The sequence below is a fragment of the Rhea pennata genome, chromosome 18 (assembly GCF_028389875.1).
Source record: "Rhea pennata isolate bPtePen1 chromosome 18, bPtePen1.pri, whole genome shotgun sequence".
Classification (NCBI taxonomy): domain Eukaryota; kingdom Metazoa; phylum Chordata; class Aves; order Rheiformes; family Rheidae; genus Rhea; species Rhea pennata.
The window spans coordinates 12,559,569-12,805,404 of NC_084680.1; the positions used below are offsets into that span (position 1 = coordinate 12,559,569).

Genomic DNA, 245,836 nt, shown 5'->3' on the forward strand with positions numbered 1-245,836 from the left:
GCTTGGCAAATAGCATTTCACATCAAACACTGTCTTGCTTACAGTATCATACTCTCACTGATTGTCCTTCAATACTAAATCTTAAACTCAGCTTTTCAGTTGGTTTCAAGCCAAATATTTTGTGTTATATTGTTTAAACCTCTTCAGTAAAAAAAGATTTTGGCTCTTCTGAACAAAGAATTTGCCCCATACATAAAAAACCCACATCTGGATTTCGTTGTTGGTTTTAAACACAATTTGTCCTTATGGAGTTGCTTTCCAGTTTTTCTTGCTCTTGGGTGCTATTATACATTTTTTGAAATGATAATTTTTTTTTAATTGCAAGCAAGAATTTAATTCTAGAAATAAGCCCTGTCTTAATAAGTAGTTTAAGCTTGTATTCAAGTTTTAGTGTCATTTAAGCATAGGCTTACATGAATTTGACTTTTAAGAAGAATGGACATCTCCAGCTGGTGTAACTAGCTAGACATGTTTTAGGTTGTAAAAACTAGGTAGTTAGTAACTGCCCCAGTCCCTGCATGATGATGATGATGATACAGAGAGAAATTCCAAACTTCACATAGCCTTTTCTATACACTGTTCAAAAACCTATATGAAAACCAATATTCTGATTACTGCACAGACCAAGAAGAGCTACTGATCTTCTGTTAAAAGTAACCTTCTCTTTTAAACTGTGTCTTGGATCCACAAATGGTGAGATAGAGATGATTGCATGTGACTTACATTTTACAATAACTTCTGAAAACAATTTGGTTCATTAAGGAAAGAATATCATCCATAAGCTGGAATTTCTGTGCCTCCTGCTGGGTTTAAAAGCTGTATGGAGTACTGTGCTGTGCTAATTACCAGGGTGAATCTTGCTAGGAGCAAGGGCTAGATGAAGTGCTTCTGGATGTGCTTAACCTTCATGGGGGCCAACGCATTTACTGCCAGATGTTTTAGGAAAGGATGGTCGTTCCCTGGTTGCTAATGGCATGTTTTTACTAGTCAGAGCTCTCAGCTGCCTGTCTTGTTTCTGACAGTGTATTTGGGTGCATTATTAGTTGTCAAAAGTGGCCTTGATGCTGGGTATTCATCAGAGCTGAAAGCAAGTGTATTGCGTGTCCCAGGAGGTCACCTTGTTACTCTCTCAGGGATAATTTGTTATTCTCATATGAACAGACAAGAATTTTCTCTGTTATTTCTAGCATTTGTAACAAAGGAGATGTCTGATCTGACTGTTTTGATGCAGGCTGAATGGGGTAATGGGACATTGGAAGCCTGTATGTTGAATTGTATTATCTTAGCAGTTCTGAAGCAGGAATAGAATATCATTTGGTCTAGCAATGCCTTGCCCTAATATTATGTGATGCAAGCCCAGATTTTTTATTACTAGCTAGTTTCTTTGATGGAAGAAAATTTTCTTTAATAAATTTGTTCCCTTCTGTGTGATTGACCAAACCAGCAAGTGGTTTCTACTGCAGTTTTCATGCAACTGTGCTTTTCCAGTTAAGAGTCAAGAAAATGGAGCTTGGTTATTCCTGTCCAATTAACCTACCTTTCATAGATGTTGGACTTAAAAAGGGTGAAAACCCTAGAGAGTAAGAAGAATATGCTCTCCTTTTAGGAAGTAAGAGAATTTATAAACTAAGGGAACCCAAGGCAAACTTAATGCAACAACTCACATGACTGAAAGGATAAACAGATGATACTAGAAATAGGATATAAGGTCCCTTCCTGTGAGAGAAAATGTATATCCCTTGCAGATACGCAGTTTTTGTATAGGAGTTGGATTAAGTGCCTTACTTGACCTAGAAGGTTTGAGAGTGTGAATGCAATTGAGCCAGAAGGCCAGGGAATAAAACTCATAGTAGAGCAATATGAAGAAGCTGCAAAATCTAGGACTCCAGGAGGAAACACTCAACATAATTACTATTCCATGTTATATTATGTAACTTAAAAGGACGAGGTTTACGTTTAATTTGTGAATGGGATACGGTCTAGAAGGATTTGGATGTCTTCTATTCTTGTTTATATTTGTCCACATTGCAGACACTGTAAACCTGTGCTTACAGTGCCCTTTGCCCACCATTGAAATTACTACTAGATTGTTAAAAAATATATTCAAGGGAAAAGAGCTGACTCCTGTTAAAACTGTGTGCAATAAAGGGATCTGTCTGTACTGGGACAGAATTTTGACTATTATGGCCTTAATCTCTTGTTTATGGTGCTATAGAGCTTCTTTATAAGAAATGATTCAAATGTTCTTTTTATTTCTTCAGCTTATTTTTACTGATGGTCTTTGGATGTGGGCATTTCCTGAGTTGTAAATTCTGTTTTGCCTGCCTTTGTGTCTTCTGTATCCCCCTCTGCCATCTCATAAAATGTTTGTGATGTCACACTGAAAGCAACTGGGTTGAAATTTGAACTTTAAACAGATCTCGGTAAGGAAGCACAAGATCCAGTGCCTAATCCAGACTTGCCTAATGTCATAAGTTTAAGCAAACATTTGTACCCTCTGTGCAGCGCTCCTCTGACTTTCTAAAGTGCTTTGAGACTTGTGGATGTAAAACGTTATTGATGTATTGTTTTATTTGTTTTTAGAAATTCAATATTGATGCTCAGAGTTACGCTAGTGTTTTCTGAAGTAGGTTGTGGTGAATCACAAGTGTTATTTAACAGTACATATGCCTGAATTCTACAGTTTTGTGGATAATTTGGGGCACAAATACGAGAAGAAACTCTTGAGATAATACTTCAGGTGCTCCTGTCAGTGTGTTTCAACAATATCTTGTAGGTTTTATCAGATGGGGAAATGATTAATTCTTTATTTATACTTATGTTTAAGTCTAAGCCTCTCTTCATCTGGTTCAGGAATTATGACAGTGAAGTACATCTCCATGTTTTCTATAATAATCTGCCTAATATCTTCAGCGACAGATGATATCACCTACATTTGGAATCACCGTCATAGGGCAGTATGAGGTTCTTAATATGCTTCCACTCTTTTTTTTTTCTCTTCTATAACAACTGTTGGATTCTCTCTAGAGTATTCTTTTTCCTTTTTGTGTGTATAGGATCATTGGATGGGAGCTTCGAGGTTATCTAGTCTAAACTCTTGCTCAAAGCAGGGTCAGTTATGAGGTCAAATCAGGTTGCTCAGGGTTTTATCCAGTCTGGTTTTGAAAACCTCCAAGGATGGAGATTGCACAACCTGTTTTTGAAGGATCAGAGGAGATAGTATGGGAAAAAATTAAGATTGAAAAGAAAGAGATTTTTTTTCTTGCAAACTCTGCTTAAGTCTTTCAGAGTTACAAAAAGGATTTTCTCAAATTAGCCACAAGAGGGAGTTTAAACCTTTTCTATAGAGAAACAAAAGATAATATTAAAATATGCCAAAAAACATTAGTGCTGAAACTGATTTCTTCAGATATCCCGAATAAAGACCTAAATGGGTGAATGTCCATCACCCCAAATCCCAAGCTGAGAGAGTTGTAAATGTTCATGTTAATGCTGTACTACAGGATCTATTTTGTCTCTGTGGTGTATAATTGGCTGCACCATTATCACTTAATTGCATGTGTTGTTGGTACATTGTGCATTAAAGAATATAAGTCCTTTTGCTGTGCAGGTAAGGAGCCTTTGGAATGTTGTTCTGCCTGCTGGTCTGTCATGTCTTAGCTCCAGGTTTGCAGTAACCTTTGCTTTGTGCTGTAGAGAGGTAACTACATCCCAGGCATATGCTACATGTCAATTCAGCACTTTTTTTGGTATTATGGCTGGTGAAAGGACTGTTGACATCCTCATCCTCATCCTCTTCCCTGAAGAAAAAACATTAACTCCTTCACTGCTGGTCTACCATTGCAGCTGCTCTGCCCCTGCTGTTCCATTAAGGTTAGCTTAGTTTTTCTACTTTCTTTTGCAAAGACTCAAATTGAGTCCCATCATCAATTAGCTAAAATGTTTTCTGTGAAGGTGTGTGCATCTCCTCAAACAGGCAGGAAGATAGGCATTTTTTTATTTCTAAGGATTCAATCCAGATTAGTAGTGACTGAGACTTTTTCATAAGGTAGCTATTCAGAAAATACTGCAATAAATATAGATCTCATGCCAGTCTTTCAGAAAAGGTGGGCGTTTCAAAGGTATGTCATTGTGATATGCGGTAACGTGCCTCAGCAAATTCATCAGAGAGGCCCCAGCCCTAGCGGAATCAGGAATTTGTATAGTAGCTTCAGAGTACCATCTCACTATGTCGAACTGAACTTGGTTACATTGAAGAGCTGTTTCTTCTAACTGTTCTCATCAATTTTTTTCCCCTGGCATTTTAACTAGAAATGAGATGATGAGTTAAAGTGCATGCAGCTATTGCATAGACCCCATGCCTTTTCCTGAAACTGATATCCAAATGCAAAATGCTAACTTTTCTCTGCCAGCTACATCGATCTTGATAAATCTGATTCCATATACCTCTATGGTTATTATATTAGGAAATTAAATATGAGAAGAAAGTGCTTTTGGTGACAGTGTTGGTCTCCAAGTGTCAAGAAGCCTCATCTAACATTGGTCATTTCTGAACTTTTGCATTAGGAGCAGATTGCATCCACTATCTGTTGTTCAGGTGTGTTTTTCATCTTCTCATGGGAGGGAATTAGTTTCTCAGTTCAAGGCCACAAAACCACTCTGATATTCATCCTTATATTTCTCTCTAACTAAGCCAAGACTTTGGACTAAATAAACTATATTGATTGATACTGAAGGGCTTTGCTGTGAGAAAGTCAGGAGAAGAAGTCTTGCTCTTCACCCTTTAACTGCAGCTGGTCCCCACTTATGGATGCTTCCAAAACTCACAGGGCTTAGGAAGGTGTAAGAACAGACTGTGGACATTATTCTAAGCAAATAACTGTGAAAATAAATGCTATTCCTCATATTAAAATACAGTTTTACAAGTAACAAAACAAAGAGCAGTGGTATTATGTGAGCTGCTTTCTCCAGTTACGACCTGCAAATTGTTGAAATTAAAACCACCTAAATAACCCTCAATCTTAATGAATCTGAAAGAATTCTCCTCAAGATGAAAGGAAGGAATAAAGAGAGACATTTGAACCCTGCGAAACTTCTCTGAAGCACTAGATCCAAAAAGAGACTTACATTAGTAAAAGCTAACTGCTTTTAATCTGTTGTAAGGCTATAGTATTATGAAAAACCTGGCTGCATGCTACATTGACCTTTATACATTCATTTATGGTTAGCCAGGAAATCCAATACATGCGTAGAGGCCACAGAACATATCTTAATTTCAGATGAGAGAAGAAAGCAAAGGCTGAGACACCAAGACTGCATAGCAAAAGCAAAAAAAAAAAAAAAAAAAAAGTTCAGGAAATCAAAGAGTTGAAAAAAATATTAAAAGACAGAATGGCCAAAGGAAGACTATCATGAAAAAAATAACATTTCTGAATGGCAATGAAGAGAGATGACCATAAAATATTCTGCAATAATTAGTATAAATTATCAGATGTATTCTCTTCGCGAAAAAAGGTCTCCTCAGTTCTATCCAAGCCTTACCCTCCAAATAAAACTTTGGATAGGGTTAAGGTTAGGGTTAGGGTTAGGAGAGAGAACGAGGAAGCCAGCGCACGCCGTTGTTATGAATGTGGGTAGAGGGTGCCCAAAGAGGGTGCTGGCAGCCAAGAGAGCTATGCTGCGAGGAGTTTCCTGTGCGTGCCCCAGGTGGGGTTCTACTTCTCAGGCTGGCCTGCCAAAGCTCTTTGGGGTAGGGGTAGGATGAAGAGAAGGAGAGAAGCTGGAGGCGCTTTTGGCATTGGGGTGGCTAGGGGCTGTCCAGAGAAGGCGTTTGGTGCCAAGAGGGCTGCCCTGGGCGAAGTTTCTGCTGTGCAGCGGAGGTGGGGTCTGCCTCCGAGCCGTGTCGTTCAAAAATTGGCTAGGGTTAGGGTTAGGGTTAGGGTTAGGACTGAGAGAACGAGGAAGCCAGCGCGCGCCGTTGTTATGAATGTAGATAGAGGGTGTGGAAAGAAGGTATTTGGTGTGAAGAGAGCTGTCCTGTGCGGAGTTTGTTGTCTTTACCTGAAATCTGGGTCTGTGCCTCAGCTTTGGCCTTCATAAAGCTCCATGAGTAATGTTAGTATTTAGGTAAGGATAAGAGCTGGTTGTGCCATTGGTATGAGTGTGTGCATGCCAGTGATTAGTTCTTACCTACATAAACTTTTCTCTTTTTTTCCAGGTAAAAAATACTGCCTCGCTTTACCCATTTACACAAGGAAATCTGTTCTTTCTTACCTCTCTAGAATTCATTTTTCATGAAGGGAATTTTTTGTCCTTAAAGTACATGAAGTCTGCGCATTTTGCAAACTGGTAGCTGTATGCTCTGAAGCCTCCAGAACAAACACTTCCATTTTCATATGGAGACAAACAGTTACCTTCAGCTGTGCAAGCTCCCTCCTTAAACCACCTGCTTAATGTTGATTTAGGAAAATGAGTATTATATCTCAAATATGTATACGTTGTGATTGAAGCCATATTACTCTAAGCTGAAGATGAATGAGGCTTACTACTATTGTACACGGTAAACCTCAGCATTGGTAGTCCTATATTTATATGAGGTTTTTGCAGTGTAGGAAGGGAATGGATATTCCTCTAAAGAAATATGTATGTACTCCACAGATTTATACATTGACGTTTGATGGCATGTTGGAATGATCTGGCTCTTCTGAAACTTTTCAGGTTCTGTTATAGTCTTTTTCAATAACTTTGTATCATTTATTTTTTCCTTAATAAAGGAAAATAACTTCCTATGTTTATCAATTACACATATACCAAGAAAAATAAATGTCTCTAAACAAGTTTTGGGGATTCTTATTTTAAAATATGAGGCATCACTGTCTGCGAGTTTAGGGAGCAAGCACAGATTCTGTGATAAATGAGTTTATGAGATTTCATCCAAAGCATTCTGTAACCCTGCAGTCAGTGTAACTCAACATCTTTTCTCTTTGTTAAAGAAAATGCTCAAATCCATTAGTTAATTCAAGCTGAATAAACTCTGTGGTATGTTCATGCCAAATACTGTAAAGGGGAATATTGAATTGTTCTTTGGAAAAGCCGCTAGAATCTGTCATGTCTATACAATACTTCTTACTAAGATGCAGATACGCTCCTTTGTATTTATGTTCCATCATAATCTGAGGTTTATTCCACATGGAGAAGTGAGAATATAGGCCTAATGCTTCATGAAATTACAAAAATTAGTTAGGGTGCAATGAATATAATATAGTGCTTATAAAATACAAAATACTGGAGCCCATTTACATTCAATCTGACAGTGATAGATTTCCTGTGTACAGATGCAGTTTTTTGTGTTTTATGTTCACATTGCTAGCATCTGGTACAGATTCCTGGTAGCAACTACTTCACTAGGAAGGGAAGTGAAGATGAAGGAAACTTTTAGGAAGCAGCATTGATGGATGACCTATGATATAATTGGTCATGAAAGCCTCAGTGGTCACCGTATGTGCTCATTTCTCCACTGGCATCTTACATGAAAATGCCTGCCCTCCTTCAGCAGTAGTCTGGCAAGAGCAGTATCACAAGGCCAGCTTTGGAGTAACCTAACCTCCTTCTGCAGCAGTTCATAAGAGTTCATTATCTTACAGTGTAATTAGTAACTCAAGTAATACAGCTCGTTCATGTGTCATTTCAAAACTATGGATACTCTTACCAGGGAAAGGTGATCATAGGAGAAAATGGGCAGGAGAAAAGAGAGTATCATAGAAAATGTTGAGGCCTTAGAGTGTTGCAATGAAACAGCATTCCTATATGCTTCAATACACTGTTCTTGGCATGTGCTATGAATGTCAGAAAATGGATTACCCAGGCTGTTTTCTTTAGCTAGTTAGAATATGGTGAATGTTAGCAGTTAGAATATGGCTAGAAGATGGGCCAAAGAAGCACTACAAGGGCATGCATGAAGGCAAATCTTGGCAGAGACAGTTACACTGAGGCTGTCAAAACCAATCAAGCAAAAACTGATTGACATTTCTCTATGCAAAAGACACCAGAGAAAAGCAAGTGCAATGAATGCAGGAGGGTACATCTGTGACACCTTTAGCCTCTATTGTACTATGAAGCCACAAAAAGTGAATCTTCATATATGTCTAACTGATGGAAGACCCTAACAGGTAATATGGTTGTGGAAAGAATAAAAAAAATTTCCTCCAAAGCAAAACATTTGAACAATTGAATTAAAGCACAGTTGACTTTATGTGCTAGTGATACAGAGACATTGGTAGCTATATGGACTCAGATCTGTTCAGCTGTTAGAGGGTGGTTGCTGTATGTAAGCACATCTGTAATAAGATTTCACAGATACGATTCCTCCAAATGTTGAATTTTTGCTGTATGTACTCAGATGGTGAAAGATCATTCAGAGAGACCTTTTTGACATTGGAATAGTAATGTTACTTCTTTACAGCTTTTTTTCCCCTCTTTGTCCTGTTTTGAAACTGAATGCTGTTTTTCTATAGCAATATGCTATCTTTATATAACCCAGGTAGTATTTCATAAGCATTTCAATGGACAATGATGTTGTCAAGGACTGTGGTGCTGCTTCCCACATTACATTGCTAAGCAACATACAATATAGCAGCATGATACCCTTCTGCAGTTGGTAAGAAGTCAAACTCTAATATTCAGTAAAATCATTCTGATCTCCTTTTCCATCACACAAGAATCCACTGATTTCAGCTCATAAGTGAAGACATGTATAAACAGTAACCAAACCCATACAAGAGTTGGAGATTTGTTTTTTAAAAATTTCCAAGTGCTTAATATATATACCTTAATAATTTTTCCTTATCAGTCACAGAGAAGTTGGTCTTTTTGCCAAAAGTCATTTTGTCTGTTGTGCAACTTTCATTGACTTTGATAAGACTTGCTCTTATCAAAACATGAATTCAGTAAAATGCTTCAACTTCGAAGTGAGGTTGTTTGCTCATCTGCTTAAAGTTATGCATATGCTTGAATATTTTGCTAAATAAGGGTCAACTTGAGAGCAGAGACAGGATGTCAAATTTGTGTTCAGAAGCGACCTGCGTATTTTCTTACCATCTGCCTAAAATAAAAACTGTAATATTTATAAGGTGAAAGCCCAGTTATCTCATTTATTCCAAACTGCTATATTTAAAACCAAGGTAACTGTGAATGTGAAAAATCTGATCTGTAATCCAATTTATAAATTCACATATGATATTTCATAGTGGAGAACATTTTTGCCAGCTGATCTCATCTCTAAAGGAACAGATGCATATTTCAGTTCAATTTTTGTTTCTATTTTTTCAAAAAGAATTAGATAAGATCATCACTCAAAATGTTAGCCCCAATTCTTAGGGATGAGCCTACCTAAAATATTTCAGTAGATCATGAGAGAGAAATTCTGTCACTTGCAGATTTAGTAAAGCCTTTCCTATTAGTTGTTGCTCACTGTGTTTTAAAAGCCATTTTTATTAGTTATGGTTACTGTGCCTGGATATGAAAAATTTTTACACTGTTGCTGTTAAGAATTGTTTTAATGTTTTACTGTTAGCATTAGCCATTCTGATAGAGCTCAAAAGAGAATTTGTATTATTAATCTTGTATCTTAAGGAGGTGGAGTGCAGGGTCAAATTGGTGTTATTTTCAGTAATAAAATCATGAACTGTGTAATATTGACTAAGTCAGTATCAGCAGAAACAGCAATGTGGAACAGTAATTATTCAGGGTACTTCAAGAAGTTACTACTAAGAATGGCTGAACTGAGCCAGTGGAGGGGAGGAATTCTGGCTAACCAAGAAGCTGTTTCTCAAGAGAAAACTTACTCAGTCACAGAGGTAGTCTCCCCTGGCTAGGTGTAGAATCTGTTGGTTTGACTGCTGCTCCTCTGAAAGCCAAAATTATGTCAGGATCTCCTCCTCCTTTTTCCTAGGTGCCAGCATACCTAAAGTTTCATAACTGCCTGGGAGTGAGAAAAGGTCCAAATCTGGACATCTCTCTCCTTCTCCAGAGACCTGAATTCCCATGTCTTAATGAACAGGAAAGAGAAAAATCTTTGGAAGGTCCGTACCTCTGTTAGGATGGTTATCTCTCTTGGTTACATATAGCAGAAGATGAGGGCTTTGAGAATAATAATAATAATAATAAAAATAATAATAATAATGTGAGACAGAGCAGCTCGGTGTGTGAGAAATGGTCTTCATTTGAACAAGAGCAGAGTAAACAGATTGGCTGATAATGCTGAATGCCATGCAATTTCCTTTTAAATTAGCAGATGGGGAGGGAAAGGAACATAAAAGGAAATGTGAGAAGAAAAGAAGCTAATGATGAATGTTGAACGGGAACAAGATGTTGCCAAGACATCACGAGGGAATGAAGAATTGATGAAGAAAGGGAAATGAAATTTTTGCTCCATCAGGGAGCTCAAAGAGCTTTGAACCTTTGGCTTCAGTGCCTAAGGTGCACATTATGTAATCCTGTAAGAGGCTTGTAGTTTCACTGTGCACCCATTGTGCCTAGAGAATCAGAAGTGGGGAGGGTTCTGTCTGATGGTGGTAGAGACCCGTAGCAGAAGAGAAGTCTGAGAAAGGATATCACAGCTTGTGCACGCTGAAGAGCATTTCCTAGAATCAGACAAAGCTAGTTTCATCTGACTCTAAAATTATTCTGTCGAGTGATGGGAACTGATTATAGAAATTCGTTATACTTCCTAGTCAGAACAAGAAGGCAAATTAGGACACTGCTAAATCAGATAAATGCAGGCTGCCAAAAAAGGAGGAAAAAATGTACTTTAAATTCTTCTAACTGTTCTGACAATTTCAGTAACTCTAACTAAGCCAGAAGAGTTAATTGTAGAGACTGAAGGTAATAATATTGCACAGGGAGAGGAGAATATACATGTCTGCAGATAAAGCTGAACAGTTAGTAGGATCAGCAACTGAATCTTAATGCAGTTGTATACATACAGCAGTAAGTCAGACATGGTAATTCCAGTTGGATAACCCCCAGTTATAGCACATGTGGTTTTCAGAGGGGCATGTATTCCTGCAAGTAGCATAGAATAACTGATTGGAACAGGTCTGTGTTTGAATATGCTTGAAAATGTGCACAGATATACTATATATTTTCCAAAAGCTAACCCATCTGGGGCAGTGTTTCCGCACAGTCTGTGGTCTGTGGACTATTTATGATCTATAAACTAGTAGAAAGTGGTCTGTGAAATGATAAAAAAAAAAGAAGACAAAGTACTAAAAAGCTTCATGCACCTTCTCCAGCATGCAAGCATGGAAAGAAAGAAAAGAGAGGGAAAATAAAATAATGAATAAACATTGAAAGTTTAGCTCAAGTTTTACTTTGTTGTAAATGAAAACCATGTTGGTGAAACTGCATAATATGGTGCACATTTTTTTCCAAAAAGGTTGCATGTTCCTTAAGTTTCAAACAGATTGTGAAACACTGAATTTAGGATTATTTACTAAATAATGAAGTTATTATTTTGGCAGAAATGGTAGCAGCCTTTGGTTTCAGTTTGTGGTAACTTCTGAGGCATGTATAAATATATTTATAAATATATACACATATATGGTTGTTGTATATGGGCAGCTTACCCCTGTGGATAGATTAGGCTTGTTTCCTGCACTCCAGAACACAGGTTTAGATTTACTATGATGGAGAGTAGGGAAACTGTAGCCCTAGTTTCAGCTCCACCCCATGCAGCTCTCCCGCTGTGTGAGAGTAACGGTCTGTGAGTAAGTCACAAAGTTGGGTAGGCCTCTCCTCACCATCTGAATTATAGCTACACAGGACTTTGATAGACATGTAACTCAGGTACTGACCTTCGCATAAGACTAAGTTATCTGCTTACTTGATCACAGGTCTTTTATACAGTGAAATTTGACAGAACGGTTATAGAAAAATGAATGGGAAAATTTAACTGAAATCAATTAGATTAATAGAAAATGATCTTTTTTTTTTTTTTTTTTCAGAAACTGAAGGAATTCTGGGAGGAGTGGCTGACACACCTGAGGGCTCTGCTGCCATTCAGAGAGACCTGGACAGGCTGGAGAGCTGGGCAGAGAGGAACCTCCTGAGGTTCAACAAGGGCAAGTGCAGGGTCCTGCACCTGGGGAAAAATAACCCTGTGCACCAGTACAGGCTGGGGGCTGACCTGCTGGAGAGCAGCTCTGCAGAGAAGGGCCTGGGAGTGCTGGTGGATGACAAGCTGATCATGAGCCAGCAATGTGCCCTTGTGGCCAGGAAGGCCAGTGGTCTCCTGGGGTGCATTGGGAAGAGTGTTGCCAGCAGGTCGAGGGAGGTGATCCTGCCCCTCTACTCAGCCCTGGGGAGGCCTCATCTCGAGTACTGCATCCAGTTCTGGGCTCCCCACTACAACAGAGACATGGAGCTACTGGAGAGAGCCCAACGCAGGGCTACGAAGATGATCAAAGGGTTGGAGCACCTGCTCTGTGAGGAACGGCTGTTAGAGCTGGGCCTGTTTAGCCTGGGGAAGAGAAGACTGAAGGGGGATCTGATCAATGTGTACAAGTACCTGAAGGGAGGGTGTCAAGGGGACAGGGACAAACTCTTTTCAGTTGTCCCATGTGACAGGACAAGAGGCAATGGGCAGAAACTGAACCACAGGAAGTTCTGCCTGAATGTGAGGGGGAATTTCTTCCCTGTGAGAGTGACGGAGCCCTGGCACAGGTTGCCCCGAGAGGCTGTGGAGTCTCCTTTTCTGGAGATCTTCAAGGCCCATCTGGATGCAACCCTGTCTAACATGCTCTAGGTGACCCTGCTTGAGCAGGGAGGTTGGACTAGATGATCTCCAGAGGTCCCTTCCAACGTTACCGATTCTATGATTCTATGATCTTATGTTCCTCTCTTCTAGTGACATAGCAACAAACAAAAAAGTTAGTTTAAAATCTTTGCTCTTTGTTGTGGGGATTTCACATAAAGCAAGAGTCCATATGTAGAAATCTATCCTATAAAAAGCTGTTAAAAAAGTGACTTCTTGATCTGGAAGGACAACAATTAGCTGATTCACTAAATAAAAAGAGAAAAGGGGTGGAAAAATCAGGAAACAAAAAATGAGGGAAAGAAAATAAGAAAGAGCAGGCTCAGAGGAAGCAGCCCAGTAGCCTTTGAGGATTCAGAATACGTGTCTTTCTTAATGTGATGGCTTTGTTCATGTGCCTAAACATTATCTGGAATTTTTTGTCCTCTCCAAGTAGCATGTATGTGTGTAGAGAACCTGCATACATAAAGAAATAAGTATTATGTTATATAATTTCTATGGTGTAACTATGGATATGTGGGAATAATCTACTGATGTGAGGAAACAAAGATTTCAGAGAGGAGATCTGGATGTGGATTTTCTCTCCATTATACTCAGTATAACACTAGCTTTCATCTGGATAGGTATTGTACTTCAATACAAAATGCAAGGTGTTTAACCTGTTACTTACCTTACTTGCATCTGTTTTGGGATCATACAAATTAAATAATCTCAAATACTTCTGCACTTTATGTTTGCTTTTTGCAATCTTTCTTATTTTTGTAAAATTTTACAAACGTGTAAAAATGGCAGATTTACTAGAAGTCCTTGCTCCCCTGATCCGGGCTGGAGAAACAAATAGCAATTAGGCTTTATCCCATCATGTCCAATCAGCAACATGCAGAAATAGTTACAGAAGAGTCCATATCAGGAGGAGGGAAGAAAAAATGATTTTCAGTATACGGAAAGGAATTTGTATAATAAATGCTCCATAAATATATTTTTTCTAACAGATGTTGTTAAGGATTTATGAATAGATTTGGATATCTTGTTATTTTAGCCTGAACCTTGATAGGAGAGTCAGATGGACCTCTGCCCATGTTCCAAGAAACTGCACTTCATTTTCCCCATTTTGATGTTCAGTAAGATCTCCAAAATACCCTTCAAGCTATATTCATTATGATGTTAACAGCACGCGAGAAGGATGTACTTATAACTCTTCATCATCTTGTCTACTCTTGGAAGATTATTAACCTAATCTGTGGATTCCCTTGAAATTCTATTATGTATCCAAATGTTTGTATAGGATTTTCTCTGAACTGCACTTTCTATTGCTACTTTTTGTCCAAGTTCTTTTTAATGACATATCATTACACAAGTTCCTACTGGAACCATTCTTTAATATTGTCCACTGATTAAGAAAATACACTTTGATTACTTGTGCATCCTGAATGTGGAGGAAGGTATTGCAGAGCTTTTTTAAAAAATGAGAAACCAGCAAATGCTTCTTGTTCATGTGTCTAGGAAACAACTGCAGAAGCATAGTTAGGAATGTGTAAAGTCAGCTAGGGTGGAATCTCAACAAATAGGGTCGTAGATTGTGCACAGTACTCTGTGTGTTGCAGACCTTTTGTTATTTTTGCCTGTGAGTCAGTTTAGTTTTACTTTCATCCATTAACCTGCCAGTAGGATATTACTAAAAAAGTTCAAAGATAGTTGCCTCAGTGTGAAGCGTGCTAACATTACATTCTAGTTATTCTGAAAGAATATCCTGAGAGCATTAGTCAGTTTTTGGTTTTAGAGACAGAATTAATTTCTCCCTGACTACCTTGATTGTTGGCATCTTTCATGGCATAGAGTATTTAGTGGCTTTTCACAGCCGCAGTTGTATTTTCTAGTCATGATTGCTATACAATTTGTGACTCAGAAGCATTTAGTTTGATTTAATCTTCAGAGATTTTTACATTCAGAGATGATAAAAATTAGCAGTTTGTTGTAGAGATTTGAATACAGATATAGGGCTCAGTTTCTTCAGAAACTGAAGAACTTCTTTGTTCTAAAGATCCTACAGTCAAAAATGGTTTAGTGAGTTATGTTTTGAGTGTTTATTAGGCACTGAACTGCTCTTACCTCAGAGGATATTCTTATAAACCAAACCTAAAACACTTAAAGCACTGAAGAGACAGATTTGACAGATACAACTGCTTGCACTGATTTCCTAGGGAATGTTTTTTTGTTTAGACTCTTTCTCCAATACAGACTTTCAAGTTTTTTATGGTCCATTTAGTTGTTCCACCTTCTATTTTGATCTATAGTGGGGGTTGGCTGAGTTCTGGCTGTAATTTACCATCTCAAATGTCTGAGGAGAGCATCACCCACTTCAGAAAATTAAAGAAAAAAACTACTAGTTTAATAGAATAGGTTTCCAACTCCCTAGATAACGGATCCTTGCAGAATGTCTGCCCTATTTCTCCAGGTTAGATGATGCATATTCCAGAAGAGGACCCAGCTGGGAATAAAGACTTCCATACAGCAATGGACAACTCAGCAGAAAAATCTCTCTTTTGAAAACTCTGGAGTAATAAGCTTAAAATAGGTTAGAGTCTTTTCTTAGCATTATGATTGGTGCTTACTGGCTAGAGCATTTGTATAGATAATATATCAACAACTAGGGCTACCCTGCAGCTGGGGCTTCCTGAAGATCCCAGTTATATTTAAATCTGTAAATTTGAAAGGTTAAATTGCCATCAATTTCTGCAACAGCAAGGAGATTCTTTCTCCCAGTATGAAGTAACCAAGGATGCGTCATTTTTCAATTTGTGCTTGTGTCATATTCAAGCACATTTAAGATGGACAGAGTTCAAGCTGAAAAACAGCACAATGGGGCTATAGTATGATCTTCTTGAGTAGGATCGTCCCTGCGCTGACTGTCTCGGGCAAGATAAGCTGCATTTAAATGCAAACAGACCCTGCCATGAGCAGTGACTTTGAAAACTTGCCAGGTAAAGCCAAAGAAACTGTGAGGCTGGTTACTTGGTATGGATTGTTATTCAGCCCTCACAAAAGAGAAGGCTTTGACAACACCCTCAGTAACCTTGGCAAACTGTTTTGTTAAGCAGGTCTGTGCTTCAGTGGGTTTTCAACTTGCATGCATTCATTGCTCCCTCCTACATATGAATTTATCTTTCAAAGAAGGATGTGTGGTGGCGGGCAGCTGTGGCATCATGCTGATCTTTTACACTGGCTAACAACAACCGCATCAAACAGCAGGCAAACAGGCAGAATAATGTACCTCTCTTCATTTTCCATTTTCAAGGAGAAAAGCAACTGAAACTCTTCTCCCTCTTTTTTTTTTTTTCCTATGTTTGCTATGCAGCCTTATTTTCCATATTTTCCTTATTTTCAGTAATGGAGATCTTTCCATCTCCAATTTGCTCCTCTCACATAATGTGATACTACAAAATTGGCATGCTGACAGTTTCCTGATCCACAGGAAACATTTTTGCACAGATTTTAGAAATTGAAATGTAATTGCTAAGTTTTTTTGCCTGGTTATACTGGTAAAGACTCATGATAGGACTACAAAACCTTTAAATAGTTAATATTCTGTAAGTATTTTTATTGCAAAGAAGATACCTTGCTGCTCTATGCCCCCATGTCTCTAGCTGCGATATGAGAATGGTAATATTTACTTAGTGCAAGCAAGACCTAGTAGATGCTTGTGATGTACATTGAGGTCCTTAGGCTGTTAGATATAGGCCCTATGATAGCAAAATGATGAGTTACCAGGAACAAAGTAAAAATAATACCAACGCTTTGTTTTGGATGTCTTTTTGAAGAATGGAATACTGTTTTCAAAACAAGTGTTGACTATGCATGTTTATACAAACAGGTATTTCTGCTTATCTTTTGCTGTAGATCTAGATCTGTTCCTATAGAACGCCTGGTAGAAAAGAAAACATGCTTTACACAGTCTCTGCTGTTGAAGGTATTTCATGGTTGCTGTACATAAAATGGCAAAAACCTGATCAAACAGACCTATGAAATAAATCCACTCCCTGGCAATAATTCCAAGATCAGTTAATGCCCACATCTCTTCTCCATCTTAGACAGCATAGCTTAATCTGGAAATATTAGTACTTAATGAATAATAAAAAATAGGTACTGTTATCTCACTTTACAGATCAGTGGAGCTGAACAAAAGAGAGATGAAGTGATTTTCACGAAGTTTTACATGAAGTTAGTAGCAGACTAAAAGTAAGTGCCACCTTTCTTGATTATAATTTCTTGTAATTATGTGAAATAAAGGCCAATATGAGCTATGATTCCCATCTTTTGTGAAAAGAAGTGGGAGTTAAGTAGTGGCTACAAATTTCTTCAATGTAAAGTCTGACATACTGAACACAGTTGGAGTCTGGTACATAAAAGTTATTAAAATTAGCATCATGCAGACATTGGGCATTTAGATATAACATACTTTTTTGTACAACTTTACCTAGGAGAACGCAGAGATATTTTGATTAGGCAGAAGCAGTACATTTCCTGCTTCCTTCCAACCATTTCAAAATTCTTTCCTTAAAGAGTCAGCTTTCCAAAATTCCAAGTTTTGTGCTGTACTTAACCTCATAGGTATTCCAGAGAATATGCTTACTAGACTTCTCTTTCCACACTCATTAGTTCAGTGTGCTTGGCTGATTTCATAGGATTTGGTCCAGCATGGCCTCTGACCATTCAGGCTGTTTGTCTGAAAATCATTTCCCTCTTCACTTTTGCAATTTTCCATTCAGTGCCTGAGCAATTAAAATCCCTGATGATCAAAGCCTGGTCTTCCAACTGGCCCTTTCTTTTCAAAATCATTGCATGAGCTACTTTCTAACTACGTGAACTGTGCTCAAACAAAGAATATATGACAATTGCTCTGTTGTTAGAAATTGTGAATACTGCCTTAGCCAAAATATTGACCTCATTCTGACTGGCAAATTGAAGATTAATTTTTACTAGGACTATCATTTGGATAATCTTAAAATTAAATTATTTGTCATATAAAATCATTGAGGTCTATTATTTTTCATTATTCTTATTTTGATTTCTGGGTCTTGGCTATTCTGTTGTCATTCCTGGATTATTCATGACTCTCCACAAAGATGGATTTCACAGATGTTTACTCTTTTCTGTTGCTATGTTGTCTATGGAAAGCAATTTTGTGCTAATGATACATTATGTATACGCAGGACCTGTTTCATGGAAAAGTATGAAATTGTTTTCTCTTTATATAATTCCTGCCCGGTTTAGTGTTCATTAGAACACTGTGTATTCCTGTACATTGATGACCACGATCTGTTCAAGTACTCTGTGAACTAGGTAGGCTGTGTTAATGAGTCACTGGGTGGGGGGGTTGTATATGTTTGTGTATCTTCAGACTCTGGGGTACTGGATAGGTGACAGATGGTATCTGTTCAGGACTCCTCACCTCCAAAACTTCTGTAAATCCCATCTGTTCTAGATGTATTATTGTCAGCTTTGTTCAGTCGGACTAATATATGTTGTGCCTGTCAGTCAAGAGTTAACACACTTCTTTCTATCATGTCCTAACTCCTAGACTGTATGTATAACCTGAAACAGGTGGAGGACTGTTAATAGGGAGAGTGCCGTGTTCCTGTAGTCAGAGAGTAGGTGGTTTTGTGGGGAAGGTGGAAAGAGGGAGTTTTTCTGTTGTGTCAGTGAGTGGGAGCGGTAGTGAAATTGTAAAGAACATAGGGAGCGTAGGGTGCAAGGAGAGAATATAGGGTTTGCAGCACTCTAATTTAGACCAAGGCAGAGATCTCAGAACATTATTTAATAGAGCCTATATACTGTGTGACACTTAAAACATATAGATGGAAATGAGTTTCTCTTCTCTTAATATGACATAATCCTGAACAACAGTACTGCAGTGTTTTTGCAAGGTACAATTACAGCAGAGTCATATCAGCCCGCTAGGTTAATTTCCCCATACAGAACTGCGTGTTTTTCTCCCCTCAGCCAGCCATTCATTTGCCCGCCTACAGCTTGCAGCACCAGGCGTGAATAGTTAGCTCTAAAGCACTAGTTACGTGACTCTGTACAGAATGAGCTAGTAAGGCAGAAGCATTACCCAGAAGCACCAAAATAGAAAATCCTGCGCTATCTAGCCAATCTTAGAATCGCTATCGTCAGCCATGACAATCCAAAAATGCACTAAATCTATTGGAGAGATGTGGAGCAATCCTTGCCTTGGCCTTAGCTTACACTTAGACAAAACCCTTTTTAAAAACAAAATTTGGCTTTGTGCCTTAGCTGGAGCATTAAAGAAAGACTTTGAATCATAGATTCGAAGTAGAATTGATCCTTACAGTCTGGATTTGCAGAATTGTTCCAGGATTGTTCTAACAGGAGTACAATCACCTTTCAGAGACATATCTTGCTTTATGGTTGCACACTGATATTTTTTTCAGTTGTTTTGCAGAGATATCTTCAGAGAAAGTAAAATTTTGTATTTTTCGGCTAGGTGATGGGATCCTCTTCCTCAGTCCTTGTAGTGTACCATTTATCCAGGAAGTTCAAAGCAGTTAAAGCTGGGATATTTCAGCTGTATTCCTGTGTAATAAAGGATACTACAAGGTCTGTATTGTAGAAAACTGAGGCACGAATTGTGTGAGGTCTCAGGGAACTAATGTTAGACCCAGTAGCAGAATGAGGTTGGCCTGACTCCTAATACAGTGATCTAGCCGCCAGCTAATGCTGTCTCCATTGAAAGAGTCTTCAGTTATTGACTCTTGATATAATCTGCTATATGATTCTAGGAAAGCCTGTGCTTCCGCCTCAGCTTGTTTGGAAAAGCTATTTAAAAATCCATGGATAGCAGCAGCCTCTCTCTTGTCAAAGGAAGTAAATCTAGGGAAAGGTATCCAGCAGAGGGCTCTTGCGGCAGCGAGCTACAACTGCCCAGTGCAGAGTCGTTGGATTGCCTCCCTGTTAGGCAGTGGCTGGTCTATCCATTTTGCAAACAGCCTCTTTCCTTTCCAAGACAGCCCCAGGGACACAAGGGAATGGCAGAGTTTATAATAAACTGAGTAAAGGAACAGACTATTGCTGGAGGAGATCCAGAGTTATAAAAGATTGTAGCAGAGGGGAGGAGGAGGAGGGAACAGGACATGATTTGTGTTTGTGTGTGAGGGGGTGGGTATAGTGGCTTCAGCAAGGCATTCCCCAAGCCCTGAAGACCTATGCTGGTTTTGGTGTGATTTTCTGCAGTGCATACCGTACTGTGTCAAACCTCACTTACTTTTTATTGTATCAATCATTCTCTTTATGCAGCAACACGAATCAGAGAACGCTTGCGGGTCCTGTTCTGAATGAGCTCCACTCTCTGCCAGCTCAGCCTAGTTACATTACTGTAACTTAGTCTGGGGGAGGGGAGAAAAAGGTTGCTGCTACTTTAAATATAATGCATTAAGAGGATGCTGGAAAAAGGCCTGCATGCTGTAATACCCAGCCATCTAGTTGGAAAAGCAGCCAGATGTAATACAAAAGAAGAAACACAGCCTCTTATGGATGCAGCACTAATTCATAAATCAGGTGAATCAGCTTAGGCAACTGCTGTGTTTTTATGCCTCTGCTGCATGGAGAACTGCATGTTGGATGCTTTTATTTGAAGTAATGGAACCAGATAATCCCTTGGACCAGGACAACTCCAATGGTAAGAAGTAGAAAACATAGAAAAGAGAGAGAGAGAAAAAAAAAAGGATAGTGTCTGAGTTACACATCCTACTTAAGGCACAGGATTAGGCATGTGTTTGTACTGTCTTCTGCATGGATCAATAGAAATGAATGTGATAATGTACTTCACATTATTTTAGAAATCACTGTTTACAGGGTTTGGAGATAAACATAGAGTAGGCTGATATGTACAGGGTGTAAGAAGCAATAATCAAGCAAAATTGGTGCTTTTCTCATTAGCCTGTCTCCTGGACAGTCTTTGCAGAAAGAAGAGGAGCCTACGCATTCTACGTTACGGAGTTTGGGGGTCTTTTTTGCCAATGAGAAAAGAATGTAACTTTATGCCTTATGTGCTGTCAAATGTAGCATTTAGAAGCAATTTCTTTATCTGCAGAAAGCTTTCCTAAAGGCAGTTACAGTGAGTAATTTACTTAGAAGGATAAATTTAGCTAAGGACCACATGAATTCACCCTGGAATTAAAGCCCATGGTTAAAATTGCAGCTATTCCCTGCATTTATAGCATTCCACATACTGATGTACTGGTATCCGGTCTGTTGGAAGGCTGATAAAAGGTATAAAATTGGAGTGAAAAGTTGTTTGTAATTGCAAGTCTTATTTATTCTCTGTTAGTAGATTGGATTGGCTGCATTGAGGACAACAGATTGTTTACACTCTTTTTAGACTAAATTGATTCTCAGCTCTTTAATAGGTGTTGGTGCTGTTCTGGATCCAGTTTTAAACCTATAAAATATTCTGCTTCCTACCTATATATGGTTCGAGGACTGGTTACAGATTGCCCACAACATATTCTCTGGAGATAATGTAGAGCTTCCAGTACAGCCTAACTGTGGTGGTAATACCACAGTAGCCCTAAAACTGGGTGGAAGGAATGTGGTTAAGGGAACGAGGTAATATTTAAAATATGTGAACAGTTGACTGGACAGATAAAAGTGGGCAGCACTGCTTTACTTTGGGCTCTGTGCCATGCTGAAGTTGAGTTGTCTAAAATAATCAAGGACAGATTTCAGTGTGGTTTCAAATGATAATATTTGCATGAAAAGATTAGAAAGGGAGAATCACACTTTTTACTTTCAATTTTCTGTTCTCTTTTTATGCAGTTATATTAAATAGTCTCTAGAGGAACAGCATCTGTCTCTAATGTCTTACATCTCCCCTTATATTACTAGGACATAGAACTGAATCCTTTTTTGTAGCAGGAAGTTTTTGGATTATCAGAGAAGTACATGCATATTTGGGGCTGATATTAACAAAGAGATCAACAAGTATTCTTGCCTGTCCCAACATTAGACCTGAACTTGAGGAATCACAAAGAGAATGTCTTGATTTTGTGGGAAATACGACTTTGGTTTCTCAAATGGGTTACGATGCCTCACTAAATTTAGAATGCGTATTTTAAGATACACATTTTTTTTCATCCTTTTCCCTACAGATGTGTAAAGTGTATTCTGTCACATTCTATAGAAACTTGTTTTCCTGTCGACTATTTGGATAAGAGGATATACACTGGAAATGTTCATAAATTGGAAAATTAGGGATAAGTAAGCACTCATGGTGCCAAGTACCAGAGAAGAATCTTCATTTGTTCTCCTTCCTAGCTGTGTAAATCCCCATCTTCCTTTTAGAATTTTTAAAATTACTTTGATTAAACTATCCCAGGGTAAAACCAATGGGTTAAACAATGTGTTGCTTAGAAGGTCAGTTGCATAAGATGCGCTGCTGGCACTGCAGGAGCAATACAGAGGACTTACAAATTCATCTATTCTGGTATGCCATACATTACTTCTGCATGAATTCGGTAAATAGGAAGTCTTCAAAAATATGCCAGCGCAGTGCTGGGAAGGAAAAATTTCTTCTTTGAGGAATTTTTCTGGTGTCCATCATTCTTGAAACAGCCCTTTTGTCCCTTTTATTATCAGACAGCTGCTGGACTGCTGTGAATGCCCTGGTAACTGTTGTGTTTACTGTATTGCTCATGTGACAAATACTAATGCCTTGGGAAGTGACCATAACTTGAAATTGCTATACTTCTTTCAGTAAAATGCCTTTTTTGCCTTCAAAAATGTCAAAGAAAAGTCCTTTTTCTTCTGATAGAATGAAAACTATTACTTCATTTTTGATCTGCCTGATGGTCTTTACTGGTTATCTACCTTATTTTAGAATCCAGTGGTACTTCATTTTTAGTTGCTTGTTACCTGCCCAGTGAATAGATCATTAATGATAGCAATAACTATTTTCAAGAATATGTGGCAATAATATTCTTTAGAATCTTTTTGCCTCCTGCAGTCCTGTCTTTTGCTTATAAAGCTGTATGAAATGAGTTAGAAGGACCATAGAGGAACAAGCAAGAATGAGGAGCTGTCTCTCTCATTTCTTAGATTTTTTTCTGAACAAATTAGACTGCTGGAATAATATCATAACCTGTGGGTGAACTGGTTATTGTATTTTTTCACTATGATTCTTCAGTGAGCTATATTACTTGCCCTACTTGAACACAAGTTTGATATATTGATATCCATTCTGAGGTTTGTAAAAAGAGACGGAAAGTTCTGTAACTTCTCTCTATGTGTTAGCTTCAGCATTTCTGCCTAGGCCGAGGGCTCACAAAAAGATGTAGGTTCTTATAAGGCTCTTAAAAACCATCATAGGACACCCCTCAATATTTTCTTTCTGTTTTCTGAAATGAATTTAAAGGAAGATTATTGTCACTTTATGATGGCTCACAGTTCTGACTTTTTGATGTGTTCTTTTTAATGTACTGGAATGGGTTTACTTTACTTCTTTTTGCAAAAAAACTTTTCTTGGAAGAAAAGTGCTGACGAATGTGCTGATTCCAAAACCATAACCCTAAATTACCCATTTCAGAGGGATGACATATTAGAGCTGCAGATTTCTCTTCTGTACCATAGCCACTTACAGTTAAAAGAGTAACAGCTCAGCAGTCTTTCACAAGTTGAAGATTTATATGATGTTGCATTTGTGTACAAAGTCTTGGGTGCAAAGTGTTTGAGAGTTGTGCATTCATTTTATCTTCTAATTGCTTAGATTACAGTTTATAAATCTATAGTGAATACTGGTATCACCTCTTGAGTTTAATCTGTTGTATGTCTTGATAATAATTCTTTGTGTATTAGTTTTAAGCTTTTAAAGGCACGGCATTTTTGATGGACATTTTGAATAATCTTGTAGACCAAATCTCAACTACTGGGTTTAGTAGAATCATATCCACCTACACAGTGAGTGAGTGTGAATCACGGATGCAAATTTTAGAGCACAGAGAGCTGGAATCAAACTCCTGTGCCTTGATATTGTAAGACTTGTGGCATATTTTTTTAAATCTCTGACATACCCAAGCAACCAGGCAAACTACATGAATGACAGCCGAGCCTGGCCTATATCTGCTATTGTTAATTAGGGCTCTTCAAGCAGTATACTAGGGCAGTAATGAAATCCTAGTCTCAGGGACACCTTGATGTGCATTAAATAACTCATTTGATTGAGAGGAAATGAGAAGCAAAGACTGGAAAAACAGAAATTGCTGCAGATGTATGTATGTGATATGTGGTATGATCATTTTATAAAGATGATTTGATGAACTCAGAGTGAACAAACATGAGACTAAAAATAGGGTAAACTGAGGCATAAAGAAATCTTTACAAGTACCTTTGTGAAGGTTCCAGAGGAAAAGCTTGGAACTAGGAATTTCACATTCAGGAAAAAATTCTATTGCAGAGGAGTGCAGCAGAGGTGGGTAATAGATGAGCTGATTGAGCATTTCTTCTTCAAAACCATCTTTTAGGCATTGGAGTGAGAGAGAAAGGAAGAAAATAGGAAAACAGCACTGATTTTAAGTGCAGTACTCTGGAAGCCCTACCTTTTAAATACAGGTACTACTAGAGGTGTTGTACAGTGAAGTTTAAGAAAGTACACTCCTCTTCATCTACTAGCAGCTGAGTTTGCAAAACTTGAAAGTATGTTGCTTACAATTTACCATTGTAAATAAGTTAACTTGTTCTGGAACAAAGCTTACTCTGATCTGAATTCCCCAAGTCTGTGGTAATTTGATCTGGATTCTATTTTAATAGAGGTATATTTTGTTGTTCATTGCCTGGAAATGACATTAAGTACCTCTTACAGGTGTTGCCAGTCTGGTGTGCTATCTGAGGAAGCAAAGATAGTATTATTGAGCACTTGTATTTGGCATGTCCCAGAGAAAATGAGATTCAGTGTGATTAGATGGGAAAGCAAGGTTTGATTTAGATGTGGTGTACAAAAAAGGATGAGGTATGAAAAGAGGAGAAAAATCTAGAAGAAAAAAAACTAGTTTGCTTGACATTTATACAGAATTTTTTTCCAAAGGGAAAAAGAATGTAGTGCGGTCTGAAAACAGCACAACACATATTTTTGTGCAACATTAAAATCAGTTCGTTTTTGCTATCTTTCTAATGGGGATGGGTCACTGTATATTGGCTTGTTCTGGTGGGCTTGCTCGGATTGCAAACAGCTCACCAGGATTTTTTGAAAGACAGAGCACTAATTCTTTCTTTATGTGAGCTCTGTTGAGCCGAAGAACTCAGTTTCTGTACATAGTGAATATTGGAAAGTTATGGGTTCTGGTGGTAGTAGTTTTTAAAAGTTAATTTCCTGTTATTGTCTGCAGGATTGAAGAAAAATGGTAATGAGTAGGTTCGCAATTAAAGATATTAAGCTATCATTAGATGATTAAGCAGTGCTATACTGCGGCCTGTGACACAGATCATTAAAAATTGATTTCTTCTTTTCTCTGCCTACCTCAACCAACATTTATATTGTTTGCTTCTGTTTATAAAGAATTCTTTGGATTTAATACATTGAAGAAAGAAGGTGTGCATTATTGCTAGAAATATTTATCCTAGACATTTGTGAGTAACCAAATTATTTAGCAAAGTGTGCCATTTCTTGATACTCCCTTACAGCAATAGCAAAGCCTGTTTTGATTAAAGAGCAGCTTTTAAAATCATACTTTTTCTTAGTGAATTTCAGTTTTCAAGGCTGACAATAGCAGAGGGTTATAAAGTGTTCAGGTACTTATGCATCATTCTTTTCTTCTTTGTTATAGTTCTTATGTCTATTTTCATGGCTTCTGACAAAGGAAAGGTACAGAAACATATGCTTGAGGGTAGGAGAAATGGAAAAGAGAAAGATAAATGACAGTATAATCCATAAAGAAGATTAACTCAGATTGATTTAATGATGAACTGTACATAAAAGCAGGAGGTGGTATTTTGGGTGGTTCCCCTTTTCTCTACATTGTGCTGTAGTGTTCTTCATTTTACTTACACTATATTCAGGTGCTAACTGTAACTAATAGGAAAGATGTGTTCTACTGAAAGTAAGACTTAAGGAGGTAATAAATTTCTCTGGAAAAAGAAAGTTCTGCATTTTAGATAGAAAAGACAATGTCACTAAAATAGTGACAGCTTCATCCCCCAAATAATATAAGGCTGCTGTTCCACATTGTTTGCTGAGCATCCTACAAGTTATATGACCAATATTGGACTTATTTCAAAGAAATTATAGAGATATGTGTCAGAGATCATTGTTTGGAAAATGGTCACAAATAATCTGCCTAAAACTGACAATATTTGTGTGACAAGTAGAGCAAATGTCACAGAGTTTAATATAGGTGGGAGGATGCAATTGGATTCTTCTATTGTCCCCAAAATTTCATTGGCAGCAGAGAGATTTATAGACAAATATCAGCACTCTGGTAATTTCAGTATAGTTTATAGTACGTGATGAAACAGAAAGATCCAGTATAGCTTTAGTGAAGTGTCCAACAGTATCATATATGCAGAAAGCTCCAAGGGAATAGGAGACCAAGGATTAACAAGATTATTATATAATGCTTTACAGAGTAGCTTTTACAATTTCCAAGTTTTTAATTGAATTATGAACAGCCTTTACATACAGTCCCTTCTTTTATCTTGTTAAGGATAGAGCCAGTCATAGAACAGACACACCATCAGATTATGAACATGCAGTAAAGGAGAACCATCAAGTAATGTTAGAGGTATAGAACATGATGTTCCATACTTGGACTTAGTGAAAATAGTTGAAGTAGCAGCTCAATTTTTTGATAATAAACTGAGGGATCTTTCATCTGTAAAAGAGAGCAATTCCAAAGCATGGCATTGTGGTGGGGTCCTCCATCTGTAAAATACAGTGCTGCTACAGTTCTGTCACAGAACATGCTACTGCACCAGCCTCCTATTGGAGAGAGAAATTCAGTATGATAAAATGGAATGGAAGAGTATACACCATTAATCCGTTCTTTCTTCTGTGATTACTGAAATCCATCCAGTGGACTTGATAACTGTTGATGTTAGTGAGATGTGTAGGCTGTGAGAGGATGCTACCTACAAAAATTCCTCGGAATGACGTTGCAGAAGTAGTGAAGACAAGAGATTTTAAATGTTTTGTTCATGCATTTGATTTGGAAGAGAGAAGACAAAGAATTTCATGGAAGTAGAGGTGATAAATTAAAATCTGACAAGTAACAACATATTAAGGTATGTATAGGTCAGCATTTTTTTATTTCATGCAGTTCTAGTGATAGACAACAGAAACTTGAGAAGCTGCAATAGAAATTGTGAGTTTTTATTGAGAGCTGAGACCTACATATTGACAAAAAGTCAACGGTTATTTTGAAGACCTTTAATCAAGTGTCATCATGATCACGTATGTGTAAGATACTCGACAGCAGCTTCCTGTTCCACTGGTGTCTAGAAAGATTGACAACAGCTGATGCTTTACATCTGTTTCTAAAAATGTAGTGTACACTGGGGATATAAAGAATAAATAGCTTCTTATCTTAAGACACTTCACTATAATATTCTTTATAGTGTTTGATTAGGATGTTTGCCAAGGAGGTTTCTCTGCATAAATGTGGTTATCGTGTCAGGTGGAGCATTATGGTAATAATATTTACATTTAGATGTGCTTCCCCTCTGAGATCTCTAAGGAACTAGCACACGTAAAAGACTTAATTGCAAAGCATCCTTACAGCTGATAAGGATTCTGGGGCCTTGCTAAGTGAGTCAGTGGCTGTGGCAGCTGCAGAGCTTAATCCAATTATCAAAAGCTGTCTGCAAAAATTAAGTTTCAAGAAATGTTTGTTTTCCTACCAAATCTAAGTATGCTGCTTTTTTTGTATTTTACACCTTTATATGCTTTTCTACGGGCAGTTGGGAATTTGATAGGCAGCTGCAGCAGATGTAATAACACAAACCATTGTTTTTTGTCATGCAGCTGTATGTATGGGGTTTTTAACTTAATGACACGCGTGGCTTATGTAACAAATGCTTTTCAGAGCAAGGGCGATACTTAGAACATTGCTGGTTCTTCTGCATGGTCGGAACTCTAGGAAGAAGTCAATACCGCTGAGTCTTGGTCCGGCAGTTAATCCAAGCTGGAGAAAACATGATGCTTGGTGCTTTGCAAGAAGGAAAATAGGATGCTAATAGTTCTCTTGTTGCAAAAGGAGAAAAGGATAGATATTTGACTTAAAATAATAAAAGACCAGTGTTCATGATATTTTACTGTTCTTGCAACTAGTCTTATATTTTTCAATGATGCAATTAAAGCGTTATTCACAGAAGGGAGAGTATCACTAAATAGTTTTTCACAGTTCATGTGTCAGATAGGAATGCAAAGGATCAATTTACAGCCACAGACAGAGATCTGAAAATGCCCAGGAGGACCTGGGAGAATGGTTCTCACCCCAAATAGCTTCACTTATTTAACTGATTCCACTTGGCTGACTGGTGTGTGTTTTCAGCAAACCCAGAGTTAATTTCTGAGTGGCAGCAATAGAGGCGTTGTATGTAGACTGCAGTGAAAGCAGGCATGGAACATCAAACACTGCTATCTCCATGCAGTATCTTCTGTTACAAGCCTAAAGAGAATTTCAGTATGTTTTGGAAGGCTCACTGTTGTGTTCCAGGGAGAAACCCTTCTGTGCTATGCAAATCTGTTTCCACAAGTAACTTTGCTTTGTTTAGCAGATCATCCTTTACTACTCAATTGCAGCTGTCAGAAGAAGCCAGGCATTGAGTTGTGCAGTTGTAAAAGTGGTCTTGAGATGAGTCAGTGGCAGTGATATACAAGCTAAGCAAAGCAGTTGGGAATAGTTTACTGGTTCTGTCTGGCCAGCTTTCGGTTAACAGTTCTACTTCACCTGGCAGCTGATAGTCTTTTTGATTCATTTTCTTCTTAGATATATTTCTTCTATTTTAATTTGGTAAACTTTTTACAACACCAGAGTAAATGCCAGTCAGTTTCAGAGAAACTGTTCTGAAGTCAACCATTCTTCTTTTTGTACCATTTACAACAGGATATTTAAATTTGTTCCTCGATCTTAAAAGTAATTCTGTATGTAGTTAGCACTAGATACATTGGCAGTTTCATTGAATTAACTGGAAAACATTTTTCTGGAAGAACACACATGCAGGACAGCTTTTTTTTTTTACCCTTTCAATGTTTATAGTTTTTAAAGCTTAAGAACTGATTATCTTACCTGCTGGGGAAAAAATGCAAAGATCTAATTCTTGTTGTGACTTCTAACTCAAAGTAAAGATTTGGAAAATGTAATTAGTGTTTGGAATTTAAGGGAAAAACAGGTGCATTCAACATGAAATCAATGCCCAGTACACTCAGGGTTGTTGAACTGACTGCCTGTGTCTCTGACTGAGAGGGAGGCGTGTTTTATTTTCCCTGCTTATTCATTTTCTGAGTCATTCATCTTGTGCTGTAGCTATTGAAAACTGTAACAGAGTCTGGGAAGCACTTGGCTTTTGAGTGCTGCCTCCTGATTGGACTCGGGAATGCTGCTGTAGGGAATAATGTGTGAATACCATCTGCTCCGAGGAGTTGGGAGTCTCAGTGAATTTTGCTTCTAGAGGCACCTTGAGGCAGGAATTACAGGCAAGAGGAACAGGCTTTCCTTTCCTCTTTCTTACTCAAACTTCTAGTTGTGGTTGGATTTCCTTTCTGTTTCCCTGTTAAACTTTGTTGTGCTTTGTTCAAGGACTGAGGTGCTTCTGCTGTAGATTTTGGGATTGTTTTTTTCCCTTCATGGGATTTTTGGGGGGATTCAGCATACGCACAAGATGGAGAAGTAAATCAACAAGTTTTGCAGCTGTTTATTGTGGCACTACAGACAACATGGAATGTCTGAGTTGGTTTGAGAAACTACTTCCAAAAATTTGACCTGCTCATAAAAAGGTAAGCAGTTAAGGACTTCTGAATTTCAGAGACTGACTCTTCACTTGCATAGAGGTTTTGTTTGGTTAGGGATGAATACTTCTCTTGTAAACATGCAGTTGCTGTGTAACAGTGCCTGAAAAGATCAAAGACTGTGCTATATCTCAGAATCTCTTTAATGACTCCCCCAAACATGAGTAGAATTGGAATGATGATTCTCTTTTGCTCATTTGTGTAGAAATTGTTTCAGAATAGGTATTTAAAACAAACTTTGTGCAATGTAAGTGGAATTATGATTTAAGACAGCATATACTTTGGGTTTGAATCTTTATAAATAAAAGCATTTTGACTCTTGTTTTCGTGATTATAGAATCACCCTTTTAGACTGGCATCTCAGGCTAAACATAGCTGTTTATCAGCAGTCTGGATTTGCAGTCAAATGGTGCATTCCACTTTCAGGCAGCAAGATGTAGTGTGTGAGCCCATTAAATCCTGCTCACTAATGACCTCCTGGTGTAGACTCAGTCACTAGACAGGAACTGTAGCCATCCCTTTAACCTTAAAACAACAGGCCTGACACTAACACATGTAGGCATGACTCTCTACCATTACTGTTATCACATACTTAACTTCTTGATGTTATTATTTCAAAATGTAATTATAATTTTTTGTGTAAGTTACATTTCAGCCGGTCACATCTGTGTGCACAAGGTGAAGTTAGCTAAGGGAGTGTATGAAATATTGATGTTTTACAGAATCTTAGCCTTCCTTCCACTTAGTCAGATTATGCAATGTTACTATCATCTGTACCAAGGAGTAGAAGTCTGCAAGCATTGATAATGCATATTTCTAAGACTTTGTTTGTGCTGAAGGCTTTCCTGTAATTTATTTTTGACAAATATCTGTTTTCTAGTTTTCTCTTCAGTGTTCATATTTTAATTTTAATTGTATTTAAACTAAGTGTGTTAGTTTCACAAAGCCCTATGTATTTTAAGAGAAATGTTTAGTGTCTGCAAATAGAGGAATTGGGGATTTATGTAACTGATACTTGATCTAACCTAAACTTTGCATATTTACTCAATTTTAAATAAACAAGAAAAGTTCTTACATCTAGCTTGCTTGCTTATACTCAAGCCTGTTGAACTCATGTTCTTTAAAATAGAGAAAAGAGCTACAGCTATCTGCAGTTTCATAAAAATAGGTTAATAATAAGATAACATTTCACTTAATCATTTTTGTGGGAAAATGTCAGATCTTCAAAAGTGACATTAATGACAAAAAACCTACTGTGGTGAAGCCCTAATCAGGAAAGTTGCTGCAAGCTAAAGATGGAATATGTGAGCCACACAGAGGTGCTACACTAATGCGGTCCATTGCCTGGCAGTCACTGTACCTACCTGGGATAGAGGAGATGCAGATGATGGTCTCATTATGCCTGGTACAAGCCAAGTTTGTCTCTCTCATTTTGTGGACACTAAAAAACTGTGAACTGGTAGGTCCCAGTTCAAGTGGGGGAACCCAGTAATCATCACATTTCTGGGAACAGAAAAATTATTTCTCATTCATTGTTGCTAATAATAATATATGCTCATCTAGGTCTTTTTTTTGGTGGAATTATATTGACAATGGTAGATTTCTCAGGGGTCCTTTTCTCAATGTCATTGTCACTGTACCAGACATCATGATTATAGTAAAGTGACAGGGGGAGTCAAATCTCTGAACACCACACTTTGAAGTGATGATCACTTCCATTCCAGACATAGTGGAAGGTTTTTTAGCTGTTGGCAATAGTGACTCAGTGTCGGCATTAGCTGGTAGTATCTGAGACAGTGAAATCAGAGCTGTGTAATCCAGATGTATGTACATATATACATTCAATCAAACACCAGCTGATTATACCAGTGCATTTATTTTTTGCTAAGAGTCTACTGGCTTTTTATATTTCTTCTTGATCAAACACAGGAGTTATCGGTCCTGTGTGAATACTGCTTGTATTGGTCTAACTCTGATACATGTTTTTGCATGGGGTAGAGTTTATTGTTCAAGAACTTGAATAATACAATACAAATAATCTGTAGAGGGTTAGTGCTGAATCCCTCAACAAAATTCTCCACAACTTAGTATTGATTAATGTATCTCTTTAATGTGATTCCATGCAGCTGCAAAACATTTTGTTGCCTGCCTGTTGCTAATGTGCTAGTGTGGTACTCAATACTGCAGTATTTGAAAGCCTTTCGGTCTCTAGTCCTCATGCCAGTTTTAATGCGTTACTGTTATTCTTTTCTTGTAAAAAGGAGCTGAATTAAAAGTGACTTCCCCAGCATCACACAGGAAGCTTTTATCAAATCAAGAAATTGTATTGGATCTTCTGTGTTCCTAATTAGCTCCTTAGCCATTCTTCTTGCCCATTGCTCTTCTTCCCTCTTCTCTTCCTTCCCTTCCTCCAAAAAATTAATTGCGGAAGAACATTTGTCATTTTCCTGTGGAGAGCATCATCCATCTGACATGTCCATATGAATTTGGAAAGTATCAGTCCTATTTTTTTCATCAGACTGGAGTGTTTGCTTCCTTATAAGATCACAAATTCTCGTTTTCAATATAAGAGAAAGTGTCTGCTTGCTAAAGTGGGAACTCTGAAAATGCAACAATGTTGTTGTGCATTTGCAGCTTAATATTCAGGAACCCCACACGGATTTCTTTCCTCTTTTCCTCCAGTGCAACTGTTCTTGCCTGACTTTGTTGTCAGATTTTCTTGGAGAGGTCACTGTCACTTAATTCATAAAGAAAGCGGCTTTCTCTGTCGTCCTTGGGGCCTGGTGTCTGTATCAGCAGATTTTTCAGTGAGCTGCAGCTTAAGATAGATCTGACCTGCCTACAATATAGGCTTCCCATTTGCAGACATGAGCCAGAGTGTTGAAATACTTCCATTAACATTAAAGTACTCAGCATGTGCTTGTGATAATTATTTCTATTACCTTTTTATATAAGCTACTGTTTCTTTGCCAAGAAGTGAATGTAAGAGGAACTATTTTTGTGTTCTTGGGAGTATTTTTGCTGGCTCTGAGCTCCTCTAGATAGATGCTGCCTTCTGCTGTGATGTCATCACTGGGGCTTGCCACTAGACTATAAAAATCAACAAACAAGATAAAATCAAGATACTTAAATAAAAAAAGGCTATCTTGCCTCCTTTTAGGTCAGATGTAAGCATAGAAGTCAGTGTTTTAAGTAGAAAAGGAACATGAAGAGAGAAGAACTTTAGAGAGATTGGGATAGTCTAGTGGCAAAGACAAGTAGACCAGAGAATTCCTGGTTTCTGTTTCAGGTTACGTGAAACACTGTTTTGGAGAACAGCCATAGGACTGAAAATCAGCAAAAGCACATTTGATCTGGAATTTCTTCATGGAAATGTTGAAAGTCCGTCTTTCTCTCAAGGTACTTAAATCCTCATCAGCTCCTCTCTCCCAGGAGACTCGGCTAACTACCATGATTGGGGGTGGATTACCCTTAGTTCCCCTGACCCTGGATCCGTAAACACTTTGCTTTGAACCATACGCAGTGAGTGGAACAGGGACTGAAAATGAGTAATTTCACCTTCCTTCAGTCTTCTGAGTTTTATCCTGAAAAAATTTAGACAGAGCTATATGGCAATTACGTGAATGGCCTTTGGGTGACTGTGATCAGATTTTTCTACTGAGTGAATTATTTGCCAAAAAATATTCAGCTAATTTCTTCTGTCTTTTTCCTCCAAACCAGTCCTTATAAATAGCAGTCTTTTACAAAGCTACAGTTTGTTACGCTTTGACTTTTATAATGTTTAAGGCAATGCTATTACCATAAGACATGAAAATAATAGCAACTTTTGAACTGCTAAAAGGATCTCAAGCAATGGTGACATTGCTTTGATTTTATTAGTTCAGCATTCAAGTCCTTAGAGTTTATGCTTTAAACTAGTTAACTACTACGTTTAAATCAAACTTGGTTAGAACTGTAGTGTTTTTATTTGTTGTTTTTGGTAATTTGCTAAAAGATACAGTGCATTGTATTGAAAATTAACCCCAAAACCTATCCTGTACTTGCTGTTGGCCTTCTGTGTTTGCCTGGCTGCCCTTGATGTGTTTGGCATTGGTAGAAGCGGAAGGCTGCTATCTGAACTCTAAATGCTGTCTGGGTGTTGTGCTGAGAGTTACTATAGAAGAATAACCACAGAACCACATTAGTGATGCTAGTAACCATGAGCTGAAGACTTGCACCTCCTTTATAAGCTAGAATTAATTTAGGCTTCGGGGTGCTTTTTTCTGAGGCTCTCATTACCGGAGAGTCTCAGTTGGCAAACTGCTGTGGTGACTTTGCCGTATGGGCCTTCTACAGGCCAAGAATGAAGCAGAAACAGCCAAGAGTAATTTGATAAAAAGGTTAAACCTGAAGTGCACTATAGAATGTAAAGCTATTAAAGGCAAGATTCTTTAATATTTGAAATAACAAATCTCTGTAGATATTACTTACATAATGCATACATATGTTTATATATATGTGTGTGTGTATACATGCTTATATATCAAATAATAAGGAAATCTACAACAACGAATAGTATAACAGAGGTCCATGTAATAATAGTGCAAATTTTCTGGGTTTTCTTGCTGAAGTCCTGTACAGTCCTTTTACCTTCTGATCCTGATCTCAGCAGCTTCAAAGCAGGACAAGAGATTTCCTTGTTTTCATATTACGATTTTTACTTAATGTAGCACAGAGTTGAAGGCAAAGAATATATTCACTGGAAATGAGTCTCATACTTTGTTCTTCAATCGCATGTCTAATAGAACTAAGATCAGATAGTTTTTGGATAGTGTAGAAGAACTGAACTCCTGAAGTTAAATCAGAGGCCAAAGATAGGTACCTTTAGAAAGAGAAGTGTTTGAAGAGAGTAGTATTTGAAATGTCCATAATACCTTTCACTGAAAAAGGAGGATGTGGTTTAGATTAGGACAGTATGTTTTTCAAACTGCAGCATATGAAATGCCTACGGCTGTTTTTATAGATTATCACAGAAGAATTTCATGATAGGATTAATTGGAGAAATTGTGATAATTATTAATAGGATTAAAAAGAAATGGAGAATGCTGATAACATATACAAGGCCAGTCCTTTTCATACAGTTTATGTGGGTGAACTCATGGAGGAAAGTAAGAGGAAGCAAATCTATTCTTAAAGAATTCCTCACAGATTCATATCTTAGTGTGTATGGTTTCTTCAGTTTCCTTACAGCTTTATCTGCTTGGCTTTATTTCTAAAAGCAAAGAAAAGAATGCCCAAATCCATACTCCTCAAAAGAAGAGTAACTGCTAGGTATCAGAAGATAACAGGAACCTTCCTCCTGAGAGTGCTGAATAGTATTGTAGATGTGGAAATTATAGAATAAGAGGATGTTCCAACAGCAAGATTTTCAAGGCAGTGAAAATTAATTTTTTTTTAAGGATGGAAGGAAGAGAATCAAGAGTCAAATTTTCAAGCCATAGAGCTTATAAAAACTCCCTGGTTTTAAAAGCACGGTGTTCAGACTGCTCCACAGATAGGAAGAAGCAGTTTCCTTTAGGGAATAACCAACACAAGTTTGTTTTAGTCTTGAGCTTCATGACAACAAGCTTTACCTCCCTTTGTAAGGGGTCGCCAGCACAAGTAGGCCATTCAGGTTTTAGAAAGCACTTACAAATTAGAATCATAGAATATGTAAGTTTGGAAGGGACCTCTGGAGAGCCCCCTCATGGGGGCTGCCCTTAGCAGTGAAGACTGAAGCAAAGAAGGCATTCAGTAATTCTGCCTTCCCTGTATCCCTTGTCACCAGGGCCTCCGCCCCATTCAGTAGCGGGCCCACGTTTTCCCTAGTCCTCCTCTTGCTGCTGATATATTTGAAGAAGCCCTTCCTGTTCTCCTTAACATCCCTTGCCAGACTCAATTCCAAATTCATTTAACAAGGTGAGGCTTTCTTCCCTCATATTTTAAGCCTGAAGTAAACTTGAGGTAGAAAATACAAACTTTTGTTGAGCTTCATCCACCATTATGTCAATACCATAACAGTCCAAGAAAGAATATGCCAGATTCTCTCATTTTATGTTGTTAGCGATGAAAAGAGAGCAGACACCAGAGGAAGTTCACGTCTCCAGTACTATATTTTAGTATTTTTGGTCAAGAAGGTCAAAAAGAGATTTGTCAGACACCAAGAACTAGGCATTCTGATATGTGGGTGCTGCCTTTGGCTGTCCTCCAGCTCTTTCCAAACTCTTCTGGTACCTCTTCCTGGTCTACTTTGTCACCATTAGCCCTTCTCCCTCCTTTGGCAACAGTAGCACAAATGATGATTGCAGTAGCGCAGAAGGTATTGAGCTTTTTCTTTCTTTCTTTTCTTTCTTTTTTTCCTTTTTTTTTTTTTGGGGGGGGGGGGGGTATTTAGCCCTGTCTGTAGAGATGTCCTTCTGATCCTACTCTTGTTTTGGTTTAAAGGAATAACTATTAATTAAAATAAAATGTAATTCAGTTATGTTAAGGTTGTATTTGTGTCAGATTTCCTGTTTATATGTGGAATTTCCACAGCTAAGCATTTGTGGCTGCAAAATAACTGTAAATAGGCACCTTAACTTTGCATCCTGATAGGCATGGTAGCAAAAAGCCAAGACATACCTGCAGAAATATAGATACAAACTGTGAATACAAGGCATTTTTATTTGCAAAGGTATCTTTTTGCTTTGTTTTTATGGCTGTAGGAAAATTTGGATGGATAAAGAGGACAGTAATTTCTGTGGTACTACTATAGAATTTTCCATATATAGATGTGTCATAAGGTTTTGGATAAGCTTACCTTGGTTTCTTACAGGCCTTTTGATTTACTTTCTGACTTTATGACCTCAGACATTTGATGCTTATAAAAGAGAAATAGGGAAAATTTTTTTAACCCCTATCCCCAATGTTTTGTAGCGGATGAGATTCCTGTCCAGCACTCGTTGCAGTTGCTGTCACTCACACTCCACTTTTTACGATGTGCAGTGGAGTACTACTAACTTTGTGCTAGTGTAAATGAGAGAAGAATGAAGGCTTCTGCATTCTGTATTTCGGTGCATCTTTCCATGGCATTGACCACAGATATAACAGAAAGAAACAAAATCGTAGAACGCTAATGATCAAAGCTGTCTTTCTGAATACCGCTGCTCAGCGCTTTGCGGACATCCAGACCACCCAAAGCTTGTGAGGAAAGGTGTGCTATTCCAGCTCCTTTCTCTGCTATTGCTAGGTTTACTGCCACAGAGGAACAGTCCGGATGCAGACCTATCTCACACGTGTATATAAATGTCTCAACAGTTACGCCTCTGAGAAGAGTTACTGTGCAGCTGATTGGCACTAGGCCTTGTGGACTAGTGTAAAATGAATGAGAAAAGATTTTTTGTTGTTGTTGTTCTCTCCCCTCCTCATGTCTGAAGTCCAAATGTCAAAGAGTGGAGGAGGAATAAATGGGTGTTCAGCCTTATTCAGTATTCAGTCTTGAGCATAACTGTCCTACAAACCATCTGCCTGGAGAGTATCTTAAAAATGCACTCTACACGTGTTTTTCAGGAGAAGGAGCACTATAAAGTGACCAGAATTAAAAGTAGTTGTGGAACCGCTGAGTTTAAGTGATTAGATTCCAATATATAAATACTTCATATTTGTGAAATAAGTCAGCTAAGTGTAGTGATTTTTTTTTTAATTTTACGTGTGACTTTACCTGAGCCCTTTCCTCCTCTTGTGTGTGTACATTTTACATGCTCAATCATTTTTAATAAGTGATTCTGAAGTCCTTGGTTTGCATGCATTCAATTTAACTCCTCTTTGATAACAGGAATCATGATCTTGAGGGGAAGCAATTATTGTGTTGACTGACTCTTGATACTGATTACGTTGCCAAACACAAGAATACTATCTACAAAAACGAAACTGGTCAAACACCTGTGAACTTCTGCAAAGTCTGTTGTTACTCAGAGTTATATGCAGTTCTAATCTTTATTTTCTTAAAACACTGGAACATTCTTTCTCTGATGAAGGAAACCACTCTCCCGTTAGCTGTTTGGAAAGGTATTACCATTTTGTGTAGAATGACAAATAAAATTTTTTTTTTTTTTTTTTTTACTGTCCTTAACCAAGATGGGTGAGTGCAGGTCCTTAACAGAATGGAAAAATTATATTTTCTTCTGTCCTTTATGAAGCAAATGTTCATAGAAATTAAGTTCCAAAATTTGTAATGATTGCATTTTTTTCTAGCCTCTTTCACATTTCAGTGTTTTTAATTAAATTTAGAATTTATCTAATAATATGCTCTGATTTCTTCAAATTGAAAACGTTTATACACAAAGTCCGGTCATGCTTTAGGAAGTGCAGCACATAATTTTACTTGATACAATTCAAACTGAAGATGTTCTGTGTTGTAAACTTACGAATGTTATAGCAATTTATAAATTATGCAGAGTCCTTACTGGCTAAGGTATATATGTTTTTGAAAATACTAGTGTTTTGTCAGTAAATCATTTCAATTGAGTCTTCACATTTTAGTATCATGTTCAGTATCATGAATCCCACATCAAGAGATATTCTTAAATATTTAAAGCTAATTATGTATGTACATATTTTGATGTAAGAGGTGAAATGTAAATCAAAAACTAACACACAGAAACATATTCCCAGTTGGATTATAATTAAATTCCTCCTACTGTAAAAGAATTTGCATCCAAGTATAAAGTAACATATGGATATTTTGAAAGTTCTGTAACGTTTAAGGGTTAAATGTCCATCTCCTACAGATGTTGTGGATATGTTCTGTTCTCTAGAGGCCTTGCAAGGAACAGGACTTCTCTGTATCCTGATCTGTAATTAATTAAGCCCTAATTTTCAGCTAGTAAATGGGTAGATGTGCATCTTAATAGAAATGTTACTAAATTTTCTACTTCTGTCTTTTTCAGGGAGCACTGAAAATTGTCAACCCTTCACTATCTGTTTCTTCTTTCACTACTCGAAAACTTTCCTGAGGGATTTTATCTCATTCTGTGAATTGCTTAGTGCATTTAGGCTAACTTCTACTGGCTGGGGTTCTTAGTAAGTAGAGCTGGTCTCAGTAAATCGCCGTGGCTTTGTAAAGTCTGGAGTTCCAGTCACAGCGGTTCCAAGGAGGGAGAGGAAATAGGAATCTGAGAGCTTTGCCAGCTTGGTGAAGAGCAAAGGCAACAGTCAGAAGAGAGAAGTTTGAATAGAGAAATCTGGAATAGAATATTGTGGATATCATTCTCATATATATATTCTCTTATATTTCATCTGTAGAGGTGGAACAATGTCTTCTTATGGTTGAAAGTGACAGAATTTTACTGAATTTTTCAGCTTCCTTTGTCAAGCTTTTCCCTCAGTATAACAATACAGAGTACAAAACCGTTTTTGTAGCAACAGAGAAACAGAGATCTAGCTGCAGTAATTTAGCCCAGTGATACTGGAGCGAGTTACTTAGCATCTGTCTCTGATAACTGTAGTTGATCACAGCCTTGCTTTCCTGAGCAGTAAAATTCACACCTCAAATTTAAATCTCCATTTGACATTGATTCAGACTAGTACGGAGTACATTTATATCATTCATGGCTTTATTCCTGTAATGATTTCAGATAACTAGTATCCATTAAAGTTTAAGGTAGTAAGCTTATTTTATTGACTTATTTAGCAGAAAACTAGCTTTAAACATTCTTGCTATCACTACTACCTAGTGCACAGCAAATTTATTCTCTTGTTATTTTTATGGTAAGTGTGCCTCAGTATTGAAATCAATATTGAGACTTTTACTAATGGTGATCCATGTGGTGTGATGACAGAACTATTTTGCAAACTGCCCTGATCAGGATATCAGGATAACTTGGAAATCTTTTCTGGGTTTGGGGTTTTTTTTTTTTCCCCTTTTTTCAGTTGCTGCTTTGTATCATAAGCCATATGATGCCTTTGGTAACAGTCATCAAGTTTTACCGCCGTCACTATAATCTGTTCACTGCTGTCAACCATCTGCATCACTGCACATGTTCTATAGAAACTGAAAAGACAAGTGCATAGTTAATTTTAGGTAGCACATCACTCCTGTTAATGGAGTTTTGTGTGCTAAGTATTTGTGTTGTGTGATGTTCATACAAAGAATCTTTTGTAAACCGTAAAAAATTGATACACAAGTAGATTTCATGATGGCTTAAAGTCTATGATAACAGGTATCACTGGCCAGGCTGCAAAATGCCTGAATCTTTACTCTTGACAATATCGTGCAGAAGTCTGGCCACTCAGTGTTATAATCTCTAACCAGAAGATTTTCATTTCATGGAATCTGAATTTGACATCACCTGAATACAGAAGTCAGGTGAAGGGTCTGTAAGTGGTTCCTGTTCGCAGTCACAGGCACTCGCTGTATACACCTTATGAAGTGCCATGAACAGCAAAGGAAGCACAGAGCACCCTCTGTACTGCAGTGAAGTATGAAATATTCTTAACTGATTAAAGAGAAACCTGAGCAAAAAGAGTGGAGAAATGCTACTCTGTAAAATACTGGATTAGCATTTATATAAGCCTGTGATATTTTTGCTTCTGGTTCTAGGAAAAGCAAGCCTGTGCGAAGACAGATGGAGGAAAGCAGTTACATAGATAACAAGGGAGTCTATGTCCTGTATCCTAATCCTGTCTATATGTTGTTTTGTTCTGTGGCTTTAGGCAAGTCATTTACCCTTCCTTTCTTCTCTTTATCCATCCATAAATAGAGTTGTCAGGTATGCTACCTAGCTGGGATTTCCTGTCCTTCACCTTCAAATCCTGTGAATTTTTAAAAGCATATGGAATATTACTTTTGCTGTGCTTCTGTTATACTTTAATACAGAACCTAGGTTGAAATATGGGATCACTTCACAGACAGTGACCTCCCCTGCTGTGTTCCCCTAACCTCCCTCCTTTCTTCAGAAGTGCCCTTGGGGTAGTACAGGCAAAGGTCAAAGAAGATCCCGTGTTGTGGGACAGGCACAAATACGGCTTCTGAAAGAAAACATCTGTCAACTCTTGCTCTAAGGCAGGGATAACATACCTGATGTGCAAGATCTGCATTCATGAGAGTTGTCAAATCTTTTGCCATTAGGTACCAGGTGTTGTAGGAAACCCCCAAAATTTACACACAGTGATACTTTATATTACCTGTTGCTTCTTAGGAGTATTGAGTGCTCAGCAGGCACTATCTTACTTGAATAGTGCAGAAGAATTTGCCACTAATATAAGTATAATATACTTATATTTTACTAATAAAGTATATTAGAGAAGGGCTAAAGCTAAATATTTTTGAAAACTACCCCCAAAGAACCTAGAGAGGAACCTATATCTCTTACTATAATTTTTTTTTTTATTTTTAAGGTAGAACAATCGTAAGGCACTGATTCAGAGATAAGGCCATCATCTTGAAAGCAAAATTATGACCACTTCATTTAGGCTTCATCTGAGTGGTCAGGATTGGTGCCTAAGATGACATCTGTGTATAGCAAGATTTTCATCATATTTTTCAATCATTAGGTAGAGCTGAAAAGGTTCACAGAATTAAAATAATGTGTTTTATATTTCTTGATCATACTGCTCTAACCTTTATATTATTGACACACAACAGGTAAGTTAAATTTTTAAATGAATGTTCACTGAAACACTATATTTTTATATGTCCCCAATTTTTTTTCTTCAGAGAGAATCTGTTTAAAATTACACAGTCAACCATTCTTCATCTTCTGAATGTCTCTCTGATTAGCATAATTTATAGCTAGTTCTTGTGAAAGATGAATGCTGTACCCAGGTGATTGCAAAAAGGTCTGCTGATCTTGGTTTTATAAATATTATTCTGAGTCTAGCTTTGTGAATGTAATTTATGTAACATGAGTGAGTGCCTTGCAGAGTTCTTTAAATGCGAAGACCACACACTGTGTAATCTTTGGAGCCAACTCTCATCTTGGCTTTGCTTTTCTTAGCAAAAAAATTAACAACTCCATGATTATAAGGTTTAACTAATGCTTTATCTCTGCAACTGGAATCTTCTCACACAAGACTGTTCAACCCACATTCTAAATCCTGCCCTCATGATCTATCACAATTTGCCTCAGAGAACTGGAAAACTAATTTAATGGTAGCTCAGCAGACCAAATATGTTCTTAGTGAGGTATTGCAGGAAAATACTGGTAGATAAAGATCTTTGAGACTGTCTCTAACAATTAAAAAATACCTCCAAACTGTCCTCGTCACATAATTGTTTTCATCCACAGCTAGGAAGCACTCCAGAAATGGAGCAAGAATTCTGCTCTAAGCATACAAAGCAGTAACTAAAGGTCAGCAAGATTAATGGAGTTGCCTGTGGCCATACAGGTTATTTGTTGAAGATACAGGCAAGGTCTCAAGGCTGCCATCTCATGCTTGGGCCTGCTATGAAGTCCATGCCTGCCCCAAGCTGGTGCTGCCAGTGACCAGGCTAGAAAATTAATTCTGCTAAGAAAATTTTGTTTTCAGCATGCAGCTGTTGTGGCTGCTGAATGGTTCTTGTCCTTGTTGGATTTGCTTCTTTCTCATGTGTTTTCCTCCTACATGGATGTAGTGCTGCCAAAAGGGCTGGACTATTGCTAGCAAGTTTTAAATACCCTGGTCAGAAGTTGGTGGAAGCCTCTGTGAGTTGTGTTTGTACTTCTCTAAAAAAGCTCGTGGCTTGTTCTAGCCTCTCTTACGACAGAAGGCATTTTGAAAGGGGAGGAGAGCGCAGGTAGCCTGCCCTCAGAGCCATGCCTCAGCTTGTCAGAGGAAGCAGGAAAAGCATAGCATGGTCTAAAATTTCCTAGAAACCTGGTGTGATTTAGTTGTATCTTGAAGAAAATTTCAAGAGAACTGCCAAGATGAAAACATGTACACCTGTCCTCTGGACAAAAATGTGAATATTTCATAAAGATGAGAGTTAAGGAGAAGCTTAAATCCTTACTGAGGGATGAGGGCAAATAGGTTTCTTTTCCAGCTATTAATGATAGAAGCCTAGGATTTTCCTTGTTTAAATAGGAGTGGAAATGCCTAGAAATCCCTGGAGAATTCCATTCTAACACTACAAATTCAAAAGATTTGGATCCCAATCTGGAATATTTGGGTCATTTGGCTGAATCTCCAAAACTGACTTTTTCTTCTATCACAAATCCAGTCAGGGAGTTAAAATCTACAAAATTGCTGGCAATCAGTTTAATTATTTTGATAGGCATATTTTGACTATAGTTTTAGCTATAGTCTGCAAGTCATGAACAACAACATTGGAATAGAAGAGACCTAAAAGAAACCTAAAGGTGATACGGCTGACCTTAATGAAATACACATCAGTGGTTTTTAGGTTTCCTTACAAGGAAAAAAAAAGGAAAAAAAGCCAGCATGGTACATTGATTGGGCACATTTTGAAGGCCTCTTTTATTCTGAGTAGTTAATGCTATGTTTTATTAGTAATGAAAGCAGGTGCTATTTTGTACAATGCTAGAACAGTAAAGTGCAACTCAGTAGACAGTTAAATCCTGGTATAATACTACTTTTGCAGTTTATCCCCTGCATATCTTGCTTATTCAGTGTATAAAACAAGTTTATTGGTGTTCAGACCAATAGTATTCTAAAGATACATAATAATTACCTCTCAAATACAAGTAACTTCAAAAAAAATATAAGTCAACAGAAATCTCTGGTGTGATAGCTCTTCTTTGATGCAGTCTAAATATAAGATCATTTTTGGTGGTCTGTTTTAAATAAAAGTGATTTTATTGAATAAATATATGCAGTGTGGCTTGAGGGTCCTGTATCCAAATACTTAAAGCCTTTCTACAAATTCATAATTATTCCAGCTGTTGTCTGTCTTGATTTAGTGTATGAAAAATCTAATCTGTTTTCCTTTTGGTTAGGGAAGCTTAAGAAACTAGATGACAGCAGTGTACAGATTTAAAAATGGTAACAGTATGGTAGAAATCAAAGCTGTATAAGCTCCATACTCCCTAATATATCTTCCTGAAGTTGCATTCCAGATATTATATGCAGTCTGCACAAGACAATGTTGACCTATTGCCCAAACAGAAATATTTTCTGGCACTCACTGCATTTTTCCATTTTTTCCATCTGGAAATATCAGTAACACTGAATTTCTGATGGAGGCAATCTGAGAGCTATGCAGAACTTGCCAGCTGTGCTTCCCGGGAACTCTCACGGTCACCTCCATCACTTTCAGTTTGTGCAGTTTTCCAACTGTAGCAGGTGGAAGTGCCACTTCTGTGTTTCTTTATTTGAAACTAACCTTGGAGTTATTTAACTGGCAGACTTTAAAAAAAAGAGTGATGATAATAAATAGATCTTACATAATATTTGTAATCTCAAGGTGTTTATGAAGGGTCAATTTACCTGTCTTTGGAGAGGTGCAAAATGACTTGTTCAACATCGAGTAGCAGACCACTGCTAGGGGTAGAAACTCCTGCCACTTTACTACATTGTCTCATTTAGCTTCAGCAGTGGTTTAGGAATATGCACATTTAAAACCCAGAGCCTTTCTATTGCGCATTTTGCATTTGTTAAATAAATTGGTGACCTATTAAGGAATTGTTTGTTGGTGAATCTTAGACACTACAGTCTTCCTTGATTTTTCCACAAAAACATAGTAGGCTACAAAGTTGACTTCAACAAGTCAGTCCTGGTTGCCACACTTCAACATAGCAAGGTAGGGTTCACCAGCCAAACACGAAAGACTAGCCAGAAACCCTCCAAGTTATTGCTGAACTTTTATTTCTGAATCTTTTCCTGCTTTTACAGGTGTAGAAGTTGCTTTAACCTATGGTATATCTGCAGGGGCCAAACACAGCTCTAACTGATAGTCTGAATTGCTCTGTTTTAAGGGTCCTGCAGTTACCACTCAAACTCTACTGAGTTATTGCACAGCTTTAGGCAGCAGAATTTTACTGACTCTAGCAAATAAATTTGCAGTGCTTTATGGAGCACAGAGAAGCATGTTTTCTGAAAGTTAATCTTCTTAATAAATTGTCTTTAGATTGTGTTCTATTAAACCCCAGGAAATTAATGAGAGCAATTGAAGTATAGACATTATTTGGAAGGTATGATGCAAGCAGTACAATTAGAAAAAAGGTTTTAAAATTTGACGGACTAATCAGGGCAATAGGATTGTAGAGATACTATGTGCAGATACCTAGGAATCTCGCTCAGATTTGCTTTCAACCTGCAGTATTCTGAGATACACCTTCACGTAAAGATAGGAATAAAATGACCCACTGGGGACTAACTGGTTGTGGTGTTTGCTAACATTTTTTTATTCCTGTCTTTACATGAAGATATATCTCAGAATATGCAAGATCATTTTGAGAGCAGAAGGCCCTACATAAAAGAAGTTGAGGCAAAAGAATACGTGGAGGATAAAGCAGTGTGGTTTATTTTCGCAGCCTCCTCACCAGAGTGTGTGTTGCTGTCATTGGGTGTTCTTTCATGTAATCCTCTCCTCTGCATTTCCCAGAAGAGTATCTAAAGTGAAGCCCTCCCCTCTCTAAATAGAAATATTCTACTGCATGGTCACACACGCTGTTAAACATGTAGGAGCATAAAACCTATTGGTTTCAGTTTAGTCCAATTCTGTCTTTTCAAGCAAAGTTCTTCCCGTAAGGAATTTGCTTGTCCTTTAGGGGCTGTTACATATAAATGTCTGTAGCATCTTTTGTTTTTCTTCTCTCCTTGATAGAGTTATATAACTTAAAAGCAGATAGAATAAACTAAATGTCATTGTGCTGTAAGAAAAACGGTTTTGTGTTTCTAAACTTTTCTAAACTACATTTATTTTATATTGTATCTTGTGCACTACCAAAAACCATAGAGGGCAGCTACCCAGAAATTGCATTCAGATGTGAAAAACGGCTCCAGAAGCAGGGAAAGTAAGAACTACATCACTTTAGGGAGTATAACACAGAGCCTTGGTAAAGGTGTTCTGGACTGATTTGTTGGGAGCAAGAATTGTGTCGAGGAAACATCACACATCTGATGTCAGCCATGTTCACCTCTCCCTGGAGGGAGGTGTTCACTGTATCTGCACAAGCATCAAGACAGAGGTCTTCACCTCTTCCAGGAATATTAGCTTGTTTTCTCTGTCTGATGCTGCTGTGGTTTTGCAGTCACCCACTCTCTCATTCAGACTAGGTGAACTGATATCTCTGAATTTAGGAATCGCTAGATTTCAAAGCAGTCTGCACTCTGATTTCTTTCTGGCCAGAAACAACGTGCTATTTCTGATCTGGTGCTTTGCAAATAGGAGTTTGCATTCCTTAGGCACTGCCATAATGAACATGATTAATGATACCATAGTGCTTCAGATCCCAATTACAGGCCATGACTTGGTTATTAGAGAACAGTAGTTCTCAATCTTTTAATTCTGAATCTGCTGAAGATCAGTAGTAAAGTTCCCAATATTAGCATACAGACAGGATGAAATTACATTTGTATCAGGCTTACAAAGCCACTCATAGCTGTCATAATTTCACTTTTAAGAGGTTCCAGTTTGGGAAGTGTTGTCCTAAGCGTTTTAGATGCACATGATAACACTTCAGAATGCAGCATTTTCAAGGTGCAAATACTAGTACTTACTAGTAGTAACTACTATTATTTCTGTGTTACTTGCAGCAGAAATAAGGAAAGGAGCTTAGAATTTGCTTGAAATCAGAGTACAGGCTCCTTCCAAAGGCAAAGATTCATAAACTGAGAATATCAGCTCACTTGCTGTGAGGAAAGAAGTGCTACAATGAAGAGCAGTGCAGCCATGGGATATGCTGAGTCTGTGGAACTTGAAACATGTGAGAATGTTATGAAGCATCAAAAAATCCTGAGTTGTAAGGCTGTCAGCAGTTTTGTTTTCAGCTGCCAACCTTTCAAGCAAATAAGAAGAGGTTGCTGCATTCCAGATCAGATTTCATTTATACATAGTGGATGGTTTTTAAGTATTCTTTTTAGTTCACCTTCAGTTTTCTTATTTCCAAGCAGCAAATTTTGCTGAAGTGACCTATGTGGAATTCAGCATTCATCACTAATGATACGGACTGAATTAGAGACAGATAAGCACTCTACCCCTCTCTGTCTTTCTTTAAATAAGATCATGCTCAAAGAAGTTCCTTGGGCAGCTAAAGTGGGGCTCTGATACCTGAAGACGATTTTTCAAGGTGCACTTCACAGAGGTGAGAGTTTTCTCACCTTTGTAATGAGGATCAAATAGCTGAAATATAGAGATTGTGAAAGGGGCATTTTATGGTCAAATTATAGTTCTGGATCATTTAAGATGAAATCAGGAATTACAGCAACTGAATTTAACACTTTCATCCTTAGACGGCAACTTTACTGGATGTGATGTGTATCTTTGTTGTATGCCAAACAGTAATTTTTCAGTGACACTATTTCTTGCTTTTTGGTTTGTGTAGTATCGATGGCATTCAGTATCTGGGCTGACCTGAACGTTCACACTGCACTTTCGTCTTCTAAGTGTGTGTCAGTCTGCCTTCAAGTGTGCTTTAGTTTAATAACTCCTACTTTCTCTCTACATTCCTTAATTGAGTGAACCTTCCAGGTTACTTTCACATAATGAGAAAAGAAGGAAAGAGTGTGATTGTAGGATGAATGGTACTATAGTCCATAATGTTACTTTATCAGTATTGAAATATCATCATAGCGTGTATATGCAATTGCATGTACACACAATGATATCTGTGTATGTATGTACACATATAGATACAGAAAAGATATGAAAGCAGTTAATACAGAAATGTTTGAAAAGAAAGCTTCTATTTAGTAGGGAAGTACAGTAGAAGAAATGGAGTGTCCTCCAATATAAACAAATTAATCAGACCAGCAACATCAAAGAAAACATTTTGATTCTGTGATATAAGAGTGTGGTGCTAATGATCGCAGCAGTTAAGACAAGCAAATTTCAGTTTTAGACTCTTCTTGCCCCTGCAATAAGTGGATGAATATTCATTATTTTGCTTGAGGGAATGGTTATGTACTTTGGGATCAGAGAATGCATGCCAGATACGATTCTCAGCCTAAGGCCTGTCATTTGGGTCGCTTTCAGGTCTTTATTTGCAAGATTAGAATGTTTTCAAAAAGATATGCCAGGTTGAAGCCTCTTTATTGCTCTATCTCAAAACATTGTATTAGAAAACTCTAATGATTGATGAGCGTTTTTCATTGTACTTACAGTGAGGAACAGCTACCAGGTCACGTCACACTGATGTATCAGTTACTGAGATGCTCTCTGTAGTTGTAGAAGGGTCTCACCTCAATACAGCAGCTGAGTAAGCTGCTGCCTGTCTAATTCAATCTCTGTGCTGGGAATTGAAGCAGTGGAGACATGAAGCCTGTCCATAGCCACATAAAAGACATATTATGGCTGCAATTTGGGGAGCTCTTCCTAAAGCAGCATTTGAATTTCTGTTGGTTTGAAGGAAAGAAAACAGGGAGGCCATACTTAGCTATGTAAAATGTTTTTTCCTTATGAGTTTCACTTGAACTGGGGGATCTGGCCTGTTAAGAAAATCAGTGGGAAGTTTATGCACAGTGTATGTTGCAATAAGATTTTACAGTGCAGGTCTTGGCAGATATATTTGATACAGGACAATTAAAATTGCTTGGCTGCCATACACAGTGAGGATTGCCAGATTTTTAGAAGATCCTGTGGATTCCTGACCTAAATATTCATTGGAGGTAGGAGTTCAAGAAAAGGAGGGAAACATGAACTAGCTATGGAAGACAGGACTTCTTATCTGTTTCCGTTATTTCTTCTGAGTAGCAAGAATCTCTAACATAACAAATTAACATACAAAATCAGGTTAAGAAAATTACGTAGGATGCTAAGAAAGGATTAATTAGTTTGCAAAATTTATTGATGGTATAATCTGGGTAGCACTGTCAAGCTATCATAATCTTCTAGCTTCCACAATCCACGTTTCTTACCTTTGCAGTGAGGCTTTACATATGGCTGTGACGGGTCCGCACTTTAACAGCACGGTTCTGTGCGGAGTTATCTGGACTAGCACCAGAAGTCTGGGTGCTGCGCCTGCAACCAGTGTAGTTACCTCAAGACTGTGTGGCCTGTGGGCTCTTTAAGTGGCCTAATGAGAAGCGAGGATGTTTAGAAGGAATGCACTTGGTGCTGATACTCTGTTCTGCTGATACCTCTGAACTGTGTCCACTTCGCTGCAGAGACTTTCTTTGCAATTATCTTGAGGGTATTTAAAACTATGCTACCTTAAACAGTATAGATATTTTCTGATAGTTTTGGATTGCACTTAAGATATTTCATATGTAGGCTTACCCAAGTGGCATTTAAGAAGTTTGAATTCTTACTGTATTTCAGTTGGGCCATGATTTGTATTGTCCAGGTTCTGTTGGGTTCCCTGTAGTTCAGCTAGTATTTTATCTGATGAAGCTATATTTCCGGATGGTTTACACAGTCCAGTGCATGAGTTTAAAATGTTTATATTTTAAAGTAACATTGTGTGGTTCTGAGATCATAAGGTCATCTCACTCTTAAAGTTATTCCAATTTCTGTCTTTATATAGTAATTTATCTTATGCTTGTGGTAATGAATAATGAAAAATCTTAACAAACAGGGCATTAAGCCTCAATCCTGCATGTAAATCTGTGCACATGTGCTGCAAACAAGATAGCACCCATGGACAGATTTGTTTGTGTTTGCATGTGAGCCAAATGATATATTTTTGTGCTTTCTAATCATTCAGTCCTGAAAGAACTTACTGTGAAATCCCACCAGGCAGAGATAAGACTGAAAACCTTGTAATCTACAACTGTACAGGAGGGTCAGTTTATGACCTGAATGTGCCAGTGAATTTATTTGTTGAAAGAATCTTTCATAAAGAAATGGAATGAAAACTTGTGTTGTTCTAGTGCTTTGCAGTATGCAAACCTAAAGCTTGGAAAAACCAAGTGACTAAATCTAATCCAGATTTGCTATCCTGATGAAATTTTTCATTTCCGAACTAATTCAGTTTGACAAATTAATTCAATCCTAATATGGCAAAGGCAAGACAAATTAATTAGCTTAAGCTCCGTGAGTTGTGGGGGTGTTGTCTCCCTGTACTTTGCATAAGGATATGCAGTGCACTACCTTTAGATGATCAGCCAGTACACAGTGAAGTCTCTTTTGCCTGCCACCTGCCCTAATACCACTCCCAGATGAAAAGATTGACAGCTAAAATATTTGAATTCCATTGCAGTTTGGAAATGAGGATCACATTGCTAGTGCAGATACAATTTTTAAACTATTTATGTGTTCTCCTGAGGCTGCAGAGTAATCACAAATAATGCTTAAAAGAAGGTTAGTTGTAGAAAAAATGGCCAAGTCTAGTCTTATAAGAAAGAAGATTTTTTTAAGAATATTGAGTCCCATGATAGATGGAATTCCTGCATGTAGTAACCTTGTTACATGTAACATGATTCTGGTAAATGGGCTTACTGCAAGGGAGTCCCCTGGCACTCTTACTGTGAAGATTACCTCTCTGCCTCTGTCGTATACAGATTCTCCATCAGATTGAGAATAAAGTCTCTCTCACCTCCTTTAAAAAATATCGGTAACTAAAGAGCAGACAACGGTTAATTCTTTTTTTCAGAAGGAAAAGAAAGTCATGTCTTAGGAAGAAGGCAAACCAAATAAAAAATTTAATCCTGGAGAAGAAAGGCAGGAAATGCAGTTGTCATAGAAACTAGAGTATAAGTAGAAACTTCCCAGCAAAGAGCAGAGCCTAAAAATGAAAAACTGGAGTGTACAGCCTTGGCAGATAGCCAGCCACTTCCCCCACCTTTTTCTTTCTTGTTAACTTGGTGAGAGTTTCTTTTCTTCGCTTCTTCCCCTCTCAGTCAGCTTTGCCACATTTGGGGAGTGCCCTGTGCATTCAGAGAGGAAAGCTGAGGTTGGGGGTCTGTGGACTCCACAATGAGGGCAGTGAAGGACAGTGTTGCTTGAGACAAGGCAGGATCTGCCAAAAGGCATGCTCTGTATGATTTAGCTTGGTGCCACTTCCACTGAAAAGGGAAAAATGTCTGGAGATGGGCATAAAATCACAGGGGGGTTAGGAGATAGCTTGGAGGTGGGCAGTTGCTTAGTCCAGTGGTCACAAAATGCTGAGTAAATCTTTCTTCATTTTTACCTAGTTCAAACCAAGGTTCTCAAAGTGCATTGCAGCAATAAGCTACGTAACTCTTTATGAGCTAGAGTACTTCTCTGATCTCTTTTTAGCAGGGAAGATGGATGCTCTTAAGCCTACTGCAAGTCTTGTTGTGACTCAGGCAAGGCTGGAACACAGAAACTCAGATCTCCGGTCCTCCGCTCTTGCCTCAGAATCACACACTGCCCCTTTTTGAAAGGTCCTGGGACATGTTTCACATCAGTTACTGGTTGCATCTGCTGTGTTTCTGAAAGCAAAGGCATATTTTAGACATTCAGTTTTGTCTAGGAGTCTGGGATTTTCTGTTGCTAGCATGTGTTTATGTTGGTTGTATGCAGTAAAGTTTTATGGTCATTGGATTAGTAATTATTAAGTCCTTATATGCCTTTCAGTATCCTATGGAAAAAAGTAAGTTGGGAAAATTACCGGGCAGTGCTGTAAAACCTTTGTTTATAGCCAGGAACTGATTCTCGTGAAAGTTATTGAGTGTACTTAAGAATTAATGAAACCTATAGTGTTTAGACTTTATGGAGGTTATGCATATTCTTGAAATTAGCATGGCTGTAAGAACTTTGCTACCTTAACTTGAGCCTGCTCAACATCTTATATTATTGGTTCCTTTTTTATGCGCAAAATGGATAATGCAGTGCAACCCCAAAAAACAGCTATGCATCTGTGTGTGAAGTCTGGACAATCTTAGATAACAGCACTATGGCTTATGAAACTGTCAGTCTTTCGCAGTTTATCACTAATGACAATCACAGTAAGGCTTACAGATATTTAAATCCGTTGTTGTACCATTGAATTTACTGATGTGCTGTAACTGTCTCACCTGGACTTTTTCCTTCTCCCTCAAAAATTTCAGTTAATTCTTATTGCAAAACAGAAGCATTATTTTTAAGTTGGAGATATTTTAAGAAAGCCCTAGTATGGTGGTGGATTAAATTCAAAAGTTGCAAGCCAGCAGAGTACTGCCTTGTTTGAAGCCTTAAACAACTCACTTGGCTACTCCAGTGGAGCTTCCGACCAAGTGAAATGGAGATCATTTTTTTAATGTTCTTTGGCATTTGTGCATGAAAATGACTGCATATAGCAAGTGCAGTGTATGATCTGATGGTTATTTTCCTATGATATTTTTAATGCCTAAGGGCAACGTTTATTTAGCTAAAACAAAAAGTATGAGAGGTCTGGTTACGGTATTTCAGTTCCTGGTTTCTGGAAAAAAATTAATCGCTCCACAAACCCTCCTAGGAGATTTTTTTAAGAGGAAAGAAAAGATCCTAGGAGAAAACAAAACTACATATATATATGGTTAATTTGGTTTCTGGGAACTGATTTCCCTGCCAAGCACAAGCTTTTTCTGGACAAAAAGTGTCTCGACCCAGGAGAGTCAAGGGCGAGTTGGGACTTCTCTGGGGCTCAGTGTCCTTCCCGCAGGGGGCAGCAGAGCTGTGCGAGCGCCGCCGCCGCCGCCAGGGCGAGGCCGGGCCCCGCCGCTGCCGCCGCCGCCGTCCGGGCCGGGCCGGGCCCCGCCGCCGCCGCCGCCACCGCCGCTGCCGCCCGGGCCAGGCCGCGCCGCCGCCGCCTGCAGCCGGCGTTTCCGCCAGGGGCGCAGACACCGCGGGGGGCTTTGAGAGGAAAATGCACTTGTTCATTTGCTGGGTTAGAGACGCGACCCTAAAGAGGAGATTGACCTGGAAAGTCGGCTCTGACCGTGTTAAAGATAGTACTTGAAACAGCTCTGGCAGCGGCGCAGCCTTAAATTATGAAAGAATCTGGTGTGATAGCAAAAACTTTCCTTTAACCTGTAGTTGAATGCAGGTCTTCAGAACAGAACAATATTCCATTACACTTAAAAATGCTGAACGGCATTTAGTGTTTCTGGCATTTTCTGTTGGAAATGCTTCCTTACTTCTTCCTCACCCTTCTGTGCTCAGTGTAGACCACAAATGTTTTTCCTGTGTGCTCAACACAGGCCAAGACCTCTGGGATTGTCTTTGTTTTATGTGGCTTAGTTTGAGACTTACCTAATTTCTGTTGGGATACTCAAGGTAGTGATGGACTTGAGGGCTTATTTATTATTCAGGAATGCTCAGAAAAGTTGAAACAAATGAAATGAAGGTGTGTAAGTAGTGCAAGGCATGCACACTCTGTTGGCTAATGCTTCACAGTGCTCAGTATAATGTTGGTTTAAACACAGTTGTGTGTATTTTGATATGAAGCATGTAAGTGACAGGTCCTAAACTAAAGATCATTCTGGCTTTTGCCAGGATTCCAGATGATTCTGACTGTAAGACAACACTCTTTCCATGTAATCTTGTCACATGCTGTATGAAGATAACAACAGGCTACTTCACAGAGTTGGAAACAATGAACATTTTGGGAAATTCCCTACTCCTGCTGTACTGTAATGTCTGTTTTCAGCACTGCTATTAAGCAATCCACAGCTTTAAGTTTGTCGGTGTTTGCCAGACTGTCTTGTTTAGACACAGTTCTCTTACACCAGCTAAACTCATTTTGGGATAAATCTGTATCTCTGACCCTAATGAGTTCTGTTAGGAGAAAAAGTGTCTTTGTATAATGAGCTAAACAGGACCCCACAAAAACCCTCGATTCAAGGAGTTCTGGAGCCTCCTGTGTTTAGCTTAGGTCAGTAAACATGCGGCTCCTGGCCAGTATGAGAGTCTCTGAAGAAAGGAGAATCTTTGGCCTTTTCCCAAGCTGCTACTAACTGAGCCTGCACACAACAGCTGTCTCAACCTGCTATAAACCACGCTAGCTGCAGCTAAGGCAGCAGGCCTGGCAGACTAGTTAGGATCAGGGCTAACAGGTTGTGTGAACTGGTGGTAAAATCTGTTCCAGAGGTTTTCAAAGCTCAGTTTCAGAAAGAGTAAGAGGTATTTAAGCTGATGTTTTAAATGTGAGAGGTCCTGGTTTCAGAATGCTAGTGTCAAGATCTTTCTTAACCGTCTCCTTTGTCGGAGTACTGGAAATGTATTTCAGGATGCAAAATTTGCTCTTCTTTCTTGATCTTCTGCCTTACCCTTTCCGTAAGCTCTTCTGTGTACATCACTCTCTCGTCATCCTATCAACCTTAACAGTCTTTATATCATCTATAGGCTCTAGGCAAGGATTACCATATCATTCCTCCTTCTTCTGCAAACTGCTCTTAGAAGGAGGGGACTGCGGGAATTAGTTGTTCATGTTTTAAATCACCTCCTGCTTATATGATTTACCAAATCCATCAAATCAGTAACCTGCTCAGTTAGCTGCCCTGCCACCTTTGAGTGAGTAGCCTACATCACAGAAGTTACCCATACAATTTCAGTGAGATCTTACCTAGCCCCTTCAGACGGTAGGCATCAAAAACAGACACAGTAGAAAAAGTGCTGAAAATGGACTGCAAATAAGATCTGTATCCCTACTAAATATACTAATGTTACATTTATATTTTTTCTCATTGAGTGGAATTCCCTTCACCCCTTTCAGAACAGCCTGTTAGACTCAGCATGTACCAAATTTCCCTGCAATTGTCCTTTAATAGTTTCAGATTTCAGCTCCCTGGCCTCTGACTGTATGTTCCTTTTAATATGCTCACATCTCCTCTGGGAGAACTAAGCTAGGAATAACTAATGCTTTTGCAAGCCAGGCCTCCTGCTTTAAGGCTCTCTCTTTCTTTTCCTGCCATATACATGCTTGCTCTTCTCCATAGTTCACACTTCCTTATGCTTTTGCATTGCCCATACTGAAATTAGGTGTTATCAGGCATCTGAGGGGAGAGTGTTGCATCCAGTGCTTTCCATTTTGCCAGCTGAAGGAGGACAAAGAACTCTTAACATTTCTCTGCAGTCGCCTCTTGACTTGGCATACTGTTCATTTCAATAATAAAGTGTTTCCTTTCATTCTCAAACAGTCAGGCCCCTGCCAGAGCCATAATTGTTCACAGATGACTCATTTTGGCTGCGGGATCAAAACTAGGGAAAAGTGCTGTTTGCACAGCCTTTGAAATGTGCGAGATGGGAAGAGATGTTCGTGCTTGATATTTGTACCATATGTTGTTTCTAAATTTTATTACAGAGCCTCTACATTTCAAAAGAAACTCTAGTCTTGTCCTGGGGATGATTTAGAAAGAAAAAGATAGGCAGAGTTGTGAGTTAGACTGAGATTAGTGAAAAGTGAGTGTGTGTTTTCTCTGTGCAGAAGAGGCCTGCAGGGGCTAGGTGGGAGGGTGGGCTGCAGCGGGCCGTCTGATGGAGCTCTTTCTGCTCTGATGTGTGTGTTTCTGTGTATTGCTTAGGAGCTGCAGACTCAGTTGTCATTTTTATCAAAGTCGCATCGAACTTTTCATTCGTTGTAGAATTTCTTTTGAAATCTGGCATTTTGAGTTGTAACAGGTGTTTGCGTTTTCTTCTCTGTAATGAAACACAGTAATGTATGTAGAATGCTTCTAATGAACAATCGTAAATATCGACCAGTCATTTGCTCTGTTGAGTGTTCGTTCTCTTTTTATACCTGTTGTTGCAAGGTTCTGCAGAGAGGTCAAGGATGAGTGACTCCTTTTAGGGTGAGAAATAAGGAAATGGTATGATGATTCCTGCATTGCTGTTCATGAGCAGCATTTGCTCTGTGAATTAGGAGCTACTATTTGTGTCTCCCAGGAAGAGTGCTTTGAAGCCACCCAACTAGTTTTAAATAAAGCACCAAACAGGCATCAGAAGATGAGAAAAAATTTTCACTTGTTTTGTCAGAGATTAGTATGTCATTCCATATCCTTTCACTAGATTACAACATACTTTTCTCTTACAAAACACCCAGTTTGGCATCTGGAGATCAGATCTCACATTGGTTAGCTGGGGAGATACAGAGTAGACATCCTTAAGCTCTGCAAGTTGACACCTGGTTTGATTGTTAGAATTTATCATTTTGTACGGAAAATTTATAAATTTCTCCTCTTCAGGTTCTCACAGGAGAGAACATATTTGCAAGAAAGATTCCTTGGAAGTGTAATTTGATGCTAAAAAGCATGTAAAACAAGCAACTGTATTTGTATGGTAGTTTGCAAATTATGTGGCAAGGAAAGGAAGAAAATAATCTATCACATGAAAAGTGAAGTTTGTATTGTGTGTATATAAGCCAGTGGTTTTTTATAGGATTGTAAGATCATTATCGGGCATTTAAACATGAATTGGAAGTGTCTCATATATTAATTAACCGGGAAGGTTTTACATAGCATGTGTAAACAATTTAATCTTTCATTTGTCAACATAGATGCTGCTTTCAACGTGATGTTATCAGGAGATTAAACACCCAACATGTTGATTCATCCTGCTCTGTAAATCTTGTGTGCCTATAGATTATACTTTGGAAACATGTACACATCAGAAAGTGAGTATAAAAGTGTCAGCTTCTTCAGATTAGGTAAATGTTTATCTGTAAAGTGAATTCTTAGCCTACTCTAGTACCCGTGAAGCCATTCTCCTCTTCCCCACCTAGAGTTAAATACAGTAGCTTTCCAAGCAAATGAGGATAGCAGTGCCCTGCAGCAAATTTCAGGAAGGCTGGTTATTTTTCATGATCTTTTAGCACACAGGAAAGGCACTATATTTTAACATATTAAAAAAAATAGCTGTAAGAGATTTCTGCTAATAGTAACTAAAACATTTGTCACAGGGAGCCAGTAATGTCAAACTTGATTCAACTTGCTTGTTGCTTGCAGCAACATGACAGCAAGGCTACTACTGAAATATGAAGTTAAAAATACTTTTAAAAGTTAGATTATTTTTGTTACCTAAGTATTTTTATCAAGGCTAATGCAGGATACATAGTCTATTATGGTAATTATTGTATCTAATTAGATTTCTAAACTAAATTTAAAAAAAATGTATGAAAATTTGTAGATAACAAGGTAAAGATGAATTCTTGTCTGCACAGCATGTGCAGAGAGAAGCTTGTGAATGTGTCATTTGTGTTACTGTTGAAAACTAGTAATAATAACTGAATTTCAGAGTCCCACGTACAACCTGGTTGTTAGCCTTCCAGCCTCCCTGTTTGCTGCTGAATTCCTGGCCTTCCTCAGTCACGCAGAGTATGGACAGTGGCACAAGTTTCACTTCAGCACCATCTTAGAAAACACTGCCTTTTTGGTCAGTTATTATCCAACCAGTATTTTAATCTTACCCACTGAATATCTGCTGACTCCCCATCACTCATAGGAAACCCTTTACACCTGTACAACAGGGAAAAGTATGAGAGAAGGCAGTTTACAGAGCCAGTTTCTTTCTGGGAAGCTAGACAGATGAGCTATAGAAGAAACAACAACTTTCCTTTGCTGCAATGTTTTGGTAATACGTTTCACTTTTCCCTCACAAATTTTCAGCATGAGAATTTCAGAATCTTGAATATCTTTCAGTTTTATTTTTCACAGCAAATATATCAATTTTCTTGGTTTTACTATACTAGGAAAGTGGTAGGGGCAGATGTAAAGGTGCTTTTATTTCCAGCTGAAATAATAATAAAAGGATTTTTGATAAAACTAAATTTTTTTGAATATTTGATTTGAACAAAAAAGAAAATTTTAAAATCATAATAAAAAGTGCAAGAAAAAATTCTGTTGCTATGTGGTAGATGTGGTCAATGTTAGCACAAATCTAAAATTTTGCATCATTGTATATTATTGTAAATAAAAAATTTTTGAACAGTTGTATTAGAAGACTGATGAAGTGAATTATCTCTGAACAACTGAGACAATTTACTTCATTCTCTTGTTAAAAACATCTTCTGAGTGTGAGGTTGGAGCACTTGCAGCAGGCAGCGTGTTCGGTGCGTATTGCCTAGTCCCTTGTGCGCTGACGGAGAACGAGAGCCGGTACCGTTTGTCACAAGCAATGCCTTACGCCCGGATCCTTCTGCTGAAAGGAAATCTGTCTGTTCTAGTCTGGCTAGCGAGGTCACCCCTGTAAATAGCAGCGTTAGCTCAGCTGGGCTCAGGGAAGGAGTAAAGGGTTTCTGTGAATACACTTGTGTTGGCTGACGGTTGAGTTTGCAGAAAACCCCTTGGGTCTGCTTACGGAGGTCATAACTGGGTACTGCTTTAGTTTTGTCGTGGAGAAGGAAATGGGAGATCTTTGGAAACCCGGAGCTGAAGTTACTCTGTAATCCCTCAGTGGATCATTGTTAACATTTTATTTTAGTAGTAAGTTTTTTGTAAAGAATAGTCAGGCTTAAAGAAATACTTCCTCACAGCAGCTACTCATAGAAGTCACATGATGTTAGGAAGTGTTGTTCCCAAAGGAAAATGGGAATCTTTCCATTTGTGGAGGACTTTGATGCTTTTTTGTATAAAAGATTTTTCTGGTATGGTGTTTGCTATAGGAATTTGTTACATAGTAGATACTCTTTTTCTTTTTTTTTTTTTTCCCTGGTTGGTTGTTAAAGTGTTTTAAAGTACAGGAAGTTTGGTTCTGATAAAGGTTTCTTCTTGAATTTATTATAGACTTAACATGCTTAATTTCTTTATTAGGTCTATGGGAATCATAGCGCAAGCCTTAAGATAGATTTTGACCTCCCAAATTTTATTAGCATCATTAGCAAGCTGGTTATAAACCAAGTTATCAGAGTAGAGAAACCAAGTTATCTGAGTGGAGCATTCTTTACTCTTAGGATTAAATTAAATTCAGAGTAATTTAACTGATTTTATTTTGGTCTCCCTAGCTAGTTGGAAGTTGACCTGAAAAAGCTTATGTTCCTTAGCGCTATTGTTCTGCTGGGAAGTAGCCAGGAAGCTCGTTGTGCTTTGAGGTCAGTCTCTATGTTTCTCCCCTGTTGTCTTGCAGCAAACAGTTCATTACATGGCTCAGGAAATGTCTCCAATTGGGTTCTCAGACACACTGGCTCTCCTTGGTGTTACTGTAACCTGCCTGGTGACTGAGCAACCCTTCCTATGTGAATCACTCTGCCTGTTTTTCACCAAGCACTACAAACCCATTCAATATAATGAATAACATGTTTGCCAACCTTTTGCTTGCCTGCTCTACACTAATTTGGAGCTGGTATGTCATACTGAGTTCCCACTGTCAAGAAGATGCCTTCTATATACAGAAATCAAATGTTGTGGCCCAAAATTCAACTTGTTGGTAGACAGATCTGAGTTAGGATCCTTGGCCTCTATTTGTATTTCTCTTGCCATTTTTTTCTTTTTTGGGGTGTGTGTGTGTGTGTGAATGACATTGTTCTTATTTGGTGGTATATACAGTTCTCAAAACAATATGACCTTGATTCTGTTGGGGATCTCTAGGCAACACTTTAGTAAATACATAGGAAGCATAATAATAATAAACAATAGTCATAGCCTGTATGTAGGGAATGGCTATACTAAAAGAATTCATGCCCAAATTTGACTTATGTAAGACTTCCTAAACTCTTGTTTAATACTAAATTATCCAGACGCATATTTTTCCTCTTGCCTTTTTTTTATGGCACAGTTTTTTCTACTCCTTAAATATCTATGTTGAGTATAATGACTAATTTCGCACTCACATTTGGGTTTCATCACCATACAGACTGCAGGAGTATTGCATCGGGTTTTGGTGGCTATGAGACTATTCTTTACGTGAATTAAGCAATGAATTCTGTATTTAAATTTAATGTAAAGGTTTGTTTCTTATTTCTATTCCAAATCTTTGTGATGTTTTGTTGAGGCTTGCAGAAAACTGCTATGTTCCACCTAAGGTGGTAAGGAACATGAAACTTTCCTTTTTAAGTCTTCAAACAAATAATGTCACTGAAGATTTTGTAAGGAATTTAGTTAAAAACTGGAAAATGATGTATTATTTCTGTCTTTCCTTGAAAAGTACATTTTATTTCTGAAAATTTCTTAATCAAGTCCATTCTACCTGATCAGAAGAAGTTCCATTACATATTTTTCGGATTATTTTGTTATTCTGATTTTTTTTTAATTAGAAAGTTCCAGCCTGTCTGCTAGATTAAGCATGCTTTACTTGTTTTTTAATGTCTTTCTGAACATTCCCTTTTTGGAGGGTGTTCTTATTTGGACTCACTTGACAATGTTGCTCCTTTTGGTGTTTGTTGGGGTGGGTTTTTTTTTTGTTTTTTTTTTTTTTCCTTTTCTTTTCTTTTCCTTCAAAGGCCAGGTGTAAAAGCACAGAAACTCACCCTCAGACTGCAGCAGGCAAACTTTTCACAGAGGACCTCTCTTGAAAGATCCTTTCCGATGAGGTAAAAACTAGATTTTGAAAGCCTAATTGTTGGAAAGTTAGGACATGAAGAAGGCCAGAGTTGAATATTTTCAGCACAAACTTCTCTTACACTGCTACTTGAAAACCAAGCCCATTCTACTTCTATTGGTGGAGCTGAGTTGAAAGTAAATTATCCTTATACAAAGGAAATTATCTTCCTCTCTGGCTTTGCATATGAGCTTATGTATTCCTGGTAGCCTTGAGGCAATAAGTCTAGAAATCTTCCAGCTTCATAGTATAGTAAACTGAAAACTGCAATGAACTTACAAGCAAATTCAAGCAGGCACATCCTGCAAGTGTCTACAATCCAGTGAGAACACTGTTATAGTTCTTCTAGGTTTAAAAAAGTAGATATTTTGCAGAGATTATTCCCTTAATCCTTTTGCCTCAGACTATGAAAGAAATACAATATTTCTCAGAAGTAATGTAGTTATGACAGGCTGCAGTCAGTGATTTTTTTCAGTATCTTGATGATATTGACCAAGCGCAAATAAGAAATCATGCAGATGTCCAGCACTCGTCCTCTCTGTACTAGCTAAAGCACAACTTCTTTTTTTTGAAAGTTTCAATTCAGTTCTTGCAGAAAGAATTTGCAAAACCAAAATAAATGAACTAAAACTGTTGTTGTATAGAAGATAGTCTAAGTTCAGAGGCCGCTAATTAACTGCATAGAGAATCGTGCCTGTACAAATAGAGCATTTGGGGCCAGTGCTTGGATCTGTTGACAAAGCACTGTAACTTTCATTTTGAGAATAAAGAATTCAGGTTCCTTGCCGTAAAATCACAGAGAGTTAAGAGGAATAACTGTTTCCCCCGAAAGTCGTTTGGGAGGTTTAATGGTAGGAGCTGCCTTGGGAATGTGCATTCTGGAAAACAGTCATTATTTCCCCAGCACTAAGCAATAAACAAATGATAAAAACGCCAAGTGTTAGCCACTGGGGAGGCATGTCTTCCATCAGCTTCCAGGGACCAAACAGCCCCACTGCAGCTAAGCAAACCCTCGGGCAGCTGCTGCCCCTTTTGATGTCAAAGCAAACACGCCAATGATTGGGTAGCTCTCCACCTCAGAACTTACTTTGGTACTAATTTGAAATTTATGCACATGCTCATAGTTTTGGTGAAGGAGTGAAATAAATCCAGTTTTTGGAAAGCTTAATAACAGGATAACATGTATGGCAGGGGAGGCCAGGTCAGCTGGGTGTTGCAGTTTGCACGGGTGTTTAGTCCCATGGGTTAGGCTTCTGTTCAGTGGGGGTGTATGTGGGGGGGTTTAAGACCCCAGAAATCACTGCCACGTTTGGCTCCATTTGGTCCTCTTATTGAGAGGTTCAGTAGAGGCCAATGACTGGACTCTTCCTGCTGATTTTTGGAGGGAACAGCCTGATGTGTTTTTTAGAGACAGAAGTTTTAAGGTTGTCAGCTTTTCTCCAGGGCAGTTAATATACCTAACATTTGCATGTGGTAGATTCTGCTATACATAAAAGAACATTTGTATCGGGATGTGGCTTTCAAAAAGGGGGAAAAAAATGGATTAATTGGAAAGATTCAGACCAGCCACATTCCCACCCTCCCAGATGGATCATTCATTTTTTTTACCTGCTGCTATGTAGCATGTGAACTTAATGCCTTCAAAAATATGGTTAAAGTGAGAGAGAGACAAAAGCAAGCTAACTAAACTTGAACATAACTCCAGCCATTTTTGCTTTTGTTACAAGGCTGCTTTCTCTTGTTAGGATAGTTTCTAGTCCCTCATTAACTTCTCCTGCTTTATGGTCACCTGCATGAACATTTCTGAAGTTGATTTAAAAAAATCCCTCAACATGGAACAGATGCCTAAGCACATGTGGTTGAATGCACAATGAATGCAGGCCCATCACCCCAGATCTCCTGATCATTCCCACCTGGTCAGAGAGGTTAGCAAGATCACCGGTGTCTCTATTGCGCCACAGCCCAGGTGGTTTGAGGATGAGTCACCTGCTTCCAATTAAGCAAAACCAGACTAGGTGAACCTTACCTTTTCAGACCCTCTGAATTTGGGTGAGCTTTCTAAATAATGTCTTTGTTTAAACTTTGGTTTCCATCTCTGAGTTTTTGTTGTTGGGAATGATAAAAGGAAAAATAAATTGGATAGGCTGTTTTCAAGCATTTCTAATGGTAAAAGCATAATCTTATAAAGATTCTCGTAAGAAACTACCAGCTCAGTTATTAGCACATAGAAATGCAGAGAGATACCTGAATATTTGGCTTCTTGTGTGTAACAAATCTTAAGTTGAAACTCAATATTTTCAGACTTTCCCACCACTATCTTATACAAGTTCTAAGCTCAATTTGTGTATTGAGTCAATGGCATAGGGTGAATCTAATCTTGTGGAAAATATTTTAGTTGTTCCCAGATATCTGTCTGACATATATATACATATATGTGTGTGTGTGTGTGTATGTTTATAAAAGACATTCTGGATGAAAATATGAAGACAAATGTGTAGCAGCTGAAGTCTTTTGCTTTTTTGTTGCGTTGTGTTGCAGGATGTGGTGAATGATGGTGCATTTGGGTGGAAGCGGCAGGGGAACGTCCCAGTGTAACATCCCCCTGGTACAAGGCAGTGGGAGCCTCTGTTGTCCAGCTGGGATCTTGCCTCCTTGACCTGAACTTGTCATTGCCCTGTTGATTGGCTCATTCCTGCACTGCCTAAAAGCTGGCTTGAATTCTTTACGTGTGGCCTCAAAACCAGGCATGGATTTTACTAAAGATTGCAACTTTTCTATCTTTCTCCTGGAAGGGCCTTTCTCAACTGATAGTCATGTTTTTCATTCTCAATATGTAAAATAAAAATGGATTTTGTAAAATTCTAACATTTTTTCATGAAATTCTGAAATTACAGTGGATGGTTGGTGGTGAGGAAGGGGCTCTTTCAGGAGGATCTAGGGGTTTTTCTGGTTTCCCTAAGTGAATGAAGCGCTAACTAGAAATGTTGCATTGAAGGTACTGAAGACTGAGAATTTCTGCCTTTTGGTGTTGAAGGTACAACACCTGTAAGGTGGAGTGCAAATGTCATTTTTCAGGAGTTCATCCCATTCTGATCAGGCTTTTGTGTTAACTTGGAGTGTAAATAACAACTTCCAAGAAGACATGGCAGCACAGTACTATGAGTAGTACCAGTCTGATCTTCTAAAATGTTAGCATTGCTGTTTCTTCAGAGCATTTCAGTGCCAGCAAAGGAAGGAGCCCAGATGAAGGACTCTGAACAGTTCACAATTTACTATAAATGTGGAGTGAAATTTTATATCTGATTAGTCTATTTTTTTTTCTTTTCCTTTCCTCCATGGGTTAAACTGTTAATCCTGCCCATTGAAATGTAATTTTATTGAGCAATATGAGCCAGGGACGGAATCTTCACTACCAGCAGAACGCAAATGGTAAATAGGCTCTTTCGTGGGATGTGCTATAACTCAGTTTGAATGTTGAAAGGAAATGGGCCTCCAGGGGAGTCTGGAGCTCTGTTCATTCAAGTTCTAATTAAAGTTTTCCCCTCTCAAGTTTCAGTTTATTTTCCGGGGCTGGTGCGCCATGATGATTATTAACATGTGTCCCATGGCCAGGAAAATTACTATCCCCTTTCCCACCCCAGTCTTTTATGGATATCTCCTGCTGCAAACCAAGCTGCCTGAAACTATCTCTCTGAAATGATCTGAAGGCAGGGGCAGGTAGAAACTAGCCAGCACCCTAAGGCTACCCAGAAATTTTCATGCAGCAAGCTGTTTACTTTTTCCAGTTCACTTTGATCAGATGTTGCTGTCCAGTGGAGACGATCCAGTCCAGGATTTCTTCCAGCCTTTTCTTCATGTTCCAAGAGCCCAGGCCAACTCTGGCTTCCTATTCCAACTCCAGCAGGCTTATCTTTTTTGAGGCAGGAATTGTTAGTACAGTTTATCTTGCTCGCTGCAAGTCCTCCCTCTGCTGAGACATGTACTCTGGTGCTGCGTTCTTTTTTTTTTTTTTTTTTCCTCTCTCCTTTTTATGTTTTCTTCTTGTTGTTGTTTTTCTTTTTAAAAGTGTAAAGTGAGGAATTCCTCTTACCCCCTCCCCCTTTCCACTCCAAAGAACCAACCTCCTGTTAATTAAACTCTGGAACTGTTGCTACTTTGCCAGAGGGGGAGAGTGAACCTGTGCCTGCATGTGTGTATGTGTAAAATAGATACAAAAATGTCAATGAACAGCAGGAAAAGTTCTGGGAGACCATCTTACTACTATCGACTGCTCCGGAGGTCACGACTTCAGAGACAGCGAAGCAGATCCCGGAGCCGGAACAGGCCGCTTAGTAGGGGTAATTGCAACCACAGTTCTGTTTAATTGACAGTGCAAAGAGAACCATTCTGTTGCTTGCAGGTAGCTCGGTTACTATAGATAATAATGACCAGTGCGAATATTCATGACCGTACCTGCTCCCCGGGAAGCGTGTGCGGAGCCTTACGGAAGGTCGGTTGCTTGTGTCTTGCTGCGGTCGTGTAAGGGGAGGGAGAACTGTTTAACGTTAAGAGCTTACCTCTCGGAGTTGGGCTTGGGTGCTGTTTCTTACGGTGGTTTTAACATGCTACGTAACTTAAATTAAACCAGGCTTTTCAGTTATCCATAGCTCTTTTTTTTTTTTTTTTTTCCTCCTGGTATGACTAAGGTAACAGTACTTTTCTAGCTAACTGAGATGTTTGGAGGCCTAATTGATGATTATAGAGATTTGAAAATCTTTGATTAGGAAATAGTATCTATATGCAAAGATGAATTGCTAGAACTTGCTTATCCTCATGAAATAAGTATCACCTGGGGTTTCTATGCTGTGAAGCTGAGTACAGCTTAGGGACAGGATTTTCAAAAGAGCCTAAAGATAGTGCTTCCGAGCATTGTGAAAACCTATGGGACTTTATTCCCAAATCACTTTATGCTTTTAAAAATCTTGCTCTAAAAGGGCCTATTTGTCCTCAGCAGCAGAAGTTAGGTCCACAGGGTAATGTTTCTTTAGGGCATAGTCACTCATGCAGCCTATTTATTCTGCTTGAGGTAGCTACTGACCCAGTTGCATTTTTTAAAATAAGCCATTCTGACTTTCTCTTGTAGGGGGAAATAAATGTTTATTGGTGCTTATGCCTATCATTAAAGCAGTCCAAAAAGCGGGTGTGTTTTAGTCATTTTGCTATTGGAGTATTTATTCAGAGAGGGGGGAGAGTTGTGTCTGGCCTTCGTTGTGACAAGTCAGTCATATTTATGATGTCTTGAACTTTTTGGTGGGTATTAACCAAAGCCATTAATTAAAAAGATTTTTCTTGTCATTGTGTGAAGAAAAAGCCATAATCAAAAGCATAGTTCCAATACCATATCCTCTGTTGGGTGCTTGTGCAAATCCAGACTAATACTTGTCTCACTAAAGTTAATTCAAATTTACCCAGCAGATTTGAAAGTAGAGTCTAGCTCTACAAGATTTAGCATTCTGCAATGTCCTCTCTTCCTTTCCTGACATTTAGTACATTTTTCAGGATTTTGAATCACCACTGAGAAAACAATAGGAAGCTAAATCGGGCCCTGAGCTTCGTCTTTTCCGTTAAGCAGACAGTGTTTTTCTTTCTATGTTTTTCTGTCTGATTTGGTTGCCACGGAAGAATTTTTGTAGACTCAGAAGCATGTAACAACTCCTTTACCCCATATATTTGTATACTGTTCAAAACCAAAATGTTTCACTGTCACTTCAGCTACTGTAACAATTGAAATGTGTCAGTGTCTGTAAGTAACCCAGTAAGGACTTAACGGCATCATTTGTCATGAACACAAGGAATATGCAGGCAGATTTGACTGAAATTGAAATTAGTCCTAATGTTTGTAAGAAATAGGATCTGAAGCAACTGAAATCGTCTTGCTGTTGATCTCTTTTTCCCTATTTTGTGTTTGTCACAGTTTGTTTCTGGGATACCTGCCTGCTAGAAGGATCATGATACTCAGCACTAGTTTAGCTCTTCTCATCTGTAGATCTTGAACTGATTTGCAAACCTGGATAAGAATTTGCTCTTCATTTTCTACATGCTTTTGTAAGAGATGCAGAAAGCAAGTCGCAGAATGGTGGTGTCTTACAGCAAGGTCATGCCGTAGGTCAGTGGCAGGAGTCAGGCTAGAGTTGCTACCTATCGCTGTAGTGCTCTGGCTGCCAGTCTGGTAAGAGTGAAGAAAATGCTAGAACAGAACAAAAAGTATTTTTTGCAATAGTTTTGGCCCACTGGAAGGTTAATGAACAGGAAACTTCAGGGCAAAGATCAGAATGTGGTTCTAGACTCTCTCGTGTTGGCCTAGTGTTAATTTTGAAAGCCTATGAGACTGGATGAAGACAGGAACTGTGGGTCACCTTCTCAGATACTGATTTGCAGTGTCATTTGCTGTCTTTAACTATGATACACAAAGATCAGATGTCCTTAGTGGGAGGTTGCCGTAAGTTCAAGAGTATTGGAGTTATTTCACAGCAATTAGCAGTCAGTTTTGGCAGTTCTGTGTCTTTGGGACATTCCTTTGGCAGCATTGCACTATCTTTCCAGACCCTGCAGTGCCTAGGTAGTCCTGTGGCCCTGTCTGGAGGAGCAGTGGTACCTGCAGGTTGAGCTGTTTCTGAGTGTATCGCTTGAGCAGTATGCTTTCAGATAGGGAACTTCCTGAGGACCAGCCAGTTGCCACACATTTACTGGTGAGGAGGAAGTCTCTGCTGGCACAAAACTCCTTCCCATCTGGAATTATTCACTATTGTCTGTCTTGCATCAATCCTGGATGATGCTGGAGCTCACAGTGGAGCACCCATGAGATGCAGATGCTGCCATCTGCTGCCAGCATGGCTCTTTCAAAAAGCTGTAACATGCTGCTTTTGCTGTGAGTTGAAGGACCTCTTTCAGGCTGTATAAGTCAGTCTGCTTGAATGATGAGAAGGTGATGTTTAAAGAGATATTAGTATTCTGCCTCTTCCTATTCTCAGCCCCCTAAGGGCGCTAATGCCGGCTCTCCATGCCTCTCATTCCCATGAGCCTGGCTGCACGAGTGCTGCCTGCTTGTCGTCGCAGGTATGGCGTGCAGCCTGCTGGAGCAGGAGCAGGGAAAACTCTGCTGAGGATTATAGCTTGCACAGCTGAAGCAGTCATAGGTGGTGGCTGTTACAGCTAAGCCCTAGTTTGGGAAATTGGTCTAGCTGCCTGCGGTACAAAAAAAGAACTGACCAATCCCTCAGGAAAACTCTGCTGTAATGTATTTTTAGATAGGCAAAGTGAACAAAACTTGAATTTTTTATGTAAGTATCTAAGGAATGTAGGAGATTGCTTTCTGTTGGGACTCCAGATGCAGACAATCTGATGTAACATGAGGAAAAATTGATAGGACTTTTATCTGTTCGCTGTGACAGCCAGCTTTTATGCACCTCTGCCAGAGGATAGCATGTGAGAGCATATGATCTCTTGCAGTTTCCACAAATTCCAACAAAAGTTGCTGTGGCCTGATGTGGCATCCTTAATTTGGTCTCTGCAAAGAATAACTCCACTGCGGAGGCTATAAAGGTAAAGGACAGAGAATAGCTGTTTAGCGTGGTCCAAGTGGAGGAGTATGGTGTTATGTAATAGAAAATATTTTCTGATAATCAGGTCGAATTTTCCAAAGATGTTAGGAGTCTAATTTGTGAACTGTTCTCTGAGAGAAGTTATATTGCTTGGAACAGTTCAGATTAGGTTAGATGAAGCTCTGTGCCAGGAGTAGTCCTGCACCAGGCCAGGCAATGAATTTGATAGGATCCTCTCTTCTTGCTTCTTATTAAGAGAAAGTTGAAAAGCACTGCACTTGTCAACTGAGGAATTGCACCTACTTTGCTCCTGTTAGCCTTTTCTCACAGGTATGTGTCTGTGCTGCCAGCATCGGTCCCTTGCAGCACACGACTGCTGAGAGCGTAGGTGCTAGCAGGTTAGGATGGGCTGTGTCTGAGGCTGAAGTCAGCAGTGTCGTTCCCCTGGTTCAGGCAACTTATGTCTGTTAACTCTGGGTGAGGCTGGGTCATAACAAAGCTGACTGCTGGCTGCAGGTTGTGGGACAGTGTTTTCCCAGAACGAGCAGTTCCTGTGTTTGCTCTATTTAATTACCTTAAGGAATTTGCATTAACCCTAGCTTTTGCAGGCTGAATGGTGTTTTGGATCCCAGCTTCTCTTAGCAGAGAAGGATGACTCCTGGGCTAAATCCTTGATGGACTATAGTGTGCTTGATCAGAGATTCAGAATAAACACGGAATGGTGTGCTGAGGAAAATGCTTGCTGAGCCCAGCCTTCTACAAAATGCAGCATTATCTTCTACACCTGAGCGAAGCATGTCCTCAGTATTAGTCCACTGACTCCCATTAAGTTGATCCTATGTGCACCTCCCGCATGAAGTGCCATGGCACTGAAAAGTTCGTGCCTCTCTGCATTTATTCTAAATCACTTGGCAGGAATCTCACATGACCCAGCCTCAAACCCCACTCATCTCGTGGAGCTGTTTACCACCCGTGTCACATGGGCAAGCCACTCTTTGCCATTCAGTTAGTCTCCTGGAAGAAAGTTACTTTTAATTAAGTATTTTGAATATGGTGTATTAGAGTCATTATCCTATGGTTTGAGGAATTCCCATTCTCAATTATTACCCAAGGTGAATATTTTAGGAGGACACTAGCAATTTAATTTGCCTATCTGTCAAGCTAATGCCCACTACTCAAGTCTTGTTAACTACTTCTTACTTTAACTTGTTTCACTCTTACTAGGCCTGTCTCCAGAAATATGAATGGCTCTACATGGCTCAGAATCTGCTTCCCAGATGAGGCTGTATTTTGACGTGCGATGATATCCTCTTTTTTGGAGTTTAGAGTTCTGCAGTTCGCTCTGGTGCTCATAGCAAGTTCATCGTGTTTTGGTATTTTCAGCAATCTGTCCTTTTGAGAGGCCCAGGGTTAGAACAATTGAAGAACAGTAAAGCTGGTGGGGAGGGCAGAGCAGACCCAACGAGGAGGGCGTATTACCGGGAGGCTCGTGTGATCGAGCCTGCAGTGTGCTTAAATTAGTGCTGTTTGATGGTGGATAAACGAGACAGCTTTCCTCCTGCTGTTCGTCTTTGTTAGAATGATGATAGTGGCTGAAATCTCCTGGCTCTGCTTACCACAGGGGTGTGGGACCCGCTGCAGGTACATTAGTTAGCTAAGAAGAGAAGCTGCAGAAGTTCCCATCTCTTCCTTGGACCATCTGTTCAGCTCAGAGATAAGTGCAAATATATGGTCAATCACGGTTGTAATTATGATTACTACCAGATAAGCCGGCTAACGTAGGGGAAGATTCTTGTGAGGCTGAGAGGGTAGAAGGAAAATTCTCTCTAAATCACCTGCTTCTGCGTGAAACACTTTGGTCTCTGACTTTCTTCATAGCATCTCTGCTTTTATTTAATTAGGACCATAATGAAGGAACAGGTGTCAGTGGCAAGCGTTCTGAAAATTCAGTTTTCCCATAGAAACTACTCATGGGTGCTCGATTCACAGTTCTATATCTGAGCCTGCATTTAATGCCAGCTGCTTTATTAGTCGTGAAGATATGGTCTGTGTGCTCCCAAATCTCAGAAATTACTCTTTGAGTACAATTTTAGCATAATTTACAAGTAAATTGGTTAATTACTGCATCACTTAATTAAAAATTGGATCCTTTTGCATATTTTGCTTCCTAGTAATAATACTTTTTGTCCCAATGTGCAATACAATGGCATAGATACAGGCAAGCTTCCTTTGTAGCTAAATTGTATAGAAACTTCATGCATTTTTCTGTCATGTTTTCCTAACTGAAAATGTATTTTATGGCATATTATTGTATCCTATAAAAAGGAGATGTCATGAAAAGCGGAAAGGTCTACATCCCTTATTGTTCTCATTTGGTATAAGTGATTATTTGCCCATGGTTAACCAGCTCTCCTAAAACAACCTCCTGTCACCCATTTTTCTCAGTTGGACTGAGGCTGGAGGCTGCTTGAATTCACAGTAAGAATTGGAAATAGTGGTTTGAACCAAATACATCTTTGGCTTCAGTTCTTTCTTCTGTAAAACACTGTAGGCAATCAGCTGGCATCAAAGCTCTAGGAATTTTAGAATGTTTTGAGTTCCTGATCTTAGAGGTTTAGTGTTCCTGATACTGCTGCCGGTGTCAGCTCCCTGCACATAAATGTCTTGCTTCAGTTCTGTTTATCAGAGATGCTTTTCAAGGCATTCCATAAAAAGAATTTTTATTAAATAGGCTTTCTTCTTCTTTTCCTTTGATGGCTGCCGTGAAGAGAAGACTGACTGATCTTCAGCAAAGCCCAGTATTTAAATACACCAAACAGTGAGAGCTTGGAGGCTAAGGTCAGGCTCTGTTTTTTCTCAGCACAGGCTATTCAAAAATACATATATACCTTTTAAGTGATATATGAGAGATCAGCTTATACCCAAATAGCCAATAGCTTAGAGGTCAAGACACTCACTTGAGAGGAGGGAAGCAGAGGCTTGAAAATTGTCCCAGCATGTAACAGAATGACATAACATCAAAGGAAGTTTTGTTATATCTAAAGCTGGCTGAAATTCCATACATTTTTCTCTAAACTTTCCTAACTAAAAATTTGTTTTGCAGCATGTTGGCAAGAAGTGATCTACAACAAGAAATGCCACGTGGAACTTCTCCTTTCTGCTTCTGTGGGACTCCATCCTATAGCCCAGGGCAGTGCCCTAGATACTGTTTTATTACATAATATGGGGTGGAGGGATATTGCTCTCATTTTGATTAGAAATTTTGTCCTTACTGAAAATTCCCCCTAAACTCTATCGTTAGGCCTGATCTGGGGATTGCACTTAATTGCAGATGTTTCAGATTGTTGAAATCATATGACTTCCAGTGTATGTCTTTTGTCTACACTTGCTCTAAATTAAATTTAGCTTAGATAGTACTAGCCATGACAAGGTCTGGGTATTGAATATCTGTCTCATATCTGAATCTAGCTTTCTTCTAGCTTCTATACTTCTATACTTCTATACTTCTATACTTTCTTCTATACTGATAGATCAATATTGGCCAGACTTTACCTATCTCAGAACATTGCCAGAATCAACTAATAAATGAATAAATAAGCAAATAAATAATTTGACATATCCTGTCCAAACAGAGCACCTCTTGCACTTACAGTGACCTCTTTCTCTTGCATGTGAAACCAGTATGTGCTTCTGAGCCTCAATTTTTCTTTCTGTTGTCCCTATATTTAACAAATTAAATAGGCGTTGTGAGTACAATACCACTATCAGAACTGCATTTATACACCAACCTAGAAAGAGTACACATGTTCCTATAACCTCTTTCACACTCACATCCTTCATTGGGTTGTTGAACTCATCTTTTTGATTGCATCTAAAATTTTGTCATAAATTTGTTGAAAGAGACTGTTTCTCTCTGACAAACATCTGTTAGCTTTTTAATGGCCTCTTGGACTGAAGAAAACATACTTTATTAATTAAAAGAAACTGATTTTATATGATTATATAGGAGTTTGAAATACATAGTGTTACCCTGGCAAATACAAATATGCCTGTGTTGCATATATTTATTTTGGCAGGCAGAAATCTGACTAAAATATTCCTGTTTCATTGTTACCCTCTAACTCATATCCTGCGAAATTTGACCAGACAAGGAATGATTTGGCCTTTTCAGCACATCTTTCTGTACCAGTGGTTGACACTGAATGAGGTATGGTCAGTAGGAAGCCAAATCCAGAAAGAAAAATCTGCCTACTTTGTTCTCTTACACTCCAAAGTAGTGCTAAGCAGGTTAGCTGGATTGCCTTAATTTTTCAAGACATCCATCAAATCTATTATAAAGAAGGAGTCTTCACTTTGCTGAGATTTCTAGTAAACAAATAACTTTGGCCCTGCTAGGCCAAAATCAGATGACTACTTGTGTAGATGCTGCAGGTAGTCATGAAAATAAAACTCTGAAATGAGAAGAGCTGAATCTTGCTCCATTTTGATTACAGGTGCATTCTTGCAGTTCTTACAAACCTCCGCACATAACGCTTGATATGAACATCACCAGAAGAGTACTCAGAGCAAGTACAAATACTGCCTGCTGGGAGGTATCGTCTCCATGGGCCAGTATCTGAGGCTAGACTGAGATGGTGACTGTATCTTGAAACGCCAGCGAGGGCTGTGATGCTTGGCCATCTTTCAGTCGCAAGCCATTGGCAGGGAGGACTAAAATGATGTTCAAACTTAGAATCAGTCTTACCATTCTTAATTTGTGTTTGTAATTTTCCAGATTTCATTTCATTTCATTTTTCCTTTGAAGTTATTCACTTTGGTAGCCAATGAATAGCACTGCATTATATTCTGGGTAGCCAGAGGAGTACATGTCAAACACTCTACCTGTCTTCTATAAGCAAGATTTATTTAAAGAGTTCAAATCCTGTACCTTAAAATGTGTATTACTTTTCTGAAAAACATGGTATAAACACTTCTTTTCATTTAAGGGTTGGGAGTGGGGGAGTGGAGAGTCCGGTTACCAATGTTAGTTATTTTTTTTTTCAAGGGTGGCATCTTTTAAGCTTCAGGAAAAGGAGACCTTCCTGCTCAGCAGTTTTTAATGATCCTTGCTTTGCTTTTCAAGTCTCTCTTGTGGCATTTTCTATTAGAACTCTTTCCCTGTGGTCTTTCAGTGAAATTTTAACAGCATGGCTGACAGATGCCCGTAGAAAGATCTGCAGAATTTTTTAAGCTGTACAGTTTGCAAGAAATATTCACTGGCAGCACTGCTATTTTTAGCTTTACCATTCCAACCACTTACTTTGCCATTTTCATTCAGTGTTTAATTGTCTAATAAAAAAATCTACACTCAATTTAATAACTTAAGAAACAGTGCATGATGGAGGAATTCTTGTCTGTGAAATGTTTTGATAGGAAAATTATGTAGAAATCTGAGCATCCCCTAACACCAATTCAGAGTCAAGTTATTGTCTATGGAAGGTTAGATGGACCCTTCAGGATGAGCACGGTGGCAGTGCTACCTAAACGTGATGTTCTGCTGGGCTGTTCCTTAGCCCTGTCTAGCATGCCTTGAGCACCTTCTTTTGACAGACAGTGATGGTGAATGCAACACTAACCTACAACATTCCCTTTAGAAGCATGTCAGAAATGTAGAAAAATCAAAATTTAGCATGTATTTTCTGTCATAAGTGTATCAATTCCTGCTGGATTAAAAATCAGTTAAGTTTTAAAAATTTCCCAGCAGGAGCTGCTGTAACACCAGAGTGAATCTCCAAGGAGCACTTGCCCCTCTGGTATTTGCAGAGTAAGTTAGCAAAACACATGCAGTAAATAGGATTTACATATATCCCATAGCATCTTGTCTCATTAGTAGCAGACGCAGCAGTTTATGTTTCCAAAGACACTGACTTCCTGATCAGTCATGTTGTGTGTAACCACTGGTCAGTGCTGCCACTTAGTGTCTGAAGCCACGTGGTAGTTAAAGCGTAAAACTGCTCAACTTGCAATATCGAAAAGCTATGGGGGAGTTTTTGGAGGACATCTGCTTTTTGGGGGACTAATCATTGTAGACATGAACTTTTTATGGTGAGACACTAAATAGGAGTGAGGGGACAGAAGAACTCTAGGGACTAACTTGGGATATGGGAGAAAGATTATGCAGGGCAGCATAAGCACCTTGACTGTGTCAGCTGCTGCGGAGGTGTGTGTGAGCTGAGACAGGGATCGTGAGATCTGCAGCATGAAGAGAGGCAGATTTGGCTAAAGAATTCAGAACCTCAATGAAATGAGTTGGCTATGAAGGAGTATGTACCTGCTGACCCTCTCAGTGTGGATTACATGTCCGTTGTGGTGTTTGGGGCACTATCCTAAAACAGTAAACCTCTTCTGAATATTTTCACATGTAATCAAAACTCTGTATTTTAATGATTCTTTGATTTTTAGCATGTTTTGTAAGAATTGCAAATACTTTACAGACATGAAAAAAATCTTAAGTAGATGCATTCTCCTTTAATCAGCAGGATGTCTGCAGCTATTTAACCATCAGGAAGTCCCATGAATGGTCAGTGATGACACAAACTCCAGTAACTCTGTATTCTTCTCTGAGACTGTCATTTTGCCCCAAGACAGGAAAAGAACTCATGAGTTTTGACTCATACAGTCTCTCTCTAAAATCTTGACCCCAGTCTCATACATAGTGGTGATGTGGCAACCATAGCTGCAAGTCTCGTGATTCCAGAAGCCACATTTTTAAGAGATAATTAAATATAGCAACAGTCTTTAAAAAAAGATCTTGAGAGTTGCCAGTACTGCTTAGGAGTAACTCAGGTAATTACTACCCAAGGCAGAGCACGTTGAGTGCTGTGACAGAAATTTGGAAATTCTGTCAGCGCAGCGGAAGACATCAGACGTGCAGGCAGCAGATCACTCACTGAGACTGTCAGTGGGAATAACTGACTCCACACCATTAGCTTAAGAAAAACACACTCGCGGATGTGTAGTCTGTGTAAGCCACAGTTTTATTAAACTATCTGCATTCTTATGCAGTATTTCAGGCGACTTGAAGACTGATTGCTGTCTTTTTTGCTTAGCTTTTGCTTATTTCGCTACCTTAAGTCCTTTCCTTCTGGTCCTAAACTCACTTTCCCTGCCAATGCTGCTAAGAGGAGCTGATTATTCTGGGAAGGAAATGAGTAGCAGAGTTGCTCCCGAGAAATGCAGTGTGTTTTTATATAAAAGGCAATGGTAATAAGTGAGAAACAGGTTAAAAGTCCTGATCCGAGTCCAACAAATAATTGCTTCCAAAAGCAGGTTTGGAGGGCTTTCAGCAGCCGTTTCATGATTTCTCACTTATTAGAGTAAGCTTGTCTCCTTTCAGCTGTGGCAGTCCAAACAGTTTAGGCACAGAGTTACCTTTTAAAGCTTTTGAACATGTATTTCCCTGGAAGGTCTTTTACTGTGCCACTAATCCCTGAGGTTATTGCACTGAAGACACTCTATAATCCCTTAATTTGCTCTAGTCTCAATAGAAACAGCAAACTACATGGGTCGGTTCGCATATTTGGTCATTATCATTTTTGCTTTTTTGATCTTAGACACTAGCCTAGCATAGAGTTTGCTTTCCTTTTAATAACTTCAGGGAATACTTTAGATTTTAATTACACGTGTGCATGTGTATTTAAAAAGACAACAAAACCAAGAACTTCCTTACTCATTTCATTGGTTTGTAGAGGTTTACAGTCAGGCTTAAACTACGTTTTCTCAGGCCCTTTTGAAAATCTTCAAATATAAAAGTTGATGACTTCTGAAAAGCTGAACTCATCCCTGATATAGAACAGGGGAGGGTCGATGAGCAGTGCTGTCCACAGCTCGTTCCTGGAAGCCTCATGACCCCAGGCCTGCAGGAAACAAAGCTTCTAGTGAGATTTCTTTTGTAGTGGCTTTTGGGGATGAGTAACACTGGCCATGTATGCTTTTTTGAGTAAGCAGCAGAAATATTCTAAAAGGCTATTCAGAATGACACACGGGATTCCTGAACTTGAAATCTTGTTCTGTCGGTCGCTCCTGCCTTACGTGGAGGGCACGAGTTTTTATTGTAGGGTTGCTTCTGAGGGCAAGGCTGGAAGTTCTGCTCTTTTACTGGAGATTCATTTGGGAATACTGGGTACTCAGCATTACTTTTAAAGTTCGTTTTAAGAGGAGTGTTGAAGCATTCACTTTTGGAGAAAAACATGCCCTATAATAATTGTATAGCATTTGAGAAACATCGACAAGAATAAAGGAGGCCGAAGTTTTGCTTCATTAACATTTACATTGAAAAAGGAATCCTTAGATGTTGAGCAGTTAATCTTTCTTTTTGAAGAAACCAATTTATGTGAAGAACAAGTTTCTTTCATATATTAAGTGCTCACACTTTTGATTTGTTACAGCACTTCTGCATCAGAGAATTTGTTGTAGTGCTGGAGATCAAGCCTAATCTTGTTCTGATGTATCCAAATGTGGCAATAGATGGACTGCTGTAAATTTTGGCATCTGGAGTTAAATTACAGGATGCTTCTTAAGCTTCTTGGTTGCCATAGGAACAGGTAACAGTCATCCTTCATGATTAAGCAGTGTCCATGGTAACTATATGAGCAAGTTTTAAATGAAAGGTATTTTCCCTTTGCATTTTTAGTAGTCAAAGGTTAACAGTTACTACCTTTAGACAAATTTTGATATGGCTGTTGTATTTAAAGTGAGAATATTTATTGTTCATTTAAATAACTTTACTCTTAGAACTAGCTGATTTTGTGGTAAATACCAAGATAACATTTGTAAGAGTGGGTCAATGCACTGATCTCCCGCAGGAGGCGTGAATGTTGTTCCCTGCATGTGCTGGATTGCTCTGTAGCATTGCTCTGTGCTGTTAACCAGCTACCGTGCATCTCCCCAGAGTGACTGCTGTTCACAGGTAAAGGAAGCAATCCCTAAATACACTCTGCATATTTTTTAGGATGGAAAATGCACATGTCAGTGACAAGGTAAGCAGTAACATCTTCCCCCCATTTAAAAATAGGATGGGAAATGCACCAGTGAATGTAATCCTGCCAGACCCCTTGTTATCATCTGCTACAAATTTCTCCTTGAAGGTAAACAGTGTATATCACTTAAAAAAATATGGCGCTGTAATCACAAAAATGGGAGAATTGCTGTAGGTTAGTTGGATAAAATATCTGTATTTTGAATGGTGCTTTTTATGTCCGTTTGTAGCACACTGTTATTTATAAGAAATGAGAAAACATGATGCTCCCATGTCCAGTGTATGCAGAATATGCGTATAAGCGCTCACTATTAAAAAAAAAATTACCATCTCCGCGGAAAAACAATCTCTCCCAGATTAGGCTTAGATATTAGCCTTTATCTTTTAACTCATTTTATCTCTAATGAATATTAAAAATGAAGGAGAGTTGTTTCTTTTGGGTAGGTAACCGCTTGTGCCTCCTGCATAAACATTTGGAAAAACAGAAAAACATACTCTGCTAACTTAGTTCATAAGTGATAACCATAACTGGAGGAAGAACTATATTTCATACTTTTTGTCACTGCTGCTTTTTAACTCTGTCCTTAAGTCAGTTCACCAGATGAACTACATTTAGTCCACTACATTTACTACATTTAGTCCAGCGGATAACAAAAAATTAATACTGTACAGTTAGAGAAGAATAACAGATTTTACCTAGTTTTTTCCAATCAAATTATATTGTAAATAACCAGTGTCAAATCCCAACCTTCTTCTTTCTTGAACAATATCAAAGTTTCTTAAATGTTAAAGTAATCTAACTTGGATTAATTGGCTCTGGGCATTAAGAATCTTTCAGGCTGATGGAAGAGCTGCAGATATGTGAATTTCAAATCTTAATTTTTGGTCTCGTATGCAGATGGATGTGAATAGAGACATGTATGTGACCCCATTTATCTCTCTAATGAAGTGCCAGTAGAACATCTGTTTCTTTTCTGTAGAAAATCAAATCTCTGATGAATCATGCTTATAAATTAAGTATTTATTTATTTAATTTGCATTTTACCAGTACAAATTTGTTATAGCAGCTACTATGCACAATTGGGGGGGGAAAAAAAAAAGGTTAGTAACTAAACTGTGCAAAGGTTTCTTTTGTGTTGTGCTGTTACATCAGGCACAAAGTAAATTGTCCTGACTTGGTCTGCAGTTCACGTCTCCAAGTCATCTATTAAAAAAAGTATCGGAACAAACAGAAGAACACCCTGCAAATGGAGCAAAACCTTACTGAAGAGAGACAAGGAGCATGGCTGCAATCTGGATTTGTATCTCCTGTCGCATTAGGGTTTCCACTGGGGAACTTGAGCTGAGTAGACCTACACCAGAAGGGAAAATAAATTACAAAAGGATTTTTAGGAAAATCAGTGAGCTCTGAGAGGTTAGGATCCTGGCTAGTTGCAGGAACAGGTGAGCATCTGGTTTTAAGAACAAGAACTAGGGGGAAGCTAAAATGAGAACAAACTCAAAGTTTTAACTACAACTTGTAATGAAATAAAAGGGGATCAAAGAAAAAAGTAATGTCCACCTCCGTCTTTCTACACTCTCTAGTTTAGATTTCTATGTGCCTCTATGCTTTTTAGTTCTCTCTGAAACTGGAAGCAAAGAGGGCCAATGTACTGCACCGTAGTCTCATCTTGTGAGATTTCTAGCTGTCCTTTGCCATCTCAAATACTGTAACGAAGCGGGATGCCTTGCAGGACCTGTGTCAGCTATACTGAAGTCACTGAGGGAGATACTGTCACCCGTGGAGAGGCGGGACAGCCTGCTGCACTGATGCTGTGAGGTTACCTAAGGCTGTGTGAGCTTTTGCACGGCTGACCTTCTCACAGGTGTGCAGGGTCCCCTGCTCCTGCGAGCACGCAGCCACCTTGCATGTGGCCCATCAGTCTACAGAGGCAGCAGGCTTCAGCTCACTGCGGCTCCTGGTATTCTCAAGTGGAAGAGGGTTATATTCGTGATGCCCTATCCCGGATGGTGCGGGTAGGCCGTGTGGTTTATAACTGCAGTGTGTGTCTGCAGACACAGATTACAGAGCAGGAAAGTTTCTCCATTGCCTTGGATTGCATTTGTGAATCGGCAGCCGTGCTGGTTAAGTACTGCAAGAAAGCAGCGTGGTTAACAGTTCTGAATCTTCACAGAAATGTTGAGCATGATGGATGAATCTAATTTAAATCTCTCCAGAGCTGACTTCTTGTTCTCCAAACTCTATGTTGCTTGTCTTTATCATCACATAGGAGGAAACTGATGTTCCACTTCACTTTATCATCCTTTCCAGTCCAGCCAGGGTATTAGCAGTCTCCCCCATCTGGTCCCCAAACAGGCTAGAATTTCATCTTGTTCTGATGTATTTTTTAAGTCTGTGCTTGATTTCAATTCTACCCTGGAGAAAAGGCTCCTAATGATATGCTGTTAGCAAAAGATGAGTTTGTTCTCTAGACATCATGCCAGAGAAAGATAAATATCATACATATTTTATATTGGAGACTGATAAATAAAGAAGAGAAATACCTATATATAAATATGTATGTATATGTATATATATGTATCTAATCAAAAATACAAGACATAAAGACATAATAAAAACGCAGTTTGTAATGAAGGCTACTCAATCAGCGCAATTTGCTATTTATTTTTAAAAAGAGAGATGTGTATGTTTTCTGACTCCTCTTGCTGAGATTATCTAGGCTTCCCATTCCTGTGTTTTTCCATCTGCTCTATTTTCTCCTTTCCTTTTTGCACTCCTGGAATAGTCTTTCTTAACAAGTAAGTTTATGCTTTCTCTGAAGGTAAGGAATATGTTTCCCATCAATTGCCATGAAAGCAAAATTGGGCCCTAAATGACTATCACTAAGCTACCAGGATGGAGGTACTGCGTGGACAGGGCTCACATCTGTAATGGTCGTGTTAACTGGTGTGGGCCGAGCTGGGCTCTCTGGCCTCAGCAGGGGCCTCGTTTCCTTCCAGCAGTGGCTGGCGCTGCAGGGAATGGTCCTACATGATATTGAAAGATGTGAAGGATGTCCTGTGTGTTCTTGCTCTGTCAGTGCCTGTTTTTATGAGTTAGCAAAGAGGCTTCAGCTCCCTCTAGTGAGGCAGCTGAATTTCTGCTATATTAGAGCTTCATTCCCTTTACCCCACTGCTGGGTGATACCAGAAACACAGATAATTCCTGGTTTGTAGGGAGAAAGGCCTAGCTGACCTTGCTAGAAGAGAACAGACTGTCAAAATTGGGCAACCAGAGCCCATTGAAAGACAAGAAATAAGATGAATAAGTCCCGTTTCTGCTTATATGTGACAAAAGCCACCTCGGCATGCTGCTGGTGAAGGAGCTAAGTTATCTCATTGGTCATATTAGAGAAAACAGAGGAACAGATATACATCAAGTACACAGAAAAATAACAGCTTTTTTCAGTACTAGATTCAAAAGTCATTAATAACACTTCCTCACAAGCAGTATGAGGAGTATTAAATACTTCACAGTACATGGTAGCCTGGTACCTGACACAGAGATGATATGAGATTCATTAAAGTGCACAGTGTGCCATGGCAAAGGTCAATGGCACTTCAAATCATTATTTAACAAAGCTCTTCTCCCAGAGGATCTTAGTCCTCCTTTGAGAGAAGGTAAACATAATTTTTTTACTGATGGGAAGCAATTCAGACAGGTGGTTTCTATGAATTGAATTGTTTTTTGTTTTCCAGCTAGTTCAAATAAGATCTTCAGTTTACACAACTGGTCCAACCACTATTCTGGTAGCTGCAGAGGATCATATGGGTCTTGGTAGTGCTTCAGTTCCCTTTTTGTGCTTCTGGCATGGGCAGAGTTGGGTAAGAGAAGGCCCTTTTTGTGCTTCTGGCACGGGCAGAGTTGGGTAAGAGAAGGCATTTCCCCTGTGAAGATGGATATAGTGTTTTTATAACACTTAAGTCATCTGTGAGGGAACAAAGGTAATGATAAGAAACTGATAGTTTGGTGCGATCACTAAGGCTGGCATTAACTGCAGGCACACAACCAGCTTCTAATGGTTTAATGGTAACAATTTTGTACCAGAGTATAGCACAAAAGACAAGTGATGATCCCAGTTCATTTTTTTGTTTTCTACCCAAGTAGTGAGATAAGAAAGATTTTTTTTTTTTACGTATAAGCTATAGCTCTGTAAACAGCATCCTCAATTATCTGAAACAGTAGCAAAAGCATGAGAACATGAAAAACTTTCTACTTAAAGCAATAAATGAATGGGGAATAAATGACAAATTCACGTATGGAATAGTCATGGGTGCAGGAGTGAGATTGTTGTGCTTTACAGAACTGTATTTAAGCTAGAGATTCTGCAATGTGAAAAGAAATAATTTTATTCTAATAAAAAAGTGGTGATGACCTGTTGTATGCAAGCGTGCATTAGCCAAGGGAATATCCATTCTTCATGCTCGTTAGTCTTACTTTTAGATGAATCTGATTTTTAGAGGGCATCATTAACTGCCCCAAATTTTTGCTCCTCAGTCATTTTTATTTAAAAGTCAATTTTATTGCCAAATAAAGGTTTGACTTTTAACTAGAACTCACCAAGGAATCATTAGGGCAATGGGTTACATGTTCCAACAGTTAGTTCTCTAGGTAATCGAACAAAGAAACTGGCCTTGCATCTGTATTTACAGCCATAAAATACATAGTTTCAGCTGACCAGAACAGGAATAGATTGTGTTAACAGGTGTATTCATAATCCATCAGTGATTCTTAATTAATATTTATCCATTAGAACTCAGATACTTTTTGTTTCTCTGCTACCCACTCAAAATTATTTGTGTTGCTTGAAGGAGAAACTTGGCTCAACTCAGTATTTATTATTCTGTGTCTTTGTTTATTCATAGGGTGATACTCCCTTTTAAAAGAGTTTCACTATTCTAATAGTATCTTCTAAATGCCCCTTTAGATTCAGATTAAGGATCGATCCATCTTTCTCACTGGACTCCTGTGGCTGCCTAAAACTGCCTGAAATGTAGATTTTTCTGCATCCTCTTTTGAGTGTTCTGGATCACACAGATGCTACAAAGTCTGTTCTCCAGAGATTGTTTTTAATTGAGAAATGCTACTGTGGCCATATTAAATAAATCACTTCTGCTGCTGTGTGCCTCCTCTTCTCCTCTGCTGGGTCCGTAAGTAAGGAGTTGTTAGATAATGCAGAAATTAGAAGTATAACACCTTAGTTCATTAGGCAATAAATTTAATTCACCAAGTGTAATTGCATGAGCCGAAGACCAGTAATTCCCGTTCTCTCTAGTTTCGCAGAAACTCCACCCTGTTAAACTCTCTGAGGCACATTATAGATGTCAGGCACTAAACCAATGAGGCAGAACAGGGAAATATCAGGTGACCAGAGCAAACCTTCATTGGTGGATCGCAACCGAAGGTCAGGCGAGAGCTTGACCCCTTCAAGTATTGCATGCAGGATCTTTTCAGTCAGCTTGTGGTTCTGATGAACTTTTATTATTCTTCGTTATATCCAGATGGTCTGGTGAAGTTTTATTGTCCTCTAAAGTCTCCATTCCTTAAAGCACATCACTGCAGTACTGGTGAAGGGACCTGGCGGTTCCCAGCCTCCTGCAGTGTCTCTCCAGCGCTGCTGGCTTGTCCGGCATTCCAGTCATACTTCTCTTTCTTGCTGCCTCTGATGAAGTCATCAGCTCTCCTTCTCCTCTTATTCCTGACTTGTTTGGAGTACCATGGCATGTGGGTTGCTGACAAGCACAGCTTCCTTTTGGTGAGTTGAGGGAGACGCGTCTTATTGCTAACTTCTCTGATGTTCATCCAGATTTGCACCTCCCTTTCTTGTTGGGAGTTGGAACGGTTTCGTATCAGAAGATCAGCTTGCTAGGAAGTGTCTGCTTGTTAGCTGTTCGCTCCAGCCGGTTCACTTTGCTCCTGTTCATATTGTCTGTTCCACTGGCTCATTCCTGGATTTGTGTGTGTGAGGACAGCGGGAGAGGGGAGCGTGTGACAGGAGATGAACAACCAGAAAGAGTTAACGCATTTCATTCCCACCAGTGAGAGCATAATCCTGATGATCCCTTGGACTAGCAGTGATTCACAAGAGCAGGTAACACTAATATAAAAAAACTCATTTCTCTGATGAAAAGTAAACAGTATTAATGTTTGTGCCGTGTGTTAAACGTAATGACCTGCTCTGTGGCAGTGTCTGAGAAGCTGCGACTAAGAAGACAGCGATGCTGAGGGGGTTAAGCAGGAGCTTGGGTTCCGGGAGATCCTCATGCAGCCAGTTCTGCTGCTCGTGCCCTGGCAGCCTTGGGGGGATTGCTAGGCTGCTCTGTAACTATTTCTCAGTATGAAGAAGCAGCACTGAAGAGTGTACTGAGGATTAATTATTCTGTTAGTTCAAAAGCCTCAAATTAGTTAACAACCCAAATGTGTTTGTTACTGTACAGAAAGACTTTCAGAAATATTCCGAAGCCTTAGAGTCCTAAATTCAAGTGCAGTGTTTACTGTGCTATGTTAGTGTCCTCCTTCTGTTGGCAGTGAACTCGATGGGATGATTTTCCACCCTGGCAGCTTAAAAAAATTCTTAGTGCAATTCACAACGAGAGGCATTTTGGAACCAATTGTATATAATAACCTCTTAGAGGTTTCTGCTTTTTTAAAATTTCAAGGAAGTTTCTCTTTTAGTTTTAAGATCTTACCCTGCAATGTGAAAAACCCAAAACATTGCAGCCTCTGTAAATATTTGGAAAAGCAGAAAACACATTTGTTCATTTCTTTTTGCTCCTGTTCCTCTGTGGTTGCATAAGGAGAGGAGCTGCAGCCCAGCATCGGTCTCTGTGACACAGGTTGAACACTTCCATTTATGATGAGACTTAGTTTATGAGAAAGAATTGGGAGGACCCACGGGAACATGGTTCTGCAAAGTTCACAGTGGAAGTTAGACAGTGTGTGAGTAGAAATGCCTAGTTTTTATTGATCAAGCTTAGAAGAATGCAGAAAAATGTCATCAATAATGAGGAATAAAATAGATGAAATATTTCAGTCAGAATAGCCATGGTTCTCCTCAGTGTAGGTTATGAACTTTTTTCAGTCTAATTTTGAGACTTAAGAGCTTCTAAAGAACCAGGTAATATGCTTAGCTGGCCTGATCCAGCTGTCCAAAGATAATTAGAAAAATTCTTAGTGCTCATGTTTATATCCCATCCTTTATTTGAGTATTACAGTATAGGCTGGTGGAAAGGGGAGAGAATCAGAAAGCCATCCCTTGCGTGTGGGTATCCATTTCTGCTCACTGGCTTCTCTGCTGTTCACAATACCCAAGGAATCATTTTTCAGATCCAGCGTGCCTGCACTAAATCCTCATTTAATAGACTGTTGCTTCAGTGATTTGCAAGCTTCTGAGTCATAAAGGAGAGATTTGGAGGTTTTAAGTTCATAAGATGTTGAGGACTTTGGGACAGCAAATAGTGCCCTGAGATACTGTGTGTTTAAGCCCTCCAATCAGATGCGATCTAGAGCCAATAAATGGACAAATGAAGGTATAATCCTGGAATTTCTGTGAGCTGAGTGATAGTATTCAGCTAACAGAAAATTCAGTGGCCAGAGAGGATGTTACCTGATAATACCGAGTGCTTCTGGAAATGTCATTCTGTGGTTAGCTGCCTGCAATAACACTTTGCCTTACTCTGGAGTCTTTTATCTTGGGATACAAAATAGCTGACAGACATTAATTAATGAAACCTTGCAGTCTCCCCATGGGATTTTCAAGATTTTTATCTACTGTGAATCTGAGAAAAGGCCTTAAAATGTCCAAGGGTCACATAGTGAGGCTGCAATGAAGTTGTGTGTAGGACCCTGAACTCTTTCTGTTTGTGCTGTGCTCTAGAGGAGTAACAGCACCTCAGCAGAGAAACTTCTCCCTCCCTGCCAGTAAAATCTGTCTGTGCAGAACTGAAGCAGAGGTTCAGGAGAGGAGGAAGATGTTTAAGAATTTGTGAAGAAAAGGCTGAATTTAGATACTGAATCTGAGTTGTTTTATGCACAAGTGAGCAAGCACTTCAGAAATGACAGCAAAAAGGCTGGAAGGGATTTCAGGGGATCGTGTAGTATCCCTCTGCCCAGGAGAAGGGAGGGAAAGAAGCTCATCGTACCTGAACCTCTCCTGACAGTGATGTCTGTGTCACAAGAAGTTTTAAAAATAGGGTTAAACATGCATTTTTCTGTGTAGACAATCAATTCCAAAGTATAACTGACCTTGTCAAGAGAGGACTTTTTCTGATATCTAACCTAAATGTCTTTTGCTGTAAATTAAAACTTATTTCTTTTTCTCCCTCTAGTGGATGTGGAGAGCAGTTTATTATCGTGGTCATATAGTGACTTTTTATGTCGTCACTGAATGCCATGTTGTTACTACAGACTTGCTATAGACATTGCTAGTGCCAGTCACTAGGCAGAGTAACCTGGCCTAAGGCCTTTTCCCTAACCCTGAAGAAGTGAAGAGGGCAGTTCAAACCTTTAAATATTCCTGCCATTTGCAATGTAAAACTGCTCTACATTTCTGACAGTAAGGAGATCCTAATTTACCTGTCAGCTGTTTTTACCTCCCGTTAAAACAAGCAAACCCCAACCCCAACCATCCTTCTGGTAATTTCTGGTTCCTCATTAAGAGTTTTGGAACATGTCTCCCCTGCAGAACCTCCCCTCTCTGGTGATACCCACAGTGCTCACACTAAGCTAAGATGGAAGACTGACTCCAAACACTTTATGAACCATAAGCTTGGGAACAGTAGGAAGGATCAGCTCCTGACCCATCTCTGTGCTTCGATCTGGGTCAGAGTGGTGTGTTTTCTGGCTTTGCTTTGAGTATATTGCAATGATGAAGTAACAATTTAAGAGTACAGTTTGTGACTTCAGCGCAATCAAATTTAGACCCAGGTACAAATCAGACATGGGTGATAGGACACTCTCACTTTCTGTAAAGAGGCCTGACGTGCTGGTGGGAAGAGGAAGCAGCTTGACAGATTAAGTGAGACAAGTGTGCAGGTTGGTCTGACAAACCACTGTGGTTCAAATCAAAAGTGCTGTAACACATATATGGAACACGGGTACTTCCCTTTATGCTGAAGGCTGCCACGTGTTGGGCTGTGGAGCACGGCTCTGTGCTGTGTGGCGTAGGCCTCTGGGGAAAGTGGTTTCTTGCAGCTGCTTTTCATGCGGTCCCACCACACCTGTTTTCCGGTCATGTGTATGAGAAATACTTTTTAATGTGTTTGTTTGTTCATTGTTCTGATCATAAAAAAAAAGCAAACTAGCCTCTTCAGTTCTCTTGTTATCTTGAACCTACTTTCAAAATTGGTATAATAAAGTAGTTTCTTTATGATAATCCAAAAAGGAAGGTCACTGTTCAAAGGAATAGTGGGGGAGCCTTAGCACTGAAGGAGGTGACACCAAAGGACTTGACTGCCTCCTTAAGATTCAAAATGCAGCACTCTGCAAAGAAAGCAACCAAGCAATTGGGAGGCTTGACTAAAAGTTTTGAAAGCAGTAAATTTTAGCTCTCAGGCTCTCATACAGGATACAAAGCCAATGGTGATGAATTCTGAGTGGGATTTCAAACCAAGGAAATGTCACTGAACAGGTACTTTACCCAGTCCATGGACGGGATCTTACAACCTGTTTTGCAACTGTTTAATATACTCCTCAGCAAGTGTTGAGTGGAATCACAACTGTTAGTTGTTTCTTACTCATCTCAGGTGATAGCAGTCAATGGCAAGGGGAAAACCTTGTTAAGGGGAGAACCCTTGCCAAGACCTGATTGCAACAAATTGCAAATAACAGCTGTGGCAGAGGCTGAGAATTGGCAAACAAACCACCTCTAAGTTACATTAGTTATGAGAACATTGTTGTGAGACATTCTGAAGTATAGGTTGTTCCATCTTTAGATTCCTTTGCATACTAATTTGTAGAACCCTCTATCTAGCAGAGTTTACCATGTAATTTCCTTTTGCTGCAGGTGTTTCTCTTCAAGCTACTTCTCATTACCAACCAAGGATCATAATATTAATGTAACATTCATAGGCATGCCTGTTGCCTGTGAAATTGTGTTAGAATGAGTTCCTCAATGAGTTACTTCAGCTCCAGTAGTGTTTTTAGTGTATTTTTATGCTTATCATTTTTTAAAAAAGAGAAGAACAGCTGCGTGAAAAATCTGCTTTTCAGTATGATTCTGAAATCTCTGTTCCTTTTGCTTGTATTCCATATTGTTTAGTAAATATCTCAATATTTCATGTTCAGATATTGTCCTTCAAAAGTGGTCAACTCAGGGATTTCCCTAGATCAGAAAGATTTATCAACAGTGTGGCATGAAGGACACAAAACAGTTACGGAAAAGTAGCCTCTAGAAAGGGAGCAATGTAGCTAACAAAGGCTACCCAATGGATGTGAATAAATAAAAGAGTACCAGAGACTCTCAGTCTAGAAGAATAAGAAATAGGAGCTTCAGTTTATCTTTTCCCAACCGTGCACTATTCTGTATTCAAGAGACCATCCTTTGAAGGCAGTAGACAATATTTAGATACGCATTATGTAAACCTAACTTGGTAACGTTTTGATATATTGCCAGATTCCTTGATTGTATTTTCTCAGTCCTTGCAGCTCTCATTTGGGCAGTGCTGGGGAACACCAGGAATTCCTGTTACTTCAGAGAGTCATCTTTACGCTTTGTGCAGACCTGCTGAGTCTCGTGCACCAAACAGGGGCCTTTCCTTAGCCTTCACCCACATTGTTCTCTGAGCACTTGGATCTCTTATATTTGCAGAGCAGCTCTGGAAAAGCCTTCTGGCTCACGAACCTCTTAGCCAAACTCAGCTTGGCATGCATTTATCAGGTATCCTGGCTGGGAGAAAGGCTGACACATGAGTTTCACATACTTGTGTGGTAAAGCAGTAAAGGCACATCTTCCTCTCTGTGTGAACATGTTTTTGTCGTGTGAACGTGTTTCCAGTTTCTGAAAAGTAGGGCTCTGTTGTCTATATCTGAATACTTACGTGTTCTTGTTTCAATTGCAATGTTAGACATTCCTTTTAGGGGTTTAAATAAACATTCATTCACTTCTAGAAACAGATGACACATGAGCACAGCTGAAGAGCAATCATGAGTTCACTTTTCTGCCAGGTGTGTTCATCTGCACCCAGTCACATCCCATATGGCCAGAAGTGTGCACCACTAACAGTCTCCTTTGCTTTTCCTAATATCTGCTGTCAGAGCTACTGTAATGGAAAGGCTTAAAGAAGACAAAAACCATTTCCCAACTTGAACCCTACCAGTTTATGTATATACCAGCTTGATATTTATTTCATTTTTGTACTCATTTTGAGAATCTTCAAATAGTTAGGGCTGATTTTGAAACACTGTGGATCACAAAATTGAGAAATGCTTCCTGTCCCCGAAGTCTGGTTCTGGGCAGAAATTGCGGTGTTTCCACTGTGTTTCTCTGTTGGATGTGGTCAGTGCTGCAGCAGGCCAGAAACAAGCAGAAAAGAAGCACTGAGCTCAAAAAGATCCTGTGTGCTTGCTTTTACATCAGCAGCAAAGTAGCTGGTGTTTGAAAGATGAAGGTGCATTACTAAGGAGGATTTGCTCAGGTCTTTATTTTGTGCTTTTGACATTTTATGTGGGCTTAAACTGTTCTCATTAACATCATTGAGCTATTACTGCCAGTCCTGCCTTCCTGTAGAGATCTCTATAGCGACGTTTGCCTGACCTGCAAAGTCCCCAAGCAGATCTGTTCAGCCCATGTGGGAGAATGTTCTATCCCCCACCAGGCATGGAGCCTTCTCGACTCTGAGAGCCGTAACGTTATTTGAAGAGGAAGCCTTCTTCTGCCCCTGTGTCATCTGCCCATTTCTGAGAATATGGTAGTACAGGTACCTGAGTTTTTTCCTCCAGTTATCACCAGGTGCCTGTGCGATCATAACCATGGGCCCTGCCTGCATTCTAGACTTCCTGATACACAGAATGGAAATGACACAGCTGAGCCTTGTAGGACTGTGGAGGTGCTTGGCTAATCAGGACTCTCAAACAGTTTGAAAAGGAAAGCCTATTACAACGTCTGAGCACCACTGTATGACAGTTTCAAAATAGATCTGTTTCTGTGAGCTTCACAGGTCTTTCAAGGAGACTTTGTGAACTGAGGAAACTCCACCTTTAAGTTCTGCTGCTGACCTTATCTAGCATCCTTCTAGGTATTCCCAGACTGTTAGACATACTTGTTAATTTAGCCTTACATTTCCCTTCCTTCCTTACCAGCAGGGAAAGAGGTAAGTAGTATTACCTATATTTTATACTTCAGCAAAATGAATCTTAATTAATTTGTTTCTAGTTGCAAAGCAAGTTACTAGAGGAGTTAGAGAGGGAACTTAGGAATCCTATGCCTTTAACACCATCAGCAGTTTTCCTTAGAAGTAGAGTCCACGTGTGCATGGATCTGTACTTGGCATATAATTCTCACTCAGCTCTGTGTGTTTTCTGTTTACCCATCCAAAGACTGGAAATAATGCCTGCCAGGTTGTCATTATCACTATCTGGAACTTACAGTTTTGTAAAAAATGCTAATTGATGAAGGTTAAAGTCTTGCTGATTAAATATTTAAGTAGGTGACTGTGGGAAAAATGAGTAGATGTAGTGGAGATACTGTGTTGGCTCATTTGCAAATGCATCTCAAAGGAAGAAGAGACATGACCTGCTGACAGTGTTGTACTGTTCCTATGCTTGTGTGTTTGTAATTGTCCTTTATCCTCTGTGCTGTCCACAGAGTCGCCCCCGGAGAGGTGTGGACAGAGGCGCAGTATGCCCAGTGGGGTCACTGAGAAGAACCCCACCATGGAACCCACTGCCACAACACCGTTCCGGGTCACGGTAAATGTCTCCTCCTAGCTTAATGATTTTTATGGGTTTTTGCCAGCAAAGAAAACATCTTGCGCATCCTGAGAGAAGAGATGGTGTACATGAAACAATTTGGTTGCAGTTGTTAGATACTGTTAGCAATAAGCAGTGGCAAAGGATTTCTTGCTAAAGCAACAAGGTTTGAATTTAAATCTGGAGCAGGTTTGGGTAGGTATTTTCATTTGGGAGACTTCTCTGGTCAGGTTTCATTTGTGATTCCTATGGTAGTCCAGTATATTCATACATACATTTATTGATCTGGAGCCAAACAGTAGTATAGAGAAAATGGAGAAAATCTTCTGTAGAAGAACATGCCTTTATTTAAAATGAACTGCCAGGCTAGTGGTTCTCTATAGCCTGGTATCCCTTCTCCAACAGGAGCCTGGAAGAGCCATTTAGTATTTTCTGACTCCTCAGTCATCTTGCTTTGAGATGCTCTGCTTATGTCCCAGCTTAATTGTGATCACCGTAGGTAAAGAATGGGAGGCCATTTGGGGAGTGGAAGAGAACACCAACAACAACATGAGTAATAGCAATACCATGCACAAACAGGGTCTTTGAGGTCCTTCGGGAGGGACTCTACTATGTCCATGTTAAAGAAGGAAGCTGAAGATCCCACAAAGTCAGAGTTAGCAGTTGACCCCTAGTTGTGTGAAGTTGCAGACAATAGAGTAGTTGCAAATAGTCCCATGGGAGTATCAGGAAGTGGAATTAGTCTAACCACAGGACTCCCCTATCCCTACTCTCTCTGCACTCCTACAAAATAAGATGTCTGGGCCAGTTCATAGCTTTAGAAGATAGGCTCTGTCGTGCCTTTGAGGTCGGTTCTGGCATGAGTTTTTGTTTCTTCTTCAGTTAGAATGTGCACAGTGGTACTTATCGCTGCCACTCTCCCTGATTTAACTCGTCTCTGCAAAACCCTAGACATATTAGGTAGGCTTCCAGAATGGATCACATTAATTTGCATCATGCGGATTGTTTTGTCTAGAGAATAGTGTCAAATTCCAGTAATTGCTTAATTTATGAGTAAACTCACCTGACAAATGGAAGTGCAATGGTGGGATCAAAATCTAACTTTTTTTGAAAGTTGGCAGTAAGGATCCAGCCAAGAGGAGCTGATCTTTTTAATGCATCATTAGCCTAGTCGTGTTTATAGTTAATGAAATAGAGCAATGGGAGAGTGGGGCTTTTTAATCAGCAGAGGTTACCAAGATCTTTTGGATAATGTTTAGGGTAACCTTCACTAACAATAAGTGAGAAGTTTTTCTAGAGATTTCCGAAAATAAGTGTAAGCGTAAAGTATACAGGGTTGGAGATGGATATACCTAATATAAGCAACTGGCAAGGCAATCAGCAGGTTCTGCTTCAAGAGGAAAATGTCTTGCTGTATGTGGATAATGTTTGCAAACAGGTATTTTTATTTAGAGAAGAGGCAAATGGTCTTGGAGCTAATTTGCTCGATATATATTGTTTTCTGTCCAGGCCACACCTACTTTACAGGTTCGGCTTCTTCATAACAAACCTGGATGGGTAGAACCAGATTTTCAAAGAAAGAAATGATGCAATCTGAAAAAAATCTGAGCACACCCAGTTCACTTGAGAACATTCTCACTGATGAATGAATCACTAATATCTGTTTGTCAAGTAGTTTATTTTAATTCTATAAACTCTAAGTTTGTGAATGCATAAGACTCTTTGTGGGCTTTATATTCTGTAGCCATTATCTGCAAACACAGGTTGAACATGCATGAATGTTTTTTTTTTTTTTTTTGGTGCTGTACTATTTGGTAAATAGAAAGGGAAGAAATGATCAAAGCAGTGATGGGATGGCAGGGGATGAGTTGTGCTTTGAAGATGGCATACAGCATGTGGCAAATACTGAAGTTAAGGAAAGATAAAAACAATGGAGTATGAAGTGTTTGTTAGCATGTGCTGTCAGGGCATGTTTGGTTTTCTTCTTCTGGCATTGATGAAAGTTATTCTACTAACAGTTCTCTGTTCTAAGAGGTCAGAGCACAGCAGGATCCTCTTCTGGTCCGACCCCCCTTATGAAATCACCTTCGTGCTAAGCGAGGTGCATCTTGTGTCGTTGCCAATAGGAAAGGTATTTTTTTCTTGAATTGCTGTGTTCTGCAAGCCATCTCTCTGAATTGATTATCAGTTGTAAATTGTCTGAAACTCTGAGCATGGCAGGCAGAAAAAGAAAACAGTAAAACTAACCAAATAGGCATGATTTTGCTTTGTGCCCTTCATTTGCCCAAATCCATCTGCTTCAGTAAAAGTGTATCTTTGAACTTAAACATTGCACTGCTTGTGGATAAAGGAGACAGAGAATGAGGGGGAAACCTGGATTCTTCTCAAGAGAGAGGATTTAGAAGTATTTTTTTTAACTTACTTGTCACTGAAACTAAAATGCTGTTTATTCCTGCTCCATCAGCATGTATCCTCTTGTGTGTTTCTAGAGAAGTTGTTCCTGTCTTTAAGCAGTTCAGAGCCTACCTGCGATACGGTTACTTGCTTTGGCTGGCTCCGATGTTCAGCTTGATTAAATAAGGGCGGTAATCACTCGGATCATCCGTAGCATTTGTCTTCTCCGTGTTACAACGCGCTCGTCTCGCTCCTGTTCCCACTTAGCCCTGTCAGTGTTACTCTCACTAATGTGAATAGCTTCGTTACAAACACAGTTTTTACGGCTGCCCAGATTCCAGCAGATGTCAGACTTAAGAAATATATTCTACCTCACCTTCCTTCATTAACCAGAAGAGGGACATTAACAGTCAGTCCACTCCAGCCACTGGGAAGAGTAATTAGTGCTTTAGCTTAGTGGTAATGGGATTCTTACTTTTCGGCCTGCTGCTGCAGGTTTTGATGTTGTAAACTTTTCATATTTTACAGCTGATTGTTCTTCCCTTCCCTTCCTCCGGTGCAGTCTGATGAATCCAAGTCTCTGATCCACGAGGCTGCTCAGCTAGCTAAGGGCCCCTCATTCTGAGTCTGCCCTGGGCACCAAGATCTGTCCTCTGTTTGTGGTCAGTGTCTGACTGACAAAACAGAAACGATCTTCACCTGCCAGCTGCGTAGTGCTTTGCGTGAAGTGGCAGAGACCTTCCTGACTGCTTGCAGCACTGCCTGGGATCAGTAGATTCAGTGCATGTCACTATAAAACATAAATAAAAACAGGGAAATTCTGGCCCTAATGGAGGAAAGCTTGTTTTACATTATCTGAATTACTCGTGGAAGAGACAGACTCTGTCCTCACAGAGGTAGCAGGAGACAGCTTCAGAGCTAAATGGTCTTACTGGGAGCCATCCAATTCAGCATGACCCTGCTCTTTAGATGAGGAGTCCCAACTAACAAGAATTCCAAGTTCATATCTAAGGATAGAAAAAAGGACAAAAGGCTTGGCTTAGCGTGAGGTAGTTAAAATGTTACCTGCTTTGGTAGCAACCTAGAGCTGTCTCCACTGAGAATGGTAAATGCAGCAGCTGATAATGCTCAGGTACATAGGTGTAAGCAAGGGCAAAGTCTCGGCTCCTCTCCTCCATGCCTGCGGGGAGATGAGTTTAGCCCTGCTGTTGATGCCATGTGCCTGCTGTGAGAAGACAAGCACTTAGCCTGTCTGCATTGAATCCAAATGTCTTAAAACGTGGGATGAGTTAACCTGAAACTTGTGTTGTGGTTTAATAACCTATGCAAATATAGGGACCAGAAGATGAGAAACTGCACTGGGTAATAATCCTTCTGTTCTGCCCACCTTGCAGGGAAATCATGAGCAGAGAGGGAATCGCTCAGTGTAGCTGTGTGACTTCTCTTCCATCTCATTAGAGTACTGCCATCTATTGACTGCTTTTATTAGAGCTTTATTTATTTAGTTCTCCCAATGTGCAAATGTTCTAGGCCAAACAGCTGTTGCCAGTAGGATAAGTCCAAACTGCAGAAGAACTTGTGCAGAAGAGTTGGGCTGAGGGGCTGGATCAAGAAACCAGAATGATTTCTTGCTGTTAATCCACCTTGCTGATTGTGCAGCGTCTCCTTCCTAACAGAGTAAAGTAATATAATACCTGTAGTCTGAATATTTTTAAGTGGTTTGAAAATGCTTCTCTGCCTTTCTCACAGAGCTGTGTTTGAAGATCATCGCCTCTTGGGAGGAAGACCTGTATATTCTCTCTTCCCTCCAAAATGGTAATAGGGGTTAGGATTTTCTTTTCTTCTAATATTAATCATTTTCTTTGTGGTATCTTAGAAAATACTTCTATGCTTCTTCTGTTTAAAGCCATATTGACTAGAAAAGAGCTATTTCAGCTAAAAACTGCATGATTAGGCTGTCACCATGGAATTACGTAAATTGAGTTAGAGAAGAAACAATTCTCAGAGAAGCTGCAGAGGTTATACTTGCTGGTAGAAACACACTTTCCACCAGACTATTGTTAGTCAAGAATATCAGTATCATCTCCCTGTTTTCCCTTCATCTGTCTGCTTGCTGGCTATTGCTCTGTGCTAAGAGTGTGGTGTCTTGGAGCAGGAGCTGCCCTTTTGTGGTTGTTTCCATAGCACTTCCCAGCTGGAACACAGGCCTAGATATATCTTCATTACAAATGATTAAGCCCATATATTCACAGCTAGTCATTTTTAAGTGAGGATGATCAGAAGAAGGATTACCACTTTCTTCCAGGAAGCTTTCCTGCATCTTCATAGGGACTGGTTCTAAAGCTCAACTCTGCTCTATGACAGCACCCTGAGCTGCTCAGCTGGGTGTTGCTTGGAAAAACTCTAGCATGTAAGTTATTGCTTTGCCTTTTAGGACCCCAAATAGTGAAGCGTTTATAGTCCCAAAGACAGAGAATTTCTCCTTTGTTTTCAGTTCTCTTCCAATCTGCTTGTTATGCTAACTTGTTTCCCAACACTTTTTCTGTCTGTTTGGGTTTGGTGCACAGCTGAATTTCTAGTGATATATTATAAGCTACTGTTATGGCATCCTTCCTTCTATCATGTTTTTAATCCTTGATAAATGAAGTATTAAGTACTAATGACATCATACCAGTAAATAGAAACTCCTGGAGAGATGAAAGTAAGTAACCTTTCCACCATTCCTCTTCACTGAACATAATCCGAGATGATGGGATCCTAGTTCAAGCTGCTGTGGGCTAGATATTAAAGGATTTTTCCCAAGTTGTTGCCAGTGTATAATATATACTATTTGCCATTTCAAGTATTTTTTTTCAAAAGCAGCTGTGTAAATTATATTTTAATAATTTGACATTGGAGAATTTATCTTCCTATATTATCTGAAGAGCCAAATAGTGTTTCCCTCATCATGAACATCCCATCTTTAATTGAAATGTAATTGTTTACTAAACCATTCCAACTAGAAGGGAAAATTACTATCATTTTGGTCTGTGGCTGCATACATTAGAGCACCCCTTTTACTGGGGATTGAATTTAAGGAGAATGGAACATTATCACAGATGATATATAAACAGAAAGCTATTATCATTAAACTGTCAACTACAGCTGAATTTAGATAAGGAGTGTTAGTGGCAGCAAGAAATATATAAAGTTTGAGAATGTTTCTGTAGATTCAGTCACCATTTTGTGGAACAGAATGTGCTTGGAATCTTTGGCTTTTGAGCATTTTAGGGATGGAAAGCAAAAGTGAGGTCATCTCGAGCATTTGCTCAGGTCCCACTGGTATTTTTTTGCAAAAATCGGCAGCACTAACCTGCCTGTCGCATTTTTTTCTTTGTCAGGTACACCAACAGCGTGCAAACATTTTGCTCTTAAAGCAGCATTCTCTGACAGATTTCCAAGCTCTCCACAAAGGTAGCTAATTATTTGGAGGGCAGGTTTAGCTCAGTAGGTTCGAGCGTGGTGCTACTAAATGCCAAGGTCACAGGTTCATTCCCCATACGGGCTGTGCTGAGGGTTGGACTAGACGATCTCCAGAGGCCCCTTCCAACCTTACCATTCTATGATTATTATTACCCTCATTTTACAGTTGGTAAAACTGAAGTAGGGAAAAGTTAACTAACTTAACTATGATCAGGCAGCAAAATCAGGAAATGTGTCCTAAACTGAATTTCTTAATTTCTAATTCCCTGTCCTGATGTTAACTACTAGATAAGTTACTCCTAATTACATTTTACGTCTCTGAAATCCTTCTTCAGTTTCAAGAGGATTAAATATTTTTCTCAAGCTTGACGCTGTCTCCTGAAAATGCCTGAGTGGTTTTCTGGACTACAAGTGGCTTTCTTACTACCTCTGCCAGTACTCAATGTTATCAAGTTTTCAATTGTTTTTAAAATTAGACCTATCTGTCTTATTTTTCTAAGCCACCTTGTTAATGTAAATCTCTAGTTTATGTTTGCTCTTTAAGTTTTGTGTGTAGTTTATGAGCTGTAGGATAAATTCTAGGTAAGGCATGAAAGTTAGATTTTATTTGAAAAAAAATGAATCTTTTTGCTTACTCAGTGCTAGCACAGGAATTGGAACGTGAAACTGATTGTTAATAGAATATTTTTTAATTATTTGAGTCTAGCCTTGCACATTTAAAGTTTTCAAAGTAAGCCTGGAGTTTCCATTTGGGGGAGTGCTGAAAGACAGCGTGTTTAAAGAAAGATATGTGGGATTGTCAGGTTTCAGCACAGAGCTGCTGTTCAAACCACTGTGGATTTATTATGTGCATCAAGCAGGAGACAGGAATGACAGGATAAAAGACATAGTGCTATGACCTGCTTCACTGAAAAGGACTCAGCGAGGCAGAGTATGGATTTTTTTCCTTTCTGAACTGAATGTGTTCCAGGGAGGTCTCTTTTTCAGAGCCTGCAGCTGTCTAAAGGACACTTGCACAGAATGGAAGAGGCATAAGGGTTTATCAACAGCTTAATTCACACGCTCAGGCCACTTTTCTTTAAAAGTGTTAGTAATCCTGTTTTAGTTTTTGTGGGGCGCAGCATGGTTTGGGCTGGTGGTTCACAGCTTCTGGTTGTTATCGGACTGATGTGGCTGGACAGCAGAGTCCTCTTCCAAGGCAGCAGCAGGGCTGACTCGGGTACGTGGCAGTACGTGCAAGATGACCTGATAGCGTTAGGATCCGTTGATGCTTTATGTAAAAAGAATTTAGAGTTTGCTCCTAAGGGCTAAGAATCCACACAGCCCATGATCAGACCCCTGTACTTAATCTGCACCTACAGCAGCTTCTGAAGAGGGAAACAGCCCTGTGTCGCGGAACTGCTCTGCCCCAGCCACCGCTGGAATTTGAAACTTGTTCAGGTTTAGAGGAGAGATGCACATTGCTGCTTCCTGTGTTGGGCCTGGGCGCTGGATTAGAGGGAAGCTTATGTCTCTAGGGCACTGGATCAAATACCGTATATTTCCCAGGTTAGAAAGAGAAAAACAAGTATTTCAGCAAACTTACTGGTTTCATACCTGGTGTAAATTACCACAGGTCCTTCAGATTCCTTCAGCTCTGCCAAATTTCTACACTTCCTCATCCCCTGGGGTGTATAAAGCCAGTAGTTTTCAGAGGAGACTTGTTGAGGGTCCGAAGGAGGCCAACAGTGGAGAGCCCTGGGGGCTGCAGCAGGTGCCAGGCAGGGGCCTGGAGATGGGCAGAGTGAGGGTGGGAGGGCAGCTCCCCACCACCTCTCCCTGGAGAGAGCAAACTTTATGGCAGAACCTGTATTGCTCGCATGGTATTTTGGTTCTTTGCTGTAGATACCTACACTCCTGTAGCAGCTCCACCATAGCCATGTCAGAAGCACCAGGAGTTCCTCATAAATTAAGTTTTCATGGAGGAAGCCCGTGGGAGGAATATTTCAAATTTAGGCTGTAAATGGGGATAATAAGACATGCTAATTCACATTTTATTCTTAATTGATCAGTGTATTTTGAATGATAATTACAGTGATAGTACTTGGCACTTCTGTAGCACCTTTCATCTGAGGCTGTTAAAGTGTACTGCCAATCTGCATGAGTTCAAGCTTGCAGCCACTGTGGGGTTGCAAACTTTAAATAAATGGGGAAACTAAGGCATGGAAAGATTATTTGATTTCTCCAGTCTTTAATAATCTATATAAAAGAGTTGGGACCACATAGTACTGCAGCTACAAAGAGCAAAAACAATTCAAAGCCTGATTTAGAAAGTGATGATATTTGTCAGTCCTGTCCAGAGGATGAGCTTTTACTCTCTTAAAACGTTATTTTAATTTTTTTGGCAGCTTCACAGTTTAATATATGCTCAAGTGTTCTGTTGTATTTCCATCTGCAGCAATTGTTTGAGTCTTCCCCCACAAAGAAAGGCAAACAACCTCACCTCCTATTCCTCCAACATAACTGGATTCATACCAGTTCTTCAGGGTCTTCCATTTCCAAGGGATGGTTTGAACAGAAATAGCTCCCTCTTGCTCATTTCAAATGACTACAAATAAAAATCCGGTGGGGTTCTAAACTCCTCCTTGAATGTCTAAAGGCAAAAACCCTGGGCTAATTAGTAGGCTAGAGGAAGACAAATTGATCTGACTAGCTTCACGTCTGTGAAATGAATGAAATGTAAAAAGTAAAAAACCAAAAGCTTTAATCTGATTAAAGCTCTAGACATTGATAAAGTTTCAGATTGCAGGCAGAACAGGGAAAAGAAGACCGTTAAAATATACAACTTGACAATGTCCCTTTAATTTGTTTCTGGGTCACAGATAAATAATTGTACTGCACAAATAAAAGTTAGGATAATAAATGCATTCTGTTCTCCCACTCTCAATAGCATTGATACACTGCTTTCAGAAAATAAACTAAATAATACAATGATAATAAATAAATAATACAAGGTATTATTGGAATCTCTTAGAGCACTCCAGTAGACTATGAGTGACCATTTAATAGGACCTCCATCTCTGAACTTCTTCCATTTGGAAATGTTTATTGCCTTAGATCACAGATAATAGATATTGATTTAGAAATTAAATTGATTGTTATGGAATTAATAGAAATGTGCATCATTGCCACGGTAAACAAGTGTTAAGAGTAGGGGACTCTGAACAGTTAGTGTAAATTTCTTCCAAGTTTTTAATTATAAGCTGAGGCAGATTTTTTCTTACTTAGACTGAGCACTTAGCTTTCTAAGTCAAATCTCTGTGATATTTTGAACCATGATTTCTTGGACTGTCACTGTGGAAGGTGGTTCCTGTGTCACCTGCATATTTTGTGTAAGAACTTTGGGTGCTGTGACAGGAAACCACTTAGGAGAGTCTCTGTCCAAGTCATCTTGTCTGTGTTGTTGGCCCCTGTTGAGGTGATTGACTGAATATGTACAGACATGCAAGAGCTTATGGCACTTTCTTTTGAGTAGAGCTGCTAAGTTAGACCATTCAAAAATTGTTTCGGAGGCTTCCTCCTCCCATCTAAATCCCGGACTGGTGCTGCTTAATGTGAGACTTTTTCTCCAGGTGGTGACACTGTTGTTCCAAACCAAACAGAGCTATTTGAAACAGCAGGTCTGATTCGGATCACTTGCATGTTTTACACTATTATGACTCCACTCGTGTAAATTACATAACTCCACATTTACTTCTGCTTTGTAGCTCATGTCACCAAAACATCAAGAACTCTAGGATAGGGATTTTTACATGATCACATGATACTTGCAGTTGAATAACTTTTTATTACTATGGGTCTGTATGTAAACATACTTATTAAGGTGACATTGATTTCTATATATTTTTTCAAACTTTAGTTACCATAGAAACAAGATTTCTCCTCCATACTGTGTCTTTTCCTCAGTGCTGCACTGTGATAAGGAATAGACTGTATTTCTCCTCTGCAGTCTGTTTCTAGTGAACAGTGACAGTAATGGTGCAGGCATCAGGGATAATTTGAGAAAGAGATGGTACAAGCCATAGGGCCTTTCCTGAAGCGTTCAGGTATTCCTTGGCCCTGGAGCTCTGCCAGCAGCTCTCCTGTCTTTATCTTGCTCTGTAATTACAGTTGGTATCTTGCTACATTCTTCAAAGCACCAAGGAAATTAGCTCCAGAACTAATCATGTCTTTATTTCCTAAATAGTTTTCTGTAGTTACGTATGCTGCTCTTCAGACTGGGATTCACAGCAATCATCATAACCTCCCCCCGCCTGTCTTTCTCTCCTCCCTTCTTTCCTACCAGTTGCAAGATCATATCCCCATATTTCCCATGATGTGACAGTCTTGCTTGATTATAATTAATGAGCAAGTTCCCGTGTCTTCTTTGCAGTGGATGGGAGATTTGCCCCACTGCATATTCTGGGCCAGGACTGCAGAGCTGTGCAGATTCATGTTATGTTCCAGGGAGCTGCTGTGAGTCCTGAGGGGCTTTTCCCATGACTCTACCTCCTTATCAGGATCCGGCAAGTTTCTGCTTGAGCTGCACGATGACCTTGTGCAGCCCTCTGTTCAGAGGCGCAGAGGTAGGGCAAGGAAAGGTGGAGCCCAGGTCTGTGTTTATGTCTCATGCACAGATTGTAGGAATGGGTGGAATCAGTTTTCTTTCTATACTCAGACAGCAGTTTATTATATAGTTCGATGCTGAGAGCAGAGATGGTCTCATTGCTCAGAGATTGCTCAGAGATTTTCACAGATTTTGAAATCAGGACAAATGAGATTTATCTTAAGTATTTTCACAATATCTGAAAATTATGTTGTCTAGAAAGTTAGGAGGAAAATACAGGACTCGTCTGAATCTTAGTAGGAATTCACCTTACCTTTGTAAAAGTTAACACTTTTGTTTGATTGCAGATGTAATGATTATTGAATATGTACATATGTTCCAATTGAAGCCTCAGAAATGTGGTGAAAGTATTTGGAGCCAAGAGCATCTGCCTGAAACATGAGTTTCGTATTTGAATGAGTAACTTTTGCTGCAAAATTGCACAATGAATCCTTACACTCAAAGGATAACGATAATTTTTTATCCCAAACTTATCATCTACCAACTGCTTTTTTAAATTTATTGGTCTAGCAGCTGCTTGTGTAGCAGCTGCATTATTAAAAGCACACAGGATATGTCAATGAAAGTGAAGTCACTTAATGTGGCTATTTTTCTATAAATTTAGAGTTGGTCATCAAAACTGGAAAATGTTGTGATCTCCTCCACCATTTGCTCCGCCCTGAAGTTTTCACATGGCAGTGAGCAGGGAGAAGCCTGATGACTAGATACAACGTGAAATCCACGTGCTGCTCCAAGGCCATAAATCAAAGTTTAAAAAGCACATATAAAACACACTCACGAAACATTTTATTTTGTATCACATAATAAAAGTGGACTTTAAAAGAGAAGATTAATGTAAACAGATTTATGGAGATAAGTTTTCTCATCTTCCCCGTGTGTTTATTGCTCGGGCTGCAGAGTTTTGATACCTGTTTTCACATGAGGCGATGTATTTGAATAGCTAGACTGCTGGCACAGGAATGAAGTGTTCTTGAAAAGTAATCCTGCCCTTGCTGCTTGTCTGCTGCGTAGCTAGTGTAGGAAGACATTTAGACATGTCTACCTTCAAACTTGTTTCCTCCATGCCAAAATAAGCTATTTTGACAGTATTTCCTGCCTGCTATCCCACCTCTACCTATACTCACACATTCCTCTCCATATTAGACAGTAATCTTGTTGAAGTATAGATCTTCTATGGACTGGTTTTTAAAAGGCCTATTTTGATTTCTGATACTGTAAAAGAATTAAGTTCCTCTGCTTTATGTGGAAAAAATACCTGTTGTTGTTAAATTGGAGGGCAGTTTGTTATAGCATGACGATTTATATGCGGGTTAGGTGTCTGATATAAATGGGTAGAGCCCAAAGCTCGTTCACCAACTGGAGCTCAAGTTCTGTCCCACAATAGCAGTTCAGAAAGTGGAGCTCTGGAAAACTCCTCGGCTGCTTAAACCATTGCAAGAGCACTGGAGTGTGCCGCGTGTTTTGGGCTGACAGCAAGCAGGACATTTCAGATAGTTATATTCCAGTACCTTGTGCACTGGCTTGAAATCTTAAGAACCTGTAGATAGTTTCCCTTGGATCCTCTGTAAAGAGTCTGAGTGATAGAAACCATCAATCTTGGCAGTGTGTGGTTGCTTTTCATGCCTGAATGGGATCATCACATTCAAATATACATTGCTACCATGTCCTAAAAATTCTTTATTTCATCTTCAGTGAAATCTCAGCCATGTTTTAAAAGCAGGATGAATGTAATGATTCACAGCTGACATCAAGTGCTTAATTCATTATTATGCAACAAAAAGTATTGTGAAAATTTAAATTTATAGGAGTGTGAATAATTCTCCGTCAATCGGGGATTATGCCTTCTAATCTAAAAGGCACTTGTTCTCTCTGTATCTGAGGTTTCAAAACATTTGCCTGATTGGAATCTATTGCTCCCCGTTGTAAAATAAATCTCCTGTGTATGCAGTGCCTAGGAGACTGTAGATATGAAACTTAATAGATTTATTTAAAGTCAAATACTCAAAACTCTTAATATCATAAACTGCTGAAGTCTCTGAACACCATAGGTTGTATTTTCAAAATGTTGAGTAATGGTTAGCTGCGTATCTACTGGATTTGGAAGTTTTATTTGAATTTGCTCAAACTCTTATGAATCTAATCCAGTGAGGATGATTCTTTAAAAAAATGAATGGAAAATTGTGGATTTCTTAAGAGTCTGGAAGTTAGTTTTCCTCCAAAAGTCTTCTATCTTGCGTTGGATGTTTGCTCAAAAACTGTGTGCTACCCCAGCAATTGACTGGACACAAGCTGCATTAGAAAGCAGGTTGCATGTCCAGCATACATCATTTTTTGATGTAGACTTTGTTTTTGGTAACAGCGTTAGCACTATAGTCGTCAGAGCATTGTTTGGGCAGGGTGTGAAGAGATTTCCATCTCGGTAGTGGTATCCTGCTTCTCACGTTCAGTTTTTTCCTTTGTATCTTGTCAGAAGCATCCAATCTCCTGATTCTAAATTCAGCATGCTTGTGATTCAAATCCTGAATCTCCGTATGCCCATGGGTACTTCCCAGGAGTGGTAGCCCAGACTGGAATGACTGTGAAAGATACTTGCACCTCTGTTTCACCTTCTTCTCTGCATTGTCAATTATTGTATAAATCAAAGTGCAGTGGTAAACCTCTCCTTGCAGCAAGCTCATTTTGGGCTTCTCTCCACTGGAAGAGAAGTTATGCAAAGGGAGGAAACAGTCTTGCTTCCTCATGAGCGTGTTTGGTCTGCTGGTGGTCTGTCTGCATCCGTAGAAGCCTTGTGATTTATAGTTTGCAACGGAGGCAGCACAGAAGCCACTCCTCAGTGAAAGTTGTAATATTACCATCTGGGTTTGGCTTCTCCTGGTTGGTGACTTTATACTTTACAGTGTGGGTGAGAAATTTGTTTTGTTTGTATTTTTGCCCTTTCCACATTTTTTGAATGAATCTAGGATTTAAGAGGGATTCAAGGCTGATGACCCCAAGACCTTTACTCATGGCTCATGACCTGTGAAGAGACAGCTGCACTTCTGCAGTCACCTCCCTGGCCAAGAAACTGCCAATCTCGGATGACCTTACCCCTAAGAGTGAAAGGCTCCTCGGCTTCTTTGGTCTTTGATATCTTCAGGACTATCAGAAGGCACCTCTCTTAGCCCTGGGGCTGTCAGGATATCGTTTTTCCTCTGTTGCAATTATGACCGGCCATGGTGGTTGACAGCACTTGGTTTGGACTGCTGTTCAACAGTGACAACTTTGTTTAGGTGAAAATGCTCCAAAAGCTAATTTGAGAAGTTCTCTAAAGAGAGAGAGAGAGCAAAGCTCTGAGTCTCTTTTTCTTCATTCTAAAGTGCTACAGTCCTGGGGAAGAATGCACTCCTGGAAGAGCAAGCCCAGTTCCAGGAGCCAGAAGATAGTCCCCATGCGGTGTTATCTGGCCTAACTTGTGCTGGCACTGCTCAGCGTCTCACAGGCACTCCACTTCTATCAGGATTGTTCTCACTGAAGAACAAACAAGAAGTTTGGCATAAGAACAGTTTTTCCTCTTGGATGATTGACTCCACTGGGCCAGTTAAATAAGGAAACTGTTTCACCGCATTGGGATGCTTTCCCAGATGACACCCTCGTTCAGCTTCATCTAGGCAGTCTTTTTTTTAGTTGCTCTTCTCTTTGGTAAATAACTGTGATTTTGTTCTTCAAGATTACTTGCATTCTACCTGTGTCACAGCTCCTGCATCATTCATCCCTGATTGCTCAATTACCCGTCTCCTACCTTCCTAAGGATTATTTATGTGCCTTGTTTGGATATGAAATGTTGACAGTATGATAATTGTGGAACCGTGAACAAATAATCCAGAGTAGTGTGGTTTTATTTTAATAGAAGAACAAAAGAATCCAAATTGAAGAGTCGGGTGATCCTTGAATGACAGTGTCTTTTGAATGCAGTTGTTTTCTAGATTCTTCCTAGCAGTTCTTTCCCTTTTTTCGGGATTTGTTAATGCCCAGCCTGTCGCATGTTCACGTTACATGTAAGTCGCCAGGGCTATTTGGACAGTGTGGAGATTTCTCTGGTTTCCGTTGCTTTACCAGAGGGCTTTGTCTTGCCTGAACTTTCTTGGCAGTCCTTGGTCAGTGAGTAAGAGGGTGTGCTGGCTGCACGTGACTGTTTCCAAGCTGGGGAGAGGGCAGTATTCTTTCTTTAGTAGCAAAGAGCAGAAAAGGACAAAGTGAAATTGTGCAAAGAAACATTTAGCTAAATATCAGGAAAAATATCCTGAGAGAAGAGGCATACACAGCAGATGTTGGGCTGTGGTGTTCTCTTGCTAGAGCAATGGGAGAACACCTGCAACCACGAAATTTTCAGCAAGCTGGATAAAATCTGTACAAAAATAGAGCACAAGCAAGAAGCCGTTACGGCCAGAGGCGACAAAGGGACGTGATGCTACCCACTGAAGCTGCTGCGTCTTATATCTGTGATTTGCTGATACTTGCCTGTATTAGATTTGCCAGACTCTTAATTAACCCTCAGTGCCTCTCAGTTGACATAATTCCAGTTTTTGTGGCCTAGTCAGACCCACAGTGTCCCTTTGGTGACCTCTGGGACTTCAGCACTTTTTCCTCTGATTTTTCAAATGCACTGAACTAAGTGTTTCCAGTGACACTGCAAACCTGATTCATCTCTCGCCGTACAAGGGCAGCGTTGCTAAGCAACACTTCCCAACACGCGCTGTTTCTTGCATTCCTGGGCTGCTTTATGGCCTGGCTCACGAACATCCCCTCTTGCGCACTCACGGACTGTATCGCTGTGTTTATTCTCAAACTCCGGATGCCAGAGCGCAGCTCTGCCCACAGTGTGTGCAGCAGTGAGATTTGACCTCCCATTGCCATCTATCATTGGCCACCTAAAGTTTTTGCAGCTATTTTTCCATTTTGTTGGTTTCCATCCTAATTCCAAGACTCTCTGTCTCAGAGGGACTTTCCTTATTGCCGCAGGATAATGTTTTAAGGCACCATCAATCACAGCAAGTTGATGGCTCATGCATGGCTATTGCTTGCTTTTATTTTTGAACTTAAGACTTCCTTACTTCACTGCATCTGCATGTTTCTCTAGGGGCTCACAGGATGACTGGGAAAGGCCCTGAGATTGATGCAATAAAATAGAGAAAGATAAACCGAGGGACTTTTAACCCACTTGAACAAAGCCATGCTTTCAGCCTCCTCTAAACAGAAGGGCTAATACATGTTAATCTCTGTGGGCATTTCTAGGTCCAGAGTTGATAAACTGTTTTGGTTTCATTTTAAGTACACATCCCCGTTGCTCTACAGACTTGTGTTGGGTGTTTCACTCCCTTGTCCTTTCCCTGCGTTTGCAAGCCAGACAGGTCTTTTCAACTGGGGCAAGAAGTTCTTTTGTCATGTAACCAGAATTTGAGTTTGTCAATTCATAAACTTGTGAGAACATAACTTCTTAAGGTTAACTCAGCAAGGAGTCTCGTAAGTCTGGTGATGGCTTCGACTTCAAGTGACTCTCTGGCTGACGTACTCCTGCATACAGTATGCCCAAGTCAAAAACAGATCCTATACAAGAACAGGATATACTAGAAATGTACCCTTCAGGCACGGGGAATCAACAGGGGCTGTCTAACCTCGGGAACAGGGCCCTTTATCACGGCTGACAGGAGCAGAATTGGATGATAGGAAAACAACTTTTAACTTACGAGTTCAAATCAAAAGAGCCAACAATAATAGATTATATATATTAATTGTTTGAAAGCACACATGTACTTACAGGCACATGCCTCTACACACTGCAAAAGTGCAAAAATACTTGATCCCAAAAGGTCAGTGCTACACACGAAATTCCCTTCCTTGCCCGTGCCAGTTCCAGGAGGCCACTTGCTGGATTGCTTCTGTTCTTACGGACTTTCAGGGGTTGCATCTGACACCTGAACTCACACTCAGCCTTCTTCCCTCTGTGTGCTCTTATATTTTAATGCGGTCATGTTCTGCAAAGATAACAGTAGAAACATGCTTTTCTTATATTTACCAGGTAACAAGCAATGTCAAATGCTGCCCAAAAAAGGCCCTTTTTTTAAATTTAAAAGCTAAGGCTAACATGGGTAATTGTAGAAAAGGGGAAACTCACTTTTTCTTACATTTAAGGCTATAATAAGATCCTTAGCACTGGGAAGTCTTTACTTGCTTCACAAATACAAATACTAATTTTCCATTCAGTACACACATAGTACCCAGTAATGCCAGTTTTATTTCTGTCTTATTTTACAGTGGGAATAGTAAGCACCAGAAGTGAGAATGTGCTATTTCATATTTTAGTAATTCAGTTCTTTCTCTTGGTGACTTGCATTTTGTATCCCAGAAAATAAGGTTTTATTTTAAAAGATAAGCAAGAATAAAAATCTTTAGTCTTCATGACTATGAGGTAAATGTCAATGAGATGCCATAAAGCTTGCTTTTGTCTTTAGACAGCTGGAAGAAAATAGCATAGAAAGTAATGACAACACCAATTCATTCCACGTATTTGTTAACTCTGAAGCACAGTGATCACAGCTCAGCATAAGCACCAGCTGTTACATGCTTGGTCTTATTATTAAAAAAAAAAAAAAAAAAAAAAAATTTGAAGACATTATGTTGTAATAGCTCAATAGTTATAAGCTGATGTGTGGGATCTATTTACCTTTGTTTGTAGGAAGAATTTAGGAAAGTATCATTTCTTAGTTGCATTTTTATTCTTGTCTGTCAAATGTCTCCAGTTTATTTATAAATTATCTGCTAATTTGTCTTCATATCACCTTGTAGATAAAAGTAATCATTTATTTTTATTAATGTTGTTTTAGATTATGGTTGTCCTTTGGAGCCTCAGTCATAGAGTGTTTCCATGTGTTGTGATAGATGCTGTGCAAGACTTGTACAGAAAGATGGTTCCAGACTTAAAGAAGTTTAATAGGAAAAAGAAACTGAGAATCTAAAGCCCAGAATAAAGACGTATCTGGTACAAAAGATTTACTCCCAATTTTATACAAGTAAACTTACTTCTCCTGTACTAACAAAATGGATACCTGATATAAAATACTGCATCATACATTTGCAGCAGATATTTATTCATGGCAGTTTCATTATTATGACTAGTGAACACATTTCTGATGTACTCTCAAGTCCCCTGTAGTCGAGATACACTTGAACTGAAACAAAAACCTATGAAAGAACTATAAAAGTAGCCCCATCTGATCACTAGTTTCTGTGATATGTCTTTATAGACTTTATTCTGTGTGCCCTTTGGGTAAGAGCATAAACCAGGGCTGCTGTCTGCTTTTTTAATGTTCCTGTCGGCCCAGAGGTTTCAAGGGTGGGTCTTTCCTTGCGCACCCCTCTCTTCACCCTGCCTCATGGGCGTTTGGCTCACACTCTGCCTGTCCCGCTTGTCTGCTCTGCATGACACAGAAAATACAGGGAGCTGCCAGGGCTCTTCCAAAGAAAGCTGCTCTTGAAACATTCAGCTTGATTTATTGATATATGTATTTTTTTCACATATGTTGTGTTTCCATGGTGCTTACTTTTTACCTTTAATTTTTTTTAATGAGGGTTCACTGCAAGTGAACATTAATGATGTGGAAGTCAGTTCCAGATACATGACACTTGCGTCATTACATTTAATGAAACAGAAGCCCAAGAGGCAGACTCAAGATTTTGCTGTCTTTAATTCTCTCCTCAGTTTTGCACCCTGCACTTTTTCCTTCCACTTTCCAGTTTTCTTCTCAATGGCCCAGGGTGTATGTAAGTACATGTTTTCTCCTTCTCAAAGGTATACAGTTCCAATGGATTTGCACATATGCTGTAGAAGGATTCCAGTATTCAAATTAATTCAGCCTCTACAGTAATTGGAAATGCCAAGATTGTTAGGCAGAAATAATTAAAAAAAAAAAAAAAGAAAAAAAAAAAAGAATCTGCCATTCCTGCAAAGCTGATGGTATCAGATTTCAGGTTTGTCCAAATATATAAGAAAAAACAGCCCAAATCACAGCAGATTTAATTGTCCTGTTCTGAAGTGTGCCTGTCTTGTTTTAGCTTAAGTAGCTGTGGCTATGATTAAGCCATTCCTCAAAAGGGTTTGTTTTGGGTTTTTTCTGCCTTTTTTCTCTGTGTCTTATTATAACTTCACCCAGCTCTTCTAATTAGAGCAATTGTATACTAGGCTCAGTGTTGTACTGCAGAAATAAAGCAAGGAAAACAAGGCTCTTGCACTTGAAAAAAGTTAAATCACTTAGTTGCACAGTGGAAGCTTTCTGCTTGTCTCTGTTACTAGGTTGGTTGGGTTCTGTGCTCACTGTGCAGGCTCTGATGCATGGCAGGTCTCCATCCAACTATGCAGCCCCACATGGTTCTGTGTACTTGGCTGTCTCTTCTCCAGTGACCCTAAAATACCTCTTCCCGTTCAAATAATATTTTAGTGGTTGTACAAAGGATGGATTTATATGGTTAGTACCTCTGCTTGCATTTAAGAGAGTATTTACTTTATGCCTGCTCCCTATAAAGAAAGTATTGTTATCCCAAGTTTGCTTCATTGTATTCCAGCAAAGTTTGAACAGTCATTTGGGCTAAACAAGGATAGACCTATAGTAAGGGAAGAGGAAGCATTATTCTTGCTTATGCTGAACATTCGGTGTTGTGCAGGACAACTGGTACAAAGTTTCTCCTTTTGCTTCCTTTGAATCTCCTGTCTGCTAGTTTATGTGATGCCGCCTTCTTCCTGTTCTGGGAGAAAACATTGATTATTGAAGGAAAAAATAAGCTCTGCTTTCCCATGACATCGTAATTTTTAGCAGATGCCTGTGATGTATTGTCGAATGCTATGCTACATGCACATTTTGGATTAGTTCTCAGGAACATGCTACCCTTGCAATGCAGCACAATGCAGGAATATTGCTTCGTGCACCATGAGCAGTGCTGCTACTCTCCATCCTGGCTAAGTGGTTGCAGAGTTTCCTGAGCTGCGTGTGAACAGTCTCTCTCTGCCTGGGCTGGGTCCAGGCCCGGAGTAAGTGCTGTGGCATCTCGTGATTTTCTGCTGCAGTAAATTCTGCAGAGATTCTTTTGCTCTTCAGATTTCTATGTATTGTAATTTAATACAGGACATTAACTTATTTTGTACTTCGCTGTATTACCTTCCTAACTTAGCAGTTTATTTTTTCCTAAGATTTATTTATTTTTAATGGTAAATGCTGCCCACAAATAGAAAGACACAGTTCTGCACTACAGAGCTCTCAGTATAAACTTAAAAACACACAAAGAACTTGTAATATAAAGGGCAACTTTAATTACTAGAACCCCCAAGAATGCAGCTAGGCTAGAGGAGCAGGCAGTGTTTGTAGGGTAAGATTAGCCTTGTTCCTGTAGAGATCAGAATCAAATCTTGTTTAAAGTCATATACGAAGAAGAAATGGATGATGTGCTGATGATCTCAGCGGGAAGGCATGGCAGTCACACCCCAGGCTGGCTTCTCTGTCTTGCCTTGCTGAGGCCACCTCCTCTCTCTCTTTCTGAATTACCCACCTAACTATTGAAGAAGGTAGTATTTCACAAAGTAGTTTCTGATCTCTGGCATGCACTGTGGAAGTGTAAACTGTTGCTATAGCATTATATAGCATTATAATTTATCAGCGTTGAAATATCTGACATACCATTCTTCCAATGAAACTAGCATTGAAAACTGAAAGTGGTGCAGGGTGATCTTCCTACCAGAAGGAAAGTAATGTCTTATAGCAACTCTGGATTCTAATTTCCAAATCCTGCATGAATCATCTAACAATTTTCAAGATGTGAAATAAAAGATAGTGAAAGAAAGCTGTGATCATTTTTTTACAGAAAGTATATGAAAGTATGTTCTCAATTCCCTGTCCAGAGTTGAAAGCTGTTACTGAATTTTAAAAAGTGGCTTGATAATATTATGACATGTTTGCCGGTTAGGCTGGCAGTGGTAAAGGAAATCGAGTCTCTTGCTTCTGGGCAAAAGCTGCTCACCATGGGGTGACTGGCCAGTTGCATGTTTTTGATATTTGGTCTTCACAGAGTGTTGGCTATTCTCCATAGCAGGCTATTCTCCATAGCAAGCATGGCTTAGAGGAGATGGCTGGAGATTTCGTTTTAGGAGTCAGAAAAGGAGATAACGGTGGGGAAAAAAAATATTGCTATAATAAAAATTTTTGTTTTATGATGTGTCAATCCCAACTATCCGTATGAAAGGAGTAAACATATTGGCTGCATTTCACTAAATTTATGGAGAGATGAGTCTTGCACGTTTCAGTGTGTTTGCTGCCGATGTACAGACGGTCTCCTGCCTTTTGTGCAGGAAGAGGAGAAGCATGGAGAGTTGTTATCAAAAATGTGAGACCTGGCAGAGGTCTGCGTACAGAGGCAAATATCTTATCAGTGTTCTCCTCATTATCCAAAAGGTAATGGAGGAGGAGATCCCCAAATTTGCCATTTCTGAGTCACATTATTCCCTCTTTCTGGTATTTCCCTATACTATAAAAATGAGCCTCTCTAAAGGTATTTCTCAAAGACAAAACACTTCTGAAAAGGTCTTTATTTCCTGTGCATTCCCTTTGTGTAAGACAGCAGAGGATATAACCTGATGGCCATGTGTTCTCTGTCCTCCTATTTTAATCATGCAGATAGCACCCAAAGAATACTCAGTTCACATGAATGCATGTTATATGTCATTTGTAAGTAAAGTGGTACTTAATAAATGTGAAACACCTTTGGTTATCTACATACTTCCAATTCTTGTTGAATTAAAAAACAGGAAAGCCACTTCCGTAACAAGAGCTGCACATACTGCCCCAGGAAATTTTGCAATCTGAGAAGGACATAATGTGACCCATGAATATCCTAGGTGGGGAAGGCATATTTAAATAGAATGAACAAATGACAGGCTGGATACAAGTTATACTATGATTATCTTCCTGGCAGACATATAAGGGGTATCAGTTTATAAAAGGAAGCTGCTATGGGGTATATGACCCATATCTGTTTCTTAAGATTGATTGGAGAAGCTACTTAGACTCACATCTGGAATGGAGAGGATTGCTCTGGGGTATAGCTCGGATGCTGACCCAGGACCAATGGAAAAAATCCTGTTCTTCTCACTTTTCTTTTTTTCCTGTACATCAAAATCTGTGCTTGATCCAGAGGGTATCTTTACTCCCTGTGCTGAGGATAGGACAGGAAGGTGGCGTATGCTGAATCTCAGGTCATGCAGGCATTTGCCAAGTTGTTTGTATGCAGCTAATTGATTTCTTTGATGTGACAGCGTAGGAAAAGAGCACTTTCTGAGGCTTCGCTATGAAATTCTGGTTTCTCTTTAAAATGCTACCCCACTTTCTCTAGCTAACATGCTTGATCCATTAAGACTATTTTTTCATACTGTAAATGCTGGACACCACAATAGTATTACTCTTTTATTGCCATATTTAGCCTAGAGATTAAATTTAATGTTGAGATTATGTAGAACATTAACTCCTAACAATAAGCAAATAACACATTAGCAGCTTTGCTATTAAAACGTTTAGTGCTGGCTTTGCTCTGGAGCACCGTAAGAGCCATGACTTATATTCCGTGAGGGACGGAGAAGCAGAGCAGAGAACGTGCTGTATGTGCAGGGCAAGATCTCCCCGTCCCTAAGGGCAGCCGCCGGCATGAGCTGCCGCTGAAGAGCTGCAGATCCCAGACTCTGTTTCTCTATGCACTAGAGGGTATTTTTATGTGAATTGAAAACACCTGAGTCCAATTCTGCCAGCCATGGGTGAAATCCAGGGGATTTTGGTTGGGTAATTAAGTTATTACCTGTCTCCTGGCCACCGGGATGAGTGGGTGATTTCTGCACCTGCGCCTGTGGGGTGGCCCTGGCAGCCGGCACCAGCCGGAGCCCCGTGTCCCGATCGTTCCCCTCGCCAGGAGTTGCAACGTGCTAGTCTTGTCTTTCAGACAGTATTTTTATGTGAGCTGATGGTTGCCAGGGTAACGGAGGCTTTGGGGAGTCTCGCGCCGACGCAGCGCCCTGGCCTCGGCGAGCGCTGGGAGCAGATGCTGGCGGCAGGCGGGGAGCCGGGCTGCTGGGGAGCCGGGCTGCCGGCGGCCGCGCGCGCGGGGGGCCGGAGGGCACAGCCTGCCTAGCCGCGCCGGGGTGCGGGAGGGCGGGCTCGGAGCCCGCTCTGTCTGTCTGTCTCCTTTTTTTTTTTTTTCCTTTTTTTTTTTGGGGGGGGTAATTTAGTATTCTTGTCTCACCCCACAGGGGTTCCTCAGCCGCCGGCTTAAAGGCTCCATCAAAAGGACAAAGAGCCAACCGAAGCTCGACAGGAACAGCAGCTTCCGGCACGTTTTACCTGGCTTCAGGAGCGTGGACGATGAAAGGTAAGGAGCCCTTCCTCGGCGCGGGGAGCACGGAGCGACTGAGACGCAGAATGAAGAAACTGATTTTTTTTTCCCAGGGCTTGCCAATATCTTGCTTACCTTATTCTGTGATAGAAGTAGACTTGCTTAATTGCAGTGGGGGTGATTTTAATTTGTTGGCAAGCGTTCGATGCAACCCCTTCCCTTTTAGGCTGAATAACATGCATGGAGAAGCCTGTCCGTTCCGTTTTTTTTTTTTTTTAATTTTTTTTCCACAATAAATCCTAGAGTTGATGCAGCAGCATATAAATAGCACGTAGATGCCGCAGCCAAAGCTGACTGATGGGAGGGAGGGAGAGGGATGCTCACGCTGAACATTGCTGGGTTACACATTTTATGAACAATAACATAGAACAGCAACAACCGTAATCTGCCCAAATCCTTCCCCCCGCCCTTCCTCCCTACATGTCTTCCGTAGCCGTTGACTCCTGTCATTACACTGAGATGGATTCTCAGCGTGTGGCTGAAGCCGCTTTTTCAGGCTGAGCCATGACAGGATCTCTCAGTCCAGAGGGGACGCGTTGCAGGGAACGTGCAGGTGGAGCAGAGCAAGCATTTGACTTGGGGTGGTCAGTACTGGAGCAGATTGCAAGCAAAATGAAGGAGAAATGAGACTTTGTCTTAATTCTTCAGCCTAAGGTGAAATTAAGTTTGATCATTAAGTGGTGCTTTATTGGATTTTAATGTATTTATGTATATGTAGATTTATGTGAATATGTGGGTGAGGCAGACACATGTTTCTAGGTAAATTTATGTGTAAATTACCCAACTCTGACCTTCATCTGCAGGTGAAGGCAGATGCTGTTAGTAACCACATAAATGAACTAACTGTTTGCTTGCAAAAGGGAGATCTGTCAACCTTACGTGACTCTCTTCAGGGAATGACATAGAAGTATGGAGGTGCCAAGAAAAGCCTGTATCTGAAAAAATAGCAAATACTAGATTCCAAACGAGGATGTACACTGATGTATACATTTTCTAGCAGTGGGAGCTTAAAACATCAAGACAATACTTTAATCCGCTGACTACACACTTGACTTTAAAACCCACTGACAACTTCCATTTCTGTTTAGCTATACTTCCGGATTCATTGGAGGGGCTGTTAGTTATTGAAGTCCAGAAATGACAATTGCCAGCCTATACTTTTCCTTACTTGACCTATTACAGCCTTCTAGGCTCTTTTCTTCTGAATTCTGCAAGTGAAAGGACTGTCCTGGTCAGTGCAGAGCAATATTTCAGAGGTTAGTGTAGGGGAAGATGGAGTTGATTTGATTCTTGGGCTGCAGTTTTCACAAATGCTCAAGGTAGGGCACTGTGTTCCATGTGGAAGACAAGCAAGTATAGCTAGACATCAGGGACTCCACCAAGGCTGTTGCTCCCTCACTCAGAGTGAGAACTGGCATGTTAGACAGTATTTGCTCTCTATCTAGCTGAGTTTTGTTTCTTTCTGTGAACTGGCAGTGTAAGACACAGATGAACTTTTTGGCCAGCCCTGCAGCCAAAGTCATTTCTCTAAATTAATCCTTGTAATTTCCCTGTCCTCCCAGGGCCAGAATTCTGGAGCTTACTGGGCATCACTGTCCTTTCAGACAGAGCCAGGTTTATCACTGCTTGTCTTTTAAGAGATTCAGTGAATGGCTATAGTAGCTTTTCAGTGTAGAACTTAACAGGGAAGTTAGAGGAGAGGTAACATTTAGCTTGAATAAAACCCAAAGATTTGCTTATGTGCGTATTTAGAAACTGAAAATGAAAGGCTTCCATTAGGCAGCAATCACTCGTAAACTTCATCTGTGATATATAGATATGCCCTGGTCTGTAGGAGGCCATCTGACACTAGGTAGCTTTTGGCTACAAGCGTTTAGTCTCCTAGCTGGCATAACATTGTCGGATCTATAATGCAAGCAGTCCTTCTGCAGGGAGATGTTGGCTTTAAGTTCTGTAGCTCTCACAGAGGTTAAAGAAAGCACTAGCTGGGCCTCTTGGTCACACACCAAGATTGGGTTATGACAGATAATTTATCCTCCTGAACGTTTGCATGTCTACTAAAAATAGCAATATGCTGTGTTCTATGTATGAAGGGACTTGAGCCTTTTAGACCACTCTCATTCACTTTCTGCTCTGCTGCCTTGTCTTGAAGTCCGAGAATTGCTTTAAGGAAGCATCTTGTATCAGAATATTTGGTTCTTAAATATTTGATTCTTGACTCCATCTTGTATTCAGGCTCATACTCTGCAAACTGTCCTTCTGGTGTAAGTAACCATTATAACAGTTTACTGTTCTGGAGCTGTATAGGGTTTTTTTGTTTGTTTTCTGTTTTTTTTTTTTTTTTTGTTTGTTTGTTTGTTTGTTTGTTTGTTTTTTATGGGAGATGCCATAGCAAAAATGAATAATGCAATAAATGCAATTAAAACATGAGATTGCAATACTGGGCTATAATAGATTATAAATAGATTCTGTTATTTGATTTCTGTGTATGTAAATTGGTCATGTTTTATACCTCTTAATTGCTTCATTTTTCCTTTTCTTGCGTGTCCTATTTATCTTGCCATGTACAACAATTTTGCGTATAAGAATATATAAATTTTTGAAGTGTGTGCATATATGTACAGATAACTACCTAGTTGGACATGGGATGTATCTAGAGCAGAGAGGAGAAATATAAACAAACAGTTCTGTGCTTTTTATCCTGTTTATGATTGATGCATACATTTAAATATATTATGTAAATTTAAAATGGCAAATGATTACCTCCTACAATAGTGGGAAATTTGTACAACGTGAGTTTTATAACAAAGCAAAACAAGGAGCCATCATTAAATATTGAAAATGTCACAGAATGTCTCACTGGCATCAATTCAGAATTGCCTTGTTAATTTTATCGGTAGAGTCTGGTTTTGCTGCCTTGCATTGGCGCAAAGAGAAAGGCCAGATTTCCAGTAGAGTCTTGTAGAGCTCTCACAAAGCTTGGTCATTGCATCTTGAAGAGGAGTTGACAAGTTCTGAAATGTGTGGTGTTTTGGTATGTTGGGTTGACGTGCCACCTACCAGGGTCCTAGTTCCACTGCCGGGCAGTTTTTTGCAGTTACACAATGGCATGTGCATGTGTGTTTAGAGTAACTATGAAAACACAGATCAATCTCTTTTACTAAAATCTTGACCAACTGTTTTTTTCTCTATAAAGAGTGTCTGAGGAATGGTTCAAAGTGCTGTATTAGATAAGTATGTGCTCTGCTTGACTGTAGCCAGTATGCTTGTAGAAAAAACACGATTGTTTCTCATGTTGTTGGGTTTTATGTTGATTGAGAAGAGACTTTTTGTTTGGAAAAGGTGAATTAAGGGATTGGCACTAACCAGTAAATTGCTCTGGGGTTCCCTTTGGTGTAGCAAGCCAAATTTTGTCATCCTTTTGCACACTGAATTTGTATAGGAGCCTTGTTATAGTAATAAAGTAAGATTATTGATTGTGAATAAGAGAAGCAGAGTCAGACCAAGTATAACTACTATTCAATATGGGTAGTGCATTAATCTGTTAAAATCAGTTCATATAAACGCAAGACCTAAAGGAAGGCTGTGGAATGAGCTCTCCTTTCAATTTGTTGGCTACTCAAATGGCTTATTAGAGCTAAAAAGAGGTTTCTTTAAAGAGGCTTTTTATTAACAATGTTTCCTGCATCTTGATTTATTACAGCAGCTGACAAAATTTTTATCATGGGGCGTTGAATGTTCATCTTTGTAGCAGCCTCTCTGGAATCGGCCACAGATCAAGCATTTGGCAGATGTACTTTTCTTAATTTAACCCATATTTCTCAGTTGTAACATGCAATGGAGAGAGTTTCCAAGTTGGCCTTTGGACATGCAGAGAAACTTATTCTGTGGCAGTTTTAATTATTGCTGTTAGGGCATTTCTGATTGTTTACGTCGTTATAGTGACCTTTTGGGTTGCTGTTTTCACTTTGTTATAGTGATCTTTTAAACATATTTTCCGAAAGAGTAAGTTTCCGGGGCATTTAGAAAGTCAGTTTATATGAGTTTTATTTTGGTTTAAACCTAAATTACGAACTTCATCTCATCTCCTCTGAACCTGGCAGAGCTCACTTTGAATTTGCGCTGGAAAGGAGAGGCAGGAACATGGTATCATCTGCAGCGGAGGGATGCTCAGACTTCCATGATGTAGTGAAACATGTTTACTCTGCATAACTCATTATTCTGATGTAATCCCCAAACTGATCATTCCTGAAGATGCTTTCTCTCAGTGAGTCTGGAATTCATTTAGAGCTAGGGGACACTCAATTACTAACACTTAGGATTATTTTTGCAAGTCTTTTTTTTTTTTTTTTTTTCATAGTTCCAGAAGATAACATTCCATTTATGCTTTTTCTTGGCACTACAAAAGTCTGAGCATATGGCTGATTGTTAAATGAGCCTCAGCCTTGGAAGGGATACAGCCATGCATTAATAGCACCAAAGACTTGCACCAGTGTTACCCTTTTCTAAGCTATGTTCCCCCTCCCCTTTAAAATCTTTTCACTTATAACTCAGAGGAAAGAGAAAGTGCACAGCCCGTGGACTGCTGTGCATTTAACTCCTTCTCTAGTGTTAAACGAGTCTGCTCTGTGGATTTGTCAAACATTCATGAAGTTTATTTTGATACAGTAGAGAGCACCAATAACTTGGGGTGTCTGTACTCTTCCAGTAAACCCAGTTTGTGAGGTTTTTTTTAGATCTATCTCTTGTTTGTTTATTCTCAACAAACCAGATCTGCCAAATACTTTTAGTCATGGTGAAACTGGTTAAATTTGAGAATATGGTGACTGCTGTACTACCAAGTATGAAAAAGTTGCTTTATTTCCTTTAGAAAGAGGAATGACTCATACTGCAGAACTAGGACCCTGGCAGACCCCAGAACGCATCAGTGGCTTTCAGATCTGTGTTAACAAGCGCTAGAGAGCTTTCTTTTCTGGCTTCTTACTTAAACAGCGTTAGCCAGTGAAACTTTATTTTAGGTAAGTGGAGTTGCAATAGTAGGTGCACAGCAAAGGGTGGGACTGAGAACGTGGTAACCACTGCGAAGGGGTCTCTGGTGGTCACGATAATGAAATTACTTTGAGGAAGCACTATTGAGGTTGTGTATGGAAACCATTCAGCACTGTCAGCAGTAACTAAAGTGCAAGATACAACATCTTGCAGAGTAAGGAGCAGAAACATCCAGCAGGTAATAGTGTCTGTTTTATCCTGCAGTAAGTAATGACTGTTCTCCCTCCACCTCCCAGTCAGTTGTAAGTGGCGCAAAGATTCAAAGACGATCTCAGGACTGTTGGCCTCGCCTGCAAGGCAACCTGGTCTAGCAATATGCAAATGAGCCTCTTATGAGATTCTTTTGCAGAATATTTCTTAAACCAGAGAGTTAATTACTGATCTCTAACTTAAGGCTGTTAGGAGGCTAGAGTGAAGTAACAGAGAACTGCTTTAGAGGAGTGATACAGGAAGAAATTATTGGTTCTCAGGAAGTCTTACATTGCATATCTTCCTCGTGGTAGTAGGAAGTTGAGAAATTATGTACTTAAATATTTTTAAAAGAATAATACTCTGAAGGATGAAGGAGTTTTGGAGTTTATTTTGTTTCAGTGGCTCTCAAAAGAAATCTTTTATATGGAAGAAACAGAATAATCAGCTTTATGAAATAATATGCTGTTCCTTTATACAGGTGATTTGGGTTTCCATCATGTTAACAGTGGTGTTTATTCCCCTTTGGAATCGGTTTGATGCTGCAGTTAATGACTGGTGACAGGGGCAGTTAGAGCTTGAGCGAGTTTTGCACAAGGTGTGGAAATAGCAGTTTCATCGTGCACGAGCAGCAGCCCCAGCAGTTAGGCAGAGCTCCTGGAAAGCTCAGGCACTTTCCCATGCAGCATTCCTTGCATTACGTGTTTCTGATGAGGGGAAGAAACTAAAGGGTCTGAGTAAACTGGAAGGCTGCAGGTCAGTCTCGTTGCTGCCGTGCACATAAGAGGTATTTTTTATAAGCCTCTGCTCAGCAGTATGATGCTCTTCCTGGCTAAAGCCATTTAATAACCTCAGGAAGGGGGAGACGGACTGGAAACTGTGGTGCTTTTCAGTTTCTCCCAAGCCAACAGTGATGTCTTAGCTCACATGCATACGTACATGTTCAGGCTTGTGCGTATGCATATAAATCTGATTTGTGTCTGAAGCTACCCAAGGTAAGCATATGTGACATTTGCATGGAAATACAAAAGCACTTCACTCACATATTCAAAGTAACTTCCTAATTTAACAGGGAAGTTGTGTCTAATTAATTTTATTAATTCCTGGAAGTTTTTCTAGTCATTGTAAAATGTCAGGGGAAGGGATAAGAATTTGGAATTACTGTAATGGTCCTCTCTTTCAAGTTTCTCTGCTTCCCACTTTTCTAACAGTCTAAACAAAGCAGCGCAGTGCCCCATAGGGATACAGCTATCACTTTGACTCAACTTGGAGGCACATAGCAAAATCATAAAATCCTTCCTACTTTGGCATATGCAGTGCTATTGTGATAATTGGCCTCATGCATCTTGCAATTAGCTTGCAAAGATATGGTTTGCATTCCTGACCTTTTCTCTGTAAGCAAGGCCATTCTTTGACTGTCCTGCTTAATTACAAAATACAGTGTTGTGTGAGGATACAGATGACATCGTTGTATCATTGGCTTTAATTTGATGAGACATCATAATGGGGAGTTTTCATACTGAGGGCACTGAATTAGTGTAGCATGAAGGCACATTTTTCTAAACCTACTATATAAGGAGAAGTTAATTCTATGCTCTATCTTTTTGACATTTGTAATCAAAGCATTGTATTGCAGCTGCAGATGGTTAGCGTTTGAAGAATGTTTGTTAAATACATATAATCAGAAGGGATTGTTTTTGCAGTGGAAGACCAGGTTGATTAATAGAGAGAAGGATGCTTTCTTTCATTTTACTGTTCTTACAGCTTGAACAGATATTTTTGGCTCTTTATTTGGCGATCACCTGGCAGAGACGCTCCTGTTGCTGTATCAGCATACACCTCAGGGTACAAGAAGATAGTCCCCCTCATACCGTCTGAGCAAGGGTGGCAGTTAAGTTTCATTGTGGCTGATGGGGTCAGGACAGTCTTCAGATGAGAGAGAAATATTGCTACTTCATTGAATTAATGTTTTGTTTCCAAACCCACCATTTATTCTGGTTTTGCCCTGGTGAGACTTTCATGTGCATGAATTTCAGTGCAATTACATTAGCATTACTCTTCATGTCAATAAACACAAAGAAAAGAGAGCAAGAAAACGACAGCACTGTAGCTTTTATACCAGAAAAGGTTTTCTGTTAGTTCTAGATTCTTCTGCCTATCTGTTTAAATTTAGAAAACTAAGGTACTTCTATCCCAGGCTTAAACATTCTGGCACAAAATGAAAGCTGTTGCTCAGGATGAAAATATTAACTAAAAGGACCGGTCTTGCTTTCCCCGCCTGTTTCTCCTGGCCACGTGTTCCCGTTGCAGCAGATCTAGCCGACGCACGGTCTCGAGAAGGTCGGCAAGTTGGCTCCATGGAAAGTTATTGGTTTGGGGGGGGGGAGAAGTGTTGGGAGGGGTCTGCTAGATTACGGTCTTGAGCCAGCTCCCATGGCTGCACAGTAACGGGGGAGAGGGCGGAAGAAGGCGGACTTCTTTCAACGGCCGTGTGCAGTTGCGTTTAATTAGATAGTGTCAAACTGTGCCTTCGGTCTTTGCCCCTCGCCCTGCATAGACATGGGAGGGGAGGGATATCCACCTGACATCTGCCTCCCTTTCCATCTTCAAAATGGAGATTCCCACCTCATAGGAGAGCTATATAGCTTGATGGAGCACATTTTTCTGTCCTTTACTCTGTCCTGTGTATTGACAACTACCATTAGCAGGAGACGTGTCCTTTGTTGGAAGGAGGGAATGCTGAGGAACGAGTTTAGCTTTGTTCTGTATGGAAACTGCCAAACACTGGTTTGAAGGCTTGTGCGAGAGGCAAAGATGGAGATGTAAGTGAAAATGTAATAACTGACATGGGCAAGTTTGCAAGCCTTTGTTCAGGGCGCTGGAAGACGCAGATGTTTGACATGTATATCTTGTTATCCAATTTCGTATTGCAGTGGTCGTGCACAGAAATCCGTTGATTGTAGCTGGAGGCAGCGTGTGCACCCCGCTCACTGCTAGCAGTTAGTTGTACGGCACGCAGGGTGTAATGATGTTCAGGACTTGTGAATATGAAACAACTGTGTCAAGTTCATCCATCAACTGGGAAGGCAGAAAAAACAGACTGAGGGAAAATGTGCTCTTCAGACCTTTCTTCTTACCACACTCTTTGCTAATACCTTATGATACAGAGCCCCTTTTGAAACAATTTTTAGGGAGATTTCAGGTGGATTGTTCACTAGTGAGTATCTTGCTGTGGGACTGATACCAGGATCCTGTTTACCCGGTTGACAACGTTTGTAATTTTGATTTTTTTTTTTTGGTTCAATTACAGAACGCCTCACTTCCATTCCCTTCAGAAAAATTCAGGTCAGGTGTGATGAAAGGAAACAAGAACTGAATTTAGTTGAATTAAACCAGTGCTTTTTAGCTGGAATTAAAATAAAATTTGTTTAAAAAATACTTAATTGATTTGAATCAAAGCCAGAAATATAAATTGCAGTGACTTTGGCTTTAATCCATGAAGATTATATATGTAATTATGTGAGAAAGGGATGTGGTGTGCGTTGTACATGACTGATAGTGTGTAGGAGGATGGTGGCATTCATTCACAAAGTGATGTAAATGTATTAGTAATTATGAAGCCATAGGTTTTACATCAGGCTACCCTCTTTGTTCCGATTTACAAATGTCCCCAGGATTATGCCGGCCCAGTGCAATAGCTCCCATGCTCCATTGCTGGTACATGAGAGATTACACACATCCCCTATTTGAAGCATTCAGTGCTTCTTCCCCATAGGAGTCCCTCTGCAAAGTAGTCCTGCGGTCGTTACCAAATGATTAACATAACTCTGTTGTACGTACCTTGAATAATTAATGTTTTGCTGTCTTTGCCATGTGGGGAGCTTTGTTTCATTATGGATGTGTCTGCAGCTATATGGTAACGCTTCCCCTGAGAAGTATATGTCGGTGTGCACGTATTGTGTGTGTGTGTGTGTGTATACATATACACATATGTTCATATTTACATATGGATGATATTTATTTATTTTTGGTGAGAGCAAAGTTTAAAAAATTGCATTGTTTCTGCGAATTGAGACTAAAAGGCTGAGGACTGCTGGATGCATTAGCTCGTTGCTGCAATCTGTTCACCCTCTGGCTGTGCGTAACCGTCCTGGGCGCTAGCGAAGGCCACGCGCTGCCCCTGTCGTGGAGCGAGCCGAGGCTGCGGGGCGGTCTCCTCTCGAGCTCGAATGTGACATTTCCACGACAAGGAGTAACATGCCTCCCTTACCGCTACCTGATCAGCCATTGCACTGCTTGCTGCGTATTCCTCCAGGCCTGGGAGGACCAATTCCGCACCTAGCACAGGGTGAAAAAGAGATGCTTTGGAGGTGTTTCTGAGTTATTCTGTTCTTTTAAATCTTTAATGAGGAAAAATCAGATTTTTTTTGGTCTTTTTTAGTAATGCTCCTGGCATTTTCAGTCAAAGCTAAAAATGTTACTTACCAACTTGTGACATTGGAACAATTTTTGTCCGTGTTATTACATAAAAAAAAATGGAAGAAAGTAATTTGGATCCAAGTTTCCAGTTCAAATTTGGTGGTACTTGGATCGAGAGGTTCTGTTTAGACACTTGCACTGTATGATTTCTCAGTTGCATTCAGGTTCTAAAGCAGCGGAAAAGCCGGGGGTTTAAAATCCAGCTGTTTGAGCTGTCATTTACCTTTTGTGCTCTTGGAACATCAGGTTCTGCAGGTCTAAAGCCAGGTTGCAGCATTTTTTTTCTTTTGATATATGCTGAAATGGTTGCTTTAATGCTGCACCTTAATAGTTCTACTCAATGACATGGCACTGTTCGTGATTACCTTGTACTGTGGCAATTTTGTTGTACCTTTTACTAATGCTGTGAGTAAACGTGGAGGAATTTGTTGTTTGTGCAGTGCTTGTTGGCAAACATGGAGGGTTTGACCAGTAAACTGTAATTAGCGGAGTGACGCCAGGCTGCCTAGGTGGAGTGCCCTGGTGGTCCTGCTGAATACTGCCCAGGAACTTCCCCAGCTGCGTATTGCATCTGCAGAGGTTCTCTGCATGAAACCTCGCTAGCTCACTCAGAATTATTTGCTGTTCAGCGTTCAGGTTTATGGATTAGAGAGCAGAGAGCAAGGTTGGCAGGATGGATAGAAGAGGTAGCGATTTGGATTGGAATTAGTATTTCACTTTTTTTCCCGTTATTCCCTGTTGGCTTACATAGAGCTTGCGTTTTGGAAACAAGTAAGAATTTAGATCTTAGCAGTGGAAGTTTGCTGTGCAACAGAGATTGTCACATCCGCTACAGTCAATAAGCTTCCCAAAGAGGTAGAAACACATAGCCAATCTGAGGAGCTGAAAGAGTAGGGGTGCAAGGTTTGCTTAGAAAAACATTGCAAGAGAACAAAAGTGTCCAGCCTCCTGAAGCTAGAGGGCTTCACTCAGCACTAGCCTGTCCCTAAGATAAGAATATCTAGACTTTGTCTTGCTCCATCCCTTGTCTACCACCTTCTGTGAGTATGCTTCTTACTAGAAGGCTCTGGGGGTTACAGTTGTGGCGCATGCATAAGGGATACAGAAGCCCATCTTAGTAAGCAGACCTGTATCAGGCAGGGTAAACCCTAAGCCACTAGGTATATCAGAGGCTTGTAGAGAGTGTAGTTTTAAGATTATTAGTTGCAAAAATGTTAGTGAACAGTTGAAAGTCTGCTTTGCTGGTAAGATTATGCCTAATGTTGAATCCTCCAGGGATTTTCTTGATTATACCAGTAACCACAGTCTGGGTCACACTTCACAATAATTATCCTGATGTTGGAAAGGTTGATAGAAAGTCTGTAGAGGAAGGGGCCCAGCTGCATTGCAAAGGATTTTAGAGATGTATGCTGGTAAACCTTGAGCACTTAGAGATTTAAGTTAGCTCTTTTAATTGCTTTCATACATCCACATGCTATTATAAGCTCTATGAACCATCCAGGGAAGCAAGTCTAGCTAATATAAATCTCCTCAATCCCTCTTCCTTTAACTAGTTATTCCCAAGTTCATATACACAGGCATTTGAGCCCTGCAGAGTGGGTAGTAATTCTGATTCTGTCTAACATGTCATGAACGTGTTCTAACAGACCATGCAACTTAGGGCAAATCATCAGCTGACTTCTGTAGTTGTGTTAATGGTTTCCTTCTGATCTCTTAAACGTTGGAAGTAGTAATGCTTCCAAAGACTGTTGGCAGCTTCCTTGATATGTGTCCAGAAGCACTTCTTGGTCCTTGGGTGGAACGTGCGAGAAAAGGGCAAAGATGATGCCAATAAGTAACAGGTTGGAGCAATGTATCGGTGCTGTCCGAGTCGGAAGAGTGCCGTATCACCTGCCTCTCCGGCATTTTTTTCTCATGTGTGGTGTGTTAAAACCACAGACCTTTCACCAAGAGACCGTGCAACTGTCGCTCAGATCTGCGAATAGTATTTCTGGACACTTTCTTTCTATGTATTTTTTTTTTCTTTCTGTAAATATCAGTGCGTAGAGAATACAAGATTAAATTTGGTTTATGCTATTGGTATTTTGCATATGGAGGGTAATGCTTACATCAGTAAACTATATAGGAGAAATTGACTCCTTCCAACTAAGTTCATCCTCATAAATGAGTGAAGCACAACTGGAGCTTCAAAACCTTTGTATACCTTTATGGAGATTATAACACGCCAAATGGTTCAAAAAGTGATTAATAATATTTACCTTAATAAATGCTGTGAATTGGCTTTAGAGTTATTTACGTAGTCTGACCATTGTTTCCACCATTATTTGACAACTGTGAACCTTAGTTATACCCAGTCTGTACAGTTTGATCTGAAAAAATCTGTAAATTTATCCATTCTGTGTTAATTTTCTCTTCAAAAGTTGAGTTTTATCACCTGACCAAAAAGAATAAGTTAAATTCAACAGTTAAGATTGCTTAGGCTAGATTATTTTGTCCAGCGAAGTTATCTAATGTTTGAAATTGTATGCTGGAAAATGTTTTAGCTCAGTCAGGCTTCCATTCTGTGTCCTTGTTTGCTGTGCTGCTCCTGGGGTCGTGACTCTCCATTTTATTTCTGCGTCTTGATAACCAATTTGTAGGAGCCTCACGATAGACCGGCTTAGTGATTCTGGACACATCACTCCCCAGTCAGGTTAATTTTGCGTTAACTAGACCGAAGTCCGAACCAAGTGTGCCGCTAGGCGTTTCTTCAGCGGTGGCGCCCATCCGCAGGCTCAAGGGCTCTGCTCGAACGCGTCTTTGCACTGTTCTTCCTGCCATACAACCTTACGTTATTTCTTGTCAACAAGTCTGTAGAAAAATCTAGCTTTTTTTGTTCTGACTACGAGCTGCTGTCTGTTGCTGAGCTGAACGCAAGCCGAGAATCTGCTCAACAGTAAAACGTGAAATTGCTTAATTATGACTTACGCAACACGCGCATGCAAACAAAACAGGGAATTAGTATGTAGGAGGGATCAGGGAAGTCCTCTTTGTACAGCTTTTATCTCTAGTATTCCCTGCTAAAGGGAATTCCTGTTACTTGGAATAATTTAAAGTAAAAGATGCGTCTGACTTTAACAGCATTCTCATCTTCTTTAGAAAATCTACTGTTTAACCTGGAGACTTTGGCACGTCATGACTTTCGCATGCTCCACATTGCGCCTTACCATCCTTGTTTCTTTGCATTTGAGAGAGTGTTTTTCCACAACAGCAACTGGCAATTACAGCTCTTATTTTAAATAATATGAAAATAAAACAGGCTGCTTCCAAGTGTACTCCCACTCCAGAGTCTGCAGATGGGCAGTGTTTTGAATCCTCAGAGTAGTCCCTGATACTAAATAGAGCATTTGGGGAAGACCACGGGGGTGCTGCACCATGTCCTTCCAGGGACAGGGGCTTCAGCGAGCGGGTCTGCACTGGGCAAGCGCTGTAGTCTTTTAAGGTGAACCCAAACGCAGCAAATCAGAATGATTTCCCAATTGTGGTTTCTGCTGTTCGCTTTGTCTCTGCTTTTCTTCCCCGTTCTTGGTTGCTGCCCTTGCACTTCCAGTAAGAGAGCTTGTAACAGTGATGCAGTAAGTGTCTGAAGGGCTAGAAAGACATTTCACAGTAAAGAAGATGTGATTGTTATTTATTTATTTTATTTTATTTTTGGTTACTATGACTGGAATACAAATGGGGCTTTAATGCCTAAAGGCCTTGTGTTCATAAAGTAATTCCTTATGACATGTGTCAGGCTCTGTTTTATTCAGGTGGGTGCTACAATATTAAATAATAAAGCAAGCTTGCTTTTCTCTGCAACTGTACTTATATACACATTCTCTGGCACAGAGGTGCTTATTAGTAGAATGTCATATCCACACTGACTATTCTCAGTCTGAAACCTTTTGCAAATACCATGCGGGCCTTAAGCAAAATCATCTCAAATCAATCGGATAACCTACTGCCATAGTATCCTTTCTGCTTTATCCCTTGTCCAGGCAAAGACGAGGCTGCAGGAGACGTTCCTTAAGTAATGCTCTAGACAAAGCGTTGGTGTCTGAATGGAATATTGATTTTTTCTAATTGCCATGCTGCTGTTAAATGAATTGTTAGTAGGGAATAGGGGAAAAGTAAATTCAAGTGCATTGCAGGCTCGCTTTGGTTTGTCTGCGAAACGTACCCAGAGTGTTAATGTGGGAAATTCAACGAATGGACTCCGGGGAACTTTTTCATGTGACACAGGCCTACAAAGGGCAAATGAGAATTACTAGTGTGACGAGTTTATTCTCTCACTAAGGACAAAACAGCTTCAGATATTCATGATGCAACTAGGAAAAAAAAATTGCAAAGCAGTGGCACCTTCTGCAGCAGACCCCGGGAGGTGGGTCGCTTGCTCTGAATTGCTCTGCGTGGTCTAGCCGAGCTCCTTCAGGCTCTGATACGCACGGCGGGGTTGTCTGTTCCTCAGACAGGAAGAGTAGTTTTGTTTCCATGATGCTTGTTTGCTACTACAGGAAAGCTGCCAGATGGAGAGTCCTTAGTTTCCCTGCAGAGAAACCTGTCGCAGCAGCAGCCGCACGCGCTTGCCGACGCTGCCCCCGCCGCGCGCGCCCCGCCGGCTCCCCGTTGCTCGCCTGCCCGGCCCTTAGCTTTGCTGCGGAGACGGCCGCCGGTGCGGTTTAGGGTGAATATGTGAACACCCATTTGCAGAAAACAGGCCTGAGACCTTCTGATTAAATTCATCTGGACTGCTTAACAGCTGCTGGGCGCAGCCGCCGGCCTTGCGTCAGCCGAGGTCACGGTGGAGGCAGTGACCTAGATCTTACTGGTTCCAGCTTCCTTCAGCAGTCCCTAGAAGCAGTCTACCTGGGAGAGACGTCTGCTTAGCTGGCGCTTCAGAAACATCTAGCGATGCGCTGGCTTTTGGAAAGCAGATGCAGTCTATGTAGTGAAATCTTCATCACAAAGAAACTTCCTGAGACAATAGAAACACGTATCCGCTGTACCGTGTCTAGCCAACAAATAGCGTTTCCTAATGTAGTTGCAGAAGCTAAAGCGTATGTTTGCGTGTTTGAACGCATCCTTAGCAGAAACAATTGCTTCTTTATTTTTCTGAAGATTAAAATGCCAAATCAGCTAATTACTTTTATTTGAAAACCTCAACCACATAAAACACACGTTCTCTCTGTGAACTGAATTGATTTATATTCGGTCATTAATTCTTTATAGCCCATAATTTGCAGAACAACAGAGTCGGGAAATATGCCCTATTGAGGCGCAGAGCTTTCTGCATGAGAAGGAAGTAGGTTTGCTCGGCAAGGAGAGGTGGGGGCGCAGCCTGGGCGGGCGAGCGCGGGGCTGTGCTCCGCTTCCCGCGCGGCAGGGTCGCCGGGCAGCCGCGAGAGAGCCCCTTGCCCGGCTTACGGCGTTATCAGAATAAATTTTCTACTCGCTAAAAGGGCAAATCACACTTGCATGGATAGCAGTGAGAGCAGGGTAAGCATTTAGGCAGCTAGAACATTTCGTATTACAGATGTAACTGTAACTACATATAACCATGTAGTTTTTCCCAAGCTATTGGATGCTCGCTACTGCAGTTCAAGTCTACATATATAATTTAATTAGGTGTCATGACATTTCCTTTTGGGAGACTTTTCCCATCAGCTTAAGTATATTTGAATTTTTTTTCCTAATGGTTTCGTTGTTCTCATTTGCATTATCAATGGAAATTTTTTTCTTAACTAGGAGAATTTAGAAAACAAAATTACATTAGATTTCATCTGGTGTGTGCGTCATTGACTGGAATTCAGATCTCAATAATGAAATTGAAATTTATCTTCTATTTCAGGGAAGTAATAGGATGATATAATACTCTGAGCATTAGGTTAAAAAATACTATTTTTTTGGCAAATGATTGAGATGTTATAAAAGATTGCTTTTAATAAACACGCATTAAAAAAAAAAGAATCATCACTCAAGCAAAACCCCAGATGTTAACAAGTGGGATATTTTGGATATAGATTTTCCTCCATTTTTTTAATGCTGTTGCTCTGTTAATTGAGAAGGGTGAAATGTTAGAATGATTGTGCAAATCTGTGAATTAAATTAATAATTCCTCTCTTTAAAAATGAATAAAATAAAAAATCCTGAAAATATTTAAACAAACAAATCCTAAAAAAAATCAGGATCTCCTTCTTCAAGCAAAAATTTTTACCTCAAGAAAGGAGACTTAATGGAGCTCAGATAGTCTCTGATTCTTGCTAGAGATATGGTTTCTATATGGAAGACACTTAAATACTGCAACACCGATGGAGATAGCTAATTCCTTTCTGTGCACTTTGTGCACATAATTTAGTGGACATAGTATATTCTCGCAGTACTGGCAGTTATTTTGACATAGTGATATTTATAACAAGATACTCTATTCCTAAATGGATAACAGGAGCACCTTAAATCGTCACAGGGGAAATTGTGCTCATTTCATTATTTCAGTATAAAATCATTAGCTTAACCAAATGGTTATCCTGGGTTTTTTTTTTTGGGGGGGGGGGTTGTTTGTTTGTTTTTTAAAAAAACTAAAAAAAACTTTGTCTTGAGATTGTGTGTGGGTCACTGCTGATGAAGATGAAGTACAGCTCATTTCTCTTAGACTTCATCAACTCTGATCTCAGGACTTTCTTTTAAAAAAACATTGAATATGTATTCATACATATGAGTACATTTAATATGTATTCAAACTCCAAAAAATACTCTATTTGATTCTTTATTTCCTTGAATCAGACTTAATACTGAGAAATTGCTGCTTTTTTAGGACTTTCTCTTTAATCTGTCATGTTTGGAATACATCAAAAACATCAAGTTTAAAAAGAGAATATAGTCTTGTAGTTTTTTCTAGAATCTCAGCTGAAACTAACCAACCTACTAGCTGTTTTCTTAGTGCAAGAACAATACATTCATTTTAAAAGCAAAGAGAAAAAAACTAAACTACATGTACATAGCTGGGCGTTTATGTGGGCAGGCATATACACACACAGAAATAAAATCTGCTCTTTCACTAAGTGATTTTAATCTGGAAGAAGCCAGTAAGTTGCATGTCGAGTGGCTGTTTCTGCTTTCCCTTCTCCTTCGAGGGGGACCCTGGCTCTCGGCACGTGCTGCCTGTTGCAGCAGCAGTTGGTCCTTGGCGGTGAATCTCTACTAGGCCGGATCTTCCAGGCTCGCCTGCCAGCTTGTCACCAGCGTGGTGTGGTGCTGGAGCATCTGGGATGCCTTTCTTTTCCGAGGTGTGATTCTTTTTAATTCACCTTTAGTTGCCCTTTTTGTTCACCTATAAATACCATTCTTTGTCGTTACACCATGAAATCTCTCTGCAGCTTCCTTTGCTGGAGCATGGGGAAAGGAACAGAGGCAGAGGGGGAAAAGCATCTCCTTGAAGCTTTAGTGCCCGTCAGCGGCGGGTGGGCGGCCCTGTCGGGCGTCGCGCTGCGGGGCGCGGCGCGCCCGGGCGCAGGTGCGGCGGCACTGGGAGTCGGGTTGGGGTCGGGGTTGGGGCCGCGGGTGCGCTGCGAGGCTGGTCAGGACCAAAGCGCTGTTTGAACGCGCAGCCCCGGGTGCGCAGCGCCGGCGCCCCGGCCGGGCAGCGCCTGCCGGCGTGTTGTGTCCTCCTTTTCAAGGGAGATAGCCGTCTTCGGTGTCTGAGGGGCGCGCTTGCCCGGTGGCTGGCATTTCATGGCAGCAATATGCTTTTCTGAGTACGTTTGAAAAGTACCGTGTGAAATCAGACTGCATTAACCCCATTACCAACTGAGACTGCTTAGGCAGAGACTTCTCATTAAAAAAATCAATTTTTAATAATGCTGCTTTTAGTAGCCCTCTTACAGTCCTCCTACAATGTGTTTATTTTCTCTTTTCTGGGCTCACGTGATAACTGATATTGCGGGTTTTAAATGGCTGGTTCCTCCTGGCCGTTTGCAGTTTGTCAGTGACATACTTTGTTCGGCTGCTTGTGGCAGCGTTAGCAGCAGGCACTTCTCAAACACTTGTCATGCATGTGTGGGTATATTAATTAATTCTGAAGGGTGTTACTCTGCTTGGACACCAACGAAGGACACCAGCCAGCAGAAGACAGACAAGTCTTCAGGTCGTAATTCAGCGAGAGGTTCTGCACAGGTGGCTGCTGATAGTTTTAATGCCATGATTTCAGTGTTACGCGTTCTTGAGAAACCTCATCTGTCTGTCTTAAACCATATCATACTGTCATAGAGGAAGGTTTTTGAAATTTAGGACAATTTGCAAGTTCTAGGAGATGCCTTTGTGATTTTAAGGGAAGTACTTGGTCCCTGTGCACGCCAGTTTCCCAGCTGGAATTACAGTTCTGCCTACCTCAGACCGGGAGCGCGTGAGCCTTATGGAGCACAAGGCTGAAATGGGAACGGGAGCAAGATCAGGACTTCAGATAATAAATACAAGCAACAAATGTGTAAATTTGAATGATGAATTGTAGGTAAGGTAGCTGGCTTAGCCAGGGTTAGTTTGGTGTCTGCTTTTTATAGAAATCTTCTGTTCATTCCCTAAAACGGGAGCCTCTCAAACACACTAAGTAAATGTAGGGAAAGCTATCAAGGAGGTGTTACAACAGACGAAACAGAAACATAGACTTAAACAAATTAAAAAGATGGTAATTAACCAAGTGAATTTCATCCTGGAGATAATCAGATGAATACATTTAGAGGGAAAATAATCGCAATTCTCAGAAAGCAGTGATTAAGAAAATACTTGCTTTGGTGAGTGGTTCACAAGCTGGGTTGGAGGCAGCAAAGTGAAATAAAGAAGTGATCACTGCTGTCTGCAATCGTGGCTGAAGAGCCCTTGGTGGCCTGTAGAACAACGGATGCCCAAACTTAGAGTTTTGGAAACGTCTCCATGTAAGATCTTGACGGGACGAAAGGAGCATGGAGTACAGACACTTGTGTTACCTAGGTCAGCTAAAAGATAACAGTGTGAATATCATAATCATGTGTTTAAAGTGTGTCCACACTGGGGAGGAGAAAGAATTTAGGGTGGATAATTGACAGATATAAGTGGAATAAAGTGGGAAGAGAAGATACAGGCATCTAGGCACCAGGAAATTATCCGAATACTCCGATATATCAGTCTGGAACAGGACCCAAGAGAAATAGTGAAAGCACTTTTATTACTGATAAAATCCTTGGGGATGTGCTGGAGGAGTCAATCACCTAACAGGTCTCTTATTTCCAACATCATCTAAGGATCCCAATCAGGATCTGAGAGGAAAGAGGTCTATAGGGGAAAATGGAGCTTGGGGGGAAGCGTGGGAGAATGTTTTGGTGCATGTTTTTTGAATGTCCTAACCTAGGTGCTCTGTTTTGCTCCACTAGCAAATGTTAGTTTTGTGTATTGGGTTTTCTTCTTTCCTTTGGATTCTCTTGTGTAAGCCTCAGATGTGGTCTTGGGCAGACAGAGCTAGAGATGGGTCAACCACAGTGTATGCAATCATGCCAATATATTGAATGCTACAAAATTGAGGAATGTTTGGATTTTCCTACAGTTTGATCCACTGAAGAGGATGTAGTTAGGTAAAGACAGAACTGGAAAAAATATTAATATTTATTACACAGAGTAAAAATTATGCTGCTTCTCGGGACTTAGTCCATGAAGTTCTTACAGTGTCCAAGCCTCATTAACAGACTTCTCTTTTGGATTCTGGATGAGCAGATGCACTTTCTCTACTGAATGCAGATAAATATTGAATTTCTAGGAAATACCCATCTGATCTGATTGTATCATATTGTGGCTTGACATCTGCTCACACATAAAATAATTTATATTGATCTAATTTACTATCTTGAAACTGCCAGTAGATGGATGGATGAGAAGGGTAGTGTTTGAGTACTAATTTTATCCTGTTACCAGAATGTCCTCAGAGAGGATAGATGATCTTTCTCTGGGAAGCAAACTTCTAGGATTGTCTATTTTTTTTTAATCTCCCCACTAAAGGGATGAAGGGTATCCTTGAAATAAACTTCATCCCCACACGGTCTCTGCGATGGACACACCATGAGGGGCCTCCTGAAAGGAAGGCAACGCCTGCTGTCCCTTGTGTCTCACTCAGATGTACCAAATGCCATGCAAATAAAGTAGCTTATATGCTGTGCTTCTAGGATTATTTATGAATCTGAGATCCCTAAATTGCATATTAAGGGGTTTCTGTAGGATTAAGCCTTCAGCACATTACAACACTCTTATCTAGAATTTATCTGCATGCAATAAAATGAATTAAAACTGAATTAGAAAACACCAATAGAAGTCACATAAATTAGCATGCATATTTATAATCTATAAAAGCTGCTGTGTTTTCAAATTGTTTTTATATACATACATACATACATATATATATATATATATTTAGCCTCACTCAGTCTTTAAATGTTTCATTTTAAATTTACATACCTAGGCTTGCGCCATCTAAATTTATGACTTAGTGTAACAGTTTATTTGTTTAAGCACTTTGCTGTGGACTGTGTTCTTGCTTAACAACGGGGAATTATTTATTTATTTATTTATTTTAAGACACAAATTGCCATCTCGTTCTTCTTACGAAGAAGGGCTTGACAGGAACACAGGTCTAGGGAGTGAATGTGCAGCGTGGGTGTCAGCCGCTAGCGCTTGGGCAGTGTCTTCGCGTTGGTTACACCAGCACTGGGCTGTGTCACCCAACTTCAGCTGCTGTTTTTAAGACCTCTGAGCCTTGTGAACACCAGCGACTCCTCATGGCTTGATACCATCCAAGTGGGACATTCTCTCTAGCAGGTGCCTCATTCGATATTCAGCGTTCAAAGCGGACATTTACCATCTTCATTAAGGCTATGAAGAGAAGATTGTTCACTAATTGAGGGTGTGGGCGACCGTTGCGTCACGGTCCAAAATGCGGTGCAGGCAGAGGAGATGGCCATCGGGATTAAGGATGGCACTAAACTTGGGAAAGAAGTAATGAGAGAGCTGGCTTGGAAAGGTGAAGTTAATGACTAACTCCACGGACACTGCAAAGTAGCTTCCCGTTCTATGTGCTTTTCCTCCAAGCTATCAATCAATCAGAAGGCTGTAGAATACTTAACAGCTTAAAAGTAATCAAGCTTAAAAGTAACATTTAAGTGAATAAGAAGTCTGTGCTATTGAAATAAATAAATAACCCATTTTTCCTCTGTATTTGCAGCACATTGCTGCTTGCAGCCATTTGTTATGGTAGTATTATTTAGTCTCGCACGTGTTTACCTACCCCAGCTAATTATATTCAGTTTCAAGTAGGTGCTCTGGATTAACAAGTGACTTTCATTTGGGAAGTCAAAGTTGGTAGGAATACAGAGTTTCATGAAACCTCTTGTGACCTTGGAATGTAGCAGACATTTTTCTTATATTATTATTTTTTTAAGTTTAACTTCTTCAAAGGAAGACCTTAAGCCCTTTTCAGATTGAAGCATCTCTATAATGCAGTCATTAAAGATTCAGTAGTCCCTTTTAAGTCCATGTTAGGAAATTCAAATTTTTCAATTTACTAAATTTGCTTGCTTTTTCAAGTATTATACTACTCATTTTTGAAGGTCTTCCAGGATTTCTAGTTGCTTCTCACAGAACAAGAGCCGGAATATGTTGTTTCAATTGAAAATCTCAGTGCAGCAGGACTGCGCATATTCTGTGGTTGAACTGTCTACAAATTAAAAATGGCACTTGAGCGAAGAGGGAGCCCCTCAGGTGACCAGCTTCTGGTGTGCTGCTGGAGTCCTTTGTGAGTGTGGCTTGGTTATTTCTTATTTATTTTTATATTTGGACCAGAAGTCTCTGCTCTCCCAGAGCTCATAGCTTTTAAATGTTAAAAGTTCAGCTTCATAGTTACCCTGGACTAACCTGCAGTGTACTTTGAAATATGAGTCAAGATCAGAACTTTGTTAAATGGCCCTTCCTCTATTTTACGTTAGAGGAGGAAAAGCCTAAGCCTGTCAATGGATTCATAGTCATGTTTTAATTAATCATATTTTTACAGCATGCTGCCAGCAACTGCTAGGAGGAAGGAGATGCTTCCAATCCAAATTCTCAACAAACAAAGACAAACACGCTAGAAATATCCACAGCAAATAAATGGATGCAGCCTATAAGAAATAACGGTCTTCCCACAAACCAAACCCAGGAAAAACTGATGCACAACAGACTTCTCCCACTCTACTCCCTGTCAAACAAGGTGTATTTTCTAAAAGGAATGAGCGCCAGCAGCGGTGCGGTGCGCTCCAGGAACCTCCTGTTAACACAACTGCAAATGAAGGGGATGAGCAGGGAAACAGCTTGGCAAGGAAATAGATTTCAGTTTCAGTTTCAGCCTTCCCAAAGGTTCATTGTAAAGAGCAGAGGGTCAGGAGGGAATATGGACAGGAACAGGATCTCAGAAAGATCTAACATGTTTTGGAATCCCATCTTAGGCTGCAGTAAATTAAAAAGTTAGTTGTCTGTTATAAATGTGAGGGTGAAAATAGCCCCTTTGTTGTTACGTGTAGGGCTGTGCATTTTTTCGATGATAATGCTTGGGAAAAAAAAGAAAGAAAAAGCTGCAGTGAAACTCCAGGAGACAGAGATCCCTGGAGAGGGAGGGAAAGGGCCAAAGCTATGTTCCGGGTGACAGAACTGAAGTGCTCAGGAAATGAAATGCAACTCGCTTTCCTTCACTGTACTGTAGCTGGCTTGGCATTCATGGAAAAAAATATTAACTTGGTGAATGACGATGCAGCCAGTTTTCTCCAGTTGACAGGGTGTGGTTGACTTGCTTACATTTTGGGTTTGGATTTATTTTTCCTAGTTAATTCACATGCAGCTGTTTTGAGAATAGTTTACTGTCTTTTCTTAAAAAACCTTCTCTTGCTATTTTCTTACTTTCCTTCTTTCTGATAATTCAATTTCTTACCTGCATCTTGTTGGAAATATGAAGCTCCATGCTGTGAATTGTGGTGTAGAGCCTTGTCTCTTGAAAGTGAGTCAGGTGAGTATGAAACAGCTGAGAAAGAGCAGGAGTTGGGAGACAACTCTATGGAAAGGGCTGAATACCTACTATTTATTTATAATTTGCAGTGTCAGTTTGGGTTGCCTGGGATGCAGGGATTTCCTACAGCTGAGGGCAGGGTATGCTGGCTCAAGAGCAATGCATGGAGTGTTGTCAAAACTTGTTCTCTAAGTTCTGCACTCGGGGAAGATGCTTTAAATTAGTGTTGTTGAAAGGTGCTAGAGTTAGCCCTTGGAGAAACTGAGGGGTGGAGTGAAGAAAATGATACGATCTTTGAGTTAGGCCAGGTTAGTAATGCCAAATAGGAAAAACTGAGTGAAAAAGAGGAGTCTGCTCTGTGTTAACTGAGTGAGAAAGGAAGGAGGCTCAATTAAGATAAAGCAGTACCGGTAACAGGGCTGACACCACTGAATGGTTGGGGAATGATTGGTCTTAATGTCTGGGATCATTCAGCAGTGCAGTTAGTTCGGTTGTGTACACAGTTGCATGCCCACACACATGCACGCACTCACAAAATGTTAAGACTTACGCTTTGCACTGTTGTTTTAAAAACCCAGAAAAACAACCAGCCTTGTGTTACCTGCTGGCTGGGAGAGCACATCTGGAAGAGGTTTTCTTGCAAGCTACACACCCAGTTTCCATCTTCCCCTGCTGTGGTCTGCAATGCCCAGCCTCTGCTGCAGGCTCTGAGCCGGGGAGGGCAGGCAGATCCACGTACTTTCTTCAGGACTGGGAGCTTTCGTGTACTGAGGATTTGGTGATACACCCAGCCTATCTCACCCTGTATTAACAGTGGGGAGAGAAGAGGACCTTTGGGATAGAGCATGTTGTGTACTGAATGAAAGAAAAAGGTGGACTGAATCCTTAATCTAACCAGACCAGACTCTAGAGAGGGCTGCGAGAATTGGTCCCTGCGTTGGTTGTACAAAGAAGGGCATCACTGTTGCCAATGCTTGTAACTCAGTTCTGTGACTAAGCGCAAGCTTGCTTGCTCTCCAGGGCTTTCACCAGTGCTGAAACCCAATTAAACCATGTTAAGAGAAACCTCCCAAGAGCTGACAGTGAAAATATATTGACCTTCTCTAGCAAATGTTGGCACTGTCATCATGATGCAATGCTCGTATTTCCGTTTTGACCAGGTGCCCGGTAGTGAGTTCTTTCGGGGGGAGGATACATCCTTTCACTGACCAGGCAGTGGTGCCTGGGGTTGGTGCCGGTTTTGCCCACCTGCGGGGAGTCAGCGGACGCTGCCTTTGCTGGTGGGTTCCTCTGTTCTTTCCTCCTGTCTCAGTGACATTGAAAAGCTGGCATTCCCCAGAGCTTGTCCTGTTCGACTTTTCTTTTTGTGCTTGTCACTGCTACTGGCCTCTCAGTGTGCTCCAAAAAATCCGAGATTTTTTTTTTTTTCCACTGTTCCTGAGTGGTTTCATTTATTATTTACTAATGACATCTGGAGGACATGCTAGTGATGGGCTCTGTTGTGATGACTGCAGTAAAACAGTGTGCTTAGACTAAGTTCCTGGGAAGATAATACATTCATTGGACAGACTCTGGGATTAACTCTGTAGAGTTGTAGTCTTCTTTGTCTTATGCAAGTATATTTATATAAACCTTTAAAAAATGATTTGACAGGGATTAAATTGGGAAAAGCACAACACAGAACAGGCATTTCTGAGCTCTAGCTGGGAAATCAAAGTAGAGCTTGGTCACGTATATCCCTTGGCCTGTCTCTGAGCCTGTGACAGTGTGAGAAGGTTAATGCTGATTGCATGGCTTATGTGGCTGTGGATCCTTAGTGCTGGGGCCTCCATCTTATTTCTTATGAGCTGCTGTCTACCATCCATCACAGAATCCAGCCCCACTGCCTGCCATTACAAAGTGCCTTCACCTCATTAGAGTGACCTCCACTCCACAGGGCTCCCTTCAACTCCTCCTTCGTTGACCCTGTGTGTTCAGCTAACTGGCGGAGGGTGATGGGCTGCCATGACAGGGGGCACAAGCTGGCTTGGAGGGAGCATGCACTGACATTTTCCCTTCGTATCCACTCACAGAGATCTCTTGTTACTGCTACTGGTTTTGCGTATCAGTGTAGAAACTCAAGTACGCTGAGCCCTCCCAGCTGCTGAACTCCTCTCCGGTAGAGCGTCTCTGGTATTCCCAGGGTGAGGAACAGTCCCCCTTCATGGCAAAAGCAGCTGATGGCACAGTTCAGCCTGGAAACTCAAGCCTGGCATATATGTGCCTTCTGCAGTCCGTTCCTCTCCCATTCAAGTCAACGGGCGCTTCGTCATGGACCTGAGGAGTGCCAAGTCTGAAGCACTGTTTGCCCCTGTAGTGACCTAGGTGTTCTGTGGTGGCTCAGATGCAGCCGGGGCCTTTGAAGCTTTCATTTTGGGTTGTATCTGAAAGATTAATCACAGTTACAATAGACACGGGGGTGTTCATGGACTATCTTTGGCTGTTTCACCAAGCAAAACATTCAGATTGTTTGCCAGCTTCAAACACTTGGTTTCAGAGTTGCTTGCTGTCCTGTGATGTTGTTGTTGTGCCTAGCAACAGGAAGGTGTCCCTCGCAAAGCTGTGGGATTCCGGTGTTCAGAACCGGTTACAGGGGCAGTACCAGGTGTTTCGGGTACGTGGGACTCTGGAATTCATATAAGTAGATGCAAGGTAAGCGGGGATGATGGTGTATGTTGTTCATGCTGTAACAGTTGTTCAGCTTTCCAGAACCGACCATGCTTCGTATTACTCTAAAGTGTTTAAGTAGAGATGGTTGAAATATTTTGTTCAAAAAATGCTAAAAATAATCTCTCATTTTCATAAAATTGTAACCTTATAACTTTGAAATGCTTTGAGCTTTTTGCCAATTACAAGCCAAGATTTAATTTCTTTCCTTCTTCCTATTTTTCATCTTTTTGTGTAATGTAAATGTTCTAAAGTGTTTTGAAATGCAGTCATGGAATAGGTAGGCAGGAAAAGCCCTCTGCATTTTCAATGAAATAGTAAACCCAAAATCTTAAGACTTCCCATTTTTACAGAATTTTAGACATAAACATTCCAATCTCTATGAGTTAAGAAACGAAATATGCGTAGAGAGTAAAGGCATTTTTAGCTTTTGACTATTATTTAGTCTTTGCAATGGTGTGGTAACAAATAGTGTCAGATTAAAAGTCTGCTGTACATTTTCTTAAAGAATAATTCTCTTCTTTGCATGGTACTTAAGTTATATTAAATATTGAGAAAACAGTAATAATGACATTTCCCTGTGAGAATATTCGTGCGGTGTGGAGACTTCTAACGCAGTTCCAAGGGCACTGGGCTCCGGGGGCCGGGCTGTGGGCCCCATCCGCACCCGCCTGCGAAGCCTGGAGGGGAGATGCTTCTCCTTTCCAGCTGTAACTATGCAGCAAACATGCATCTCCGAAGCCTTGCGCCAGTGTTGCAGAAATGTGGGCAGGGAAAAGTGGCAGCTATTTTGAAGAATATGTTCTTACTATCTTTTCCATCAGTGATAGCACTTCAGGCAGCAAGACTCTTGTCTATTACCATATAGAAAGTTGTAATCTGATCTAGTTGCCCTTTTTTGTCTTTTCCTGTGAAACTCTAGTTTAATCAATTCGGAAATATCTGTAAACTTTAAAATTTCAAATGGAATTTGAAACCAGTGCCTCGACTTTCAGATATATAGATACATGTAAAAGATCCATGTGTGACCATGATTTTCTAAAAATTCCTTTGCTTTTTAAAATTAACTCTGCTTTGTATGAAAGTAAAGATCTTTCTTGTACCTTCTGTTTTGGGGATGAGGATGTTTTTAGTTTTTATTTTTAAATCTTTTAAGCTATATACCAGTGTCAGTTATGCTTTTTTTAATTAGTCTCCTTGTTTGGGGACTTCTTCCCGTCTGATTATCTGTGCTGGCAATGTCAGCTACCATTAGAAATGCTGAATCTGGCATATATCTTGTTCACTTGAGCAGCTTTAGCTTGGAGTATTGAGGAACGCAGTATCTTGATGCTGGAAGACATTGCTAGGAGCAGATGCAACTGCTTTTAAAATATTGTCTCTATAGGTTTGTTCAGAGAAGATAAATTCACCTCTGTGCAGAGGGGTAACATGAGGCCACAAATCTGATGAATTCTGCATAAACAGGACCAAAAGGGGCAGCAGGGGCTTTCGCTGGACCTTGAGCGCAGGGGCCTTGTCGGGACCCTCGGCACTGCCGTGATTTCTCCTCCTCGTGGCCCTCTGGGGTTTGCCCGTTTTTTTCCCTGGAGTTGCTGAAGCATGTTCCTCCCCAGAAGTCAGGGTGATCTTTGGTGAGATGCACAAGAAAGTTGGAGAGATAGTAATCAAAAATTTGGCCAGGATGCTTGGTTTTACTCAGGCAGAACTCTGCTACATCTACACTGCTTTCCTGCTTAAATTTTTTTTAGTTTTCTGCTTGAAAGCTGGCTCCTCTACAAAGCATAGGTAATTTCCCTTCCAATTTTACCTGGGGCCAGTAAATGAAAACTTCCCATTCTTCTCAGTGTGAGTGAAACTTTGCCATTTTTCACTGTGGGAGTCAAACTTTGGGGTTGGAACAAGCATTAAAACTCCCCTCAAAGACAAGATGCTCTTTTACCCCATGAAGAAACATGGTCTTGAGCTTTGGGGACAGCTGCACCCTGCTCGCTTCTGTCCCTTTCTCTTGTGGCCAAGGCAGAAAGTAAGCTGACAGCGCGGGCAGACAGGACAGACAGCAGCCTGGCTGCGGCTTAGGAGTTACCCAGGGCAGTGTCAAGTCAGCCATATACATCATTAAGTTATTGATCCTACCTCTGTGCACAGAGGCTCCTCACAGCACATCAAGTCAATTTTATCATGCCTACAGTAAGATACACAACAGGGAAATCCTCCCTGATAATGTTTTTATTATTAGTTTCCTTAGGACTTCGAATATCATCTTAGCTGAGCCTGTGGGTGAGCCCACAGGATAATCCAACCATTCGTCTTGGAGACAGCCTGCGTCTCCAGGACAGGCCGGCTGCTGACCGTCCTCCGCGCCCACAGTCCTGATGACAGGCGAACGCGAGCAGCCCATCGTGCTCCACCTCAGTGCCCTCCGGGCCCTTAACGAGTTGCGCTAATTGTCTGGTTAGACACATTTAGCAAGTGGGCTCCAGTACACGTAGTGGAAAACCACCGCCGCTGTGTGCACGCCTCCCTGCTGCAGCCAAGCTGTCAGCAGAATCTGCTTTGAATAATTCAGGCTCTGAGCTACAGCTTGTAAGATAAAGGAAAATAAAAGAGTGCCTGCAGCTGCCTATAGTGGCAGTAGCTCTCCCTAACAACCTTCAATATCCAGCAATTGCCTGTAGGAGTGAGGTGGATGATCACAATATCCTCCACGCCTGCACTGCTTGAACCGTCTAATTCCTTCGGTGTTGTCGTTACGAGCACATCTGCACACCGCGGCTCAAGCTCGGTGGTAGCTGTTAAACAGTCCGAGTTCAGGCGTTTTGTCCCTGTCGCTTCCCTGTGGTTGCATAAGTGAACGGCTCCTACTACTAGCAGCTGGGGGAGCATGGAAGTGTGGTAGATATGGACTAAGCTCGATTATGTTTGTGGTTTCTCTCTGGCCATTTTGTAAATTAGTGTAATTTTACAAACTTGCATGCAGTGGTGTGTAACATAAACAACTTGATAGAACATTAGATAGAGTTTTTAGAAAAGTCTTGACTGTTAACAAATGTCAGCACCAGTGGACTGCGGTGCAGAACCTACACTGCCACTTCTTGTATTGCATTTCAATCTGGGGATACCCATCACAATATTTCGCTGAGCAGTAGTTCATTTAATTAGTTTGTATTGTTAACTGCAGAAAGTCCTGTCAGTTTTTATCTGTTGTTTCCTGCCAAGTGCTTTAAACAATCAGAGCTAAATTATACAGCTATTTCCTTAAGCAGCCAAGTGGCAGTCTGTTGATAGTCATTCAGTGGCACAAGATGAAAACAGATAAGTTGTAAGATAAATAATGGGTTAAGGAGCTCGTCTCTTCCACCTTAGTGGAAGGATCGTGCTCGTGGCTTTGCAGCTGCCTCCGCAGGACCGCTCTTGCTCTGTCTCCTTGTGGCTTCTTGATGCCTCTTTTCTCTCTCTGCCCCATGGCTGCTGGTGTGCATGCCGCAAGGCTCCTGCGCTACTTCCCAAAATGCAGATTGCAGCAGAATTTGAAGCAGTTTTCCAGTGTTGTTTAGCTTGCTGTGCTTTAAAGAATTAAGTACTGTAAGGTATTATAGCAGGTTCCTAGGGCAAAGTGATGAGGCAGAAGCAGTCTTCAAGGCTGCTGAGCCATTCCCATCAGGACCAGAAATCGTCTGTAGGGAGAAAAGGATTTGTTCCTCATCTCAACCAAAGGGATATGAGAAAGCTATTAGCCTTGATTCAGTAAAGTGCTTCTCTTCAGGAAGACATAAAGCTTGTGGCTAAGTGTTTTGCTAAATACAGAAGACCTTATTGCAAGAAATTTTAAAGGCACATTTACGGCTTAAATCTGTCTCTCAAATGAGACTTGCTGCAAGTAACAGAGATAAAGGGAATAGTGTACTGATGGGTGCAGAAGTTTCTCAGGATTCTTAAAACATAAGGTCATCATTTGCAATCTTAATTTCTTCAACTTAGGCATGCAAAACCTTATTTAGGTACATAAGTAAGTGGCCTACTTTTCTGGAATGCTGAATCCATTAAAGTCAATGAAAGTTCTGCATCTCTGAATAACGTGTCACTTACTTCGGTAGCTAATTTTAGGTACCCAAATACAGAAACTTTGATCTAAAAGAAGAAGATTTAAAAAAATGCTACTGCATTTTTTGCCATGGTTTTACAACACTAGCTGCAATGGCACCTGGTTAATGCCTGGCATTCAGGAAGTTAAATTGGACTGAATCCTGCATGAAGAATTACTTTGGAATCACACTGGCATAAAAGAGGGAAGAATGTGGTCTACAAAATGCATGTGAAAGTGTCAACTCTCAGTTCACAGCCTAGGCTGAGGGCAGAGTGAAAGCAATAAGCAAAATAACAAGGAACAGGTCAAAGCATGCTGTAAGAATCTCTCCATGGGATCAGTAATTCCCAGGGAGGAATTTTTTAAGTCATCACGTTGGTCGAGGCAGGTACAATCTGCGTGTTTTGTCCCTCACAGTGGAGCTGCCAGGCCATGACGTGTTTTCTTACTCAATCAAGCAGTAATGTTAATGACAACGTGGTCTCAGTAAAATGAAGTGAGAAATTTGTCACATTCTTTAGTTTTCAGTTTTATAGCACTAAATATGAAAAATGGGAGAGCTGAGTGTCCTTTCGTCCTGTGAGGTCATTGCTTCTCGATGCCTGTTCCTATCAAGCCTGGTAGCTGTTTGGGCCTTGGGTATGTTTGCAGAATATTAAGTCCAAAATTCTAATCTAAGACTTTTCTTCTGTTTCACCCTTTCTCCTGATACTGAGAGCTTTTCTGGTTTACGCTGGTGCCTTGCACTTGATCCAGCCATCTGTGCTGCTGCTCTGATCGTGTCATAGCCCTTCTAAAGGCTTCCAAGCTGCAGAACTTCTGTAGCATCATGTTCAAGTTTCCTTTTCCCTTCTCTTTCAGGCCCTGAACATACTTTCCCCAGTGTGTATCCAGATCTCCTAAGCATTCTGTCTTCTTCCTGACCATTTTTATTTCCTCAGCTCATCTTTGTGCCTTTCTTTCTGACAACACCTGAATATGGAAGCTGAAACAGTCCATGGCATGGCCTGTCCCTTCCACTCACAACGCTCTCCATTTCCCAAGGGTCATTCCCCATCCCTGTTTCCGGTCCTCCCTAAATAACCATTTCTCACCTGCAGTCTTCAAACCTGATCCCCTTCCCACTCCTGTGTCTGTCCTGATAGTTTTGTTCCTTTTCATATCATCTGATTTCCAGGTAGAGTCAGATCCAGTAGCTTGGGGTCTTGTCTTTTCCTGTTTGCAGAACACCCTCCGAGAAGAGCAAAGGCCATTAGCACCACACCAGAACATACTTTTGTGTTGCGGCACAAAAAAATGTTCTCCTGGTGAAATGCTCCACTGATGTCAGCAGTAAAAGTTTTTAGTAAACTCTTAATTTAATAAATACTTTCAGATTAAAGAAGAACCTGGAATGGTTTACATACACAAAATATTTAAAGGACAGAGGGACTCTGCAAAAAAAAAAATGGGGGGGTATTCATTTAAATACAATTATTTTTAGAGAACAAAAAAAAAATTCACTTTTTTTTAAAAAGAAAACTGGGTCAACTCTACATCTGCAGCACTCGGCCATTTTACATATGACATGATCACCCACTCTGTTTATCTTCAGGCAATATGCTCTTGCAAACTGCCAGTTAATTGCGTATTTGGTGCCTGCCCTCTCCCAGCGTCCTGGATAAACAGGGAAAGCCAACTGGAAGGAGCCAGTCCTGGCTGCGAGGGAAGGAAATCTGTCATCGTCTCAGCCTTGTTATCTGCAGCAGAGGCAGGCTTGTAGCAGCGTTCTGCCTGTGAAGACCCTCTTTAGACGCCTTGTGATGTACCTAGATGGTGTGTCAGCCGTTGTTTATGGTGGAACTTGAAGTTTTTTGAAGAATTGCTTTGCAAAATATTAGATGGAGATTGTCCCTGATAAACAGCAAGGACTATTATCTTTAGTAAAATGTGATAAGCAAAATTCTTGAAATGAAAAGATAAAGTCAGGTCCAAACTAACTTGAGAGAGAGAAGAGAAGAAAAAAGAGGATCGATATTTAGTTTCTGGTTGGCTCTACTCAGAGTAGTCCTTTCTGTGGATTTTATCTAGATTACCATTTGGAAAGTTGGGGGGACAGTTCTGATTGTGACTTTACTTTTTCAGGAAGGTCAAATCTGTTACGTTAGCCCGAGCGTATGTGCTTTTCCTCCGCTCTAAGCTGGAAGTATTTCCTACTTCCATGTGTCATTTAAATCTAGTCTGGACAAAATAATAAACCATAGGAAAATAATCTCCATTGCACACTGATTTTCTATCTGACCATGTATTCTTTTCTGTCTCTTAATTTCTATGACCATTGAAATCCCAAAAGAACGCACTGCAGAGACAGTCCTTCACTGGTTTTGGAAGCGCGCTAGATACAGTGTAGCAGGTATTCCCTCTTTTTCTCTTTCCATCTTGCTCTAAAACTAAGTGACTTAAAAAGAGACTCAGCTGAATCTATAGTGGCTACAGAGAGCCCGGACAAAATCTTCTCCTAGGGCAATCCTCAAGAGGATTTTAAACTGCCATCTTGACATTGAGTCACTGTAAATTAACTGTTGCTTCCAGGCCAAGAGTGATGAATGGTCTGAAATGAAGAGATAAGTGTGCAGATGGATACATTCTCCCAGGCTCTCGTGGACCTCCTGAGGCACTAGCAGCTGGAAGTAATTCCTAAGACAGGGAATAGCTGATGCTGGGTCAATTTTTAGTCTATTATGCCAATGTATATAAGAGCATGAGTGGAGTTAGATCAAACTTGTAATAATTTAATATAAAATAAAAGCAAGCTCCTCGTGTCTTGCAACAATGTAGACATGTATTTGAGGGTTTGGGTTTTTGTTTGTTTAGTTGGCATTTTTTTTACCAGTCATAGTTCAGACTGTCCATGTTTTAGTCCTGTCATTTAACATTCACCTTCTAGTACTGCCTTAAGGCCATAGTTAAGCTGAGTTCTGACATGCTTGACAGTCTGCCTGTCTGATCGTCCACCCAACACAGATTCGGTAGCAGGGAAGGGATCCCAGGAAATGGGAGGATTGTAGAGAGCCCGAGATGGCTGCTTCCAAGGTGATTCTTATATTTGCTCTGAGCTTTTACCTCTGAAGAGAATTTAACTGAAGCCTCCCAACAATTAGATGGTTTTGGTACAGGTGGATTATTTGCTGCAAATGCATTTATTCTTAGATTACGCTACATGATATTACTTGGCCTTTTCATCCCAGTCTGGTCTAAAATATGTATATTTCTTTGTATTTTGCAAAGACTACATGGGTTTGAGCGGTGACATTTTAAGGGGACGAAGGAGCTGTGCTACATAATATCCATAATAAACTACATGTGTAGGAAGAGTTGTCAGCTTGTCAGGACAAGAGGGAGGAATTTCCCATAGTCCGAGGAACTTGGGAAGGACTACTTTGGGATCTGGGCTAATCCATTTCACTGATGAAAGATCTCTGTGAAATACAGTGGAATAGAAGGAGGCTGCAAAGTACAGTACAAGCAGAAGATTTGCTGCAGGATAAGGCCTTGCCACGGAAATGGTGCTAATTAAGCAGAAATTATAGTCAGTAACTCAGTGGCTTTGAAATCCATGTTTTCTGTGGAAAAAAAAATCAAGTTATTCCATATGGAGCTAGCACTTCTAGGCCTGCACAGGTTTAAACAGTAGTGATTTAAGTTTGTGAACACAAAGGCTTTTGAAGGCCACAAGTATTCTGACTTCCTAAAATGTTTAGGGTAAGTCAGGGTGTTACCAGAACAGGTGGCATCACTCTAAAACAGTGACATGCTAAGACAGATCATTTAACGCTTAAAGCTTCTATTTTTACTTTTTGTACATCCTTGTGCTGGGAATAGAGCTGTCATTTTGTATTTGCTGAACTTAGGTCAAATAACCATAATTTATATGTGCTCTTCATCTCTCCCGTAGAGTTTCTTGCTCTTCAGGCTAATAGCAGAGTGTTACTCCATTTTTAACAGCAAACAGGACTATATCAGACTACTGAGTGTCAAAACCTGCTCCTGCGAAAGCAGTGCAAGTTTAACCACCGGATCTCAGTGGAAGTGGGATTTGGCCTGGAAACAGCTAACACAGAATAATGATCTGGCACCCACTTACTGTCTTCCAGTTTATTTTTCTGAATACGCATCCTGAGATATGTTTCCTTTTCTGTTGACCTGTGGCTGCCACAGTTGCCTTGTTGTGGGTATTACACAAAGCATTCGTTTCTTGTCTATCAGCGCTGGGTATAGTGTGGGCTCTGGTGCAGCAACTGAGCCTGGGTTAAACAAGATCCCGATTTAAAGGAGTGCATGTCTCAAGAGCCAGCTGTGCAAATTACACTTGATAGATTAGAAAGATGCTTTTTTGCATTGGAGTGATAGTGAAATACAGACTGTGATTGTGCACAAGACTCAGCCAAGCTGTTAGCCTAAGATTGGGCCATTGAGCAGAGATGTAATTGAAAATAATTTTGTGATTCCGCCTTTCCAGTTATTTCTCTCAAAAAGATAATGTTCAAAAAAATACCCAGGCCTTGCTCAGTGCTCTCCTGTGGCGCAGTGACCCAGGTTTGTAGCAGGAGCTCTTGGGCCCTTTTTCCTTAGCTTGGGGAATGGTAAAAACAGCTGAAATAGATAATATGACAGTTCCTACTGCTTGTGGTCATCAGCATTCCTGATTTGCCGTCAGGAATGACTGAAAAATGCTGCCTCAAGCAGGTTGGTTTTAGGAAAAAGGAAGAGCTGTGGGCATTCAACCAAAATACTGTCTTTTTTTCCTCTCTTTTATTTCTGTAATTTACCAAAATTTTCTGATTGACAAGGTGAACTAAAATCTGCTGAACTGCAGCTGCTTGCCAGGTCGTTGTGCAGTGTTGAAGTACACTGGAGATAGGAGCTCTGTCACCATCAGGGACTAGAGTTTCTTATAACACTAGGTGTGGCTAATGCAATGGCAGTTTAGGTTTCTGGAGGACTTGAGGAAAATGTCCTTTAATTCCTGTATGCCTGGATTGTGTTTACCTTTTCATAATTAAAAATGAGAACTATAAATACCAAGAGAAGGAGGCTGCAAGCAAAGCTGACAACATTTATAGTTTCAGCTTTAAAGATTAACTACCTTCAGGAAGCAATAAAGAACAGAGCTGCCCAATCCGGATGCAACTGTGTATGAAAGAGTCTGGACATTTTAATGATGGGCTTCAGGAGCGGGCAGCACAGCTCGGGAGGCGCGGGAAACCCGCGCTCCTCTGGTGCGGCCGGCATCCTCCCGGGAGCGTCCTCTCCTTGCTGCTGCCGATGGGCCGCGTGTCCCCCGTAGGGACGGTGAGTAGATGACGCTTTGGAAATGGATGGGAACCTGCTAGTGAAATCTTAAAACTAACTGGAGGAGCAAACAGCAGAGCCTGTGCATGTGTGCAGACTCTCTCATTTCTTACCCATACTTTGCTCTACTGCGCTAGTTATATAGCATAAAGAAACGTGCTAGATTAAGTATAATTAGGAATGAGCTGCTTTGTCGTGTAAACCTGAGGTGCAGCACAGCCTCTTCAGCCTGGACGGCAGCCAGTACCCGCGCGAGCTCCTCGAGCTCCTCGGCAGCAGGGGAAGGGCTGGGAGCAGATGCCTCTCCTCCAGAGGAGCGAGCCTCGAGGAAGGCTTTGAATTACAAAGGAAAGGAAGGGGCTGAGCTTCCCTCTCCTCCACCTCCCTTCACAAAGGGCAATAGTCAGTTTACTTTAATAATCCTGCTATCAGCTGCAGAGGAAGTCGGGCAGTCCAGGAGGCTGAGAGCAGTTTGGAGCCAGCTGAGTAGTAGAAGCCGTGCAGACCCGAGCAAGGGAGGCGCCGAGGGCGATGGAATCGCACTGCTCTTGGAGGAGCTGAGTTTCCTGGGATCCCAAAGTTGTTTTTCCATACTGATCTTCTTTTCTGTCCTGTGGAGCCTTGGGTAAGTGTCCGGTAGTTTTCTACCTACCTTTCTTTTCGGTAGTTCACCAGGACTTGCCGAATTAACAGGGAGTTGCAATGACAAAGTATTTCCTGTGCATTCTTGAACTTGCTCTGGAAGTGAATGATCCAGATTTGGAAAGCTAGACTTTTAAAATCTTTTAAATTCATATGTTGCTTTCTAAAAAGGGGCCAGGGAGTAGACATGGAGAAAGCAGGCTTTCCGGCTCATTGTTTCAGCTGGTGGGGACTGCTGGGGCTGCAGCATCCTGCGGTGTGGTGGATTTTCAAATGCTGGATTGCTCTGAAGAGAGCTCTCCCGAGGTCTGTCAGTCAGTTCGGCGGTGCAGATGTTTGCGCCGTTTCCTGTGACTGCAGCCTGTGGGGGTTGCGGCAGCTGCGCCTCCAGCCAACCTCTGTGTTCAGTCATCTGCCAAAAAAAAGGAGCGTTCAGCGCTTTCTCTCGGCGTTCATGGGGAGGGAAGGAGAGAAGCAGCAATCAAATGGAATAACGATTTGCTTGAATGCTGTTTACTCTGGACCCTGAACCTCTAGCAAAGGGGATCCACGGGTTTGGGAGCCCAGCACACAGGTAGGCAGTTCGCCTGCAGCCACGGAGCAAAGCCTGCAGATGGGCAGGTTGTTGCACACAGCCTTAATCGATTTTTCAAAGTGAATTTAAAAGTTCTGTACGACTGAAAAAGGGAATCAGCGGTGGAACAGAATAGAGGGTGTTTGCAAGCAGTCCTGGGTGTGTGTAGGCGGGTGTGTACGTGGTGCGAGTGCAGCACAGCTGACTTTAAAGGGAGATGTACTAAAACTTATGTGATTTATGAAATTGGATGTCCTTTCCTGACATCCCTGCTGTGAACCTGAAAAGACTAACTCTGAAGTGATTTTTAAAGCTGTCTTTATTAGTCATCCTTTATGCAATTTGTTTCCTTTTCATGTTTCATTCTGAGTAAAAGGAGATAGGTTGGTTCCACTTCTCTCTCTGCTCCTCCTCTACTGTTAGTCTCTCCCAGCTTCCCTTACAGTTGTCCAGTTCTGCTCTTTCCAGAGCCTGCAGAAAAAGTTCTTGTTGAAACAGAAAGAAAGTACTTCAAATTGAAGTCTGGCAAGCATTTGTGTTCTCGTTAGGCTCCATACACAGTTCCTTCCTCCCATCTCTTTTTTCCAAAAAGCATCCGGGTGGCAAGCGTTGCTCATAGTATTTTAAACAGCTGCAATATCCGTCTTGGCTTTTGGATTATTCATTATTCAATAAGTGCAGTAAACAATAACTGCAAAATGAGGCAAGTTTATAACAACATGTATAACTAAGAGCAACTAACTATAACTGAAGTGATAAATTCTTATATTAAGACACGCTTCATTCAGATCTGTGAGCAGGAGTCTGCGCTGATGAGCTGCGGCGGCAGGGAGCATCGCCCCAGGCAGGGCCGGGGAACGCGGCTCGCAGCAAGGGTGGATGGAGAGGAGAGCGGAGCAGGGGAAGGTCACGGCTGCCTCTGTGTTTGTTCTCATTAAATTGTAGCTTGATGTAGCAAATGATAATTAAGAATCACGTTAATGTTTAGCGGTAAACTGACGTGACTTCGTTTTGATTCCCGGCCATCGTTTTCCATCATTTTCCATTGAGCAGCACACATGGAGCAGGGTTGGCCCTGGGTGTTTTGTGGGAGACTCGACCTACAGGACTGCTAGCAGGGTGGCGTTTGTGCTGGGCTAAGCTCGCGTGCTGCTGCGGGGCTCCAGGCACCCTCCCTCGTCTCGCCACGCAGCAGTTAGCGGGAGGTGGCCCAAGGAATGGCTGCAGCGCTTGGGAGAAGAGGTCTGCCATGGGCTTGTGAAAATAACTCGGACTCCTTCGAGGCTGAACTGCCTCCCATGGCCTCGTTAGTGGCAATATGAACAGGGAGAGGTTAGTGGAGTGGGTGAAAAAGCGGTTCTGTAAACAAAAGGGGACTCGCAGCTCGGCAGGAAGCGCCGCCGTTTCCTCCCGGCGCAGCCTGAACTCGGGCTGCTCCCGGCACGGCTGAGCGGCAGCTGCCTGTGTGGCTCTCGTTTTAGCACAGCAGCTTACGAGGCTTTTGTGGCCCTAGGGTGCATATTTGGGAGACTGGAAAGGTAGTGAGTGGGATGAGAAAGCAGGCAGTAATTCTGTGAGCTTCCATCTGCAGAAAGTGATGGGAATAACACCTTTTTTATCTAAGATGTTCCCTCAGCTCCACTAGGTATTGTACAGGAATCCTTCCCTTACTTGCTTCTCTTCGACTTTCACCGTTTCAGAGATCTGCAATTTGATGATAGATTTTAATAAGAAGAATTACTGTCCTCCCTGAAGAGCTGCACCCCGGTGCCCTGCGCGGCACGAGCCAGACTTGGGGCCGCGTTGCCAGCTCTGCTGGGCGCAAGCGGGGTGCACGCCTGTGACTGCTGCTCGTCTTGCCTGGATAGCCCCTTTCACCCATGCTTTCCTGTAGTCAGGTTTGTAGGAGCATACCATACCTCCGAGACGCAGGAAGATGTAGAGTCCTGTTCAGTGCTCGTAACTTCTGCACCGGAGAAGCATGTGTGTGTAGGCTGTGCAGTTTATCTGGCTGAGCAGAGCCCGTTCATGGAGCCGGTAACAGTCCCCCGCCGGGTGCCGTTGTGCTCGCCACGCGTCCCAGGCGGGCCACGGGGGCGAGCAGTCCCGGCAGTGCTCGACATGCTCCGCGTTTCGTTAAGACTGCTGCAGTGACAGGTGGTAAACTCTGCCCTGCTGCGACGGGAGGTTCAGCATACTCAATTTCCCAGTAAAAGGCAGGATGCAGACTGGGCTGCAGCCAGTAGATTTACAGCAAAGACAAGAAAAACAAGAGCTAGACCGATAAAATAATAGAGAAGCTTTAACAAAGCCTCTGAGCAGTTTGTCATATCCTGCAGCGTGATTGACTAACGTTTTGGACGTGAACGTTCTCAAAGGCGTTGTGCAGCGTGGTGCCAGTGCAGGTGCCATCCCGTGGGAGAGGGCAGAAGTCTCCCGAGGTGAGATTCGGTCAGTCTTTCCAGTCACGGTGCTGACCCTCACGGTGCACGCCGCTTCCCAGCGACCGCCGTTCCTCCACTGTTTCACCTCTTCCGCTCGTCCAGCTGCCCCGTTAGTGCTGTGTGCGCTTGGATGCTGCAGCTCGGGGAAGGGCCGGCCGCATGGACGCGCAGGCTCTCCCCTGGGGACGTTTGGCTCCGGGAAGGGTGGGCGGTGTCTAGGGAAAAGCGATACCGAAGAACATACGGAATACCGAGGACAGTATTCAAGGTCTGAGGAGCCTGTGCTCCCGGGGGTGGCTCGTTATGCTGGGCGTAGTGGGTTTCCAGGCTAACTCGTGCACGGAGCTGAGGGCATTCGTTCGTATAGGACCTGCCGAGAGAAAGAAACGCCAGAGCTGCCTCCTCCCCGGGACGTACCGGTGGACCAATACACGGAGCAGATAGGTAACCAGGTTCACGGGGCTCCTTGTTTCTTTATATGGAGTGCCACAGACTTGGCCTTGCAGAGCTCCTGAGGCTGGTGTCAGCTAAATTACAGTCTCTTTTGGGAGCCATCGGAGGGGCACCGAAGGGAGCGTGCTCTGAGCAGCGCCCGGCGGCAGCCCCGCTGGGGTGCTGCTGAGTTAAAGCCTCAGCCTGCAGCTGCTGGTTCAGAGAGGAGAGCTGCTCTGAGCAGGCAGGAACGTCTCGTGCGTGTGTGTGTGCGCACGTGCATCTGTGCATGTGGAGGGAGCTGGATACGGAGCCTGTGTCCTTGATAAATTGGGCTTAACCCCAGTCAGATGGCATCAATGGTTCAGCTTGCTTACGCTTTCCTGATGGTCCCCAGGTAGTTGTCCAGTACGCCAGCAGCACAAGCCAGCCTCTTCCAGCATGCCCCTACAGCCAGGACAACATCAATAAAAATGAGAATTTATGAGCTCTGTCATGTACAGCAAGCAAAGCGTCTTGCAACAAATTAATCACTGATTGCAGTGCAGTGCTGACTGGAGCTTTCTGGTTCTCTCTTGGCATCATTGCCAGGTTGTTCAATAAAAAAAAATCTGATAAAGAGACCCTTGACTCCCAGCACTCCTGTATCCTCTGTTATCTGCTCACCAAACATGAAGGATTGCTAGCCCCAAACATGCCAAGTTGCTCCCGCCTTTAGTCATCAGAATTGGACAGCAGTAACAGTTCCCTGCACTTGCCAGTTGCTTCCTAGCCAGTCATTTGGGGGTCACGTAATAATTTGCCTTCTAGCTCTGGCCTGTGAGGAGCTGGGATACTGCTTGGTTCCTGGGGGCTAAAAGAAGCAGCAGCGCCAGAGCTCCTCTTCGGGTTTCACCGAGATTCACAGGGACCAAACGAGCTTTGGCTTAAGCTCTAGGTCTTCATTTCAGCATTTACGCAGCAGCACGGAAGAGCAGCTCTGCTCTACTCCCAGGCTTTCAAGCACTCCCAGGTGCTTTAAAGGGGCTGTGCAATGGCAACATGCGTTTAAACCAGCTCTAGGTGCCTGCACGTGGCCTGTAAAGCCGATGGCAGTGTCAGGTCAGCTGCTGTCCTTTCCCCAAGCTCCAGCTAGCCTCCCTGGCCTCCTTTATGGAATTGCACTTGCTTGTTTGTATGTATATAAACATAGCTGTGCATATATGTGTCTCCTAACATACGAAGCAGAGAGGGTGAAACGTAATGGAAATGTAAAACCCTTATTAACCCTTGACACAGCTCTGATGTCTCTGCAGTGTTTAGTGAGAGGTTGCCAAGCATTTTTCAAACGTTAACTTGCAGCAGCTAATGCCTTCCTAGTAAATAAGCAAAACCAGAGCGGAGCGGACGTGTTCTCTGAGCACCCCGCTGGCGCGGGCAGAGCTGGCGGCGTTGCCGGCTCCCTGCCTGCGGCTCCCGAGGCTCCCGGCGCTGCTCCGAGCGCGGCCCGGGGCTGCGGAGCCCGCCGGCTGGCCAGGTCCCCCATCCCAAGGAGGGGGTGACACCCGGCCTGTGTCCCCCATCCCGAGGAGGGGTGACACCAGACCCGTGTCCCTCGTCCCGAGGAGGGTTTTGCCCTTTGTTGTCTAATTTGAGCAGACAGGAAGAAAAAAGGTTGAGTTCCGTTACCCTCCCGCCCCCGCCAGCTGGAGCTGGCAGTTGTCACCGTACGCGTCGGATTTCTTTGTTTTCCTAGGGAATACTTCCGAGAGGTTGTTGCTGCAGCAGTGGTTCTGTTTAGCCCTGAGACTGGACCGTTGTCCCCTGTCGCTTCGCGTCACCTGGCGGTGGCTCTTCCTGCCCGGCACCTGAGCGGAGCCCAGCGTGGGAGGCGGAGATGGTGGCCGCAGCTCCGTTTCGACCAGCGCTGAGATGCCAGAGCAGCCACACGAGAGACCCCGCAGCAGGAGGGGCTGTGGGGCTGGGGCCACGTGCTCTGCAGGCAGCCGGAGCACGCGCAGAGAGGGGAGCGGGAGATCTGCCGGGCACGCTCGCGTGCAGGACGCTTCGCCCGTCGTTAGGGCCAACCTGAACCGGCGGAGCCCATCCAGGCTCGTCTGCTCCCAGGTCCTGTACCCGGGCGCCCTCCAACTATCGTGCGAGGACAAAATACACATGGCCTCTACATCTGAGCACTGTCCAGAGACCCGTCTAGTTTCGAGGCATTGGCTCAAACGTTCGACCGGCCACGGAATAAGCTGCCAGCAGTTCTGTTTTAGCTACAGGTTTGGTTGCATTGCTCAGGCTTGTTCCTTTCTTTTCTTTTCTTTCCTTTTTCTTTTCTAAGAGTGCTCCCACATCAGCACTGGGTGTTCGGCTGTCACTGCTGCCCATCTTGCGTGTTGAAAGGCGACGGGTCTCTCCACGGAATGAAGCTATTAATGCTAATGGAAGTTACCCAGGCGTTTGCGAGGGAGGAGGGCACTCTGCACTTGGGATGTAACATCAACATGAAATTTCATCACCTAGGTTTCAGGAAAAATAAACTGTGGCTGGACTTAAACCATAGCGGTGAGGAGGAGTAAGGGAGAGAGCCTTATATGAGCATTGAGAGTATTTGTAGCTAAGCAACCAACATCAGCAGGAAGAATAAATCAAAAGTTTCAGGGCTCAGCCCGCCTGCCTTCAAGGGTCAGGAACTATATTTTCTCTCTGTTAACAAGATTGCCTTCCTTTGAAACATCAGCTATTAGCTACTGCTGGAGGCAGGATACCGTATTAGATAGGCTAGGGGCTTGTTCTGGGATACTGGGCTAGAAACATAAATGAAAGGACAAAGATAAGCATCTTGCCAAAGGCCGTGAAGTGAGTCAGGCCTCACAATAGCTAGCAGGAAAACGCTCTTAGGAACAGCAATGTCTAACATACACATAATGTTTTTTAAATGTTACTATGTATGTTCTCTGAACAGCTCTTCAAGGAAGCAGCTATAGACTGTATTCCCGTTTCACAGATGGCAAAGATTAAGTGTCTGGCTGACTACAATAGTTTGTGGTTGAAATTGTAAGTCTTGGTAGCTTTTGCTCATTTTGTGTATTTGTGCAGCTCCTGTTGCTCTGGAGGGCACCGATCTCGGTCACTGTGATTGCAACACAGATCCAAGGCCTGTCCATTAGATTTGATTGAGCTTTATTTTCTAAATAGCTTTTATGCAGTCTTCTTCATTAGATTGTACAAGAAAATGTACAAGCAAGATGCTTTACTTTAAAATAGCTTTTATTTATAAAGAGGAAAATTCCCAGAAATGCCAATGGGAAATGGTGGCAAATCAAATCCCAGCAGTAGTTTCTCAATGGAACTTTTTTTTTTTTAATGCCATCTTACAACCTCAGGGTATGTTGAGTCTCTGGTGCTTTCTTCTGCGTAGTCAAGAGCTGGTTAGAAATGATCCTGGAATCTCAACCCTGCCCTGTCAGCCAGGCTGATGCGAGAGAAGGGGCTCGGGCAAGCCCTCTGTGCTGCGAGAAGATCCCCTTAAAGTACTTTAGAACCGAACTGCTGGAGCCCAGGGACCCTTTTAAATACACAGCTGTAATACAGCATAAATCTAGTCCTTAAATAGTTATTCCCTGATCAAGAACCCCAGAGACCTCTTAGCCTTCATACACACTGAAGTTGGTGTTAATTATAAGGCTGAGTATATTAAGGCCAGATCTCATGATATTTATACGGAACTGTATTCCTAAAAGAGATTTATTATTTTAATGAAAGGAACGAACTGTAGCACAGGATAAGTCATGTCGTTTTGGACTTCCAAGAACCCCCCTAATACCTGTCGTGTTTATGGGCAATAGTGCGCTAAAACATGTTCTTCAGCAGCAACCGCAGCAAAACAGCTGCAGCTAAAGAAAGCAGAGGGTTCTGCGTAGAAGAGCATGTATTACTAGACTGCTGTAAGAAGCTAAGTGAGATGTGGTTAAGTGTGTGCTGGAGATATGTTAGCTATTTAAAAGACATTTTCCCTCAGATACACCTTTGCAAATAAAATGTTGTGTTTCTCACCTGTGGAAAAATCTGTGGGGGAGGTCTCACTTTTTTTATTTTTATAAGTCTTGAAATGTTTAAAAAATATTTGATTCCTAATTACTGCAGTTTTAACATGTATGGTATATATGCATATATGTCAAGTAATGTTTTTAAAGGGGACCGTCCATACATTTGAGCACTTTGTATGCTGTTTTCTCCACTTTTACTCTTTTTGCTTTATGGCGCATTTCAGTGGAGTTAAAAAGAAAGAAGGACTCAGTTTTTCTGTATTAGTGCCCTGACTTGTATGCCAGTCCCTATTCAGAGCGTCCTTTTAGAGGATGATGGAAAGCATGTAACTTTTAGTAGGCAGCAGGCTGGGTTTTTCTGACTTATTTTCTGGTACAGCTGTAAGCCTGGGCAGTGCTGACTGGAGTTACTCAGCTGTGAAAAGCACTTATGTATTTCAAAGCAGAGGGTGTTTGTGTCCATTAACACCAGTGTTCATAGAAGCTCGGCTAGGTGGGAAGTCCATTTAGTCCGAGTCGCGCAGCTGGGCTCTGCTGGAAGGCCAGGGCCAGGAGGCAGATGGGGTGGCTCTTGGGTATATTTAGCAGTAAAACTACACCACCATGACAGTAAATGAATTCATGGCCATTGCTAACGTTAACAGTCATTCAGGATGTATTTTATTTTACATATTAGAGAAACTAACGCTTCTGGGAGTGACACAAACACAGTTTGGAAGTGGCATCAACTATTTAAAAAAAAATATGTGATGGCAGGAAGACATTCTGGAAATAAAAGCTACAGGCTGGATTGACAGAAATCAACCTACTCATGTAGATCCAAGTTTCTCTGATGGTTTTTCTGTCTCCTGCCGTGGGACTAACGTTGGGTAAGGTGTGGTCTGCTCACACTCTCCCGCTATGTAGGAACTGAGCTGCAGCTATTGGTTCCTATGTTATTCCCAGTCATTTCAGACCACTAAACAGCCCCATAGGCATCGACAGGGTTTCTGAAATGCTTCCACAAAAACAGGTAAGCACAAACGGTTGAAAAACAAATACTCAGACTTTCCACAGCCCTTGCCCTAGCTGCTGTGCCTGCCAACGCGCTGGCGGGCGCCCAGCGGCGCGGCGGGGGGCTCCTCGCGGCGCTCGCCGGGCCCCCAGGGTGCTTTTCCGCTCGGGCCGTTTTCCGGCGCTCTGACCTTGGCCGGGTCCCTTCTTGCTGCCCCTCTTCTGCCACCCGCAGCGAAGGCAACCCGCCACCTGGACACGACGTTCAGCGCAGAGTTCCTGCCCGCAGTGATTGTTTCAGCTTTCTTATCCCGTTTTACACATTTTTTTCCCTTTGTCCACCTGGCAGTATTTTTCTTTAGTCAACTTCCTTTCTGCTTCGTGTGCGCAGCCGGTTTGTACGTTTGCTACTGGAGGGAAGCAGGACAGGCATAAACCAGCGCAGGCGCTCGAACTACTCTGTCTCGTTATTTCAAAGTTGAGGCGTTTTCACATTGACGGTGCCCCTGTGGCGACTAATGCTATGTATTAATTAATGCTTTGAATTACAGCCTCGCACAGCAATCCCAGCCTGTTGCTGCTAAGTGCTGAGCAAACTCAGAGCCAGGGAGCCGCCGTGCCAGCTCGCGCCCGGCCCACGCGGGCCCCCGCGCCGGGACCCACCAGAGCGGTCGCAGGCACGTTGCTTTTGGTGGGCAAGAGGTGGAATCGCTGTTCAATGCTTCTTTGGGGGGTATTTTCTTTACCTCCTTCTGTGTCATATAAACCCTTCATTAAGCTACTTTTTCTTTCAAAAACCATAGCGTCTTGTCTTTAGCTTAATTTTTACATCTAATGAAACAGCCTTGTAGTTAAATTGAGTTTTCCAGATCCCTGGACAGGGTATCTCATGACAAAAAGCGATCTAATTTTACTATTATTAATAATACAAAGTAATGAAATGTTTGGATCTTTATCAAGCATAATGTGTGAGGTTAATCATTTAAGATGAGAGGAAATGCAAGCTCCATCGTTTATGCTGAACAGATCTGATTGGTGTCCTGTTACATTCCTTACTGTTTATTTAGATCTTGCGACTATACTGTTCTGGCCTAGAACATACACTACATATAATTGTACATATGTTTATATGAGCTTCTATATGTCTGTATGTCAGCACAGTATGTTTGAATCTGATTTTCTAGCTTGCTGGACACACAGTTAATAGTAAGCTAAATATGGGAAAGGTAAAGGAGAATAACAGATTTTCAGTGCTGTGTGTGCTTTGTCTAGCTTTACAAACCTATCAAGCACTTAAGAAAAGCAGATGAAGCCTTAAAAACATCTATAGCTTGCTGAAAAGTCCTCACTGAAAAACACTTTTGCTCCTTCAACTTATGCCATGAAAAATAGCAACTCAGGTAACTGTGAGTAAGTCGGACACTCCTACATTTCCTTCTGAGTTAGGCTAGCTATCAGTCCAGCCACTCTCCTTTTGCATCTCCGGCTCTGAGCTGTTTGTGTTAATTATTTCCAGGCCTCAGCTGAAGGCTAAGGAAGCAGTTTGGGGCAGATGTTGGCCACCTGGGCTCTAAGAACAGGCTTTCCCAAGGCCTGGACAAGTTCAGCTTCCCGAACCATGGTTTAGACATCTGGAACCATTGTCAGAACTCGGTCAGTTGGACACTGAAATCTGTGTTGGGTGGATATCTGTTCTGGGGTATCTGGGACTGGGCAAGTGTATGGCAACTGCGACTGTGAGCGTATAGAAAGATGTCTGTGTAAGTTGGAGCTCTCCTGTTGCTGTCAGTACTGCTCCGATTAAGTTGACAACAGCAAAAATCCTTCGGGAAACGAAAAACCAGTGTAAAGGTTAAAAGCAGTCATTGTTTGTATTTAGAGGCTTTACGTATGAAATTGCAGCTCTCTGGCAAAGGACATCTGCAGCAGATGCAGATAGCCAGGGAACGTATTTTATGCCTCACTAAGTAGCAGTGCGTGGGACGGGAAGCGTAACCTGCAGAACTGACAGCACTGGCTGGATGCCTCCGCTGAGCGCGCTGGAGCTCTGGGGAGAAGGAAGGAGACGAGCAATACTGAGACAAGGCGTGGGATAAGCTGCTCAGGAGAGGGACTTAGGAGGTCAGCGGTCCAGTTCATGGCTGGATGCGTACTGGACGAGAAGCTGCAGCAGATTGCATGTTCCCAGCACCCCTGCACACCCCTGCGCTCTTCCTGGAGCAGGCAGGCAGGATGCGGCCACACAGGCTTCCCACGGGGCTGCTTGGCTCCTCCACACTAGCTGGGCAGTAATGCCTCCTGCCAGCAGCTGCTCCTGAGCAGCTCCTCAGGAAAACAGAGGTGCCCCTTGGTGTCCTCTCCTGTCTTCAGTAGCTACCTGCAAGGTGGCCTGCCACAGCCGGAGAGACAAAGTACAGGTATGTTTGGGGCAGCTCTGAGGCAGTGCAAGAGTAAGTTCAGCTGGAAGGAGGAAGGTTTGGACTTGTTTGTCTGCATGTGGTCAGCTAAAATGTTCCCTTCTTCTGATCATCCTTCATCTTATCTTTGATATGGGCTGTACTTTTCCCTAGAAGTCTTCCAACATTTGTGGGGTAACTATGAGGCTCCTTTTTTTGATTTCCCTGTGCATCCCTCAAATCAAGAAGGTTTCTGTGATGATGAGGTGGGACTGCTGTGTATAAATTCATTGCTAGGTAAACACATTTGACTTCTTCAGATGTTCTCGATCTCTTTATTCCTAGAACAAGCACAGAACAGGCAGCAACAGCACAAACCAGCATGTTTCATCCTAATTGTTGGGTGTAGCACGACATGGAGAAATCTTCCCTATAAGAGGTTCAGGCTCTGTGTTGTGAGTCCAGTCTTTGTTCGATAAATTGAGAGCTTTTGGCAACTGTCATTTCTAGACTGACATGCCAGACAGATTGACATGCCAGAAGCATGCTGGGAAGCAGACTGGGCTGGGAAGTATACCAGGAGCCAAGATGCATGTGTACATGGTTCAGCCATCTCCAGCTTAGACAGCCCAGTGATAGAGAGACCCTTGAGGTAGCTAGCTAGATAGTGATGTTGCTTTTTGAAGGGTAACAAAAAATGTGTTGCACCCTGTCCTGGCTTAGGAGGCTTCGAGGCAAGAGGAAAGGCTCCTTTCTTAGAGGTAAACAGTCTCTTTCCTACAGCAGTAGAAGCCTGACACTAGATAAGTAGCTGTGAGATGATTCATAAAAAAACTAATTTATAATTTGCCAGAATATAATCCTGTTTGATCAGTGTTATTCAGTTCCTCTTTCTTTTAAAATTCAGTGCACTTAACTGTTCTATGAGGGTTTATGAATGTTTAAAAATTGCTTTGTGGTCCCTAAAGTAATTTGACAAGTCTGACAGCTATTGATTAAAAAGCTGAAATTATTCAGACTGTAGGATGACTTGGGGGATTAGATAGAAAGTTTTTTCAAATGTGAAAAGAAATAAGATGTTGGAAAGTAAATATGTTCTTGAATATTTTTGAAAAATCCATTACAACTGTGAAATTAAATTGAAATGAGATACTTCATGTGGAGATGAAGGAACTAAATACTGGCTTTACTATGTAGGCATGAGGTGGAACTCGCCATACCAGGTCCAGTGAACATTTCCCTAAAAATTAATGATGACTCAACACTGGCATAGGTCCCGCTGCGGGAGCCCTTGGGAGAACTTGTTTGTGCAGCCAGTGCACCTGCCAGGTATTGGCCAGGGACCAGGCAGCTCCTTCCATCCAGCTGTTCTGCATCGGTAAGCTCGATACAGAGCCAGATCAATTGGCGGCTTAGGGGCTGTTGGGCAGGTATCTGTTTCTGTATGTTTCTGCCTGACTCTATAGGAGCAGGCTGGAGCTAATCCAGCCCTGGGCTCAAGTTAGCGCAGCCTCTAGGACTGTCCTAATTAGCACGTCTTACACCAGGACTGCTGTGGTAGCTGGGAAAAGCTGTTGTGTTGGATACCTCTGTCTCTACTTGTCCTTCTTCACCAGAGCTCCGGGAAGAGTATCCAAGGACTGGCTATGCCACCTCTGTATGTGCCAAAGAGACTCTCCTAGGAGATCATTAGTCCAGCTGGGCCATTTTCCAAGTGACCAGAAGGGACTGCTTTGTTCAGCAGGCCTAGACCTGTTCTGCTGCTGACAAGCGTATTCTAGAGTATTCTTCATAAACATATATTCTCCATCTTAATATCATTGAGGCTTTCTCCCCCATTCTCCCTCTTTCTGGAAGGCTGCTCTCAAATTTCACTTCTCTCAAAGTTAAAAACCCTCTTCTAATTTTCAAGTCAGAATCTATTCACAGCCAGTTTTTACCCATTTGCTTTACCAATGCTGCCCTGTGGCTCTCCTCTTTCTCACGTATTTACTCTAGGGTACATACAGACCTTCTCCCCCTCAGTCTTTTCTTGTAGGCTTATCAAGCTGTGAGTGCCAAAGTGCCCTAGCATAAAGCTGAGTTTGGCCCAGCAGGTGACATCCCCTGAGCTGAGACTCAAGTCAATCAAGGCAGGCAGAGGTGGGCACTTTCCTCGCCCGGCTTCTGAGCACAGCCCTCAATCCCAGTCAAAACCCAGTCTGCTGCTCTGCATGGGTGCCTCCGTACCAAACACCTCCAGGACTCGAGAAGTAACTACCCAGCCTACCAGGAGCTCGCTGGGAACAGGGGCAAAGGCCAATGTAGCAGCCAGGTTTGTAGACTAGAAACAAGTTCATCTGCTGCATGTGTTGTGTGAGAGTCCTCCTGCCCCAAACCCTGGGGGAAACATGCTGCTAGGCACAGAAACCCTCTAACTCAGACAGTCTCTAAATGTAGCAGCTGTGGCCATCTCCTCTGCAGCTGAGAAACATGTCTGTGAGGAGCCCAGCCCAGCTGTGAGGAGCCCAGCTGCTCAAGATCAGGGCTGTGGTCAGGGAAGATGTATCCATCCAGGAGGAAGGGATCAAAATAGGAGGGTGTGTAGGCTAGCCCAAGACATCTGGTCATCTTTGCAGGAGTGCATCTGGCAACCCAGAAAGTCCACAAAGACCTGTTCTGCTTTTGCTGGCGTTATTGTTGCTGGTATTTAATTAGATTATTGTTTGTTGCTGCTGCTGTTTAAATTTTGGAGAGATTCTGTCCACACAGACAGTGAAGTGTTTGTAATCGTGGTTCAATTCTCTGGTTTGGATAGTACATTTGTGAACAAAAATTGTCTTTAATGCCACTGGCATGATTGCTGTGAGTAATAACAAATAACATGATATTGCATGCTCTATGGGATGTTCACAGCAGTCTGACATATGTATCCATTCATGTCACATCAGAGTACTTCGGCAAGGTCAGTAAGTAGTCTGTGATGAAGGAACTGAGACGTAAGGATATGGAGTGAAGCAGACTAAAAATAAGAACCCATGCCTTCAGCACCATATTTCTAGTCTTTTGTGGTCAGGATTATCTATGAGGAACTGGAATCTTCTAATAGAACTCGTTAGTGCCTTTAGAGGTAAGAAAAAGATTTTGCATGTTTCCTAGAACTACTTTGCTTCAGGAAAGTAGTGTTAAGGTTTAGCAAAGTCAATAATAACCTGCTGACATGCCTTAGCATTTCTGTGCTTTTCGGAAATTTTTCTGCTCTTATAAAATGGGAAATGTGTGAAGTTGGGCTTGTGCAATGTGTATGTGGTTCTCAGAAGTTAATATATGTTATTTGTTGTGATAGCAAAGCAGGGTGGCTGGACTTATCCAAGCCTAATGGTGTGATAGCACATGTCTTTGAAGATACTGTGGTTGTGATACACATCCATTGAAATTACCAGCAGTATTTCTATCGTAGAACTGGGATCTGGCCCTAAATTTCCATATTCCTGATCTGTGAAAAAAGATTAGAGAGGCACAATAAAAATAAAGAGCTGCTTATGTAGTCACTGCCTGGCTGTCACCTTCAGCTCCAGCTCACCTATATTTTTGAAAGGTTATAGCAAAGCAATCAGAAATGCCTTTGGACATAACGTGGAGATATTAGACATCCCAGTGTGCTTCATTGCTTGCTTGCTTCATTTGGGTACGACGCTGTCCTTGCTCATCTCCAGTAATTCTCTTTCACTGGGATCAGTGTAAACCATGTGTTCAAAAACCTTAGCTAGGGGAGTCCTCAAGCTACTACATGGAGCTCATACCCAGCGTCACTGGACTCTGCATGGTATTTTAAACCCTTGTGCTATGTGAGGCCCTCAGTTACATTTCAGTGACAACATTAAGCTTTAAAAAGATGAGTGAAAAGAAAGGAGACCTTCAAACCTAGTTGTCATTCTGTAGCAGACAAGAATTATGCATGAAAGTTGTACCTCCAAAGCAAAGGAGAGTAATAAAGCTGACCTTAGGCGCACTTTGAACTTAGCTACCTCTGATTAATTAAGTTTTTCTTTCCTTGAGCCTGATTTAGTACTTATGTTCAGAATGAAGGATTTAAGTTAAGAAACTGTTTAGAAATTAAAGACAGTTCTCATCCCCTCTCTTCCTCATCTCAGCCCCTTCACTGTCGCATGCACGCACGTCTATAATCTCAGGCTTGGTGTGGCTGCTGAAAAATCAGTCTCCAAAGGGATTCCTGTCCCAGAATTCTTGCCCTTCCCCCTGCAATTGCACTGCTTCCCCTGGCAGCAGGGTTTTCCTTCCTCCCAAACTTGACATGACAGCGGGGTAGGACAAACGCTTTGCTAATACCGACCACAGCTCTCGGGGCAGAGTGGGAGGTATAATAGTGATTCCGCATTTACATGGAAAGAAGAAAGGTTTCTGTGCAGCTGAGGATAATTAATTTAAGTGACGGCGCTTTCTGGGATATTTAAAGCCAGACAGTGTCAGGGCTGAGGCACAGCACTGCTGTACAGGGCTCTGAGTCCAGAGAGCTTCCTTCGGCCCTGGGGGCAGGGGCTGCAAACGAGGATGAGAGCCCGGCCAGCTCTCTAGCTCCTCAAACTGCAGGATTGCAGAACAGCCCCAAAACTTCACTTTTCTCCCTGGTTAAGTCCTATAATGATTGCAGGATGAGTTCAGAAATGTGCAGGTATTTGCAGCCTTCTTTATGGATGAGGAGATTTTGAATTATGTTTTGAATAAAACATAAAAAGTAGTGCAGGAACAAAGAAAACACTAAATTTAGGTTTCTTTTTTGCCCGTGCAATGATTTGTCTCATCCGGAAGACAGCTCGGTCCTCAGCAGAACTGTCTGGTTGGACGATAGGGCACATTGCAGCAGCAGGGCCCCGCAGCACAGCAGAAACCCCTGATGGACAGAGCCCTGCGCTGGGAGCGGAGGCCTCGGGCCGCGCCACTGCGTCTGTCATGGGCCGAATTACAGCCTCAGAAATGCCTGTCCGCGCTTGGGAGCTGTGATTGCGCTGGTGGAGCTAAAAGCCTGTTTCTGGGCTCTGAGCTGGGTCTCACAGCTAACGCCTTGCAGTGGAAAACGAGAGCCACTGTGCGGACACAGCGTTGCACAGGCTGTGCGGTAGCTTTGCAACTTGTGACTGTGCTTTGCCATGCTATTTGTACTCCGTGATGAACAGGACAGGAGTATAAATCCCATTGCTGGGGTGGATAGACCCTAGCTTTGAAAAATCTGTGATATAGTATGATTATAGATGAGGAGAAATGCAAATTAAGAGGCAGAACGGTTTGATTTCTCTTTTTTCCTCCACTCCTTTTGGATTTGGTATCATGATAGGATGGTTTTGTTTTACAAGGAGTTTTGTAAAAGGTATTTGGGAATATGTTTGCTGCTATCAACCAACTGAACGTGCTCACGTCCTGGAAAGTCGTTCAACCAGTACTTCCCTAATTGGATCGTTGTGGTGGCATGTGCCGATGCAGTACTCGTGCCATATCCCAGTAAATGCTCAAGGATTTGGAGGGCTGGGAGTTTTACATCTGTAGTCAGATCTAAAAAAGCTTGTCAGAAATGATTCTGCTGATCCCTTAATTAGAATTCTTTTAACGCACTTTTTGGAGGAGAAACAATTGTTGTAGAACAATGAACGAGTGTGATTTGACTGAGGGATGTACAATAATCTGCCCTGGATCTGCTCTGCTGTATTGTACTGAATTAACTTATTTCTCTATATTTGTTCATATGCAAACCATAAATAATTTAGCATTTTGTCTCCTGCGCTGTGAATGTGAGCTGCATGCGTGCTGATTTCGCATCAGCTGCAACGGTGATATTTATTACTCTGATGTTGGGGAATGATTGTTGCATATTTAATACCGCCATAAATAAAAGTCCTGTAGCTGTGCTCGCACTAGTGGGACAGGCATGTGGCGCTCCCCTAATGTGCCTGATCTGCAGCACTCAAGAGCTTTTGCATGATGAAAGCAGAGGTTTTGCTTGCCCACACCGAGAGAGGCTGTGAACGGCAGCCGCGCTTAGCAGCAGGCCCTCGCAGGCCGGCATCCCCAGCGGCCCCCGCGCCGCCCTCCGTGGCTCTCCCTGCTCAAGCAAAACACAAAAGGTGGACAGAGATACTCAGAGACGTGTATTGTGTGACACAGCAAATACCAGAAGTAAAACAAACCTCTGGAAAATACAGTGGCTAGGTGATAAGGCCAATATTTAACTTACCTTTTAAAAACAGTATTTCTTTTTTATTTTTTTCTTACTAATGCTTTTAGCAATTGTCTGCCAATATTTTCTGGCAACGGCCAGAGTGGCTAGAGCTTTTGTCATTCTTAGAATGGGCAGTGAACATCTCTGATTTTAGTAGTGTTATTTCAAAGCATGGAGAAAACACTATGGAGCATGTGAGTATCTGGTTGTGCCTGTTATTTATAATTAAAATTTCTGCAAAGTACAGCATAAGCATTGCATCATTTTGCAGTAATGGGTGCAAGAGTCCCACCGTGCAGGGGTATTTCTGCAGCGTTGAGCTCTGCTCCCTTCTGTGCAGGTGCGCATGATTTTGGGTCAGGCGCTTTGCTGAACTCTGGCTTGTCACCCAGGTCCATTTTCCATCTTCTCCTTTCAGATTCACTAGTATGGAGAGAGATTCTTGCAAATTTTACTGAAGGCACTTGCCAGAGTAGAGGGAGCAAAGCTCTGCTCGGCGACCCCGACAGGCGAGGGGAGAAGAGCAAGCTTTGTCCACGAGCCGTTCGTAAGCCAAGGTACTCCCGGCAGGTCGCATCCGTGTTCTCTCAGCCTTGGCATGTTCCACCCCTTTTTAACGGAGCCCAGTGTTCCCAGTGTTCCCAAACTTGTTCCGGTGTTCGTAGCAAGCTGGATGCCCTCCGGGAAGCAGTTTGCCAGGTCTGATTTAGAGCAGCGGGCAGAGCAGCGGCCGTGCCTTCGCCTCCCTGGCGCCTCGAAGCCGCGCTCCCGGCGACGGCTCCCGGCTCCCCGCGCCGGAGGGAAGCCCCGGGGCCGGCCCTGAGGGCACCTCCACCAGCCCCGGGGAGCCTGGGCGCTGCGAAGCAGAGGTACATCAGAACCGGCACAAACCCCTGCCTTTCCTGGAGCGCGGCCGTTTCACTCGGTCAGCGTTCGAAAAGCAGAGTTACTAACTATTTATATCTCTATTCTCTCATTTCTCACGTACGTATAAAGTCTCTGTTGATGTTTAGCTTGACAAGCCAGGCTGCAGTTAGGATGCCAAAAATCTCAAAACCGCCATGGAGCGAGGAAAGGATAAAAAGGGAAAAAAAGCCACTTAGATAAAAGAGCCGAAGAGTCAGAAATGCAGTGTGTGGCATGCTCCCCGTCCTCAGAGAGATTTACTGATTTACATCGCGGAAATCTTTGTGGTGCACAATTCAGCTGGCTCTCTGTCTCCACTTGCGATCTCGCTGGATTTCAGAAGCAGCAGCTTACACAATTCTACAGTCAGAGGCATTTAAAAGCTTTTTGTGTTTCTTAAAGTGAAGCGAGGCTATGAGAGAAGGCATATGTCAAAGGCGGGCCAGGGTGGTTTAGCCAGTTCCCATCAGAGCACTCTGCGCTCGTGCACAGAGCCTCTTGCTTGACAGTGCTTTATAAAAACGAATTCCTGTGGCAGCCTGCTGGTAGGACTGGGCACGTAGTGAGATCCGCCATCCTACCGGGAAACTGAGGCACGTAACAACTTGCTGGCTGTGCCAGGCCCCAGGAGGTTCAAAAACTGAGCTCAGAAGTGCTCGCTCCAGTTCCCCTGGACTTAGCTCCTGAAGCTCAGGCTTTTTCTCCCCTTCCACTACCCACCCGAAACCCTCACCCCACACATAACACAGAGTTAGGCAGGCTCCGGAGTCTGGATTTTTTACAGTCGTGTCAGAAGGACTGAGGGGTTTGTGCGACCCTTGCGGGGCGCTGCCCGCGGTCTGGCCGTGCAGGAGAGCACCCACGCATCCGGCTCGGAAAGCCCCCGGAGCCGCTGCCTGGGAGCTCTCCCACCGCGTCAGCCCGTGCGCCGCGGTCAGGGCGCGACGTGCTCACCGGACCTCCCCGGTTACTCGGGAGGAGCCAGGGTCCTCTCGTGTAATCCCCGCGGACAGGCTGATGATTTCCTGACGGAAAGAGCGTGCTGAGGTCGTGGATGCGCGCGTGGCCTTGCAGCCAGCGCCCGGGGCGCATCGCGCTCCGCGTGGCCCCTCCACCTGCCCGTTGCCCTGCGTGCCCGCCTGCCCGCGTCCGGGTGTCTGCAGCCAGCAGCAATCGCGCTGGTCTAGAGGATGCAGAGAGCTGCAGGCGCAGCGCAGACGGAGAGCAGTGGCACGGGGGGCTGCTAAGAGGAAGGGGCTTTTCCCCGCTCAGCCACCAGCGCCAAGCCGGCCCGGACTGCGAGCGAGCCCGCGCTGCCTGGAGAGTGCTGCAGAGGCGCAGCGCGCGCTCACCCGCGGCCCCGCGGGCGCTCCTGCCCGGCCGCGCGGGGAGGCTGCCCGGGAGGAGCTGCCCCTTCTCCAGGAGGCGGCTGGGCAACTTCAGCCGAATCGCTCGGGTCTGGCACCCCAATGGGTCCCTGGCCCTGCGGGAAGGAGACGGTGGGGCAGTCCCTGGGCGAACGGCGGGTGCTGTCTGAGCCGCTTCAGCTGTTCCGTGAAGTCAGTTTAACTTTCGGTGCTGCCTGCGCAGGACGGGTGACAGCAGCGGTTTGCAGCTCTAGTTCGTGACGGCAAGTGAAAAGCAGAAAGGACCAGCTGGGCTGGGCTGGACTCGGCCGCACGGCGTCCTGACCTGCTGCTTTCAGGTTTAATCCGCTGGAGCGGTATATAAGGACGTGCAGCGTCTCGCCCGCCAGGCTGGCAGGAGGGGCGGCCGGCCGGCGGCCCCGCTGCCGCCACCGAGAGCCGAGGGCGGGCTGCAGCACCCTGAGGGGTGCTGCCGGGTGCCCCGGCCCCTTCTTGGGGGGCTCTGGGTTTCCAGTTCTTCTTTTAAACCTTCTCTGTGTGTTGCCACCTGATGGAGTCCCGGGGAGGAGAAGAGGCACATGCAACGAGGAGCGCAGGTGGGAGGCAGGTGGCGGAGATGGGGGCCGGGAGCAGGGCACGGAGAGGGCATCGGTGTCGGGATGGAGTTTGCCGAGCTGGACCCCGAGTTCAGCCGCCTGCTTCGAGCCGTTCGGTCTTAGCCCTGCCCTGGCGTTATTCAGATCTGCTTCGGCTGCAGCCTCTGCCGTGCTCCCAGCCGCTCAGCGCCGTGGCCCGGCGTGGCAGCGCCCCGTGAAGTAGCCTGATTTTTATGGTCGTTTAAACCTACAAATCTATCAGCTGCCTCCCCGAGTGGAATAGATTCTGATTTACCGCTTGCGTTACACCGAGTGAATCACTGCGCTAGCCGCCAGCCGATAGGAGCCCGGCACCCCTGCAGCTCCGAGCTGCTTGCACTTCCCAGCTCGCTGGAGGTGCCGGGCTGGCAGGCGGTGGGGAGGCTGCGGCCCGGGGCGCTCTTGTGCCCCGATTTGTGTTTCGGCCAACGTCTCAACGCGGAAGGCACAGCGCGCTTCGGCAGCCGCCAGCTGCGCGTGCGCACGGACACGCGGCCCTCCGAAACGCGGGTCTGGTTTCAGCTGCGAGGCAAGGCAGCCTCAGGAGTGGAGGAGAAGCAGACTGCAGTTTTGCAGGTGAGAGCGTAGGTTGGCTCCTTGTAGTCTCATGGATTTGAACCAAGCTTAACATCTGCCACAGTAAGGAAAAGTGGTTTAGTGGCCTGGGCACAGTGGCAGTTCAGAGGGTGGGGAGCACACGAAGGGGGTTGCTGACTTTTCCTTCTTCCATAAAAATTCTGCACTGACACAACTATCAGTTTAAAACACAGCTATTTTTTGCAGCGATGATGTGCTGGAGTTTATGTTGGTTAATAAGTGAGGCAAGATAATCCTGTTTAGGCAAGGACCAAACCAGTTTCAGTGTGTCTATGTTAGTGCTTTACATCTGTCTAACTAGATTGATTTAAAATAAGGTAAAATTGGTAAATAAGTTGGTTACCAAAGGAAGCTGTTTCTATGTACAGCTCTTGAATCCAGTGATGAGACCTGTCTCTGTCCTGCTTCCATTTATTTCTCAAAGGATGAAACTTTTGGTCAAGCCACTTCCTGTTGGTAGCATCTGTTCCCGTGTGTAGAAGACGAGGATGGTAATATTCTCCTACGAGATAGGGCTGTTGACAGAGCTTGTTCAGGAATCTCTGCATGTCCTGTGTAGAAAGTGGTAGAAAACCTTTCTGGTAAGAAAGATTGACCTGGTCTAATTTCATGTCTTTGAGAGAAGTAAAGTAAGCAGAAGTTAGGAAAACCAGTGTTGGTCAACCTCTATGTTTAAAGCTCGTCTGTTGGTAATGGCAGTTCAGGTTTTTTAAACTCGATTGTTATCTTTCCCTATCACACACAACTCTTAAAACAGAGCTGAGATGAAATTTTAGGTTTCAGCTTCCACTGCGCAGAGGGAAGGTGGGTATGAGATTCCCACATCCCTGTAGCTGTCTGATGGCTAGGCTAGAGCATGCCAGCCTAGACTGTGGCCAGCGTGTGTCACAGAGCAGGTGGCTTTGGACTCTTCCATCTGTAGGAACAGCTTTGCAGCCCCTTCTCCTCCTCCAAGCTGCTGCCCCAGGATCCATGCAGAGGGGAAGGCTGGATGCAGCAATGCAGTGGACTGGCCTTTGGTGAGGCAGGAGCAAAACCACCCCGTGGAAGCTCACCACCAAAGATGACATTGCTAAAACCGAGTAAAGGGGAGGCCGTAGGTCCAGAGCTCCCTGAGTGACTGGGCAGCAGCCAGAACTGGCATGCTACTTATCTTCTGCTTTTAATTACGTTATTCAGGCAGATCCAGAGACTTTGCACACCTGATTTAGATTTGCAAAGCTTGCTGGCACAGCAGCTGGCTTTGCCCTGCAGGTACCGAAACACACAATCTTTATGAGCATATTCACTTTTATAAACACATTCAGAGTCTCTAGGGCACTTACCTTGACAAGAGCTGGCTGAGGAGCCAGTTCCTCGGGTCCCTGGAGAGCGCCATCTCAGCCACGTTCTGAAATCACAAACCGTGACTCTCGTTTAAAGCAGAATAGCCTCTATTTTCATCTTCTGGCAAGTCACATCCTATCCTCAGTCCTGTGTAATGATAGCTAGCTCTTAACAGACACCAGCAGCTTTCATAGACTCACGGGCAGGAAGTGTAACCTGCTGTATCCATAGCTGGGAAACTGAGGCACAAAAAGCAGGAGTGATAGGACCAAACTTGCATAAAAAGGACAAAGCCTTTTTTCATATTTTTCAGTCTGTCCTTAATCTAGTAATATCACTCTGATACCTTCATCCAGTCAAGCTTTGCTATACAAAGATTTGTATGAAATTTTTTTGAAACAATTTTCAGAGATTAATTTTTTAGAGTATTAGCATTGATTCCTGAATGCACGTGCCCTCCTCCTCCTGCCAGCAGTCTATACCCAAGGAGAGCTGCATTATCTGAATTAGAGGAAAGCTCACTTGTCCTAATTTATTGAAAAAAAAATAATTTTAGGCTTAAAATAGGACTGTCGCTGTGACCTTTTCTGTATCTTAAACCCTCTGGGCTGTACCCTGTGTTCATTAGTTGAATGTTCAGAAGGGAGCAGCAGGTGTGAGTTGTGGATAAGGACTGCACGCAAGCTTGACTGCGCTTATCCATGTACCCCTATCAGGCTGTGGCTGTAATTTAATTTAGGGTAGTGCCAGGATTTGGACTTTTTAAGAGTTTTTCACAGTTTGTAAGTTTTAATAACAATTTTTACATCAGCTCTGGAAGTAGCTGCCTCTGGCATTGCATGAAGTATGCAATAATAACTGCACTTTTAAAAACAAGCTCTGAAACTGATGCAGTACATGTCAGGATTGCAAAGAGCCTAGAGCTGTAAGAGCCAGCCTGGGCAGAGGACGGGCCGGGGGGTGGCCGGGACTGCCCCAGGCCGCCGGGAGCCGCCTGGGGCACCCCGCAGGAGGGAGAGGAGGGAAAGCCGCTGGCTGTCAGGAAGAGGGGGCTCCCGGCTGCGTCGAGCATCGGCGCCCGCGGTGTGAGTCCCAGGGACAGGGCCGGAGGGCTGCGAGCCCCCGGCCAGCCAGGCGCTGCCGTCGGCGTCAGCATTGCTTCGTGGTTTCCTTTCGGCTCGCCTTGCAGCCCCGGGTGGTGCGTGCCGCAGCGCAGAGATGCTCCGTGTTGCAAGGGTGCCTGGCGCCTCTAACGTGCCCTGGGTTGAGGAGAGCAGCGGATGGTGCATGTGCTCTCCGGAACGGATCGCCTGCTATTCCAGCCCTGAAAGCCATAAAAAAATCACAGCTCTATAGGTGTGAAAGGATTCCCACGAGGAGGATGCAGTTTACATCCCTAAACGATCCTATAGCCTACTGAAGGCAGATAGCAATGGGAAGAAATTGGCTTTGTATCCTGATGCCATCTCTGGTGTGTGTTCCTGCATGGATAAAATGCAACCCAGTCAAAAGGATCTTTAAAATGCCTTGTTATTTTTTTAAGGAAGAATTTGTAAATAGTAACAGAAGAACATTTTCTTAACTTTATTTCAATTGTAAAGCTTTCATTGACTGATTTTTTTAAGAATACCATTTTGTTTAAGAACATCATTCAGGCTCCAAACTCAGCTGTTACCTACTAAGCCAAAGGTATTATATATGCTAATATTGCAAGAGAGAAGGACAAACCAAAGTAAAATGTTGTTTAGATGCTAATACACGTATTTGTGTTTGTCAGACTCAAAGTCGTAGGGCATTGGTACCCTCATGTAGTTTAGATTTGAAATTCAGAAGTTGATTTCTGCAAATGCTTCCTGGCTCAAGTTGTTGCTGAATGTTAAGTAGTGTCTCTGAAGCAAGACTAATAACACAAAACGATATTGGATGTTTGCAGGAACGAGGCCTGACAAAAAGATTTATAAAAATCTGTTATTAATAACAATGTTATGATTAAAATATAACACCTATAAAATATGACTGGCATCTCAGTAAATGTTGGTTTCCTGTTTATCAATATTGTAATCCTAGAGGAAACTCTAACACTTGCTCAGGAGAGCAGGGAAGTGAAGCTAATTACAAGCAGAAAGAGAAATTGGCCAGTTCGGATTCACTGTCTAGCCAGAACGAAATACAGAGTAAAAGGCAGCATTAGTCAGAGGTTAAGTATTCTTTCAGTGCAAATACCGCTTGATACGGGGCCTGATTTTTCCAAAGCACTAGACATCACTTCTGTTAATTTGGGGCAGCTCAGCTTTTGCGAATATCAAGCACATTTGAGTAATGCAGGCGGAGAAAACTTTGAATAATCTGTTAGTCGATCTGCGTTGTTCCTCTAATCTGCAAGGTCCGGATAATTTTTTGTGCCCTTCAGCTTCAGATTAACTATTTTGCTGAAACTGAACCGAAAGGAAGAATAAGCGAGCGCACTGGAGGCTGTGGGCTGCTCACGGGGTTTCGTTCGTCCGCAGCGGGCTGGTGCGCGCGTACGCGGTCTGACGGAGGGACGCGGCTGTCGGAGCGTTAACCTGGTGGCATCCGCAGCGGCGTCGGTGCCAGGAGGGCGCAGGCTGTTTATTTTCTGGCAGCTGCTGAGCGTCGGTCCCGAGCTGCGAGCGACGAAGGCGGAACGCGCGGAGCGAAGCGATCGGCGAGGCCAGCGGCCGCCCTCGGGGCAAGCTCCAGCGGCTGCCGGCGCGCACGGAGACGAGCCCGAGAAGCCGAACGGAGTCACCGCGCGGCCCGGCGCGAGCAGGGGCGGCTGCGATTGCCCCTCGTCCCGCCGGCGCCCCGAGCCTCCCCCGGCGGGACTCGCACGTGACCGAGCCCCTCGGAGATCTGAGCGAAAGCCCCCGCGCTGATCTTCGTCCCCCAGCCCACATCACGTTGTTCCCCCTCCAGCCGAGCTCCCTGCCTGATGTCAGAGGCAGCGGCGTGCACGGATCGGAAAGTTTTTCAGCAAAGCCCTGCGATAATGAGTATTCACAGCCCCAACAGCTGAGCAGCAATCCAGTAACAAGCCAGTTGTGCAATTACATGTCTTATACCATTAATTATGCTGAAATATGGGACTGTTCTAAAAAAAATGCTTTTTAGGACATTAACAGGCATTTGATTTTAACTGTAAAATTGGAACGTATGTGGATAATCACAGTACCTTCCATTTATTAAGGATTCGGCTTTCCCTGGTGATAGATGGAGAGACCGTAAAGCATTGGCTTCACAGCCAATAAAATGTGAGAGATATCTGGGTTTAATAGCGGAAGCAAAGCAAACATCGCAGGAGTCTGGAAAGGTCGCTCAGGGAGGGCTGGCGGCAGCGTCCTGCCTTACCATCCTCCCCGTCCGGCTGAGGAAGCCAGGCCCAGCTGGGACCACAGAAGAAAAAGCAATCCAAGAAGACAGCACTACAGATAGTACCAGTAATAGCCGCGGACCTTAATCGTGAAGCAGTGAACACCACTGAAGGTATTATTTTAATTGCCCTCTGCCAGGGCACAGGGCTTTCCCTTCACCAAGCCGTTCCTGGACGGTGAGTTGTGGGTGAGCAAGGGAATATCTTCAGGAACAGAAGGTGCGAGCGTGAAGACAGGACAGAGGCCAAACCCGGCGCTCTGAGGAGGGTATCGGCAACAGCAGCAACAGTAATAGCTGTTTCACAGCTGCCTGTGGCCCTTTGACTGCAGCAGCCTGGGGGAGGAGAAGCACAGTCTGTAAGATCGTTCCACGTTACACAGCTGAGGAATGAGGTGCAAGTCAGGTTTAAGGAAGCTAGGATAAATCCTGGCTTTGAGTGAAATTAGCTGGGCTTTCGACAAATAAGCTGTGTTTCTTTGGTTTTTTGTTTTTAGTAATGCTCACTGCAGTAATGTTTAAGCGTCAAGTCAACTGAGTACAGTTTCTTCACTGCCTTGAGCTCCTTGCGGAGAGGGAGAAAGAGCAGCCCAAGAGGCCCTGGTTTTTAAGGTTTTGGCTTACCTTCTGTACCTCCAAACATTTGCAAGCATACACAGTCCAGATGCGTTGGGAGAGTGAAGGAATAGATGATCTGGGCGTTATTAGAGACCTGTACTTCCAAGACGTTTGTGTGTGTTAGATGTCAGTCCAAACGCAGCGTGACAGATGTGGGAGCCTGCTGGGGCGTGGGCATGCCAGCGCGTCACCGCTGGGTGACATCCGTCTGCGAGGAGGCGAGAGTATGAAGAACAACGAACGTGCAGTAGGACAGTCCCCACAGAGGGCTAAGTCCCTACGTTACTGTACAGCTCCTGCTGACTGGTGTGTGCGCCCAGACCTGCAGAGACGGGTTGTAAGGAATTTCAAGTGTGGGACACTGGAAGTTAGGTTGGGTAGCGCCCAGCAAGTAAAGCTGCTTAGCTGGGCCTCGTTGGTCTTTCTACCCGTCGTTTGTATCAGCCAAGCCCTACGCTGGGGTAGATCACCGTAATCTGGTAGCTGTAGTGGAGCTACGTCAGGTCTCCACGCCAGCTTGAGTCGCCCCAGTTGCCAGCACATCTGGCTTGCTGCTGTAACGCAGGCCAAAAGCACGCCCTTGTTCAGTGCAGTGCCCTTCCAGACTGTCCTAGGAGCGCGTCCGAGTGTGCAAAAGAATTCATTTGGCGCTGGGCTGAAGAAAGAACCCGGATTCTCTCTTTTTCCTGCTGGCCTTGGTGTGTTTGACTCTCCACCCATCGCAAGTGCGAGGGCTTGTTCCAAAGTCCAGGTTCTGCCTTGTACTGCCTTGCCAGAAAGATAAAATGGTTAGTAAAACTGTAACTTGACCTTAGCGCTTTGCCGCAGCGAAGGAGATAAGGTGCTGAAGGAAATAAGCAGAGCAAAACCCCCGGCTCTCCCAAAGCAAGCTGTGCTCACTGGTGGCTCTAGAAGACGGGATGCCGCAAGGCATGGGCTCCCCCAAAGCTTCTGGTGAGCCCATCTTACAAGGGGAGATGGCTCTGGGTTCCTGATGAGGATTTCGGGCCGGTGCATGCCGTATTTTGTGCTTTTGCACAAAGGATCCCGGTGCTGCCGCTGCTGCAGATTCAAGAACGAAAAGATTGACTGAAGCTGCCTGCTATTATTTTTGGCTACTCCAATATGTATCAAAAACCTGATGCTGGGCTGATGCTGGTGCCCTACTTTATAGCAGCCCTGAAAAGCAGATCAAGGACAGCGAGCTTGTCTCTCTGCATGGCATCTGCCAGCAAAGGGTGAGAAAGCTTCAAACTGCTGGAGGGGCGGGCGGTGGGGGGGGGAGAAGGGACAAGAGCATGAGGTTAAACGTGCTAGATCCAGAGCTTGCTTTGCAGACCGCGGGGGCGAAGGGGCCCCCACGGGCTCTGCTGAGGAGGCGAGGTGTGAAATACATTGATTGCAGGTGTCGTGCTGAACACCACGCCATCCCGGCGCGGCTGGCCAGCTGAGGTGGCCGTCCCCAGAGGGGTGGGACTGCTGGCCCTGCAAGGAGGGCAAGGGCCCCGCTGGCGATAGGCAACGGATAGCGGTCCTCGTTATTCGAATCCAACAAGAACGCTGCCCTTCCTTAGGGGTACCTACCTCTGCGCTCGTTCTCCCCTCAAAGGGGGACCCCAGCGATGGGCTCCAGGAGCCTGCTCTCGGCCCCGATCCCGAGCGGTCTTGCAGGGGCGTTTGATTTGCTGCAGACCTGGGCAGTAGCCTTGAAAAGTGGGAAAGGAAGGAGCCATAAATAGCAGCCAGGGGACGGTGCCATGTGGTGCTTTTTCATTTACTAGAGAGCCTGACTTTGTTCGTGATGAGTAATGGAGGCAGTTGAATACGCCACGATGACAGCAGCAGTCTGGCTCGGGGAACGTGTCAGCGTGGGCTGCGCGAGGACGGTGGCAGTCAGGACGCTCGGACCACGCTGTGTCACCTTTTCCTCCGTTTTCCACGTTTCCTGCTCTTGCGCTTACCTGCCGCGCCGGGCGCGGGGGCCGCGGCAGCCCGCGCTCCAGCAGGCCTGGGCCGCGCCGGGGCCGCGGGCAGCGCTGGGCTCCCGTGCGGGACCCGGGGGGCCGCCGCTCCGCTCCGAGCATGGCTCACGCAGGTGCCGCTGGCTGCTGCTGCAGCCGCTGCTCGTTACTGTGGATTGCGCTGCTGCAGAGGTCAGTGACTTGGCTTCGCAGCAGGGGAAAGGGGCGCGCGCGCCCCGGGGCACGGGCGGGCTGCTGCGCTCCTCTTCCTTCCCGGCGGGTTCGGGGCGGGCAGCGGCTTTCGCGCGCGGGACGCGGTCGGGGAAGAGGGGCAGCGGCGCAGCTTGTTTGCGAAGATGAAGGCTCGTGCAGAACCGGATTTTTTTCCTGAGGTTTATTGCAACAGCATCAAGCAGCGGTGAACACAAAGGGCTTGGACCTGCCTCGGCCCGGGGGGCGCGGTGCCGCCGGGGCCGCCGCCCGGGCGCGGCGGGAGCGGGGCGCGGGGCGCGGGGCGCGGGCGGGGCGCGGACCGCTCTGCCCAGCTACAGCGCAGCCAATGGGGCGGCCCGCGCGGGGCGGGGCCGGGCCGGGCCGGGCCGTGGCGGCGCGGCGCGGCGCGGCGCGGCGCGGCGCTCGGCGCTGCCGGTAAGGAGCGCGGCGGGCGCGCGCGTGGGCGTGCCGTGGGCGTTGCGCGCGCGCGGGGCTCGCTGCGGCCCCCGCGTGCGCCGCGCCGGCGGCGGGGAAGGGCCGGGCGCGGAGCGGCGCGGAGCGGCGAGTGCTGGGCGCTGCGCTGGGCTCTGCGGCCCCAGGGGGCGCCGGATCTGGCCGCGTCGGACCGCGCAGGGCAGCGCAGTTGGTGCGCGCTGCGCCGGTGCCGTAGGGGAAGATTAACGTTGCTGTGAAAAAGTGCTGGTTTCTGCTAAAGGGATGACGGTGTCGGTCCGCCGCTGGGGAGCGGTTTCCGGCTTCCCTCGTTTGCTAACAGCGCTCCCGACCCTTGAACTCCGGTGATATTTGTGGTCGGCTGTTATTCCGTGCTCCTGAGCGTCTGCTTTTGCCGTTCCCCTCGCCTTGCACGTTACAAACCAGATCGCTGTCCCCGCGTACGCCGAGGTGGTCCTGGAGGTTTGCTCTGGCAGGCTTTGCTGCGCGCGCTGCTAAGCAGGCGAAGGGCCGTGCGAGAGAGCGTCACGGCTTCGGGCGCCGGGAGGGCTCAACGGTGACAGCGGCTGGAACGTGCTGTGAGTTGACCGAGCCCTGTCGAGGGTGGTTACTTCTGCCAGTAAAAACTGAGGACAGTCAGAAAACAAGAGCAGGCCTTCCTAAGTGTAATTACGTGTCCTTTTTGTTACTCAGTGAAGGTGTTGGGTTTAGCGAGGGTAGCGTGTGACAGAAGCCGCTGGTTGCGAGGAGTGTGCTGAAATCTCCCCAGCGTCTTTGCTGCTAACGAAGCCCAAAGGCTGCAGAATATCCCTGCTCGCACCTTACCCAGCTGCAGCACTTCCACAGCAGCAATCAGCAGCTGGAGCCCAGAAAACGGAGGGAGAAGACTGAGGTTGGCAGAATGTGGTCACTGCTGTCGTTCTAGGAGGATATGGTTATTGTGCACGCTCCGTGTGCGTGGACTTCACCCACATATCCTGTCAGACAGGAAGAAAATCATTTTCTCATCTTCTGGAAGTGTGTAAGTTCTGTTGTGCTGTTGCTTTTGGTTCCCATAACATCACTTTAACATTTATTTGTTAAATTCAAGCAACATGCTCAGCAGGATGAGACGTTAGGGAAGGAATGGATGAGAACTGCAGGCAGTGGTCAAGAGGTTAAGAGGAAGTCAGCGAAAAGAAACGCGGTTTTACACAGGCCATACTAATGAGGCAAAGAGAGGGCTTGTGGGAGAGCGTGCCGTGTAGGACAGGCTTGTTTGCATGTGTTGCCAGAAGAAATGCAGTCATCAGACCAGTTGGAGCTGTGCAGACAGCGTAGTCCCGGTTTTGTTACCAGCAGTGGGGAGTCTCCTGAGTCCCAGGTAGTAAAGGTCTGTGTTTGCGGAGCAGAACATCCCAGCCTCCGTTTTTGCTGCCTCTAGTGAAGTTCTAAGAGAATAGTGTTTGATTTATTCCCATGTGGGCCTGGTAAAATCCTTCTTCCATCTGATGATGCAAATCAGTTTCCTGGAGTTGTCCACTTTGTTCTGTCTTAACAAATCCTACCCCCCAGGCTGGAGACAGCCAGAATTAAATTCTCTCCAGACCACCCATGGATCTCGCGATGTATTCCAGTGCGTTTGGGTACACGGGACACCTTGCAGAACTGTGCTAGTAAGAGTGTAAGAATTACCCTGAAGACCCCGTTCCCGGTTGGATCAGAGAAAAGAATTATTAGCCCTTGGTGTAAGCCATATTCATTGTGCGTTTCCTGACCAGGAAGGGTCAGAGTCGAGTCTAATTTAAGAGAGTAGATGCTTCTGAGATTGATTGTGGGGTAGGGAGCTTACCATGCTAACAGTGGAGAGGTGTTCACATTGCAAAGACCAGCCATGCAGTTGGTATTTACAGGACATCTTGAGCTTAGAGATTGCACTTCAGAATTCTCCAGTTCGTTCGTGCTGTCATGGTGGAACAGAAGATTTGAGAAAGGATTGTTATTTTTCCAGTGTTTGTATTTTACATTTTGTGTCTGCTTCCTCTCTCTATAGCTAGCCAGCCAGTTTCCCTGTTTGTTTCTGTGTTTCAGAAATATTAGGAAAATTTCCATCATAAAACCACGGAAGTCAGCAGCTGAGTGGTTTTGGGCAGGTGAAGCTCTGAAATGAAAGTGGTTGGGGTTGCAAGTTGATGATGCCCCTTTGAGGACTTTGTCTTCACAAGAAAGCAATTCTGGAATAAGAGCGAATGAGTTTGGCACACAAGACCTATTCCAGAAAAATTCTGTATAGACAGATCCTGAATATTTTTCTTCCTGTAGCCTCAGCAAAGTATCGTTGAGATATCTTAAAAGCCTGTGGAGCCTGGATTCCCCTGTAGTGCCTCTGGTCGTTCTGCGGTGCTGCTGCATGCATGGTGCCGCTGCTGCGGATCGGCGGTTGCTGCCCCTCTGCTTCTGTTGCTCCTTATGCACAAAGTCCTCACTGTAGTCTACAAAGTCCTCGTTAGCTCAGGTGTGCTACTGCAGTCTAGTAATAATACTTGACATCCCTAAATCTGGCTGTTTATGAAGGAAGCGGGCTGAGTGGGATAGAATCCCTTTACATGGTAATGTTTTATGAGTTATTATTTAGAAAAACAATTCTGTCTCACTGCTCTTAGGCAGTAAACCTCTTTAATAACCAGAGATTGGCTGCCTTTCTGTAGGACGCTCTGGGTCAGTGCCACTAGCAGAAAATGTTATTTCTCTTCAGAACTAATGTGGTATTTTATGAGATTTTTCCCTCCATTTCAGCTGAGCTTTAGGCATGTAGAAAGAGATTAAAATAAGGCCCATGGCAAAAGGTACTGAATGTGCTGTTTGGAAACAGGTGTGTCTGCTGTGCGATGTCTCTGGGCAGTTGGATGTTTCCACCACGTTAAAACAAGGGTGAAGGGACTGAATTTGATCGGCTCATGTAGGCCAAGTTGGGACCTGGAACGCGGTGAGTTATTGCAAGGAATTAGATGGCCATGCAGGCTGCGTTTTTAAAAGTGACAGTAGGGATGTGGATTTGAAAGAAATAACTGTAATCTTGGAAGTGTATATATACAGTAAGCAAATGATGTTTACGGTGATTTTGGCTGTTAGGGTGTTCGATTGCTCTGGTATGACCAACAGAAGAGCAGGAGTTCACAGATGCTCTGGTGATTCTGTCAACAAGGATGTCCTTCTCTCTCTCGCTGCGGAGAAACAGGCAGAGCTTAGGCACGTCCGTCCCCTCGTTATGGAAATTACTGCTTCCGAACCAGCTGTATTTCGTACTCTTCTTAGGATGTCAATTTGAAAAGGGTCTCCTAATAGAAATATTGAAAAGTAATTCTGAAAAGGAAAGCCTGGCTTCTCTGTGTGAGTCTAGGGAGAGAGCTAGAGAGAATAGAGACGAGTCTTCTCGCAGCAGCGCTGAGGCATGCTCTGATACGGCAGCGAGCGGAAAACCCTGCACTGTTGTTGTCTGATGCCCCCGTTTCAAGCCGAGTCCAGCCTTCACGTTGTGTGCTTATTCTGCAGTTCTTCATCAGCAGGCGGATTTGTCTTTTTTGTTCTCCACTCGTCATCCCTCACCCACTAAATTGTCTTTGGAGCAAGCCCTCCAGGTCCTTCATTGCCTAGCGCGTTGGAAACGGAGACGGTTGCTTTTGGCGCTTCATCTGCATCATGCATATTGCGGACTCGTGTTCTCTCTCCCCAGACGTGGGGGAGGCTGAGTGGTCATTTCAGTAAGGGCAGTGTCCTTACCCTCCGCATCAGGGAGTCAGTTTATGGCATTGGCAGGCTCTTTTTCTTACGGTTAACATAAAAGGAAGTTTTATGGGAACTATGACAAGGACTTACAAACATCTTCCAGTAAATAGATTCCTGCTGCAAATGTCATGTTGCTAAAGGACACGAGAAATGTTTTCTCTTCTTGAACTGGGTATTAAAATGAAGGAATAGGGTGCCCTTTGAAGACTGATGATACATAGCACCTCTCCTTGCCCTCCCGAGCATTTCGTTCCTTGCTGCAGCGCTCTGGACCAGACCGGGCTTCGACAGGCGAAGCCCAGCAGTGTCGGGGCTCTGCCTGGTCTGGTGCTGGGGGGCTCTGGCCGGCTGCCCTGCAGGGCTCCCTCTGGCAGAGGGATTGCTCCCATCCTTTCCCCTAGGATTTCAAACGAAAGCTAATTAATGCCGTCTCCCTATTTAGCTCTTGATATCTAGACAGATGCCCAGGCTTTTAAGGCTGGTTTGAGACCTACAACGCTCACTCCATATAACACAGCATCCAGTGAAGAATTGGATTGGATTTGATCAGCCCTTCAGGGGTAAAGGAGGTCATGGGAGCGGGTCCTGCTTACGGAAGAATCTGACAAGTAACCTCTAAAAAAGGCCCATTAGCTGTAGGATTCCTGGAGGTGCTGGAGTACAGAGGATGTAACTATGCATTTTTTGAATTTGTTAACAACATAATATGACCTGAGAATCTCCCCTTGTTAATTCTTCGTGTTGCATATCCACATTACCACCCGTGACCTTGCATCTGCAGTAATTTTAAATGAAAAAAGCACTTGTTTTAATTTTACTAAAAATTCTTTGTGTGTGTATTATAGTACGTAGTATCTAAGCTGTGGATTTATATTATCAGTATTTATGTATGCCCCCCACAAGAATGCAAGCCCTGACTTGATTACTTACCTTTTCTAATTTCACCTGTAAGTTGTGGAAATAAAATTTACCACAAATGCCATGATTCCTAGTTTATCAGGCCTTGGTGAGTAGTCTATATTGTCAGTTCTTTGAGCTGCTAGATATTTCTCGGTACTGCACTCAGCATCCAGGGGTAACTTAATCTGTCTCCCTATATTAGAGATAATTTACAGCATCATTCAGAGGAAAAGGATATGGGCCCCTTTTCTTTAAAAATAGTGTTAAATTGCCGCAAAGTACTGGGAAATGACTGTGCTCAGTTCCTAAAGATCAATTTATTCACAGTAGAGACGGGGGTGAGTGGGCAGCGTAGAGGATTGCTAATGGAGTCTGGAGCCTTCTGCTTCTGAGCCGCAGCTTCCAGTCCCGTGCAGGTCTGCGTGAACCCGAGGGTTTTAACTTTTGGAGGGCTGTTGGTTGTCCCATAAGAAAAGTCTGTGGTGCCTTAGTCCGTTTCTCTGTGGACACCTTAAGACTGCCGTTGGTCCTGGCTGTGAAGCCCCGCAGCCCCGGGGTGTCTGGGCAGCCCCGGGGCTGTGCTCTCGTTCAGCCCGTAGGCAGCGGCTCCCGCGTCGGTTGTGCCGCCTCGCCGCCGTAGCGAAGCAGAGGCCTTCGGCTTTCCGGGCCGCCCGTTCAGCGTTCCCGGCTGGCTAGCCCAGCTGCAGGCTGATCTGTTGCCACCTCTGGGCCTGTTTATGGCCTGGATCTTAATGACAAAGGCAGAGAAGCACCTGCTTATCTTTTGGTGTTGTTTATCTTAGATTCTGCTTTGGCTTTTTTCTGGATTCAGCTTGGCATGTGATTGACTGGAAGCGATAAACTTTGCATGCACTGTTGACATTTCCCCATGTTTTGGTTAGCTTTATTCTAGAGAATGACAAAACTCGAGACACAGACAGAGCAATCTGGCTGAATATATTGGGAGCATCGCTGTGTCACTCCTGGAAGACTGTGCTGAGAATAGCTCGACCTCCCTCTTTCTGTCCTCCCGTTCCTTTGAAGCAGGCAGCGTACGTTCTCTGCAGGCACGTGGTCTCACTGGAAGACCAGAAAGTGCTTGCCAGAGGTTTCAGAGGTCAGAGTTACTGGAATCAAAGCTTTTGTGAACTGGCTGATGTAGAAACTTTTCCATTGTACAGACTATAGAGAAAGCAACTGTTACTTTTGCTCTCAAATTATTTTTTCCTGTGCCGTTTTATGTTTTTGTTGCATTTTCCCTGGGAATAGCTAGTTTGGGGGGGGGGGAGGGGTTTCCTCCCTTGAGCTCTCTGATTTTGCTTTAAGAGTTACAGCACCATTGATTATATTGGCTGCCTCTGAAAATGGTGTAGTGCTCGCTGTCTGTGGGCTCTCTGCTGCTAAGTGCTGCTAGTGGGACTCCAGAGCATTTAGATCAGTCGATAGGGCTATCATGGCCTTATTTTCCACACTGTCCCCACCCTGTAACAACCGGAGGGAGCACATGAGCCCTCAGATCATCAGTTACCCAGTGCTAATCCAAACACTGCATCTGTGATACAAATGTGCGTGTTGGCGGTGGTGGAAAGGGGGTGTGCGGCATTCGGGGTGGTGGCATCTGTCCTGGCTGTTGCTCTGCATTCAGAAGGAGTGAACACAGTCTCTTGAGTTTTAGAAGGATGTGTCTAGAGTTTCTCCCCATTTTCAGGTGACTTTCTCCTGTCAGTTGGGACTGAGTACTAAAAAGTAACGTGAATGAAATTTCATGCCAATGGGATCACATTCACATGCAAACCCAATCCTATGCTGGCAGTCTGTGCTCAGCACCACCAGCGCATGGGTGCTCCTGCATGGAGCATGGTCCTCGTAAACATTCAGCTGATACTGGGGACAGCCTGCCAAACTGGTGCAATCGTACTCCAAAGGTGTTTGAGGACATACCGTGCTCTGCAGAGACACTCCTATCAACCTCTAATGCAGTCCAGACTGCATCTGAGTTCGGAGGGGGGGAAAAAAACATTTCTGCTATAAATATAGCCTGTAATATAACCTGTTTACCAAATTATAAATGGGACTGTCTAGCAGTCCCTGCTATTCCAGGCCCTCTGTTATCTCATGGCAAAAATTTCCCAGGAATATTCTGCAGTTGTTGCTGACAGATGGATTTAATCAGCTCTCTGGGAAGGAAACTATGCACTGATGCCGTTACATTCTTCTTCTAGATCCCATCTAATGCCGAGGCTGAAAGAATCACGCTCCCACGAGTCTCTGCTCAGTCCCAGTAGTGCTGTTGAGGCCCTGGATCTCAGTATGGAGGAAGAAGTGGTCATCAAGCCAGTCCACAGTAGCATCCTGGGACAGGACTATTGCTTTGAGGTAAGGGTCCTTTCCGGTTACCTGGGGGCCTATTTCTGACATGCAACATGGCTGATTGGGGAGCAAGATGTGGGATCACATCTTGGACTCTCTCTGCTCTGAAATGTTTCTGGTCTGAATTGCTACACAAAGAGACGATTTCATAGGGAGAAAATTACTTAATCTTTACAAGGAGAAGCATACCCATAAAATCAGAGCTTCGCGCTATTTGTGTTGTAACCATTGTAGCGGAAGGACTTGCTGCTGGCACTGGCACTGAACTGCTGAAGGTTGTATTAATAGAGCATAATAGTAGTTTATGTTCATACAGATATGAGAAGGTACTAATCTCTATTCTGTGTTCACAACAATGGTCTACGTGGTCACAAGGATATCCTACTGTTGTCAGTGGAAGTGGAGTTGAGGACTTTGTCTGGAAAAGTAAAGCTTCCCTTATTTGGGTAAATAAAAGATCTGTGAATATTTTAAATTTCTTCTACATGGATATCATTTGTTATGGCATGTGATGAGGTCTTTACTAGCAGGAAGCAGTGGCACACAAAAATACTATGCAGTTAGATAATGCAATGTAGTATCACTTAGGAGTTGTTTATCCTACATCATGGAGACAATATTGCTCATGCCAGTAGATAGATTTAGATGGAATTGGGAAATGGTTTTCTTAAAGTAAAAAGGTGGTCAATGCTTGTGTTTCTGTGAAGAGCACATAACTTGTCTATACTTGGGGACAGAAGAGGCAATCAACTGTATGTCCATGGTTGGATCTTGGATCATGCTGTTAGGGGGTTAATGGGAATGCAGATGTTCTGTGGATGAGCAGTGCTAGATGGAGACAACCTGATCAGAGTTAATGAGCAGTCAGACAGGAGAGACTAAGATTTCTTTATTACTGAAATCAATGCATTTCGGAAAAAAAATGAATTAAAGGACACATTTCTTAAAAATTTAAACAGGTGACACAGAAACGTTCTTACAAAAAAATAGCTCCAAACATAAACTCTGAAGTGGGTAGAGCTATAAATTTTCCAGTGCTGTTCATTCTCTGTAGAATTGAGCAAGTGCGGCAGGTCAGAAGGAGAACCGTTTTGTAAATTATATGGCCTCTATTACATTCCACTCAAGAAAGATAAAATGAAGCTAGATGGAAAATAGATGTGACATCCATAATACAAGAGTTGTTTACCAATTCTGTTCAGCACATAAGAGCAGAGGAAGGGATGTGAACAGTACTTGCAGAAAGTTGGCTGAGAGGGAATTACACAAGTCATGCATTTCTAAGAAGGAGGAAAATTTTTATTTTTAAGTGAACTGGATAAAGAAGAGTCATATAGAAAGAAAGATCATGTTAATTGCTGTTCTGCAAATCCTGCAGAGGAAAGGAAGAATGCCAGAAAACAAAAGCGACATTGATTTATAACTGATGGTTACTCATCAGCAAGCTCCAGAGGGAAGGACTAGTTGATAGCTAAATGGCATATTGTGTTAATGCATTGGTCTTGTATCTCTGGAGAACCCTTCAGATACTGATTTAGGTCAGAAGTGAAATGAGTTTGCAGCTCTTTCTGAATCCCTGATGGGTAGTAGGCAGTGTCCATAATCCACCGTGCATTTATGCCTAACTGACAGAGGCAAAAGATTAGCATTGCCTTTGGACAGTACAGGCAGGAGAGATGAGCTTAAATTGTGTCCTGGGCGCAGGACACAGCAGCGATATGTGCAGGCAGGCAGGCTGGGCAGTTTTTATTTATTGCTGACCTCCCCTAGGCTCTCGCACACGTTGGCCCAGAGAACTTCATCATACAGTTCTACGTGTCCAGCAGTAGTGCGAACTGGGTAACAAAACTGTCCATGCATCTTCTGCTCTTCAGTACTTGAGTGTTGCCTATAGTTATTTTGCATTGGAGAATGTTTTAAATCACTAGAAAGGTGGACCTCTAATACATCTCAAATCACCCCTGTACCCTGAGGGTCCCGTCTATGGCCTGTGATCCTAAATCCTACAATATTACTTATCTGAAAATAGAGGGAAGACTTGGCAAAGGGTGTTGCTGTTTTTTAGTGAAAGCAAAGAGAAGAGTGAAGAACTGTGGCGACTTCCTGTGGCTTGCAGCTATGAAAGCTTTGGTCAACTCTGCAGGAAGCTGAAAAAAAAACAAGCTGGTAATTGAGAGCCGTGACACTGCTGCGTGTGAGAACACTGAAAAGTGAGAAATGTAAACTGATGTTCTGGAGAACAAACCTGGACTAGAAAATCGTCAAGTGAGAAGGGCCTGCCAGAGTCCTGGAGATAAGGGAAACCAAGACATTGCCTGCACCGTGGAGTATGAAGGTGCAGTGGATGATAATGCTGCACCATCCCGGTGAAGCTGTTGTGGATCTGCTCTCTGGAGAGATCAGTGAAGAGCAGCCAATTTTGTGCTCTCGAATTGAGAAGTGAGGCATTGCTGTTGTTGCCAGCCTTACACTGTTCTGAATTATCTCCTCACAGTGATGTGGTCAGGGAGTGGACAGTGCCTAGGAAGTTACTTTCTTCACCACCTGGCTGGTGTCTCCTAGTTCTCTTCTGGGGTATCTGTGCTCACTTGGCCTGCGTGGCTCCGCATGCTCTTCTTTGGGGTCTCTCGCTAGCAACTGCAGGAGGCAGGTTTTCCAGAAGCTGCAGTCCAACCTGCCCAGCGCACGCGATGCAAGGTACAGTGTGGCACCGTCCCTCAAACCCCAAGCTGCAGCAGCCGCCGTGCGGTTTGAAAGAACAAGACCGCGGGATTTGATGTGGCTGCAGATGGAGTTGCACTGGAGAGAGGAGGATCCGAGAGAGAACTGGCAGCACAGCCCAGCGGAGCAGAAAGCGAGAGGTGCCAGAGCCATCTGCTGTGGAAAAAAACGAGTGGTTTGTTCGGAGGCAGCTGGGTGCGCAGGGGTACAGAGCGACTGTTTCTCTCCGTCAGCGCGACTGACCTGCATTAAGGCGTGCTGTAGCCGGCTGCTTAGCTCTGCTCTCCCCAGCAGGGTTTTGCGGGGGTGAGGAGAGCACAGCTGCGTAGGCAGCGGTAATGCACCGCTTTTTCAAATGCTGCATTTGGCTTCTGCTTATTTAGTTTTATGAAACTTGCCTTTTCTGACTTGCTGAGTGCTTGGCAATCAGTATTTGTTCGTTTTCTTCACTGACATTTTCAAAAAAATTATTAAATGCCATCTTTCTTTCTCCTTACGAGAAAGACTTCCCAATCAGCATAATTGGTGCCGCTGCATGTGCTGCACATGCTAAATGTAAAATGGGCAGGTTAGTCTAGCAGAAGAGACTGGGAGTCCTGACTCTAGAGCCTGTTCTGGCTCTGCGAATTGTGAGGTCCGAGTGACTAGGACGTGGAATGGGAGTGAGGATTGAGGGACTCCGCCGCTGTCTCGGCAGACCAAAGTCTTGCCTTGTTGCACAGCTCGTGTCTAGGCTGTTGCAGGACGTAGCTGAGAGAAAGTGGAACAGGGCGAAGAAAATACGGCTGAAGCCTCGTAGCTTCATCCTGGCCTTGCCTAAGGAAGGGAGAATTTAGTGGGTAGGTTTGGTCCAGCTGTTTAAGCATCTGCCGCTGCTTGCACAGTCTCACGGGCTCGCTCCCTGGCCGGCCATCACGGGGTCTGCGGGGCTGGCCCAGGCTCTGTCTCCATGCTTTGGTTTGCCCTTCTGCAGCTTGGGTGTGGTAATATTTATCAGCCTGAGACTTAATTTTTACTCATAAAATCTTTGGAAGACTCTGCTTGAAACAGCTTCATTAATTAAGGTAACACCATTTGTTTTTACACCACTGAAGTTCCTTGAAATTTTTGAGCAGCCCATGATGTTTCTAAAAAAATTTTTTAAGTGACAGACTTATTCTGTGATTTAGGGATTGCTCGTGCGAGGACTGTGCGAGTGAATGTGAATAAGTAACAATTTAGAAATTAAATGTGTTTTATTAATTGAGTTTATCCTGTACATAAACAATATTTTAGCATATCCAAAACTCGATGAGACCAAAATGTTCTCTTTATTGAGCTAATTAATACCTCACAAAGATCTTTAATACATACAATGTTTAGGTCAGAGGTCAAAGCCAAGATGCTATTGCAGATCCAGGGAAGTCACCTTTTCCAATACACATAGTAGATATGATCTTCACCTCCCATCAGATCAAGAGAGCTTCCAATCTGACATGAGGAATTTCTCCTTCTCTCACCTAAGTACGGCAGTTACAATTGTTAAGGTTTTGAATAACTAGTTAATGGATAATTGAATTTTGAACTGAATCATGAATTTTATCATAGTAAGTTAATTCCTATGTATTTACTTATATGTAGCGATAAAGTATATTAGATACTCAACAGATAGCTGGTAAAAGAAGTGACATGTGATCAACAGATGTAATAGAAGGATGGCTAAATCTCATTCTTATTTATTTGGGTATGAATCCTATTGACATATGCTGCAGCCATAACTGCTGCAGCATAGTGTGGCTCTGTCAGTAGAATTCAGGACTTCTGAGCTTTGCATTTGGGGCATAGATGATTTTGAGTCTTCCACCATTGAATTAAATGGACCAAATAAGACAAGGCTCAAGTTTTGAATTTTTAGGTTCTTGTCTGAGCAGTGTTGAAGCCTTAGACAGTCGTGTTGACTGAGCAATTACTGAGCAATCTGGAGTGATGCTTGTTTGCTATGTATCTTCCATGATACTTCACTGTAAGTTCTGTTCTTAAAAACTCTTGCTAATTGGTACTTCTGTGATCTCTTCATTTGTAACTGTGTTAGACATTACAGCACCTCGTTAAAGTAATGCAGCTGTGTGTTGTCTGTCTTCGGGTGTCATTATCACTCAGATATATGGCTATGCTCGTCTTGAATGCTGTTGCAGAAATTCTGAGGAAGGGATCAAGATGCAAAAATGCCATAGCCTCTGGCAGAGCAAGGCAGAGGGGTCACACACATGATGGGCATGATCAGTCTTGCAACATCTCTTGTGCTACCAGAGGTTGGTTTGTGAAGGCTCAAAGATAGAGGTTAACATTAGCATCGGCAGTAGCAAATAGGAGGTGAAGTAGAACAGATTTGTAATGGGAAAACTTAGAGGAAGCTAGAAGTACACTGAAGTGTGAAAGGCTGCTGAAAAGATTATACAACTATGCCTGTCAATACAGAGTCTTCAGTTCTTAGAAATAGAAAATAACTTTGGCCTAGAAGAAATTTTAGTTTTACAGATTAGAGAATGAAAGCATGTAAGGACAGGGAAGAGTGTCTGCACTGAGCCTGAAGGAGAGAACTGGAGTATCGAGGGCGGGAGGTTTTCTTGCATTTGATGTGTAAAGACAGGATAGACATCTTGTCATTTTGTCTTGATTAGAAAATACCTGGGTTCAAAGGAAGGGAAGTTTTCAGTTTATCTTTGAGGTTAGCTAATGACAAGTCTTAGTGAGTGCCAGCTCTGCTTCAGGAACAGGTTAGGCTTCTGGGAGACGTACGAAATTAAAGCAGATTGTGTCTCCCAGAAGCAGATAAGCCAGTGTGCAGTGTGTAAAAACAAATACTGGGGGATGATAAAGGACACAGCAGTAGTTCTGCAGCTTGGGACTGGAGGAAAGGAAACCTGGAGGGGAGTTAGTTAAAGTACCAGCCAGGCCCATTTGGCCTGCAAGCAGGGAGGTACCTAAAGAATATTACTGGACGTTGCCAAGTGCAGTGAATACCAGGAAGGTCAGAGCCGTTGAAGGAGGCTTTTTTGAGTAGTACAGAATTTGTAATGCCACAGTCACGGTCCATCAGCTTGCCAGCACAGCCTGAAGGAGATAGTTGCTTGAGGAATATGTGTATGTGAGAGACCTCTTCAGATTTCTAGTCATGGCTGAACAGGGTCTTAGACCTGTCAGACTTTGGCTCAGTAGCTGGCGCAGAGGAAGCCTGGTGTGATGGACAGGAGGAAGTGTTTGGTGGACGCTGACTTGTGCCGAGTCCTGGGAGACTCGGCTCGCCCTGTGCCTGCCCGGCAGGGGCTGCTGAGATGGGCTCCCCCAGAGCTGGGGTCACCTACGCACCACAGAAGCGTGAGAAGTGACGGGAGGATGCAGCGACGTGTCGCCTGCCGTCTCCGGGTTCGGGAATCCCAGCTTGGTTGTCCGTGGCTGCTGAGCTCAGCAGCGCCACCGGGCAGGCTGTGAGTCGCCACTCTTAGAGCTGCCAGGAGCATATTGCATGCTCAGCCCTATAGTTGTCCCAGTGTGGTCTTCAGAAGCAGTAGGGTAGGAAGGGGGAAGATGTGAAGCAAGGTTAACCAGGGGCTGATGTTCTGCTCAAGACAAAGGACGGGCTGTTGCAGTTTCAGTCTTTGTGCTGAATCTCCAGCAGTGCCAAGTGGTTACACTCAAGATTTGCACTCTCTGTTGTGGACTGTGGTGACTTAAAGCATCCCATGCATGAGGCCCAATATCTAGTTTCTTCTGGTGTGGAAGAGGGGAAGTAATTGGGATTTGCTTCCATGATTTATTCTGTGACATGCATAGTTGCTCTCTGTTTCCATTGGCCTTAGGTGCTGTTGCTTCATGCTTGGGTAAAGCTGTTTGCTTGCTGGAAGGGGAGGGGGGAGAATCTGCCAGTGCTTTTCCCTACTCTTCCCCTACTCCCCCAAAACACAGTCTGCAGTGTGCCGGTCAAGATATAATCCTGTTCCTTTCCCTGTAGGTGACGACTTCATCAGGAAGTAAGTGCTTCTCGTGTCGTTCTGCAGCGGAGCGAGATAAATGGATGGAAAACTTGCGGCGTGCTGTGCACCCAAATAAGGTAGCGGCTTTGAGGAGTCGCCTGTGTTATAGTTCAGTTCCTCGTTATTACATTTTAAAGCCCAGTGCACAGTAGCAGCAGGGTACATAATGTCATTTTAGTGAGTAAGTGTAATTGTGGGTCAGCTTTTCTCCATATTACTTTCTTCCACAATTATATTTATGGGAAAGTGCTAATTATTTCTTCCCCTCTTTTTGCAGCACGTGCTGCTTTCAGCTGTTGCTGAGAAATGATCAGATCTCAAAAATCTTCAGTCTTGCTCTGTTTAAAATGATACTTGCCACTTATGTAGGATTTCTCACCTCCCAAGAGCTCTGAGACAGACGGCTAGTAGCTGCCAGCAAAGACTGAATAATCTAAAGAGTTCACATAATACCTTTCATGACTCTGGTGGTACTTGCAATGTCTGTTTCAGAGCTGTAGAAACTCAGATGCAACATCACAGTGAGTTCTCTGAAACTGAAGTGGAATCTGATTTTGGAACATAGCTTTCGCTTCTCTAGCCAGTTGAGTCGGCAAAATCACGCCCTCTGGGATCTACAGAAACAAATTCCTCTCTTCACTAGAACACAGGGACACCCAGTATGTGTTTTTTTGGTTCACTAAGGCTAAGTGCATCCTAAAATAAAGTCTACAGCTGCTTCTTCCTCTCTGCTTTGGAGTTAGCTAACAAAGATTGATCAGGGCTAATCAGCTGCAGGATTTCACAGCTGATGAGCTCAATCAACAAGCCATTTTCTGCTGATCAGGGAAAATGCAAATGATGGGATCCTGTGAATTCATTTCTGGCATCAGATGCATAACTGTGCACACAAGTTAGATCCAGGCCTGGCGCGTTGCTAAAGGAGCCGTCTGTGTCTGAGTTTATTGTTCCTAGTTCTGTGCCGAATGTGGTATAACAGATTTCTTTTATATCAGAAAGGGAACAACAGCCTGTAGAGGTGGACCTCTAGGAATGTGTTCCTGCGTGTGGAACATAGCTGCTGGATCCAATGCTTTGCATCAAGAGCACAGCAGCCCCAGTAGCAGTGATCTGAAAGAGCTTTGTAAGGTTTCGGTGATCAGGCCTTCTTAGTTACTATGAGACTTCCTGGACTTTGGGGAGAGAGGGACATATCAGTATGGCTTTCAGATGCTGTGTTCAGTAAAAATTCATGTGGAAATATGCCCTTATCTTGATCCATGCTCTTAGCTGATGGCTAACTTTCCATCTTTGTTTGTCTTAGACAATAAACTCCCAGTGTCTGACTTGATACTTCTGTCAGGAATTTGCTGTCCTTGTATAATTTCCTGTGTGTACTTCCTGGACCTACAGAATCCCATTGTGGATTTCCAGCAAAAATGTTCCTGTCCAGACTCCTAAGCTAAGCAGACAGAATAAACCCCGGTTGCTATTTCAGTTGTGGACTTCCAAACAAAACAGGTTACTGCAGAATCCGTAGGAGTGATTCAGCTGTGAGTGCTTTATCTTTTAAGTCACTCCTGCAGCAAATGCCCTGGATGTTCTTCCAGAATGAGGTCATCATCGTTGGGGAGTCATTAAAGATCCACAGTATCCTTCACTGCATTGTTATTAGAATGATATCGAAGCCAAATTTCTTTTTCTGAATTTTAATGATTCTCCTGTGCGACTCACTCTGTTTCCCATAATTCCTCTTGATGTTTTAGTTGGATACTCTGGTCTTTAGTCCTAAAATGTTGTGAGGTTTTGCAAATGCTTCTTTCCATGCCAGAAGTGGTTGCATTCCAGCCATGGATGAGGTGATCCCTGGGTGAACATTAGAGGGGGAAAAAAAAAGAAGGGGAGAGCAATTACACCTGTAACAGCTTTTGTTTTGCAAAAAACATTAATTATTGGTAAGGCTCTTTCCTGTTTCGTTTGAGGCCATCTCGGCAGTGGATTGGAAATGGTACATTTATAATTTGGAGGGGATTTATCTTTCATGTTCCTTATATTAATTGGCACCAGCAGACATGGAGAGCATGGCGATATTTGGAAAATTAACATAAGTAGTGTTATTATGCAAATTCCTGAGAAGTATTTCCAGTATTTCCTTAAAATAAAATATAATTAAGCCTCTGCTCATTTAGCACATCTGAAATAATTAACTCGTATCTCCAGTTTTGTTGTTCATGGCTTAGGTTTTTTTCTCTTGACCTTTTTTCTTTGCATCTTTTTTCCTAGGACAACAGCAGAAGAGTAGAGAATATGTTAAAGTTATGGATTATTGAAGCCAAGGACCTGCCAGCTAAGAAAAAGTACTTGTGTGAATTATGCCTGGATGACGTTCTTTATGCACGAACTACCTGTAAATTGAAAACTGATAATGTCTTTTGGGGGGAGCACTTTGAATTTAATAACCTCCCATCACTCAAAAACATTACGGTGCACTTATACAAAGAGACTGACAAGAAGAAAAAGAAAGACAAGACCAACTTCATTGGACAAGTGAACATCCCTGTTGGCTCTGTCACGGGCCGGCAGTTTGTAGAGAAATGGTACCCTGTGGTCAGTCCCAACCCCAGTAAGGGCAAATCCCCAGGGCCCATGATCCGCATCAAGTCGCGCTACCAGAGTATGAGCATTCTGCCCATGGAGATGTACAAAGAGTTTGCCGAGTACATCACTAACAATTACATGGTGCTGTGCTCGGTGCTGGAGCCCTCGCTGAGTGTGAAGAACAAAGAGGAGATGGCATCTGCCTTGGTTCACATCCTGCAGAGTACGGGCAAGGCCAAGGTAAGACCCTTCTGTCATGCGTGTGCTCCCATTAGAGGTGATCACAAACAAACTTCTGCCTGTAACATCTCCGACTGTTGGAAATCAGAATGTTGGTTTGGCTTTGATTTGGTTTCAAGCCTTACCATCATTAATATACCGTAATTTTCCTTTTTGCTATGAACAAGTTGGTAGCATATGCAGTGCAAATTGCTTAATTAGAAAAGAGGTGTTGGGACTAAGAAGGTACCAGCATAGTTATTTTTCTCTACTTTTGGAGGCTAAGGGGGCAGATCTATTTCGTAAACAGGCACAAATATAAAAATATGCAAGAAGGCTGTTTTCAGGGGTGAAATGTAAGCAGCATTGGTTTGAGCTCTGTATGTGCTGTGTGTTCCTATCGGAACCGGTAATGTGGGCTGCTCGGTGCCCTGGCGCTGCGTTGTGCATCTCAGTACTGTAGGCACCACGATGAAGTCAATGCTGCCTCGGGAATTTCAGAGCAAAGTCTGCCTTCAAGCAGGTGTCTCTCTGAGTCCTTGGGGTCTGTCCTTTCCCTTCTGGAAGGGAGATGTGGTGGGGACAGCAGTGCAGGAAAGCCTGGAGCTTGGAGGATGCTCCCAGGTCGTGCGGGCAGTGGGGAATTGATACAGGCCGACTTGCAAGTGCTCGAAGTTGTCTTCTGGGCCACTCCGAACTTCCTTCGTGGTTCGGAATCCCCAGCCAGGCCTGGGGAGAACATTAAGCCAGAAGAGGCAGAGAGCCTGGGATTTACTTTTGCTTGTGCTCGGTGCAAATGAGGGCAGGATGGGCAGAGCTGGTAAAGCCGTTCGCTGGAGAGCAGAGGCGAGCCCCGGGGGGCCAGAGCAGCATGAGCCCGTTTGCCACAGAGCAAAACGCCTCCTTGCTGCATGTCCCCAGCTGACGGGGACATAGCTGTGACGGGCATTGGCAGCCACAGTGCCAGTGTCAGAACTGAAGGGGTTAAAGCATCGTAGTTTTTCTGTGTTAATGTTTCCGTGAACTCTGCAACCAGGAGCTGGGGAGGAGCAAGATCTTTTTGCAGTGCTGAGGAGATGTAGGCTCCTCACCGGAGATGAGGAATTGCGAGGCTTTCTTTTTCCTTTGCAGCTTCCACTCCTGCCGGCACTCATGGCTGGATTCGTGGATTAGATTTAATTACCATCTGTCATACAGAGCAGTCACTCGGCCTCCTTATCTAGTTCAAGGCAGGAAAAGCTCACTGAGCGGATTGCGAGGCCATGGGCCTAGTATCCCAGAGAGGGTGAAAATAGCCCCGTTAAAGCCGTCCTGATCACAGGGAGGAGCATCACGTGCTCAGGAGGGCAGGGGAGGACCGCAGCCCTCGTCCCCTTGGTTTTGTTGCTTTCAGTGGGAACAGAAGTGGCTTTCAGTTCACTGCATGTGAAATAATACTGTTGTGCTTATATAACAGAGAACATCTTAGGTCGTCCCTTTCTCGCTCGCTGTGCCAGTGGCTTCAGCGCGGTCGTCGGCGCGTGCAGTGCTTTGCTGGCACAGCCCTGCCTTCTGCTGGCGCCGCTCCTCCCTGCACGCGGGAAGCTTCCCTGCCCTTTGCTGCCTCTGTGAGGCAGTGCCAGGGCTCTTGCTCAAGTAAGAATAGCATAAAAAGTCCTATCCATGACTAACACGGTTCCAATGCCAAAGGCTTTAAGTGTCTCCCTGATCTCAGGCCTGGTGAATCATGTACATGTATGTCTGAGGGCTGTTGTCACTGCTCCTGCCTTTTCCCTCTTCTCGCCAGGACTGGAGAGGCTTAGGAAGGAGCAAGTATGTTTCTAGACATGTGTCTGCATCAGTGCTGAGATCCTAGAGGCTCTGCACAGGGGACACAGCAAACAGTAAACAGATTTGATAAATTTCCCCCTAAAATGAAGCTTCTGCTTTCTGTGGTTGTCATCTGCCATCAACATTAGCACAGGGTTTAGAGGGTGTCAGAGCAACAGGAATTATTGGAGCATGGGAACAGGGTGATATATCTTTTGTAGAAGAACTGGCCAAGCAGAGAAAGAAAAAAAAACCAACAATAAAGTAAAAAGAACAGTAAACAGGAGAGGGAAACACCTACTCGCCTCTGCTCACGTGACATGGGTGCGCCCCAGCACCACTGGGAACAGCTCTCCCACGCCTGAGCAGTGGGACGTGGCAAGAAGACATGGCCACGGGAGGCTGGCGAGCCCGTGCCCGGTCCACGTGGGGAGGCCGGGGCGGCGTGGCGAGCCGAGCGCGCCGCTCCGTCTCCCCCAGAAGCACAAGCGCGGAGCGCAGGCCCCCGGGCCGGGCGGGAGTGGGGCGGCAAGGCTGCTGCCGAGCGCTCGCTGGGTCTCGCTGATCCCCGTGGCCTGCTCGGAGCGGTGGGACTGGACGGGACAAGTCCATGCTCGCTCTGCGCCGAGCCCGTCTGCTCCTCAGGAGTTGGCGTGAGGTTGTCCCGGGCATTGGGATCTGCACTTGCCCCCCAGCATCGACACAGGCCGAAGGTGGCCTGGTGACAGCTCCCGCAGCAGAGGTGGAAGAGAACAGAAAAGGTGGAAGGGCGCATTGCTGCTCCCGAGCCCTTCTGGGCAGCGTGGCCGGTGCCTGCGGACGCTCCCCCGTGCCGTGTGCTGCCGCGCCGGTGAGGACACTGCCCTGCTGGCAGCCCCACGCCAGCGCTTCCTCGCACTCCTCTGCAGCCTTGTCACTGTTTAGCAATATGATGTCTCTGAACATGCCAGCAGCAAATGCTCTCATTTTACCACTTTGCAGGTCTGTGCAATTCTCCTACCTGTCTCCAGCGGAAGCAGGAGGCGCCAGAGGTCCTAGAACAAGTCCTCAGAACATGCAGAGATGGAGACTACCATTCTGCCAAAATTTGGGGCAGGAAAAAGATAACAAGGCAGTCAGACTTCTCTAGATTTGAGTTATCTGTGCTCCTTCTCTCTGGGTGTAACCTGTTTGGCCCCTGTCAGCAGGGCCTTTGAGCACCATCCTAGAATTTAATAGAAACAACAGAAGCGATCTCTTTATTTTTCCTCTTTACCACTCTGCAGGGGAAACAGTTTGAATCATTTTTCTTTTGTTTGTACATAATGAGGCTCTGCGTGTGTGTGGACACATGTGTGCTTGCAGGTCTGCCTGCACTACCTAATTTTGATGCCGAGGACACAGTTCCTTCAGCCCGAGCGTACCCAGCAGCAGACGTGCCTGCTGGTACAGAGGTGGATCTATGCAGGCAGATAAAAGGCACCGTGGCCTTGGGTAGGGCACAGCTGCTTTTGAGACCTGCTTCAAAGCCCAGGAAGAACAGAAACCGCTCGGTGGCTGAAGAGCGCGGAGGGCACGGACGGGGCCAGGGAATCCGGCATGGTGCGGGGTGAGACCCGAGGCTGAGAGCGGGGCCGGTCCCAGGCGGGTGGCTTTGGGTGAGGACTTCAGCTCAGTTCGGCCGTGGTTAACGCGCCGCTGCTGCGGCGCTGCCGTGTGCAGGAGCGCGGTGAGGTGCAGCGTGCCCCCTCCGCCAGGGCCTCTGCCCTCTTGTGACCCTCCGAAGCTTTCCCGGGCCTGAGCCTTCCCAGTGGCCTCTGCAGAGTCCTCTCCTCTTTCCCTTGCCCTCTCCTAGCTGAAGAGTGCAGATGTGGCGATCAACAGCCCTTAACTCATTTTGCTGATAAAGGCTTTTTCGTGGTCCTTGGCCGTTATAGCTGATGCTAAACTAGCAGTTACAGATGGAGTGAGAAACGAGTGTCCCGTAGATTATGAAGACCCGTTAGCAGCCAATTGCTTTTGCACTGTTTCAGGCTCTATTTTCCTGTACTGATTTTTCTGTGAATATGGTGTAACCCCTTAATGAGGGATGAACGATTGGGCACGTGGGTCCGTCCAGGGCCACGCTGCAGTTCTCGTGTCGGGAAGAGGCGCAACGTGGTGCTGACCCCGCCGCTCCGCGAGGACCGCAATTCTCCCCGCGCGGACGTTGCGCCTCTGCCCTTCGTGATGCTCAGCCGTCTCCGACAGCTGGGTGTTGTCTGAAGCTCCTGAAATCCAGAGGCGCCGCCGGTCTCGCTCCTGCCCAGAGAGTGGGAGCGCACAGGCCCGCTGCGGGCAGCGGGGGTCGAAGGCTGCCCAGCCTGGCCGGGCAGTGCCCATCCTGGTCTCTGTTCCCTCCTGACCCCAGCCCAGGCCTTCCGGGGAGTTCCCAGCTCCGTCCCTGCCTCTGGCACAGCCTCGATCGTTCTCTTCTTGTGCGGCGTCTGGCAGCACCGTGGCCGCCCCGGCTGCTGCCAGCTGTGGGACGCGCTGCAGAGGCAGGGAGCAGCTCGGGGTCCGGTCTGCCCGCGCGTGCGGTATGGGCGCTCGCTCTTCACCGGAGCAGTAACAGAAACCCTCTTGAGCACCTTGGGTCTCAGGATGACGCTGGGCAGTGACACAGGTTGTCCTAGTGCTGGAGGCACGTACAGGCCCTCAGGGAGGGCGAGCGCAGCGTAACCGTCGTGATGGGGTTCGCGGCCACAGGCTGAAGGCACGAAGTCGTGATGAAAGGCGCTTGTTACCACGCGTGGTGTTCCTGCGAGTGCTGACCCCCGCCATTCACGTGGCTTCGCATGGCCTGTGTGGTGTGGTTAGGGATGTGCAGGCTGCGTCCTTCCCAGAGCTAGGCTGCTTGTGGCTTTTGATGCTTTCAGAGTATTTCCCTTGTCTGGTTTTGTTTCTGGGCTTTCTTTCAACTTCTGGAGCTCAACTGATGACCATAAGTGTATAGAAACTTTCTTCTCCAAATGGTTGGTAGCATCTGACAGAGCTCTAACTAACCGGCTGCTTACTTGAAATAAATATTTATGGTGTTGTGGATGGAGTGAAGGAGAAACATGTGTCCCTATTTGTTAACGCTGCAAGGATTTGCTTCTCCTAAGCAGATGTTTTCTCCTGCCCCCTCCGCTCACCGCTCTGTGTTTGTGGGCGCTGCTGCCTGCTAGAGGGGTCGTTTCCCTAACGTTCCTCTCGGGAACGTGCCTTAGTGGTCGCTCAGTGTATTAATGGTCTGTTCCTCAGTTAGGTTTCCTGATTGCCATGAACGAGGCCCTTGCTGTAGACCGCTTGCATTAACCCTCTCATTGCCACTTCGCCTCCTTTTTCCAAGAAGACTTGGAAAAAGCCAGAAGCAGTTGGAGGATGAGCTCCCCGTGCTCCAAGGAGGCAGTGTCATCGGTATTTCCCAGCAGAAAAACGCCCAGCGCTGAGGTGGGAGGAGCTGTGCGGTGGTTAAAAGCCAAGGACTGGCAGTGGGGATCCCCAGGTTTCTCGCTGGCTGTCGAGGACCCCAGTTGCGCGCCCCACTGCGCTCCCCACATCTGCCTCAGCACCTGCATGTTCCTTGCTGGCACGTGGGTGTTTCTGGACACTCGGCCACCTGTAATCTACAGCCCTATCAACTCCTGGTAGTGTCTTTTCACCTCTGCATGAAGGGCCCTACTGGACCCTGGGCTGGTCTTTGAAATAAGCAGTAATCTTATTACCTTTATCAATTCAATCCTCTTACAGTTAAGTCAATCCTATTAATCAGGCTTGTGATGTGGAGAATGTTATTTCCAAGTCAGTCTGCCCGTCGTGCGGTTGTGATACTGGGAAGAGGCTCCAGCACAGAAGGGGGGTTCGGTGTTGAAGCCGGGCCGCGGCGCTCCTCGGCGCCCGTGCGGGGCTGCGAACGCTCCCTGCCAGGGGATCCTCTGCTCCTGCCTTGTCCCTCGTGAAGAAACTTCTTCTTCCCTTTTGCGCGTGTGCGTGTGATTGAGCTTAGCAATTAATCACTTTCTCAGCCCTGTGGACATCTGCAGGGGAGGATTGTTTTCTTGGGCAGATGGGTTTTTTTGTTTTTTTTTTTTTTTTTAAACTAAATGAGCTTCACTTTTCTGTGAACCTTTCTGAGCTGAGGCTGGCCGCGGGGCGGAGGGAGCCTTGGCGGTTCTGGCGCCCGGCGCCCCTGACGCGGCTGCACCGTACCACACTCCGTTGCGGGGTGGCGCCCGGAGCTCTTCCCCCGGTTCCTGCATTCCCCAGGCAGAGGCTTGGGGGTCGCGCCGGGCACGGCCCCGCCGGGGGCTCAGCCGGACACCCACAGCTTCCCCGGGGGCGAGGGACGAGGCGGGGGTGAAGGTGCATTTCCTACCCCATGAAAAGATACTGGTTGGTTGGTGGTTGAGCAAGGAGGGAGAATTCCCCTGAGGGGGGCGGGAAGGCCTGGGCAGGGGGAAGGACATCTTTCGGGACTGCACTACAGATGAATCCGGGTGGAGATTTTGGCGGGCTGGTGAGGCGCAGGGACCAAACCCAGGGGCGAGGGCGGTGGCGGGCTGGCACCGCAGGCCGCCGCGCGTTGGGGCGGCGCTCGGCTGCGAGCCGCCGGAGCGCTGGAGAAGGAGGCTCGGAGGGCTGCGGCGGAGGACGGGGGCGGCCACCCGAGGAGGACGGGTGCCGCGGAGCGTTTCGGCCGTGAGGCGGTTGCGAGGATCGTGCCTGCCTGCCCGTGCCCGGCAGGGAGGCCAGTGCTGCCTCTCCGGGCCTGGGGCGGAGGAACGGCCCCTGAAGGCTCCGCGCCGGGTGTGATTTCAGAAGGACTTGCAGGAGCTGCCCTGGGATAGGGCACGCTGCAGTGAGCTAATGCTTGGTTTATTGGAAAGAAGTCCTGGAAACGGCTGCAGCCTTGTGCTGTCGTGCCCTGGATTTATTTATTTATGAATTGTTCTTCTTTATTAGCGTATGTGCAGTGACTGAAGTTGTACAGGTTCAGCTGTGCCCAGTCTGAAGAAAATATCCTTAAAATAAACACAGGAACAAGCCTGAAGAATGCTTCTACCACCCTTAATTTTTATTGTAGACCTTTGCCTTCCCCTCTCAACTCTGATGTAATGAAATAAAGCATCTTATTTTCTTACATTGCCAAGGGCCCTAACTAAAAACAACCCCCTACTGAGCTGTGCTGCTCAGAAACAGGGAGTTTTATTGGCTTCAGTTATTGCATTTTATTCAGAGCCTTGTATGTGGGTGAGGGAGGCCCCCGGAGGGACTCGGCGTGTGTTTGCATTCCGTTCGTGTCCTTGAGTGCCGGCTGCTGGCGTGTTTACGGCGCGGATACCAGACGCGAGATCCAGAGCTGATGCCGCTCCGTCATGCGGGGGGAAGGCACGACCTGGAAGACGGCACCGAGACCGAGCTCGCAGGGCGCCGTGGGAGCTGACCCGCGAGCACGGCTCCGTGCCGCACAGCGGCTAGCGGACCTCCGCTGGGCTGGGCGAGAACGGCTTCGCGGAGGAGCTCGTCCAAGGACACAGTGGGCGGTTTGACCTTACGGTGCCTCTCGGGGTCGGTCTGTCCGGCCCAGCGAGACGCCTCTTACGGAGAGGCTCTGCTGGGATTGCCAAGGCTGTCCAGCCCGAACTGGGGCTGCGCCTGCTGGGGCAGCTCGGAGAGCCCGGCCACAGGATCCCGTTCGATGCCCTGGCTCTAGCATGCGGTTCCCGTGGAGCGAGTCTGTAGCGGGGCCGGATTCTGCCGCGTTACGCCCCAGCCTGCGTGCAGCACGGTAACTGAGCTCTTTGGGATTTCAGTAACTTGCTGGCGACAAGCAAGTTTGCTGTAGAGGACACTGGCAGCAGATGTCCCCTAGAGGAGAACGACCACAGCAGAGGTCAGAGGGATCTTTTCTGGCTTCATGTTGGGCCTCACACAACTGGATATTTGCCTCATTTTAAATTCTAGTAAGTTCTGTAGACTAGCCAAAATCATCAATGGTGAAAATGATGGAAAAATGTCAAAAACTGGTCCCCTAGGTTTCAGCAGCTCAGCATCGCTGGCTTTCAGTTTGTTCCTGCATCAAAACTTGCTGTTCTTCACCCGTGCCCTGTCCTGGCCTTGTCCCCTGAGCCGTGGGGAGAGGCCGAGGCAGCGCTGCCCTGCAGCCGGCGGTACGGCAGCTCCCAGCCGGGTCCTCGACGGAAGAGAGAGGAGAGGAAAAAAAGAGAAAGGCAAACGCTTGGCCAAGAGGAGCTATAAAAGTCAGTGTTCCTGAGATAATTAGTATGTTGGGAAAGTGACAGGAAAGAGAATCAAGCAAAGCCAAGGTCAGCGTCTGCTAATTGAGAATCAGCACCTTGTGTCAGCCTGAGCCGTGGCTTGGAATTGAAACACACCCTGGGAGAGGCCCGGGCAGATACAGGCGATCGAGTTACCCAGATAGCAGCTAAAGGGATTTGAGCAGGGGTTTAAAGTTTCATTCCAGCTTGGCTGATAAAAGGGGCAAAATCAGAGAAAACGGGGAAGGGAGGGCTGTGCAGGGGGGATTCCTGCAGCTGCACGGACATGGCAGGCCTAGGAGGAGGGGATCTTCTGGCAGAAGTGATGGAGTGACAGCGGAAGGAGCGAGCGACAGCGACGCGTTTTTCAGGAGTCCAGGCTTTGGCTGGGGGAGGCCGTGGCAGGGGGCTGGCGCTGGTGCGTCCCGCGGGGCCTGGGGGAGCTGCTGCCCCGCGCGAGGCACCAGAGCGCTGCGGCCCAGCAGGCGGCCGCGGGGCCGGCCCGTGAGGGCACGGCCAAGGCTCTGCTCCGAGCGCCGTCGTCTGCCCTGTCTCGAAAGGCTGCGCCAAATGCAACGGGTAAAAGGGCTGGGGAGTTCATAAGCCTGCACAGAGTTAGCTGGGGAACAGCCGCGTTGCGTCCAGATCTGCGGGATGGTTCAGAGTCCTGGAGGAGAACTGTCTTCCATCTTTGGCCCTGAGGCCTCTCAGGGATTGTTCAGGGCCTCCCACTTTCTTCTTAAACCGGGATTTTTCCAGAGAGGCAGTGCCAGCCCCTTTGGCTGGACGTGGAGTGCCGCTGGCGAATGAAGCGAGTGGGAAGGGCAGTGGGTCTGAGATGCCACCTGCAGCTACGCAAGTGAGGCGGCCTGCCAGGACCACTGCCCTTCCCGCTCTGCGCTCGGAGCCAGCTGGTCCCGGCACTGGCACCCTGGAGGGGAGCAGGGAAGGTACCCGGAGCCAGCGCGGGTGTGTTGCATAGTGGTGTGGGCCCAGCCCCGGGCAGGAGAGGGAGCTGCTGCCGGGGTGGGGGGGGAGGGCTGGAGCGCTGTGTCCCCCCATAGGCCCCACTGAGTGCCTCTGACTTTACTTCTAGGTTTTGTCTTTAAACAAAAATAAACTTTTGCTAGGAATTAAGAGACAATTGCCCTGTGCCTTGAAGATGTTCAGAACTACACTGTTATGTTGCAGCTCATTTTACTACATGTCTTGTCCCTGGGGAAGGGAAGGTTTGAATCTCTGAGTGTTCCTGGCTTCCTGTGTTCACCCACTGGGGGGGTGGTGCTGGCTTTTTATCACACATGCAGTGCAAGTTTTGAATCATTCTGTGCATAAAACTGCACGTTTGTAGTTCTTACTCAATGACAAGACTAATTTTTGAGAGGAACAAAAGCCTCTTGGCTGTCGGCACAGCTCAGAATCTCATGTTGCTGCAGACAGCTGCTGTGCAAACCTGGCCTTTACGCAAGATGCTGGGAAAGATGAAGGTGGATATTAAAACAGTCCTACATGCAACTTACTTTCTATGCCAGTAATACATTTAATCTTCCTAACATGAAAAAGCAAAGCAGGCCATCAGTCAAGTTGGTCGGTGAGCTGTAGTATTGCTGCCAGCCGTCATGGGAGGAATCGTACTGCTTGTTACTGCAGAGAGATTAGCAGCCTTTCTCCCTTCACCTCCCCTTTTTTTATATGTAAAACATATCTGACTGCAGCCTGGATTTTTCCTTTGTCTGGAAGAGAAGCACACTGCTGAAGGGCCTCAGCACTGAGTGGTTTGAGCAAGAAATGAGCTAGGAGTGAGTCCCAGGAAGAGGCCACCATTGCCAGGTCACCCTTGGGATTCAGCACAGGTTGGAAGGTGTCCGGAATACGCCAGACTCCAGTGGAGTTGTTTCTTGAATTCTGATTAAGATTTTAATGCATTGGCATCCACATGAGAAATAACCACCCAATACCCCCCTCCCCCGGCCAGAGATGGAGCTCGCACCTCCTTTGCAGATCTCCCAGGCAGCTGCTGGCAGGATGTGGCACCTGGGGGTCCTGTCTCCCCAAGGCTGGGTTGAAGCATACTGAATCCTGGCCATGACGTGTCAGGAGGCCAAGGCTGGCCCCTGAGGAGCTGCGCTCTGGCAAGGGGATGGGAGGACAGGACTGAGCTCTGTGCTCTCCTATCTGTGTCCCAAAATGAGCTACATGTAGTGCAGTCATGAGATATAAAGAGATAACCCTTAATGAAGGGTTATTACCAAGCAGATTATTTTGCTTTAGAGGAAGGCAGTTTAAAAACAGTGTCTGTGGTTATGTATGTAAATTTATCTGTTTTCTGCATGAGGAAACAGTCAGAGATATAATGTGCATCATTTACACAGTATCATCAGCCTGGCTTCCTTTGCCATGCAGGTGAGTGGTGCTGGGTGGGAAGAGGTCAGCTCCTCAGTATCAGCACAGCTATGAGCTAAGCTGAGGTTTACAGTTGGTTTTTTCCCATTACCAGTGTAGAGAACAGAAACTGAATATGCATTAGCATTTAAAAACTACGTGGTCTTGCATTAATGGTAGCTACACCACACTAAGTATTACACCACACAGTGGATTTTCAGCAGAATGCATGGGGTGAGTCAGAGCACGTGACCCTCTCCAGTCAGTTAACACCTTCACTGCAGCAGACATGGAGCTCTGTCTGAAATGTTGTTTTTGTATTAGAATTTACAATTCAAAGAGCCCAAATCGATGCACAGGGCAGCTGTCAGCATGCATTTTGCTCCTCCTTACCATTTCTGTTACTGTGCAGCATAGATGATGATAAAATTGCATGGTATTTGATTCTACGCATATCACACCAAAAATGTGCCCAAGATGGAAGTATAGCAGTGCTGTTTATTTGCATGTATAGTAAGGAAATGGGACATTTGAGCATCTTGATGCACATTACAGGCTTGATTTTCAGGCATTAACTGTGGGGCACAGCTCATGACATAGAAGTATGCCCTTGTTTTGCAACCAGTGCAGTTAGATGCAGCCACACTTAACAGTCACTTAACAGTGGAGAAAACCTCCTATGCACAAAACATGAGGCTGAGATGAGACCTACCTAAAAACTGGTACGGATGGAGATGCTAACATCATGCAGGACTGGAATAAATAACATATTTGGAGTGCAATAGCTGTGACTTCTCCAGAGATTTATTTCTCTCTGTGAGGTTGGAGGAAAAGAAGAAAAAGGCTTGTAATAATGTAATGTGTACACAGAGGGTCACCGACAGCACGTGCATTCCTTCTTGTGTCTTAAGAAGATGAGACCTCTTTGGAGGAGTGTATGCTGCCTGCTCTGCTAAACAAAGCATATGTCAGTACGTGGTGACCCACCATGGACTTTGCTTTCCAGGATTTCTTGACTGACCTGATGATGTCTGAAGTTGATCGCTGTGGTGAGAATGAGCATCTCATTTTCAGGGAGAATACACTGGCCACCAAAGCAATCGAAGAATACCTGAAGTTGGTGGGGCAGAAATACTTGCAAGATGCCTTAGGTATGTACAGACTCTTGGCAAGTCTCACCCACAGAACACAGAACACAATCCTTGGAAACATGCTCTAAGTGACCCTGCTTGAGCCGAGGGGGGTTGGACTAGATGATCTCCAGAGGTCCCTTCCAACCTCAACCCTTCTGTGATTCTGTGATACACTGTGGAAAAAACATCAGCTGCATACTGATGGCCTTCAGTGTATCAGAGGCACCAGCATTTACCTAGCTGAAGGTTTCTATGGCAATTTACCAGAAGCCTAAAGACTGCAAGCAGTTTGCCTAAAATAAAGTCAAGCACAGATGTCCTGGAAGGTACCAGAGAGTTACAGGCAGCAAGCCCAGGGGTACCAGCAGGCAGTGCAGCTGGGCTGCACCACCAGCCTAGTCACAGAGCAGCACGTGCCACCAGCACGGCTCACACCCAGCTCTGAGCATGGGGCACAGCCACGGGCCGCACTGCGCGGCCTTCTCCCAGGTGAGGGTCGCTGCTGAGTCAGCTCTTTAATCTGTTTTTAGAGGAGATAACAAATTGATATTTGAAGGCATCATGCTGCCTGCCAAGTTCTCTCTCTCCACAGTGGCAGTGTCATGGAGCCTAACTGAATCCTTCCCCTGACTCTACACCCGCACCCTTTTCCCCACTCAGTTACTCCCAGTACTAGTGAGTCAGGTGAAATCTCCCAAATTACAGTGATGAGAGTTGCTTCCCGGTTCATATCAGGAACCCTCCTGGTGTTTTTTTTTTTAAAGGGTTGGCTATGATTATGGCTCCAAATAATACTTCTCCTGATGCAAACAAAGTAATTAGAGCTTCTGCTTCAGGACAGGAAGGAATTGCTGTGTACAGCCAAGACAACACCAGGATGAGGAGGGGCTCTCTTTGAAGCATTACGTCTTAGACTCAGCCAAAGGCAGCTAGATTGGATGCACATCCTTACAGTAGGACGAGCGGTATCCCCATCAAGCTGTTAATTTTTCAGTACATTGGATTCCTTCTAATGGATTTGAGTAATTTTAGGAAGGAACAAAAAAATGTATACTTTATTAACATAAGAATAATAACAAAGTAGAGGAAGGAGAGATCATTGAGCCAGTCAAACCAATGGACCCTGCGAGATGATGAAAAGTGGTAGTATTTGTTTCTGCCTTGTAATGCTTTCTGTTTGAAGGCAAGTCTGTAACTAGATTATCTCACAGAATTTCTAAAAAGCCAGATTAATGAGAGAATTTCATAATATTCTCCTTTCAGGGCTCAATGCAAATGCTGCTAAGCTAGCTTCATCTAGTATAGGAGGAACCTGTGGTTCTTGCTTGTTGTTAGGGGTGCTGATTCTGTGTAGACCTTTTATGTAGTGAAATGATTCATCTTATGTCACAAGGTAACACAATACAGTATAGTACTTTCCTTTAAACCCTGAAGCACAAGCAAGTAATAGGGCAGGACAGTAACAGCAGGCATCACCTGCAGGTGAGCAGAGAGGCTCCAGAACTCCGTGGCGGAGCTGAAAATACATTGGACAGGCTCTCCGGTACATAATTAAAATCTGCTTTGGCAGTAGAAGGGGAATACAGACTAGAGCAGGCAAAAAGCAGGAGAACAGGAGGAGATGAGCAAACCCACTGGAACTAGAAGACAACAAATGGAAACAGTTCCGCTGGAGCAGCATCCGAGCCTGCAGGTCCCTGTGCAAGGCCTAGGGCAGCCTGTGAAGCAGTGTGACCTTGCAGGGAAGTGCTTTTCACAGGATGCCCGCTCTGAGGGGTCCCGTCCATCCTCAGCTAGCTCAAGACTCACAAAAGTAGCTAAATACTGCCTGTTAATTCCCATTAGTATCCTGTCACGCTGTCTCCCCAGCCAATGGTGTGTGCTAACCAGGATGGACAGCTGCAATTCCCAGGTCGTTAGCTGGATGTGTGCTGAAGTTGTGGGAAGCACCTCAGCCCGGGTGGCACTGATCGGTGCCCACTGTCTGCTGGGATAAATGGCGACATGAGGGTGAGATGCTGCAATGCAGGGCTGCTCTGCAAATCTGGGAGGGTGAGGAACAGCCAGTCAGCAAACGGGAGTGCAGGGAAACTTCGAGAAATATTTTAATCTAATTTTGTGCAATGCTTAGCTCAAAGTAAACCGGGAACATTGTTTCTTCCCTTTAATTACCTATTTTCCTGTGAATCACATTGGCTCATCAGTGCCAGGGTGCTGTAACAGGCAGAGTCTGGTATAGCAGCACATCTTACAAATAATTACAGAACTTGCCGACATACTTTCTGCTGGAGTAGCCCAAGGGAACATCTCTGAAATTGCTGTAATCTGGAGGGATCAGGGCAGGCTGAGCAAAGCGGTCTTTTGGCACAGTAGTGTAAGATGTAATTGCCCACAGCCATGTAGACAGAGCTGCCAGCTGGGAAGATGGATAAAGCTTGCTCGTCAGGAGTTTGGGTGCCTTCCTGCAGGGCTTGCTGTATTGTTCTGTGAACTTCCAAGGCCATGCAGGCTGCTCCCAGCAGCAGAATCCACTTGGAGACCTTGACAGCTGGCTGGGGCACAACCTCCCCTGGGAGCTACCTTCAGTTACTTTCATATTCCCAGCTTTGTTCATTCAATATGACAGGGGTTGGGCTAACTCCCTGAGCACTGGGGCTTACATCTTGCTTGTACACTGCTTCTCTAGTGTCTCCAAAATCCATCACTGACTGTCTGTTTTACAGGGGAGTTTATCAAGGCTCTGTATGAATCAGATGAAAACTGTGAGGTGGATCCCAGTAAGTGTTCATCTTCGGACCTTCCTGAACATCAGAGCAACCTGAAAATGTGTTGCGAGCTGGCCTTCTGCAAAATCATCAACTCTTACTGGTCAGTATCCCACAGGTGTCACTTCCCTCCACATGTCTTTAGTTACTGTAGAAGCAGCAGAGCTGTAGAGAAGTGTAGCATCAGCTTGTTGGTATCTACCTCTTAGCTGTGCTGACAGACATCTTTTCATAGAGGCTTGGATAAGAGCTGCAGGGCTTTGTGCACTCCCTACAGGATGTAGGGGAGTCCCTGTGACTGCTGTCTGAGGCTGCCCCAAGGCACTGGTCTCTGAGAGACGAGAACTGAGGTGAACACAGACTGGCATCCAGGGTATGCCATGGGTTACACACTCTCAGGTGAACTCTGCAAACATGCGCGATACCTCATCAGACTCCTGTGTGTCTGGCACAGAACTGAGGAAGGCTGTTGTGAGCCATGGCTGCAAACAGTGGAACATTTGTCAAGAACAGATTTTTCTTCTGAACTGGTTTTGTTTGGGGATGCAGTTCTGCAGAACCTAAAGGCAAGCTAAAGGTGTGTGGCTATGGGTGAACCCTCCCTGGGGCCTGCCCGGGAACAGGCTTGCTACAAGTCAGATGTGGTGTGGCACTGGCCAGGGAGAGGAACATGGTGGGGACGGGTAGGAAGGAGAGACAGCAGCTCCAGCACTGTCCAAGTTTTTGGAGTATCTGCTCTGGAGGTGCAACAGTGCTGCTGACCCCCATGATTTTTTTCAGGGACAGATAGGGGTTACTGGAGCAGAGATATTGGGATGGGGCAATGGAGTCAAGAATGGAGAACAAGAAATGCTTTTCCTGATGTGAACAACTCAGAGAGGTGCTGGATACCCAGTGTATGTGAAAGTCATGAATTAAGGGCCAAAATGCATGTCCTGGGTCTCATACCCATACAACAGTTCTACACATGCCAAACATACCAGACTCATGGACTCTGCATGATGGAAGCAGATACTCCAGCTTAAAGTTTCAGTTGACCGCTGTCTCCTCCATTCCCCTGCCTCCAAAGCATCATGTAGTTTGAAATCCTCTCTGCAGCAGGGAAGGTTTGTGGCACTCCTCATGCCTGCTCTCTCAGCACCTGGAGTTTTTGTTCAGGCAGATGTTCTCTGGCTGCAGAGTAATGAAGCTCTGAGGGTGCTGCTGTTACTTTCTCTCTGGACTCTCAGTTGCTCTTTGGCTCAGTGTCCTCCGTTCCTCTGGGTTACGCTCGCGCTCCCATCTGCATGGCAGCTTGCTTAGGCAGAGATGGGGAATTCACCATTCCACTGGCACAAGGTCTGGAATGCAGTTTGAGGCGTTTCCCAGTTGTTCATTTTCGGAGGGTAGGTAAAGGTTCTTGCAACTAGTTGGGACAGGTTTGAATAAGCAAAATGGATTGGAGTAAGGTAGTTAGTTACCTGTTCATGTTGTGGAGGTGACCATCGAGCCTGGCTGTGCTTACGATGTTGTCTTTTGCTAGCACTGGGGACTAGGAGCCAGGAGTCCATAAGGTCTGTTATAGATGCTGCCTTCGAAGATAACCTGAAAGGGGACAAAAAATGGGCTTGTGCCCCCATTTGAGAAATAAAAATGCTGGAATTGTAGTCTTTCTGCTTAAAATTCTGGGCTTAGTTTTTATTAATGTATTTTGTGACAAAACCGTTGTTGCAAAACATCAAGTAAGGATAATTTTGGAGGAAGTCTCTCATAATAAAGACTTCTCCTTTTCTCATCACAGCTGTTGTGTTGAGGCCTGAAAACTGCATCATCTCCTAGGATATTGAAGCCCAGGAAGGAAGGGAATTGCTTTTCCTGATATCACGCATAGAGAGAACAAGCGGCCAAACTTTTACTCAGACTTCCTTTATCTACCACAAGGGCAGATTTCTCTACAGGTAGCCTATATCTATCGTGGGCCAATTAATAATTCTCTGACTCAGGAACTGCTTTTCCAGGAGAAATTCCCTGCTTTTAGTTACCATTGGATTATAATTGTTTGAATTAGTTTCCTCCTAAAAATAACCAAAGCTATGCTAAAAGATCAATCTAAAAATAGGCTTGGAAAATGACCTAAGGAAAGTCAAGAATGCATGGGAAGTTTGTTCTGCCAGCTCTCCCTTTAGGAGGAAGGCCGAAGCAACAGAGCTACTGCTGTGTTTCTCTCTCAGTCCTGTATGCTCAGTGCTTCTTGGGGATTATTTGGGTTGATGATAAGTGTTTGGGATTGGCCAAGGTATCCTGACAGCTAACAATCTTGCTTTAAATAGAGTGTCAGAGTGTGCATGCTCATCTGCTGGAGAGCGTCAGAGAGAGGAAAGAGGTTTACAATAACTGAAAATTGTTATAATTATGACATAATTTGGACATCTGGAAAGTTTCAACGTAAGCAGAATTTCAGCATGTGGAAGCTCGTTACTGGAAAGTTGGGTAATGAATTATGGACTCGTTTGTCACGTAAAGCCAAATAACTGGATTTTGCCTGATGTTATACAATTAAACGTTTATAGTCTCTCAGCCTGCGATAGTGAACAGTACTTCGTGGGCTGCATGCATCCGGTGCATACATTTTCAAGGGTTTACTTTTCAGTAACTGTGCAACCTGTCCAGATCATTCAAGCCTTACATTGCTCAGAGGAGTCTAGTATTTATGGGCAAATACCATGAAGTAAAAAGACTTTGTCCAACTGTTTGGATTAAGCCAAAGACAGAAAAGAGCTTATGCAGCCAAAGAAAGTGGCTGGTGTTATTTTATAATACATAGAGTAAAAGCTCCAGAGTGTGGAAGTATGAAGCCAACTCTAAGCAAGAGCTGAACATGATGGCAGCATTTGCCAAGTGCTTCCACGGAGAGTCACCCCTTAGGTCATAGATGGAGAGCACTCAGAAACCCTGAGCACAGAGACTGAGATGCTTCCCATGCACTGAATGGCAAAAGTCTCATGGCCAGGAACGAGACTGCAGAGGTGCCCAGCTGGCCAGGATTAACAGCAGGAGCCCCCAGATCTGGAGCACACCGCTGGCCAGTGCAGCGTTCAGCCAACCAACAGCATAGATAAATAAGGGGCGAGTGTTGCATGTGCTGCAGCAGAGCAGTGGGAGCCATAAAGCCTGGCCACTCTTGAAGTGTGTACGCTGCTAGCTTAGGTAGTGATGACAGAACTAGAGGCCATGGGCATTTGGCTGCAGAGCATGTGATGGAGCACAAAACCCTACCATTCCCGAACTCCACAGCTGTGGAGAGGAACAGTCGGTTGGGCTTGCGAAGTGAGCATCTGTAGCCCTGCGCAGTGGAGGCCACAGGATGGGGAGTGCTGGCACCAGGAGGAAGGTCTGAGGGCTGGCAGCACTGCTGCAGCGGAAGCATGCACAGTTGGGTTTTCTCTTAATTAACTGCTGCCTCATTTTAAAGCCTCCTGTTCTGTTCTTGCTGCTACTTGACAGCATTTTTGGCAGCGTGCTGTCTAGGGTGAGACCAGGGCAGCATTTCTGGCTGTGCAACTCACATAGTTTTCTCTTTCTGACTTATGTGAGATTCAGCCACAGGACAGTCAAGACCAGAGAAGGAGTCAAGCTTGTTACAAGCCTGTTCACATTACTTTGCTTATCCCAGCTATTCTCTCCAGCAAAACAGAGAAACTGTCCTCTGAAATGGCCCTTTGCTAAGATGATTTATGGCCTAAAATGGAGTCTGCCACCCTCCTCAGTCTGCTTTCATACCATCCAACTCTGTAGGTAAATAGCTTTGTTTTTTAAACAAAGATTGTGGTTGCTGGCCACGGCAGCCTCCTGGGAGAAGGGGGAAGGGGCTCTGTTCCAAAGACCTGGCAGGCCAGTGACCCAGTGCGGTGGGAGCCGTTGTCAGCCTGCTCTTGCGTATGAGTTTATCTAGCTGAATAAACACTACGTGATGGGAACAGGATAAGGTGGGAGCAGGGAGCTGGGGAGGGCCCGAGAAGAAAGAGGCGGCAAGTTCTCCAGTGATAAGGACTGCTGCAGCTGGAGTTTGTTTTACCTATGGGAACTGTGCAGTTTAAGAAAGCCAGGCTGAATTCTGTGCAAAGTTACAAGTCTGGAATAACTCTGGTGAGGTTCTGCAGTTATACCAGTCACAGTGGAATTTGACCCAAATGCTTGAACAAGAGTATTACAATTTGCACACCCTTCCTCCAAACAGCAGCTGTGCCAGTGACCCCAGGTACTGCCACTGTCTTTGCCAGTGTCCCGGGCACAGACTCAAAACCTTCTACATGGTTTGAATCCCTTTTAATGGGAGCTCTGCAAAAAAAAAGGGCAAAAGCCTGTTGAGTTACTGTGGCTCAATAGGGTGGAGGGCTCTGGCTCTGTAAGCGTGTCCGAGTGCCATGCCCAATGGCTGATTCATGCCATGTTTAGTTACTGCTGTGTGGCAGCTTGAACCCCAGCCTTGAATTTACCATTTCTGAACATTCTGTCATTTCAGTGTCTTCCCAAGGGAGCTCAAAGAAGTTTTCGCCTCATGGAGACAAGAATGCAGTAATCGTGGCCGCCCAGACATCAGTGAGCGTCTGATCAGCGCCTCCCTATTCCTCCGATTCCTCTGTCCAGCCATCATGTCCCCTTCTCTCTTCAGTCTCCTCCAGGAGTACCCGGATGACCGTACTGCACGCACTTTGACCCTTATTGCCAAGGTCACCCAGAACCTCGCCAACTTTGCCAAGTAAGTTGGGCTGCAGGAGCAGGAGGGGCAGGAGGAGATCTGAAGAGGAGCAGAGAAATTCCAGACTTGTAGGTTGGTTGGATTCAAAGCAGAGACTTAGTGCACTGGCAGCAGCTCTGCAGGTGGCTAGCTCAGACTCTCCACAGCAGCATCACGAGCAAAGTCCCAAGCTAGTGTGCTGCAAGCCCAAGCTGCAAGGATGCAGCTTCAAGAAGAGTATCAGCTGATAATCCAGTGGGAATATCAGCAGGGCCTGAAAGAAAAGTGAATTTGGAAGAGATCCTGGCACTAGCAGCAAAGCCGAACTGTACTGTAGGTGCTTCTCTGCATCAGGAGCTGGACCCAGCACTGAGCACATAGTACAGCAATGGCTCCTAGATCAGGAATCCTACACTGGCCACTCCTCTCCTAGATGGAAAAGGCCTGTTTTTTCCCCATCTCTCTCTGGGAGCTGTTCCCTCACTGCTAGGTCAGGGAAATCATTTAAGTTTCCAAAACAGCATGTTTTATGAACAGGAAAACAGCCTATTCTTACCATGCAGAAAAGCAGGCTGGGCCACAGCAGAAACACCCAGGCACAGTCAGGAAGTTTGTCCTGTAATTGCAGTGCTAGTATACTACCTACTTCCTAGCAGAGGCACCAGCAGGGGCAAGCTCCAAACAGCAGCACTAGGAGTCATTCTTTCCTTCCAGTGTGCGCTGGAACCGTTCCTGTTGTTCAGATGTGGTTGTCTGAACTTGGAGGGTATGAAAAGAGAATGGGAATATTATCAATTTCTAACTAAACCCATAGGTTTGATGGAAACAAAGCAAGAGATTCCTGAAAATCTTTCCGCTGGCTGCAGCTCTGAGCTGCTTATCCTGAGCTCTGATAACAGTGATGAGCTTTTGGAAATATGAATGGATAGCTTCCATCTAAAGCTTCTTAGATGTGGAAACTAGCTTAGTACACACGCTCACAGGAACGCATGCACATACACACAGTCAGAAGACATACAAGTGTGTTACACTAGATGACAGAAATTCTCCCTATTCCTGATCAATCCCTATCTAAAAGGTTTTCAGATTTTCCGCATTTTGCAAGAAGAGACTCTAACTAAGCTGACATTAGTCAAGCCAAAGTGATCAAGCTGAGCTGTCCTGCAGATCGCACAAAGCCAAGCTTCTCCTCCACAATTGCTGTCCCTGTCACAACAGGAACCATTGCTGGTACAATTGAACCAGCTCTGCTGTGCTCTAAAAAAGACATCTGAGAGCAGAGACTGTGTGAAGTGGTAGAAGGGGAAAAGAGGGTGCCAAGAGTCTGAAGGGGCAAACAGGCTGAGCCAGCTGCAGGTGTGGATCTCCAGGGGATCCCCAGAGCGGTCATGCTAGGGACGACTGCGACATGCAGGGCTACAGTTAGCTTCTGTGCCTGTGGGAGGGAGGGAAGGTGTCAGAAGCCACTGGTGCCAGTCTTACCAGAGGCTTCTCCTGAGACTGAATGTTAGGCTGCTAGACCCTTATGCCAGTTAACAAAAAACAGAAGCTAAATACTAAATACTTTTCACATCAATACTGTCATTACTCTGAAATGGACTGTTCAGCCCAATCATCTGTCTTGTGTCCCTCTAATTCCCCTTACCTTGCTGTTAAGTGTATTCAGAGCTTGATGCCTATCACATTCTCATGCCATACAGATCCTCATCTTGTGAGCTTTTACACTTTGGGACTCTCAGAGGCAGTAGAGACACTGATCCTTCTGACAGCCGGCCTGCCGAAGTGGCATGCTGTATTAATGCACCAAGGCAGCAGCAGCATTTGGGGGTTCAGCCAGCTCTGACACTTTGCAAGTGTTGGCTAGAGGCAGAAGACAGAGGGCCTTTGGGTGTTGGTCATAACATACTGGGAATGAGAGTACGCAGCATTTTGGTGATGTGATGGTTTCAGTTCCCTGGTGATGCTAGACCATATGGGTCGTAATGGGATACTCCTTCCTGTGAATTCTGGATTCTTTAGAAATGCTGCAGAGGAGGGGAAAAAAGGAAAATTTCTGTTTTTCCAAACTTGAAGTTTGGATTTGCACAGAGCTGTGCCAAAGCAGCAAAATCAAGTTTGGCCTTGAAAGCTGAAAGATGTAGCAGCAGTAAGAGCCTGGGTCAACGACTCAGATCTATTTTTTCATCTCCGAACTAGGCTGAGTGTTACAATCACTTTATTTCCAGCAACATGTCTGGAGGCCATACCTTGTCTCCAGCCTTCACGTTTATTTCTGCTGCTCAGATCCCATGCTGATGATCACCTAGTTGGACTATACTGGACTTTATTTTGGCTGCATATTTAATGATGTACCAGTTAAGTTAAAAGGTAGGTGCTTGCTAGCAACCTAGGGATATCAAATGTTTTGGAAGAGTTTAGATGCTAGAGGAAAGGCTCTAGCATTATTCTCTGCTTATGTACCTGACTGTTCTGTTGCCTATACCTCTGTTTACAGGGTTTAGCTGAGATTCACATTCCTGTCTTGACAGGTTTGGCAGCAAAGAGGAATATATGTCCTTCATGAATCAATTTCTGGAACATGAATGGACTAACATGCAGAGATTTCTGTTGGAGATTTCCAATCCAGAAACCATCTCAAACACTGCTGGCTTTGAAGGCTACATTGACCTGGGCCGTGAACTCTCCACTTTGCACTCGCTACTCTGGGAAGTCATTTCTCAACTGGAGCAGGTATATGGGGGTAGTGCAGTTGGCCAGTGCTGGGTGTTTGGGCCACAAAACACCACACACCTCCCACATGTCCAGCAGATATCGATGTATTAGCTGTATCTGTGCATAGCATAGCTGTTACTAATGCTTAGCACTTCCACGGCTTTTGCACATGCTGCAGAAGTAGCTTATTCTTTGCATCTCTCTGATGCAGATGAATATAGTTCTTTGTTTATCGCGTTGCCGGGGGGGGGGAAGGGCGGTGAAGATGGAGGGGCAGATGGGTTGAGAAAGCAGAGCTGTTGACCATCAGCCCTTTTGTCAATCCCAGCAGATTCAAAAAATTTAGTTTTAATTAAAAAGGTTCCTGGCCATAGCTGTCTTTTTTCTGTGTCTGTAATATGCTTTCTGCTAAGAACGCTTGCTTCCTTCCGCCCCACAGCAGCAAATGGCTTCTGGAGTCACATGCCCTGGGGCAACCCATAGCCTCAACATGGGGGTAAATGATGGAGAAAATTAATGCTACTAACAAATAATTCATTGCAGAGACTGCTCAGCAACTGGCAGATACCACAGTTCTCTAACAAGAAAGCAAGATGTTTGCAATATTTCTAACCTTCTTTCTCCCCAGGGCATTGCAACAAAACTTGGGCCTCTGCCTCGGATTCTGAGGGATGTCAACTCAGCGCTCAGTAACCCAGCCTGCGTGCAGGTCTCGGTCACAGCTGATCACACTGCATCTACTCCTAATGCCGGCAACAGCATCTCTGCTGGGCTACAGAAAATGGTGATAGAGAATGACTTATCTGGGTAAGAACATAAGAAGTGGCCTGGCTACTACCAAAACCCAAGCCCCTTCGAGGACAGGCAAAACAAGGTGTAGTGTGGAGTCCATGCTGATCCATCGGCTAGGCTTTCTGATTTCAAAACAGATACTACATATAGTTAGTCAGTCAGTGGTAACTATTACTATTAAATTCTTTAGGTCTCTTGAGTGAGCAAGATGTATAGCACTGGCCTTATCCAAAACACATGTGCTGAATTTAGGGAGAGTCTGAACATTTTCTAACAGTTCCCAAGTTAGGAGGCTTAATAATCAATTCCATTCTATTTTGTCCAGTTTTTATAATACTATTTTTAATGAGCAGTGATTCACACACTTTTTGGCCTAGTTATGTAAGTGCGTTCATTCATAGGGAAGATTAGTCTGCTGCAGACCTACAGTGTTTCTGTTTGTGAAAAATGAAGTACAGCCTACGCAAATTGAAAGACTGCTAATAACTTAATTTGTAAGTGGAAACTACTTATTATTTAAGTTTCATTAGGAATGAAAGGCAACAACAGAGCTGGACTTGCTGTAATCAGAGCTTTCATCTCTAATGCTTCCCAGCATGAGGTCTAGTTATTTAAATTTAAAACTGTACAGAATCTTTGACAATACGCTTTCTCCCAAATACCTGCTTATAGTACACCATTTTTGATCAGAGGCTATTCACATTAAGCTACTGCAAAGCTTTCTTCTTACACAGCTGAAATCAATACTGCATGAATGAATCTGTTACAGCAGGAGGAAGAGTGGATAACCTTCAGTTGCAGGATTTAGCTATGCTGCTGTTTAGAAAGCAACAGCTGGAGTTATAATAATTGTTAATTATTTGCATTGCATAGATCCTTGGAGGCCTAGACGTGGATCTAGACCCCACAGTGCTCCATGCTGTACAAATATTGGATAGCATGCCCCCAAGAGCTTCCTGCTTAGGTATAAACAGGGAACAGAAGAGTGGATACAGCAACCTGGAAGTGGAGACAGTGACATATGCTGGACAGCATGACGAGCAGATCACAGCTAGTGAGGCACAGCCTCTGGGGGTGCATCCGTGAAGGCCTCCTATGCACAGTGCAGCCCTTTCCGTCACACATATTCACACCCCCTTGCTCACCTGTCTACACCTGCTTGTTCCTACAGGGTTGGCCCAGGACTTCTCTGCACTCTTCTGTCCTCCCTGCACTCCTGCTGCACTGTCCCTCTGCGCAGGCAGGGCCTGGCCTAGCCTACTTGCCCTGGCTCTCTCCCCCGCAGGGGATTTGGTTATATATCCCTGTTCCCACAAAGCTGCGCCATGCTGATTTCTTCTGAGTGATAACGTTTTCCTGCTCCAGTGCAGCATTCACAACTCTTTTTTTTTCTTTTTTGTTTTCCTCTCCTCTTCCTTACGCACTGACTTCCCCGCAGTCTGATAGATTTCACACGGTTACCATCTCCAACCCCTGAAAACAAGGACTTGTTTTTTGTCACAAGGTCTGCTGGGGCTCAACCCTCACCTGCCCGAAGCTCCAGTTACTCAGAGGCCAATGAGCCCGACGTGCAGATGTCTAATGGCAGCAAGAGTTTGTCTATGGTGGACTTGCAGGACAATCGGCTCTTGGACAGTGGAGCAAATGCACCTGGCACTGCTGACTCCCTCAATGACAGTCAGTCATCCCTCGGGCAGCTGCAGGGAGTATGGACCACACGGACTCAGCAGAATAGCGTGACAGGCATGGCCACTGTGCGTCGTGTCGGCCAGACCCCCACCACACCGAGTGGCGAGAGTGCTCCTGGCCGGCCTCAGCTTCTGGCACCCCTGTCCTTCCAGAATCCTGTGTACCAGATGGCAGCTGGGCTGCCACTCTCACCCCGTGGTCTGGGCGACTCCAGCTCTGAGTGCCACAGCTCACTCAGCTCCCACAGCAACAGCGAGGAGCTGACAGCCAACAAGCATGGCTTCGCTGCTCCTGCCAGCAGCGAGGACTTCACCCGCCGGACAGGGGAGCTGGCCCGCCGGCAGCTCTCGCTGACGGAGAAGGGTGGCCAGCCTACCATGCCACGGCAGAACAGTGCAGGACCGCAAAGGCGGATAGACCAACCGCCACCTCCACCTCCACCTGTTACCCGGGGAAGGACCCCACCCTCCCTGCTGAACACGGTTCAGTACCAGAGACCCTCCAGCGGCAGTATGATGTCCTCCTCGCCCGACTGGCCTGGCAGTGGTGCCCGCCTCAGGCAGCAATCTTCCTCCTCCAAGGGTGACAGCCCTGAAATGAAGCAGCGTACAATGCACAAACAGGTTAGTTCCTGGAGGCTGGACCCAGGAAAGACAGCCTTGGGGGTTGAAGGGACTGGGCTGGGGTCAGGCCCTGAATCTGGAGAAAAAATTGGCTGTGTGGGGATTGCTGCAATGGGAGGGGATGTCATGCTGGTTTGAGTCACACTATCAGTGCCAGCACCATAGTGGCATGTGCGAATGGGGATGTACCTTGGCTCTTGCACTTGGCTTGGCCTGAGGCGGAGGCCCTCCACAGAAGGAGACGCACTGGTGTTTGTTCTCTGCATTCCTCCATTGTGTGGCGCATCGCAGTGTGACTGCTGCAAGGCAGTAGCTGGTGGAAACACAAGAGCAATGGCAGCCATGCCTCTGTCCTGCTCTACCATCTCGTCACTGCTTTTGCCACTCCATGTGCAGGCTATCATCCCATGCCATAGTCAATCCAGCATCATGTCACGGACTTGGACCAGGTCTTAATCTTCTCTTGTAAATAAAGAGTCTCCATGCTGTTGCTACTATTCCACCAGAGCTGCACTGCTCCTGGACACTTCTGTTTGCTCTTTTAGACCCTCCTGTAAGGGAATCTGGGGAGGTAAGAATGGTACAGAAGAAGTGTTTTTCCGATCGAGAGTGAAGTTCCTGTTATGCAGAGCTCTGCAGTGCTTCAGGTCTCACAGCACATGCTGGTCTGCACAGAAATAAATCATACTATTCATGGTGCTAAAAGTGAAAGCAGTGGGTCACAGGCCCAGGGCCCTCTGACTTTCTTGGCATGGGTAAGTTTTTTTCTTAGGGATTATTTAATCCTTTTTAGGGAACTATATAGAAAATCAGCATGGTAGGGATTCTCAGGGCCTAAAGGAAGAGTTTTAAAAGTAATACAAACCCGGAGAATATGGACAACTGGTAGGAGCTCATCTCAGCTCGGACCTAGTAGTAAGGGTCCCTGTAAGCAGAACAGTGTTGAAAGAGCAACAGAGAATTGGTTTAACTACCCTTCCTTTTCAAAGCAGCTATGGAGGCCTTTGTCAGTGCTGCCCATTAAAGGATGCTTTATCAGCCTGATCTGGAGCTGTTCTGCGCTCACAGTATTGATTCGTAAGCACTGACATTAGCAAGCACGCCATGTAGCAGCATTTGTATAATGTGGATCAATACTCATTAGGTACAGAGTGCCCAGAGCTCTGCAGAGCAGGAGCCTGTTTGGTAGAAGGTCTTCCTCCAGAAAAAGAGAGCAGTGAACTGCTGGTGACCTTTGAAAAGCTCTGGCAAATTTGTGTTTGCAAATCTTTCATCCAACCTCGTTCTCCTCTCAAAGGTTTTCCAAAGAGCTCAGGACCTGAAAAATGCCTGTCCTACCCTTAATCTGCGTATTTTATGTTAGAAGCATCTGTAAATCATAATGAAACTGCTTGTTCATAGCTGGTACTATTTAATGCTGTTACAAAGTAATCTCATGTGGTGGCTATTTCAGTAGAATTCCCAGAAGCTCACTGGAGCCAGCCAGAAGCGCTCCACCTCTGTGACTGCATCTATTGGACTGAGCTTAAAATGGTCCAGGCCATATCAATCTCCTTTTCACTTCTTCAGATAAGGCAGAAAGGGGCACAGTGACTCAGGCACAGTGGTCTGAGCTCTGTTAAATGGTAGTCTTGGACCAACAATCTTTATGTTGCTGAAGTGAACCACAATGGTAACTGCCAGTGTTTCTCATAACCAGAAATCTGAGCAGTTGTCGCAGGTACAATGCCTGAGCTAAAAATGCAAGAAAGAGCAGAAAGAAGTCGGAGGAGGATTTACAGCAAGTGATATTCCATGAGCCAAGTCTGAAACTTCAGATTTAAAATTCTGGTAATAGAAGACCAGAGTGGAACATGGCATGGGAAATCTCCCAACACCAGTGAGGTGATTAAAACCAGTCCCCACTTGTTCAGAGTGCAGGATCTCTTGTTCTGCTGCTGCTGCTGACCGGGGCTGCGTTTCTTCACAGTCCAAAAAGAAGATGTGAATGGAGGAGAAATATAAAAGCCTTTATATTTCTGGCTTGTTAACTGGGTTCATCTTGGCCGGATCATCCAACATGCCTTGTGCTCAGCCTGAGAAACTATTTACTGCAGTTTATAGGTAGCCAGGATGGGTGAAGTAGCTGCAGGATCACTTCTTCAAGGTTGTAATGTGCCTAGAAAATACCCAGGCAAAGGTCTTTTTGAGTTTGATTTTGTTCTGAGTTTGTTTGAGGGCAAAGTTTGGGTTTGCCCTCCCTGCCCAGGCTAGGAAGGCAAAGCAGCAGCTGTGGCTCTAGCTCACTGATAGCAGAACAGCACTCTTGGCATGGTTCCTTCAGCTCCAGTAGCTGCATGAACAAGTCTACAAATGAACTACTAAGATGCTGAGCGCTCAGGTATCTCCAGCACTGTAACTATGAAGTCTCATCCAATTTTCTGAGAAGGCACCAGCATGACCAAAAGTAGCATTTCAGTTTGCAAATCTGCTTTTGTGGATATGAAATCTCCACAGCAAGCAGAAAGACAGCTAACGAAAGCACTCTGAAGAGTTGAGTGAAATCTCGACTTGCCATGAATATACCGTTGTCAAGCCAGTCTGTTTGCCTGCAGCTTTGCACTTTGACAGGTCATATCTTTCTGAGGTGCAGCAGGACCTGCTTAGAAACTAGGATTCCACCGCTTCAGTGAAGTCCAAAATGTAGGAGTGTTCTGTGGGGATAGCAGACAGAAGAACTGGGCCCACCAAGGGCTGTCTGACATTACTGACCTAAAATAATGTGATGTGCATTAACAAGAATTGTTCCTGTTCCCTGCCAGACCACTCTGGTAGCTCAAACCTGTCCACTGCCGTTAGAGCAGCATGGGAGAGGGCTCAGCTGGAAGGATATTCTCTCTTTTTAGCTTCACGATCATGTCTGTTACAGGTTTTTCTTTTGTCATGGTTGTATGTTTCATTGTAGGCCCCTTCTCCTGTGAACCCCAGTGCCCTGGACCGCACTGCTGCTTGGCTTTTGAATATGAACATGCAGTTTTTAGAAGATGAAAGCATTGACCCAGATTCCAAGCACAGGGATAAGCTCAGGAATAAGGACGAGCTCAGCCAAGCAGAAAAGGTAAAACCTGACTGGATTGAAACAAGTTTCTAACTAGAGAGAGGGTTTCCTTAACTGTTGTTCACTTGAGCATGCTGGGGCAAGGTGGGCTGTGTGGCACCTCGCTGCCCAGGAGAGAGGGGTGACAAGCTGCTCTGTGCCCTGCTGCACCGCACTGCAGAGCACTTCTGAGGGAAGGCTTGGGAGGTCTTCACATGCTCTCTGACTCAGATTACCTTCTGATGAAACCAAGTAAGAAAAACAGGAGCCAGGAATCAGTTGCTGAAGCTGCTCTGGGACATCACCTGAAGTCAGCCAGCCAAAGCCTGTTACTTCCCCATTCCTACTCCCCCCCTTGCTGGAGAGGAAGAAAGCTTAAAAAGTGAAGCAAACATACCCAGGAAACAGGGAAGGGAGTAAGACAGTGGCGGTTTCATGCCTCACAACAAAGACATGTGGCAAGAAGCAGCTTTCACACTAGAAAGCTGTAAACAGACCTAAATATTAAGGCCAGATTCTGGTCTTGAATATAGAACTGCGGCCTCTGCCTTCACTGATGTAGTGACATTGCTCCAAGCTTATAGTTAAGTCATGCAGACTAGGGCCTGGCCAGTCTGTGGCTCTGTCAGGGAGTCAGTTCTAAAGAATTCAGTCTGAGCCTGCATTTGTGGAGAGGCTCTATACTGCTGGAGGAATAGAGGGAAGGAAGAATAATTACTTCCTTCCCTCCTTCCCAGAGAAGCCTGGAGTGGGAGCAGCATGGAAAAGACTGCGTATGTCTGGGAAAGGGTCAAGAAATAGGGTTAGAAATTAGGATGCTGTTGTCCGGTTTGAGAATTTCCCATCTTTTTTTTAATTGCTGCTTCTGCAAGATGCTTTCTCAGCAGCTTGGCACTGCCAGGACATCTGCAGTAGGCCACAGTTAGCATTTGAGACCTTTCCTGAATGTGCATTCCTTTTGTCTCATCAGCCATGAGTTAACACCAGGTTAGCTAGAACTGCAGACATGACCTTCCATGTACCTTTTTTCCAGCAGAGTCCTGTGTGTGTTTCTGTAAGAATAACCTTCCCATTCTAATTTTGCTGTGCTATATTGCTTTGGGACTAGTTATCTGTTAACTTCTAGTGAAATGCCAAAGCCAGGTGTAGTAGGGACTGGACATACAAGAAGAAAGCTCGCAGTTTTCCCCAAGAAAAAATACAGCAGTTGTTCGTGAGAGTTCAATGCATTTTTTTATTGGCTTTCTCCTCCTTAGATATTCTCGTAAAAACAGAGACATGCACTGATCAGATAGCAGCTGACACAGAAAAAAACTCTGTAATCAGCAGCTTTGTTTCCAGATGTATAAGAATATGACTTAAGCACAGAAGGTAGAGCTCTTTCTTTTCCATAACAGAGACACCAGCAGACAGCAAATGAAAGAGAAGGTGCTGTCAGGCTGGTATGTATGGCATTGCTGTATTGATCACTTCAGTGCTTCAAAAAGGGTTCAGTGCTCATTTGAATCTAAAGTGGAAACAAGAGTGATGGGCTTCCCTTTTGCATAGGAACTGGAGGGTGAGGTGAAATGCCAAAGAGCCACACAACAAGAAATGTATGCTGGCCAAATCCAGCTCACATGTGCAAACTCCCACAGGCAGGCAGAAGGCACTCCAGTGTGGACACTGTGCATGCCAAGCATTGTCGCTAATCCCTTTTCCTGGCAACCTTTCCTGTGAAATGGGCTCAACTTTTAACAGGTGGGGACTCACATGGACTGCTGTATTTCCATGCCAGCCCAAGAGACGCTGTCCCCTGGGAAGCCCCTGGCTCACCCTGTCCTGCACAGAGAGGGGTTTGCCAGCACTGGGCCCTGCTCAGTCAGGGTAGACCACGTCAGGATTATAAATTCTGACAGTATTGCAGCAAGTCCCTCCCTGCCAAAAGTTCTGACATAGTCTCCCCCACAGGAACCTGATGTCTCATTCCCATGCAGCATCTTTTGTTACTTTGTTGTCATATCAGTCACTGGCATTAAAGCTCTTCATTAGCATAATCTCTCTCCCCACTACCGTAAGACTTGAATGGTAACCAAGAATGAGACAAGTGTTCTAGAGACAGGAACGACTCCTACGGTCTCTGAGGCCTCTCCTGATATCACTTGAGCTCACTTACGCTGCTATTTTAAGGCTAGGGTAGGTATTCAATCTTTCCTGTTTGAGCAACTCCCTTCCATCCGACTGTACTGCTTCTGTGCAACTGTATGGGTGTTTGTGTCGTCCCCCTCCCCCCCCCCCCCAAATAAAAACACTCCAGATGATTTGATTACATGTGCAAGCTGTGTCTTTTCAGTGGCTCAGTGAAAGCTTTGCTTAAAGGAAAACCGCAGTGCTCTATTGTGACTGTGTCTGCCCAGACAGAAGGAGCTCATAGGTCATTCCCACTCTGCCTGCCATGGCCTGAATACTTTGGCAATTCAGGAGACCATCAGCCTCATAAATTTGCAGTCCATGTGAGTCACAGTTACTTTTGCTCTCAGCCAGTCAGTTGGTGGAGTGGTTTGATATTAGATTATTTGATATTGGCATGGGTGCATTTACATGAGCTGGAGAGCTGGCTGACTGCTACACATACTGGTACACGTGAAGCAGCATGGCTGCGTTCTCTGATAAAGAGCTGATCTTTTAGTAAAACTCCTCAGCACTTTCTCAAAGGTTGGACACAAACAGGTTTCTTGTTCAAATGCTTACACAGTTGGAGATGGCCAAACCCATTAAAAGCCATTCTCTCAGTTAACAAATACAAGATTAAGCACATTTCTGTCAATTCATGAATTGAATTCATGTTACAAGTGGCTATGCCACTTTAAACCATATTTGAAGAATCCTCGTGAATCAGATTCTTTCTTGTCTCTAACACTTTAAGCAGCTTGTCGAAATATCAGCTCCATGTTAATTATTCTAAGGGTTAGGGCTGTTGAGATTTTTTTTTTTAACCATTTTCAAAGATAATTTTTTGAAATTGCAGTCTCTTTTCTCTTGTACAGCTATGCACTGGAGTTTTCCTTTATCAAAGCAAGTTGTACTGAATGCTATGCTTCTGCTGAACCCAATTTTACTGAGTTAGAAAGCTCTCCCTTTTTTTGTAACTGTTTTATTCTTTTGCTGCTACCGATTTTATCTCCGTGTGTATGGATAGTACAATCTGTGGGGTCTTGGCTTCATGCAGCAGCTCTTCTCCCATTGAACCCTGGTTTGACATCTGACTGTGTTGTTTAAAATAATGATGGGCTACAAAATGCAGTACTGCTCACGCAGTCTCTGATCAGTGTGCACAGCTTGTGCCATGTTAGGAGCCTCTTTGACATCCATTCCCTTCCGTGAGAGTTGAACCTGGTCCTGCCTTTGGTTCTGTGGGCTACAGTCCACTGACGGCTGGCTACGTATTAGCTCAAATCCCCTGGAGACACTAGGTGGAATTAGAGCCACCCAAGGGGCAAGTGACCAAACAGACTGGCAGCTGATTGATGGCCTGCATGAGATTAGTTTGACAGTCCCAGTGGAACTTGACCAAAAAAAAAAAAAAAAAAAAAAAAAAAAAACAATGCACTGGTTGACAACTGTGCTGGCAGTCTCGGCAGCAGTGTAGCCTTGCACTGAAGCAAAGCTTGCACTGCTACGTATTGAGCAGTTAGCCTGGGCTGCTAAAACCCCAGAGCAGCTGCTCTGCCCTCCTTGCTTGGGGACTTGCCTGGCACTTCATGGGAACTGTGACCACTCTGCTCTGTGACTAGACTGGCCTATGTCAGTTACTGCAGCTGCGCGCCCCCCCCCACCCACCATCCCCGCCCCGGGCGCAAAGAGGGAATTAGTGTTAACAGCTCATGCTTGGCCTTCAGTAACTCTGAAGCACCCTGTGTTTATTGCTTTAGACTGTAGAGCTCATGTGTAAACCCAAAACCCCACCAATGCAGCTTTTTCTGCTTGTGTTTAGCCCTGCACTGTTCATTTGAGGAAAATTCCCAGCTGCATTTGCCATTGAATCACCCTAACCTGCATCCCCATGTGAAATGCCAAACTCTGCTAACCACCCATTCTCTGAACCTGCTAGTGACCTGCTATCCAGGAGGACCGTGCCATCGCTCCTAACGCTGCATGGAGAAGAGGAGTGAAGAGGTGTCAGCGGCACACAGGGTTATCTGATGCAGTTTTGCAGCTAGGCCAGTGCAAGGAAAGGGGCGAGACTGGGTTACAGGGAAATCCTGGCAAAGGCAAAGCCTTACTAGGTAACATGCCACGTATGTTTTCTCGTCCTGTGTCTGTCCTTGCATACTATAGTACCAGCAGGATCTAGTAGTGCTGCAGGACAAGCTTCGCATCTCCAACAAGAAGTTGGAAGAGTATGAGACACGCTTCAAATGCCAGGAGGAGACAACGCAGAAGCTGATGCTGGAGTATCAGGCCAGACTTGAGGAAAGCGAGGAGCGGCTCCGGAGACAGCAGGAGGATAAGGAGATCCAGATGAAGGGCATTATCAGCAGGTACAGGGAAGTTGTGTGTGCGTGCGTGCACGCGCATGCGCGTGCTTGCTCGCTCATGCATGCTCACACACCGTGTGGATCAGAGGAAGGCAGGCACACAGCCTGACTGGCCTTGGGGCTGACCCCTGCTCAGGAGAACCTTTTTTTTTTTTTTTTTTTTGGCGGGGCCAGGTTTCCCATGTGGTTTTTCAGTGTCTGTTCCTTCCCTGCCCTTCTGGGTTACAGCCCCCGTGGGATTCCCAGCCTCAGCACTGCAGACCCTAAATCTTTGGGTCCCATCCAACACTGTCATCTGGGACAAGCAAAAATTCACATTTTTCTTGACTCTTAGAGGCAGAATTTTGGGAGGGAACTTAGAGCTGGCAACCAGCCCTAGCTCTCAGAGGAGCTGGCAGGCGGGCTCTTCTGTTTGTCTCAGAAGTAGATCTAAAAACTGAAATGTTCTGATATTTAGCTGAAGATCTCATCACCATCCCATTACTCACAGCTGTGAACCCCCTTCTCCCACCCAGTGTAATGTGGTGTTTATGCTCTTCCGGCACATAAGACTTTTCTAGTCCAGCTAGATTGATCTTTATCTGAGCCAAACCAACTTACATCTTTTAATGTGCCTTCATAAATTAGCTCTCGCTTTTCACATAAGCATTTGGGCAGTCTATTATAGAGGTGTCTAGGGAATTAACATCCAGGAAAAAACGCCTTTGAAATACTGGTTTGTGTGTGAGAAGAAGTAGTGCCAATGCCAATGTGTGTCCCTTTCGTGCTTGAATGCACAGCTGCAGGTACTGGGAGCATCTCAGTGCATGCCTCAGAGTTGCAGTTTCAAATGAGAGGGCACAACCTTTTATGGATGATGGAGGCTGCTATACAAGGCCTGGTCCAGCTGCAGACTACCTTCTCTGCTACTTCGCACTCCTGCTATGTGCTTCAGAAACATACATCACCCCTTTGCCTTCCCTGGTGTCAAGAACTAAATAAGGAAATGATCTGAATCATTCATCCTGGGTGGCTGATTTAGACAGGTGTAAGACTAAGGTCTAGGCAGCTGGATGTGACAGAAACCAGCAAATGTAATTAACGTACTCTTGACATTGCATGCTTACTACAAAAGGCCGTTACCTTTCAAAGTGTTTGATCCAATTAGAAAGTGATCAAAGCAATCTTGCCTTAGTGGTAAAAACAGCCTCCTGGGTCACTTTCAGGCTGCACAAGAGCTAGGAGCACTCATGGCTTAGCATGGCTGCAAGACAGAGAGAAATTTTCTGAACAGAGCACATGAAGAAATGCTCTGTGGGGCACACAAGGCAATCAGGCATACCCTGAGCTGTTAGTGCCCTTTCTTTGGGAGTGCTTTGGATATGCTGTTTTTTCCCCTCTCCTAAAGAAGATAGATAGCTTTTCATAAAGCCACCAGCTCCAAACCAACCTGTACTATATCAGAAGTCCAGGGAGATGAGAAGTTATAAAGCTACAGGAGCCTTCTCCCTGCCCCTTTTCCTCCCAGCACTCAGATTACCTTCTTAAACTGTACAAACCACTTTGCAAATGAGGGCTATGTGCTCAGCATCCTAAAAGCATGTGTTTTTCTTGCCTATTCTGCTGCCAGACTGATGTCAGTTGAGGAGGAGTTAAAGAAAGACCATGCAGAAATGCAGGCTGCTGTGGATTCCAAACAGAAGATTATTGATGCGCAGGTGAGTCCTTGATACCAAGAACTGCAGCAACTTTCAGGGTAAGTCTACCAATAGGTAAACCCCTTGCCATGCTGCAGTGTCAGGTCAAGCACAGCAAGACTGCCTGGCATGGGGAAGACAGCACCAAGCTGAAGTCAGTGAAAGAGCACATCAGAGTTGAGCATGATGGTATTTATTATCACAGCATTTGTATTTGTACAGCTGTTTCCAGCCTCAGAGATTGGCAGGCAACACAGAGGATGTGGGGAGTGGCAGTATGCAAAGCAGAGAAGAAATGGCAGGAATAAAATCTTGACAAGGAAATGGTGTGATAGAAGGGCCAAAGAAATGCCATGCAGGAGAAGAATGCATGCATCACGCTGGGATGGAGAGGCAGATTTGTGGAAGGTGTGTCACCTGCAGGATATGAAGGGAGCTGATGGGAAGAGGAAAAGGCTGTAGCTAGAGAATAAGATGGGACTGTGACAATGCTAGATAATTTGCCTTATGCACAAGGTCAGCATATAGCAGTAAGCACCCTCTTCCTTCCAGGGATGGCCCTAGTCACATCCATTCAATTTGTGGAAGGATTGTACCCTCATTGACTCAGGATCCCTAGAGCTTTGCTTGGTTCTTCATACTCAGTTCAATCTCAGCTCTCACACCACAAGCCACATCTTTGCTTGGGATTCCTTTTTTCACAGCTTCTGAGCTGACTACAGCAGCTGCCCCATTATGGTTTTATGCAGATTCTTTCACAAACCTTTAGCTACAGGTCTAGGCCAAAATGAAGGAGAATTGGATTCAAATGTCGGGTAGTGTTTCTCAGCCTAAAGGCTCTTTCTAGTCTCTCTGGTCACTAGTCTTTCTCATCCTTTTGGATGTGCAAAGTGGCTTGGCAGGAAGCAGGGCATTAGATTAAGTTGCACACTGTGGAAAGCACAAATTGACTCCGCTGGTTGCTGTGCATCTCCTGCCCTTGGTGGTGACACAGGCCAAAATGCACATAGGGATTAGAGGAACACCTCAGTTCCACAAATCGAGCCAGCCTAGCCTCACAGGAACGTACAGAGGCCTGAATGCTGGAAGCCTGCTGTGTTCCAGCCCTCCAGACAGTAAGCCAGTGAGGCAGAGATTGTTTCCTGCCATAGAAGCACCTTTTACTTCACTACCAAAAATCTGCCGGAATGATGTTCTGCTGTATAACTTCTGGGAGTCAGAGAGCTGGCATGGTCAAAGATGGAAATGAGCAGAGTAGAGGCAGATGTGGTTCCTTTGGGCAGGAACAGAGTCTGCACAGTTCCAGTTGCGCTTGAAAGACCTGGATACAAGGAACACATAGGCTGGCCAGAGTAAAGCCAACGTGTTCTTCAGCCTTGGGGTTGTGGCTTACGTTATTAGGAAGCTAAGCACTACAGATTACAATGATAGACGGTTATTGGGTTATGGAGAATCTGAAAATGTGGTCTATAATCTCTTAATTTGTCTAGGCAGAGATCAGTATTTTCTCAGCAGCTCAACTTTTTCTGCAGTTTGCATTGCTACTGTATCAGTTTTAAGGACCGTATTAATCACTTATGAGTCACTAGTCATGATTAATTTAGCTAATTAAAAAGGAGATCAGACAGTAGCAAACTTTTTTTTTTAAAAAAAACAGTGATTTTCTGTAATTTGTTCAAAGATAGTAAATCAACATGTTAATTCTGCACTCAGGCAAAGCCTAGCAGATAGGAGCCTATTACTGGGATCTGTGCAGATTGAGGACTGCCAGCAGCTCTCACCAGTCTACCCTGTACCTGGCTAGTGCATACCACCTTGTGTGTTACATGTGAGGCTGTTACCACAACCTCAGTGCTTTTAGCTTTTTGTCATCTCAGTCTGTACAATGTCAGACATGGTCACAGAAATTTATGCACAGACTGCCCCTTTGAGGTGTTTTACTCCCTCTTGCTAATTAGCAGACAAAAGAAAGAAGGTGACTTGTTCAGTATGAAAAAGAACAGCAGTGGCAGAATCAGACTGCAACACAAAAGCTCTTTCTCCCAGCCTTATAATACTGCAGAGTACCTGTAACAGTAGTCAGTCAGTGAGAGCAAGGAACTTGCCATTACAGATGTCCTGGGAGGCCACAAGTCGTCTGAACTATTAATTTACACTAACAAAATCAATTAAATGCTGATATGAATAACCATCATGAGAGAGAGCTAGATTTTAGAAGAGGAATCTCTCTACTCTCATTCTAACAGCTGCAGATGGGCTAGAAACAGTGCAATGATCTTCATAACTGAAGAATTCGAGAAGCTGCTTTATCTCCATTTCATTCAGGATCAATTAGATGGTAAAATGACTTTAGCTCCAGTTCCTCTTGTTCAAAAGTCTGATGCATTAAAAACTTGTGTAGGCCAAACAGCTAACCACGGAGAACTAGAAAGAGACTCAAAACAGCATCACTTGGGACAGCAAGGATAGGGATTTCCTGTTGCCAAAGCAATTCTGAGAATGGGATCAAGGCTAGGAGGTCCTTCCACCTAACATCACTACAAGAGTCACATGAACTGGAATATTACACTACAGGGATTGTTGCTTTTCTGAACTGGTCCAGATACTGGTGTACTGTAGTTAGCTGAGGACGACATTCTTAAAATCACACTTCCCAAACCAGAATTCTGGAGGCTTTTAATCTGGCCTTCCGGAAGGGAAATCAGGCTTTGCATGAGCCCATCACAGCTCAGCTGAGTTCACAGCCAGGGCACAACCACAGCCTTGTAGTCTGACTGAGGTTTCTGGCTGAAACATAGCCTGTGTGTTGCTAGCTTGGAGCACAGGTAGAGCTCACTTATCTCTGCTTGCTAGATGACTGCTTGCTTGGCAAGCAGCAGGGAAAACCATGGGCTAAACACATTTGCAGACTTATTAATAGCAGTGGGTTTCAGGAAATTATGTCTTAAAGAAACAACAAAAACAAAGAAGGGTACTGGTCCAAAGAAATTCTAGGTTGCCATTTTGGAACTAGCCTTGGCATCATAGAAATCAGGTCCTCACACATTTCCACTTACCGTGCCCCTTCTGCCTATTTGTTTGCAGGAGAAACGCATTGCTTCACTGGATGCTGCCAACGCACGGTTAATGAGTGCCCTTACTCAGCTGAAAGAGAGGTACAGCATGCAGACACGTAATGGGATCTCCCCCACAAACCCAACTAAATTGCAGATTACTGAGAACGGAGAATTCAGAAACAGCAGTAATTGTTAACCCATGGAGGGCGCTGCCGCAGGAGAGGAGGCCTGGCCAGACAGACCGTGCAGCAGCAGGTGTGAGCCCCAGCTTCAAAGAACGGCTGCTCTCCCCCCCCCCTCCCAGAGAAACCAGCTCCTTACTGTGGACGGTGTACTTGACTGAGCCTTTGTGGGAGATGCTAACGCCAGCACATTGAGGGGACGAAAAGACCGAGTGTGAGATGAGTGGCATAAGGAAATACCATATATTTGAGAATTGCTGTCACTGTTGGATTTAAATCACTGTTTAATGTTTAAACAAAGTAACCTTTTCCTTCCAAACTGCCCAAAGGAACCCTCAACCCTTCTAGCAAAGAATAATGCCCTTGTCACTGCAGTAAGAAAAATAAAGGGAGCTGGGCAGAGCTGGTGGCAGGCAAGGCCCAGTCAGTCTAATTAAACTGTGTTCAATAGGTAGTTTGCTGGCAGTAACAGCTCAGGGGAGGATGAGAATGAATTGCTGGGACTGCAGTTCAGTGTAGCCCCACTGGCAGCTGAGTGCTGCTATACATAGCTGTACTAGGGATTGGCAGTAGAGCTTGACCCACCCCGCCTGTGACTCCCCTGGAGCACAGCCCTCACTCCTCAAAGCAAACTTGAGCCCAGAAATCTTTTTTTTTACCTGGCTTTCCTGAGGCCACTCTAACATTTACAGCATGTGACTATCATCAGCAGGGCATTTACACAGCTAAGTAGTGTTTAATTAACAGGGGGCATAGTCCAGATGAGAGGTCAGGGCTCACTCTGTGCAATGTGGCAGCCAAAAGAGGAGCTGAATGGAGAGCCATGGCTCAGGGCACTGGAGAAGGTTATGGTTAGTACTGCTGGGGCTGCTCTGGAGGTCAGTGGGCAGCCAAAGGGAGCAGAGCATGCTCAAGGCCATGGCACACAAGTGGAGCAGAGGGGAGCTGGCATCTGGTGAGCAGCTGCTTGAGTCCTCTGCCTTGCTGCTCTTCTCTCACAGAAAAAAGGAAGGAAAAAAGGGGAAAAGGAAGGGCAATAATTCCAGCACATTGTGCCCCCTACATGTCTAGCTATAGAATAAAGTAAATACTGCCTGAGCTTGGCCCCTGTGCTGTGAATGAGGCACAGGGGCTGGATTCCACAGTGTTCACTGTGCCAGAGGGGGAGTGAAGAGGCCATAGCCTTGCTTGACAAGGGGTTCATTATGGGGATGTAATGCTCTGTGTAGAGATTCAAAAAAAAAGAAAAAAAAACACTAATTCTGGGGAGAAAAACAGGCAAACAAACAGGAAAAGCCCTGAAGAACCATGAAGATCGGTAATTGTATTTCTTTTCTTTCACAGTACGCGTTAGAAAAAAAAACAGCCCATTTTCTGGAATACTGTCCTCTTTAAATTGGGAATGAGCACTGCATGGAAATTAACCGGCTTGAAGAATGTAAAACTTGGTCGTAAGGGAGTAACCAACAAGAACAGCAGCCACCACCGAAAGGCCCCTTGTCAGGAAGCACTGTGCAGGCATAAGCCAGGATTAGACTTTCCTAACCGCTGAAACATGCAGATTCGGCACACTCAGACACGTTGTGCTCAGCGGAGGGGTCACCTCCTTAACGGGGGATTGTGCCGCTGACCTGCCGCCACGGTGTGTTTGTTGGTTTGTGTTTTTTAAGTTAGTACTTCATGACTCCCAGTCTCAGAGCAGGTCACTCATACCAAGAGCCAGAGAGATTTCTCTGAGATATGGATAACAGTGTACAGTGTACAGGACATCTGCCTATTCCTCCCACTGAATTTTAATATACTTGTTGAATGCTTGTCCTTGCTCCTCCTGCCATGTGTAAATGTACAGTCAAAGGGCCGAGGATGTTCACTGAGCTCTGCACAGCTTAGGTACCGTCTCCAACCTCACAGTACCTAGGCTGCCTGAGCAGGACACTATTTGCCAGTGAGCGCTGCATTGCCATGCTGCCCCGCAGCCGTAAGGCTCATTAACAGCATTCTTCCACATGTAACTGTTGTAGAAATTAAAGATGCTTTCTTTTCCTAAAAGCTCTTCTATTGTTGGGAAGGCCTGGGCTAAGTCCGGTGAGGCTGCACCTGCTGCAGCTCCGGTCCTTGGAAGAGTGAACATGTTGCTGGGCTCCTGAGGTCTCCACACACAGCCAGCACCTGCAGAGTGGCCCAATCACAGAGCAGACCCCCAAAGGAGCTCCTCAGAGGAAAGCAGTAACTAAACACTTACGGCATTTCAGTCACCCTTGAATTTTGGAAAATTAGCACATACGCCTTTTTGAAGAAGCTCACAAAACTGACACGGTTACAGCTCGAGAAAGACCCAGACAGGTTAGGCGATACACAGGGTACTATGAACAGTTTGCTACGTACACTTACATCTGCCATTGTCTCAGAGTCAAATACATTGTAAGAACTCTGCAAAAAAGACTATTTTAAACTGCTGTTGCCCTGAGATGTATTTTTTTTTTCTTAAGAGCTGACTGATTGTTTCTAAGTTCTGAATTATTTGTGTTGTGAGAGACAAAGGTTTTCTCAAGAGGAAAATAACACAGACAAATGGAAATGCTTACAGGGTGTGGGGGCAGGCGCCCCACCAGGAACATGTTTCCATTCATACATGGAAGTAATTTTGGGATGCAAAGTCAGTGCTCTCCATAAGAGCTGGAAAAAAGAACATACCCACAAAACAATTGTCCAGTACTGAAGCTAACACAGTATATTTTAATCTTCTGTTCAACCACAAAAAAGCCAAGGCACTTCTCCCACCCACTCTCACACCCCCCCCCCCTTTTTTTGCCTCCCAGGATCTGTCAGAAGCACCTGGTCAACCTCAAACTTGCAAATTGCTTAATGCACATTGTTCTGCTGAAATAGCAGGCAAAATCCTTGCATAGTGAGTTATTAAACGGTTAAAAGTTCCAGAGCCAACACCTTCTGGAGTTTTTACTTACTTAGTTTCCTGAGCCAGTATGAAAAGAAACGCAAATCAGGATGACACCTCTTTACAGTAGAGGTTCCCCCCAAGCCTGTTTTCCCAATCACGCCTTTCCCTATAAGCTTCAACAACTCGACCTAAATATGACCCCCCCCCCCGCAAAAGTCTGGGGATAGGTTCTAACACCTAGGCTCAGCTCTGTTATTTCAATTTATGTTTCTGTTATTTATAAACTGTACTTACGTGTGTGTGTGTGTGTGTGCGTGCGCGCACATGCATTTGTGCGCACATGCCTGCGAATGTGAGTGAGAGCTTGCAAGTGTGAGTGCAGTGTGGCCAGGTAACCTGATTGTGGCCTCAAACCTGGTATCTGGCACAGCAATACCAGCGGCAATTCACAGAGGTGCTTGCAGCACCAGAGTAAAGCAACCACTACATGTAATGTTTTGTGATCTGCTCCATTTTCTTTTTATTCTTGCGCTTTCTACAGTGAGCAGCTGTTCTAGTAAAACTCGAAGAAGTGTAAACAAAACAAAACTCAGATTTTTATCTTAATACAAGTCTTAACTTCTTTTTTTGTAAATGTTTTCAGTGTTTACTGTAACGTATCTATCTCACTAACAGTGTACATAGTAATTTACTTCTGGTGCTGCTTATTTGGTCAGGATTTGGCTGTATCTCACTGCTGTTTTGGAGAGGTGGACTCAAACTAACAAATTTGGATCCAGACACAGGTTATGATTTCAGCCCTCCTTTCCCTTTTTTGATCTGAGGGAAGGGGAGGGGAGATTAAGCCAACTCAGATCCAGATTTGGCATTGCCCCACCTCAAGAATTCTACTTTAGAGTTTTGATTTTTTTTTTAACTGTAGTGAACACTTCTGAATATGAACAACATTTTGTAAAAAGGGCAATCAATGAAATGGACTGAACAGTATCCAAGGTCTACTGCAGACTGTCAGTCTCATCATTTTGGCCAGGGACTATAGCTTGTTTAGTGCCAAAGAATTGGTGAACAGAAATCCTTCCCCGTGCCAACTGATTACTACAGTGTACTCCCCAGCCCCTTCTGCACCAGTTTAAGCAAATCCTGCCTCCATCCAAAGAGTCGTGTGCCACTCTGCATTGTCATTTGAGTCTGGTTGGTTTTGTTTTCCGATTTTGCTCTTTTAAAGCACTGACTGCACTGTGAGAATACGCGGACTCCTCTGGCCTGGCAGGTAGCCTTGCAGGTTTCTGTGGGATACAGGACATAGGTTCTGCTACTACAAACGTTCCTAAAGGGAGAAGGGACTTGGTGGACCTGAACAATGCATTACAGGCTCTCTTAGGAAAGCAACCAGCAAGTAATCACTTCTAAACTTTAGAGGGCTCATGGGCTTTTCTCTGTTACTAATGATGTCCTTAATAAGAGGCAATAGAAAAGGTACCTAAGCCTGTTCTGTGACAAACAAAAAGATTTTCGGTTACATCATAAGATGGAATTAACTCACTGATTCATTCTGCCAGGGCAGCCACAAGGACTGGCTCACGAATAAAGTCTGCAAGGGGCTCATGTCCCACAGCAATCCCAGGGCAAAGGTAGCGGCCCTGGGCGAAGCCTTTCTGAAGGCAGTTCCTACAGACAGCGGTGCTCCAGCAGTTCCACCTAAGGTCACTGCCCTTTCAGTAATATGTAGCTTTGCTTTGGAAGTGTGAAGCAGAAAATGCAAAGGGAACAACTGTGACACTGTTCTTGGGGTGAACATGGAGTTTCTTTGCAGCACTACATCCTCACCTGCCACACTATTGTGTTCAACCTTTTCCTTAAAGATTTGCATTCAAAGCAACCTAGAACTCGACAAAACCTGGGCCAGTATGGGATCTAACACTGGTCAGACTGCATGGCTACCAAGAGGTTCCTTAACTGGACACAGGAATGGGTGTTGCCCATCTCCGAACAGGTCTCTGAATTGTCAGGGCAATTTCAGAAGACACAGCTTTGCTACAAGGCCTGGAAGTGTGGTACCTGCCCTGCACTGAGAACCAGCCAATCCCTGCTGTAACCCTACAAAGAGTACTGTTGCCTTTTTCTTTTCCTTGGGGTGAATTACACTGTGGGATAGGGAGATGCTGAAGAGAGGGAGGATGACAGAAGCCTGCTAACAGGCAACTCATGGGATTTCCAAACCAAATCCAATCCCAAGTATGTTACACAACACTCAAACAATCAAGCTTTGGAAAAGGGTATCACAGTCAAGCATAGATATTTACAGGTTACATGAGTTGTGACAACGCTGTAAATTCACGTGGTTCTGCATTCAATTATGAGTACCCCAAAAGTGCAGTCTCCATGTTCACACATTACTTTTTATCATACATCACTGTGTCTTAAGATATACCTCTTTCTCTCTGTATATCTGCTTAGGCTGATACTTGTTCCTGATAAGCAGTTGCTATGTTTTATATCCTCTTATAAAAAAGAAATTTTTTTGTAAGTATGTTTAAAAACAAAAATAATGCAAAGTGGAAGTGTTTGCTGAATCTCCTTCAGCTCCTTTTAAACTATATAATAATGTACAGAGAAAGTTGTTGGTGTTCAAAGAAATGACGTGGCTGTGCAATTTATGTACATTTGCAATTAGAAATATTAAAGATTTATTTAGATATTTTATAAGTGTTCCCCCTCTGCTCAGTCATTTCCAGTTTCCAGAGCATTCTAGCACACTTTGGCCATGTGTATGCACACACAAGCACACACACCCCTCCTTGTGTGATCTGTTTCCACACAGCACCACATCACCCCTTGTGCTGAGCAGCCCTCCCAATGCCTCTCCAGAAACAGCATTTGCACACCAAGCCTCACTGCCAGGGCATAGCTCCTAGTTTGCTCCTTCCATTCCCTGTCCCATCATGGCAGTTCAAGGAGCCAACCACAAACAGCTAGACAGCAAATTCCCATCCATGACCTCAGCATCACGTAGCTAGCACAGGTCACCTGCCACCTACCTACTGTGGCTCTTACCCTTTATTCTGTCTTATGCCACATGCAGCTATTTCAGAGCAAAGAGCTTTGATAATGATAAAAGAAAACGTGCAGTGAAACATTAACGTTCTTACCAAATGAGAACAGTTGCTACTTTAATAACAGATGAGCCCATATCAATTTGCACACAAGACAGCAGTCTAAATACTTCACTCTTCAGTGCCAGCTCCTCTCCATGCTAATCACTTCCCAGGTGGTTTGTGTGTCTTGCACTTCACCAGTGCAGAAATCCTGATGTTTCTAATGGCACAAGAGCTACAACAATTTTTAGCCAGTCCTTTTAGCCCTATGCTTGGCCTTGGAGCTGCTGTGCAAAATGGTGCCACCCAAAAGTAGGATGCCTACGCTAAAAAACTGAGGGGGGAATGAAGAGAATGAGGCTGGGGCAGAGAAGGAGAAACAGGGAACAGCAACAGAGACACCATGCTGAGAAGCAGCTGCTAGACCCAGCTCACCAATACCTGCAGAGAAAATCACTGCACTCAGGGAATGCTTTCCTGGGAGCTTTTACTGAGCAACTGATAGCACACTGATTTACAGACCCCACCAAACTGCTCAGGCACTTTGCACAGCTTAGGCTGAGCAAGACCTGTATGGCAACATTCAGCAGAGCCACCCTTTGCTGCCTGCCTCCTCACTGTTGAGCACACCCAGCTGCTTGCCACCCACTGCACACCTCTGCTTCCAAATATGTCACTTCTTTTGTCTTTCCAGTAAAGGTAGCAGAAAATTTGGAGAGTCATTAAAACCCTGGGTAGCATCAGCACCTCTGCCTCATTAACATCACCATAATTAGCTCCTCAGAGAGAGGAGGGAGACAGACTGATTGCCTCAAAATGACTCAAGATGTGCAGAGCCTGTGGCTATTCCTGCGCTCTCAGCACTGAGACAGTGGCTCTGCAGAGATGGAGGCTCTGGACCCAACCCAGTCACTCAGATCTGCTGGTTTCCAGCGGTGTGAGTGTGCCAGGCATTAGAACGTTATGCTGCTAGTTCTTCCAGGCACAGGCAGCTACCCAAGAAGGCAAAGAAAAAGCATCCAGGCTAAAATCCTCCCTTTAGGTCTTGCCTTCCCCCAAGGCCTCTTTGTGGCCACGCTGCAACATTCTGCACAAAGTCACCTCCATTCAACCACGTTAGTCCTTTAGGATAAGACTCCCACAGCCCAACCACATGGCCTGCAGCATCTGCCCTCCACCAAACACAGATTCACATAATAAATGGGAGTACTTCCGTAACAGGGGCTTGTAAGTAAACTCCTCGTGACTCTCCAAACTGCTCTCTCTCTCTCACTGCTCCCTGTGCCACCTCAAGGTGCAGTTTCCTCAGCAGCAGCTGTTCTAGCACCTCCCCAACGCATAGACAACAGTGTTTTGCTCCCACTACCGGCACGGTCTACAAGAGCCCTTTAGCATCCTCCAGGCGTAGTGCCTGACATCTGTGCACCCAAGTGCCAACTCTGAACACACCTGGGCAGTGAAACTGTGGCTTTGGGGAAGCCTGAACCATTTGTCCCTGCAATAGGACAGCACCACAGATCACCAGCGCCTCTGTCACCTGCCTGATGCTGGGCACTGCAGCGACACAGCGAGACAATCGGACAAACCACGTTCTGCGCCAATGGCCCAGGCCCTGCCACACGGCAGGGCTGTTCGTATCCATCCCACCTGCTCCACCAGCCCACTTCTCTGTGCTACCAAACTGCGCTAGGGAGCTCTTATGTCTCCAAATTTAACTTTGCTGATTTTAGAAGGTTGATAGAAAGGAAAAAAAAAACAGCCCAGGAAACAGGGAAACTCAGCAACTGCTGCAAGCAGGGATTAGTCAGTAACACTTGATTTGAATAAAACCTCTTCTGAGGTCTCTGCTATGGCTTCATTAGAGCAGAGCTGAATTCTCAGCTGAAAACACCCAGAATACCTCTGTGTACTTGACAGCTTTCAGCATCTGAGACTCCTGGAGTCTAGCTGCAGCCATTCCCAGCAGGTTCACAACACAGGCACCACTTGTCAGAAGGGCAATGCTAGGAGAAGTGAGACTCTGAATTGTAAATCAGCAGCCAGAACAACAAGGGGAATATGGGGCTGGGAGGCTGGGGGACTGCAGATGTGTTTGTTCGAGTTTTTTAATCTGAAGAGTCATTTTAGTCCAAGACTCATCAGCGTTAATAATATTCTAATAACTGCACCCTTGAAAGGTTTGTATTGAGCTTAGTATGTGAGAGTCAATAGAGTGTAGGCTGCTCACAGTGCCAGCCAGCCCCTTCGCCCTCACACCCTGGTAAGCAGCAGAGCCTTCACCTGGAAGAGGTGATGCAGCCACAGGCCTGCTCCAATGCCCAGGACAAAGCTGTGAGGCCAACAGCAGCAGCTAGCACGTGCCAGAACTGGACACAAGGCTGAGCCCACCTGGCTTTGTGCAGCTGTGGTGTGCGGGTTGGCTTTGCTTTACAAACACTGGGCTATCAGGGCAAGACCATCCTAGGAAGAACCTACTGTTTAAAGAATAAACCTATGAAAGGTGTGCATGAGATAAGGGATGAATTCAGCACTGGCAGGTCTCCTGATCCCGTGCTGGGAGTCACACAACCAAAGCTCGGCAATTAGATACGCTTGCCTTTCACAGAGCAAAGACACATCCCAGCTCTTATAGACACAGGACAGAAGTTGGCAGAAGCTGGAGGAAGTCCCTCCTTGCTGCAGCTCCAGTCTTGCCTTGTACATCCTGGAGAGACAAGCAGTTGCTGCTCCCCAGGGCATCTGCCAGAAATCAAATCCTCTCAGCCACAAGCTAGAACTTGCCAACCATTGCAAATGCAGTGAAGCTAAAGGCTCTCAGCCTTCTTCTTCTGGCCTGATTTCAAATGCAGGCGTCCTGACCACCTAGCTAACTAAGGACAAAGCCACAGACAGCAAGACAGTCATGGACAATTGAGGAAATGACAGCATTAAGGCAATACTTTACTCAAGCGGGGGTCTGAATGGCAAGAGCCTTTCTATTCCAGTGAAAGAGGGGTAGGGAAATGATAGCACAGAGGCAGGTTCATAGCTAGGGAGGACATGGACAGAGCTTGTTCTCTGCTCCTCTGATAATTCTTGCTCCTGTCAAACACCTTTCACTTACAGTTTTCCAAGACTGTTTGTGAAAACAATCACTCCTCTCACTCCCCAACCTCTAGTGAGGTGAATGACACCATTCTTCTTTTTACAACTAGGGATATGCAGTAAGAGCACAACTTTCTGAGGGCTCTAGCAAGCTGGGGGTGAGGGGGAATCACTCTCCTCCCCTTCTGTGTGCAGCCTCCATCCTATGTACACCAGCCCAACCCCCAAGCAAACGTCCTCTGGAGAAGTAATTCAAAGACAGTTAGTAAACAAACCTCAAAGACCTTGTTCCTAGAGACTGGGGGGGAGCATAGCCACTCACTGTCAGATAAAGCAATAACTGGTGACTGGAAAACAAGGGGTCAAAAGAAGGCAGGAGTCATTAGTGGAAACTTGTTGTTTGTGCTGATTACATTATTATCTGGAAACTGCTACTGATGTTGCTATTTCAGTTCCTCCTGCCATTCACAACTTTATTTTATCTTTGTGTCTCAACTCCTCACACTCTTCCACATCCTCCAGAAAGAAGTGGGATGCTGGTCAGCAGTCAAGCCCTAGATGAAGTTGCTCAGTTACTCTCAGGCCTGGATCCACTTTCGCAAACACCAGCCCAGTACTGTGCAGACACAGCACTGGGAAAAGGAAAACCCAAGCTATGGAGGAACACAGCCAGCTGCAGCAATGCTCAGTTGCTACACTTTTTTCCAGCAAACTTTCCCTTCCTTTTAAATTCTCAGCACTCACTGTCACAGGCTAAGGAGTCATGCAAGGCTTCTGGGCGGGGGCTTATCTCTCCTGCAGGGACTCTTTCCAAGAGCGATTTGGATCACTGTACATATTATCAGCTCGGCCCAGGCATGCCAAGCAGTACCTCTCTTTGCCCCACATGCTCCTGCTGCACAGGTGTGTGCTGTGAAGCAGGTGCTGTCCCCTTTCAGAGGTGGCTACAATTTGCTGCTGAGGCAAGTGGTACTTGAGTTAACTTCCTTGGACCTTTGGGTATCTGGGGAAGAGAAGGGAGAAGGAAAGGCCACAGAAGGCAGCAGATTAGTCTGCAGTACGTATAATTAACATCACTTTGCAAAGAAGTGTGAAATGTTATGCATAATGTTCCCTAATCCTGCTCCTCTCCCACACACTGGCAGACAGCAGTCTGGCACTGGGCGAATAAATACTGCAGAGTCTGCGTTTGATGCTGCTGGCTCCCTGCAGCTGTCTCTACAACATGGCACATGATGCAATTTTTTTTACTGCCACTGGTGAATCTCTGGCTGAGGAGCCCACTTCTCAGTCACCAGGTAATCACTCATGCTAACACAGCTGCCAGAGAACAGCTAGAACTGGCACAACAGTGCAGCTGCTGCTAATGCACTGTGGGCACACGTGTAGCATAGCATGGCATGCTGAACAGCAGAAGTGAGGACAAACATTAATGAATACTCACCCTAGCATGGCTGAAACTCTTAAAGGCTCTGTTCAGCACTGCAGTAAGCAGGTAACTACCACCAAGTGCCCAAGTAGCCACACTGGCAGCAAGAGATTGTTTCTCTGCTGAATGTCAGGCCTATGCTGAACTCAACTCACGATCCCAGAAGATGGCAAACAGCACAGGTCCCATGCCAAGTAGCACTTCCTTCTCCACAGTCAACTCAGCAGCTCATAGAAGTACTTGCACAATCTAGTCTCACCTCTCCTTGCATGCTAAAGAATCAGAGCACCCTGAGAACTGGTGGAGACAACATGTATCTTAGAACTTAGTAACACTCCTGTCCAAGGGTTGGAAAGTAAAGGCTCTATCCCAGCGCTGCACGCCTGCAACTTATGTGCAAAGGGCAACGCCCCCACCTCTATGGTAGTACACAGAAGAAGACACAGGTCCCTGGGGGAAGCCAGCTCCAGCTCCCACACTCTAATCTAAAACACCAATTAAGAACAACGTAACTAGAGAAGACTAAAGTTACTAAGCTATCAAGGTGGGTGCAGTGGGAGGCGGGCAGGCGCAGGCCGCATACTGCTTTCAATTAACGTGCCATGCCACCTGTCCGGCTTTATTAGGATCAAAGCTGCTCACAGACCCAGTTTTGAGACACACTCCCTTCACTCAAGGAAAAAAGTTTTCCAGTTTGTTATTATGTGCTCTGCACTGTTATTGATCTTAGAGAGACATCAGATTAGGTTATTTGGTTATTAAAGAAGGAGGTAAAGGGAAGAGAGGAAAAGACTTGGATATCTGTAAGGATTTCTGCAGTCTCCTGATTTCTGCTGCTACCTGACAGCAAGCACAATTCCTTTTCACGTAAATAATATTGACGCAGACCCTTCACATTATCAGATTTTCCCATTGCTGGTATGAGCTATAATTGAATAAACTCAACCATTTGATTTTTGTGCCACATCTTTGAGGAATGAAACCTGAACAACAGAGGTCCCAAGCTGACTGACTTTGATTTATTACAATCATATATTTTTCTGCCTGGAATCCATATTGCTCCCTCGTCACTCTGAACTAAGAAAGAACAATGTTGCTGTGAGACTTGGACAGAAAAGAAAAAAACATGAGGCTGAAGACTCAGTCTACAAACTGCAAATCAGTCAGCTGGATTTTGTGTATACAGCTAGCATACCCACTTTCTCCTGCAATAGTAACAAGACTACCGCATTGTACACAGGCACCTGTACCAAAGCAAACCAAACCCAAACGCATCCTGCTGGCTTCAGCAGCCCTGCCTGGCAGTCTCTACTGACTCCTGATACCATGCTGAGCCACGAAGCTAACTCAAGAAAGGGGCCACAGTCCGCAGCAGCGTTTGACAACTCTTGTCACAGGCTTGCTGGGCCGCAGCCCCCTGCAGAGGAGTCAGGAGTCACTGGAGAGTTCTCAGTCTCGCTGGCAGAGGGAAGAAGCCAAGCTCCAGTACCTCTCACCTGCCATACTCTAGTTGGCTTCAGGGAGATGAAGGGACTTGGAATATCCCCCTCACCCCTCTAAGCAGCAATGGGGAGAGGCTATGACTGCTGCTGCTGACAGCGTATTTGTGCTGACAAATTTCTGAAAGCCCTGCCTCTGCAGAGCCAGAGTAGGTCCCAGCTCCCACCAGTAAACTCAAGCAGCTGCTAGCCTGCAGGGCAAGTCCCAGGCAATCCAAAGGCCGAAGAGCCCTGGTGGGTGACCACAAGCAAGCCACGCTGCACAGCCAGTTTGCTGTCATAGAACAGCTCGCTCAGAGTTCTTAGCACTTGCTCTGTACACAGCCAGAAACAGCCACTCTCAGTTATTAAAACCTGCTTTGTCCGGGGCTAGCAGCAAGGAAAGGGAATACATAGGAAGGTCAGTGCCTGGCACTCTTACACTAAGAACTTGCGAAGCAAGCCTCTGTTCAGCTTCTCTTGACCTTTTCTGCAAGCTCCTCTGCATTCTCTCACTGAGCTCTGTTTAAAAAACAAACACACAACCCCTGCTGACAAAGAAATAAAAGTGCATTTTAATAAATCATTTCAAACTTAAAAGATGCCATTTCCTATTAGCAAATACTCCAGGCCTATGAGTGAAGGTAATTCAACATGATACGCTTGGGCATGTAAGGTAGTAGGTTTCAGCTGAATACCATGTGATACAATCTTTTCAATGGGAGGTTAAATGAGGCTGAGACACAGACCAGATGAATAAATCTGGATACTGTTGGGTTGGTGGGGGAGAGGAGTTGTCTTTTTTTGGTCTGTCTGCTTACAGTGAAGTGAAAGTAAGCAAGGTAGAAATAAGCTAACAGAAAAACACGAGCTGCACTATATGGTACTGAGCAGTGCTAGCACATCAGGCTCAGGGTCTGATCCTGCTGAAACAAATCAAGCAAGCAGTAGGGTGCTCACAAGACAGTACACAAGAGAAGAATGTGTGTACTGTCTTTGGAAAGAATTAAACCAAAAAGCAGCACTTCCCCAATTTCACCTCACTGGAGGGGAAAAAAAAAAGAAAAAAAAAACTTAGACAAACAACCCACTGTACAGTAAGACTAGACCAGCCTGGCTGAGTAGAGACAAGGTGCAGATGCAGACACCTTGCTTTTGAGATGTTAGCAGGAATCAGGAGCCCAAATGCCATCTTTAATCTGCATAGGACCTCTGCAACACAAACAAATTGAATCAGTCCCATGTCACCACAAGAGTCCAGCCACAGCAAGACCCTCCTTGCATAAAGAGCTTTGTAATCCTCACCAAGGCAGGATTGTTTTTTCCACTGCACGCTCCCAAACTGCAAGAGTTGCTGCAATGTGATCCCCTGAAACACCATGTCCTCCACAGCTGGCCAGCTGCTCCAGAAACTGTGGGGTGAGACCCAGGGCAGACAGGGACAGCACTGCCTACACAAACCATACGGCCTGCAGCAAAAGCAGCTGCAAGCACAGCCAGTAAAAGAGAGCCTGGCCCTCTAACAGCCTGCAGGACAAAGGAACCTGGCTTACAGCCACTGCATCAGGACACTCTGCTCTGGCTGGACAGCCTTTACTGCCAAAGAGCTTCTGCCCATGCAGGCATCGCTGCATACAGATTAGAGCTCTGCAAGAGGGTATCTGTTAGGAGGTCAAAACAAAATGTCTTCAGGAAAAAGGGGGCCGTTAAACATTAAAAAAATAAAAATCACTTTTTCCTCAGTTTTCATCTTCTCAAACTTTTAACATTTCAGCTGATGAGGTGAAAAATGAGTCCAAACATTCTTTTTGCCCAATTTGCTCAGATTTTGACTTCAAGATGCTGAAAACCAGGTATCAGTGCTTGGATATGTGAATCTTTGGTTGAAAACCCAAAACACTGTCCTCATAAAAAAACAAATTTCCCATGTGAGGGTTAGGGGTTTTTTTTCTTTCTTTCTTTTTTTTTCTTTTTTTTTTCTTCTCTTCTTCCTTACAAAAGATCTATTCCACAGCTATTTGGTATCAAAACCAAAAACCAAGTTTGTATTAAAGCTTAGAGACAGTGTAAAAAGGGAAATAGATTGCAGCTAAGACTTGATTAGGTAATCTTTAGAGTCATTTTGTTCTAACCCACCTACCATTCAGGTATTAACGGATAACATCCTCAGAAGAGTGTACAGCTTATGCAGTCAAGAACATGATTATCTCCATCACACAGAGGCGATGGGCAGGGCAGGCCAGGCCACTGACAGGGACAGACAAGCTGGTTTAAAGTGGAATGACAGCGCCCCTGAGCACCCCTTTTAGTATTCTGTGCTGATGCCAACTCCTACATTTTGTAAACAAGGGAAATTATAGCGTAAGTTAAATAGCATGCTTGACTGCAGTTAATAGAAAGCACATTTTCCCAGCATTAGGATGCTGCAGTGCCTTAGCAAAGCTAGTGGCTTATGAAGAAGAGTACAAGGGCAAGGGAGGCTGTGAACTAGCCCAGGAAGGCACACTGCTCTCTAGTATTCAAAGCAAACTAAGGTTTGCCTTTACCCAGGTACCTGCAAGTAAGTGCCATCAGCTCTGTAATGTCACCCCCCTGCCTTCCATTAATTTATTACAGCCGGCCATGCTTTGCAGGTAAATCTCTCCCGTCAAGATTGGAAATAGGGCAGGCATACATCTCAGCGCAATGTATGCGGGACTGGCTCCTGTCTTTGGCAGCAACTGTTTGATTTCCCTAACACCACGCTTCCTGAAGTAACAGTGAAGGAGCGGGAAAGAGCCGGCTCCCTTCTACACATTTGTTGGGCCTTCAGCATATTTACATCTTCAGTCTAAGGCAAAGAACCAGAAGCAACAAAGCATCAATCATATTCCCTCTGAGAGTCAAGAACGTAAGTTAAGAGCTCAGGTTTCCAACCCTTGCTGTAATCAGTGCTATTCGCCAGCTGGAAATGGTTAATAAACTCCCCCAGAGTT

At 43.5% G+C, this 245,836-nt stretch overlaps 1 protein-coding gene across 13 annotated transcripts; it reads left to right on the top strand.

Moving 5' to 3' along the window:
* The first annotated feature begins 20,312 nt into the window (after window positions 1–20,312).
* DAB2IP (DAB2 interacting protein) lies at window positions 20,313–236,481 on the top strand. Of its 13 annotated transcripts, none has more exons than XM_062591356.1 (17): window positions 64,404–64,643; window positions 89,745–89,848; window positions 112,663–112,781; window positions 183,789–183,942; window positions 190,649–190,747; window positions 192,933–193,487; window positions 204,945–205,089; window positions 207,795–207,939; window positions 212,338–212,574; window positions 215,082–215,283; window positions 215,894–216,072; window positions 217,496–218,369; window positions 221,314–221,466; window positions 225,763–225,965; window positions 227,572–227,659; window positions 230,723–230,793; window positions 232,221–236,481. In XM_062591356.1, exons 1-17 carry the CDS (start codon window positions 64,502–64,504, stop codon window positions 232,228–232,230), a joined length of 3,480 nt encoding a protein of 1,159 aa, XP_062447340.1. In that variant the 5' UTR covers window positions 64,404–64,501; the 3' UTR covers window positions 232,231–236,481. The 13 variants fall into 13 exon arrangements, 12 of the variants coding, with proteins under 12 accessions (XP_062447339.1, XP_062447341.1, XP_062447340.1 ...); XR_009960279.1 differs by having other exon boundaries at window positions 64,406–64,643; window positions 230,723–230,949; XM_062591355.1 differs by lacking the exon at window positions 64,404–64,643 and adding an exon at window positions 20,313–20,507 and having other exon boundaries at window positions 230,723–236,481.
* Window positions 236,482–245,836: the final 9,355 nt, after the last annotated feature.

Bases quoted from the DNA above. Each gene is read 5' to 3' on its own strand.
- DAB2IP (XM_062591353.1), top strand. From the start codon at position 64,502: ATGTGTAAAATAGATACAAAAATGTCAATGAACAGCAGGAAAAGTTCT. The intron at 64,644-89,744 runs GTAATTGCAACC...TGCTGTCCACAG, and splicing joins GAACAGGCCGCTTAGTAGGG to AGTCGCCCCCGGAGAGGTGT. The intron at 216,073-217,495 runs GTAAGAACATAA...ACTTCCCCGCAG, and splicing joins ATAGAGAATGACTTATCTGG to TCTGATAGATTTCACACGGT.